We start from the raw sequence: 288358 nt of genomic DNA, 5'->3' as shown, positions 1-288358 counted from the left end.
CAGAAGGAGAAGTGGCTTAGAAGATATATGTGTGTGTGTGTGTGTGTGTTTGTATATATATATATATATATATATATATATATGCACATATATTGCTGTTGTCGGAATAAAACCTTGTATCTCCAATTTTGACCGTTTTCAATTTTTGATATATTTGAAAGTGCCTGTTGTTGTTTATACCATGTGTAAATTTCATGATGAATGGACCAAAAGAAATGGCCCAAAATGACAAAATGAAAACGTCTGCTTCCATTGACTTACATGAAAAGTAAAGTTGGTTTTCTTCTCCCATATAGCTGCTATTTTTATGACAACAGCAATGCATATATATATATATATATATATATATATATATATATATATATGTGTGTGTGTGTGTGTGTGTGTGTGTGTGTGTGTGTGTGTGTGTGTGTGTGTATGCGTGTGCATGCATGTACAGTATATCAATATATGGTTCATTATATAGCTTATTAGTGTCAAAATATATATGTGTAGCATGATGTGGCAACATTTGATTGATTTTCTGTTCTCTTGGATCCATTATGAGTGCCAAAGGAATGTTCCTTAAAGCCAAGATATTATTTGTACTATTACTATTGACAGACAATTATTATCACCTGACTGTCCAGTGGAACTGAAAGTTATGGCTGAGTGTTATTCATTATTAAATTATTTGTCCAGAGTCATTTTTAGCTGAAGTTAATATAATGGAGTGGCCCCTGTAACGAAATGCACCCACTGTTACCCAACACACCTCCCCACCCTGCTCAATTATATTTAAAGAGTTATATTCATAAGCTCCAATACTGTATTGGATATCCAGCTTTGAAATTGAATTTGAAATTGGTGAATTTATTTAAGTCACAGAAACCAGTTGTGAATGTACATTTAAAGACAAACCTGATTTCTTACTGTTGTTTCCATTAACTGTAGCTATTTATTACAACGTAGTACCTGCTAATTTATGTTTCAATAAATATGGTTAATGATGTGATCAGCAAACAGTTATTTTTTTATAAAATGCCAGAGGTGACCCTCAAATGTTTAATAGTCGTGTTTAGTAGCCTGAAATGACTGATATTTGTTTTTTATAAAGATACAATATGAAAAGTAATATATGTAAGTGAGATCATATTTGAATTTATTTCTTGGACATGTTACTAAATTGCAAAATGTGTATTTAATGTGTGTATATGTATATATATATATATATATATATATATATATATATATATATGTATACCGTATTTATAGGGGGACAATAAAAGTATAATTAAGAGTCAAGACATGATGCATGTTTGAAAAAAGTAAATGTCTTTGACACTGTTATTAAAATTAAAAAGTTGAACCTGACTCCTGGAAATTATATGGACAGTGTTTTTCCAGAATATTCTGTCTGTTTAGGTCTTTAAGCCCCTCAGTGGTGTGTTGATGATAATGTGTCAATCCACCTTAAAGGACCCTGTTTATCAGAGTGCCAGTTTGCAGGATTCCACCCAGAGCATGAGATCATGGGTATACAGCCAGACTCACTGCCCAGGGTGCAAGGAAGGTGCAAAGCGCTGCTTTCGATCAGCAACCTGTCTCCTGGCTTCTGTGACTGCCTGGTGGGAAGCACAGGCCTTCTGCCAGGCATGGAGACAATGTCACACATAGTGTTCAGCTGCAGGGACCCCAACCTCTCTCTCCTGCTTGGAGAAAGAACATGGGCAGCAGGTACCAAACTGGCAGCTAAAGGGTGACATGCCCAAGGACGAATGCCAGAGGATATTATCGGCATACTCTGCCCATGGCAACTGCTCTGCCCAGGAGGTGGGGTTCATGAACGTCAGGCAACTGGGCCAGGTCTTGGTTGACCCACTCACATTGGCAACTGGACTGTGGGTAAAAACCAGAGGACAAGAATCTGCTAGTGAAGTGGGGTCTTTGGTTGGACACCACATTGGAGGGCATCCCGTTCAGCCTGATCATGTGCTGGAGGAGGAGTTCCACTGTCTCCTTGGCAGATGAAAGTTTGGGCAAACTTGACCAGGATGACAGGATGACACTGCTGCCATTAGATGGAGGCAAGTTCCTCAGAAAGTTTAGCAAGATATATGACATATATGAGAGAAGCACCTTCGAAGGAAGTCCAGGGTCCTGGTGACACCTGGATGCCCAGAGAATGGGAAAGCAGGCCCCAATTGCATAACTTGTTGAGGGACCACCATGGGAACATATTGCCATCCAGGTGGTCTGCCCTCAGGGTCTGGCTCCTGCAGAAGTGCCCTTTCGATGGCATTTTCAGTAGCCCAATGGAGGGTAGCCAGGATCTGAGAAGGAGGGATGATGGGCTCTGTTGAAGGATCAGGGCCCAGACGTTCCCCTTGCCTGGACAGGTCATCTGGCTTGCCATATTTCAAACCAGGCCTGCAAAAGGGGTGGAGCTTCTTGTTCCTGTGCCTATGTGATCCACCTACCTCAATGACTAATGGTTCTTCATGGTCAGGTAATTAAAAAACTGGGGCTAGCTAAGTTGCCTCTTTATCTCCTCAAGGGCTCTCTGAGCGTCTGTGGTCAAGTGAAAGTGTCCTGAGGTCTTCTGGGTAAGAGAAGTGAGGGGTGCTGTCACAGAACTAAAGTTCTGTATTAACCCCAGAATACTGGACTTGCCCAAGGGAGGCAGGGTGTGGCCACTCAGGGGCTGCCTTGATTTTGATCAAAATATGTCCTGCTAGTACATTAATTACACATCTTTCTCTTTCGTATCAAAGGCAAAGTTTTACTGCCGATTACCTCAGCTCACCTCAGCTAAATTAACTCCTAGCATGCACTCATAAAAGAATATCAGCAGCAGCTTTAAGTTTAATAAAGCACTAACATGTACTTATAGTTTTGAAACATCACAGCAAAACAGACATTGTATCAGAAGACCAAACCTATTTAGCTCAGATTAGTTAACGAGTCAGCTATCTACTTCTACTACAGTGATGATGATGATGATGATGATAATAATAACAACAATAATAATAATAATACTCATCATCATCACCATTATAATCATCATGCAGAACATTTTACCTACATTTTTTCAACCATGTCTTTGTAGAGAAGACCAAATAGCACTTGGCCCACAGACAATTTGACTTTAGGACCCTGGATTTTATATTTTATTTCAAATAAAGGCTAATTAATCTTTCCATGGCGGCTTAAGTGAGCAGATCAGAGTGTTTTCATTTAATAATAAAAAAATGTGTGTATGTTGTTTGGTTTATATTTAGTTGACCTTAGGTAGTGATTCCAAATATATTTTAGAGAGGAAGGCACAGGGAATAATCTACCATCAAAGTTATAATGCAGAATTGGAGTGATATTATCATATTACAATATTTAACCATATTTTGGTCAATATATTATTCAATGTGTAGTTTTACAAAATATGTTATACATATAATATTCATCTATATATAATGTTTCATTAATTATAAGGAACCTAATAAACACTTTAGAGCTCTATTGAATTAACAGTACAGTTGCAAATGACTTTATAATATTGTTCCTGATCATCATTAACTCCTAGTTCATTAATAGTGAGTTACCACATGTTCCACTTTATAACAGTGTTCCAGATCATCATTAATTCATAACACCTTTTCAAGTATTAAATGCAGTTACTGTATATAAATAGACTCTGCTAGAATAACAATGCCAAGACCATTTGAAACTCAATCTTCAGCTGCATGTTTGTAGAAAGTAAATGTCTATGACAGGTGTTGTTAAAATTAAAGAGCCTTTATTATAACATGGCTGTGGACAAAAGACAAAGAAGAATCTCTCTGATAAAGGCTCATGCTGAAATTTGTTAAGGGATTTTTCATTGTTTGTACATTACTATTAAGTGCACTCAAGTTGAATCTCATCCCTGGTGACCATGTCAGCAGCGTTTCGCCAGGATATAATGTATTCTGTTTGGGTCTTCTAAGCTCCGTAATGGCATGTTCATGATTCTTCTGATTGTATCCATCCATCTTGTACTGGCCATCCTCTTCCTCATTTACCTTCAGCTTTTTTTGCAACATGTTGTTGGCCTGTAATTATAACATTGTATCTGCATTCAGGGCAGTTTTGAGACACTGAGTATCAAAGATTTTGCTTTCAAAAACTGGGGTCACAATGGACTGTGGCCTTAAAAAGAGGTTAGCCTGGGTTGTCCTGATGTGAGGTGGTCTTGGAAGCTGTGTATAGTTAACTAGTTAGTTAGTCAACTAATATATAATATATAACTAATATATAAGTAACTCTTTTTTTACACAAGATACCATGTTTTGCTGTCTCATTTTCTTTTGGCTCACACTTCTGAGATTTGTCAAATCATACAGCTGGATGGGCTTGGTACAAAGCAAAATTAACCACTACCAGAAGGTCATTGTTTTGATATTTCTGGATCCTTTTTTTCTAGCATGCAGACAGATTGTGTACTTTTGTGTGCATAGTCATGAGGCTGAAACGTACTGAAATACAATAATAACACATCTGAAATGCACAGTGCCAGCCCAGGCTCTATTAGCAAGTTGCTAGCAAAATATTTTTCAGACACTCAAGTTGTTTTCTTAACTAGCCGACTACCTTTTTTAATGCCTAGTGAACTATTAAAAAGTAATAAAAAAATAATAGTAAAGCACCATCTAACGCTTTGGTTTTTTGTACAATACTACATTTGTTATTTGATTCCCATTACATAATGGAACACAGACTGAGGGTACTTTATTATGTAAATGTTGACATGTCTAAATTGTTGGTTTGAATAACATTTAAATAGCAGGTGTGATTTCTTTATTTTACTGAATCACTGTCATTCTGGAGCTCCAGAGGACTTGCAGGGTCCCATGAGACGTCTACCACCAGATAAACTAATATTTTTCACAGACACTCAAGTTGTTTTCGTAACTAGCCGACTGTTTTTGGAATGACTGGTCGACTATTAAAAATGTATATGCGAGCACTGCCTAGCGCTCAAGTGTCTAGGACTATTTGTACAGTACTGTATTGGCTATTTGATTCCCATCACTTAATGGAACACAAGCTGAAGGCACTTTATTACACAAATGTCTAAGTTGCTGGTTTGAATAACATTTAAATAGCAGGTGTGATTTCATTATTTCAATGAATGATCATTCTGTAGCTCCAGACTTGCAGGATCTCAACAGGCATCTATCACAAGGTAAACTGCTAATAATAGACAATGTTCGGTTATTAAAAATGGTGAATAAATAGACAGTATAGCATTTATCGTATTTGTTATATTGTATATCAGTCCATTCATGATTAGTGGATTGCTTGCTGTTGTAGTCATCTGATTTTCTTTCCCACTTTACAGGACTACTATGGAATACCAAACATCTGTAATGGATATTAATTCCACTGTTAATTCCACTCTAAAGTTTTTAAACTGTTTTTACCAAACCCATTTCGGACTGGATGTGGCCACTGTCGTAGCAGCACTCTGTTTTTTCGTGGGAACACCAGCTCATTCTTGGCTCCTCTGGCAATTTTTCTGTGTTGGCTGGAAGATCAAGCCCACCCAAGTGTTTTTTGTGAATCATACTGTGTTGGACCTGATCTGCTGCATTCACTGTGGTTCTGAGATGTTCAATTTGCTCATTTCCAAAAATAACATTATATCGAGAAATTTGTATGTTGGTTTTGGCCTGAGCTGGGTCGGCAGGCCTCTGATGCAGACCTGCATTTGTGTTGAGCAGTACCTGGCAGTGATCCATCCAATACTATTCTTGAAATATAAAGATATACAGTACAGGATTGCATCAGCTGCAGTGGTTTGGCTGGTGGCAGTTGCATATTCTCTATATTGGATGTTTGCTGATACTTTCTTGGATCCCATTTTTGACATTGTCTTCTTCACAGCTGTTACTGTGACGTCGTTTTGCTGTGTGTCTGTGCTGCGTGCCCTGAAATGCCCAGGACCAGGAGACAGACAGGTCACAATAGAAAGAGGTAGAGATGTAGGCAACCAACAAAAGCGAAACGCCTTTAAAACAATCCTTTCAGGATTGCTCATAATCCTGTTCACCTACCTCCCAGAAGTGTCACGTATTGTATTTACTGTGACAAAAATAGATGAGGAATTGTTGCAGTGTGATATTATTCCATTCATAAACTCTATAAATGTTTTGGGTGTGATGATCACACCTTTGCTGAAAATATACAAAAATGCCTAAAGCATCCGAGGGAAATTAAAGAGCACACATGTGGTTTTCATATAGAACAGTAGAATGTGTGTCATGGACATAACTTTCAGTGTTGTACAACCAAACTTACCCAGCTTGTCTTGTTTAGCTGGGTAAATGGAATTAAAGTGAGAAGATACATCACGTCAACTGAATACATTCTCAAGATTTGAAGGTTGTTGTTCAGAGGTTTTTTTTTTGGTCAGTTAGAATTACAAAATGTTTAAATGGGACAGTCCCACATGGCATAGATTTTTATCTTCAGGAGAAGGCTACGCAGATATGTCATTATTTGACACAGAAATGCTAACAAAATGTTGATAACTTCATCATTTATTCGGTTTTGATGAACAACTAAAATTTTTTTTTTTTTTTTTTTTTTTTTTTTTTTTTTTTTTTTTTTGGGCTCAGACTTTGCTTAAACTGTTCATAGCTCAGATATGGAGTCACGGTGGCATGGTGGGTAGCCCTGTCACCTCACAGCAAGGAGGGCCTGGGTTCGATTCCCCGGCCGGGTGACCGGGGTCCTCTCTGTGTGGAGTTTGCATGTTCTCCCCGTGTCTGCGTGGGTTTCCTCTGGGTTCTCCGGTTTCCTCCCACAGTCCAAAAGACATGCAGTCAGGCCAATTGTGTAAAATGATCAAATTGTAAGTCGCTCTGGATAAGAGTGTCAGCCAAATGCCATTAATGTAAAAGATATCTTAACAAATTGTTACATTAGAGAGTCAGTAAACTGTAAAATACAACAGCTTTTATGGTGATTCATTATAAGGTTTATCACTATGTAAAAATATATGTGTATAGTATACAATGGCCAATTTTTTTCCTTCCTCTTGCTTCCATTAATGTGTAACATCACAGATTGAATAAGACACTCGCAGTAGAAATGAACAAGAAAGGCTTTACTGATGGAGACGTAATCCAAGCTCATAGGCGAAAGAGCAATGTCCAGAATACAGTCCAAAAGGTCAGAACACAGTGAGATAACCAAAGGGTTAAGCAAAAGACGTAATCGGAATAAACAGGCAAGAAGCTCACAAACAAGAAGGCAGATACACAATGAAAATGTTCAGCAGGTCGATAATGATTCAATACTTCACAACCTTACAACGCTAAAGCCCACGCTTATAAACTAAACTAAAGGAATCACATGACCTATGAAACAGGTGAACCAAATTGGTATTCAGGAGCGTGAGAGTGCTGAGTGGAGCATAAAGGCAGAGGTCACAGGTGTCAGGTGATCTCCCTGAGGATTCTGGGAGATGGAGTCCGAGCAAGAGTCAGAGCCTGAGGGATGAGTGACATAATGAGTGCTAAAAACATAACCAACAGACCAACAGCCCAGACCTTGGATTGTTTTCTTTTAACCCAAGAAAAGTATGTTGTAAATTGTTATTATTCTTATTAACACTGCCTCCTGCTACTCAACCACACAAACCACTCTTTGTGATATGGTGTTACGTGCCAGCGATGCACGTATGTTTTGTTTGTTAGATTTGTTTCTTTGGTTCATTTCTTTGGCACAGTCCATCATCCACCCTTGCGGTTGGTTGGGCTCCACTAGTTAATGTTCTTGCATATTGAACGGTTAGTCAACTCTTTCTTTGCTTATTAGCTTATTGCACCATCCCTCTGTCCATATAAATAATGTTCTTGTATCATACACTTTTGCATGTGGGAAGCAAAGTAAAAGCCTTGAATGCAAATGCCACTACTGTGTACTTGCGTCCTTCCCTTCCATCTCCCATTAAATGCTATGTTATTTCTCCTCTCCCCCTAGCTACATCAGTGAGGAACATAACCTGTGGTATAAATAGGCTTGTGAAAAGTTTGTTGCTTTGATGCTCAATTTGTTACAACTTCTCAGTCTTGGTGTGACCAACTGATTGCTCAGATACCTTGTTTGACCTTGTTCTTTGTGGGGTCTTAGACCTCTGATGCGTGTCTTTTGTTGTATTCCCTGTTTTTTTGCACCTGGTTTTCTGTTTTAGACTATGGATTTATCTACTTTTGATCTGCCTATGATTTGAGTTTTATATTGTCCCTAATAAAGCTATTCGATTGAATCTATCCTGTTTAAGCTTTTGTTACGGCCCCTGGTCACGGCCCCTCAGGATCTCTCTGCTACTCTGCAGGCGGTAGCACACACCTGTCTGTCTCCTGACTGTTTGAATGTTACTCATTATGATTACCCTCACATTAATTATTCTCTTTCTCTATCACAGGATAGAGTTCTAAAACTCACAACACTACAGATCTTGCTACATGTTTGCAGTACATTCTTAAATATGTCCTTACTAACTCCTTACTAACTCCTTATTAACTACTTACTCCTTATTTTGCCATGGCTGGCCCCATTATCTGTATGGTTTTGCTGTTGTTGTGTTTGGGTCCTTGTTTTTCCAGATGCCTCATGGAAAGCGTCTACGCGCTGGCCTCTGCGATGCGACCCCTGCGGCCCGTATACCAGCCTCTCATCTCCAGCACCAACCATATGTATGTGTGTTCTCACGCACCACTGTAACTCGCCTGTTATGCCTCACCAGTTGGTGAGGCATAAAAGAGGGGAATGAAAGGGTTAACTCTGCTCCAACTCTGCTCTAAGCAGACTTTGCAGCAAGCATAGCTACTGTCCTTGGCAGTTTTGCACAAACAACTTGCTCCTCTTATCGGGACAACATTCTGTCCAGAACCATTTGTTCTCTTTCGTAGGTAAGATTATCGTACACAGAGCAGAAGCCCCCCTCCTTTGAGCAGTTCCGGTGGTCCGTGAGTGTCAGCTTAGCATTTCATGACTGTTAGACAACTTATTTGGGTCCACCCTGTTTGCTTGTACGCAACAGGGCAGGACGTGTTTGTATAAAAGAAGGAGTGCCCTTCTTTCTTTGTGCAGAAGACTTAATAAACTCTTTGATTGATTAAGAGAGTCGTTCTGTCTTCCTGCACCGAGCGCTCCCGCTGCAACTGAGGCTTTCCACAGGACAGGTGATCCACTCTCTGGTTCCTCTTCATGAACGGACCAAAAACGGCCGGTCCTTTCAGACTGTGAGGTAAAGACCACCTGTCTCCCCCCCACATGCATCTGTACAGTAGAACTAGAATAGGGAACAGTAATGTCCAGATCATGTTTTGCCTCTTGTCTGTCATTGAATCCAAGGCCATGAAGGAGTATCAACATCTTATGAACAAATAATACGGATCATTGGTATTATATCACCTCACATGTCAAGAATGGTGGTGTGGAGGTTGTGGCATGGGCATATATGGCTGCCAGAGGAACCGTTTCCTTTGTATAATGTGACAGGCCTGTGCCACTACAGGTGGCTTGTAGTGGGTGGGGCTTAAGGCCTCGTCAGGAACATTACTTACACCTGTGTGGTGTGCTTGTGGCAGGAGCTTCTGTTTTTGTTAAAAGAACATGCCAATAGCCTTTTAACAAATCAAACTTGCTCACAAATTGGGCAGTCCCTACCTGGTCTATACAGTCCTCCACCCGTAACAAAGAAAATTAATGGGGCTTAGTCACTGCATTTACCTTCCGATAATCCATAAAAAAACCCAAAAGAACCATCAGGCTTATTTACCAAAAGAAATGGAGAGGCCCAGCTGGAAAATGCAGGCTCAGCTATTTTATTTCTAAGCATGTAATCAACTTCCTTCTCCAACTGTCTTCTCTTATTCAGAGAGACACGTTAGTACTGCTGCCGAATAGGGGTTACATCACCAACATCGATATCATGCTCAATAAGATATGTGCAAGTGGGGGTATCTGGAAACAGTGTTCCATATTCACTGATCAGTTAAATTATATCTGAACACTGTAAGGCAGGCAAATGCCCAAGCATGCTATTCAAATTATGCAATGCTTCCAAATTTTCCCAGCAAAACACAATCACCTCGGTCAAGTTCAACAAGCTCTGAAATGGGAAAAACAGAAGGATGAGATGGTTCAACAAAACTGGCACCAGCTAAAAGAACAGGTTTAACATAAATTTGTACTTTATCATTTAACACCTCTAAATTTTCTGCATGAGACTCATAATAGCCATAATAGGGCTTTAACAGGTTAACATGACAGATTCTAGTTGCCTTCCTTCTGTCTGGTGTCTCCAACAAATAATTAAGATCAGAAGTCTGCTTCGCCATGGTATAGGGACCAGCAAATTTGGCCTGAAAAGGAGAGCCAACAACAGGCAACAGAGCAAGTACTTGGCCACCCAGCTGAAACACACAAACCTCTGACCTATGGTCAGAGAGACAATTCATCTTATCCTGAGAGTGGCTTTTCTTTAACAAATTGACCAGCCTCATAGAGACGCCTTTGAAAGTCACTAACATAACCTAAATGTTTTTAGGTGGCTCTGACATTTTTAAATCTTTAGCCAGTAGTGATAATGGTTGTACATTATGCACATTATGCACATTATGCACATTATGAGAAAACAAGTTAATCAGGACTAAATCCCAAACTTTCCTGAGACACTGCTATAGCAACCATCAATAACCATGGCAACCCTGATTCCCAGTCCTCTTGCATTTGAAAACAGTAAACACATAGCAAAGACTTGAGCATCTGATGGAAAGTTTCTAAGGCTCCCTAGCTCTGGGCATGGTATGCAGTTATGTTTCACAGAAAACATGTGGCTTGACGGATCACAGTCAAAAGATAAATACTTCCTGCTATGGACTTGGGTAAAGGGCCCATACAATCCACTATCAGATGCTCAAATAGTTGGCTAATAGCAGGAGTAGGGTAAAGGGGAGAGGGTTTTGGTGTTTGATTAGGCTTACCAGTAAACTGTCATAATGTATGAAGATGCATCCTTTTTTTAAGTTTTGGCCAAAAAAATGGCTACAGGTCTTTTTAACTTCCAAATGTTCTGACACATCATGAGCGGTCTGCAAAATAAGGCTACAAAACTGTTTTGGCACTACAACTTGAAAAATGGAGTCTCCCACAAAATGAATGGCATGTGGAACCAGTTTTTTCAACAACAGGCCACCTTCCAAAAAGTAACCTGAAGGCAGATCTTTAATAACAGAGGCAGGCAGGACTTTTATAAATAATTCACCTAGAGAAGGATCAGCCCGTTGCTCTCTAACCAACACTTCAGGTGAAACAGAGAGGCATGAGGGAATTTCAAATGTTTTACCCTCTGAAATTCTAACTAGGGATGAAGGATCCTTGGGTGGAAAAATTTTACACATGGCACGCATCACAGCACATGACATAAATATCTCAGGAGAAACATTCTCCTCCAAATTACCCATTCAAGTGACCAGTATGGGAGACACAACCAAAGATGGGAGAACATCTCACCACACACATTCACCTGCAAGATTATTACCCAGGATCAGATGCACTCCTTCGACAAAAGCACCAGGATGAATTTATAATTGTATGTACTAGACTATACATATAGTATATACACTATACTAAATACTATATACACTATACTAAAAGATACAATACTAAATGCTAGTGTACCTTGGGCTCAAGGAGGACGCTGGAGGCAGGGTTCAGGGTTGCATCAGCCATTTCACTTTTATTTACACACCAAATAAACAAAACTAAAACCAAACAACCAAAGCTATGTTGGCAACTTTTCAGTGGCTTAAGCAAGAAATTTCAGTCCTTTTTTAATTTTTCATCTCTGTCCTCATTGCTGCTGCTGCTCATATATATATATATATATATATATATATATGTTCCTTCTCTGCTCTTTTTTGCACCTGAGCTGAGAGGGAATGAGAGCTTGTTGTTCTGCCTCCTCATCAAGGCCCCCATGCTACAGCTCGTTAGCCTGGATCAAACGTGAGGTGGAGTAGAGTGGCGTCTCTGCAGAACAGGGGACAGGGCTTCGTTTCCTGCTTTCAATACCTCTCCTTGCCAGTATCATTATCTTCCTCTCCCCCATCACGTCCTCCATTCACTCACACTTCTCCCCCCACTGTCGCTGCTGGGCTTCGTTCTCACTCAGAGTTAGTCTTCCTACCAGCTCCCGCAGCTGTCATCGGGGCCCGGGGGGAGCAGGTGCATGCCATTTATATTATCAGCCCAGATTTAGTCAATTATTTGAACCTCACTGGACAGTGGTCTGAAGCATACTATAAAAGCAACCCACAATGTTTTTTTTGTTTGTTTGTTTGTTTTTACAGTGCATATCAGAGACACCATCTGAGGTCAAGGTTATAGCTCAGGTTTGTGGAAAAATGGTTCAATTTTCATTAGATTTCAGCTTCCTTTATTACAAAGATTTAAAATTACATTACCCACCCAGTTGACTGAAAAGAAGTCAGTAACAACTCTCATGACACCCTCCTTTTGATTGCAGCTTATGAAATAAGAAAGTTATGAAGTAAAGAACATGATGAAGTACATTTTGGAGCCAACGATGGTCCCACAGAGTTAAAGAGGTAAAGAGATTATCATAGGGTTTTGATCACCCCCATGTTCTGTTTCTGAATATTCATTAGAATCTGGCAGCTGATAGGGGATGGAATGAACCAACTTTATGTTTCAACAGGGACCGAATCCTGCTTTGCCGTTTAATGGAGTACTGTGTTTGTACTGTGGTAGTGCTGATCATGTTCTGTGTGACTCTCTGGCTCGTCCACATAGATGTCACCAACCTCTGGAATGCATGTGCAAAGACTTAAACAACTCCTTTGTGGGAAAACTCAGAAATGGGTTGGTTTTTAAGTCTTTCCTCATGCCTCTAACAATTTACTGTCAGAATATCTCCTCTGTTTCAGCCCTGATTGACTCCACAGCAGATGGAAACTGCATTCATGCTAAACATGTGGACCAACTGCAGATCCTGGTGATGCCCTTGAAGAATCCCTTGTATGAGGTTGCAATGGATAGAGACTGTAGGAACTGGATCAATCAATAATAATCACTGAATTATATTAGATTATATGTTATGTGTGTCACTGTGCTAAAAAGTGAACAGATTCCTTTCTTAGTTACAGACTTGTCTGGATTCTCTGTTATTAGATCTTCCCTGGTTAGAACAACATAATCCCTACATTTTCTAGTCTACCTATTCACTAATTTCCTGGACAGATTGCTGTCAAAACTCTCCATTTATTTGGTCAGTTCTAACGCTATACAGAGTGTGTAAAATTCTAGCTGGATACTCTGATTTCCAAGAGGTGTTTAATAAAGGAAACACCATAAAGTTGCACGCACCCTGTGTATGACTGCACCACTGTCCTCGTTAAAAATGCTACTCTGCCCCAGTCTACAATTTACCCTTTAACTCAGGATGAGAAACGTGCTATGGATACTTATATACAAGAAGCATTGGAATGGGGCTTTATCAGATCCTCACTAGCAGCCTCATGGTTTTTATTTGTTAAAAAGAAAGATGATGGTCTTTGCCCTTGCATACATTACCAAGCCCTAAACCAAGTGACCAAGTAGTTCCCTTAACCACTCACACTCATTCTGTTAGCTTTAGAACAACTTCAAGGAGCTCAGTATTTCACCAAATTAGATTATGTAGTGCATATAATTTGATGAAAATCAGGGAGGGTGTTGAGTGGAAAATCATATTTGTCACTACTAGGGGCACTTTGATTACCTGTCAAATGCTCCTGCTGTGTTTCAAGCATTTGTTAATGATGTTTTACATGATATGAGTGGCACATTTGCTATCGACAACATCGACAATATTGTTATCTATTCCCCTGATCTAAGGACTCATGTTAAACAGGTCCATTCTGTCCTTAAAAGTCCTTCTTGATAACAACTTGTACATTAATGGAGAGAAATGTGAATTCCACCTGCAGTCTGTATCCTTCTTAGGTTATGTGATTAGCTCTAATGGTGTTGTGATGGATGACTACAAGGTTGATGGTGAATTGATGAATTGCTCTGGTTCGTTGGGGACGGGGGCTCTGGAGGCATAGTTGCTGTTTGTTTTGTTAATGTTGTTGTTCCTTGATTTGAAGGTGTTTGTATTTGTTCATTGTGTCATTTTTGTTGGGCAGTGGGGTCAGGTAGAGAGGGGTTTCATACTGTAGAGTGAAAAGCTATGGCTGGCTGCTTTGCCTGGCTTTTATTTGCCTTTTCTGCTGGTGTAAATGAAGAGCTTTTCTCATAGCGGGAATCATGCCCTCTCCTGTGTCTCTGTCTGCCTTTGAGTACATTTAGCAAAAGACAGCTAACAAAACAGCAGACTAAACATAGTAATGCAAAACTGTCAGATTCAATAAAACCAATTTCCATGGAAGACAACTACTGAATGAACAAATGCTTGATTTAGCTGCCTCAGTCATGACATAAGACTGAAACTGACAGCTTTAAATAATTTCTAACTTAACAGGATAACTAAAAGCAAAAAATCTGAGCTACTTGTTGAGGTATGAAATTTAAACACATCTAAATACTTGCATAAAGGATCATGAAATATTATAGACTGACCAATGTCCTTGAAACTGAGTATGCTTGGACTCAGTCGAGACTAGAAAATATATTTGGAGAGAGTGATGGCCAAGTCTGTGACAAGTCTGAGACATCTGGTATCCAGGCTTGAGTACTACAACTCTACTTCGGCCTACTGGAACACATGTTGAGGGCACTTTATCATGCAAATATTGATATGTAGGTGTATACCATGCAAATACTGACACATTTGGTTTGAAAAACATTTGAATAGCAGGTGTGTTTTCATCATTTCATCAATAACTTTCAGATACTCCAGAAGACTTGCAGGACCCTACCTACCACCAGGTAAAAAGCCAGTAAACGATCAATCTAAATCCTAAGAAAATGACTGTCAGATTCATGATGTGGTCTTAAACCTTTGTGCTTTTGAGTGTGCGTAGATTCTGTTATTACCTAACACATTCCAACTAATTAAACATGGGTTAATGTCAGAATCTTTGTGAAAACTGTAGAAGGGTGTTTTTAGAAGAAATTTCTTCTTAAGAAAGATTGGTGAGTGAGGCCCCATGTTCCTTTAACAAAAATGTTGAATAAGTCTAGATAAACAGTATAAACAATTTAGAACGTATGTAGTTCATTCATGATCTGTGGATTGTATGTATGCTGTTACTTAAGACTTTTATTTTACATGTCTTTCCACTGATGCTATTAAAGCCATGCATATTTTACCTTTTATTCACTTATTATGTAAGTTTATGTGACAGCATGCCTTACTTCAAGGTTCTATTTGCACAGTATCTTGACATTTCATGTTCTGACATTTCTAGGCAACACTAATTGCCTCATTTTCTTTTCCACATTACAGCTTCACTACAGAATGTTGAAAAACTGTAATGGATATTAATTCCACTGTTAATTCCACTCTAGATTTTGCTAGCTGTTTAAATCAAACCCATGTTGGAATGCTTGTGTACTATGTTATAATGCTGCTCTGCTTCTTCCTCGGAACACCATCTCATTCTTGGCTCCTCTGGCTATTTTTCCGTCATGGATGGAAGATCAAACCCACTCAGGTGTTTCTTGTGAATCGTACTGTACTGGAGCTGATCTTCTGCATTCAGTGTGCTATTGAGATGCTTGATACCCTCACTAATGAAACAAAAGAGTTATCAGGAGTGTCTTCATTTGTGTCTGGCATAAGTTGGATCGGTAGACCTCTGATGCAGACCTGCATTTGTGTTGAGCGGTATCTGGCAGTGATCCATCCAATAATATTCTTGAAATATAAAGATATCCAGTACAGGATTGCATCAGCTGCAGTAGTTTGGCTGTTGGCGGCTGCATATGGTGCATACGAAGCCATTACAAGTAAAAACTGTGAGTTTGTTTATGACATTGTCTTTGTCACAGCAGTGATTGCGATCTTGTTTTGCTGTGTGTCTGTGTTGCATGTCCTGAAACACCCAGGACCAGGAGACACACAGATTACAACACAGAGTGGTAGAGATGTAGGCAACCAACAAAAGTGGAACGCCTTTAAAACAGTCTTTTCAGGATTGCTCATAATCCTGTTCAGCTACCTCCCACAGGTGGCACTTACTTTATTTAATGTGATACAAATAGATGAGGAATTGTTGATTTGTGAAATTACTCCCATTGCAGACTGTTTCAACATTGTGAGTGTGATGATCACACCACTACAAATAAAATTTACAAGGATGATCACCTGAAATGCCTAAACAATCAAAGGGAAATTAAAGAGAACTCATAAGTGGGTCACATGGTTCTTAGAAGCTCTATATAGCACCTGTTAAGACTTTGCATGGTTCAGATCAGGCTGCTTGTAAATGAGTTTCCTTTTATTAGGTTCATTTGATTGTGTAACTATAGGTAAAGTTTGCAGATGTGCTTCAAAGAACAAGGCAGTTGACATCTCCTGTTATCATATATGCCAACGATTAGAGCTTAATTCCAAGCATATTGTACAAGCATATGTCACTGGTGTTATATGAATGTGGTCTAACACTAGTGACTGTGACACCAGTGACATTCTGGTTAAAATTGAGGATGTTGTAAATTGGCTAACTCATTAACGGTGATCATCAGGTGACCTTGTGCAGCTGTTTCAAAACAGTAATAAAAATGCTAAATGGCATTATTTTGGGGAAAAAATCAGTATCCAGCCATTAAAGCACATAACACCAGTGACACATAGAAGTTATGTGCTGCCTGATAAACAAAATTATCAAGAAATACATGAAATATGGTGTGGCCTTGACCCAAACAGCAATTTAATAGAGTTGAAAATACTATGTGAAAATGTAATTTAAGTCCTGATAACACCAGTGACCAAAATCACTGTGACAAATGAATTTTTCAAATAAAATAAATATTCTTTAAATGTAGCATGACGTTAATAATGTAAAAATAATCATGAATTGGTTTTGAACAAATTCCTAAGTTAAACCTCTTAAAAGTATTGTTTTATATTAAAAATGGTTTTCCAAATGCTGAAAATTGGTTTTGTAATGAGCTCTTTTACATATGCAGGACAACTAGGAAACAAAATTTTAAAAAAAATAATAATAAAAAAAGTCATAAAGGAAAAATATTATTTAATCTTAGGTCAACTGGGTAAATGTACATACCAACTTTTAGAGCAGTGCCTAATATTTTAAGCATCTTTTTAAGCCCTGCAACCTTTGTGAGATGGTATCCTACTGATGGGAAAGATTGAATAAAATAAAAAGTGCCCTATGGAGAGTTGCTGAAAAGGGCTCTGTAAGGAGAGAACAAGCTGGTAAGAGTCAGATCAGAGTGGGTTTTAAAAAAAAAAGACATCATACGCGTTTGGGTTTAAGGGTTATCAAAAAAGTTGTAAGGTTTGGATATGATGGGGGCAAAAATGGTACGGAATTGTTTAAATGGGGTGGGGGGGATACAAGGGGATGTTTTGAGATTTTCTTTGTATTGTGGTTGACCAGGAACCATCTTGACATTTGATGCTCAATAAAGTGAAGGTATTTCCCTTCCTTACAAAAGAACTTGGTGGCTGACATTTTTTTCTTTCCATTTTTTTTTTTAAATTCTTTTTAAGGACGTTAGATTACTGATAGTTATTAGGACAATATTATAGATAATATTAGAGTTATTCATAAATGTACAGAATTGGGCAAAAAGAGAGCTCTTGGTTGTGACACTACTCCAAATGGATAATGACTCTTTTATGTGGTTTTTAATTATATCTTGACTTAATTTAAATACAACCCCAATTGCAATGAAGTTGGGACGTTGTGTGAAACATAAATAAAAACAAAATATGATGATTTGTAAATCCTTTTCACCCTATATTCAATTGAATATACTACAAAGACAATATATTTAATGTTCAAACAGATAAACTTTATTGTTTTTAGCAAATATTCACTCATTTTGAATTTGATGCCTGCAACATGTTCCAAAGAAGTTGGGACAGGGGCATGTTTACCACTGTGTTACATCACCTTTCCTTTTAACAACACTCAGTAAGCGTTTGGGAACTGAGGACACTAATTGTTGAAGTTTTGTAGGTGGAATTCTTTCCCATTCTTGCTTGATGTACAACTTCAGTTGCTCAACAGTCCGGGGTCTCCATTGTCATATTTTGCACTTCATAATGCACCACACATTTTCAATGGGAGACAGGTCTGGACTGCAGACAGGCCAGTCTAGTACCTGCACTCTTTTACTATGAAGCCACGCTGTTGTAACACGTGCAGAATGTGGCTTGGCATTGTCTTGCTGAAATAAGCAGAGATTTCCCTGAAAAAGACGTTGCTTGGATGGCAGCATATGTTGCTCCAAAACCTGTATGTACCTTTCAGCATTAATGGTGCCTTCACAGATGAGTTACCCATGCCATGAGCACTAACACACCCTCACACCATCAGAGATGCTACCTTTTGAACTTTGCGCTGATAACAATCTGGACAGTCCTTTTCCTCTTTGGCCTGGAGGACATGATGTCCATGATTTCCAAAAATAATTTGAAATGTGGACTCGTCAGACCACAGGACACTTTTCCACTTTGCGTCAGTCCATCTCAGATGAGCTCGGGCCCAGAGAAGTCGGCGGTGTTTCTGGGTGTTGATATATGGCTTTCACTTTGCATGGCAGAGTTTTAACATGCACATGTAGGTGGAGCGACGAACTGTGTTCACTGACAATGGTTTTCTAAAGTGTTCCTGAGCCCATGTGGTAATATCCGTTACAGAATGAACAGGTGTTTTTGAGCATTCCTCAACTTTCCCAGTCTTTTGTTGCCCCTGTCCCACCTTTGTTGGAATGTGTTGTAGGCATCAAACTCCAAATGAGTGAATATTTTCAAAAAACAATAAAGTTTATCCGTTTGAACATTAAATATCTTGTCTTTGTAGTGTATTCAATTGAATATAGGTTGAAAAGGATTTGTAAATCATTTACACAACATCCCAACTTAATTGCAATTGGGGTTGCAATTGTTGCCACCACAATGGCAAATGGGATGCTGCACAACACTCAAAACACAGTACAGTGAAAGAGCAGCGATAAAGGATGCAGAGAGAGAAAGCCCCCAGTATTATCAGAAATGTAATTCAGGGCCTTTCTATGATTCCATTAGGTGCCATATTTATGACAACATTTCCCAGAATTAAGTGTCTGGTTTTTGATGCTTTTTGGTCTCAAAAAACTGTTGCTTTTTTTTCTCACTGAGAAAAGATTTGATTCTGGCACATGTTAAGATTTTTTAGATGACATCAAAATACAATTATCTTTCATGTTAAAGCCCCCAGAAGGTATTTGTATTAGAGTGCTATTACAGGGCTGTAGCTTGGAAGTTTCACCTAATTCTTTCCCTAAATGACTGAACAGATCTCTCAAATTTACATCATACATCACTACAGCTTTGTCATGACTTAAAATGTTCCAAATGAAAAATGAAGTTCATTGACCAGCAGCACCCTGAAGAATGTTTAACTGTAAGAGTGTGACCACTTGAACCAATAAAACACAAACAGCTTGAACGACTGAAACACTCTTAAACATATGCAATATTAAAATGTAGGTACTTATGCTAAAATTATCACTGGTTAAAGGATAAAAAATATTGCTCAGCTATTAGAGGAATTTGTGTTATTTTTCTGTTAGTATGCATTTTGTGGAGAACTGGCTTTATGGGCAAATTGTTATGTTTAAACTCGGTCCTGGACAGGACCGCCAGGAAATTTGAGCCGTCTTGTGAAAATATCCTTCCATAACTCATATTTATTAATAGAGCTCTACATAAAACTGTAGGTAGGATGTTTTGATCACTTAAATTACCTAATCTAAAATATTTGAGCAAAATCACAGTTTGTAAATGCTTACACATTTTTCATATAAAGGAATGTATTGATTTCCTGAACACAGAACAGCATAAAACATTTTAACACCACATTACATTTTTGAGTGCTATTGAATACCAACCAGTCAGCACCCTGTTGCAGTAATGCCAACCAGTTAGCACTAACTAGCAGTAATGCTGGCATCCTGCTACCCCAAACCTTTTTCTTTAGAAAAAAGGAAAAATACGGATGCATTTTCTTGACTTTTTACTGAAATACATCCTTCTACTTTCTAAAATCAATGTAACGTCTTTAACTTTAACTTTTCATTTTTAGCCATTCAGCTCCATTCACCCCTTTTAGGACTCGACTGCAGGAGCTTCTGGCGTTTCGCAGTCATGTTTTTTAAAATGGAACAAATGAAGTGACTCCCCATACAATCTGCACATAAGCATTCAAAATATTATTGAAGGAAACAGCCTGTGATCTGTTCTTTGTAAAGGCAACAACAAGAAATTTGTGTCCCCTTGTTTGTCACTGAGAGAGATAACCAAAATTTGCCTAAGCATAAATCTGAGGAAATATTTCAAATGATTAAACAATTCCATATTCTCCAGTAGGTAGATTTGATCAGAAATATGTTGCCCATACATTATCTACAATATATAATCTAATAGTCTAATAACTCTTTAGCAGGTAACAGGTAAACACTTCCCTCTGCTGGAGAACATTTTTGGCATCAGATCAGTTCACTACATGTACTCAGCACTCATTGCCAGATCTGTTTGGATTAGTCTGACTTATTTGGGGCTACTGGGGCTGCAATATGCAAATGATCCTACTAACCAATCACAGTGCTTTTTTTACTGTTCTGTGAGCATCTCAAACAAGGGCATATCCAGTGTTATTACTACAGTCCAATAACAGTACATTTTGGACAAAATAATGTGTGCCAATCATTAAACTTGTCATATTAAAGGTGATATCTATAAAGATGTACTTACATGAACTGAAGGTGTTTGGTGCCCATCCCGAATTATCCATCTTTTAAACACACTGGGCCATGACTGGCCCAATTCCGCAAATTGAAAGTGTTTTAATGGTCATTATTACTTTTCACTATTTATTTTATTACTACATTACAACTCATATATAATAATTACAATAATAATAATATAAATTAAGACACATTATATATAAATGTCAATTATTTTCCTTCAATTCCAATGACTTGATATGTCTAGACCTCTTTATTTATTAACCATGTAGCTCTTTTTAAAGCACAGCATTTGCTCAGATTAACGTTCACATTAGTTCAGCCACAGCATAGTAGAAAAATCCAACAACCATGCATGAAAATCAAATATTGCTTTCTCAGTACTCCACTCAGTTGTTGAAGGCAAACAGAACAGAACTCACAGCTAATTTATTTATCTGGGAAGCCAATCCTAATGTAATTAACCGCCACAGTTTTAATACATTATCATATATTAAGTCAATATGTACTGTACATTGTTCTTAAATCTTTCCTGAGTTCACCTGTATGTATGCAATCAATTTTCATCATTACACTACAAATAATAAAATTATCATTGTTATAAATAAGATATATATATGATATAATATATAAATATATAAATGTATTAATTACTTGCACACTTTCTCACTCACATACTCCATCACACACCCTCACTTACTCATACTCACGCAGTCACACAGTCACTCACGTTCATAGAAATTGTATGTTGAAGCTGTGTGTGTGTGTGTGTGTGTGTGTGTGTGTGTGTGTGTGTGTGTGTGTGTTTATATTTTGTGAGAGGCCACTTTAGAGTAAGGTACAGTATTTAAAACCTGTATTTTTAATGTCTTCTAATTAAGACAAATGTTCAGTGTAACAAGCAGAGTTATAATCCTGACTATTTTTACTTCCTCTACACTAAGAAACAGAGACCTCATAATGTAATTATTTATTTATTATGGTTGCTGGGGTTTTCCTACTGGTCTGTAGTTGCACACGAAAGAAGAGCTCTCACAGAGCTCTGCCTTGGATCTCCTGCTCTGGCACAGATGGAGTGCAGGGACGTCCTGCTCGTTTAGTGAGGGAGCAGCATCAGGTTCACGAGCACTATCGTCATCCTGAGAAGAGTCCTCGACGTGCTCATGTATCTCCTGATCTTGATCTTTGCTCTACACCTCTTTCTGTTGTCCAGTCTGAGCATATTCTTCTGCTAAGTCTTTTTTGAGCTTGGTGTTTTCATTTTGATTTTCCAGCACTACCTTCTCAAGTCCTTTCAGTACAGCTCCACATCTCCTCTGTGACGTGAGCCTCCAGCTTTTTGGGGGTTGGCTGAACATGTGGATGGTGAGCTGAGGTGTGAATCTCTCCAGTCACAGGGGTTACCAGTGGGTAGCAGAGAAATACATCAGATAAGGTCTACACAAACATCAAGAACAGTTTTAAATCTACATTATTACCACATCTGGGCCGATCAGATCACTGCTCCATATTTTTAACTCCTGCATACACCCCTCTCAAAAGAAAATCTCAACCCATTACAAAGACCATCAAGATATGGCCTGAAGGAGCTTCCTCACAGCTGCAGGACTGCCACGAAAGGACCAACTGGGAGGTCTTTGAGGATCAGAACCTGGAGAAGTACATATCAGCTGTGCTCTGCTACATCAAAAACTGCATGGACAATGTCACAGTGGACAAAAACATCAGGGTATACCCAAACCAAAAGCCCTGGATGACAAAGGAGGTCCAAATTCTCCTCAATGAGCGGAATGCCGCCTTTAGGTTTGGTAACAGAGCCCTCTACAGTGTGACTAGAACCAACCTAAAGAGGCATCAAGGAGACTAAGACCACCTACAAGAGGAATATTGAGGATCACTTCAACAACAACGACCCACAGCAGGTGTGGAAGGGCATCTACCAATCACAAGACCAGAAGCTGCACAACAGTTAAAGGTGACGCCTCACTGGCAGAGGAACTTAACTGTTTCTTTGCTCGCTATGAGACCAAAGCAGCAGAGACATGCACAAGACTTCCACCAGTCTCCCACAACCACATCCTCACTGTGCAGGAACATGAGGTGAGACGTGTGCTCAGGGCAGTGAACCCCAGAAAGCTGCTGATCCTGATGGAGTGACAGGAAAGGTGCTGAAGGTATGTGCAGACCAGCTCTCTGGGGTCTTCACAAAAATCTTCAACCTGTCCCTGTCCAAATCTATCATCCCACCTTGTCTGAAGTGTGCCACCATCATCCCACTACCAAAAAAGACTACCATCAGCGACCCTCAACGACTATCGTCCAGTCGCACTCACACCGGTCATAATGAAGTGTTTTGAGAGACTGGTTCTGCATCACATCAGAACCATCCTCCCACCCACTTTTGATCCACACCGGTTTGCCTACAAAGCAAACAGATCCACAGAAGACGCTATCACCACTGCTCTCCACACAGCGCTCACACACCTGGAGCACCAGGGGAGCTATGTGAGGATGCTCTTCGTAGACTTCAGCTCAGCTTTTAACACCGTCATCCCCCACAGACTGGTGACCAAACTCACAGACTTGGGACTTTCACAACCCACCTGCCTCTGGACCTCTGTTAGACTGGGTCTTCATCATTCCTCCACCCTCAAACTCAGCACCAGAGCACCACAGGGGTGTGTGCTTAGCCCACTTCTGTATGCTCTGTACACCTATGACTGTGTGTGCAGTGGTCAAGAAGGCGCAACAGAGGCTCTACTTCCTGAGAATTCTCAGGAAAAACAACCTTCAGGAGGAGCTGCTGGTGTCCTACTACCGCTCCACCACTGAGAGCGTGCTGACATACTGCATCTCAACGTGGTGTTCAGGCTTCTGATCAACACAGAGAGCTTGGTAAGCTGTCAGGGGTTCTAGCTTCGTCCTTTTACCTGCAGTCAGAAAGTTTTGATGGGATCTTGTAAACTTAGGCCTGGATGAAGCTATTCTTTGGGTGAAGCTCTCCCCTGCTGTACCTACGACATTCAGCAGGTGGGATTCTGCAGGGAGTTCACCGCCGATGTTGATGCTTCGGGAAGCAGATGAGTTTTCACTGACGCTCTGCACAGACAGTGGTGGAAACTTGGTGGGTGCGCTGGGCCTGGGCTTCTTCACAGTGTGGGGTTCTTTTTTCAAAATGTCTGGAAGAAAAGAACCACTGCCCTTTCTACGAAGAGTGACGACACCGGGTTCTCGTCTAACTGTAAGGGGCTGTAGAACCTGTCGTTTCTCCATTAGGGAGGTCCTTTTACTCTTCCATGCGTAGTTCTCCTCCTCCATAACTACACCTCAGTAAAGACAACAGATGGAAAGAAACTCAAAATGAGGTGTTAAAAAAAGCTGAAAGAGCTTCAGACAAACATCAAGTTCTGTTTCTGCCTTTTTTAAAGCAGAAAAACGAGTCTGTAAACAGAATGTGCACAAAAAAGTTGTGTAATGATTCATCTGATCAGGTACTTCACTGATCAGATGAAAGTCCAAAAGTGATGTGTCCCCAGTGAAGGTCATATATATACCCTCACATGCCCCATTATGACACCATCAATATGTTTTAATAATGTCACAATCGCACTGCCACCAGCATGGTCACTCAGTTCACTCAGCAGTGCTGTGACAGTTTGTAATGAGTTTGTAATTGTAATAAAGCCAAAACTGATCCAGCAAAGGCAATAATGTGTTTTTAAAAATAATTTTTAAAATCCCATATTTAGAGTGTATTAATTGATATATTTGAGTGCATTGACTTGATTTTCTTTAACTTGTTCCTGTAGCGATAACAAATGAAAGTTAAAATCTGAATGACTGAGATTTCCCACTTTCACGTCCCACACCACATACTAGCTCACTAAATGGTATGAAAAAATAGCTCAGATAGTATGAGAAGTGCACTCATTAGTGTAGTAGGTGAAGCACAGAAGTGTGTGATTTGGGACACAGCGTTACATCAGCCAGTGAGACAAGTTTATCAGCTGCTTTGCTGTGCTGCTCAGTAACAGCTCAATAAACATCCCCAAGCAAAATTCTGAGGTATTTGTTGATTAAGGATGCATTTATTGAGGTAAATTAATGCATTTATTGATGTAAACTAATGTATCTATTGAGGTAAATGAATGTATTTATTGAAGTAAACTAATGTATTTATTGAGGTAAATAAATTTATTTATTGAGGTAAATGAATGTATTTATTGAGGTAAATTAATATGTTTATTGAGGTAAACTAATGTATTTATTGAGGTAAATAAATGTATTTATTGAGGTAAATGAATGTATTTATTGAGGTAAACAAATGTATTTATTGAGGTAAATGAATGTATTTATTGAGGTAATGTATTGAGGTAAATGAATGTATTTACTGAGGTAATGTATTGAGGTAAATGAATGTATTTATTGAGGTAAACTAATGTATTTATTGAGGTAATGTATTGAGGTAAATTAATGTATTTATTGAGGTAAACTAATGTATTTATTGAGATAAATGAATGTATTTATTGAGGTAATGTATTGAGGTAAATTAATGTATTTATTGATGTAATGTATTGAGGTAAATTAATGTATTTATTGATGTAAACTAATGTATTTATTGAGGTAAATAAATGTATTTACTGAGGTAACTGAATGTATTTATTGAGGTAATGTATTGAGGTAAATGAATGTATTCATTGAGGTAAACTAATGTATTTATTGAGGTAAATAAATGTATTCATTGAGGTAATGTATTTAGGTAAATGAATGTATTTATTGATGTAAACTAATGTATTCATTGAGGTAAATAAATGTACTTATTGAGGTAATGTATTGAGGTAAATGAATGTATTTATTGAGGTAAACTAATGTATTTATTGAGGTAAATGAATGTATTTATTGGGGTAATGTATTGAGGTAAATGAATGTATTTATTGAGGTAATGTATTGAGGTAAATTAATGTATTTATTGATGTAAACTAATGTATTTATTGAGGTAAATAAATGTATTTACTGAGGTAAATGAATGTATTTATTGAGGTAATGTATTGAGGTAAATGAATGTATTCATTGAGGTAAACTAATGTATTTATTGAGGTAAATAAATGTATTTATTGAGGTAATGTATTTAGGTAAATGAATGTATTTATTGATGTAAACTAATGTATTCATTGAGGTAAATAAATGTACTTATTGAGGTAATGTATTGAGGTAAATGAATGTATTTATTGAGGTAAACTAATGTATTTATTGAGGTAAATGAATGTATTTATTGGGGTAATGTATTGAGGTAAATGAATGTATTTATTGAGGTAAACTAATGTATTTACTGAGGTAAATGAATGTATTTATTGAGGTAATTTATTGAGGTAAATGAATGTATTTATTGAGGTAAACTAATGTATTTATTGAGGTAAATGAATGTATTTATTGAGGTGAATTAATATATTTATTAACGTAAACTAATGTATTTATTGAAATAAATAAAGGTATTTATTGAGGTAAATTAATGTTTATTGAGGTAAAATAATGTATTTATTAAGGTAAACTAATGCATTGAGGTAAATGAATGTATTTATTGAGGTAAATGAATTTATTTATTGAGGTAAATGAATGTATTGATTGAGGTAAATTAATATGTTTATTAAGGAAGGCTGATGTTGGCTTTGTGTTTGCCAACTTCGGAAAATTCATTCTATGTTTAAAGGACATAAGTGTAACTGCAGCACCATTTAAAGTGGAACGGAAATTTTAAATGAGTAGCTGGCAAATACGAAGCAGACTTGAGCTTGATAGATATTTATATATACATAACATTATTGTTTTCTGATTTATATTCTTCTTCTTTTTCTTCTTCGTCTTCTGCCGGATTATTGTCTGCTAACTCATCCTACTGTTTTGAAGAGATCAACACCGTTCCAGCTCCAGCTTGTTCGCTCTGATTGGGAATGGTTTAGGAATGGTCTATTTTGCTTGTTTTTTATCTTCCTGTAGGGTTAAAGTTGCTATAACACTCATGAGACAAGCTCTATCAGAGCACAGACTTACACATATAATTATATTATAATTTTTCTCACATACTGCTTTTGTGTAATGTAAAGTATGGAAAAAGTGTTGGACACATCTTACGTTTTTTTGTCTTTGGCATGTGTAAAAACAGAAAAGAATGCCATTATATAGCTTATATATTAGATCTGAAGCCAATTTTGAAGAGTGTGACAGCAGGTCTACATCAAATTCCCAACAAAGAAAGCTTTTTGAACAGCAGCTGTAATGAACAACTAGTTAAACTAAAATAGACCATTTTCACACTTCCATAAAAATGCTCCAAGACAAATATTTCCTGGGCTGCATTTGAGATCCACACAGTGGGCTCCTACAAAGTTCAAATGTTTTTAAGTTTTGAGCGACGCATTTTGACCAAGTCAGACTAAACTTTCTGTTCATGCTGTTTCTGACCAAATTGAAGGAACTACCAGACATGCCAACACCTCTCCTATTAACCACGCTCAAGCTGAAGTTCAATAGCTCTACTGTTTACAGTTGAATGTGATGATGCAGAGACTGTGAAAATGGTCTATTAGCCAGAAATAATACAATTCAGTGATGTGAGCTGTGAAATGCTTTAATTAAATGATATTCAAATAAATGTTAATCCTGCAAGTATTGAAAAAGTGGAACTGAACCTGATATTGTGACAAAATCTAAATACCCATTTCATAGTTTCTGAAATTCAACAGCCATTTGTGCCATGCCATCTCTGTAATTCTTGGTCTTTCCCATACATATGACTGAGTAATATTTGTTTTTATGAAGATACAATATAAAAAGTAATATATGTGAGTAAGACCATGTTTGAATTTATTTCTTGGACATGTTACCAAATTGTAGAATGTGATTCATTTATCAGTGGAACATCATAATAACACACTTTACATTTTCACATCCACAGTCAGAAACACCTATTAGCCTTTCTACTTTAACCCTATTTGTATGGGCACATTACAAGTATAATTAAAAACTAAGACAGATGATCTTGTAGCTAGGTGCCATGTGCACCCTTGTCATTTTGTTTTTTTCTAAATAAATTAAGGTTCTTTATGCAGCTATCTATTTATTAATCAAAGTTCTCCATCACCAGAGAAAACATTTTTTTCTGACAAAATATCGTATTTATTATATTATGTTTTAACTGCTGTTTTCTTCATATTGAGCTGAAGTCCCACATTTTCATTCTGTTCTTTAACTTTCCTTATAAAAAACCCTTCTGTGTTTCTGACTTTTGCACTTCTGTCACGTCATTGAGAGTCATGTCATCTGTTTCTAGAAGGCTTTTTTGCACAGTACTGTAGAGAGAACACAAGCTGGGGGTACTTTATTATGCAAATAATGACATGCATAAGTTGTTGATTTGAATAACATTTAAATAGCAGGTGTGATTTCATTATTTTAGTTAATCATCATTTTGCAGCTCTGGAACACTTGTACAATACCAAGAGACGTCTACCACCAGGTAAATAGCCAATCATTTACAATGTTCTGTTACTAAATATGTTGAATAAATCTTTACAGATAGTATGTCATTTATCATATTTGTTTAATTGAATTCAGTCCATTCAAGATCAGATGACTGCATGTGGTTTTTGGGCTGATAACTGGGACCTCATGTTTCTTTCACCTCATGTTAATGTAATTCATGCGTTATTGTTTTCTGTTAGCATTCATTTCAGGGTCATTTTTCTATGTACACAGCAGCATCTTAACTTTGTCCCAATATGTTCTAAGACAAAACTAACTGTCTGATTTTCTTTTCCACATTTCAGCATCACTAAACATCGGTAAACATCTGTGATGGATACTAATTACACTACGAATTCCACTTTAGAGTTTTATGACTGTTTTGAAAAAACTCATGTTGGAATCATTGTGTACTATATTGTAACACTGCTGTGCTTCTTCTTGGGAACACCAGCTCATTCTTGGCTCCTCTGGCTCTTTGTCCGTGGTGGCTGGAAGATCAAACCTACCCAAGTGTTTCTTGTGAATCATACTGTACTAGAGCTGATCTGCTGCATTCAATATGCTTCTGAAATGCTCACTACTCTGATCTTCAAAAGAGAAACACAATTGAGAACTTTGCACATTGTTTTTGGCGTAACCTGGATCAGCAGGCCTCTGATGCAGACCTGCATTTGTGTTGAGCGGTATCTGGCAGTGATCCATCCAATAATATTCTTGAAATATAAAGATATACAGTACAGGATTGTGTCAGCTGCAGTAGTTTGGCTGGTGGGGACTGTATTTGCTCTATTTTGGGTTTTTGCATATATTTACACTGCCCCAATTGTTTTCACTGTCGTCTTCACAGATGTTGCTGTGATCTCGTTTTGCTGTGTGTCTGTGCTGCGTGCCCTGAAACACCCAGGACCAGCAAACACACATATCACAACAGAGAGAGGTAGAGATGTAGGCAACCAACAAAAGAGAAACGCCTTTAAAACAATCCTTTCAGGATTGCTCATAATCCTGATCACCTACCTCCCATGGGTGCCACTTACTGTATTTTATGTGGTAATTATAGATACGGAATTAATCATATGTGATATTATTCCATTCGTGAACTCTTCAAATATTTTGGGTGTGATGATCCCACCTTTACTGAAAATCTTCAAGAATGATAACCTGAAATGCTTAAACCGACAAAGGGGAGTTAAAGAGAACACATGAGTGGAGTGTGTGGTTTTCATATAGAACAGTAGAATGTGTTAGTCATGGACATAATTATCAAAGTTGTACAACTCAACTTACCCAGCTTGTGTTATTTAAGTTGTTAAATGGAATTAAAATGAGAAGATACATGTCAACTGAATACATCCTTAAGAATTCAAAGTTGTTGTTTAAAGTTATATTACGTTTTAGTATCATACACTCTCAAGAAAGATGGTTCTGTATAGAACCTTGAAAGGGTTCTTTGCATGGTGAAATCGTTCTTCAGATCAATGGAGAATTTGTTGTATATATCCCTATAATATCATGAAAATTATTCTATTTAACACCAATAAGTGTTCTTGGTGCTACATAGAAAACTTTTTTTTTGTATTTGTTTTGTGTTTTGGTCAATTAGAATTACAAAGTATTTATATGAGAGAGTCACATATTTCATAGGAGACCCTAGGCTACTCAGATATATCATTGACACAGAAATGCTAACAAAATGTTAGTCTCTTTATAATGTAATCAGATTTGTCAGTTTTAGTCACATATTTGCTTAAAGACACTTAAACATTTTGCTTAAATAGTCGATAGCTCAGACATCCCTTAACAAGTTGTTAGATTAGAGTGGCTGGGTTAGACTGAGTGGTAAAAAACAAGGGTATTTATTGTTCTTTATGTGACTTATTTCTGTGTAAAGATATATTTGTGTAGTACACAATATAGTAATCAGTGTAGTATATCCTTGCATCTTGCACCCATTTATGAGTGCTAAAAAAGAACTGATAGCCAGCAATGCAACACAGGAATACTTGTACTTTTTAAATTGTTTTTGTTATTCTTATTGACACATAATAACTATTATCTGTTTATATTACTGAACAATACTGCACAATGTCAATTATTATTGTTATATTTATTAATATTCATTATTACTTTATCTGTCAAATTTTACTCTGAGCTGAGGTTTTTGTAATGGAGCAGCCACCCTCAGTACTGAAATGCACCCACTGTTGCATAACACCCCTCCTGCTCTGTGGTTCTTAGACCACACTGTACAATCACATGTACAATAATCCCCAAAACTCTATAAAATGTTGCGCTTTATGATTTGTAAAACTTAATTTTTGAGTTTAGTTAATTTGCAGAAGCCATTTGCCTTGTTTTACTTGAGGGATCTGTTACTTTTAAGTAGAGATAAAATTGCAAATGTAAACTAAAAGGCAAACCCGATTGCTTGGTGTTGCTTCTATCCATTAACTGTAATTATCCATTAAAATGTAGTACCTGCTAGTTCATGTTATAAAAATATATTTAATGATATGCTCAGTAGTTTTTGTATGAAATCTCGTCTTATCAATTTTAAAAGCTATTTTATTGTTTATCTTTAGTGTCATGTCATCTATGCACTTCTTGGTCTTCTCCATACTTATGGATGACTCATGCCTGTTTTTACAAAGACACATTTTTAAAAGGAATAGATGTAAATTATATTATGTTTTAAATTATTTGTAGGAGTGCTAACAGTTGTGAAACATACATTTTTGGCTTGGACTTTATTATTTTACTACTGACTTTTATTAAACTTATTTGCATTTACATCTCAGTCATGTGTCTCAGTGTTACAGAATGCTCTACACTATGCAGCAGAGTTACCCAACCTGTATGAAGATGTATTAAAGCTTGGACAAGTTCTTCACACAACTGTTTTATCTTAGTTCAGCATTAGATGGTACTAGTATATATCAAATGACAGGTCAGTTTGATTGACAGGTCACCCCCCCACACACACACATGGGCAAGTCTTGACATGTCCTCCTTTTTGACCCCAGTGAGTGACAGATCTGTTTGATTGACAGGATACCCATAATTTTTTCTGTTTTGAAGTATAATAACTGAAAAAGGATCTCTCCATGTTTTAGGTGAAGGTGAAGATCTAAGATAATGTTCTGGAAAGTAAACAGACAGACATTCTGTTAGGAAAATAGGTGGTAAGTCATTTAAAAATGTGAACTCTGTCAGAACTTTAAAGTCTTTTCTAAAAGATACAGGTAGTCAGTTATTTCAAAATAAGAGCAGGTGGGCAGAGATCCTGATATGATCCAATAGGTGAGGGCAGAGGTCCTGAGATGATGATTTTGGCCTCAGTACTCTTTCTAACAGTATCTAGTAAGCCAAAAAGCTCCTTGAGGATTTTGCTCCGACAGGATAAGATGTTGCTCTCCCCCGCATGAACAATGTTGGAGACATCCTCTTGTTTGCTCAGAGCTATGGAAAACCACTTGGAGACACTGAGAGATAGCAGCATTACCTCTAGGGACAGGTGTCTTACAATGGAGTCTTCAATCACTAAAGCACTCAGTTGGTGGCCAAGGCACTGGTCAGGTGGAGAGCTTTGAGCTTCAAGCCAGTTACTGGAGGTGAAGTTATAAGGGTTCAGCCCGCACTGCCTGCTGCCAGCAGAGGGCATCGGCAGCAAGGCGCCCAGCCTGCACCACCTGCTGCCAGCAGAAGGCATCAGCAGTAAGGCGCCCAGCCTGCACCGCCTGCTGCCAGCAGAAGGCGTCGGCAGCAAGGCGCCATGGACTAATCAGGCTAACCTGATACACCTAGGAGCTACTGTATTTAAGGTGCCCTCAAACACTAGTGTTTGTCACACCTTTGTAGAGGGGTGACTGGTATGGTACTCAGTGAAAAGAAAAGAAAAGAAAAGAGAAGAAAAGAAAAGGAAAAAGAAAAACAAAAGAGGGAAACTGCCCCAAAACTACCAAGAGCTCAAAAGAAGGCTCTAAGCCATGCAAGTGTTTGCTCCTTGAGGAGCGCACCTGTAAAACCTAAAGAGGACCTTCCTCTCATAATTGCAGAGGAGGTGTCCTGTTCTCTGATTGTTTTTTATTCTGCCCTTTTCCGACTAAGCCTTTGTTTGAGTACGCCGGTGGTGGCATCTCCTTTGTTTGTCATTCAGTCCCACCAAATTCGGTCCTTTGCTAGGTTTCAGTTCTGCACTTGGGTCCGCCTCCTTGCTGTCTCATAACAGAAGTCCAGTGGATTCGGTGGAGGAGACCTTTTCTCTTCCTGGCCATGTTAGCATTCCCAGGCTCGATCTGGTATAGCAGTGAAGTTGGGGAATCCTGGTGTTTGCCATGGATGTAGCACTGAGTCTGGAGGTTTCAGTATTACTATGAGGCATCCTGGGTTGCCTCCAAATGCATTTTCTGCTAGTGGAGTTTGGTCCACTGCTCCAGGAGATCCCTGATCTGCTGATCCAGCTGTTGCAGTTCTCTGCTCAGCATCCAGAGCTTGTGTTCCATGGCGAGTGCCATTTTCTCAGCGTCCAGAGAGAAAAGAAAAGGGATGAATTAGAGCGGAGACTGCGAGCCAGGCCTTCTAGTCTAACATCAGTGTCTGACCTCACAAATGCGCTTCTGGAAAAATGGTCAAAAATTCCTATAAACACATTCCTTAGCCTTGTGGAAAGCCTTCCCAGAAGAGTTGAAGCTATTACAGCTGCAAAGGGTGGGCTGACATCATATTAAACCCTAAGGATTAAGAATGGGATGTCACATTTCATATGAGTGTGAAATCAGACGAGCAAATACTTTTGGCAATATAGTGTTTCAGGAAACTTTTTATAATTTCTTGCAATTTAAACCAACTTAATAAAATCAAAAAAGACATTTTAATACAACTACTGACCAAACAATGAAATAAAATAAAAAATAGATAAATCAATTTTAAAAAGAAAACAAGATACCCCTTGTGAAAAAGCCATATACTTTAGACTAATATGATATTAGTCTGCTTACACTATACACAGGATATTCCAAGTATATATTTTTTTATTTATATTTGACTTTTCAACTAATGAATATCTTTTTACCTAATGAATATCTTTTTCTTAAAAAAAATTTACTTCACTTGGGTGTGCTAATTTGGCACTGATGACTTTATTAATCTATTAATAAATAATGATCTAGCATTGCAGGTATTCAAACAATGCTGTGAAGGAGTTTCTGTTTTCTGCTCTGATATCGTTTTACAGACCACTGAAGATAAAGGACTTTAATGGTAAGCTGTCTTAAAATGAAACCTACATAATGTAACTCTGTACTGTCTATCCAGCTGTTTTTTGTGATGATAAACATGCTGTACTGCGATTCGTATCACTAGTGCTGCTTTCAAGCCTCTCAGCTCAGCTCAAAGTAAACTAAGCTTTAACCAAATATGAAGTTTAATAATATTACCATAACAATACCAGTTTGCTCATGCTAAAAAGTCTCTCTCAGAGAAACACACTTCTACCACAGTTTAAATGTATTTTTAGGGTTTACTTGAGTAGTATACCTAGTATACATAAAGCATGAGTAAAATATATGTCAAATAAACATTAGTAGTGGTTTGGTACAAATTAGTGGTTCAAAAATAGCCTAACTTCAGTATATAACTTTTTTACCACTACCTTTGCATACTGTTTTTCACAAGGGTTATAGAGGTTATAGGGGGCAGTGGGTGCATGGACAAGTGCTCACAGAAAACCCTGCATAAACAGGATTCACAGCCACATTCTCTGAGCCTGACCTCCTTAAGGACTGAGGTGTATCCTCCAGGCTAAAGAGGAGAGGGACCATCCAGCTTGTTATCAGCACACAGTTCAAAAGCCAACATCCAGGATGGTATGGGGGTGCATTTGCACACAAAGCTTAGTTGACCTGCATATTTGTGAAGGCACCATTACTGTTGAATGATGTATACACAGGTTTTGAAGCAACATATACTGAAATCCATATAATGTTTTTTTTTCAGCAAGACAATGCCAAACCACATTCTGCATATACTACTCCATAATAAAAGAATCTAAAGGTGCTAAACAGTCCAGACTGTCATCTATTGAAAACATTTGGTGTATTATGAAATGAAAAACATGACAAAGGAGACCCCAAACAAGAACAGGTAACATTTGACTTTCAAAACTTTCAAATGGTCTACATGGTTTCTCAACACCTACAGAGTGCTGTTAAAAGAAGAGGTAATGCAATGCAATGAGAAATGGGAATGTCAGGCTGCTCAGCCATTGTTGTGCTGCTCAGTCTAAACCATGTCCTGAAGTACTCTTTGTCCCTTCCTAGCCTTTATTCCAGCCATTTCATCAACCAAGCAGTGTAATGGTGAGTTTCAAAAAACATGTATGAATCTTCTAAAATAAATACCTTACATGCTCACCCACCCTGGATAAAAATACAATGATTGTAACAAAGTCCAGTGACTTGACTAATAACTGAAGGTCCCAAACATCCTTTCCATTAGCTTTTGAACAGTGTCTGGAGCATTGCAGAGGCCAAATGGAATATGATCAAATTCAAAAAAGTAATTTTATGATGCTCTGTGATAGAAAGTTGATTTAGCTACTGGCTAAATCCATGGGTGAAAACCACTGTGCCCTAGAAGGAATTCAGTGCCTATACACACATCCTTCAAAGTCTTACTGTTAACTGGTTGTAATCAATACAAATACAAAGGCCACCTCTGTCTTTACTAGAACAATGGCAAGGTATAGGGGCTACTATTCTGTCCAGTGATTTGACTATCTAGCACGTATATGTGGCCTTTACACTTGATATCTTCAGACGGTTTTTTGGGGGTGTTTAGAGCCTGGGTTTGTTTATGCTGTTAATATGGAAACACAGAAAAACCTCTCTGAGCCTTGTGGCTGGATTCCAGAGATCAGAAACAGTGGTTCTTACAGGTCCTACAGGGGTTACCTTGCAAGATACATATGAAGTAAAAGCTAATATATGTTTTATAAACTATTGTTCCTGTAACCCACAAAGTTGAGTGTAGTTCCAAGTAACTCCAAGTCTCTTGTTCAGAGGGGTAGAAAAATATAGTCGGGTTACAAGATAGAGGTAGAACTTCTCTTTTATTTCCCACTGAACGGCGATGGACAGTACAATTAGCAATAGCACTGCTAACACACCTTCTCTCTCTCTCTCTCTCTCTCTCTCTCTCTGTGCATCTCTAAGGGTGTCCCTGTGTCGGTGTGAGTGTGTGTCCCTCTTAACTGGTTGCCCCCGGTAAGTCAGTACATAGGGACTAAATATCAGAGTTGTAATATTAACTACTTAGGCATTGATTTAACAGATTCACAAGAATACGCATCATCTCACATTTTTAAACTATACATATTTTAAACTATAAATTTTAAACTATAAAATGAACAATGAATAATAAGGAATTAAATGATAAACAACTTCTTGCCCTCTTACATTACTATAAAGCATTATCCAGCTAGAAGTTCACATGGGTGGATGGCCTTTTATGCTGTGCAGTATAGATAAAATGGTTCAGAAACTCAGATACTGTGTTCTACATGTAACTCACTCTGCTCAAATTTATATTCAGTACAATTTGCTATTTGAATGCCACCATTTTCTGGCACATAGGCTGAGGGCACTTTAACATAAATATTTGACAGGCAAATATTAAAATACACTTTGCAAATACTGGAATCTATAAATTATTGATTTGAACTACATTTAAATAGCAGATGTATTTCTATCACGTCAGTGAATCACTATTGATCTGAAACTCCAGACAACTTGCAGGATACCCCAGAGGTGCCTACCACCAGGTAAAAAGACAATAATAAACAATGTTCCTTTACTAAAACTTTCAGATAATTTCAGATGGACTGTATAGACATAATTTATTGCATTTATCATGCTTGTCATATTTTATTCAACTCATCTATGATCAGTGGATTGGACTGATTTAATTTTTACATTTTTATTTATATTTATACCTTATTTTATTGGTCCTTCCACTGATACTATTAATGTCATACATAGTTTTCATTTACCTGTACTGGCCTATACTTGCACAATAGCCCCTTAACTTTGTCCTGAAATCTCATGAAATCTAAGACTTTACTAACTTTCTTTTCTTTTCCACATTATAGCATTACTCACACCTGTAATGGATGATAATTCCACTATTAATTCTACTTTTGATGTTTATAACTGTTCCAAACAAACTCATGTTAGAACGGTTGTGTCCTATGTTGTAATGTTGCTCTGTTCCTTTCTGTGAACACCAGCTCAGTCTTGGCTCCTCTGGCACTTACTCCATCATGGCTGGAAGATCAAACCCACAGAGGTGTTTCATTTGAATCATACTGTACTGGAACCGATTTACTGTATTAAATGTGTTGTTGAGATGCTCAATGTGCTGATCTTCAATTGTGACACATTATGGAAAGTGACATTTATATTTTTTGGCTTAAGCTCGATCGGAAGATCTCTAATCCAGGTCTGTGTTTGTGTTGAGCAGTACCTGGCAGTGCTTCATCCAATAATATTCCTGAAATATAAAAGGTATCCAGTACAGAATTGCACCAGCTGCAGCAGTTTGGCTGATTTTATATGAAGATTTTTCAAATAATTTCCCTGACCCTGTTTTTGACATTGTCTTCTTCACAACTATTTCTGTGATCTCATTTTGCTGTGTGTCTGTGCTACGTGCCCTAAAACACCCAGGACCAGGAGACACACAGATCTCAACACAGAGAGGTAGAGATGTAGGTAACCAACAAAAGATAAATGCCTTTAAATCAATCCTTTCAGGATTGCTCATAGTCCTGATCACCTACCTCCCAGAGGTTTCACTTACTATATTTACTGTGATAAAAATAGATATTGATTTATTAATTTGTGATATTATTCCATTCATGAGCTCATTCAACATTTTGAGTGTGATGATCACACCACTTCTGAAAACATACATCTAAAATCATTAATGGGAAATCATTAAAGGGAAACTAAATAGAAGTCAGAAGTTGCGGTTATTATCAACTCTGCACAGCACATGTCTCTACATTGTTCATATCAGACGTAAATTTGGTGCATTGAATTTTCTAAATTTTGAAAAATTATGAAACAAGGTTGATTTGGTGTACAATTGTGATGTACAGCTTCTGGTACCAATTCATTTTCATTATGATGACACAAGAGCCTTAGATAAAGGGAAATAGTGGATAGTAACTTTATGTATGAAGTCGAAACAAAGATACAAACACTGTTTAGTTTAGTCCTGAATAATGGTGCTCACAACTGGTCTAGGTTTGTAAAAGCTATAAGGTATAGATCTAGAGAGAACTCAGAGAACTTGGGCTGATGTTCTGAGCGGTTTCTGCTTTGAGCTGGAAGGCCGAACCTCCATGGTATAAAACTGTTCTGAGGTCTTCGATTGTGTTTAGACATATGTATGCTTGAAAAGACAATGATGACACATGATGACCGAGATCAAGAACCCCTTAGCTGCATAATATGCCTATTCTGATGAAATCACAAAAATCACAAAATAGCAACTGTCACAACTCAGACTCCTGTTGTCATTCCCCAGCACTCTGCTTCGTCTGCCTACTAATCACCAGTTCCACATTTCCACACACCCATTGACTGTACTTTGTAGTGGTTAATATTAAAGACATCTTGATTTATTCACCCATGTCAGATCAGTACTGCACAGGCTCCTTGATAACCAACTGTATGTCCATTTCTCCAGACTATTGTTTCATTTCTGAGCTAAGTAACAGATCTAGGAGTAGTGTACATTGAGAAGAAAGGTTCACATCTGCTCCTCTACTCAACCATGGCAGTTTGTAGTGGACATTGATGACTCTCCAGTGGGTTGTGGGCAGTGTTATCTTAAAGACAGGAAGATCCCCTGAAACTGTATCGTTGTGCTTACTCCTCAAAGAAAATCACTCCTGGAGAGAGAAATTATGATAGCAACAATCAGGAGCTGCTCACAGCAAAATTGGCCCTGGAGGAGGCTCTGGTTAGAAGGAGCCAAAGAATGATTTCCTGTTCTAACAGACCATAAAAACCTGGAGTACATCAGGGCAACAAAGACACTGAACCCAAGGCAAGCAACGTGGACACTATTCTTTACCCATTTCAGTTTTCATGGACCAGAACCTACAGAAACAGAGGCCTTATACAGGATTCATGAGGTTGACTCTGTAAATTCAGAACCTGACAGTTCTACCTGTCACTGCAGTCCCTGTGTTCTGGAAGACTGATGATGATATCCAACACACCCAAGGGAATGACCCCACTCCAGCAAATTGTCATTCCAACCACAACTATATACCTAAGCTTGTCGATTAATCCCATCTCCTAGTTTGTCTAATGCCTTTGAGGTTGCATAGACAATGTTTGAACACTCATTATATACTATATATAATATATACTACTTAAATACGTATATATCTAGACACTATGTGTCACAATCACCTCACGTCTCATATCAGGTTATTACTCTCAAGGTAATGGCCAAGGGGAGAGGAACAAACAGGAATTAGGCTGTTTCCTGCTAAGGCACTGTCATGACTGACAAGACCAATGGTTGACCTGCCTGCTTTGCCTGCTTTATGTGCCGTTTCTGCTGGTGTTAATAAAGAGCACTTCTAGCAGGAATCATGCCTACTCCTGTGTCTCCTTCTTTTCCATGACACTAGGATATTAATACCAGTAGCACTCTGGTATTAATAGTAGTTGTGGTTTCCTATCTAACATAACATGCAGGCTAAACATCATGCAAAGCTGTCAGTAAAATGCATTTACAGGGAAGAGCACTATACTGAACAAATGTTTGATTTAGCTGCCTCAGTCATGATAGCTTCATTTGGCTAAACACAAACTTGAGTAGATAGCTCTGCGACTGAATGCTTTAAATAATTTCTGATTCAATAGGATAAATAAAGGCAAATAATCTGGGCTACTTGTTGAGGCATAATGAAATTTAAACAAATCTATACACCTGCAAAAGGATCATGAAATAGCATGGATCAACCAATAATTACATGTCTATAAAACTTAGTATACTTGGACTCAGTTCAGACTACAACATATACATGGCAAGAGCGATGGCTGAGACCGAGACAAGTCAGACTATACATAATACCAAGCCCAAGATAAGTCTGAGACATCTGGAGTCCAGGCTTGAGTACTACAACTCTACTTAGGCCTACTGGAACACATGCTGATGGCACTTCATCATACAAATATTGATATGTAGGTTGTATACCATGCAAATATTGAGATTTTTGTTTGAATAGTATTTAAATAGCTGGTATGTTTTCATCCCTTCAGTAAATAATTATTGTTCAGAAACTCTAGAAGACTTGCAAGACCCCAAGGATGCCTACTGCCAGGTAAAAAGCTGATGATAAGCATTTTGATAAGCAAATTTGTTCTTGAGAAAGGTCCTAAGAAAAAGTCTATCAGATTCATGACATGTTCTTAAACCACAGAATTGTTGTGCTCTTGAATATGTGTAGATTCTCACATAAAAAACATTGGTGAATGTCAGAATCTTCGTAAAAAAATTTGTGAATTTCTTTAACAGAAATGTTGACTAGGTCTAGATAAACAGTATAGACATCTTTTATAATGTACGCAGTTCAGTCATGATCTGTGAATTTGTGTATGTTTTCACTTAAGACCAGGGTTGGTATAGCTACTGAAAAATCTGTAGGTTCCCAAAAGTTGTAGTTAGCTGCAGTTTAACTATTTTTCAAGAAGTAGTGGCTACTGTTTATCTACTTTATGAAAAGTAGTGCGCTCCTTTTTAGCTACTTTCAAAGTGCGTTTGTCAGAATGTTTGTTTGTGAAAAAAACAAACTGATAGTGTGAACAAGACACTGCATTTAATCCTGTGCCAGAAAGAAACACACAATTGGAAAGAGGCAAATATGCAAGAAGATCACCACAAAGTGTAACCAACAATCAAACTTACACAGCCAAAGGTGTGATATCCAACAAAAATTAAGGCTAAAGGCAAAGTCAATCATTCCAGGTTTTTCCGAACAAAAATAAACAAAAATAACAGAATACAAACCAGACAATTTTGTGTTGTAGTGTTGTCAACTGTTGGAATTAAACTGCTCCAATTTAAACATTTCAGCAAGATTCACTAATCAGGCAAAACATTATGACCTCCTCCTTGTTTCTACGCTCATTGTCCATTTTATCAGCTCCAATTACTATTTAGGTGCACTTTGTAGTTCTACAGTTAGTCCATCTGTTCTTCAGTGGTCAGGACCCACTTTGATCGGTGTATGTATAGACATAACATTCAGAGTCTTTATTAAACTTCAGCAACACTTCAGTCTCAAACTTTAGCCTTCTCATCAGTGACAATGCCTCTGTTTGGGGTGAGAATCGGGCCTGAATAATCTCTCCACTGTTACTGTTGCAGCTCCACAGCAGAACTAGATTTTTAGGTCAAATAACATAATCCTCTTTGCTGTAAAATCTTTCTATAACACACATTTCTAACAGTTTTCACAATAAACGGTCTTAAACGCTGGAGTTAACACATCACTGCTAATTCACCAACCTTTAATGCTGAAGACTGACGGGCAGACTGCTTGACACAGAGCAACACAGACAACAAAACAGCACAGAGTGAGATTTGAGACAAACATTGATAATTTGGAGATGAACAGACTTATTTGCAGTTATAATCCCTCAGATGGTTTCCTCATACCTTTAATCTGTAACTGCAAATTTTCCCGTTCCACCTTTAGTAGCGCAGCAGTACATTTAAGGTGAAGTGGGACCATTCGAACAAGAAGCTGGTGAATGAGAAGCGACTTCAGCTTCACAAAAAGTTGAGCGTTAAGACATTTTACAAGAAACTCATGGAAAAGTTTCCTGAGATGTGAGAAAAGCAACTATAGCTGAGCTAAAGGTTAGAGTAAAGTAAGCCTGAGCTTACTTTGTCCATTTTACTGAGGTAAAATGGACATTAAGTGTTGTGGCTCCCAAGATGGTTTGATTTTTGTTGAAAGGATAAAACGGCTCTTCTTAACATTTTGATTGCGACCCCTAAGTTAAGCCTACAAGTAAGGCATGATCAGCATATGTGGCACGCACATGTCCTTTTGCTCCAGTGGTTAGCAGCTCAGATTGCCAACAGTCCAGTGAACAACCACGGTGTATGGTTCATTTTCCTGGATTGACTGAAGCCTGTTGCGAAATTGTAGCAAAAATTTTTCACTATAGCTACACAAAAATTTGTAGCAGCCACAGCTACTAGCTACACTTAATAAACCTATAGTGGCTACAGCTATTAGCTACTAATATTTGTATCTAACTACAAAATGTAGTGCGCTACTTAGCTACTCCCCCATCCCTACTTAAGACCCTTATTTTATGTCTTTTGAATCACTTTTTATTATTTATGTTTATGTATTGATAGTTAGCACACTTTATATGAACCAGTACAAAGTTCTGTTTGCAGTGTGCTTAAATCTCACAACACTAATTGCCTCATTTTCTTTTTCACATTACAGCTTCACATCACTGAATCTGTGATGGATATTAATTCCACTATTAATTCCACTCTAGATTTTGATTGTTTAACTCAAAACCATGTTGGAATAGACGTGTCCTATGTTGTAATGCTGCTCTGCTTCTTCCTCGGAACACCAGCTCATTCTTGGATCCTCTGGCTATTTTTCCGTCATGGATGGAAGATCAAACCCACCCAGGTGTTTCTTGTGAATTGTACCGTACTGGAATTGATATTCTGTATTCATTGTGGTCTTGAGATGCTCAATCTCACCTTCAGCAGTGAAACAATAGAGATAAGGAGAGTTACATCTCTTGTTTCTGGCCTAAGCTGGGTCGGCAGACCTCTGATGCAGACCTGCATTTGTGTTGAGCGGTATCTGGCAGTGATCCATCCAATTATATTCTTGAAATATAAAGATATACAGTACAGGATTGCATCAGCTGCAGTAGTTTGGCTGGTGACAGCTACACATGCCACATATGAAGTCATTACAGATATTTACTGTAAGGTCGTTTTTGACGTAGTCTTCTTCACAGCAGTGATTGTGATCTCATTTTGCTGTGTGTCTGTGCTGCGTGCCCTGAAACACCCAGGACCAGGAGACACACATATCACAACAGAGAGAGGTAGAGATGTAGGCAACCAACAAAAGAGAAACGCCTTTAAAACAATCCTTTCAGGATTGTTCATAATCCTGTTCAGCTACCTCCCTCAGATATATATTACTTTATTTCACTGGATAAATGTAGGTGAGGAAATGTTACTTTGTAAAATTACTCCCATTGCAGACTGTTTCAACATTGTGAGTGTGATGATCACACCGCTGGAAAAAAAGTTTACAAGTAAGATCACCTGAAACGCCTAAAGCATCAAAGGGAAACTAAAGAGAACTCATGAGTGGATTACGTGGTTCTTAGAAACTCTACACAGCACCTATTATGACTCTTCATGGTTCAGATCAGGCACAGTACAATGTTTTGGTCTGAATGTAATCTTATACTGGCTATACTGAATGTTTCAGCTTGTAAATGAGAATTCTCTTTTATTAGGTTCATTTGATTGTGTAACTATAGGTAAAGTTTGCAGATGTGCTTCAAATAACAAGGCAAATGTGAACCAGGTGCTACCAAAACCTCGAGATACATGCTTACATGTTTTTTTTTTATTTCAGTGATAACAGATGCATATTGTCAGAAATGTAATTCAGGTCCCTTCTATGATTCTATTATGTGCCATATTGATGACTAAATTTCCCAGAATTAAATGTGTCTACGGTGAATCTCATATCTTTGTCTCACAAATTGAGTTTTTTCTCACTGGGAGCAAATATTAAGAGATGGAACCTCTTTAGATGACATCAAAATACAATTATTCACCAAGTCAAAGCCCTCAGATGTTATTTGTAACAGTGGTTTAGTGATATTTTAGGGATGTATTTTGTAAGTAAGAAACATGTTAAACTATTTTCTTTAATAAAATAAAGTTTTCTGACCAGCAGCAGCCCAAAGTTTAACTATGAGCACATGACTGCTCGGACCAGTTAAAACATGGACATCTTGAACCTCTGAAACACTTTGTTGTAATATTTCTTTCACTGGCCAATCAGGAGAAGCAATGAATGCAAACATGTAGTCTGTACTTAAACAGATAAAATAGTTGTTGTTTTTTTGTTTGTTTGTTTGTTGTTTTGCTTAAACATTTAAATAAGCTGTGCTTTATCAGTATGTGTCTATAACTTTCAAAGTCTATTAGCAAAAACTGATGAGGGTGCAATATTAATGTAATAGGTGTTTATGCAGCATATATGTTAAAATTATCACTGGTGAAAGGATAATGTATTATTGCTCAGCTAATAGAGGAATTTGTGTTAATTTTTTGTTAGCATGCATTTTGTGGAAAACATTTTGTGTTGTGTGCAAATTGTTATATTTAAACTCAGGCCTGGGCAGCACCACTGGGAAATTTGTGTCGCCTTGTGCAAATATCCTTCCATAACACATATTTATGGGTAGAGCTCTACAGAAAACTGCAGGTAGGATGTTTTGATAGCCTAAATCACCTTATAAGTAAATGTTACAAGCAGTAACATTGAAAGAAAATCATACAAAGAAGATGCCATATGTCAACACAATCCAGAAACTCCACCGTCTTCTCTGGGCCAAAGCTTATTTAAAATGAACTGAGGCATAATGGAAAACTGTTCTGTGGTCAGATGAATCAAATTTTTGACTTTTTTTTTTGGAAACCATGGACATTGTGTCCTGCGGATCCAAGAGGAGAGGGACCATCCACCTTGTTATCAGTGCACAATTCAAAAGCTTGCATCTTTTAGTGCCTATGGCATGGGCAGCTTGCACATTTGGAAAGGCACCATCAATGCTGAACAGTATATAGAGGTTTTAGAACAACATATGCTCCCATCCAAGACATTGTCTTTTTCAGGCAATGCCTTGCATATTTCAGCATGACAATGCTAAACCACATACTGCATCCATCACAACAGCATGGCCTCACTGAAGAAGAGTTCAGGTGCTGAACTTGCCACCTGCAGTCCAGACATTTCACCAATAGAAAACATTTGGCACATCATGAAATGAAAAATCCGGCAAAGACGCAGGACTGTTGAGCAGCTGGAATCCTACATCAGACAAGAATAGGACAACATTCCTCTCCCAAAACTCCATCAGTTGGTCTCCTCACTTCCCAGACTTTTTACAGACTGTTGTTAAAAGAAGAGAAGATGCTGCACAATGGTAGACACGGCCCTGTCCCAACTATTTTGACATGCATTGCTACCATCAAGCTCTAAATGAGGTAATGTCTTTGATGAAATGGTAAAATGTCTTACTTTTAACATCTGATAAGTGTTCTATGCTCTGTTGTGATAAAAATGTGTCTATGAGATTGGCTAATCATTGCATTCTGTTTTATTTCAATTTATTTACATTTTACACAGTGTCCCAACCTTTTGGAACTGGGGTTGTAGTAATACCAACAATCAGCACTGAGTAGCAGTAAAGCTAGCCCAAAATCTGCTTTCTGTGGAAAAAAAGGGAAATAAACAGGGACATTTTCTTTGATTTCTTGCTGAAGCCCATGCTTTTGCTTTCTAAAATTAAAGGAAACCATTTCCAGTTATGGCTCCATTATGGCACACTCTGTCATTTTGCAGTCAGTTTTTTGATAAACGGGAGAACTAGGAAGTGGCCAGACTCCTTAAACCAGCTCTGAGGAGAGATGTGCAGAAGAGAAGGGAGCCCAAAATGGATAAAGCGACACAAGGACGTCAAAGGCACTTTCCACGCATTCCATGAGCTCACTGTCTGTCACATTAGCTTTTTTAAAAGTAATGTTGTTGTTGTTTTTGTTTCTGTGAAAACAGGAGGTACCTGGACTTTAATATAAAATAAAATCATTACATTTTGTACTTTAATATGGTGATTTTGGGCCATCCCACGTCACTGACATTGACCATCTCTATGAAATATATTTATTGAATCCTTCCAGGAACAACATATTTTCGGCGCTATTTGGTTAATTTTATGTTTAAATAATTATTGTTTGCATTTATTATTATTACTAGACTAACCCGTGTCTCACATTCTATGCGCAACCCTGCTACTAAATTTTAATTTTAATTTTAAATGTTACCGTTATTTGGTAACCAACAAAGTGCACTAAATAGAAAGTAGGGAGCAAGTGGCGAGGGGGGGGGGGGGGGGGGGGGGGGCAGGTTTTAGTAACTAAAACCTGCCCCCCCCCCTCCCCACTTTCTATCTAGTGCACTTTGTTGGTTACCAAATAACGGCTTCCACACCCAAATACTGCATTATATGTCTACAAGAAAGTCATTTACTTCCACCCAATCTAACATTTAGTGCACTACTTCGGTGTAGCCTTGGTTTCCTCACCTCTGAAGTGCACTACATAGGGAGGAGGGATCCATAAATCAGAAGAACTAATGAGGCCCGCTTGGAAACGCAAGAATTACATTAAAACTGACTGCCAAGAACAAATCAGGGCCAAACTCACACAACAAGTAGCGCTTTTGATTTGTTGTGTCTTAATTTTAAAAACTCGTCTCTAGAATGCGAGTCGGTTCCCTTCGTTCAGCTGAAAGAGCGGACTCAAATAGCCGACTCACTCGCGTGCGACACATTACAAACAGGCAGTAGAGAGAAGTACCCAGGGTCCTGAGGGTCCTGAATGTGTAGGCAGTGCGGGTGTTTTTGGACTACAGGAGCCGAACCGCTGAGCGGGACGCGTTTCGGAGACCGACTGTGTTGTGAATGAGGTCTGAGGCGCTATGGCGGGAGTGATTCGGAGGCTCGATGAAACTGTGGTGAACCGTATCGCTGCTGGTGAAGTCATTCAGCGACCTGCCAATGCTATCAAAGAAATGGTAGAGAACTGGTAAGCCGGCGGCTGAAAAGCGTAGCTAGCAAGTTTGTTTTGCTCTGTCTTCCGTTATTAACCGAGAGTTCGAGTTACTTACTGGTTTACTGGGTGATTAACGACTAGTTGTTAACTGCTGCTGCGATCTGATCTACGCAAGTATTTACGGTATTCACAACTCTAGCAGCTGCTTTGGTGGTAGGACTGTACGGTGATCTCGGAGTCATATCGATATCGGCGGAGAATTGCTAAATTAGATATTTAGATATCACCGATATTTGAAAACAATGTTTGACTCCATCTTTCTGTGCACTTTGTATCTAAGCTTGGACAATAATGTAAATTTAGACGAACCATTATTAAGGGATCCTTATTAGCCCCACAGTGGGGGAATTTCACCTCCGCATTTAACCCATCCCTGCAGTGAAACACCACACACACACACACACACACACACCACACAAATTTAACCTAATATCACAGAGCTTGTGGACCTGCCCACAGACGAGTTAGACCAATCAGATCCAGGCAGACTTCTGTATGTTGTGACATCACAACCATAACATACTGGCAGTCTGGCACATTACATTCAGGGGTCAAGCGTAGAACCAGAGAAAGATGATATTCTGCTCTTCATGGCCAAATGAAACAGACCTGAACCTTAGTTTATAGTAGATCATCGCAATTTAAACCGTAGTCACAGTATTGTTCAGAAACCCTGGTAGATATTTTCCCCTTCAGGCCTAATAAAGAGTTATTATGATGAAGAATTACTGTGATAAATGATATCATGAGGATTCAAATTCGGTTAGGAGGTACCACATATGAGCATTACTAACTTGCATCCTATGACATTTTTTTTCTAAAATATGGCAATATAATTAATGTGTAATCAATAATTGGGGTAGTTTTAATAATGTCATAATTTATGATTATTTTTTATAAATTAATTTAATTAATTAATTAGCAAAGATGGAATTAACACTCTCAACATTGAGTTTTGCTTCATTTGCATATTTCTCAGAATTTTTTTTCCACACTGAAAATCAAAATTTTGTTCTAAAACTTACTTTGCATTCAAAACAGGCATGTCTGTAGTTAGTTAGTCATGATTTTCTGTTTGTGTAGCCCAATTAAGCCCAGCCTGTTCAGCTGTGTAGACTGTAGAACTAATAACTGAGTAGAATGACTGTACAAAGAGAATGTGGGTTTTTTTTTTTTGCTTTGCCATAGTACTTAAAAGAGAATGAAAATGATTGCATATTTTTGAATTTTTTGCAATATTATTATGATATTCAGTCATATAAATGATCAGCTCAAGGCTATTTGTAACACTACAGAAGTAAATGTTGCATTTCTCCTTGATTTTGGTCCAGAAAGATCAGGGGTGTCCAGTCTTATCTAAATGAAAAATATCATCTGCAGCAACCCACAGTTCCCATACTGGTGCATCTCTTTTAGTAGTTTAAGTAAACCACTGTATAATAAGTCACTACTCTGTAATACGTAAGACTGTTGTTAGGTTGAGAACCACCTATGTGTGCAGCTGTGGTATGAATGAACCATCACTTCATGAAATCATTAATGTTGCTTCTGCAGTCTGGATGCCAAGTCCACAAACATCCAGGTTACTGTTAAAGAGGGAGGATTAAAGTTGATCCAGATTCAGGACAATGGCACTGGAATTAGGGTAAGTTGCAGGAGAAGCTGTAGTCCACTGGGTCAGTGCTTCATCTTGGCAGTAAAGATAAGCTAATTAAAATGTACAGCTGATTTTTGTTGTTGAGGAGGTATGGTTACTTTATCCACCAAAGTATAGCTCATTTTTCCATGATTTTCTTTGTCAGAAAGAAGACCTTGAAATTGTTTGCGAGCGGTTCACAACAAGCAAGCTTCAGACTTTTGAGGACCTCACATCTATTTCTACATATGGTTTCAGAGGAGAGGTAAAGTTATATCTTGGGTCCCTGTTATAGTATATTTAAGAATGCATTCATACCGATTCAACAGAACGACCTGGAATTACAGAAATTCACTCGAATATGATGTTATTACCCTGTGCTATTTTTTGCCGTGTGAAGGTCAAAATGTGTGTTTCCTTAAAGCAGAAAATGTAATACATCTACAGATTAGTGCTGGTCAGTGTGCAAAGGCTGTGGTCCGTTTCTTTTTTTCTTTTTTTTTTATTGGTGATTGAATATACACATGATGCAAAGAGAATTCGATTATACAAATAAGACTTTTCTTACAGTATTCTCATTAAGTCTGCTGTTGTGTTTGTTAGGCTCTTGCCAGCGTAAGTCATGTAGCCCATGTCACGATTACCACGAAAACAGCTGACGGAAAATGTGCCTACCGGTAAGTGCACATCCTTGTGGTCCTTGTTTTCTGGCCCTTTTGTGTTGAATCTGTGAACACAAAACATAGAATAGTGCAAGCTGGTGTTTTGTCAACCCTCTTGGGGCATATCACAGTGCCAGTGCCCCAGGAGTGTTAATAGATTTATAGTCACTGTCATGTGGTCGATATATTTTTTGGCTGATAATATCAGCCAATAATGAGGTCTGAAGAATCCAAACCCTGACTTAACCAGGGGACCAGCCGTATGTCTGGAGAAGTGAAGTTTATTCGTTTGTGCGCAGGCACCAGACACCTAGCCAGCCCGTAAGACACTGGGCTGATGCAGTTTTATAGCAAGACTGATGCCAAGATTAGGCCCACCTTATACATGACAAGTGACAGGTGTGACAGACATGACCATGTAGGGATAAACAAGAATAGACAGAAGAATGTTCTAAATACAGGCACACGCACACACAATGCTGAATATAGTGCCATAGAACACAACACTAAACACATTACAGAGCAGTACATTTCTACAGGTGCTGCATATGTATCATTGACTGTAATAACCCCACAGACGAAGATGAAGCACCTTTGTGGAAAACATTTGGTTCAATGTTGTAACAAATCTCTAACTTGAGGAAAACACGTTCGATTTTGAAGAACTGTTGACAGGATAGCTCAAAAAAACTTTTCTCAAGAGAATTGATGAAAAATAAGAAATGTAAGAGCTAATTAGTGAAAACCAAAACCACAGAGAATTCTGTGAAGTGCCAGACCCCGATGCTAAAGTGCTGATATTAGTTATGATTTTGAAAGTTTCCGCTATCTGTTAGTTCAAGAAATGCAGTTAAGAACTAACAATTGTTTGGCAGCTAAAAAAAGACGATCATATCAGCAAAGCACTGTGTAAATAAATCTGTGTTTTTATTTGTGAACATATTAATCATAATTTTTAGCTTTTTAAAATCAGTATCCTATCAGTCACACAATTATCCCATCGTGTTTCATGCACCTGGCTGTTCATCATTAGCATCTCACTTTCATGTGCTCACTCATGAGGATCAATCACAGCCTGAGTATCTAAACCTCAACAGAGGAGTTAATAGAGAAAGTTGTTAAATATGTTATGAAACATGACTGTGTTTGTTAGGTTTGGTGAAGCTTAGTCAGGAACCCTGTCTAAGGGCAATGTGCTTTGTGAAATGGATCTCTTTGATTTTGAAGTCAAAACAGATTTTTCTTTACTTCAAGGACCAATAAACATGCTTTAAATAATACAGCTAGTGCTGGGGGGTATCAACATTCCAGGACCTCAGTAGTGTTAGTGATGATTATGGCCTTGCTGATATCTTGATTGGCTGTTACAGTGACAAATAGGTCCCACCTATTTGTACTGTCACAGATAAAGCTTGATATTTAACAACTTGTTTTATATTATAACAAGCCTCTGACTCTCATATAATTGCACATAAATGTAAATATACTATGCAGAAAAATAGAAATGAATCTAGATATAAGTTAAAATACAAGAGAAATAAAGTATATCTATTTACATGTTTGCATGGCATATAAGACAGATTTGTTGTAGTTACAGACAGCAGGCACTGAGTGGTACGAAGTGAACTAAAAGCACATATTATAGACATGTAAAGTGCACAGTGAGTGTCATTACAGTAATAGCTGTGATATATTGCACAGTGTGTATGCACTTTATATTCGCTTTAGAGTGTTTTATGTCTATATAGCAAAGTCTTTTCACATCTGTTGAGTCCTAATAACTACAAAATATAATGTCTTTTGAGAGTGTGAATATTTCAAAAATGGTGGAAAGATAATTCCATACATGATGTCAGTTCCTGGGCTGTATGCTAAATCTCATCTCATGTCTCCTGAGCTCATGGCTGTTTTCTTTCCTTCCACAGAGCGAGTTACTGTGATGGGAAGCTGAAAGCTCCATCAAAACCTTGTGCTGGAAACCAAGGGACACTTATCTCAGTAAATATCTGTCAAGAAATCAGAACCTCCCAATTCTCTCACCAGTGCAGCTGTGCACAACCAGCCTCATCACCTTTTCCTAATGTGATCAAATGTGATATTTGCTTAGTGTATTTGCAGATTTTGTGTTTTCACATTGGCCGTTAATCACCAGAGTTGTGTAGAAATGGGTGCAAGACTGCCATGATTGTGTGAAGGATCCTTAAGTGCTAGTCTACTTATATTCTGTACTCAAGGACTAATGAGCTGATAGAGATCCAGTTGTACAAATTCACACTCACAAATTACATATTCAAATTGAACAACTTACAATTTAAATCTAAATGTGAAATTTTTATTATTAGTTTTAGATTTTCAATTTTTGTTGTTATTACTGAAATTTTTAATGAGATTTTTATTGACAGTTTATTAAAAAATACTTTAAAAAATTGCTATTGTTAACATATGATGCTCAAATTAACACAAACTCAGACCAGATGTTAGTTTGATCATTCAGTTAGACCAAAAATGTACAAATAACAAAACGTTCACACATCCTCTATATGATCAGTTTAGACTTTATGCAGCTTTGAAGAATAAGTGCAATGCTTTTTTGTTCTATGTAATAATTGGGCTCTGTTCATAGGTTGAAGACCTTTTCTATAATGTCCCCACTCGAAGAAAAGCCCTAAAAAGCCCCAGTGAAGAATACTCCAGGATTGTGGAGGTAGTGAGTAGGTGAGTCCATTGCTTTTGTAATGTTTTCCTAGGTTGAATGAACTGTGTGTGTTAGTTTCATAATTTTGCTTTTTATTCTTTCTCAGATATGCTATTCACAACTCTGGGAAAAGCTTTACAGTAAAGAAGGTAAAATGATATTTTAATTTGCAGTTATTTATCATTGTAGAGTTTATTGTACAGTAAAAGCTGTTATCTTGTTGTTTTAGCAAGGAGAGATGGTAGCTGATGTGAAGACACTACCCAATGCCTCCGTTTTAGACAACATTCGAGTGGTATTTGGAGTGGCTGTGAGCAGGTATTATGGCACAATCACAGATCTCTACCATTAGACCTATTTTTGTCTTTTTGCTTACCTTTGCTTACTGTCAGTGACTTTGTATATCAGCTTGAGCGCTATCAGCCTCTGCAGCAAGGGCCCAAACACTGTGAAGATACCAGTGCAGATGTTTATTAACCAAAAATTCCAGTAATCAGTAATATTGGCTGATATAACTTAATATGGTCAGATAAAAAGACTAATAAGGAAGGAAAGCAATCAGATTACCCTCTGCAGTTTGCAGTTGAAATGCAGGTTAACAAACATAATGTGCCATAATGTAAGCCCCATGTTCATTTATATGCATGATGCTAGGGAAAAACATTCACAGTAAGAGGCAGAAATACAGTTTTACACGTACTTCCCTGGACATGTATATATCTGTTAATACAGATAGGTAAACTTTTATAAAATTAGAAATTTAGACTGAAGCTAAATTGGATTAGCATTACATATAGTTCTATAGCGCCTTAAAAAAACAACAAAATAAATGAAATACAAACATTTTAGTACATTAATCCAACATCACCGTAACATTCTGCTCTTCTGGAGTGCAATAAATTCCTCATTACATATATTACATACCAATATGATTCTTATGTCATTGTACGTCCCTGGCTAATATTATGCTAATTAACATGTTTGTCTTTCTCTTTCATGTGATACACAATTTTAAATATGTATTTTTAAGATTTATTGGTATTCTTACATTTTAGATATGAGTGCTATTTTGACCATCTTTGTGTATTGTTCACTTTCACCGTTTCAGCCTGTAGTGCTGTGTTACTATGGCAGATAATGACTGTCACCATGGCAGCCTCTATAAAAATTTCTATACTAGCTAGAAACCTTCAAAAGTGAATGTTTCTCAATTCGGCAGCTTGCTACAATACAAAACAAGCTGCTCAGTATCCGTGCTCTATCAGCAGGGTTGTTGCTGATTTGTGGTACAACAGTATCTGCTGGTGTTACTCAGGCCCTAGTACTCACCAGAGTATGCGAATGCCGTAGAGTGGGTGGCTCTCACATACTCTGGTGAGTGAATATGTGAGTTAGCATGATTTTGTGCAAAGTACAGAGCGGCTTTTTTCAGATAGTCAGAGAGTCTATGTACTCTCTCAGTCCAAAATTGCTCAAGTACCACTCCATCCCACAAGCCGTTTTGTCAACACTAACTACTGCGTGGTATGGAGCTGCTACAGCTCCTACATGATGGATTCCTACACAGCTTTTAAACAGTTCATCAGACCTACATACTGAAAATTCTCACCAATTGCAAAAAGTTTTACTGATATTAAGGAGATTGTGTTATAAGCACATGCATTTATTTGCCCTCAACAGTTTCCAGGTGTTTCAAGCCTGTAGCAACCAAAAAAAGCCAGTATAACACAGTGTTTAACTATTTTTTCATTTAATAGCGGCAATAAATTCTAGATAGATTCATAAAACATACTCTAGTACTCACTTCAGCCGGTTAATTTATTTGCAGGGAGTTGATTGAAGTGGAATGTGAAGATCAGAAGCTTGCCTTTAAACTGAAGGGATACATTTCCAATGCAAACTACTCAGTGAAGAAGTGTATCCTCATCCTCTTCATCAACCGTAAGGGTGTTTCCTATTTTTTTTTTTTTTAGTTTTTTTCCCTTCAGTAGTCTGTGGCATTTGTTAATGTCTTCAAGGTTTCACAGATGTATACACTAACATTTTTTGTATGAATGGTACTTGATGCTTTCCAGATCGTTTGGTGGAATCCAGCGCCCTGAAGAAAGCTATTGAGACTGTCTACACAGCATATCTTCCCAAGAACACACATCCTTTCCTTTATCTCAGGTACCTGATTTTATCTTGCTTCATCTCAGGTATCCTAGATATTACAGACACAAAAGATGTATTTGTTGCTAGTGATCATGTGGGTCATCTCTATAATTTTTGATTAATGGTGTTGTAGCATGCTTCTGGACATAAATTGGCCACTAGTACTCATAAATGCTTTGCTTTCTTTTGTCCTTTGGAAGCTTGTATCATCTTTGCCTCTAAAGGAGTATGTTCCTTTTGGTGGACTCTTATTCTGATGGTACTAGCTAGCATTAAAATCTAAAAATGCCCATAACATTTATCCGATCATGTGGACATTTCATAATCTACATGTCAGTGGAGGTGCCTGGAAGGATGTGCAAAGATTAAACATACCAGTATGCAGCAGATGTCTTCAAACCCAGGCATTGAATCCAGTTTCCAGTTATGTATTTTGTATTCGCTGATTCTGAACCAACACATTGATGTAACTGATTGATTACCTAAGCCATGTTAACACCCAATCCCAGGAAAATATTGGAAAACACTTGGAAAAACTGAAAACGCCGCTGTAAAATCCAGAAGCGGCACGTTTTGCTTCTCTGTCATCTTGTACAAAATATACTCTCGTGGCATTTTCACTCGCAGAAATAAACCTAGAAATGCAACTGTGAAATCAAATCTCAAAGAAAGGTTTCACATTCATGATTGTAAGGTAGACATCACTTATGTCCTGGTAATGATTTGTTTTGTTCAGCTTCTGCTCACACATGAGCTCTCCAGGTAATTTCACAGTAATTGTACTAGATCTTGAGTCCTTTGATCACCAAATCACCTCTATCGGGCTTTTGTCTCAGATCTTCACATTTTACTTCTTCCTGTTTATTTTCCCTATATATTGCCGGTTTAGTATGCATGCGTGTGGCTAGTGGGCTCTACCCTCTCAGAAAAAAGATATGACACGGTCACTGGGGCAGTACCCCTCTTGTCACTGTGGTGGTTCCCTCGGGGGTACATCCCAGTACCTTTAGTCAGAGAACATAACTGTACCATAATCCATTGAAATTATATTTTCTAAACTGTACTGACTCCACACATCCCTCCAGGCTTTTTATTTTATTGTTCTGATTTAAAACATTTGGTTATGAAAAGGTACAAATATCTACTTTTCCACTAGGAAAAACTCATGTAAGGTACCATTGGACCTTAAAACCACTGTTGTACCATTGAAGGTACACTTACATTGTTTGTATGAATGAATCATGTACCTGCATAGTGTGGTGTCATATCTGCCAGGTGCAAAATAAAGCACCGGAAACTGGATTCAAGATTTCTGGATTTCTAGATTTCTTTGATTATGGCCACTAACTGCTTCATCCTATCGTTCCTTTCTTGAAAGCCTGGAAATTGCTCCTCATAACATTGATGTGAATGTGCACCCCACCAAGCATGAAGTGCACTTCCTCCATGAAGACTGCATCATTGAAAGCATTCAGAAACACATTGAGAGTAAACTCCTTGGCTCCAATTCCTCTCGCACATATTTTACACAGGTATGTAATGAAATATAACATTGAATTGCCAGTTTAACAGGTACATCTACCTTGTACCAACAGCCGTTGGCCCTTTTATCAGGTGCATATAGATGCATGTTGTAGGTTTACAGTTAATACCTGTAGCCCATCAGTTACTGTACAAGTAATCAGCCATCAGTGAATAGGGACTACCATAAGACCACCACTGACCAGATACTTTTTTGTGAGCAGTCAGGTTTAGGCATGGATAATCTCTATTCGGATAAAATCCTGATACTCAAGATGCATGCAAGGACCAAGTATAAACAGGACTTATGTGTATGTTTCTGCAGTGTATGTGAGCTCCTTGTTACAGCATTACGTCTGCTTTGTCTCCCCAACAGACTTTACTTCCAGGACTATCAGCCTCTGTTAGTGATGTCAAAGCCTCAAATAGCTCATCAGCAGACACCAGTGAGCGAGTCTATGCCCATCAGATGGTGCGTACTGACAGTAAGGCCCAAAAATTGGATGCTTTTCTGCAGCCAGTGACTAAGCCTTCTTTAGTTCCCAAGACTGCCAGCCCCTCAGCTCCAGCCCAGGCTGCTGCTCATCTGGATGATGCAGAAATGCTGGATACCATAGATAGTTTGGAGCCTGGTACCTCAAAAGATGTGGAGGTTGACAGTGGACATGTCCAGTCAGAGACACCACCCAGGTGAGACATTAGGGGCTGCTGTAGTGGATACTTATTTAAAAAGCCTTTTTTTCTGTAAGTGAATGATATACTAATGTCATCATGTCTTCCTGAGTATGTTGTTAATTTTGCATTTAAGACCTAAACATTGAGCAGGGTCGTCTTTTTGAGCCTGTGTGTTTATTGTTAATACATAAATAGTTAAACATGGCTTGAAAAACTCCAACGAAACCTGACCCGACACCTCTGGCTGTAATGGTTTATCTTTGTTTGACAATATATCAGAGTGTTAACAGCTCACAGTAAAACATTGAATGATTATTTAAAGTTTGGGGGTTAGCCTGCTGCAATGTCAATATAGCCAATTCCAGTATCACAATAACAATTACCAAAATTTTGTGCAGCACAGATGCAGATGCAGCTGAATGTTGGTTGTATTTTGGAAAATTACTATACAGTCACAACTTCACAAATTAAGAACCTATAAGAACACAAGAACACAACTCTAACAACCAGATGAATTGTTAGCAGAACCTCTTGATTTGAGTCCTGGAACACTTTGGCCAGGAAGGCTAAATGATGAGCCTTCAGTTTTGACTGAGGTGTTTATACGTTTCTAGAAAACGGCCTCATGTTGAGGAGGACAGGGATGACCACGCAACAGCCTGCACACGCAGGGAGAACAGAGATGACCTCACAGCAGCCAGCACACCCAGGAGACGCATCATCAAGCTGTCCAGTGTGAAGGAGCTACGAAATGAGATCACTGAACAAACTCACAGCGGTCAGATAATGAATAGTCTTTAGTAATCATGTACAGTTATGTCATGTTCCAGTCTAGGGCCATCACTACTGAGTATATTAATAATGAAGTGATTTTGATGATTTATCAAATAGAATTTAAAGGACTTAACTGTGTTAACACATGTTATTAACACTAACCTTTAAAGCCCTAGAAATGACTAATGGTTGCCAAATTGTTGAGAAGGTATATTGTAACCACTGATGGTTTTAAATGGCGTCATGAGGTTTAATCAATCAATTGAGACATTATGACTATGACTGTATGCTTAAAATAAATTCCTCCAGACATTTGCTGGCTTTTGGTTGCTGTCGACTGAATTTCATGCCGGCTGTTTACTTGTAGCTCTAAAAGGAAATCTTTGTTGGTCTCTGATCAGGTTTGCAGGAGATGTTGCAGAATCATTCATTCGTTGGATGTGTCAATCCCCAGTGGACCCTCGTCCAACACCACACCAAGCTGTACCTACTGAACACAACTAAACTCAGGTTAGTTGGTAAAAATCTGATGTGTTGCATTTTAAGATTGTACACAGGTTTAAAAATAAGCAGTAGATTGGTCTCACACTTTGCATCACACGTTGGTGTCCTGTCGCTCTTTGTTTTTAGCACTTTTTCAATACCGCTAGTGATGAGTATCAGCTTGTACTGATATCAATCCAATATACAAAAAAAAAAAACTTACAAGCTTTAAAGCAGACTGTTTCTCTGTTGGCATCACTTAATAGTAAGTGGTAAAACGACTGCATTTCTTGGACGTTTACATATCGGTTCCTGTGAGCAGTAACTTTGAGCTGCTGATGAGGAGCTGTTCATCTGACTGTTTTCAGCGGATGGACACCTTAAAATTACTTAAAACTACCCACCACTGAAAATAACCCAACCAAATGACCCAAAAGATTCAGTCATTTGGGTCGGAAAAAATAACCCCAGATGTTTTAGAGTGCATGTATACTAATATGCCATCTCTATATTTTACTAATGCCTGTGGAAAAACCCTCAGTCAGACCAGCCCTTTAAAATAAGATTGATACCACTGACCTGAATTAATTTTATATTTCACATTATACCCAATTGTACGGTTCTTTTTTACAGCCAGGAGCTCTTTTACCAGATTTTGATATACGATTTTGGCAACTTCGGTGTCCTGCGATTGTCAGTAAGTATGCCTTGTTTTCTTGTCTTTCCCTTAGTAACTGAAAAGATTATCCAGACTATCATCATTTTTAAAGAAGTGCAAAATAAATAGTGCTGTGAAAAAGTAAACATAGAATACTGTTTTTAAAATAATCATTACAGTTATTGATGGAAAAAGTTATACAACACCAGAAAAAGTAAATGCACCTTAAGTTACTTAATCAAAAAATTAACCAAATTTTGATAATTTGGATTAATTCGTTCATTAATAACAATGATCAACAACAAACACCCAGGTTTGATTTGACTTGTTGAACCTAAATAAAACCTTTCCAGCAGTGTTAAGTAGGCTAAAGGTCTCAACAAGCAGCATACTATACCATGAACAAAAGAAATTATAGTATAATTTAGAAAGGAACTTTTCTGAAATATGTCAGTCTGGAAAGAGTTACAAAGCCATTTCTGAGGATCTGGTTCTTCAGCTAACCACAGGGAAAAGCCATTATCTCCAAAAGAAGACAACTTGCAACAGAATCTTATCAATCTTTCCAGAAGTGAAAGATCCAAGAGCACAGCCATGACTCATCCATGAAATAGAAATCTGCACTCCCATAGATCCCCTTGGACCCGCGGGACCCGCCACAGTGTCTTGCGCCATGGGTCTAATTTTCACTGTTAAGGGTGGGAAACGAGGCCACTGCAGGCAGGAGCAGGCTGAATTATACAGTTGGATTATACAACAAGACAACGATCCAGAGCACAAGACCAAGTGGCCCTGAGTGGCCCAAAAGAAAATTAAGGTTTTGGAGTGGCCTAGTCTCTTTTAAGACTAGGCCCATTGAACTGTGGCAAGATTTTAAATGGGCAGTTCATGCTCCAAAGCCCTCCAGTGTGGCTGAATTAAGTAAATTCTGCTAAAAAAGTGGCTAAAAATTCCTCCACAGTGATGAGAGAGAGCAGTTATAGTGTTTAATTGCAGTTGTTGCTACTAAGGCTTTCAGCCAGTTTTTAAGTTTAGAGGAGCAATTAATATGAGTATCTGAAATAATTTAGTGTGACAAATGTGGAAAAATAAACTGAAAATAATACAAAATACAAATACTTTTACATGGCCAACATATAAAAATATTATTTATGTTGGACAAATGTTGGAATTACTGCTGATAATTATTACAACTGATAATTTAGCTTCACTGATATGTGTAGTCTTTTTCATGATGTCTGAAAATGGCAGGTAGAACAATATTTAGTGTATGTTGTGAGTTGATGGTGCAGTGGACAGAGAATTTAGACTGATCAAATTTTAGGCTTCTTCATCACTCCTAGTTTAAAATATTTAGCTTTGGTCCCTCCCTGCCAGTCGCAGTTTTCTATTTATAATCTGTGGTTTTGCAGAGCCCAGCCCCTCTCTATGACTTGGCCATGCTGGCGCTGGACTCTGAGGAGAGCGGATGGACAGAGGAGGACGGGCCTAAGGAAGGACTTGCTCAGTACATTGTAGATTTCCTAAAGAAAAAAGCTGAAATGTTGGAGGATTATTTCTCCATGGAGATTGATGAGGTGGGTCAGTGCATTGTACTGTAATAATGAAAGTCAATACATAATAGAAAGCACTAAAACGGCTTTCCGTGTCATGACGATAAAATCTTAAGACGTCTGGGTAGAATACTGTTAATACTGAAGATGAGATTTAGATACAATCTTTCATGAGTCTCTGAAAAAATAAAAGCTGCATTGACAACATAGCAACATAATTATATGGGTTGATCTGGTGGTGCTGTAGCATGTTTTTACAGTTTACAGTCCCACATATCTTTTTTCTTCACATGTGGACATGGTTTGAGATGTTCTTCTAGATCCCTACAATGCAACAGAATATTGTGTTCCTAGAAAGCCATGTTGGGTCTTCCTTCTAACAATCACTTAGGAACAGCAAACAATTAAACCAAATAATTTGTAGACTAGAACGAGTAGTTTACCTAATCTGCAGTCCAGCTTTTACACAGTTTAGTGTTTTCCCTGCAGTAATAATCAATAACCAGTGACGAAACATCCTCAAATCCTAGAACTGGATGTGTTAGAGCTGCAGAGCATGAATTTGCAGTTCAGATGGGCCTTATTTGGCAGACTTTTGCCACTAGGTGGCACCATAACACGAGAAAAAAACTGCCTTTACCTGAAATTAAAGAAATTCACTTTTTACCTTGAGTCATGTTCCTGGTCATATTAGCAGCATTCATCATGTCACATAACTTAAAAAACCAAACCCTAACCCTATGTCCTCATTGTCCTTGAATGGAATGTAGTGACTCTTATAACCTTGAAAACATCTGACTTTTGAATACATCACTGTGCACCAGCAGGCATGAAAAAATAATATGGCTAATATAATTTCCACACCTCCTTCTTATAACCACCCCATCTATCATCGATAGAAAATGCTTAGTCAGTTCTTATAGCACATTTTGCTCAGAAATACATTGTATGGAATGTAAATGCATTATGCTTTCCTATTACCGTTTAACTCCTGAATAAATTGTTCAGTCTGGACAAAGTCTTTTTTTTTTTTTTTTTTTTTTTTTAATAAAAGATTTCTATACCTGCTATTTCAGTCATTTTACTGTATCTCTTTGCATCTCATTTGTAGGAAGGGAACCTGACTGCTCTTCCTCTTCTGCTCGACAACTACACCCCTGCCATGGAAGGACTACCACTGTTCATCCTGCGCTTAGCCACAGAGGTTTGCATCCTATTACGCTTCCTCTATAACAGAATGAACAGACTAAAAGTTTAATTTAAAATACTACTGTACTTAAAACAAGTTGAACAGGCATCATGACTTTTTCTGTGGGTAATCCAGGTGAACTGGGACGGTGAGAAGGAGTGTTTCAGGGACTTCAGTAAAGAGTGCAGCCAATTCTACTCCATAAGAAAACAATACACAATGGAGACTGAAGATAAAGACTCTCAAGTAAGCTGCACTCCTCGCTCATCATTACTCAGCAGTTCTACTGTAAAGGTGACCTCAGAAAACATCCAGCCCTTCTCAAACCTGATTCATTCGCCCAACCTCTGACTCATCATAGTCATACTGGAGAACACCTGTTTCATTTTGTCTGTTTCATGTTTTCTTTCTTTGCTTTTAAAGTGATGGTTTGGCCAAAAACACATTTACAGTTTTCTGCCAACACAAGTCTGAAGTTTGCTTCTTTAGTTTTGCGCTGTAGCTACGAGGCTAATAGCTGAGGAGGTTTATAGCCTAGTCAGCCTTTTGCGTTTGCACTCAGCACATGCCTCAAACCGTGTTGAATTGTTAAGTAATCTTAGATAGACTTGTTTATGTGGTTTCTGATACTTTGACACACTGACTATCTCTACATGTACACCAGTGGTTTGATATTAATCTGAGGCTGCTAAGCAGTGATCATGTCAACAGCGCAGTGCAACTTTGAGAAATAATAGGATATTTACATAGAAGGAGAAAAAGGAATGGAGGTATTTTTAAATGGCAGGACTCATGCATAAACGATTCTGGCAGCAGAATGTCAAAATTTTGCTGTAATATCTTAAAATAATTGCTTATTTTCTTGAAATTTTGCCAGTATCTCAAAATATTGTTACTTTCTCAAAAATTTTACATACTGTCTCAAAATAATGACTTGGTTTCTGAAAATATTGACCTTAGATAAGGACTTTTGTTGAATGAATTACTTGGTGTCTCAGAGTGATGACCTTTCTTGAAATAATTACTTATCACTGTCTTTTTTCAAAATGTAGACAGTCTCGAAATTACTATTCTCAAAATATTAACTTGATCTCGAACGTATTAAAATTTAATAACTCATTATTTTCACCTACAAACTCAATATTTTGAGAAAACAAGACATCATTTCGAGACCAAGTCAATATTTTGACATCTTGCAGCTCTGGCACTTTAGGTGGCTGTAAGCTTTTATTATTTGTCAGCTACGTGAGCCTATAGCTGCAGTGCAAATCAAATAAAGCAGTTTGAACACTTTACATGTTTTGGCTGATTGCCTACATTTGGGCATGGGGATTATGTGAATTTTATTTGTAGAAAAATTGATATAAATTTCATTAATTAGCGTGCGTGTTCTTGTAGGACGCAGAGCCGAGCTGGCAGTGGAAGGTTGAACACGTTCTCTTCAAAGCATTGCGCTCCCTCCTGAGTCCTCCAAAACACTTCAGTGAAGACGGCAGTGTCCTCCAAATCGCCAACCTGCCTGACCTCTACAAAGTGTTTGAGCGATGCTGAATCAACACTGTCACCCTGATTAGATTATTATTGTCACACTGGGTGTTTTGTGACATTGACTGTCCAGTAGTTTGTCCTCAGCCAGTGCTCTGAGATTCTTCTGGAAGTTAATATTTGTATATGGAAGTTTTCACTTTAAACATGCTTAAATCCAAATAAATATTTTTATGTCCGTTTTCACTGTTTGTCGTTTCTGCATTTGATTGACTTGAGGTCTGGATCATGCTGCCCTTTTTAACAAAAGTTTGATCCGAGACCTTATGACAGTTGACGTCCATACCCCTATAATACTACACACCATTTTAAAACCATTTCCAGTGTAAAGGCAGTCTGGAGTTTACAAAGGATTTAGTTTATTGATGGAATATTTCCAATGGCTTCCTGTGTAGGTACATTTTTACATTGTTCTAATATAGTCTGAGATGGGGTCGGACTGGAGAAGCACTATAACAAACCCTTAGACTAAACCCCTGGGTGGGGGGGTGGGGGGGGGCTGAGTACAAATCTCTTTCTTGGTCTTGGCAGCACATGAAATAGGTATTTTACATAGGCCTAACCGTCTGGAAAAAAGCAGCACACATCATGCTTAATAAATAAAGAAGTAGACTAAAGAGTGCAAAGTATGCGTAGAAACAGATGCACTACAGTCTGTAACTGAAGAAGTACAAAGTGCACCTATATAGTAAGTGGAACTGATCAAATGGACAGTTGTAGATACAAGGAGGTGGTTTTAATGAAGTGGCTGGTCAGTGTATATTTGGCCCCATAGCTGGTCTTGAACACCAGTGTGTAAACCAATACTGAATGTTAGGCTGATTTTGAGAAAAGGGTGTCCTTAGTTCAAAGACAGCTGTTTTTCATTTAATACATCCCATCAAAATCAATCAGCAGAATGAGTTACATTACAAGATCGTTTATAATACCACACAGCTTAGACAAATACTGAAAAATGCAGAACAGGGCAGAAGTCGATTTGAAGGTTTTTGAGGTTTTAACTTTTTGTTTACATAAACTGAAATTTTGCTTTGCATCCTTACATTTAAAGCAGTTGAAATATAACCAGTTGCTTGTTACCAGAGAAAATTTTACAAACTGATGAACCATTTTTAGTGTATAGGAACTCACCATGTTTCTCACAATGACGGCATTAAGTAATTTTATATCTAAATATGGATGCACATAATTATATTGTAGCCATTTTGCTGTTGGCAGCTTGTAAGAGTGGGTAACGTGAATGTTATTTTGCAAACTACATTCTGAAAACTAAACTCAAACTGCAGTATTTCTGAAACAACTAGGCCCATATCCTTGTTTTCCTCCTTGAGGTTTACTTAAGTGGACTGTGTGGTCTGTGGTTTTTTACACAATCATTTTCCAACTTCTCTTTATCCCTTAGTAATAAACAAGCTGTGCCTTTAAGGCAGATACAAGTAAAATGACCTGCATTCTGATTGGCCCTGTGTCTCATTCCAGAAGCAGACTAGGCTGAAACACCCTACAACTTAAATTTGAATAGGTGGCGCTAACCTGATACATGAACAGGTTTTTATTGTGACCTCACAAAAACAATTAATTCAAAAGTTTTTTGTAGTGTAGTTTCCATATTTGGACTGAGTGGAACATTTTAAAACCTAGCAATGTTTACATAATACATCAAACTTTTTTCCAGGATATGGGCCCTTTAATATTCGACTATTCAGGTCAGCCATTGTACAACCTGTAAATCCAAGGCAACACAATCCTAACAGAATCAAGCAATGTGGGTAAACTAATCCTCATGTAACGTATGAATGAATTCTGTATCCAGATTCTGAAAAACTGAACCCGGTGAATGCTCCAAAACACAAAATCATCCATCTCATTCACACATCACTCTAATTTACACATTTATTTTCAAGAAATATTTTAAATATTTTTGGAAAAAAAAAACAAACAAAACTCTTTGAAACCATAGCAGAAAACTGGTTTTATATTCAGATCATGACTGAAATCCCTATATTAAATATTTTTTTTCTCTTCTGTACCGATTTTTTCCTTTATAATGCAAACCCTTAGTTTCCCTGTGAACAAAAGGCACACTGCTGTGAATGTATATCAGTGTTTAAGAGCTGTGTGAAATTAGTTTAAAATACACTTTTATATTCATTCATGCAACTTATTGGGGAGGAACAAAAAGACATCAGGAGAATCAAGCACCCAAATCCAAGCAATAAAACCCAGGTGAATGACATGATATACAAAGCTTTCAAAAACACAAAATACCAGCAAAAAAGGTCCTCAAAGACTCAGAGAGGGAAAAATCATTTAGTGGCTCCCTTCCTGACACAAAATTAGGTGTGAACCAGTCTGTTGTTTTTGGTTTAAATCTTTAATGAAGAAAGGACTTCTTGTTGGTAGCAGGTGTTTTTTGGTTTCCCACACGTACAGCGTCGGGGAACAGGAGCAGCATTTGCAGTGTATGGCAGAAAAGTCTCGAGACAAGAAAGAAGTTTAAGGGCTTTTAAGATTGCGCAGTGGCCAAGGCAAAGTCTCATCACTGCTGAGAGAGGAGAGCGTTGCGATTGGCTTTCATCTTCTCCAGACGCTTCACTAGGTGGTTGTTGGTCATTTCCATCTCCTCAATCTTGTCCAGGGCTGCACGCAGCTGCAGAATGAATTGAGATACAATGAGGTTAACAATTTCTCGAAAGGTGTCCTGAAAAATTCAACTAAATTCAATCAAAAAGGCATCTTTTTTTATTTTTGAAAAACTATATATATATATGTGTGTGTGTGTGTGTGTGTGTGTATGTGTGTGTGTGTGTGTGTGTGTGTGTGTGTGTGTGTGTGTATGCATTATCGTTATTCCTAAAAAGAACGAATGTGAAAATCTATGAACATGCACATTCATATAAAAAATTTAACTGCCCCTTTGCTGCACTGTTTCTAAACCCCCACCCCATCGCTCACTACCCTACACAGTCTGTATGTTTGAACAGAAACAGAAGAGACAGCAGCAACAAAGCCCCCACTGTAACGTTAATAATGAGACCGATTCTGTCTTTCTGTCACTGCAGCACCAGTAAGTCAATTTTGCTCGCTTAGGTTAAAGTCTTTATCCTCTAAACTTGCCTCATTGGGGCATCAGGGAGCTGGAATAACTGGTGGTTTAGCCTTGCTCAGCTAACTTTAGCCTTTGGTGGTAGTAAGCTACATTAGTGCAGGCATGTACATTAGTGCAGGCAACTGCACAGTGATGCCAATGAATTAGACAATATGTCTATAGAATCGTTAAGATGCCATCAAGTGTCTAAGCCAGTAAGTCTCGAATTCAAGCATATTTTGCAATTTAGATAGTATGCTTTTAATAATCTGCCATTTTTCTGTTTACACAAACTGCCTTCTCGTGTTCTCATTACTTTTGTATTAATTTTGGTTTAGCACTGTCCAGCACCCCCCCAGACAATAAAGTTAATATTTCTGCTTTATAAAAAAAGCTTTTATGTGTAATCTTTCTTTTATTTTCTTTTTCTTCATTTCTTTTTTTTTTCCCTCAGTGTCTTCGGTGAATTACCGTGAAATAAAAGGTGAACCATAGTAAAATGTGCTTTAATGTCGGTGATTTCATTTACAGTGTTTTGATGTGTTTTTGTTTTCCTCTCTCCTCCACTATCAGACCATACTGTCAGTCATGGGAGGTCATTTCTACACACATCGTTGTCCCCCCAACACAAAATCTTTGTTGGCTGTGGCCTCATGTTCCCCAACTTAAAGCAGAAGTGCTCTGTAGCACATTAAAGCCTTCAGTGTTTGGATATTTCTGGAGGGCAGTGTATTCACACACTGAGTTTTATTAAATAAATGAATGAATGAATAGATAAAGAAATATATAAAGTAAGTGTAACTTGACAGCCAGTGCTGCTGTGAAATGTGTTTTCTGTTACGATTCCTTACCTCCCTCTGAAGTTTTCTTTTCTCAGCTTTCAGTTCATCTTCAATCTTCTCTGCGTTATCAGCTGCTGTTTTGTATCTTAACACCTGCCCTTCAAGTCTGTTGACCTGCAGACCAAAAATATATTTTTTTAATTTTCACCTCTTTACACTCACTGAGCACTTGTTTCACGGCTAAAATGCATTACTAGGAAATAAAAGCATACTGTAAAACATTTGAGCAAATTATTTAAAGAAACAACTTTAGTTTTCTGTTCTTACTGCTTTATACAGAGCACATGGCCCATATACATATATATGTATATCTATACGTATATATAAAGGTATACCTCTGCAAAACATAATGACACTGAAGTGCACATTTACTCGTTGAGGGTTTCTGATTCATAGAAAGTGGACATGTACTGAATAAGTCAGAGTATTCTTTAGCTATATTTGTATATGTATTTATTGCAGTGGCTATGGCCTTATATTAAAATATTACATTTTTCAAATTTTTTTTTTATTAAAACAAATGATAGGTATGTCATTGACGACCAGTATGACCTGTAGTGTGGACACTAGGTGCACTAGACAATACGTAATAATGAGGGCAATGGACATAAATTAGATGTATGACATTAAAATTCTCAGAAGACTGTAATTACCATAAGTATTGATGGAATGCAAAAAATATTTAATTCAATGCACAAGAAGTTTCAGAAACTTACATTTTGTTCCATTGTACCCATTTCCTGTTCTGCCTTTGACAGCTTGAATTTATATTCACTAATTTGTCTGTTGGCATCCCCTACAAAAGACAAAGAGCACATGTTAGTATTAGTGTTTCCTACGCACAGCCATAACCTGAACTTGCAAAGCTGTTTCTATTTCAGCAAAATATTTACACAGTATGTTTGAAGTTCTAAGCACATCTCAGTGCTGTAGTCGATCTCTGCAGAATGAAGACAACAACAATCCAGGCTTTGATGGACACTATGTCCCCATTTCCATATTTGAGATTCTTCATTCAGGGGAACTTTTCAAACCCCAAGAAGAATTTAAAAGAAAACACAAAATGGGTAAGGAAACTGTCACTCAAAATTAGATTTTTTTTTTTTTTGCCTTATAAATATAATTTTCTTACTTTTATGTGTTGAAATGTATGTGCAAAGTCAGAAAAAATTGCTGTTATTTTTAATAGCCAGAATTATAATTAAATGTTTATACTTAATCAACTGGGATACTTATTTTTAATGTTCATAAATATTACCCAAATCAGTTCATATTTTAAAAAATTAGTTCACACATAACCAGCATCTCTTTATTTACAGCAAACTCCAGAATTACTGGCAAAGGTGAGCAAAAAAAAAAAAAGGCAGTGATCTTCCTTTTGTTTACAGAAGACTAAGGATGTCTGGCCTTCATGCCACTTTATATCCTAGTCAAACAGGAAGCTATGGATGGCCAAGAGTTTATAAAATACTCAAGAGTACTTGACAAAGGTCAAATATGAACGTGTCAGCTGCATTTATTCAAAAACATTTCATAAGAACTGAAGGGACCCAACAGGTTTTTTTCCCCTTATATTTTCAGTGAAATACATTTTCATAGCTCCTTGTGCCCATGTTTACCAAAGGTGGGAATAATTCTGAAGATCACCGTGCCTGTGTTTTACACATTATTTTACTGCATTTATATATATTTTTTAGATTTTTCTGTAATGCAAATCTGAACAGATTTAGCCACATTTTCGATGCAAGCTGATGTTTATGGATAATATGGGATAATGACAATGGCCCAACTACTGGTGCACCACTGAAAAAGTCCCAAATGGCAGCTGCTCAACAGAGATTAACATTTAACTTAAAAGGACCAAATCACTGTTATTAAATGACAATTAAATGACACTGTTATTGAATGACTCATGTTCATGCCAAGCATCCATACCATCTCGCCTCAACACACTGCACAAACAAACCGCGCTTGTGCCTTAGAGAGAAATAACCTGTATTCAAAGTATTCAAACCTCAGTTCAAAATAGGGATGCAAATTATCGATTAATTCATTAATCATTAGTTGATTGATCTTATCGATCGACTTTCGATTAATTGATAAGCAGCGTTTTTCACCTGAATTTCAGTGTTTCAATAGGGCCTTTAAAAATATCAGCTAAATAGTTCAAATGAGTTCAAAAAGTATATATTATATTATTATGATAATTATATTGTATTATATTATATATTCCTCAAGTAATTATGTATTAAGAAAAGAAAGCAGACATGTTTTTTATGGTATAACAAAATACATTCTTTAATTTAAAAAAAGAAATAAATTAAGAACTGGCTCAGTTCTTGCATTTGAAAAAAAAAAAAAAGGATAGAAGAAATTAAATAGAGAGCCAAACAGAATATTATTGAGCCTATAGATCATGAAGAAACTGCATCTAGGCTATTAATTAGGAAATCCTCAACAATCCTCAACTGAAACATCCACAACCTTAATTTGTATAGGGTTACAGCGAAATAGACAGGTGGAAATGTTTCACCAACCTTCCCGCTGCCACTATTGCTCTGCTTACCCCAGCAGCAGCAAAGCCATCATTGACTGCGAGATTTAGCGTGTGTGCAAAACATGCAACTGATTTCCAGCTGACTCGTGTGGGGTTGTTTGCTTGGACAATGTTTCTAGCGTTGTCGCGAACACACGCTGTAACGCGACCGGAGAGTCGCCACAACATCATTGAGCTTGTCAGCTAAATTGTCAGCGGTGTGTCTTTCCGACATGTTCGTCGTAATCAGCACTGCAGATTTTAGCTGCCAGTTCTCGTCAGTGTAGTGGCACGTCACGGTAATGTAACTTTCTGTTGTTAGAGCCGCCCAACAATCTGTTGTCAGCAGTAGCAGTAGCAGTAGCTAGCTTTGTTTTTAGCTCACTCTTCTTTATTTCGTAGCGAGCTTCGAGGCGGGATGTTATTGGTGGCCTCGAAGGGATATTGTAGCCTGGCTCTAGGAACGCAATGAGATCCTGAAATCCTGCACCGTCAACTCTGTTGATTGGCATCAAATCTCTCTCGATCATGCTGCATATCCTCTCTGTAATGCCCTCCGCCCTTCTCTCATCACACGCTCGCCTTCCCAGTGTAGCTGTGGTTTTAGGTTGACCAGGTGCACTGGTGCCATGTAGGACAGCTGCATGCACGGTGTTCAAATGATAACTGAGTGAGTTAGTGGAACTGTTGGATTTCAATACCGCATTACACAGAGGACATTTGACTTCTTTGCCTAAATTAACAATGTTGAAATGGTCCCACACCGCACTTCTTTTCGCCCGCTTCATTTTGTTTTCAACCCTGGTCTCTCGCGACACGTGTTCACCTCTCATTGTTACGCTCTGTTCAAGTTACTACAGTAGCGCCCTCTAGCGATTAATCGCGATTAATACATTTTGTTCGAGCAACCTCTTGATCGACAATTAATCTAAAGTCGATTAATCATTTGCATCCCTAGTTCAAAATAAAAATTCTCTCAAATATTTACAGTGACACTTAGAGTACCACCAGTCTCTGGTGAAGGCGATGCTAAAAACAGGGCACTCAAAGCCTCAAGCTTGTCTGTTGTGGTGAGTTTTGACTGTGATGGAGTACAGCAACACTGGTGCTGCTGCTGTCATAAAATGAAGCAAAACAGCCAAATAAAATAGTTTGACAAAATAAATAAAAGCAGCTAACTAAAGGCATGATGGAAATAAATAAAAGTTTTAACATTAGTTCCAAATCATTGCACCCTTGGCCTTAAATGTGACTCACAAAAGCTATATTTGAATGATAGGCCTACAATCACGGCTTCTATAGCAACATACGAAGCAAGAGTATCTCAGCTTCAGTCTTAAAGTTAAAACACTTGGTGCTACTTTATATGCAATTTGTCATTATTTGACAATTGTGTTGCCACAATGTACAAATCAGTGTATACATATTTTTCTATATCTTGGAACCAGAAACATTTGTGAATGTTCAGTATGTATAAACTGAATGAGTCAGCTTACTCTGCATTTCGATTAAGTGCAAGTCTGTGCCATTTTCCATCCGTTCTCCGTCTGTGTAAACACTTTCCATCTTAGAATGTTTCTGCCGCTCTTCCTCCAGCTGCATTTTTAGCTTCCTGATCTGTGAGATGTCAAAAAGATGACAAGTTCAGCTGACAGCACACTTGTAGGGAAAGCTACACTAATTACATTTCTTAATACATCTGCATCTTCTTGCTAATCCAAATAGCATTTTTACTAGATTTTCGCACACCACATACATACCTGGGCTAAAAGTTCATCTTTCTCCTCAGCAAGCTTTCGTAGCCGAACATCTGTTGTATATAGGGGGGAAGGAAAGTGATTATGAACATGTTATTCTGAGGAATAAAATAACTTGTCTAAAAGTAACCAGGCACCCCTTCTAATGAGTGATTTCTGCTACTTTAAGGTGCTAAAACATGCATTTAACTGCACACACACACACACACACACACACACACACACACACAGCTTGTATAGTCTACACAGAAAAGCACTGAACTAATCATCCAATATCAGTAGCTGATGTCACTAACGCTGTGTCTGAACACAATCAAATCAACATAGCAATGTCCCAACATCTAGTGTTAAGTTTTTCTAGAAGAGAAGAGGCGGTTATTGCAGAGGGTCAAACTAGACATTAAAACTCCTGATTGCAGAAAAGAGGCAGGTGGCTGACAAAACCAGTGGATTACCTTTACCCATTACCTACCACGTAAAGGAGCTTTCTGTTCACTGTAATGAATAGACCCTTCTAATGAAAAAAAAAAATCACTAGTTTTTAAGTTTTTTTTTGTTTTGTTTTGTTTTTTAACAAATTTCTACAGAGACCCACCTACACCCCTTATTGACTGCAATGCAGGCTAAACCTGAACAAAAAAATACCATCATGGTTAAAATAAAAAGCATTAATGATGTATTCAATCCTTACCTTTAGCATAGGGATAACGTCAGCACAAACCGCACACACTAGACATTTGCCGTTACTGGTAAAAATGTTACTGGTAAAAGCTACTATGACTGGGCCTTCAGGATAAAGTTAGAACACAAAAGAACTGTACATGTCGAAAACTGATTAAGAGAAAAAGGAAAACCAAGAAATCAACAGAAACCAACAAAACGGCCAAGACTTACCCAGAGGTCCATCTCCAGCCGACTCCAGCACATGTGCAGCTTCCTGTGTGACAACAGTGATCCCTGAGGTGGGGGGCTCATGGTTGACATCACCATTGGGTGTACCCTCAGGAATGATGACCAGCCCGTGTTTCTGCAGGGAGCAGAATGATGAATACCAAACAGAATTAATAATCTCAGAAGGCAGAAAAAGCGCAAAAATTTTAAATTTCTAAACACGGTCCATTTTTTTGCTTGCTATAAACAGAATCATTACATATGTTGGCTTTAAGATTTAAAAAAGCTTCTTCACATTTAAACATCTCATTAAGAAAGTTTTATTTATAAAATGTGGTAACGGGATCAGCATTACGCAAAAATATGACATTTATTTCTTAAAAATGTATTGAACATTTCATTAGAAAACCAAAAGTGGCCATGGCTTTGCTCCAAAGAACCCTTTTTGATACCTTTATTTTTGTCTGTACAGATTGTGAGCGCGTCATGCGGCGGAAAGTTTAGAACATACAAAAACAGGTCATCCTAGGACAACAGTAGCATTTTGTCCTTTGCTGGATTTCACAGGCTGCATCACTGACCTACCTCTATTGCTTTGGATTTCCCCTTGAGGTCAGCCAGCTCATCTCTGAGCTCGTCCCTCTCATTCCTAATGCAATCAAAGTACTCTTTCTGCCTCTCTAAGGCCTGGCCACACAGCAGGGCAGGAAAAGAGAGAAGAAGCATGAGGACAAGTGGAGAAGGAAAGGCCACAAAGACGCAGGCAAGACATAATGGTCAGCATGCATAGAATGAAAGCAGGTTCATCCTCTAATACACACAAACCGTTACAAGCATAAAAAGCAAGCGAGAACGAGATGGCAATGCATGCCTATTCAGGCAATGAGAACGAGCCCTCATACTGTATCAAGACAACTAACTGGTCTAAAATGTGAAGAGGAGAGCAGAGAATGAAACAGGACAGCAACAGTAGATAAAGCACACATGCTTTGTTGATTTAGGTTAAAGGGACACTCCAGCTCAAATGAAAAATCCCATCGCTGGATCTGCTGTAAAAATGCTTCCCATCCCACAGCTGTGCTGCAGCAGTCTCTAAAGTGAGATTGTCTGGTTTAAACTTTAAATATAAAACCCCCTTTTTGACAATGCGTTTTAAGTTGGGAGGAACATCTGAAAAACTACAACTGCTTTGGAGTTTATTTATTTACTTATTTATTTTTGTTAGCTGGCAAATGCAGACGGCAGCTGATGTTAATGAAAGCCCCAAATATCAAAACTAGAAAGCCAAATATCTTATTGCAACAGTATATCTGTGGTAACTTGTCTTGAAATCATTACAAGAAGAAAGGGACAACCTAAAAGACAGAAATGGCTTCAGATGAGAAGGACTCCAAGCTAAAAGCAGAAGTTAGAAAGAGAGCTGAGAATCTAGATGTTGTCACTGTTATAAAACAATGCTTCTCCAAAAAAGTGACTTTACTGAAAGAAAAACATTAAATTTGAGTGTAAGATAACACAGCAAGATTTTATTCCAAGTAATTTTGGACCATTTATATTGGTCCATTATTAATCAGGAAATTTGGACACAGTTGAAACAGCCACTAGCATTTCTGATTTAGGTAGACTGACTGACTGACTGACTGACTGACTGACTGACTGACTGACTGACTGACTGACTGACTGACTGACTGACTGACTGACTGACTGACTGACTGACTGACTGACTGACTGACTGACTGACTGACTAACTCACTAACTCACCTCACTCACCTCACTCACCTCACTCACTCACTCACTCACTAACTCACTCACTAACTCACTCACTAACTCACTAACTAACTAACTAACTAACTAATAAATAAATAAATAAATAAATAAATAAGAAGATTTTGTTCCAAAAGCAATAATACCTTACATCAGTATGGCTTCTTTACTCGTTCTGTGTTAAATAAAAATATATAAATCACTGATTTCTTTTAATTTTGTCGACAATGAAAGTAATCAATACTGACTGGCTTGATTGTTTTGATTAGCCTATAGATTAGGCTAGGCTAGCAGTCAGGACTGGTTGACACCATGGGGATTAAACATTGGTTTTAGGCTGGAATGCCCCTTTAAATCAAGAAATAAAGCACATTACTACCAGCTCGGATGATGGTGGCAGTCTGCTAAGGGACGTCTGCCAATAATTTATCAATACACTTCTAAACTGCATAAACACAAACTAAACTTCAATACACTGCAGCAAAAATGTTCTGCATGCATGTGCTCACATTTGGTTTGAAGTGTCTGGTTACCATGTACTTTAAAATAGGATGCAGGCTACTATCCAAGGATGTATCAGACTGCAATGTACATTGTGAGAAAGTTCATGAACCCTTTGGAATTTTCTGGATTTCTGAATGACTCCTGGAATGTGATCAGACCTTCATGTAAGTCATAATACTGAATACAGCGCTCTTACTCAAACTACATACATTTTACAGAACCGGATGCACATAAACAGTTGAATCAAGCAAAATAAAAAAAAAAAAAATAATAATAATAATAATAATAATTTAGAAATTCTAGGGCATTTCTTCTGTTTGCTCTGCTGCTGATCCACCCCAGTGTTTCTAAGAAGAAGATCGAGAGTGGTGGTCTCATCTTTCCACAGGCAGAATTTTTATTTATTTACTTTTTTTTGGAGAACTTTATTTTCCATGGTAAGCTCCCAAGGGCATGGTAAGCTCTCTCTCTCGCTAAGTGTTTTCATACGGCAAGACAAGGACATAAAGTATAGCGATGCACCAATTTTTGGCCGCTACAATATTTCAGCCAAAGAAGGTCAAAAGTGCACTTTAAGCTTTCATCTGAAATAGTAAAAAGGCAGAAAACTTTGGTCTGAAAAGAGCCCAAAAGACTAAATCGGATTATAATGACATGTCAAGATCATTAACAAATCATCTGAATTGTGATGGAAATGACAAAGAGTGACTAAATCACCGTCTTCCAGGACCAACTGTTCTCTGCTGTCAAGGACACCGGATTTCGTGGTATATGCTGTAGCCTACAGACTGTAATCATTTTGGTAAGTTTATTTTATGTGAACTGCTTAAGCTTTTTAATTATTGTCAGCTCAGTTTTGTCCTATTGAAATCAGATATATCAACAGTAAAAGTGTACTTTCCTTACAAGCTTGTACTTTTATTTTTAGTATGTTCATAAAAACATTGTAATTTATTTAATAAAATCATACAAAATACTATTCCAACGTTGACTGAGAAGGAATCACAAAAAAGATATGGCAATACAAAATAATTTTGCTGTATGTATTTATGACCAGAATGAAGATCAGATCACATTTCTGAAAGTGTTCAAGTAGAAATCAAGATAACAGTTCACAAACTTTTTCAAACAGCTGTAAATACACACAAACACTGGCAACCAACTCCAATAACAGCAGATTAGAACATGCATAAGGTTCTCTCCAACTCAGGTTATGCTTCTAGGTGAAGTAGCACTATTATTTCTCATCATTTTAAACATGGCTATCCTAAAATCATACCGCAATCTTTTTGTCCTTCCAGTTAACAGTTTCCTGCAGGTCAAACACCTCTCTCGTGAAGTTATCTAACTTGAGCTTAATGTTCTGGTTCTCCTAGAATGGCATGATTTAAAACAGAAAGACATGAAGCCATGGAGTGAAAGAAAGAGGACAAAATCAAGACAGAGACAATGAAGAATCAATACATTGATGACATTAAACACAAGACGAGACATAATTGAGAGAAAGCCAACTAGAAATAATGAATGTGACAGCATGTGGGCCTGAGCTCTACCTCTTGTAATTTGGTCAAAAACTCTTGTGCAACTTTGATACCATTTGTGATCAAGCCTAAAAGGGGGATTCTGATGCTTCCAAGCATAGAAATTAAGTAGAAATCTCACCTCAATAAGTTCATCACGCTGACGGATCCCCTCTTTTAGCTCCTCTTGTTTATGCAGCAGGACAGTACAGGTGTGCTTTTGCCTCTCTAATTCCTGAAATTCAAGAAAAATTTATTTAAAGCTAAATTTTAATTCTCATTATTCTCATTATCTGATTTTTATTGTCAATTTTCTAAGAAGCACTGCATTATGTTTCAACACAAATTATTTACGAAAACCACAGGTGGGCATTCACAATGTTGTAGAAATTATCACACTGTTAACAATCAGTTCTGCTTCAATGCTGTCGCATAACGCACACAAAGTTCACAATGATGGTACACATTATTTGTGGTATACAAATGATAAAAGATTTCGGTTATCATTTGTCAAGAGTTTGTTCTTGCCCTAACTGGCTAGTTCAATGATTACTTAATTTCCTAAACCATATCACACTGTTAAGTAACCTCAAACAGACTTGCTTATGTGGTTTCTGACACTGTATGACATATAGTTATGTATAAAAATGAGAGAACGAGGGATTCCCGAGTGGTGCAACTGTCTAAGCATTGGCCCCATCATCAGGAGATCGCAAGTTCGATCCCTGGTGATGCTACAGCCTTACGTAGCCGGGAGTCCAAGAGAGCACAATTGGTCTTACTCTCTCTAGCATGACCCTCCCTTCTCCCCCATCACTCAACGCAATGCACAGGTGTCTATTAGCTGATTTAACAGATCTGACGGTTGGCGCTTTCCTCTGAGCGCGTTCAACTGTCCAATGACGTTGCGTAAGCGGCAGTTCGAAAAGAAGCGGTGGCTGGTTTCGCAGGTCTCTGAGGAAGCCTGTGCTAGCCTTCACCCTCCTAACACTGATGGCATTGTGTGATTGGGTGAGTCCTAACTAGCGGGTGAAATTGGAGTCGATTAAATTGGGGGGGGAAATTGGGTAAAAACTGGGTTTTCACATGCCAGGAGAAAACTACCTGCTCCAATACATAGTCCCAACCGTAAACTTTGGTGGAGAAGGAACAATAGTGTTTGGCAGTTTTTCATGGTTTGGGCCCCTTTGCTCCAGTGCTACAGCAAACAATGACATTCTAGATAACCGCATGCTTCCAATTTTGCAGAAATTATGCAATTCCATAATGAATAAATTTGGTATAAAAAGTTAAACAAGCACATATGAACGTCAACCATTGGTGGCTATAGCTTAACATTACTTGTTAGCCACATGAGTCTTGCGGGTCCAGCACAAAACCAAAGAAGCAAACATTGTGCACTAAACATGACTTGACTGATTGACTGCATTCGGGTAAGAGATAAATTTGTATAGATTAGACTTTTGGCCAAACCATTGTTAGTAAGGTAAACTGCTCAAAAAAATAAAGGGAACACTTAAACAATACAATATAACTCCAAGAAAATCAAACTTCTGTGAAATCAAACTGTCCACTTAGGAAGCAACACTGATTGACAATCAATTTCTCATGCTGTTGTGCAAATGGAATAGACAACAGGTGGAAATTATTGGCAATTAGCAAGACACACTCAATAAAGGAGTGGTTCTGCAGGTGGGGACCACAGACCACTTCAGTACCTTTCTGCTTTCTGGCTGATGTTTTGGTCACTTTTGAATGTTGCTGGTGCTTTCACACTTGTAGTAGTATGAGACGGACTCTACAACCCACACAAACGGCTTAGGTAGTGCAGCTCATCCAGGATGGCACATCAATGCGAGCTGTGGCAAGAAGGTTTGCTGTGTCTGTCAGTGTAGTGTCCAGAGGCTGGAGGCGCAACTAGGACACAGGTCAGTACACCAGAGGACGTGGAGGAGGCCGTAGGAGGCCAACAACCCAGCAGCAGGACCGCTACCTCCGCCTTTGTGCAAGGAGGAACAGGAGGAGCACTGCCAGAGCCCTGCAAAATGACTTCCAGCTGGCCACAAATGTGCATGTGTCTGGACAAACGGTTAGAAACCGACTTCCTGAGGATGGTATGAGGGCCCAACGTCCACAGATGGGGGTTGTGCTCACAGCCCAACACTGTGCAGGACGCTTGGCATTCACCAGAGAACACCAGGATTGGCAAATTCGCCACTGGTGCCCTGTGCTCTTCACAGATGAAAGCAGGTTCACACTGAGCACATGTGACAGGTGTGACAGAGTCTGGAGACGCCGTGGAGAGTGATCTGCTGCCTGCAACATCCTTCAGCATGACCGGTTTTGGCAATGGGTCAGTAATGGTGTGGGGTGGCTTTTCTTTGGAGGGCCGCACAGCCCTCCATGTGCTCGCCAGAGGTAGCCTGACTGCCATTAGGTACAGAGATGAGATCCTCAGACCCCTTGTGAGACCATATGCTGGTGCGGTTGGCCCTGGGTTCCTCCTAATGCAGGACAATGCTAGACCTCATGTGGCTGGAGTGTGTCAGCAGTTCCTGCAAGATGAAGGCATTGAAGCTATGGACCGACCCGCCCGTTCCCCAGACCTGAATCCGATTGAGCACATCTGGGACATCATGTCTCACTCCATCCACCAACGCCACGTTGCACCACAGACTGTCCAGGAGTTGGCGGATGCTTTAGTCCAGGTCTGGGAGGAGATCCCTCAGGAGACCATCCGCCACCTCATCAGAAGCATGCCCAGGCATTGTAGGGAGGTCATACAGGCACGTGGAGGCCACACACACAATACTGAGCCTCATTTTGACTTGTTTTAAGGACATTACATCAAAGTTGGATCAGCCTGTAGTGTGTTTTTCCACTTTAACTTTGTGTGTGACTCCAAATCCAGGCCTCCATTGGTTAATAAATTTGTTGTCAGCACATTCAACTTTGTACAGAACAAAGTATTCAATGAGAATATTTCATTCATTCAGATCTAGGATGTGTTATTTGAGTGTTCCCTTTATTTTTTTGAGCAGTGTATTATGAAGCCCAATTATGAACAAAGTAACACACAATGTTGAAAAAAAACTAACCACATGCACAATTAATGACATTCATACATCATAATGAACCTTTGCTCATATCCTTGTGTTGAAAAGCATATACGTACCTTTGACTTCTCCTCCATTTCTCTGCGTAGTTCTGACATTTGCTCCTCCATTTCCTCTATAACGTCCTTTAGTGTATCCACCTGGTAGATGAGGTTTGCCTTATCATTGTCAAGTTGTGCATTAGATACCATGGCCTTCTTATACTTCTCTTCCACTTCAGACAAGGATTCCTACAAGAAAGTACAAGAATTCCCTATTAATTAATATGGCACAACATTGTTTTCTAGGTGCTATGACTATAAAGGTTAAATAAAACAATACAACCAGTAAAAAAATACCGTTATCACTGCCCCTCAAATTGAAGGTTTGGGAAAACTGTAATTATAAAGAGCACAACTGAACAGAATCAAAAAACAGTTTAGTAGAGACAAGTATAGCGTGAAAACTAGCTAAACATGCAGGATCCTTTACGCATAGCAAACAGTTTAGATTTTAAAAAAGTATTTGAAATGGGCCAACTTAACCCTTTTCAAATACTTATACTGAAATAGTATCTACAGAAAAAAATTAAATGCCTTTTTTCAGGTTTGTTTGTCTTGTGTCTTATTAAGATTTACTAGCTGGGGTTTTATAGTCAGAATTTATTCCAGCGCTTATCATGACCAGACTGGTGCAAAAAAGAACAGTGAATGTCCAAATGAGAGTTGAATAACAAAATAGATTAAAAGTCTCCAAACTCAGAGAGGCATGCCACAACTAGGTCAAAAACCAGGTCAGAAACCAGGTCAGAAATCTCAGCCTCCTGAAAAGGAGTGTAGTATTGGATCATGTCTCTGGCAGTACACTACAACAGAACAAGCACATACATTGCATTATGGTCATTTCAGGCCTAACCAGAGTACTGATCTTGCCACCAATTAGGTTAAGAAGTTGGTTTTAAAAACCAATTCAGAATTACAGTGTCATGCAGGGGCTCATGCTTTCACACAGGAAAAGTAGGGCTGTCACTATCAAATGTGTTAGTAATTGAGAAACCTTAACCTGATTAGGTTAATAATTAGGTAATCAGAGACAAAAAAAAAAACTACAAAACAAAACAGAAATCACTGAAACATTGAGAAGGAAAAAAACTTTTTTTTTGAAGAATTGAGTTTAACTGAGCAATTGTGACAGCCCTAAAGAAGAGTGCCAAAATCAGGGGGGGTGGGGGTGAAGGCTTGGGGTGGAGGCTTTGGGTGGGGGGTTAGTGGGATCACACTCCACAGAGAAGAGGAAGAGAAGGCATGCACTGAGCTCAGGCCCCTCTACCTTCAGCTCTTTAAGCCCCTGCATGTATCGCCCCTCTACATCCTGAATCTGGTCCTTTAGATCATAGATGTCCTGTTGAGGAGATTGGAGGAGTGACTGGGGTGAATGTGAAAGGAAAGCAGGAGAATTATGGAAGAACCTAGTACACACTGTCATCTGAACCACTGCATCCAAAGACTGCAAGTCTATTCACATACAGTGGTACACACATAGTACCAGGGCTGGCACAGACTTTAGCCCTGAGCTACTGACAGCATCATAGACAATACACAGGCACTCACAGCCAGCACAAAAATGAAAAAATTAAAAGTAAATATCTATTTCCATATGTCCTCCAAACAAACCTTAAAAGGTCTCAGCTTCCCTGTAAAATTTACAATATGTCCAATAAAATTTAAATGTTAACTTAATTTAGCCATCCTGTCAGTATCACACATCATACACATTTGAGCAGTTTGCTTTCACATGATGTTTTGCGTTGAAGCAGGGAAGAACAGAGCACACTTTTTTTCTTTTTTGATAAAACACTTGAGCAAGATTATTTCTTTTTATAAACATACACTTTTGCTAAAAAACAAACTTTTTTACAAACGTAAACAATTTAGCTAAAACTTAGTGGAAATGCTAGTGGAAATGCTAGGAAATTCAGCAAAATTTAAGTTTTCTTGACTTTTTTTTGTTTATCTTGTATTTATTGTAGTTATCACTGGCGGTCCATAGTTATTAGAACTAGGCCTTCAGTTTAGGCCATAAACGTCAAAATTTGGTGAAAAAAACAACAGGGGGGGGGAGAAGAAAAAAAAACACACACACACACACACACACACACACACACACACACACACACACACACACTTCTATATCACACCATTCTATATTAAACGCGAACATATAAAGCCTTAAAAAGATATTCCATGTTTTATCTGAAGCTTGTAAAACAGACACTAGCATGTATTTGAACTTGTAGTAGTCTTACAGTGACTCCTTCGATAAAAAGCCCTGACACAGAGCTGCTGCTGCTGCTGCTGTATTATATTTATAAAAATTCAAATGCATTAAGTCAGCATACAACTCAAACTTGCACTGAGTGACACTCAGGGTTTGAATAGGGCTATTTCCACCCACAACTGTCTAAGCATTAGCCCCATCATTGGAGGAGGGTCGAATTGCAGCACCATATGAGGGCGTTTCTGTGATGCAGACACACTCCCAAGGAACGTCCCTCATTTGACGTCAGGAGCAGGTGGGCTTGGAGAAAAAGCCACAGTAACGTTGCTAAGAAAACAGAACTACAACGGCATTTTAGGGCCGCTATTAATAAAAATAAAATAGTACACTTTGAGAATAAAGTCGTAATATTTAGAGATTTAAGACATAAGATTACATGAGTAATATCACAATATTTCGAGGCTTAAGAGCCAACTGTAGGGGGGCTGCGATGGGGTCTCGATTGCTGTACTGCCGACAGTGAAGACGCAGAGCGTGCCAGATTTCCTCACACTCTTGCCTCCTTGTGGATCGATAATTCTGATTATCATTTTCACGGTCTGTGAAACTTAATGCCTTCTTTGAATGGCAGGGAGATGTAGCCCCGATAGCCGTGTAAACGTAGATCTCAGCCCTGCCTGAGATTCTCCTTCAACAACAGAGACGGTTAGTTTCATCAGATTTATTCTAAAACCCAGTTCCCAGCTCAGCCGTTTCTTATACCAACAGGCTGGTGCTGATGAGCAGGAGTTTCTATTTCTTTATGGGTGAAATCGATATGAAAGTATGAAAACTCCACCAACTCAAAGCCCCTCATTTAATATGAGGAGGTGCTGCCTTACCTTTGCAAAGCCTTGTCACAATACTGCATACCTTTTCTGGTAATATCCCACTTTAATGTAATAATTATTATAGTAATATATTATCATTGCAATATTATGTCTTTCTTCTCAAAATATTAAGATTTTATTCTAAAAATGCGACTTTTGTCTTGAAATATTATGACTTTATTCTCAATTTTTATTTTTATTAGTGGCCCTAAAACACCGTGTGAGCGCTTTCATTATAGATTATGATGTCGGTAAGTTTTACTACATTTGTTACATTAACATTTTACTACGACCTTAAAACTTGTGGAAAACAAGCACAATGTTGCTTGATAGTCAGCAATACTCAACCTTGCCAAAGTTATATTGTGCAAGCTGGCAGCACCACGGTAACCCCTGCTGAACAAAGACCATTAGGAGAAAAAAAAAAGTGTCTCTTAATGGTTACCATTAGAGACCACTAGTTTCCAAGAAGAATTAGAAATGTATCTGGAATCAGGCACTAGGTCACTTGCTAAACCATTCCTTTACATCATCAACCCATCAAGAAAAGCCAAAACGCAACACAATCCCCCAAGAACCAACAGAAACTCTTAATGGTTTCTATGTTCTCATTAGGGACATTAACCTTATAATCCATTATTACACAATAATTTAAGTAACGGCTGGTATGGAGCAGATTGCGTAGTACTGCTGAAAACACTGCTGATTGGGTATCGCAAACCTGCAGACAGAACTCTACAAATCACTACAGATGCTACAGATTTACGCGTATTTGTTTTTAAATCCCAAATGCTCATTATGTAAATATGTAGAAACAATATTAATTTAGCATTAGTAACATCTTCAGAAATATTGATGTATTTTCCCCGCTGAGTCTAATCCACCAATGAGAGAAGCCATTTTGCAGACATCGGCCAATGAATGATAAGTGGCTGTTCCTTCCTGATGTGGGCGTTCTTGTTTTATAGAAATGCCTTTTCATTGCAATTCAACTCTATTGCGTCATCGGGAGACGGACAGTTCGATCCCCATCTGTTGTGGGGAAATCAAGACAGCAAAATTGGCCTAGGTGTCTTTAGGTGGGTAGGGTGGCCCTCTCAGCCCTAATACTCAGTGCAATGCTAACCAACGTGAGCATCTCTTAGCTGACGTAACAGAACTGGCAGTCAGCATTCCTCTCCAAGCATGCTGAGCTGCCCAATGATGTTGCTTTAGCAGCACTTCAAAAAGATGCAGTGGCACTTCAAATGTCTCAGAGGAAGAATGGGCAAATCCTCTCCCCTCTCACCTCAGAAGCATAGTGTTGGCAATGATTAATTTAGAGTATATTAATAAATAAAAACAAACAAATAAATCAATAATTTTATAAAAATGAGTCCCAGTCATTGTAAACTGAAATCTTACTGGTTGCTTATTATGATGGTCGTTAATCTGACATTAGGCCTTAATTATATATTATATTGTTCTCTCAATTACATAAGTTCTAAACCAATGGAAGAGCTAGCTCGGAAGGTCTTAACCAATGGAAGAGCTAGCTCGGCTGTATATACCAAGATATTAAGGAAAAAATCCTCGTTAGATCATTTCCATTGCCAATTTTAAGAATGTCGCTTAACATTCTTAACATTCGTAACTTAACAAGAAAATACAGTATTACAATGCTAACAGGAGTTTAAGTGCAAAAAGCATGATTATTCTTTTAAATTAAATTGACCCAAGACTTGAAAACATATTTTCATTAGCCCATCTCTGAATGCTTAGAAGGCCCTGAGGTTTCCCCAGTGGTAGATATTAAGTACCAAAAGATTGTAATTTTAAGAGTAAAATAAGGTTAAGACTACAAAAGCCTAGGGTCAAGAGGGTTAAAGATTTTTTTTGTGTAAATCACACTACATAAAAAGTTAAAATATCTCACATTAAGGGAGAATGTTCACACCAATTCATATAGCCCACCTTATTTATGTGTTTGTTATGGGCATGAAATTAGTTCATGAATAGATTTTGCTAAAGTAAAATTTTTTTGTACAGTAAATATTATTGTATTTAGCCAATAAATAATAATAGCTGGAAAACACCACAAATGAGAAGCCAAATCTTACCCTCAGTTCACTGAGAGAGGCATCTGGGTCAGCGACAATACTGGACATGTCCCCACTGCCCCGTCTGGAAGAGGTGCCTCCCAGGGAGGCCAGAGATGCAGCAGAAAGGCCTGGAGTGGTACATCGAGAGGATGGCTGCAACACACAGGGTTACAGACATCAAGGCAACAGATATTTGATGTTTAAAAACATCTTGTATATGCTTCTTTCTAATGAAAACAACTTGAAGTCTAAAACTTAGCTAACTGATTATACAATAGTTTGCACTATAAAAAAAAAAGCAGATTTACCAAACTACACACAAACTAAACTCCAAAAAAAACATCATACCCAGACTCTCCATCAACACTTGATTTCTGCTTCACCACACTGAAGAAAACACTGAGGCCGAAGTGTGTGACCATAACTTTTCTTTTTTATTTACTCCTGATAAATGAGGGCTCAAGGCCCAAACTTGTGCTTTAAAGACTTTACCTCAGTCAGACAACACATACATGTGAAGATTAGGGACGATCACTTAAAAGCTCCTAAAGACTAATCACTATAAGAGTAAAATTTCCAATGAGAATAAAGTTCTAAAAATATTCATATGTATTGCTGAAGTGCCAGTAATTTTGTCAACTCAATTGATGGTTGATTTCTCATATAGCTTTTGATAAAGCTGGCAAACAATTACTATTTTTAATTCATTTTCTGATCACAGGTACTAATAATTTAACAAAGGCATCAATAATTCCAGAGACAAGCCCTAACATGACCTCGACCAAAAAGTATCACAGATTTGAACATACTCACCCGACTGAAGGAGTCCGAGTACTGCTTGTCACACTTCTCCTCCAACTACAAGAAAAGGGAGAAAATAATGATCAGCACATATTTTCAGCTTGAGAATCACAAAACTGTAGCACCTTCTACCTGTAAATGAGAAGGAAATTAAACCTGAAAGTGGAAAGGGAATCAGAATGTTTCCAGACTGCATTCATTCTTTAAATACACTGAAGGAAAAAAAAAAAAAAAAAAAAAAAAAAAAACCACAACACAACACAGCTCCTGCATTCAGCTGTTTGACATCAAGATACAAACTGTCCAAGACATGCTCAAACAGCCTGACACTGGTAAATTGGACCTACCACTGTCAAGATACCAGAATTTTAACTTCAATACAGATATCAAGTGTAGCATCACAGCAAACTCAAACCAGAACAAAACATGAACAAATTATGAACACTGGATTAAAAAAAGAGAGAGATCTGGAAACACAAAGCTTCTATGATCTAGATATGTTAATAGTGCATTTCTTGTCTTTCAGCATAAGTAATGTGATTTGCTTACAGGCAGAATACATCAATGTAAACCTTTAAAAAAATCATTCAAAAGATGTTAGAATTATTAAAACTTTTAAACCATCTAGAATATCATCATTCATGTAAGAAATTTCAGTACTACAGAGATAAAACAGGGAAAATATGCAACTCTTAATATCGCTGCTGTCAGAACAAAACCTTGTTTCTCCATTTTTGTAATTTTTCAGTTTTTGACATCATTTGAAAATGCCTGTTACCCTGTACACTGTGTATGAATTTCATGATGAATGGACCAAAACAAACAGCCCAAAATGACTTGGAAAAAATTCTGGTTTCATTGACTTACATTAAAGGTAAAGTGGGTTTTTTCCTTCTACTGTAAAGTTAGCATTATGCAGATGCAAGATTTTCTTCCGACAACAGCGATATGTTAAGATATTTACATGCAATATCAGTCTTTGTGGATTATTATAATAATTATGACCTTCAAATTTATATACCTACAAACTAACACAAACACAGGAGTATCAAAAACAAACTTACAATGTCATGTAACATCATTCAGTTATGAATACACAATTCGAATTCCCAATGACCAAACACATACACACTACTGTTCAAAAGTTTGGAAATCACTTTTCTAAAGTTCACAATTAATGTTTAACAAAATACCAATTTTATTGCAAATGCATACACAAAATGATTCTAATATGATTGTTTTATATGCTTAAAATTATTTAGATTACACTGTAAAAATGATTTTCTAATAATGTAAAGAGATACTGATAATAAATAAATGAGAATCTGTATAGCACTGAGAATCAGCTTACAGTAAAATTAAAGTTCTAAATGCCTCATATTCGAAAAGTAATGATAAATTTTGTAACTGGGACAGAAAATGACTATAAATCAATACTACAGTTTATTATTTAATAACCCAAGCTATTTTTTATCATATTAAATTCTTGCTGTTCTCAAAATACAGGGTGATTCAAAAAGATTCTTCCAATTTCAAAGTGGCATATTTTTCCAACCGTGAGGCGCCTAGGAATCAATCTCAGTGTTACTGACTATCACCAGCTCCCTTCAGTCTCCGAGGATATGACAATGCAGAAAGCATTTTGCGTTCTCCTCTTTAATAAATCCATGAATCCATCATAACTGCGCAACATGATTTTACTGCAACGTTCTGTAATGTTGTACTAGCAAAATAAATCATCAGATGAATCTTTTCAAATCACCCTGTACTTTAAATTTTGAATGAACCACACATTCACATTTTGGTGTCTCTTTATCCAAACTTTATATATATTTAAATTTAATATGTGCAAGTTATTATTGAACAATATTAATGACAAGCGATTCCAAACTTTTGCACGGTAGTGTACGGTAATGAATAGGCCACAGAAGGTATGACATTCATTCAGCCTAAAAGGCAATCACAACTTGATCATTCAGCTCATTATAAGTTAATACATAATTAATCTTTTGTTTTTTAATTTTTTTGTTTTTTTTTACTCCAAGCAACACCAGTGCTTAAATACTAAGAAGAATCTAGATATTTATCTATCTAGATAAAGCCTGTCCCTAGTTTGAAACATGTTGACACAAAACACTTCACAGAAGTGATCAAATGCCAAAGGTACCTTGATTATGGTTAAGACCTCATGCATTCAGACATTTTGAGATGCTTAACTGTTGAAGTTAACAGGTGACCACAGCAAGGCATGCAGTAACATCACTGTGCATCACTTACGCTGTCCAGGTCTGGGATGCTCAGATCATCTAAATCAGAAACAATACTGCCTCTGCGGTTCGAGCGACTGAAATAATCAGCCGCAGTTGCGCTCACATCAGAAATATCGGACGACTACAAAGCAAAGGCAAGTTAGAAGTGAGTGGGAATGAGAATCAGACATTTAGCTTGTGTATTTCAGTGGTTGGCCAAAGCAGTAAATGCAGTTACTGTGGCCCTTTTTTAATAAAACTGCATGAGGCCAAATTTGAATGTAAAATGAGAAAAAAAAAAATTACAGGCAATTCTCTTACATATCAGTTCCTGTCACTGTCAAAATCCTTAAATTATATCGTGGTAGATAAATGCACTTCAATTACAACTTGCTTTAATGTCGTATGATAGTTTTAGGAAGCAGACATTAAGTACCCAAATAAAAGCGCCATAAAAAGGTTTGAGCAACACAAGAGAAGAACCACTTTGGGCTTCTAAAAGAATCTTTGAACTGATGGTTCTTAAATGACCACTATTATAAATGAAATAGAAGAGTGCAAAGAAACTTTATTTTTTTTTCTTTTAAGTCTACATAATGTAAATGTTCTATACGAATTAAAGGTTTTTCCTAGAACCATGTGTTCTATATGGAACCATTATTTTTAAGAGTGTAGTTTGTAAGCTATTCTACACGCTCCAATCTGCAATCATTTCTTTGAGGAACAAGGGCCATTGTCCCTGCTGCCTCACCACGCTATCCCTTCTTCCACGGCCATAGTGATCCTGAGACACCGTACTGGCAGAGTCGTCATCAGAAGAGGACTGGGAGATTACAAAAATGATGATAATTAAAACACAATAACCTTCAGAGTAAGTATGTGATGGGGTAGTACAGCACAACCGCAAAACACTCGATGAAATTCAGAACAGCTCATCATAGCACATCACACAGTTAATCAAGTAAATACAAAAAACCCTCTGGATTGTCAGCTTAATTAGACTTTGAATCACAAGCATACAGTCATCACGGCTATAAAGCTTACTGCCTTATAGTAACACTACAAAAAGTGTTTAAACATAAGTGCAAAAAGTCAGATGATATGTCCACTGAGAGAACATACTCTTACAGTATGTGCTGTACCATGCAAAAGACTTTCAAGACCATCAGCAAGTTTTACATCAAGTTGAGTTCACTGCAGGCAAGCAGGAACTCCCATCCATGCACACTCACAGACAGTACAACCAAAACAGAATACCATTTAAAAAAATTGGGATGTAATGCATACAACAATGTAGATTTTAATCTAGGCTTAGGCTTAATCTAGGTAACATGATGGGCTGTCAAGGTAAGATAGATAAATCAACGGTCAACATAATTTACTACTTTTACTAGATCCTTTGAACCATAAAGAGCAGCAGGCTGAAGCGTAGTTGTTTGTGCATGGTTTAATTGCTATGACAGAATCTATTATTGTAGCCCTCTCTTTCAAATATAGCTTTTAAAAGATTTTAAAGCACTAGCGTCTGCAGACTGAGCTGGACAGTGTTCATAAGTTACCTACAGATAAATCAACAAGCAGCAGACTAAGAAAAGCAACAGCAAAATGGAAAGCTACAGTTCCATCCACTGTAATATTAATCCATAATAAATTAGAGAGGCTATATTTGTGAAGTTGGAATCTTGTATGCATGATTAATATAATGTATGTACACACTCATTGGTTGGAACATGTTGCTAGTGTTGCCCTCATTTGCTTTGATCAATGATGAAAATTCAAAGGAAATCTGAGAAATTCTGGTGATTTACATCTTAAGGTTTATATAAGACCTGTGCACATGATCGAAATAATATTTTCAAACTACTGAAAGCACTCAATACGTCAAAATGAGGCTTATTTTGTCTGCTCATTTAACAAAATGTAGTTCTTTAAAATGAAAAAAAAAATAAAAATCTTAGGGTCAAGTTTGACAAATGCAATTAATCAGAATTACGTGATCAAAAGCAAAGAATTGATTTAATTGCTTGACAGCCCTAGTAACAAGTAACTGACTTCCATCCTGCAAAGATGTTTTGTAGCTATTAGTAATCAGCGTTTTTGAAATCGCAGACATTCAAACAATCTGGCAAAGTTCCAGCTTCTAGTCTTTCCACTGTTGAGGACACAAAAGAAGCCTATTAGCCAACGGTATCCAACTCAGGATCCTGAATCCAGTGTCTCATCCTGAATTGAATACCTTTGCATTAGCCGTCAGTGCTTCATGCTAGAGATGCTCTCAATGTGTCCTCCATGCAGTGATCATGAGGAGTTGTTAGCAGAGATGTGGAGGTGGTGCACGGTGCAAAGTGCTTACCACAGGACTACTGCGGGTAGAGCTGGCACCAGAAGAGTACCAGCTGCACTCAGAGGGCTGTGGGGACAAGGATCCCATTCAGAAGGGTTCCAAACAGTGCCTTGTTTTACAGGGTTGACATCATATAAAAATATAGACAACTATTCTGGGTGCTAGTAAACACTTACAGCTCTGGAACTGTATGAGCCATAGAGGCCATCGTCACATATTGAGGCCTAAGGGCACAAAAGTGGAAGTCCACTATTATGCAATACCACGTCAACCAGTAAACTGCATGCCTTCCTTCTTTGAGGTGTTACATGCAAGGTGGAATCAGAAGCTAGTGCAATCTTGTTTTAATGGCACGCACAACCAAAATCCACAAACTACAGACAAAATACTGGCATAACTAAACATAATGTGAAGTAGTAATACAAACATTGTAGTGCCTGAGGCGGAGCTTCTCAGCATTCATAATGGTCCACTGATTTTCACATCAGCTATTATACGTTTCTGTACATTAGTTTTCTTCTCATGCTTTTCTTTTTATACCAAGTTATCCTCATGCTAAAGCATATTACATGTTTGCGCTATTTGAAACATGATCATGTGTTGTGTTCAAGTTCACTAACCCAGCCTGTATCACTCAGAAATAACTGAGTAATGTTAAAAGGTTTGTGTTTATTCTAAAAGCAGAATCTGTGGTTTTATCAGTGATTTTTGCCAATAATGATAAATTCAAGGATCCTCAATACTGGCCAACTGATGCAGTCAGAAGTACTACATCTACATTGTTTCAAGGTTAAAAGACTGTTACTGCGTAGTGGCTCTAAGCAAGACAGAGGCAGAATGGCTTACTTTGTACTGTGTACACCTACTCAATGGTCACACTACCAACCAGACATATTGGCATCTTGCATGCAAATGTACAAACTGTAAAGTAGTCTTGCCCACTTTCTGTATGCAAAGTACAAACTGACCAGGCTGTAGCTGCGCATCAGGCCTGTGGAGCCAGTGGTGGATGTGGCCTGAGAGAGGAGGTGTGGGAGGATTAATACACTGGTGATACAGCTATGAGTCTACACACATGCATCCAACATCACAGCTGCATTTTTATACAGCATCAGGACATGTGATCACACATACAGTACGGGGCAAAAGCCATTTATTTCATTACCTGTTAGCATAACCATTTGCAAATCAAACAAAGAAGATGCTGGTGTTCACAATGGACTGACCACAACTTCCAACATCATTTAATGTTTGGTATGACTTGGATAACGAAAAACAGAAAATGCCACCAAAAATTCTAAGACTGAATTTAGAGGTGTGGAAAAATATACCTGCAGATTTCTTTTAAAAAATTTTATGCATCATTGTCTATAATAATGGCATGGACACACTAAATATTTAAAAAAAAAAAAAAAAAACTGACATCATTTTTGATGTTGAGGTTTCTTTTCTGGTTTTAAAAAAAATCTTGTTTAAAAATGTACAAAAAAAAAAAAAAGCAGACAGACAGACAGACAGACAGACAGACAGACAGACAGACAGACAGACAGACAGACAGACACTCACTCATCTGTACCAATTATTTGGACAATGTAAATTCTCAACTCCTAAGTCTGCCTGATCATAGAGCTTTCCAACACATGACACAAAGTGGACAAAGACAAGTGGAAAACAGACAGCAGTAAACACAAACCCGAGGCTGATAGGTAGAGACAGTGGAGGAGGAAGTAGGAGGTGGTTTGGAGTTCTTTAGACTGCTGTAGTTCCTTTGGTCATGATACAGTCCAGTCTAAGGAAGTGACACATCATATATTTATCAACAGAGTGCAAATCAGTTCACAACATAAGACAAGATAACAGCTTGGAAAAGCCCAGAAAGCAGAACCGTGGAAGTGAAAGAAATTAGAAAAAAAAAAAGCCTAAATTCTTACTTTACACACACACACACCCCCACACACACACCCCCTCTTAACTGCTTATCCTTCTGGGTAGCCCACATTCTTAGTTTAAGCCAAAATTAGATCCAGAATATTCAACCAGAGATGATTCATTTTGTGCAAGAAGTGAATCATCCAAATAAAAATAAATTAAAAAAAAAGACAGTTACAGTCCTGCCCTTACATGGAAGTGACCAAGCCCAAAATGTAGGATAAACAATATTTAGCATGACAGTTTTTTTTATGTAAATTAGTAGGAACTACTGACACTTAACAAGAGCTCACTGCTTTTCTGTGAATATACAGCATTTCATGACGAAATACATCTTCGTATATATATAGTTTATCTACTGTATATGAAAAAATTGTGAGTACATCTCAGATTCCAACATGAATCACTGCCAGTTCACATAATAATGGCAAGGTTTTTCTAAACATGCCACTGTCGTTTTACTCTACTAGTGCTACTTTATTATTATTCTATTAGTCTATTATTACAACTACTATCATATCTATTATCCAGTGAGTTTGCATAGCTTTACAGGAATAATCAGCCACTTTTCAAACTAATTATCCATCTGCCACATTTACTTGCACATAGAGTCATTTCCCTGTACTTAGAAAAGAACAGAAAACCTGCTGACTCAAACCACAATTACAGTAACTTGCAATGTTTCAGAAGTAAAGATTTCTACTGTGAGTGCATTTTGGATCAATAAGACTTCTCCTCCTGTCTATGCCCAGGGAATTAAATTTATAGATTACAAAAACTGTGCAAAATGCATTATTCATAGTGTTGTACACAACAGGATTTATGTTTTTTTACATGAAGACATAACTGTACATCGGTTACAACACAGCAAGACAAGTAAATATTAATCATAGTGAGATGGAGCAACAATCAAGCTGTCTGTTAATGTTTGTTAAAATAAATAAATAATAAAAACAAAAATCATGTACTTCATCAAATTGTTTAGTATGCAAGCTCACCCATCCATTGCAAAACTAATTAGCAGCAGTGAAAAAAGTATATCACAGTAAAATTCAAACTTGTGAAGGTTTCATAAAACAGTGTATTTTCAAAGATGCTTACATAAACTTAATTTTGTAGATTAACAGAAGCTTTTTATTCTGGGATGTCTTCTCTTTTAATATATCTTAACAAATAAAGTAAATCTGAAAGATAAATAGATAGATAAACCTATCTGCCTGCCAACAATGCTTTCTAAAACTAGAAAAAAAATGCAAATGTTGCTTTCTGCTCCGCCTTAAATGGAGCAACAGTTACATTCTGGCACCTGTACAGGAACCGGAATATAACTGCTGCACCATTTAAGGAGGAATGGGAATTAAAAACAAGAAGACTGCTTCAGCTACGTTGAATCTCTCAAGCCATGTTCCTTTTATGTGTTATATACCTTCGTACCTGTAACCATCAGACAATTTTGAAAATTTTACAGTAAGTCATTTACGCTTTAGTACCCAATGGCTTGTTTTACAAGACTTGAATCGTCTGATGCATCTGAAAGAGTCGGGCTGCTTCTCAGGCGGTAAGAAGTGTAGTAATCTCTCTGGTGTCCATATCAGATTAAAGCCTACCCCAAAAGGTCAGCAACAATATGAGTGCCTTAATGTGAGTGTGCAGCCAAGGACGCACTGTTAAGGACACAACTAAGACAGATGTAGTACAGCTGTAACCAAACTACTCTACCAACCAACTACTCTAGCTGATGTTAGCCAGAACCAAAACCAGCAAAAATGAATTTCTGTTCCCAGTGTTAATGTTATCTCAACAAACTTTCCCATATCATCTGCTGAGTACAAACAAACAAACAAACAAAAAAACAACAAAAACATTTGTTTAGAAGTCTGTGAGTCTTCCAACATCTACTGCATCAGTGAGTTCTAGTGTTAGTTCTGCTTCATTAGCTTGCCTATATAAGCTTTATCTGACACTAAAAATCTACCAGTTTAGCCCTTAGTGACCAAAACATTTTCCTTAGCTATTTAAGAATCATAAAACTGTTTTGGGTCTGATTTTTTTAGTTTGCTAGAAACTGTGCATCAGTTTATCCTGTTTGTGTACCAGCAATAAGAACTACGAAACCCTGTTTGTTACTTCTTCCCCATTTTTAAACCAAATTTTTAACTGAACATAATCATTCTGGAAAATAAATTCATTTCAAGTTTCATTAGTTAGAACGCACCTCCTTAATGTTTATTAGTCTGTTATAATTAAAAAAAAAAAAAAAAAAAAAAAAAAACACTGACCACCAACACCACAATGGCATCATGCCGATGTTTGTCAGGCAAAAGTTATTCAATAAAGAGAAAAACTCTGAGGTCAGTAGTTTAAAATCTCAAGAGTTTGATCATTTATACTTAGGATGAGGGTCAGAAGCACTGACCAGTAGGCCTTTCCTGGAGCTATGGGAAACAGGCTTCGTGTGGAGGTCATTATACAAAGAGCTCTGGAAAAAAGAGGGCATCTGGTTAGCTCTTTCTAAGATACTTGTGCCAAAAGAGTCCACAGTATTCAGGAGAACAGTAACAGGTCATCGCTGTAGCACATTAAACAGTAAAAATGTTGGCCATCCATTTACATTTACAGCATTTGGCTGACGCTCTTATCCAGAGCAACTTACAATTTGATTATTTTTACACAGGTAGGCCAAGGCGGTGTTAGGAGTCTTGCCCAAGGACTCTTATTGGTATAGTGTAGGGTGTTTGCCAAGGTGGGGACTGAATCCCAGTCTACAGCGTAGAAGGCAGAGGTGTTACCCACTACACTACACCAACCACCATCCATCAAAATACATTTTTTTTCGTATCACAGGTGCACCTTTTATACTTGGGCTATAATCTATGACTGTCAAATGCTGTTGGAATTTAGTCAGCTTTACACGCCATTCACACTATCAGTTTAAACTGAGAAGCTGCAGAGCTTTTTGGCATGTAGGGCACAACTGCAGCAATGCTTAAAGCAGCTGGGTGAGCAGGGAGCACCACAGTCTCCATACTAGGCTAACGGCAAACTGCTAACACCAAGAGACTGGCTTTTCTGTCCACTATCTTTTCCCCATTAACTCATTATAATCTGATGTCTGCTCCTTTGACAAACTGGACTAACTTACCTCAGGCTGCAACTCACTATGTGAGAGGTGTGTGTTTTGCCATGTTTTGCACTGTTTATGCTCACATTATCTTCATTTATTTGCATGCAAGTATAAGAGTAATGTTAAAACTAATACCTTAAAAAAAATATTTAAAAAGTATAGCAGATGAACCATTATACTGCCTACTACTTGTGAATACAGTAAAATACCTTTCAAACTGTAAGTACAAGATTTTTATGGCAAATACAGAGCTAATGTTAATATTAGATAATAACTGATGATCAAATCAAAGTTGTATTTTAAACAGTGTTTTTGACTGATGTGTTTGTAAAAGTATCCAGCAACAAACAAAGAAAATGAACAGCTTAAAGGCTGGCAACTGTGAGTACTGCACAGGAATTATTTTGTTTAATCAAATTATTATAAACTGATTTACAAAACAAATGTGTCCTCTGAGAAAAAGCATTTCACAATCTGTCACAGATGAGTGAAAGAGGATTATGATTGTGACTGACAATCATAATCATTCACCATAAGGACCGTACATACAGTGGAGCGAGAGCTCTTCAAAGAGGAACTACCGTAGAGGCCATCAGACTGCAAAGAGAGCAGCATCACGTAAATTACATAATGTATTTAAAGAAATAAGTCCAACCAACATGCAGGCACAAGTAACAAACTTCTAATAAACAGTCAAACTAGACCATAACAAAGACCACTCTGTACCAAATATAAATGTTTTAGCAGCAAATTGCAAAGAGGACCCAGTTATTTATTGTGTTATATGAAATGTTAAATAATTAATGGATGTAATTAGTTAGCAAAAAACACTGCATTGGATTAAAAAAAGGGGGGTCAAGGTTTATATGAAAATGTTATGCAACGTAAAGTCTCCTTTGTCTAGATGCAACACTGCACACACTTTGCTATAAATTCCATAGCTGAAAAATGTAAAAGATATTAAAATGCCTCATCTCCAAGTTGTAAAAACTTTGCAAGCTGTTGTTACATGTCTAAACAACAATACAACAATGTATATATTCTGAGATTAATGATAGGTGCATGGATGCATTGTTCACAGGTGCTTCTGCATAAAAACAACAACACACCCAGTAATAACACAATCAATAAAGGGATGAATTTGCTTATCATTCACCAAAACTTCAGTGAGAGCTGCACGGGAATGGGCATGGCTACTGCGGTGTAATCCATGAGTATGGAGACAAAAATGTTTTTTTTTCCCTGCAATAACAACAATGGGCATAAACTTTATGCTATTCCAATGGAAACCATACAAGGTCTATTAACACCACAGGAACGGTAATAAAAGGACCAGTTTTTGTTTTCTTACAGCAGCTAAGGCCAATTAATTCCGTATGCTTAACCCACAGTTCTTTCTCTGACAGACCGATCACATTCTCATACTTTATTTTCTTAGTTCTCTGATCTCTGCTTAGAAACCATTGCTATCAATCTGCAATCCATTATTACTTTGAAGTATCATCAGCCAGTGCTTCCTGTGTGCATATACTTTGAATGTAAAGCTCCAGATGTGGTCAGACGTGTCTGAGGCACCCGATAGTGCGGGGGGCTGCTGTTTTCTTGCCATTTCAAGCAAAAAAATTGTCAGGTTTGATTTGTTTGTGCAGTTAACCTCAGCATCAGCTGAACACAGACAATGTGTTCTATTGTGTGTCTCTTGAGAATTTACTCAAAAGTGTAAAGATAAATATTTATTTCAGGTTATATATATTTTTACGCTGCTGTGCCATTTGAGTGAATACCCATCACTGCCCTCAGTGTGGGGACGGAGCATGGACAGTGTTGAAGAATGGATTAACGGGGTGGGCATGATGTTAAGAGGTGTTGAGGATTGTTGGGGTGGGGACATAATTCCATCCCCACGCAGCTCTGTACTGTGTGCACAAAGGCGGCCTATAGAACTGAAATCAATCCACAGTTGGGAAGAAATTTTCCTACATGAAAACAAACCTAAGATAATGAGTCCCTCCCCCAGATGAGCTCAGAATCCATCCCAGTAATCAGGCCAAGGGTGAAACTGCCCTAAATGTCCTTCACAGAGGGAAAGTGCTGTCCTATTACAAGAAGCAAAGATGCTCTACTTTAGCAACAGCTCTGACATTTCTAATAAGATCTAATAACATCTTATCTACTTTGTATTTTTCAGGAGTAAACCCTTTAAGGACTGATTTCACAGTGAATGACTAGCAGCAAGGAAATCGCCATGAGTGACAGTTGGATGTTAAATTGCTATTTCACTGTAACTAGCACTGCCTCGCTCGTTTTCTCACCAAAACTGAGTAACATGGACCTCCATCTGTCATTTTGGGCTGACGAGCTAGACAGAAGTACAGTCAATTACTTGTTTACAGAAAAATTATGAAATTCATATCCTCAATCCTTAGCTGGCAATTTGCTGATAATCCATCCTGTGAATTGTCTGTGACAGTAAGAAAAAGCTTTCTTGACATACTTTTACATTTTTTGCCACTGGACTTCCATATGTGTAATCTTAGTAGATGTTTTTTCATAACACAATCCTAAACCTAGTTTATCGTTATACAATCCAGGTCCTGGAGCACCTCTGCACGTATGCCCTGCACGTTTTAGTGTTTTCTCTGCTCCCAACACACTTGATACAGCTCATAATGTATATCAATAATGTATATCAATAATGAGCAAGTCCTTCCTGAAGTGGGTGCGTTTGAGACCGAGAACATGGCAACATGTAGAAAAATGGTACTTCTGAACCAGGGCAGAGAGGCAAAGTACTTTAGAACATCTGACAGACATGTCAAGTTCTGACTACTCAAATACTCATAAAAATATGTAGTGACTTATTTAATTACTCATAATCCATAGTGGCAGCCAGGGCTAGGTATCACAATTCAATACCTGGATCACACTGTCTGAACAACTTCAATACTACTCAGTACTACTGAAAAACTGTCATTCGACACCAAAGCAGCTGGACTTATAATCTATATGCCAATAAGCATGCTTGTTCTAAAAAGGTAGACTGCAGATAAGTAGTCTGATAGTCTGTAATCTGTCATGGTCAGTACATACAGCCACTTCCATTACCTCACACTTTTTTTGGTTTGTGCCACACCTACTTCCGGTTTCAAATCGGAAACCAGGAGTGGGTGTGGCATTTACCAGAAGTGTGAGGTAATGAACTTCAAATAAAACTATGGTTTAAATAAAACTATGGAATGAACAAGCACTGAAGTTAATGTACTGGTATTAATATCAATATTGAACAACTGTGAACAATACCCAGTCCTAATGACAGCCCTAATATTATTTTACTAAATACACTAAATTACAGTGCAAATTCAGCATCAATATTCTAAATCATATTGACTATTTCCTGTTTAAATAAATATTCTACATGTACGCATTTATGTTAAGGCTCATTTTAGTAAGCAGTGAAAACACTAACGATATAACCTAAGCAAACGACGATGCCCTTCATTAAAGTGATGTTCAGTCTTTGTATTTAACAATCTGTAAGGTTAGCACTTCAATGATTAACTTATACATGAAACTGTACAACATCTATAGTTTCTTGTTAGTTACCTTGTTACAAGTGTTAGCTTTTATTTGGCATGTTAGAAATGAACACAGATGCACGCACCTCACAGTCAATGACTTAAAAACAACACTCCAAGCAATAAGCACAGAAACGCACCACCAAGCCTTTTCTCCGAGATGTGCTAGACTGGCTGGAGGAATGAGTGTTGCCTAGCAGCGATGAAGATGATGACTTTAAAAGATGGAAAAACAAAATTAAAAAAATGAAGGGTTAGGTAAGCCTATATTTTTCCATTGTCATTTGCAAACAAATGACATTTAAAAAAAAAAAAAAAAAAAAAAGATAAGCCATCTACAATCATAAATCACACAAGCAGATAGTTCTCCTGAATAATAGCAAGCAGCAGCAACATTACAGAACTATTCAAATACTGGTTGTGGTCCTCATTAGACATCTGTTACTAGATTAATTTCGGGCTGGCGACTTACTTCTGTAGAACACACTTAGCACTAGAGATGTGCATGAGTAGTTGTCTGTTCCAGTACTCAATCTGAAACTAAAGTTGTATGCAAAAACTGTGCAACTGGGCAACTTGGCTACAAATTTAGTTTATCTTTGAAGTGAAAAAAAGTAAAACAACTTCTACAGCAAATTAACGTTTCTGCAAATATCACTGTATAGTTACTTTATATCTGGTGAACTTAAAAACCAGAAACATTATGAAAATTGTAATATGTAATTTGGCTAGTGGGTGCCCAAACTTCTGCCTACAACCGTATGTAGTCTACTTGTAAATCACAAGGCTGCAATGCTCAAATGTTCATAGATATGCTGCTTGACGCCCAAGACGCCGTTTTCCATGCAGTTTTGCGCAGAGGCCTCGGCCTAAAACATTTTTAAAATGATGGTGGAGAGGTGCATGTAGGGTGATGTATGTAAAACAAGATTAAAAAGGACTTTTTCAGTTTCACCACTATTCATCAACATTATATATAAACTTTAAAAGCAAATCTGGAAAGCAAACAACAGTGTGATGGACAATGATCTCTGGCTCCCATCAACACGACTGTAAAGAAATACGAGCCTGTAACTCTCTCTTGGTTTACATCTCAAATATTTACTTAGGCAGAACTTCTGAAAACCTATCCTTAACAATGTCTAATGTCAAAATTTCAGGTCAGAAATGATCATATATGCACACATTTCACAAGTGATTAACATCATGCTTTACAGAAAACAGAAGATTCACACACACTGTTCACACACCCTGTAACTTCCACTACTCCGAACCGACATAACATCATCTTCCAGGCCCTTCTGAGGAGAAACAGATGAAAGAAGAAAAACAGAAGATTGACAACAGAGAAGCAAAATAAGAGCTTTTAAAGAGACATGAGGACAGGCTGAGATACAAACCCGATGACTATGGCTTTTGGATCGATGGCTGTGCCGGGCCTTCTCTGTGTCAGCCTGAAGCAGGGAGGAGGACAGATCAAGAATAAGCAGTGAAGTGCATTTTCTTTAGATCTTGGTTAAGAGAGTAAAAGAGTGAAGAAGTTGGATTAGTGAGGAATGAAGAATTAGTGAAGGAGGAACTGCAAATTCAACACATGCTGTAACATGTCCAGCAGAATAAAACCAGCCACCCATCTACACAACTGACAAAATAACTGTCACAGCAAGTGTTTTATCCACTACCACCAAGAAAACAGCTGCCTTGTGGAACAACACACACACAATCATGTCAAGAGAAGCAAATGCACATCATCTGTCACTGTGCACTCAGATCAAGGTCAGAGAAAAGGGTCCAGAACATAAGCACAGTGCCTAAATCAGAGACCACCCTTATTTTCATTTCATTTCCAGTCAAAATAGCTATGAAGAAGTTATTCGTTTTTAATTAACAATAACAAAAAGCAGACAACAGGAGGCTCACCAACTAAACATGTTTTTTTCCCCTCAGTAATTACAATGTCCACTTCGTCTTTATTACAGTTTCCATTCTTTTCAAGAAACCTACAACCTAAAAAAAATCTACAGGTTCTACAGCTTCTCACAAAACAAGTTTACTCAAACACATCCAATTATGTTGAGACGTGGACTCTATGGTGGCCAGTCCATTGTTCTGAGAACACCAGCAGCTTCTTGTTCAATTTTTTCTTTGTCCATTTCCTTTTTTCTTCCCCTCAGTAAGGTTCTTCTTGACAGCTACACATCCTTTCAGACCCAAAGCAGAGTTGTCTACTCAGTGGAAGGATGGACAAACAAATGTTTTGAAACTCCTGTTTTGCTCAATTATTTCCTTTGATTTTCTCTTCCTTTTGCAAGTAGATTAACTTGTCTAATCTGCTGAAAAATGGAATACCTTGTACTCAATGGACATTTTGACTGGAAATAAATGATGGGTGGTGACTGACTTTTGTACAATACTGTACGTGAGTGGAGTCTGTGTTGAGCATTCGCGTAGACTAATTATTAATAGGGGTTAATCCCAAGTTATCTGATGATCATCAGACTTTATCTGTTGCTACACTTTCCAGGTTGACAGCATGTCTAGGAGGAACTGGAGGTGAAAAATTATTAGTACTGAATCAAAAAACAACTCTGAGCACTTCATATTATTTAGAAAAATAAGTAACGAAAACATTTAGTGACTAAAAAGTACATTTCCTTTCTAGAAATATGGTCTGTGCCTGTTCATGTTTACAATGCAGTATAATGTTCTATCTGGTGTTATTTTAGAAGAAGCAGAATAGAAATCAATCATTCAGAAAGCATTAGTTCATGAAGTGTATTAATGCAAACCTAATTATCATCTGATCTTGTGATATTCAGAAAATACTGTGATAGTAAAATGTTAGTACTCCAAAATATTGCCTTCCACCAAGTTAAATGCTGCAAGATAGTTTATTTTAAGCAAACTACAAGCTATGAAAAAAAGTATTGAGGAAGTGCACACACACACACACACACACACACACACACACACACACACACATACATACATACATACATACATACATATATATATATATATATACATATATATATATATATATATATATATATATATATATACACACACACACACATACATATAAATATATATATATATATATATATATATATATATATATATATATATATATATATATATATATACACACACACACACACATATATATATATATATATATATATATATATATATATATATATATATATATATATATATATACACACACACACACACACACACACACACACACACACACACATATACACATATATATATATATACACACACACACACACACACACACACACACACACACACACACACACACACATACATATATATACACATATATATATATATATATATATATATATATATATGTAAATTTAATGGATATCATTATCATCATTAATAATAATAAATAAATAAATAATAAATGATGTTAATAATAAGAACAATACATTAGGGATGTATACTGTATACTTTTTAAAACAAAATTTGTTGAACATGTGTTCATTTGGCAAAACCCAATAAAAAAAAAAAAAACAACTTCAGTTTTTATGTACAAAGTCTACAGTTTAAATGTTGGTATGTTGATCTTGTTTATAAATAAATAAAAGTTTACTCTAGAATATATTTTATTCTAGAATAGTTCGATGTTCTTTCCACCACGTTGACTATTTCGATGAAGACAATCACATACACTTCATTCGGTGAGAACTCCACATTAAAGAAACCAACATTTAAAGAAAATTTTCAACTAAGAACAAACGTCTGTGTATTTTATCCCTCATGCTATATTCAGGGATCGTGAGGAGTATTTGATATGATTACACATACCAGTGATATTTTAGGCTCATATACTAAGAAACCTAATCCTTTTGGTATCACTAGGAGAAGTAGGATAATACAGACAAAAAAAAAAAAACTGTACAGATGATAAAAAAAATTAATTAAAATATTTTATTTATTAATTCTTCTGTATTCTTATTTATTCAGTTAGATTTCATAATACGCTCATCTAAGCCTTGTCTTCTAATATTAATGATCCACTCATATAAAATAAAGTCTTTTGGTTGTTGCAATTTATCTATATTTGTTTCCCTTAGAATACTTACAGAACTACAGAATTACAATTGTTGGCAATGTAAGAAAATACTATTTGTTTTTTATAATTGAACTGTATTAATATATTATTGATATTTGTTATTCAATAAATAAATTTGCTCCTATGTTAAAATGACATTTATGGTTCAATTTATAGTAGAAGTCTAGATTACGTGAGACCGTTTTATTAGATTAATCTATAATTAAAAGCCATGCTATGTATATTTCCAGTACTAATCAATTAAAAATGAATAAATCGTTTTTTTTTGTTTTTTTTTACAAGCAATTGTCAATGAGTGACAAACGTGATGAGTGACTCATAAAATACTCTTCTGTGCTCGAGCCACACTCAACATGAAAACTGAAAGCGAAGCATTGAACTGTGCAGCATGTGCGCATGACCGCAATGGCAGTGCTGGCTGCATGCTGCCAAAAAGGCCACAAGGATAAAGCAGGAGGCAGTACACTGGCACAGAAGCAGAGTGGTTAAAATGCATTTCACTGAGCTGCATTGTGGCAAAAGAAGAAAAAGAAAAGTAAACATCACCACTGTGATGCGTCCACCACTGTTGTCGGCCCGCTGCCATCATGGTGTTGTGGTAATCGTTGTAACGCTAATCTAAGTACATGCAAACACACCCTTCTGTACAAAGGTTGAATCATGCAATAAGACACCATCAGACATAAGTGTAATTTCAGGTCAATAACAAACAGCTTTACTTTTGTTTTTATTAAATGTGAATCTAAATTAGTGATGCATTCAGCAGCAACTACCATTGCTCAAAATAATCATCCTGAGTAAACAATATCTCTCAAAAAATCAAACTGTAAATGAAACAAAATCCTATAACATGGCACCACACACTGGAACCAAAGTCAAACTCCACAGGAAACCTCTGTTAAGCAAACACGCTGACACTGCACACAAGTTATTCATACTGTTAACAGGAGTGGTTTTGCCTGCTCTTTGAAACACATGTTAGAGACTCATAATGAATCCCATCATTAGCTTGGTGGAAAAAAACCCATGCATGTTCAAACTTATCTAATTCATTTCATACCATCCACTGGTGAATTTGCCCCCACTTCCTACTAGAGGAGGTGTGGCGATAAGAGAGCTGTAAGGAAAAGGCAAGAAGAAAAATCTTTGTACATTTCCTCAGAACAATATAATAGAAAATTATGGGGTCTCAAGTGCAAAAGTGGCAAGATTTAATTAAAAAAATAAATAAAATCATCATCTGAAACCCAACTACTGTAAATCATGCAAACAGAGCATGACAACTCTTAGATCACATGTATTTTACCAAAATATTAGTTTGACCTCACTGTCAACGCTGCTTTGTTACTGCTTTTTGCACTACTGTAAAAAGAAATGTCAGTCAGATCTGTAACAATATATTTTCAGACATTATTCAGAACAGCAGAATATAAAAACCCACAAATACATCTCACCATTCCAGAAAAACAGCCACAATTTACTTCCAGCCACAGAATCACTTCTGTATTAGAAAAGCTAAACTTCAGATGCTGTCCATCCTGCCTAGAAGGTTCTGTACTAGCTACAGAGCATGAAAACGCACAGCCTGGATTACAAGACGTCAATGAAATTCCCTTTTCTTTGTATTTTTTTTTTATTTACCATCATTATAAATCACAAGATATGGTAAAAAAATATTTACAGCAACTGTGGTGGGAGAATACGTTGTGTTCATATCTTGAAAGATAAGCCTATTTTTAGGCCACAGTTAGTCAGACACACCCTCTTCTACAAAGTTCTCAACCAGAAATTCTTTGCTGTTCACCCAGCCATCTCATTGTCAAATCGTCCACATGAAAATCTGAAAGTAGGTTTATTTTGTGACAGATGATGTAATCAGAGTCCTGTGAGCAATGCTAAGACAAAACCTCAGATCATAAAACTGCTGCAACACTTAACATCAGTGACTACGATTGACCAATATTCAGTTTTCAGAATGGCTCTGTCTTACATTTTGTAGGATCATGTAATCAAACAAAATAAAAAACAGCACAACACAACTATATTTAAAACAGTTTCAACAGGTGCAAAAGACAACTACTTCAAAAACAAGCAGCTGAAGTGAAAAAAGAAAGCTGAGTATCTTAACATTAAAAAATATAAAAATGAAAGTGGCATTTCTGAACTGGATCTCATTCAGTCAAAGTCAAATGAGTCAAATGTACATCACACAAGTAAAAAATAAAATGGAAATCGGAGAGCATATCACACTTAACATCAGTCTATATTCTCTCACTCTTTTTTTTTTTTTAATTCAGGGCACATTTCACATGTTTGTGCACAAAAGCACACAAAAGCACACGCTGCAATCAAAGCTGAAACTCGGCTAGACTTGCTTGCGCTTTAAGGGAATTTCTGCTCCAAACATGATAAAGATCACTTGCTCATTCACCTGGCTACTATCTTCTCGGAGCAACTGCACTTGTGAAGCGCAAACATGTCTCTTTGCCTGATTTCACTGTGCAAGGTCTTTAATTGGTTGTTGCCTGAATCAGCTGATCAGTTACACTGCTGACTATTTCACACTACAGGCCTCCAGAGTTAACATCCAGAGTAATAATAATCAAACTTTCAAAAATAATGGAAAGCCTTCAAATCGCTCTAGAGCTCAATCGAAACACTTCCGATTTGGAAATTAACTTTCAGTTAGCCATTCTAATTTGTAGAATGGTCCTAAACCCTCTAAAACAGCAGAGATGTTTATTACCTCTTTCTGTTGCCGCTCCAGCTCTCTCATTCTGATGTCTCGTGCCTCTGCTCTGGCAGCCCGCTTTGCAGCAAGTCTGGCCTCTGCCTAGAGAACAAAAGACACAAAAACCATGTTTGTGATTTAATTTTTGATTGCACCTACACTAGAATCATAAACAGCATTTCACAATGCCGGACATCACAGTTAGCCACAGTTGGACAGCTTAAAGCAGCAGGGAACATAAATCTATGACTCTTCTAATTAGGTTAATGTTGCACTTGTGGGCTCACAATCTGCATGTATGAAGTATGCTCTGTAAATAACTGCGGAATATGTACATTTACACCAGTATTTCTAGAGGGCCATTAAGCTTTTAAAAGTCTTAAGAACATAATCATTGGTCAGTGAATTATTACAAGATCTAAACATTTAAAAAAATAAAGTAGCTTAGTATGGAAAAGCTTTTGGTTTCTTCAAACACTGAAGTCTTGTGGGTAAACTTGCCTTTTACAGAAATAAGAGTCAATATTGTTCCACTCAGCACTGTTGGCTTCAAACAGTTGAAGGACACTGTCAAGCTGGTTTGTGTTTAATGTGAGACTAGATATTCTCTACAGGGTTTAAATCTGGAGTCTGACCAGGCCAAAACCATTTTTAAAAAACACTGGTATTTTGGGCTTGGCTCAGTGTTTTGGAAAGGGAGGGTAAACCGGGTAAAGCTTTACCTTCACCAACCTCAAGCCTGAAATCACCGGACCCTCTCACAGCTTTTAAAAAGAAACTACACTTTTAATGGCAAACATATTCATATACATTGATGCATTTTGTTTAAAAAATAAATAAAATAAAATAAAATATATTATATACATATATGTTTATCAAAAATCATTCCACATTAAACGGTGCCTGTACAGGTGACAGAATCCAACTGCCATTTCTCTTAAGGTGGAGCATAAAATATATATACACACACACACACATACATACATACATACATACATACATACATACATACATACATACATACATACATACATACACGATCCCTGATATATAATCATCATAAATGTACTTCAAATATAGCCAGGGCAAACTACAAAACACTGAAAAACCACTCGAAAAAAGAAATCCAAAGCAAGCCCATCATATCGCTGCCTTCAGATCAAAACCTTGTATCTCCATTTTTGTCATTTTCCAGTTTTTGCATAATTTGAATGTATCTTTTGTCTTTTATATTTTGTCAAACTTTCATGATGAATGGACCAAAAGAAATGGCCCAAAATTGATTAGAAAGGTGTCTGGTTCCATTGCCTTACATTAAAAGTAAAGCTTTTTTTTTTTTTTTTTTTTTTTTTTTTTTTTTTTTAAACAGGAGAAGGAATTTGGACAAGGTTTTGTTCCAACAACAGCGATATATAACCTATATACAGTCAAAATGCAGTACAAGACACTTTCAGGACAAAACCTTCAATGGGAATAAATGGATCAACACAATGGTCCCAAATTAAAAATAACTTTGCTGCATCAGTTTCAATTAAAGTTTAATCAAATGATTTTTCCTTCACCTGTAAAAATATGTTTTTGGAGTTTGGAGTTTTTGTTCCAACTAAAACGATATACAGCCCATCTCATAACAGCTGAGACCCAGGATTACATATTCTATAATGTAGATTATGTGGGCCAACTAATTACATGCATTTATATTTTATTTTTACCCCTTACTATTCACATTATATAGCATCATTCATACAAAGCACCACTCCTCTACAGCAGCCCTTTCTTGCCTGTAGTCATATCCACAAGCGGACAATCATCTTCTACAAGCGAATAGAGGGCGCTCATGAGCACCACTCTGAAGACCAAACTGAGATGTGGACCACCCCACAGCCTTATGATCCTGGGCATGCGCAAAAGAGGGCCGAGTGACTGCAAGTGTGCCAGTTAGAAGAGGACTGATGTGTGTGGTGTGCTGTGATTTGTGTATGTGGTCTGCACTCTGTGATCTGCACCTGTTGGACTGTCTGACAGTATGACCTGGTCCAGTGTCCAGTCAGAGTCCAGTGTCTCTGACCTATCTATAGCCTGTGCATCTAGCCCATCTGTGCCTTCATCATGAGACTGAAACTAGAAATCTGAGCAGCTCCTGCAGCAGAAACACACACCAACAACTAGCACACGACTCCAGAAACCTGTATCAGAGTGACTGCACGCGGCAAACTTCGAACATCCTCCAACCTGAATATGCACAGTGCTCTATTTTACTTTCAGGCAGAACAGACAGATTCAAACTAGGCATGCATGGGTATGAATTTCTGTGCCAAAATAATTAAAAAAAAATAATAATAATTTAACACCTTATTGGGGTCAGTTTGCAGTTTAACCCTTTAAGGTCAACACAAAAACGTGGTTATTTCTGCAATTTATTGTACTGCTTTCGGGTAAACGTCCAATTTTTGAATGTTGTGTTAAAAAAGGAAAAAAAGCTACTGCTTTTCTAGCTACCAGTCAGTAACAGCAATCTAAATAAAAAAATAAACAAATGAAAGTTAATAGTATTAATCACATTAAGCAATAAAAAAAGAATTTTCTAAAAGATGAATACAAAAGGAGAAGTACACATTTAAAAGCTAAATTGAACTGATATTTTCACAGGTTCAGCTGTGTAATAAAATTTAAGTGTCTAATAAAAGCTGGAACTGAGTTCCCAAGTTTAGAAGCGTAATAACAGAAAGAGATTTGATCATTACATATAAGACACATTTACTTATCTGAACTGTGCTCCGAATGAGCTCACATGCTTGCTTCTTTAAAATACTTCTTAAAAAAATAAACACAGGAAACTAACAGTCTTAAATAATAAAAATATTCTAGCACTTGGGATAGTGTTACCCATAACTCCTTCTGGGTTTATTATCCCTTATTTTTCATATTGTTACATAAGTTACTTTCATAAAAAGGACATTTTTGTGCTAGGTCATTCTCATGCTAAAACTTAGACTGGGACACATTGTGGACACATGACTTTGTATCCAAATTCTATCTTCTGTGTTGCTGTCATAAATAACCGGTGGGTGGGGGGCATATCAGATTCCTTAGGGGCAAAACCAAACGTTTCAGATTGTGAAATTGAATCTTGAATACTGGCATGTCATCTGCGGTATTTTCACCATACTGATAAAACCACTACAATAGCATCTGTTATTAATCAACTAACCTATATAATCAGACAGGTCTTAATTTAATGATGGTTAAAATTAAATACATGAAAAAGGCACAAGACCTATCCTAATAGAACATTCTTTAGTATGCATTTACAATAAATATAATTCAAAATGAACAGCGTACTGTATATTTCGATATTCTGAACAAAAACTGAGAATTTGTAATTAGGCTGATTAAGATTTTTTTTGCCAGTCTTTGACAGACAAACACAGCAGTTGCTATTAAAGAACAACCAGACCAAACGGTGAATGTGAAGTTCTCTGTCCATATTCATGCTTTAACACTGGTAACATATGAATAAACCCAATACAGGTACTGCCAAATGTGAGTAATGTCTGATGTAATCTCTATCCATTTTTTTTCTTTCAGTTAAGTTAATTTTATCCAACAGTGCCACAGAGAAAGGGCACCAGCAGATACTGGTGCAGTAGATGTATATAATGCTGGCTCAGTGCTGGGGCTCTAACTGAACTTTTACAAGCCACTGCTTTTGCAAAGGGAGTCCTACTTTCTAAGGCACAATTGTAGCTCACACTGGCAGAACCTGAATATCCACATATCAGCACATCTCAGACAAACCAGAGCTGAGTGTGAACATGTTGCCTGGCGTATCCTTTATGATGACAAACCATTTTTCAGAGAACAATTCAGAGATATTTATCAGTTGTATCACAGAGTTGTTTTCATCAATTGTTTTCATCATCAGGTCTAGACACCATGTTCAATACCATTTCAATCAAAACAAAACAGTCTGCAGTCACTGGCCAGCTAACTTTAAGCTTTTTCTATCCAATTCTGGATTTTCCATGTCATGATGTTGGATTACTTTTTAACAAGGATATATAGCCACAGCAACTTATACTACACTACTAATCCTCTCCGGAACAGGTTAACACGTTCGGGGTTGCAGAACGTAAACAACTCTAAAGACCCATCAGGGCCATCAGGGTCTTGTGGAGGCAGACCGACTATTTCAGGTAACCTTTTTTTTTTTTTTTGGAAATTGCATCAACAGTCAGAAGCTGTTAATTTTTTGTAGTGCACATGCATTTAAGATTATAAGAACAATGACACAGCAAGCACTTACTTTTTCATCACAGCCAACCATATGAAAAACATTACTTTTCAGTTCAGAAACAAAGCAATGCCATGTAAATATGAAAAATACAAAGCAGGGACAGTTGCTTTCTGTCAATATAAAAGTTTTGCTTATCTGACTCAATGTGCTGTATCACACGGTCTTGGGGCCTTGTGCATGAAATACATCGTGGACCAGATGGTACTGAAGTAGAATGTCTCATGGACGAAAGCACAAGCATACAGGATGCATGTATGAAACAAATGAATTGAGAAATTTGAGCTCAAGTTGGCTTCTTACCTGAAATGCTTACATGCTGCAGCAGTTACATTCAGGCACCTGTACAGGTGCCAGAATGCAACTGATGCTTCATTTAAGGTGGAATGGAAAATTCAAAACAGAAACCTGCTAAATAAAAAGCCATGAAACAATTAAACATTTAGCACCACTTTTGCCAGGCCCACTGTGATAGTGCTAAAAAGTAATACTGACATAGATTTATCTACATATTGCTCAGTTTTGTTTTTAATATTTTACACAATAAATGTCTTTACTGCAGTCTCAATAGACAAACGCTGGCAGTAGAATGGGTTGTACTGATAAGCTTGGTGACTAAACATAGCACCATCAAGGGAAGCCACCACTGCCACAAGTCAGTATGTGAAACTTCTGTCCTTCCCTATCTGACAGTCTGATAGATAAGTCTGAGGTTGGTGAATACGAGGAAACATTACCTGCCTGACTACAGTGTGCCGTTTATAAAGTTTGGTGGAGGAGGGATAATGCTATGAGATTGTTTTTCAGGGCTTCAGCAGACCAAGACATTTTGGACAACTGTACACTTCTAACTTTGTGGTAACAGTTTGGGAAAGAACCTTTTCTGTTCCAGCATGACTGAGCCGCAGTGCACAAAGCAAGGTCCATAAAATTATGGCTGGATGAGTTTGGTGTGGAAAAACTTGACTGGCCTGCACAGAGCCCTGATCTCAAACCCATCAAACACATTTGCGATGAAGTAAAACAGAGCGAGCCAGGCCCTCTCGTCCAACATCAGTATCTGACCTCACAAATGATCTTTTGGATGAATGGGCAAAAATTCCCACAGACACACTCCAAAATCTTGTAGAAAGCTTCCCGGAAGCTGTTATAGCTGCAAAGGGGGAAGGACTCCATATTATTGCCTACTGATTTAGAATGGGATGTCGTTAAAGCTCCTGTAGGTGTAATGTGCATGAGTCCCAATACTTTTGTATATGGAAAGTTGGATAAAACTTTACCAGAACAGCTTTGGTCAGACACGATCACACACAGAATTCATGTGCACACAAAATGTCACACTGTAGCATCTCAAGAAAAAGAAGAGAGAGAAAGCACTTACCTCTCGTGCTATGCTACTTAAGGCCTCATCCTCAGCTGAAAAGCGGTCCTTGATCGGAGCACGTTTTCGTCCTGATCCTGGTGTTCCCATGTCTGTTCCTCTGTTTCTGGCTCCACAAAGACTGTTCCACAGCCAAATTGTGATCTAACTTGCTTCGTAGTGTTCTGGAAATACAAAGAAACAGAGGACAATTTAGTCCATGTCAAGAAAAAATAAATAAGTGGGTAGTTTCTGGGAGAAACAAACCACCTAATATCTGCCAAACACATCAAGCATCAAACAGCAGATGCCAAACCTATGCACTCCACAATGTTTCTGCCTCAACAACCTTGCCACAGCATTGCAGAGACAGATGCCATATATAGCAAGAATATTTTCCTCACAAAAGTATTCCACCTTTCACAGAGCAAAGAAGAAAGTGAGATGCACATGAATGTTTTACAGCCTTATGCTATTTGCTCTCAAAATGAACAGATATTTGCAATAAAAAAAACTGAATTAGCAAGTCTACCCTAACACACTTCCACATGATGAAGACTTTAAGAGATTTTAAACAATTTGAGTATTCCAGCGCTCTACATACCTAGAACTTTAAAAGAATTGCTCAAAATTCCTGCTTTATTCATTTCTGAAATTTGCTTTTCATACTGCTTTACCTAATTCTGTAGTACAGCACGCTCACAACTACAGTTTCATACAGCACACTCAATGCAACTTTTCTGTATATACAATATATATTCAAAAGTATGCCAACACCCCTTGCTTTTAGTGAATTCAGCTGCTTTCATGTGCATTCATTGCTGACAGGCATTTAGTCGCACAAACACAGCCTGTAACCTCCAAAGAAAAGCACTGCCAAAAGAATAAGATGATCTGAAACAGCTGCACATGAGCCTACAGTCATTATGCCCAGTGCCAAGTATTAGCTAGAGGAGCATAAAGTCCCACAGTACTGTACTCTGGAGCAGCAGAGCTGCACTCTCTGAAGTCATGGAGCCCCATCCAAGGCCTTTGGGATGAGCTGGAGTGACATTTGTGATCCAGAACTAAACATCCAACATCAGCTTCTGGCCTCACTCATGCTCTCGTGGCTGAGTACAATCGAATCCTAACAATAACCCTACTAATACCCCGGATTTTGGAAGAAACGCTGGATGAGCACCCGTTTACCAACTTTTGGATAAGTAGTGTATATTGAGCAACCACATCTTACTACAACACTGCGCAGGGACTTGAATGGGAAGCTCTCACTGCTTGTGCAGATACCCTGATATTGCATATTTTAAGTTCTCCCACTGCCTCTCAAAGCATGAAACAGGGCCGGATGGACACCCCTCTCACAAGCATTTTCACCACTCAATGTTTCAAACATTTTAATGTTTTTAAACTTTTTTATTGCATTTTTTAAAAGGCTTATTCGCTTTTCCATTAAGCTATTTTAAAGAGTTTGTTACTGTTAGGCCTTTAAAAAAAATCTAATTACTTGATTAATAGTGGGTGAAAATGATGGGTATATTATTTCTCTCTCTCTTTCAGCTCCCAGCAAAAACGTACCTGGTATTCAGTGTCCTTGACTGCTATGTTGGGAACTAGGACAGAGCAAAAAGTGGACCACATAGAGGACCCAGAGGACTATAACACTGTTCTGAAGCACAGAAGCACTATAGCTGCTAGGGCTATGGTTAGATGATAAATTACATTTCTCTCAATATTGCGATATGTTTCCACAATAAACACAACATTAAGGGCGTAGTGACGTAATTAGATTGGCAGGAACGTAGCTTTAGAAGCCCAACCAGTGCTTTTGAACCCTGATCTCCCACTTGTCGAAAAAGTACATTAACCATTAGGCTAAATAGCCACTTACAAAACTATGCTGTTCTGAATTACTGGCCTGTAAAAAATGCTTCTGAAGCAATGACTATTCTCACTTTCAGTGTTGTCTGTGCCTTTTACAGACTGGATGGTTAAATGTATGAAAATGTAGGTTTCTGCTTACAAAATCAACACAGTTACAAGGAAAAAAGCAAGAAAAAAATATGTACTCCACTTTACCAAACTACTACTTTACCAAACATGTACCAACACAAACACCTAGGATTCTGCAGGGCAACTGGTCAGTTCACAGAAAGAAGAGATTTAATTAAAGTTGACCACCAAGCCTAACAATTTGATTACAGTTAGGTGGTTAACAGTAGAACAGACTGTGGAGCTTATAATAATGATGTTAGGCAAATTAGAAAAGAGACAGAGATGCTACCCGTTCTTTATCCCACTGGTTTACCCAGTATGCTCTCCACAAGGCAGTTGGCAGTGCTTCACAAATAAAAGTACCTACATAATACTCTAGTGAGCAAAGGACACTGGGTACCCTCCCAAAACTGGAAAGGATGTAAAGGAAATGTTTTTCCATTTACACAACACATTCATCTGAGGATCTCATATGAGGAAAAGTAGACAACAGACAGTTTTCACTGCAATTTTGTGAACCCCATTAAACTTAATTCAAGTCAAAAACTGCAAATTTTCCATAGACAGGAGGTGAGTTTCACCATCTCAGTCAATCTTCTATACAGAATCTTTCAGTCTTTTGTTAAATGTTGCTATCAGCCATTTATTATTTATTATGATAACTAGTTTTATTTAACATGGTATTTTTGCCATCCTGAATAGACTCTGCTAAACCACTCAACTAAAACCACTGTCCGACACAACCAAGGGTGAAACATTCCCATATTTACCCCAGCTTTAATCTTCTCAAGCACTCTTGAAGCCAGTTTTGATGGAAACGGCAAACCAGATCTGCTCCCAATCGTAGAAGCAGAGAGTATTAGTCACTCTGTATTTCTTCAGCTTCACAAAACGGAAAATGTGCAAATGCCTTCGCTGACTGTCAGATCAGTATAAATACGCACTGCCAGTTGCAAATGACCTAACAAAGTCTATATAGACAACATTACAGCATAGTTATTACTATCTAAATAAGGGTCTGAGTGATCTAGATCAATGTAGTGGGGAGCGGGTGATCCCCCTGTAAATTGGCAGCAGTCCTGAGAGCAGTCAAAAAAATACAGAACTAGATCTAGGAGGGCATTTTTTACTTACAGAGCTCATTTACAGTGCATTGAATTTTATGTACAAATAAACCAATGAAAACTACACTGACCGTTTTTAATTTATAAGTAATTGCACAGCAAATCTGGATATCTGTTCAACATAACCTCACAAGCCACCCCGAATGCCTGCTGAAGCTGGGGTGGGCAGTAAAACAGTAATCATGTGGATTTTGGACAATTTCTTTATGAAGGTGTCAGATTTCTGTTTCACAAGTCTCTATTAACCGCGATCCTGACGGAGAAGCGGCTTAGAAAATGGATGGATGGATGGATGGATGGATGGATGGATGGATGGATGGATGGATGGATGGATGTCTCTATTAAACAAATAAAGAAACTAATAAATAAATTGAGTGACAATTCATATAATGAAAAAAATAAACAAGGACAATTTTTTTTTATCAACAGTATCGCTCAAACGTTAAACCATCAACTTAACAACAATTACTAGACAGTAACGAGGACAATAGAGAGGTGCTGGTTATGGTGCTTGTGCTAGCTGAGACAGCAGGCTAAGAGCTCCATACAAAAATGAACAATGGCTCATTTCATTATTTGTAGTGCCAGTACTGGAATACTGAAATCATTATTCAGGTATTCGTATAAAAGGTAAAATGTGTTTACCTATATCTGCAAGTAAGTTAGTGTATTATTACATTACCCTTTATCAACACAAATCACATGTGCTTTCACCTAAGCAGGTTGCCAAGCATATGCACCATTAAGAATGTGAGGTAGAAGGCAGATACAATGCAGTCTGGAAGTAACTTGTCCTTAGTGCTAACTAACTGATGTCAACTAGGTTCCGCGGGTCCTCATCAGCACAAACACTCAGTCACTCACCTAACATGAAACCCAAGCTAAACCGAATGCTGTCACCTAATAAGTTAAGCCTTCATTAATTTCAGCCAAATTCCTTTTTCGGGTCGGTTGTTTTTCTCCCTTCCAGGAGGTTAACCCATAAGCCGTTCATCAACCCTTTCCGATTCTCTAATTTCAAACACATTCAGAACTCACACCCCTATTCGATTCCCAAGTTAAACATTTGTACAGAATTTATAAGACAAAAAGAGGCACATATGTGTTTTCAAATAAGGTTTTCCGATTAACTAGGCAATGGTTATCATGCTCAGGCCTGCCCTAACTGGCCAACAGCGACAGCACTTCTACAGAAGCGCCTTCAACGCATATTGAACACATTCATCAATCACACATCATGAAATTAACTGAGCAAAGCATGAAGAAACAAATGACAAGGTAATAAGAGAAACATTAATGAAGATAAGCTAAAGGAAGGAATAATAAGGATTGATAATTTTGGAAGAAGCCCACCCCCCACAAACAGGGACAGGGTGGGGAAAAACATTTGCCAGGTGGTCAAAGTCATTCCTGTGTTTTTAGGAACACCAACAAAGCACGAAGGACAGAGCTCTGCTACAGACCTAACTCAGTCTAAATTATCAAAGCTGTATGGAGTGAATGAATACAGCAAAAACATCATTTTGAAGTATCAGTCAAATCTGTACATTGTTAAATACTTTTCAAGCAAACCACTGTGTGTCCATAATAAATACAAGATTTTTTTTGGGGGGGTTAAAAAAATGTTCTTGGTTACAACTTGGTAAACACCAGTTTAGGTTACTGGTTTCCAGGCTATTTCAAGTATCTGTAAATTCCATCAGCAACACATTCGATTTAAGTTAATGAAAGACTGATTAGATAAACTAGGTAGTGGATGCAAACTGTAAACAATAGACTTCCTCAAAGAGAGGGCACTCAAAAGTCATAGAATTACAATGTACTGTTTATTTTTATTTTTTTGTACTGTTAATAGTTCTTTTGTAACAAATATATCACTGTTGTCAAAACAAAACCTTGTACCTCCATTTTTGTCGATTTTCAGTTTTTGACAGTTTGAAAATGCATGTTGGCCTTTATATTGTGTGTAAATTTCATGAAGGATGGACCAAAATAAATGGCCAAAAATGACTTGGAAAGCTGGGTTTCAATGACTTACATTGAAAGTAAGTATGTTTATTAAGTATAAGTATGTTTATTCCTTTTCCCGTAAAGTTACCATTTTGGAGAAACAAGCTTTTGTTCCAACAGCAGCAAAATGCTACTACCCAGCTAACTAGCTCTATGTTCTGGATGCTTTTTCACAGTACAGCAAAACTACACTGAAATATTTCCTTTGTAAGTTAGAATTTATTCCAATGTTCTAGAAACAAACCAATAAGAAACAACTCTTTTAGCAAAATGATGTTAGTCTCTTGCCTTCAGTGCTATATATACAAACTTAAGTAGGGGAGCATGTCCCAGATTCCTGCTTTTGTGCTTTAAAACTCTCAGCTGCCACTTTGTGGTTCTACTGTTCCTCAGTGTGGCTTTAACTCACAAACAGGAAAAATAATTACTGAAACGTATTGGCATTTTCACCTGATACACTTGTACCAGCGCATGTCACTAGAGAACGATCCATCACCCAAATTATATAATATCAGTGGTGGTCCATGTCCACTGATGGATGGGGATAAATTGTGTAGCATCAATTGTGCTACAGTGAGTAACTGCACACCTACAAAGTTCACTGATATGGCAGGTGATTCCGAGTAAACGGCAAAAGTTTAATACTTGTGGATCTCTCCCCGAGCCCTGCCAAAAATACCTGGTAATGTACTACTGTGCTACTTCTGTGTGGAAAAGTAAAAGTGAATGGAAAAAGTACTCAATTAAGGACATGTTTAGTTAAATCAGGGATGAACCAATTAATCAGTAACATCAACAATAAAAAATTAAAAAGAACAAATCACCAACAAATATTTTAGTTGTCAATTTTTTCAATTTTCAAAATTACGTCCTACTTAGAGTAACCTTAAGACGGTCTCAAATCATTTAATGTCGTATCTACGTGAACAGAAAGAAAAGAAAAAACAATTGTGGCTGAAAGTTAAAACATATTAAAGACTGGGAGCATTTTTTATTAAGGACAGTCACATTAGAGCTGGGCAATATTGGGGGGGGTGGTATTATATATATATATATATATATATATATATATATATATATATATATATATATATATATATATATATATATATATATATATATATATATATATAAACAATACAATAATATGCTTTTCTGAACATATTGTGGATTTTGTTAGTGTTTATGAAAACACTGGCCAACCGCATGTTTCATTATAAAGAGAGATCATTTTGTCCACTTTAACTGTTTTTAGGGCAAAACAAAACATGAAATATTGAATAAAATTTTTTTTTAAAAATCAGTGTTTACAATCTTTTATAGTATTTTTTAATATGTAGCACTGCTGGTTATTTTGTTCTCTGCTCCAACTGATCACATGTCTGAAAAAGAACATATCATGTATTATGAAAATAAAGTATTGCGATATTTTATATAGACGCTCACGTCTAAGTCACATACAATATATTTTTTATTTATCGTTCCACAGAACCACAACGTTATCTTCGGCCCCGCGCTGGTGTAGAATCTAAAGGTGTAGCCGAATGGTCAGAAAATGGGAATTTTCCTTCCATGGTGGTATTCTGACAAAACAAACTACTTCCTGGGGACACTCAGCTCTTACTGCAAATGACCTGTCAGAATGAGCTAAAGCCAATCATTTTACATTACTAACAACATCCACTGGCCTATTCCAAGCTCCATCAGTTTCTGTTAATTAAAAGTACTTTCTAACGACTTTAAAAACCACTGAACACTCACCTGGTCACATTAGGCCAGCTGAACACATACAACTTAAAAAAAATAAAACGCTCATCCTGAAAACATGGTATTCACACGAGCTTGTCTAAGGAATTCTCACAATAAAATGTTAAACTAGTAAAATAATGCCGCAGCCAAAAGAGTAATATAGCCGACACGCCTTTTTTCTGTGGTGGTCGTTTAGTCGCCGATGAACAGGACCCCAGTTTGTCAGAACATTGTCAACCAGTTCATTGTTACAGCTCTTCGTATTTACAGACCTCATTTAAGCCGCTAACTGATTATTAGTCGATGAAATAACAAGCATCACATTCATTTTTTGCAGCACCGCTTTCAGTACCGCTGAATTCCAGCACTGCAAAGCCCTGCAGTACTCAGACACCACCCTGAGAAGGAAGGTTAGTGGTCAGAAAAGCCGGCTATGAAACAAGAGGTCCCTCACAGCTCATAATGTACTGCTGATACAACTGTGCTCTGGAAGCACTTCAGTGAATGGGGGCTGTGCTCGCAACTGGCATCTGCCTCTCTAGATGAGAGGGTCTGCTAAATGTACATGAATTAATCAACTGTGTGGCATTCGCCGGGGCCAGCCGCCAAGGCGAGCGCTATGGACAAAAAAACAAAGATGACACAGCTCTACATCTGTTTCCTTTCCCAAAACTAGCTCAACCCAATCAGCAATGCTGTCATATGGGAAACCTGCTATCGGCATTTGGACCTCTTTAATAAAAACACACTTGAAATATTATTTGAAAGAGTGATGTGCTGAAGCATCAGAGGCTGACAGTCATTTACAAAACAAACAACACTGAAAATTAAAACAGAACATCAATTTTATATTTTTTAATTTCTGCATAGTCCAGTCGCTCGGAGTGATTTAATGTGAAACTGTGAAAAGTAACAACTCAGATCACTTTACAGTGGTGTCTTTTAAGTTTTTACATGTAATGTTGATGATGAATATAATAAAATCGGTGTAAACCTGAAGAAATTAGTTTTCTTTAGGGACCATTTTGCTTTACAACACCCTGCATGAACACTTCCAGCATCAATGTAAGGCCAAAACTATCATAAAACTACGTATCGGGCATCAGACAAAACATTCACAACTATCCTACGGCACTTAAAAAAGGTGTTAGCTTTTAGAGGCACAGAACACTTCAGACGTCTGGTTCCTATCACCACCAGTGTGAACAACTGCGACTCGGTAGCTTTTTTGGTCTAAAGGAGAACATTTCACGCCAAATTATTCTGATTGAATTCACACCTTAAACCTCTAGTCAGAAACAAATTTTGAAAAACAGATGGAGCTCCCCTTTAATGCAACAACATGCCGAACATAGCCTCGTGCTATTTCGCCAAGCCATAAAATCCTTTAAATCAATCCAGCTTTCATCGCCATAAAACATCGCCACTGCTATGGATATTATGCCACATGTTACCATGGCTGAGTGAAGACACTTTCATATAAGCAGATAAACCATTAATGGGTGTATAAAATCCAGGTGGGGCTTTATCGCCTGAGGTTAAAAATCTAAGTTATAACGCTACTTTTAGGTGAAAGTCCTGAAGGATCTGCTTCACTACGCGATTCGTTTAATCGGCTGCATAATGAACGATGTGATGCCTTTTCTTCACTCAGGAGGGCCGTTCACAAAGACCGCACTTAACACTGTCATATCACACGCAAGCGGCTAACATTAGCTATGCGCGAAGGGCTGGCTAAATATAGCCCGTTAGCATTTCAGAAGCTTGACTGGGACTCGTGTGGAAAACCAATCAGCTACACTGAAACTAGGGAAGAACTTCCCCAACCAGCCGGCCCAGCGAAACCCAAACGAGCTGTCTAAATGACCCAAGTCGGGCAAAAATAACTACACGACAAACGTGGCTATTCAGCTCGTCACTCCGTGATGTTTGTAGTTAACTATTATTAGCCTCTGTGTAGTTAACCTAGCTAACCTAGCTTAGACACAGCAGCTGGAATATAAAAATAGCTAGCTGGCTAAGCTAAGGCTAAGGAAGAATATGAAGTACTAGCCAGCTTGGTTTTCCAAACAGTCCCAAATTCATTACCATCCACTTTGAACGAGGCTGAAGTCGGCTTCTTCTCGTTCGAACTCTCCAGTGCCACCTTAAATGGTGCAGCAGTTACATTCTGGCGCCTCACGCGCCCGAATGGAACTGCTGCACCATTTAAGGTGGAACGGGAAAATTCGAACAAGAAGCTGGCGAAAAAGCTCCGTCCACTTCGAGGACGTGAAGTAACTTTTGTGTTGGACAGTATCGGTTTAAAGCAGTTTTACCTCTTCTCGCACTCCCCCCTGAATCACACGGCCAGGTCCAAGGTTGTCCTGAAAAGCTGAAAAGCGCAATGTCACTTCAAATCCCACAAAAAGACCGACCGCCGCGGCCAGGACGGTTCAGGCTAGCGCTGGTTAAAACAGCTAGCGAGCTGGTTAGCTGGCGCTACTGGCCTAATCGCTCCAACGGCAGTGTGTGTGCGGTGTGTGTGTGCGGGACAGCAGAAACTGACACTGCCCGTCACGTCACACTTCCAAAAGAAACTCCTGCTTTCTCTCCGGCGCTGAAGTCCTCAGGGCGCTGAGGTCTTCTCTCTGAACTGCGCTCTTCAGAAAGACGTTTTTCACTCGGATACTTCACTGCTGAACATGTCTGTGCAGGAGAAGCTCCCTCCTTCCTTCTTCCTCGCCCTGTCTCCGCTCAGATGGCAGGGAAAGATACCCTGCCTGTCCCGGAAGTGTGTGTGTGTGTGTGTGTGTGTATAGATGGATGTGTGTGTGTGTGTGTGTGTGCGCGCGCTTGTCTTGCTGTCACTGTGAGGACCACATGTCCTCACACAGTAATAGGACGACATGACAGTTTAGCACAAGTGAGGACAGTTTGCTGGTCCTCACTCTAGCATGTGCTCGTTTCAGCATAAATTGCATTCTTTCTTTTGGAAAAACTTAAAGAGCTGAAAGATTGCCTGTTGAGTTTAGGGATAGGTTTAGGTTTAGGAGTAGTCTAACTTGAAAAAGCAATAGAAATGAATGTACGTCCTCACAAGTAATGTAAGACAAACGCGCGCGTGTGTGTGTGTGTTGGGGGGGGGGGGGGGTCTTGTTTTCAGATGGCCTCTTTGGACTGTGGAAAATGTTATGGAGTCAATTTTATGTCAAAAGTTTTAAATAATATTTAAAAAACACAAGCAAAATATTCATTATCATTTTTAAAATCCAGATAATTAAAAACCTCGGTTCCAGTAAAGCTGGGACGGTAGGTTAATAATATGGGATGGAAATGTTAATAAAAACAGGAAGCAGTGATAAGTAATTTTGTTTGACCTGTATTAAATTGAAAACAGTTACAAAACACAATATTTGATGTTTTACATTATAAAGTTTATGTAAATAAAGTTGTACACAAAAGTTTGAGCACCCCTGGGCAGTATGTCTCAAAGCAGGTTTTTTGCTTTTAACACATTTTACAAGTGGGTGTGGGGCTTAGATGAAGACGCTCACCTGAGGTGTCTATTGTTCAACTGATTTTGGAGTGACAGGTCTTCCAGCCTCAAGAGGCCAGGCTAGCCGTGTTCACTTAAAGGAGAATTCCACCAATTTTTATAATTTCCTCAATAATTCTGTCCTTGATGTGTGAACAAAGTCATTCAAAGTGGCTTGGTGTAAAGTGGTTAATTTGTAGAGAAAATTACAGACTCAGATTTCTTTACAGCAGTGGTGATAGGAACCAGGGGTCGCCACATATAACACAAATATAGCCATTTTATTTATTACCCAAAACCACCAGCGAACCTACATGTGTCTTTTGCGTGTTTATATGAAATGTTGATGATGGTAAAATAGTCAAAAATCTGAAAAAATAAGTTTTTATTGCAGACTATTTTGCCTTACAACACCTTGCATCTACCCCTCCACCATGAATAATTACAATACATCTAAGTTTTATAGAATGGATCATTTTCACAGTGGAAAAACTAATAGAGCTGAAAGAGTGCCTTTTGAGTTTAGGGCTACGTTTAGGTTTAGGGGTTTAGGTTTTCTTACCATTCGTAAGAAAATTCATCAAGTCAGAATTCTTTACAGTGGTGCTGATAGGAACCAGATGTCTGAAGAGTTTAGTGCTGTACAAGCTCCTTCACAGAAAGTTATTACAAGAAATGGTTCACTTAATCACTCAGGGCCAGTTTCCCAGACCCTGATTAACCCTAATCCTAGAATTAAAAAATCAAAGGAGATTCATCACTAGCATGGCAGTTTAGGCAGAATCCATTTCTGGGAAGCCAGCCCTTGGAGTTTGCTGCAATTGCACACAACTTTGGCAAGGAACACACATATACAGGCTCAGCAGCAGCTTCTTACCCAGTATTCCTTGAGATACAAGCAAGAACCAACCAGTGAGGAGGTTTGTTTACAGCTGTTTGACCAACATGGAGAAAAAAGCCATTCAGTCCAGATTTAAAATGCATTTGAGAATTTGTAAAAAACATGCTTTCAATACTTGTGGCCCTGAGGTCTTCCTTTAAGGAGGACCGAGGGATTAGAGCGCCTGTTGGGACAGGCCCTAAAATTTTATGTTGCTATGAAATTTGGAAAATGTAAAGTTCACACAGCTATTAGCATTAAAATCACATCACACTTTAAAAACACTCGGCCTCATTCACTAATATCTTTCTGTGTTCCTGAGAAATGTCCTGAGAAAAAGACTGCATCAGATTCATGACGTGTTCCTTAACTGCAGAATTATGCATATTCCCTAAATAAGAAAACATTGGTGAGTGTCAGAATCTTCATAAAAACTGTGTAAGTGGGGTTTAAGAATAAAATTCTTCTTAAGATCAGTTGATTAGTGGATTAGGTTTATAAACTGTGCGTTATATGTGTGACCATCACAGCTTGTAAACAAAGACATATGCTAACTAGAATATATGCTATCTAACCAAAAGTCTGACACTTGTCCTAATTAGCACTTTCACGTATTTTAGCCACACCCATTGCTAACAGATGTAGAAAATTAAACACATGGCAATCTCCATACATAGACAATAGCAGTAGAATTAGGTTCTATAGCAGTAGGTTGTATTGAAGAGCTCAGTCACTGTAAATGTGGTAGTGTCATTCATTACCACCATTGCCATGAATAAGCCCATGAAATTTCTGCCCTGCCAGATCTGCCCCAGTCAACTGTTAGTGCTACTTTGTGAAATGGAAGTGTCTGGGCAAAAACAACTAACTCACAGAGCATGGCTGCTGAGTGCTGAAACGCATATCCACTGTTGCATCACTTATACCATATTTCCAAAAGTATTTTTTTTTCACTTCCATGGCCACAGGTCTATAAAACCAAGCACCTAGGCCTGCAGACTGCTTCTACAAACATTAGTGAAAGAATCTCTCAGGAGCTCAGTGAATTCCAGCATGGTACTGTGATAGGTTGCCACCTGTGCAACAAGTCCAGTCGTGAAATATTCCACAGTCAACTCTCAGTGGTATTATAACAAAGTGAAAGTGATTGGGAACGACAGCAACTCAGCCACGAAGTAGTAGGCCACGTAAAATGGCAGAGCAGGATCAGCGGATGCTGAGGTGTATAGTGCGCAGAGGTTGGCAACTTTCTGCAAAATCAATCGCAACAGACCTCCAAACTTCATGTGGCCTTCAGATTAGCTGAAGAACAGCGTAGAAAGCTTCATGGAATGGGTTTCCATGGCCAAGCAGCTGCATCCAAGCCTTACAACACCAAACACAATGCAACGTGTCTAATGCAATGGTGTAAAGCACCGCCACTGGACTCTAGAGTGACGAATCACGCTTCTCCGTCTGGCAATCCGATGAACAACTCTGGGTTTGGCAGTTGCCAGAAGAACAGTGCTTGCTTGACTGCATTGTGCCAAGTGTAAAGTTTGGTGGAGGGGGATTACGGTGTGGGGTCGTTTTTCAGGAGTTGGACTTGGCCCCTTAATTCGAGTGAAAGGAACTCTTAATACTTTAGCAGACCAAGAGATTTTGGACAATTTCATATGCATGTTTTGTGTGGAACAGTTTGGGAACGGCCCTTTCCTGTTCCAACATGACTGCACATCAGTGATCAAAGCAAGATCCATAAAGACATGGATGAGTGAGTTTGGTGTGGAAGAACTTGACTGGCCTACTCAGAGTCCTGATCTCAACCAGGCAGAACACCTTTGGGATGATTTAGAGCGGAGACTGCAAGACAGGCCTTCTCATCCAACATCAGTGTCTAACCTCACAAATGTGCTTCTGGAAGAATGGTCATAAATTCCCAGAAACACACTCCTAAACCTTGTGGAAATCCTTCCCAGAAGAGTTGAAGCTGTTATAGCTGCAAAGGGTGGGCCGACATCATATTAAACTCTATGGATTAAGAATGGAATCTCATTCAAGTTCATGTGCCTGTCAAGGCAGATGACTGAATACTTTTGGCAATATAGTGTACTACAGGGTTCCAAACTGCAAGCAACATCAGTACAAGAGATGTGTATTAAGATCCCCGTAAAATGGGTTTCCATTGATGAGTAGCTGCACACAAGCCTCAGATCAAAATGCACAATGCGAAGTATCGGCTTGTGTGGAGTAAAGTATGCCGCCAATGGAGCAAAGGTAGGCAACCGCCTTGGACCCACAAGACCAAAGGGATCCATGATAATACAAATTAGATATACTGTTATCTCAATGTTAAATAGCCCATTATGAGAAACATTTAAATCTTTCTACCAAATTGGCTCAGTAATTTGGTTCAAACCCATTTATTTTTTTAAATAAATTATAGAACATTCCATTTAGTCAAAAACACTAGCCTGTAAAGGACTAGCAAACAAAACTTCAAACAGTTGTAGACATATAAAATCACAATATTTTTCATTAAATCACAAAAATGATTACTTACTCTAAAGTGCAAGTCAGTTAAAAGTTCAAATAAATTCAGCAGAATGATCCGTACCGGCCTACTGGCACTGGTATATATTTAAACAAACTACTTGCTTGGCATTGCGTTATTAACAGTGTAACCCAGCTAATCTTCAGACCTTTTTAAAAGACCTCTAACTCTAATGTAAAGTAAGTTTAAAACCTTTTTCTCATTCACTTTGTATATGTCTTGCACTTTGGTTTTTGACCCACATGTTAAGGAGTCACAATTTTCAGTTTTCCCTCTTACTTTCATTTTGGCCCACATAGATACTGTACAGATTTTAGACTAATGGATGTCTAATTCTACAAAATAGCCTTAAATGACAGCAATCTCAATTTTATTTTGAAAATTCATTCTTGATTTTTTAAAATTTTTATTTAAATTCCCTTTTGCCAAGGTGTAATTCATTGTTTGTAATTTTCTTTGGATGCCACGCTCAGGACAAGTTCATTAAAAAAACAGTCCAGTGGTTTTTTAATAGTAATTATTCGAATTTGTTTCATAAGTCATTCAACGTTATTGATCTTTAAATAAACAGAGTATTATTTTACATTTCTTTCCCACAAAGACTTTTATTTTGAAATACACGCCACCTGTGAGCAGAGGTCTATTTCTGAATGTGAAGAAGGATGGGGTGGAGGATTTAATGTGGTGAATTTGATGAGGTTGTAATGCTTAGGAAGTGGAAATGAACTAATTCTTAATCAAGGTATTTATTTGTATTATAAGAAAGATTATTTTGTGTTTTCAAGGTGCCCTCCGGGGCCAGCATGCCGAGTTCACCCGCCTGCTAGGTTAGCTTGTTAGCTCATTTATGTTAAATCACGCGGACGCAGTGTCGAGAATACGTGTGTTGTGTCGACCAGTTGGACTAAACGAGGCTTAATTTATCTGGAATTAACACTAAAGTAGAAGATTGGAAAAGCGAATTCGTTAAATTAGCGTTAGCTATCTTATCGGGACAAGCTAACGTTAACCTAATCTCGCTAAAGCGGGTCGTTCGTCTTCGCTTTCTGAGAAGGTAGCTTAGCTTAGCTTATCTTATCTTAGCTTAGCTCGCCATTAGCCACAGGTGTTTGTTGTCGAGTGCTGTTGAGTCAGTAAGCTGTTGTAGAGCCACTACACTGAGACATATTGTGCTTTATCTGTACTTTATAAATTAACGCTCAGGAGATTAATTCGCCATCGCGAACACCGTCTTGGTAGCTTACCTGAATAAAGAAATATATTCAAAATGAACGAACACACGAATGACCTCTGGTAGCTTGTGCAGTAACGTAGGTTAACTAGCTCGTACACTCTTAACGTTTTTAGCTATTTGAGGGTTTACTTTATTAAAGACAGTTGTTTGGTTTAGAACCAAGATTTATATTTCATTATTAAATGATTTTTTTGCATAGTGAAATAGGATTTTCACATTGATGTAAAAAGGTGTTGTACATAGTTCTATGTAGAACCTGCTTGACACTGGTTCTGTATAGCACCAAAAATGGTTCTGTTGTTACAAGCTCGACCTCATAACAGTAGAAGAACCCATTTTGGTGCTACATAGAACCATTTGAAAAAAAAGTTCTATGTAGAACCATATACAACACATTCTCCATCAATCTAAAGAACCGTTTAAGCGTGAAACGGTTCTATATAGAGCTCATAATTCTAAGTAGAACCGTTGCATTTACTAAAGAGCCCTTCAGTAATCATTTTTAAGAGTAAAGCAATGCATTTAGTGAGCTTTTTGGTGCAAATTCTTGTTCAATAACTGCTAGCTGATCATTCTGAAAGGAGGTGTCCTCAGGAGACGCTGCAGGGATATTTAAAGGGACTCTGGCTAAAATGAAAAATGAACTTGCTACCTCTGCTGTAAACATGCAGTGATGGCACAATATGTGAGAGATTCTGGTTTAAAGACTAAGAAACGCCCCCTTCAGATGATGCGCTTTGAAGGTGGAAGGACTTTTTGAAACACTACAGGTGCTCTCGGTGAATACATGACAGCAGGCTTTACAAAATGCTAGTTGGCGAATGCAGAAGTAAGACATATGGCCAACGTCACTGCTGTTAAGCAGAACATCATGTAAGCTTTGCTCATCCATGATGACTGCATTTCTTTATTGCGGTGGGGGAGATTACCAATGGTCGGATGATGTTTTGCACAATGTATGCTGGGTATTGTAGGGAGACATTGGTGGAAGGATACAAATTTTGAATTCCGTCAAACTGGTGAAGTTGAGAGACGTAATGCTGCACCACAAAGTGTTACATAACACAACAAATAACATATGTTAGTTACTGGATTACTGGATAGGACTGGATTGCCCCCTTAAATACAGAGTTCGTTGTAGGTCAGTGTTTTCTGACCTCCACTGTTCCTGGAGGCCTGCTTCACTGCATGTTTTAGTGCTTTACCTCCTCTTAACACTCTTGATTTAGGTAATTAGTTAATTAACAGATGTTCCTGGGTGGTAGTGGGGTAAGAAAAATACTAAAATGTGCAGGCCAGGGGGCCTTCAGGACCAGGGTTGGGAAACACTGGTGTAGAAGTGCCTTAATATGATCCAGACATGCTGACACTGAATGAAGAGTTGGAGCTAGATTTTAACTTGCACATGAGAAAAATGTGATATTTAATAAAGTAACCACCAGAGAAAATATTCTTCCTTAAACTTTTATTCAGTGCAGTCACATGGTTAAAATGAGTCACCGTCATGGTTAAATGAGGGCAAGGATTCTGCCTTAATTGCCATCATAATGTAAAAAACAGCAGAACGAACCAAAAACACGTCACGTTCACGTCACACATATTTATGATATGCAGTACCATAGAGATTTTCTTGCAATCCTAGTAATGCCTTTCTTTTCTTGACAGATCAGCATGGCCTTTTCACAGATGATGCTTTGTAAGGTCCCAGCAGCAGCTGCAGCAGCACACTACAGGTCTTTCAGGTAATAAGTCATTTTTATGTGGTAATGCTGAAAATCATGAGCTAGTCAAAATATAGAAATGCAACAAAATGCAAAGACATGTAAACATGGAGCGAAATATTTGCATGTTGTTGCATTTCTGATACTTGGGTTTTCATATATAGCTGTCTGTAAAGTGGACTTGAACAAGAACCTCGGGTTTCTCTTCATTCACGCACAAATCTTTCGCCTTTCACTAAAGATTTCCGTGGAGGGGAACAAATGGTAAATTCTAATTCTAACCAGCTGTTCACACTGCAACAGATTTAAAACACAGCCCTCCTCCTGTGTAATGATGAATTATGTGGTGGTGTTCATCATATACAGTTGTATGAAAACGTTTGGCCAGCCCTGGTTAAAGTTTTTTTTTTTTTCTCTCTCTAAGTGAAAACAGGGCAACACATCCTTGACAGGGAAAACACTTAAAATATGAAATTTATATGATATTTAAGTGTCTTCTTTGTAGAAGATGTTAACTTATTTTCAAACATTTGCATACGTCTAAAGCGATATGTTTCCATTTTTATAAAGGCAGTAAGACACACAAGTCCATGCATTATGGTGATCTCACCACACATAGTTGCTGGCCTCATCTTTTAATCACAGTAAAAACACTACCATATGGCCTCTCGTGACTTAGTGATGTAATATGCCACTGTGGTTGCCTGTTATTGAGACTGCCCAAACCCATGGACAGCTATTCTTTGGTGTCGTTTGTTTTTATCTGCCAAGTGCAGGAAGACTGGCTTATTGGCTGGCTTATTGACATAAAATGCAATGTTTGATAAAGCTGTCGGACATCACAGCGATGACATGAGAAGCAATTGATTATTATTAATAGCCTTATTTATTATCAGATCATTAATAAAAAGCCTCTGACTGGATATGACAAGACTTTTTGGAATATGTTAACAGAAATCTAACCTCTTCTTTAAGCAAAATTATGAAAGCATCATTTGTAACAATAAAAATACATTTTATTGTGCTGCCCTACTGTGTATTCATGGTGAGTTGTGAAGTTCTTTAACCTTCAAGCAAACCGCACTAAGTGGACTATGGCCATTTTGTTTTTTGCAGGGCCACCATTGGCTCACCAGTTCATTTTTAGGTTAAAGGGGTCCAATTTAATTTTGGCATGCTCGCATATGCACTGATAACATTTTGTCTGAAACCACATGAAATGCTGGTACGTCCAAGTGTGAACTGAAATCTGCCTAAATTTTAAGATTTCATACAACACTGTTATGGCGTTTCCTGGGGGGGCTTGTGTGTCTTTTAGCTTGTTTATGCATTTATCATAAGATGTTCTTGTTCCTTCAGTGTTTCAGCAGCTGTGGCGGCTATTCAGAAGTTGACTCGAGTAAGAGTGGTGGACAACAGCCCTCTTGGGAACACCCCCTATCACCGTCCTCCTAAAGTTATTCATGTATACACCAAGAATGGAGTGGGGAAAGTGGGCGATATGGTCTTATTGGCCATCAAAGGACAGAAAAAGAAAGCACTGATCGTGGGACACAAAATGCCTGGAGAACGGATGACGCCTCGCTTTGATTCCAACAATGTGGTTTTGATAGAGGAAAATGGGAACCCCACAGGAACACGGATTAAAGCTCCCATTCCCACACACTTACGCAGAATGGAGGGGGATTATTCAAAGTTATTAGCTATCGCACAGCGATTTGTTTAGTTTTGTGTTGTGCGTTATTATGACTGGATTATTGAGATGTTGGATTATTGTTCATAACTTCCTTATTAAAGTACCTGTTGTGGTTTTAAAAATGGCTTCTGTGGGTTTATAATGTATGTTTTTATATGACTAAAAATACTGCTTAGCAGATGAATAGCTTCACCCCTACCAAACGGAAGGAAACAGATCATGCACACTGTTTGTGTTCTGTAGATTTAGTTCTTTATTCATCCACAACTGTGAATTATTAGAGAAGTGTTTATTTATATCCAGTCTTCCAAGTATTTGACATCTAACAGGCTTTACAGTGGCAGCTCTGATAGTGTTCGCTGTATTTCAATGTGACTCACTTCTACGTAAAACATGGAAGCAGACTCTTCATAAGTCAAGTGCAAAACTAGACATTCACTACAGAAACTTAGTCCATGCCTGTTCTCTCTCAAAAATAAGACCACGGGCAAACCAGACGTCAAATATGACCTCCATTCTGTGTAGCCAGACGCTTAAATCACTTCTGAGTCATGATAAAAAAAAAAAAAAAGTTGTGGGACAGCAAGAAACAAACATGTTGTGATTACTGGTCAGTGTAGAGCAGGTGAGTGGTGCCTTGATGTCCATGTCACTGTAAAGCACACATGCAAACTAGCCTCTAATTGTTGAAAGGGGGAGTCTCAAATTTTCGACTTATTTCTGATGTGCTAGGATTTTTGTACCAGTTTCAGGCACAACTCAGACATGTTCTGCCTACAGTTATGTATTAAAACTGGTGCACATGCCTGAGCATGCAGTTTGTAGGCTGTGTGCATGGTGAAATGCACTTGAATTGCGTGATTACATATTACCCTTGATTTACTAAAGTTTCAGCAACTTGCAGTGATTAGTTTTGGGTTGATTTTCCTTCACACTTTAAAACTGGGTGCAAATTTAGGATGTGTTTTAGTGAGACTGTCTTTAACAACAGCAGTAGATGAAGCAGTTAGACATGCAAAAAGCATGTAGTAAGAGATCATTTACCATGTACAGTAGGGACCAAAGAGACCACTAGAAAAAATGCATGTAGTTTGCATTCTTCTCTAATTTTATAAATTTAAAGAACACAAATAATATACAATCTGAGTGAACAGTAGAATCTTTGAATCTTTAGCATGAATTTCAGAATTTTAGTGTTTGTCACCACTTTTACTATAATGACAGTGTGCACTCAAGCTGGCACAGACTCTGATCTCGAACAGTGACAAACATCTCTGAAGAGTAGATCAGATATGTTCAGAGCTGTCAGAACATGAACTTTAATAGAAAAAATGACTAAAATCTGACCTTTTCGTACAAAGGACTTTGTATGGTCAAGTTCACAAATTTACCAGATTTGAACAGTGATCTAAAAATAGTGCAGAAACTTTAGTATTTCTTCTTTTCATACCTTTAAGTAATTGGTTCAAAATTCAAGAATTTTCTGATTTTGGCAGGATTAAATAAAAAAAAATCCTAGATTTTCAAAGTAGTTATAGGCTTTGGGACCCCCTGTATGTGAGAAGCCACAGTGCAAAATATGCCGTGATGTGGCCACAATGTGTGTGTGCAGACTGTGTCACAAACTTAGCCAGAGTAAAATAACACTTCACTCTGTAAATTATTTTGGTGGGAAATTTTTTTTTATTTATTAATACTACCGTCTGAAAACGTTCCCCTGGATGACCAAGACTCCTGGCCCACCCACAGACAGGTTGGTTTCTAAATTTTTTTCCACTGCTCAAGGGTTTGCATGTATGACACAGTGAAGTGAACTTCAATGACTGGAACTTCCCACCTCTAACGCAAAACATGACTGGGTACCTTGTAAAGCACTGTACACTGAGTTGCCAGGTTATGTACATGTATCATTGTCCATTTTATCAGGTAAACCCATCATAGAGGAGCACTTTGTAGGTGTACAAAACTAACTATAGTCCATTTGTTGCTGCACAATTTATAGTAGTGACGCTGACATGCTAGTGGCACATTAATGTGTGTTGAGCTGGTACAGGTATTGCTGGGTTTTTTAACACTATGTCCACTTACTGGCCACTTTATTAGACACACTTGTTGGTATACCTTGGTGTTAGCAACCATAGCTGATCTTTTTCATGCACAATTTGTATTTGTCATCCTCTAGCTCTCCATAAGTGGTCACCCTCTGACCACAGGACCATGGTTAACTGGACATTTTTGATTGGTGGACCATTCTCAACCCAACAATGGCAATGATGTGTAAAAAACCCAGCTCCACATGTGAACATGCCACTACCATGTCAGTTTCACTGCTGTGCAGAGAATAGTTCACCACTCAAACAATATGTGGTGGTCATCTGTTTCCACTAAATGATGGGGTAGAGGAGGACTGACAAAACAAGTAGCAACAGAGGGAGAACTGTCAGAAACTGCATCTATAAAGCGGTAGGTGTTTATGATAAAATGGCCAATGAGCGTGGGTACTATGTAGGTGTGCCTAATAACCGGCAACTCGGTATATCTGAAAATGTCAGCAGTGTTCAGCTTTTGTATATATACGGGTTACAATGATTGTACGGTAAAAAAAAAAAACAGCACAGCTCCAAGGCTTATGGCTTCAGCAGTGAGGCACTTTTGCAGAACTCTGGCATTTTATGTTGCATTGTCTTCACTGGTGGTCCTCTTCAACCACACATGGTAATATACAACCACTAAACAGAAAAAGCCAAAGGGAGAGGTGTCAGGAGAATTAATCAGCACATAAACCGTACAGAGGACTTACAGTTGGGGAAAAAAACATGGTAAAATAGAAATTACTTCAGTTATGTTCATCTCAACGTCTCCTGTCCCTTCCTTGTCCAGCTGCTGGAACGATCCTAAAAGCAAAGGCAGACAAGTGAAATCAACACTGGACAGAAGGATCACTTAGAAAAGCAAAGATCACTGTATGTATTAGTCTCCTTTGATTTTTTTGGCAAATGACGAAAGTAAACAAATAAAATGTCAAATAAAAAAAAATCACAAAAATAAAAGTTTAGCAGACAGAGGACAATAAAAAAAGCCATCTTAAACAAATATGTCATTGTTAGATAGCCTATATATTGGTATTAAGGTAGTTACTAAATAATAAAGGGTTTGGCTAGTGCTGTCCAATTTGCTGTAGTGTTCCACAGCTTCCTTAGTTAATTATCAAACCTTTTACAAACTACAGCAGCACGACATGGATGAAATTGCACATTGGTTTTTTATTACTACATATTGGGAGACTGACCTGCACTATTTTGACCAAAAACATTTCCATTTTTAGGATTACGTAAATGTCTTGATTCATCAAAGCATCCACAGAAACATATCTAGAACACTGAGTTTAACAAAATGATTATAGCACATAATAACACTTAGTGAGGCCTATTTGCATATTGCTGCCTTTTGTGATATTGGCACGGTGTCAAAATAAGAATAAATGACAAAAATAATAAATAACAAAATAAAAATAAAACTGAGAAGTTTTGATTTTTTCAAAAATAATCACCTTTTGACTAGTTATAGCGTTGAAGTAATAAGATCCATTCACTTGTTAAAATATACATGCTGCTGTTTATGTTTACATCTACACAAACCCCTCAAGTTGTCTCCTGAATGACAATCAATCAGCAAGCACAGGTAATCCTGCACCTGTGTCTCATAGTTGGCCTTAATTGTCCTGTATTCTAGTGATCCACAGTTTTGTATAGTGTTTACTTAGAAGCAACTACCAAGTAGCTCTCCAAGTACCACTGCTAAAATAATGCCAATATTGAGAGTTGCAATGCTGTGTCAGTGATGGTGTACATTTACTTTCCCACTCTGGGTTTGAACTTTACAGTGAATCTTTTAACCTTAAAACCTAATAGGCAGATAGTCAACCCATTCCTTCATGATATCCATGAGACTTTCTACTGTGCGCAGTGAATCAACATAAGCAAATCCCACAGGGGTGCAGACATTAATTTGACACCACATATTGATGCAAAGGCCAATATCATATTAACAATTAACAACTGCTGTAGTGTGCAGAGAAAATAAAACGTTAAAATATGTGCACGTTAAAAGAGACATACTGAACATGGCCTCCAGTTTAACCAGGCAACAGATGAAGTTATCAAAATCAATGGATTCATTCTCAGCATATCTGGCAACAAGGATCTGGTTCAGTCTGTTGTTCAGCTTGAATCCTAAACAAAAAAGAAAACAGGAAGCTGCAGTAATTACAGAGGCTGAATGACTTGGGTTTGTGTATATTTATAATCCTCAGTTTGAAAAAGCTTGGGACAGTATGTGAAATGCTAAATAAAAATAAAGCAGTGATCAGTAAACTCCATTTGTGTTACATTAAATACCTGTATTAAATTGGAAATACAAAAACACAATATTTGATGTTCTATCCTATGTACTGTGGCTTGGCCAGGGGAGGGGCTGATGCACACTGACCGGGAAACCCAACAAGAGCTCAGAGACACAAACACAACACCAGCACAAGTGAACAAACCTGCTTTATTTACACATTTAAACCAAAACTTAAATCCATGATGGCTTACTTAGCATGAGTCCCTTCTCTCGCTCTCTCTGGCATCTATTTGGCCTAGAGGCCAGTGTCCTCTCTGCTACCCACCAGAGAGAGAAGGTATCTATGCTCCTCTCCTCATTAGGCACACCTGCCCTAAATCAAGGGAGGGGAGCAGCTCGCACCTGTGTGGGGAGGGGTCACAGCGGCTCCATCTCTCCACCGCCACGGTACTTTATTGCTTTGTTGTAAATATACACTTATTTCAAATTTGATGATAATGGGCCTTCATTGTCGAATGTGTACTTCATAATGCACCACACGTTTTCAGGTCTGGACTGCAGGCAAGAGAGTTTAGCACCCGTACTGTTTGAATCCACAGCCATGCTGTTGTAACACATGCAGAATGTTTCTTGACATTGTCATGTTAAAATAAGCATGGGTGCTCCTGATAAAGAAATCATCTTAAAAGCAGTATATGTTGCTCTAAAATGTGTATCGTCAGAAGAAAACCTTGTATGTCGGTTTTTGACATTTTCAAGTTTTTGACCAAATTTTGAAAATACCTGAAAATGTCTTTACATTGTGTGTAAATTTCAATTAAAAAAAAGGGGGGTGGGGTTGGGGGGTACGGCCCAAAATGACTTGGAAAAATCTCCATTGACTTACAATAAAAGTAAAGTAGGTTTTTTCCTTCTCTTGTAAAGTTATCATTTTGGAGTTAATGGTACCTTCACAAATGTGCAGATTACCCATGCTATGGGCTTTAACACACCCCCATACCATGACAGACCCTGGCCTTTGAACCTTACCGTTTACAATCTGGATGGCCCTTTTCTTCTTCGAGCCACAGAACGCAACGTCCATTATTTTCATAATCAATTTGAAAGATGGACTTGTCCGACCACAATACACGTTTTGATAGTGCATCAGATCAGTCCAGAGAGGACAGCGGTGTTTTGGATGTTGTTGCCTGGCTTCCGCTGCTATGCATTGTACAGTGTGGATGCAGCATACAAATAGCATATTTTTAATGCATTGCCATCTGAGGAACTGATGATCACAGGCATTCAGTTTTCTTGTCCTTTACACGCTGAGATTTCTCAAGATTCCCTGGGTTTTTTGATGATATTGCACAGTAGAGGGTGGAATACCTAAAATCCTTGCATCCACTCATTGAAGAACGTTTTACATTGAAGCATTTTTGTCAAACTGACAAGCCTCAGCATATCTTTGTTCATAAAAAAACAGATCTTTCCTTTCTTACACAAGCATGACTGTATTATCTATTTAAGATGTTTCACATTGTTACTAGTTTTAAATTGGCCCATTCCAACGAGCATACACTCTTAATGAGGGCCATCCTTGATGTATTTCTCAGTGAAAATAAAGGTGATTGTGTAAATCAAAGTTGAGAAAATAAAATATTTCATATCTTGCATTTCTGCTGTTTTGCTGTTTAAATTCAGGCCAAAGTGGATTTACAAATCACTGCTTTCTGTTTGTATTTGCATTTTACAACTTTTTTGGAACTGATTTTTCCATTTGAATGATGGAATGATCTGAATTAGCCTTACCTGCTGATTCAACAGCAAGACGCATCTCATAAGAGCTCATGGTCCCTGATTTATCAAGGTCAAATTGCCTGTAGATGACCTGGGTGATATGGAATTAAAGGTAAAAATTTGTGATGTACATGGTAAACATAATACCTTCTGCACTTGCATCCACAAAAAAGGGAACATAACATGCAACTGGCACGTTTCACTGTTACGAGAAAATAATTTTTTTGTAAGAAAACTATACATGGTGGTTTTTAGTTATAATGAGATAGAAGAACTACTGTTTTTTTGTGGGGGTACATTAAGGATTCTGTTTAAGTGCCACCACTGCCAACAATACTGGATGATCTCCAAAATCTCATTAAAGAGCCATGAGTTCAGTGACACCAGACACTCAATCTAGTGGGAGGAATTTGACGTTGATAGCCGTACAGCTGGTGGAGCTCATATTGAGTGCTTGTAAAATTACATAATAAACTTTATGCTCACTTAAACATTTACAATTTATTGCACTGTTCTGTAATGATTTACCAGTGAAATAAATCATTCTGAAATTAATTTTTTTGAATCACCCTGGACTATAGGAAGTATAAGAAAACAGGTCAAAATGATTGTCTGTTGTAATGGACCAAAAGAGTTTAGGCTGAGTATTCCTTTAAGCTCAATATAATAACATTGTGTTAAGGGCCAAAGGCCAATGGAAATTACAGGCTCTGACATCTTGCAGCAGGAACAAAAATGTTTTATTTACTACCTAGCCCTTGATCCTTTGGAGAACGCTATATTTAATTAGGCCAGAAGGAAATTATTCTATTATTAAATGATTAACATGATTAAAATTATGAATATCCTTCATTTAACATATGCTAATTTAATACACTTGTCTGCAAACGTTTGTACATCCCTGGTCAAATGATCTGTTTTTGGATTTTCTAAGTGAAAATAAGTTTTATATGGGGAACAAATTTAAATATTGCATTTTATGGTAATTTTACACCACAATTTGCATTTATTTGCTGAATTTAACATATTGAAATAAAAATAAAATAAAATGTAAATCCTTTTTTGCAGGGCAGATTTTATGTTTTATTTTACCCCCTAATATTTTTCAATCAGCAAATGAACATTAAACATGCATTAAAATGTGCATAATTTCACTTAGAAATGACACAAACTGTAATTTCACCAGGTGTGCCCAAATCCTTGCATACGACTGTATGTTTAAAATGGCATGTCTTTTAAGGTTAGGGTAAAATAATTGTGTTTAATCTTTCAAGGGTATTTTAAGTGCACTGAATCAACTGTTAATATCTAGTATGACTCTTTCATATACAAGCATTTGCAATAGTTTAGCTACAGCAGAGCACACAAGTTATAAAAAAGTCTGTTCCATATCCGCTGCCTCACTCAGTGGTCTCTCAGGATGTCCAATGAGGTCAGAATGTGTTTCTAAGAAATTTGTAGTAAATGTTCTAAAATAGAAAGTGCAGTTCTTTACACTCACCAGCCATTTTCTGATCTTGTTCCACAGGATCTGAAACTCCACCAAGCCCAGGTGTGCACTGCCATCTTTCTGAAGAGTGATGGAGTTACAGAAAACAACCAGACAAGAAGAACTGACAGTGGATTTTAAACTGCGCACTGACAGTGAGAAGAATTTTAATGGAAGGATACATCCATGAGGTTGACCATAGTCCTGCAAGACTCCATGCTGAAGCCATCTGTCTTCAGGTCTTTGTCTGAGTGAATGAAATACACCTTTTATTTATAATTTAATAGTGAATAACAATGGCCAACTCACACAGTCCCATACTAAAACATATATAACATTTAGCGTATACTGACGCCTCTGGGATTTCCCAAGGTTTTTCAAAATTTCTTAATGATTAAATGGCTACAAAGTCATTCAGAGTCACAGAAAGCTATTACACAAAAATTAGTTAGGAATACCATGTCTGATGTATGAGACGTTTATAATATGTTTCAGAAGTGTTTTCTCTAAATGTTTTACATTTGTAAAAAATCTATTTATTGTGGAGAAGTACACGCAGGGTGTTGGAAGTCCCCAAAGAAAATATCTTTCAGATTAACCACTATTTTAGTAATCACCAACATATAAAAACTCAGAAGACACAAGTAGGTTCTCTGGTTGTTTTTGATGGTAAATAAAATGGTTATATTCATGGTGTGAACATTGTGAATCCTGGATCATCACTAAAATTACTGAAAGAAATCTGAGTCAAATCTGAATCTCTACATTGCAGCATTTCACATGAAAGCTTTCTTAATGACTTGAAATTTTGGTGGAATTTCTCCTTTAAGAATGAAAGAAAAACAGAAGGCAAATTAAAGATCCCACCTTTGCTTTGTGGTAGTTCTGAGAATTTCTGTTGATTCTGGAGTGACACTTTTATATATTTAGTCACCCCGACACACACACACTTATAGTGAGTATAAGTACATGTAAATTGCAAATTAAACAATGATACAGTATTTGGTAGGTCAGCGTTTTATTCTTATTTCTTACTTTATTATCCAGTTATTCAGCAAAATTCTGCCTAGTTCTAGCCATTTATTTCTGAGATAGCAATTATGAAAATAAAAGTTGCGCTAAGCAGGACGCACAACAGTAGCTTAGCTGCAAGCTACAAACAGTCAGTGTATCAAGCCACAGCAGCATTGCTTGGATTTTTAAACACCTTAATGGTGCTGCTGGTTTGAGAACAACCTGCCATCAGAAAACAACCCAATCCAGTGTTCAGAAACAGATTGAAGGACAAAGATGATCTATAATCTCTTACTGTTCATTGGTGTACAAACAAGACAGGTGTGTTTAAAAAAACTTGTCACTAATTGTAGCTGTCTTTTGCATTCATTAAATTGCATTTGGAGGTTGTTGGTGATTTCAGTTTTAGCTGTTTATACAGTTTTATTTACAGTTAAGATATTTCAGATTAATTTCAAGTTCTAAATGCTTTCACACACAGTTCTCAAGTCTTCATGCTGGTTTATGCGTACTGATACTGAATACAGACAGCATAAGCAGAAACCAGGCCATGCTGGATGTAATCTTTATGTATTTATTGCCTGTGAAGGGTATTTTTATACCAGTTTTTCCATTGTTACAATGCTAATATTGTACATTAAAAATTTATTATGAAACATGCCAAATGCCAAAACAAAAAGCAATTATGCCAAGAAATACCCAGAAGTAAAAGTTAATATGTAGAAATTTCTGTTCATATTTACCTGATTATCTTTAAACTCTGAAAAAGATTTAACTTTAATAATTCTGCTAAACTCACAATGCTTTCAAAAGAATGAGCCTTACGTCTTAACACGACTCTATTCAGAATGGTCCTGAGTTCATGGACAGATATCTCCATATCCTATAAAAGAGAAATAATATATGAAGCAGAATTGTTCCACTCATTATTTTTAACAGGATCAAGTATGCGGCATCCTTCATTGATTTCATTTCCTGTCTAAATGGCCATTTTCAGTGTCCAAAAAAAACCCCAGAAATATGTTTTAACAAACAATGATAGAGAGGCCTCAAAACTACATATATGCATTTACTATAGATTTTATAGCTTCAATTCTTTTCAGGAGATTTGCTTTCAGTTTTTCAAAGAAATCTGCAGGGATATTTTCCCATCACCTGGTTTCATTTTCTGCTTCTCTAGTCCAAGTAATCCAAAATACATTCAATGTTTTTGAGGTCTGGACTTTGTTGTTCTGAGAATATAAGTAGCTTATTTGCTCGATTTGCAAATGTTCTCCTTTATCTGTTTCCTTTTCCAGTAACAGCTTCTTGACAAATACAGATCCTTTCAGACTCATAGTGCTGAGTTGTCTTCTCACAGTGGAAGAATGGACAGAAACACCTATGGATTTTTTCAGATCTGAATGAAGAGTGGAGCTTGATTTTCTCCTCTCTCTCAAAGATGAAAGCTTTATGTGCTGTTTACCTAATGGTGAGAGTTTTGGTGGTCTACACAGGTGTTAGGACTCTTTATATTCCATTTTCTTTACATTTTTTAACCATATTTTGAACTCCAGTTTTGGAAACTCCAATTTTTTTACTTACTTTCCTTTGCCTTTCACCTTCCTTATACAGATATTGCCTTAAAAATGATTTATTACCACTGTCAAAATAAAACCTCAACTCAAAAATGGTAACTTTACAGCAGAAAGTAAAACATTCTTAACTCCCTGAGATGTTAAAGGTAATAATGGTTTATTGTAATTAATTTTAAACCAGTAAAAAAAAAAACAACAACAACAACAACAAAAATAGTTATGAGGTTTTGATATGATAGCAATGATATTAAGGAAAGCAAAAGGTACTAACTTCTCCAGCGAGCTGAGCAAACATAGACTTGAAGGAGTCATCTATGTCATCTTCTGAGATTTCCTCCTAAATGACAAGAACATAAATATTATATACACATACAAGACTGGTGACTCTATGGTGTACTTCAATTTGATATGACCAACATCACACAACACCTACCTCTTCCTCCAAGTCTGCAGATATATCATCATCCAGCTCCCTGTCATAAATCATAAAAAAATCACATCAAACTCTAATTAAACAATTTTAGGTCAATATATAGGTGCACATATATAAAGCTTGTATAAATATAAATATAAAGCTTCATATTGTTTCACAGTGATGTACAGTATTCAAACATCCACTGTAGAACCAGTTGCCATGACAGATTCCCAGCTCAACATTATCACAGTACAGGGTGAGTCAAAAGTCACACAACACCGTTTTATTTTATTTTTTATGCTGTCACAAGCCTCCATGATGCGGTGCTGAAGGTGGTGTTTTTTGCAGATTTTCTCAGCACCCACAATTTGTTTGAGATGACCCCAGAGATAAAAGTCGATAATAAAATAAAAAATTAAATTAAACCTGTCCTGTGACTTTTGACTCACCCAGTAGATTACTTGACAATAAGTCCGTAACCCGCATTAAACACAAACTCACTCTGTCTCAGACTGCTTCTCAGTGAAGACCCGCAGGACGAAGTCGGCCTCCTTGCTGGGTTCGAAGGTGGAGGGGACAATGAGGTACTCGCCAGGAGGCAGGCGCAGTCGAGTACTCACCTCCCTCAGGTTGATGAAAGTTTCCGAGCGAGCGCAGGATGAGTGGGTCAGGAAGAAGTTCTTCTTCAAGTGGACGTTCTGACAACCCCTGAACTGCAGTCATACAGAACAGAACTGATAATGCTGTCCAGAACCCATTCAAGCAGGATTAAATGATAAGCAGCCAAAATTAGAAATACTGTACATATGAACGTGCATGGTGGCATCATAACAGACATTCTGTTAATAGACAAAAGAGTGGACCTATCCACGGTCATCACACAGAATCTGCCAACTAAATAGGTCTTAAACACTGTAGGTCAACCTGTTGAAGGGGCAGCATAAGTCCATACCTCATCAGGAATCTGCAAAGAGGAGAAAACAAGTGCAGTCAAGAACTCCTAAATCAACGACTAGAAGCAGAACCTCCAGCATAGACATTGTATTTGGCTCCTTACGTGGCTTCAAGGGTAAGTTTTGTCCCAAACCAGATTAGATTTATACTACTAATACTTTTCTGCACCTAAAATAAATTGTACTATTGCTGGATTACATGAATACTTTGATTCACTAAAAATAACAACACTTATCTGAAACTGTTATATCAGTGTTATATCAGTGCCAGTGTTTCCCTACCATAATATAGGCCGGGCAGCCTGTATAGACAAAACTCACACAGGATGTAACTGTCAGGCTAACATTTGCTTTGTAGTGTTTGTTTTTTATGTGTGCTGGTTTTGGCAAAGCGAAATTCTAAGCCTTTTTTAAATGTAAAGATACACTAAATTCAGATGTCAAGTCTGACGTAGATCTGATCACTGATTGGCTCTGTTCTGTTCTGTGTGGTTATTTCTTACCACCAGAGGGAGAACCTTCACGATAGATTTCTTATTCATTATGCCCACATGCCGTAGAGATCATTCATAATTGTTTAGTATACCAGGTTTCAACTGCCATGAAGAAACTTATGCTAACTACGCTTTCCTAAAAGTGTGCAATCTAAGCTGAAGCCATTGCTTTTACAGAAATAAAACAGAATAAGTTACTTATATAATACCGTCTGTACATTGTGGCTAAATTTCCAAAAGAATCTAGAATTATTTTTACAAGCACAGGTACAATGTAGCTCTCCAGCAAAAGGTACTAAAGTCTACATTTTAGGGTACAAGAACTGGAGGAACAGAACTGTCTCATGTTCTATTGCAATTTTGGTTACACTGACTCCACACACACAGTTTGGACTATTTTCCATTTTTTTAAAAGTTCTGTTATGAAAAGACACAAATATGTTCCACCAGGAAAACTGAATGCAGTATAACTTATTTAAGGTACTCAATTGAACCTTAAGGGCCATTCTTGTACCTTATACTTTAGTAGTTTCATAAGTTTACAAGCAGAGGTCTGTGATCCACGATGCTGTCTAGTCCTTACCTCATAGATGGCAAAACCAATGGTGTGCATGTCCTGTCCGTGTCGCCGATGGCGTCTTCGGTCCTTCTGCATCAGAGCCACAAGGAAACTGCAGGCAACCTCGTCATCCTCTGGATCATCATCCTCCTCCAACAGAGTGATCTTATACTGCGGGTTGATCCAGAATGTATCTGCAAAGGAAAAGAACATTCAGATGGAGTGCACAGTTGGCGACACTGCAAGCTAACTCATGTATCTGTCTCTATGCCTGACACCTGTTTCTCCATTTGTCCATTCATTCATTCAACTGACCACAGCAGCGTTCTGTGTGTGTATTCCCTGGGTGCACATCCAGCAGTAAAGTGAATAAGAACCTTACCTTCTTTAATAATTCACCACATAAAAGCTACATAATGGTTTTTAGGACACAGGAGGTTAGTGTACAACACCACCTGTAGTGCCCATTTCACTCATTTATTATCAGTTGCACTATTGAGTTTAGCTCTCATCAGCAACACAGCAGGCGGAGAATGTTGAAAAGAGTGTGCTCATTAGAATATTAGAACAAGCCCAGAAAATTATTTGATATCCATTTTTTTCTAGCATTGCTTGATGTAAATTTAACACTCAATTTTAGTATCACACAAACATTTGTAATATATCACATATTAATATTTATTATATATCTCTGTGACTAAGTAATTTCTAATAAACTTACTTATATGTTTTTTCCACTTTTGATATAGTTAAAAGTAGTAGCAACATCCATCTGGAACCATGAATTTTGGCGGTACTTTTGTCACTAAGTGTAGTGTACCACTGAATATTTATAGTACTGATAATAAGGTTAGGGTGATACACTGAGAGACATAAACATTAACGTTAAAATACATTTCAAGTTTTCAAGATTTTAAGACTGTTGATGTTATAGAGAGTGCCTGACTTGTAAATTATGATGTTCTGAAACACTGAGTGGTGACAGATCCAGCAAGTCAATAGCAGGGGGTCACAAAAGGCATGTCAATGTTTAAGCAATGTTTCCCAACTTTTTAAATCCTGGACTCTTAAGAGGAACTCTGTAAATAGTTTTGTGCTATTGCATGTCATGAGTTGGTTGTTTTTCTCACCGTTAATAAGCGCCATTGAAGGATCGAACAGTCACATCACTAGTGGATGCATTTGTAAGTGATAAACATAAAGCACCGAATTTGTCTTCCAATTCCAATCTAAGTTGCAAATTGCACACCCAAACAGTAGCAACGTCCAAACAAAAGCTAAATGTATACCAGACTCAGTGAAGTCTGCAGCATTTTGTTAAGGAAATATGGTGAATTGTTAGCAGAAAATGTTATGTTTTTTCATTAAACATAAAGATCACCCAGTTTATTTCATATGTGAATGAGATCAACCAAAAAGAAGCTGTATCTAATCTGGGTGGTTCCAACTTGTTTGAAGTGCTGGGATAACTTAAGTCCTGGTTACAGCTCTTTATAATGACAGACAACAGGTCACAATGTTCCACAGTGTGCACTCACTGGGGTGGTTCCTGCAGCCTCCAGCTGTGCTGCCCCTCCTCCATGATCCGTGGAACGCAGTGGTATTCCAGTGGCTCATCGCATCCTCGCTCAGGGCGTCTGGAGTCAAGTTACAAATCTCCAGTCTGGAGAACTGCCGCAAAAACTCACTGAAGGACATCCTACAGAGAGACAGTAATCAATAGTCCCGTTATTGATTCAAAAGACGTTTCAAAATTGCAAGCATACAGTGGGGTCCAACAGCTGAGACCACTAGTCAAAATGTGTCTATTTTGCATTCTTCTAATACAAAAAGATTTTTTTTTTATTACAAATGATATTAATAGTATGTGAGCAATAGAATCTTTTAAATTGTAACCTGAATTTCAGAATTTTTTTTATGTTTGTCCCTCTTTTGCTTTAATCATGTACTCGAGCTGTAATGGGCTCTCCAACAGAGAAGTCTACTTCTCCAACTTTGAGAAGTAGACCAAATCCACCTGACAGCTATCTGAACGCAAGCTTAAAAACAGGGAAGATTAAAACTCATAACTTAAAAAAAATCTCTGCATATATAAAACAGCAGGCTTACCAGAACTCTCCATCCTCCATCTGCAGACACATATCTTCTCGCTCTGATGGATCTATTTCATCCCATTCAGGTGAGCTAGGAAAGAATAGAGGCAGAGAGAAAAGTTGTCTTTAGTTGTTGTTACACAGTCAGTGTCTTGTGAATGAATTCTTTCAAGTCACCACATTAGGTTAAGTCTGTGGGATTTTGTACTCACTTGTCACTCCAGGCACCTGTCCATTCCACCTGACCCCAAGGATTACGTATACGAATCAGTCTCTCTGTATGACCCCTGAAATTCACCTAGCACAGACAAGAAAACAGTACTATACATTCATCAAGTAAACACACAAAGCACTCAGCTCCACTACAGAAACTAACTACACACTATATTACACTATACTAACAACACAATATAATGTATTTTACAATTTTGGAACATACTGGATTTTCAAACGGACTTAATAAAGACAAGCTCATACCTGGCTAAGGCCGGTCACTGAGTAGGCATGGCCCTTTACCAGCTTCTTAAAAGTTACAGCCTCCATATCAAATCTACTGGTGATCTGTGAATACAGTGAAGGTCCAAAGATCATAAGTAAGATTCTGTAATAAATGCAAAATTCTCCAGCAAAGCTTTGGGTTGAGAGAGCTAAATTTTCTGAGTTTTCTCAGATCCTTTACCATGTATTCCCCCTCCTTATTAAGCAAGTGTAAATTTGGCCACATCAGTTTGACCACTTTAAACAAGTACTTGCAAACTATTAACTGAAAAAGACATGATTACACTGTTTATTTTATTTAATTATTTACACATCAGTGAAAAACTATGTATTAACCATTCCAATCTTTTGGACCCGTGGTTATATTGTCACTTACATGATTTTTACAAAAAATGTCACATACTGTTTTGCATTTCAAGGGCTCTTTTAATCATGTTAATTAATATAAATCAAGTAATAGTTGTTGTCTGAAAAGGTAAAAGCCATATAATCAAGATCTTTTATTCTATTATTCTATCTATTACAGTATCAGTTATGACAGGTCTAACCTATAGAACCAACAGTATGGTACTGACTTTGTAATATATATATATATATATATATATATATATATATATGTATGTATAAAAGTGTGGATATGGGCACATCAGTTCTCACATCAATGGAGCACCCTAGCAGTGAGCCTCTCTCCAGGGCTTTAGAGATGATGCGGTAGAGATCTTTGGGAGCCTTGTTGAGCTCATACATCTCTGACACACCTCCAGTGAAATCCTCAAACCCCTCAGTGGTGGAGCCACCTGACAGAGCCTCATAGGAGCCATTCAGTCTGTAGACACAGCATGCATATACATTTTTCATCATTATCTCATTTCTGTCATGGTGCTAAAGTAGATTTTGCACCCCAGAACATATATAACAATGGCAAATATCAGCACAGTATACTGTGAGTTGTCAATCAAATTTTATCAGAAACAAGAACTTACAAATACTGACTGTATCCCCTCTACTGCTGCATTATTTATCAGCCACCCTCTAATCTGCTGATTCAAATATATATTATCTGAGTGGTGATCAATTCACTGCACTTCAGTCATTGACACTCGTGGAAAAGTGGTATTTGGTGCTCGCATGACAAATGTATCTGAAATAATGGTGACACTAGTATGGAGAGGATACAGCACAGAGTCTAAAGAATTCATTTCCTTTCAAATTGTAGATTCAACATTTTTAGCTAAAATAATGACATGTATATTTGTAAAATTATATTGTTTTTGAAGGCTATGTATGTGATGTGTAAGCAAATTGTAAAAATGTAACTTATTGACCCAAAAACCCCTGGGCCTGTACTTTAACTTATCACTGTTATAATCATGTAAAATATATATTAGCTGTATATTAGTCACCAAATAGTAGTTAAAATTAATAACCAAATAATAAGCCTTATGAATTATTATTATACCAGTCTGTAAGTAAATGTTTTAGTAAATTGTTTAGCATCTTTAGTGGGTGAGATAAAACATGATTCCCTAAAAAAAAGCGTTCAACAACATACTTGGCATAGGCCTTTTCTATCAAAGCACTCCAGAACTCGTTTCCCTCTGCGGAGTGCACAAACATTAGCTCTCCATCTTTGACTGGCAGCCGATCATCAATCACAATGTCCACCCACTCCCCGAACTGCCAGAACTAAAGCACATGCGACAAAATGTTGTTAGCACATCAGCATCTAAATCACCGGTTATGGAAAATAACCATTTGTAGCTAAATTACTTTACTGGAAAATATACTTTAAGCAAATCAGAGAAGCTATAAATATGAATCCTATGCCATTCATAAAAAGCTAAGAGAGAATTTCTTTAACCCCTTAAAATCTCAGGCTTTTTATATACTAAGCCTTATCGTCCAGTAACTGTAGGGACACAACTGCTAACTAGCTATTATTAGGTTATAGAACTGTGTAATAAAACTTGGCCATGTAAGGGGTTAAAGAACCATCCACTGAATAGTCCTTAAGGGAAGCAAAAGTGGATTTTCTATGGCATCACTCCAAAGAACCCTTTTAGCAGCATTATGTTTAAGAATACTGTTGTTACAACAGCTGTCACTTTTTTCACTAGGTTACAGTGACCTCTGCTTAGATTGAGTGACACTTAAAGAGATTCAAAAAGTAGAATATCTCCCAATACAGCCAAACACACTGCAAGGTTTAAACTAACCGTGTTAAACCTCTATTATGTTAAATCTCTATTATGTATGTACGTAATAAGGGTTTCAATGAAGAACACTATTACCTGAAAATGGAAAATCCCTGCATAGTCCTCTTGGAAGCTCTGTCCATGAGGGACAACCCTGTGTAGGATCTTTTCATTCAGAGTGAGAGAAGCAATGGCAGCCAGAAGCCAGCAATCACCTGATGAGTGTATGCGAGAAGAAAGAGAGAAGATATTATTATTACATGCTGTAATATTCTGTCACCAATATCAGTTTAAAGTTTTGTTTAGGTGAAATGCCAATAAAAACATAAAGCAGTTACTTGTGTATCCATTTTGTATTTCCGTATTTAAACAAAAACAATATAAAGACAAGATATTTCATGTTTTATCTGATCGACTTCATTATGTTTTGTAAATACAAGCTCATTCTGAAATTGATGCCTGCAACACATTCCACAAAAGTTGGGACAGGGTCATTTTAAGATTTTAGGACTAGGATTGTTGTGAAATGTTCAAAAAGCATCTTAAATATGTGATGGAATCTTACTTTTATTCTTGGGTATAAAATAGCATCCAGGAAAGGCCTAGTCCTTATGAGCAAGCAAGGGTTAAGGCTCACCATTTTGCCAAAAAATGCACCAACTAATAACCCACCTGCTACGGCTCCTCAACAAGTGTTTACAAGTACTGTAGATATTTCACCCTCTATTGTGCGTAATGTCATCAAAAGATTCAGGGATTACAGAAAAGTCTTTGTGCGTAAAGGGCAAGGCCAAAAACCACAACTGGATAGCTATGACCTTTGACCCTTCAAACAGCACTGCATTAAAAACCAGCACGCTTCTGTGATAGATATTACGACATGTGCCCAGGAATACTTTGACAAATTTCTGTCAATAAAACTGTTGCTGCATCCATACATGCAAGTAAGCACTACCATGCACAGTGGACGTCATATGTCAACAACATCACAACACCCAGAAACACCACCAACTTCTCTGGGCTCAAGCTCATCCAAAATGATGCACAGTGGAAACATGTATTGTGGTCTGACGAATCCTTTCTGATTGTTTACAGTGTGGCTGCATCACAGGAGAGTGTGGAGCTACACTGACCTGCATGCCGTCCAGACCTCACAGAAAACATGTGGCACAATCAAGGTCCTGTACAAATGCACAGCTGTGGATTTGTATCTGCATCAGCTGGTGTCTTCAGTCCCCAAATGATTATTAAGTATTGTAAAAAGGGAAGATGATGTAACACAGTGACAAACACGCTTTTTTTGCATTTTTTGGTTAGGTTTTGGTTAGGTTCCAGGCATCACATTTAGAATGACCATAACAATAATAATCTCATTCATAAAGTATAACATTAAACACTGCTTTGTCTTGTCTTCAATTTATTATAGGTCAAATGGAATTTTCTAAATACTGTTTTCTGTTTTTAACAGCATTTTACATATTGTCCCAACTTTTCTGAAGATGAGACATCTTAAAAGTGTTGAAGAGAACTCTAACTGTTAAGACATGTAAGCTTCAATATAGGGTACATGCCCAATACTATTAAAATATGTTACACAAACCTAGCAAAATACTTTGTTGCCATTTTTGCTGTAGCATCAAATGGCTGCTTTCACTCTTGTTCACTGTGCAAGCAACAGTGAGCTAAATGTATATATTTGAATTACACATTCATGTTCATTTACATATATGTAGACACCATCACAGCACGACAATGGTGACTAGCAGAAGTATGTTTTTTTTTTAATAAAATATTTCCATTTGGTTTCTACATTATATTTTCAACATGTACAATATTTTTAGTTTTAAAAAAGAGTTTCCCAGCATAATTGTTATGTCAGTCAGTCAGGCCTCATTAAAGTCATAACCTGTTGTTTTTTTTTTTTTACAGATGTAGAACAGAAATACCCATTTTATCCAGCAGAGGGGCTACATCAGGAAGGATATGGTGTTTCTTTGGTCTTCCTAAGCCAGAGTGAGGCCTCTGTGAATCACTGCAGTGAGAACCCACTGCTGTTTACCATCCCAGGCAGAACCTGGCCTTGGCACCGAAAAGAATTTTCCACACAAACAGAACTGAAAAATCGTTCATGTGCATGGCTGGTGGACTGAGTGCGCCTGAGTTATTGAGTTTTGTATTATCTGGTTGTAAATGGGCGTAGGTATGGAGTTTGTCTGTATCCATAAAAGCCCTGTCATAGGAATCTGAGAAGATAAGCTGACTCAACTCTGCACTTTGAAGACATGGACTGACTCCAGATCTGTGGGAGACAGCTGAATTATACTCAGTACAGCTCAGAACAGCTCTGAGTCAGTGCCACTCCCTCTAACTCATGTTTTAGGAATCCCTATGCTGCTTAAAGTATAGCATAGGTTACTAGGCATATCATGATAAATACACATAAACAGTCAGAGCTTCTTAAACCCTTGACTAAAGCTATTTAGTGTATTGGATACATAGAAACAATATCATCTTACCAAGAGCTCCCTGACAGATATCTGTCCTTGTAGCTCCTCCCATGATGAACTGAGGATCATCACATAGCTCCTAATGGAGAAACAAGTTCAACCCATGAAAAGCAGAACTCTAAGATTTAGCAGTATAAAATAAATAATTCCAGCTCTAAAATCTAATTGGCGGAGCCACGTTTGAAGTCACTGTAAAATACTCAATATATGACTGCACACATCAGTTGAATTGCTTATTAACGTGCATTAAAGTTATCTAAAAAGTCATTATGCTGTTCATAGAACAATTTAAGTTTCTTGGCAACCACAGTGTGTTGTTAATGAACTACACTGATTAGTGAAGAATTGTTTATTGTGTTTATTACTGACAGCAGCCTAAATGAAAGTACACATGCTCTAGATATGATTAAAAGAACCGCTTGACTGGTCAAAAATGACTTGCTTATGTTTCAAAAATGACTTCTACAGTTCCTTTGTAGTTAAAGGGGAGTTCCTCCAAATTCCAAGTTTCAAAATTTCTGTATAATTACATGGTTAAGATGTAAAAAAATGAAAAAATCTTTTAGGGGGGTTTGCTGTGAAATGCTCCATTACAAAGTCAGAACTGTTTATACTGGTGGTGATAGCAACCAGACGTCTGAAGAGTTTGAAAAAAAAGCTGCCCCGTGAAAAAGTCCCTCAACCAATGTGAGATCTAATATACTTTTATACTATACACAACTGATTACATTATTGTATTCATTTTAAATTTAGTAACAAAAAGTAGTCTAATGTAATAAACTACATTTTAAAACTCGTATGGAAACCAAGCTTCTTTATTTGTATACTGTTTTGTTTTTGGCCCTCAGCCTTCCTTAAACACTGTACTTCGGCCCCCCAAAACAAAATGCTTAGACATCCCTGCCTTAAAAGTTCCCTCAGAGACAGTTATTACGCAAAACAGTCACAAATATGCTGCCTAATACCTGTGACATTGCTTTACGAAGGTTTAAAGAAAGTTTTAACTGTATTTTTAAAGTCCATTCAAGTGTGGAGGGGTACATACAGTATATTGTAAGTCAAAATAGATCCCAAAGAAAACTTACTTCAGATTTAGCACTATTTTACCATCATCACATTACATATAAACACTCAGAAGACATGTTTAGCTTCACTGGTTGTTTTGGATAGTAAATAAAATGGCTATATTTGTGTTGTAGACATGGTTCCTAATTCCTATCGCTACCACCAAGAAATCTGAGTTGAAAAGTTTCTCTACAGTCAACCATTTTACATCAAATCACTCTGAATGACTTTGTTTAAATCTCATAGATTGAATTATGCAGAAATGTATGCAAAAAAATGTATCAATGAAATTCCCCCTTTTTTGAATTGGACTGATTGGCAGAAGAACTGGTTATTATAATGTTTATTATAAATAGCCATCTAAATCACAGTTTTGGTGCCTGTATACATGTCTAAAACACCTCTGTATTTCTTTACTCCACAGCACGCAGATTGAAATTTAAAATATTTGGACCGCACACAGTCTGTCACATGGAGACAACAGCTGCAATGTAAACAATGAGAGGAGAGGGCCTCTTAACTCAGTCCTACCCAGTGAGGCATGCTGAGCCTCCTATACTAAACTACTGCAAAGAAGGGCAGAACCAAGTGGCATGCTAGTGTGAGATACTCTACATGACTAGTATGGTGTTATAGGTCAGTACAATCCTACCAGTGATCAACACAACCTGCCCAACAGCAGGGAGTCTCACATTTCTTGCACTTGTGAATGGACTCTGGTCTGTTTACTATAAGCTCTATAGTACACTTTTCTTGTATTTTAATCAGACTAAAGACCAAAAAAAAGCCGTTCTTCAATTTTCTATGACCATTTTCCAAGATTTATCTTTTCAGCTTTTGAGTTAAACAGATGTTTTTGTTACTGATATACTGATGTAAGTAAATGGCCTCTATTCTGATTAACTTCCTTTTATTGTGCTGCAATCAAAACACAGTCTGAGCTTAATAAAAATAACCTTTCAGACATCTGGATCCTTCACCATAACTACAGCAGTATATCTGCTTCAGCCAGGAATAACGCAACATCTAATCATTTCCCCCATATCTTCTGCTACAATACCTCTGCTACAGACTGTCTGCAGTGGCAACCTTCCTTATCACTTCAACATGAGCCAAAATGGCTGTTATGATTAAAGACTGGCTCAGACATTCACTGTTTGCAATTCATGTAATTCTTCTGTTAAAATGTTTAATGAAATAAACACAAAATATCTCCTCCTGCAAAACTGCCTATAAAATGGGTAGTTATGTGATTTTCGATAATTGAACTCTAGTGCAAGATCAATACTAAGCTTATCACTCATGAACATATCCACCACTACAGACACTGTTCAGATCTACCATGCATTAAAGGAGTTATAACACTGGGATTAATGACTGGCTCATTACATTGATTTATCAGTCTAGTCTGGCTTTGGTGAACTTCAGGAATTCTGAGAGTAATAACTGTTCATTACATTGATTCATCAGTCTAGTCAGGCTTTAGTAAAGTTTAGTAACTCTGAGATAAATCAATATTATGATCGGTTATTTATCAGTTTACTCAGGGCCTAGCAGAGTCTAGTAACACTGCAATTAATAACTGAATAACTGATAAGTATTCTAAAAGTATTCTCCTGAAAATGTTTTTAAGTTAACTGTATTCTGAATATTGCCTTGGACTGAATACAGATCATTAATTTCTGTATTCTGAGTACTTATAAGGAATACTTGAATTCCTTTACATCCCAACCCTGGGTTTATATGAAATGTAGGGGGTGCTGACATCACAACCATTTTGAATTCAAAACTATAGCTTAGTATTCATACTTGGAGTGGACTGGAGAGTAAACCTGTGGTAACGATCTTTACACTGTACATCAATCACTGTATTTCAGAAAATCTAGCTTCTCCATGATGTGTGCTCTTGACCATGTGTGAAAATGGCTTTTATGATTAGTGAACAACTTTCACATTCATCAGTAGGTGATGTCCGAACTTCAGACTAGCTGTTTCATTCCTCCTCTGTCTCTTACCGTAGGTCTCATCCACTCCACTCCATGCGTTTTGGAGGAGTAGGGTCCAAGCTCCTTGAATCCCAGTGAGGGCGGCTCAGCGGGGAAGCAGGGGTCTTCAAACAGGAAGCCCCCCTCCAGACACTCCCGCTTGAGGTCCTCAAAGGCCTGGTTTTGGAAGTGGACAGCTTGCTCACAGGAACCAATTCCTTCTGCCTTTAGCCTGCTAGCACTGATATGTGCTGAGATCCCTCCGTACGAGAACATGCTAGCAAGACAAAAAAAAAAAAGACTGACAGTAAGGGGTCCAGGGGGAACAGGGGTATAAATAGCAGTGGTGCTGCTAAATTCAGCAGTGGACTTAATGAGTACTGATTCATACAGTACAAATTCAGACCAACATTCACAGTTCATTCATTAAATTAAATATACTCTGAGCTCAAAAAGCAATGCAATATTTATTTTATTTTTGTTTATTTCAGTGAACTCAGATGTCAGGGAGGCTCTTTGTGCTAGCTGAGTGTTTTCACTTGGGGTGGGGGTGGTGACAGGGAGATATTATTACAGGTGGCAATATGGCAACTTTTAAGATATTTTCCTTACGTTTGACAAGTGGTAACAGTGCAGATTTAATAAAAAATACTATAAATACACAAATACAATAATTTTTATTTTACATGCTGTGCTGCACTAAACCCAATAAAACTGGACTTTATCCACATCTGGGAAATCTGTCTGTGGCGTTCGCCTGCCCCCTGGGCTCCAATGGCAGCTGCAAGAGCCTGCCGAACATTGAGCGGCAATGAACCCCGGCGAGGAGAGAGCTACGAGCGGGTCGGGGATGGAGCGCATGCAACACTATCCTAGAAGATTTAGCAGTGGAGATTTTGGTTTGTGGATAATGGAGATGAATTTAAATGAGTTAAAACTCTCAAAATTAATTTCTTTCAATTCACTCACCTGCCTACTGCTTTTAGAACACATGTACTGAAAGCACTTTGACTAATTATTTTTACTGTACTAATTTAGCAAAGAGCAAACACTGTGTTGGACACCTGCCAGGCCCAAAGGAACGAGTGGTAGCATCTGAATGGAAACTAGACAACCATCACAATAATCACATCTCAACAAAGTGGGAGCACTGTTACTGATATTTTATAGAACACAGGGGAAGACCTTTGGTCTTTGGGGGTCATGCTCTTCTTTGAAAAAACATAAGCTTTAGTCTAAGTGCACAGGTGATAGCTAATAACACCAAAAAATCCAGTTAATTTGTTTATGTTTTTATTTTAATGTAAACATCTCCTGTTTTGGCTGACACTCTGGTATGATAGCCTATAGGTTCTTGGCTATAAGTAGTGTCTAGTAGTTCATCCTCAATCAGTACACAGATTACTATTTTGATGTTTCAGACATAATAATAAAACATAGCATCTACCATTATTCAGTCATCAAATAGAGGGTTTTTTCCAGTCATTTACCAATAACAAGCTAACAGAATTCACTGTGTCTGGAGCCTGAACTACAGATGACTGACTATTTCATGAACTGTAATGTGATCAGTCATTCTTAAACATATTTTTAAGCAGGTCAAGTCAGCTGTTCAGTCGTAAAAACAGAGGCCCTTAATTGGCTCCTTGTTCTGTAAGGAATCAAACATAGTTCTTCCATGGCATCGCCCCAACAACCTTTTAGTACTTTTAGATTTAAGAGCGCTGGAAAATACACAATACAGTGACTGAATTCTGAAACATTTATGGCACCATAAAGACATTATGCTTTTTAAAGTCAACATGAAACGGAAGTCATGACTCATTTTCCTTCTGTAGTGAAACTCTGTATCAAGGAGGCCCTCTGAGTTAGCAGCAGGCTTTTAGTTGACAATAAGGGAGATGGTGAGGGAAAAGCTGAAACATGATATTATTGGTTACTATTATTTTTCCCTGCCTGCTGGTGCACAGTAATGCAATCAAACTTCATAAGATGTTTTAGACATCAATGAAAATCATCACTATGGCTGTTCAATTCCAGAAATGTAAGTCAAATACAACTCCAATTCTAAGTGAAGAGAACTGTTGGAGCCATTTCCACACAATAATCTAAAATCCAAGACACATAGAAAGATGTGGCAAAAATAAAGAGTAAAATGTTAATTGCATGTTATCTTACAATGGAAATAATGTTAGTTAAATAACATTAACAGACTAAAGGGGGCTGGCTAAGTTGTACCTGATTCTCCACTGTCAACTACTTCAGATGAGCAGGTGTTTTAGTACTGTAATGGTTGATTGTACACCATTAGTTTATTACAAATATTACATCTTACGTAAAACACAACACCACTGGACTATCAGTGTGTGGGTTGTGGAAGGATGCATGTATTCATACAGGGTGTCCAGACAGGAACAATACAAAGCCTCTCACTCTGTATGCATAAGGGTCGATGCACACTTGACCAAAGCTTTGGAGTCAACTCTTCATTCCCACATGCCTAAAATCATGGAATCGATTTCTTTTGGGATCGACTCCCAGCCCTAGTCATAAAATGTTATGGTATGAATAACTGCGCTTAAAAACACCAAGAACATAAATGAACAAGATAAAAAAAAGGTTCAGTTTGATTTTAGGGTGACTTTAAAACAATCCTTCAACTCATGCAAAACTTGGCTGAAATCTACAAACTGGCATGATATACTGTACTAATATATTAGCAAAGTTAATACAAATGGCTGGTCCTGCACATTCATCAGGCTGGAATCCTCTTCAATGTGAGTGTGTGTGTGTGTGTGAGAGAGAGAGAGGGAGAGAGTGTGGTTCCCCCTATAAACAGCTGATTCAGGCGGCCCTTTGTAAGGCTGACAATGAAAACAGATCACTCAAGAACTGAGATCCGCTCCCCCAGGGCCCCTCGCTCGTTTCAACAAGCAACAGAAACGCCTGCTATCAGCAACAGAGGCACCAGTGTTCACTTTGGGAACCGAAGTGAGTAAGTATGCGCAGTAGAACTGATTGAGGATCATGGCTGAAACACTTAACACCTTTAAGTGCAAGGGCCTGTATGTGGGCCTCATAACCACATTACTTACATGTTAGTTTCGTTGTAGTGACTGAATAATTCATGAGTTACTGAATTACAGGCCTGAAATTCAAGTGGTTAAGCAAACTGTTCTCTGTCATTTTAATTTGAAATGTTGGAATAATTAGTCATAGTGATAGTGTGTGACTATGGAATAGGGCCTTTGTGCAGGTGTAACTGGTTACAGTTATTTAAGAATAACTTATGCAGCAGATTTATTGCTGCTGCACATATATTGTCTGTATTTATCGTGCCTGGTTAGTGTCCTGAGTCAAATATATTCTGTTGCACATGGTCATTGTTGACCACCTTTGCACTCTGAGACAAAACAAGCTTTGCATCATATACTTATATGTACAATGATATTAAAACTATTCTAACCAGCATTAGGATGTCAAAAACTTGTTCTGCAACACTTGTTCATTTCTGCAGATGCTTTCCTCCTAAACCATTTTCAGATGGATTTTCCCTTCCTTAAAATTAAGCTAACACAGCGGAGGCTACTTTAAAATCCCATTTCAGTACAGTTTTCTGAGAGATGGAGCTAGTTTGGTAACGGTAATTTGGTCAAAATGCTACTCTGATTCTGTCTGTGGCCCTGAAAACATTGATTTCTAAGCAATTTAATAAGGATCATAATAGTAACAATGAAAAGTCTTAAAATTGTAACAGCTCTAAACTCTAATATGTGCCTCACATCAAGATACAAAGAGACGAAACAGAAGACAGATAAGTACTCTGCTAGCAGACGCCGTAATTTTGAGAAAAAAATAGGCCTCAGTGTTAACAGCCGAACAGCTGACTGTTAAAGCTCGACTTTAAGGATAACTCCACTGATTCTCAAAATTTCCACGTAATTAAACTGTTACGGTGTAAACAAAGTCATTTAGAGCTGCAAAGAGAATGCAAGGTTCTAAAGAAACTGTCAGAACTGTCCACAGTGGTGGTGATAGGGACCAGGTGTCTGAAGAGTTCGTCTCAAAAAGCTCCCTCACACACACGTATATATAATTAATTATTAATTAATATTCTATAAATGTTATTTATTCGAATAACACTTCTCAGCAAATAAACACATACTACACAAATACATTTAGAAAATCACCCAGTGTCTTGGGTGCCTAAGACTTTCGCACAGTACTGATTTTATATATATATATATATATATATATATATATATATATATATATATATATACACACACATATACACACATACATATACACACACACACATATATATATATATATATACACACACACACACACACACACATATTATATATATATATATATATATAGAGAGAGAGAGAGAGAGAGAGAGAGAGAGAGAGAGTAACATAAATGTTACCCACAAGACACTGATCCTTTCACATAACAAATAAAATTGGCATTACAATGAGTTCAAAATGAATCCAAGTTTGTACATTTCTCTACAATGCACCATTTTACATCAAAAAGTCTGAAAACCGTCTTTGTTTACATCCTAACGAATGAATTAGGCCCAAATTCTGAGAACTCGGTGTAGCTCCCCTTTCAATGCACTCCACACATCAAACTCTTGTTGATTCTTTCCAATGACAGGTTAGTTCGGTTTAACTGTGGGTTAAAGTTTTGCCCAGAATAAACAGGCCTTTTATACGGTTAACAGACACACATATAACGCTGATAAAATGCTAAGCCTACAGACTTTAAAGGAATAAAACGAATTATTTCGGCGAAGCGTCCCGACAACTCAGCCACAGAGTCTGCGGAGATTACAGTCTGTCAGTGGGCGCTAGCAAGGCTGCTGTAGCCGTTAGCCACTTTAAAAGTAGCACAAATCAAACCAGCGCTCTTCGGGAAGAAACAACACACGACCAGCAGCAGCCTTACCTCTGACGGGCTGGTCAACACCCTCGGCGGACAGTGTTAGGGGTGAGGAACAAGGCTAACCGCTGTGTTCCCCTGAATGTGAGGTATTTGTTCAGTGGCGAGACGCGGACACTGTTAGCTGTCCAGTCTGAGCCACACTGCAGTGCACAGCCCAGCACAGGCAGCAGTCACTGCAGTCTGGCGACGAGCCACATAACTAGCATACTGCAAAAGCTACCGACTGAGGCTTGACTGAAAAAACCTGACACCGTTATTAAAAATGATATTTTATTCAGTGAAATAAAGAACAGAAAAAATATAACGAGATACAGATTCTGTAACCATGGTTACCTACGATATATTATAAAACGTGACCTAATGTCACTTTCATAAGGAGCCTTTGAGGTGACATGGTGGTTATTTTTAGTAAGGCACGACCACGAATTCATTTTGTGAGGCTACGAATTACTATATTGAGGCCACGAATTACGTTTCTCATAACTCATGGCCTCAGTATATAGTTTATTAGCGGCCTCAATATAGTAATATGTGGCTTTAATGTAGTAAATTGTGGCCTCAATATAGTAATTTGTGGCTACAGATTTCATTTTTTTTAATAATCACTGTGTCACCTTAGGGCCTCCGTACTTCTTGGTTAGTGTACAAGTTAATGGTCAACCAAAGGCAAAAAAAAAAAAAAAGTCTGAATTGCCTTGTGTTCCTCTAGATCATGGAGCATGACAGCCACTAAAAGAAGAAAAAGAAAGAGCACATAAATAAATACTCAAAACAAAAATAGGATAAAGGTAATAGGACGTGCATAAATTCTGAGATTACCTGAGTAAGGTCCAGCTCAATGAAGCCAGTTGAATGAGCATCAATCTTCTTGAACAGCTCTACAAGTGGGAAGGCAGTACATTAGGCCTAGTTAGTAATAGTAGGCTAGTTTAAGTTTTTGTTTTGAACAGAAATTAAGATTAAAATGTCTAGAAGTAGTCAGGTGAAGTCTTTTTGATTTTTTAATGGATTGGACATGTATTTCACACTCATATACAGAACTGAATGGCATGAGCATTAAGCCCACTTAAAAATAATTAAAACATCATCTAAACACATACAGTAGCAAACACTCTATGTCTATATTTGAAATTCTCACTAGGAGTGGAATGAGTGACTCAGTTCTCTTTTTTTGGGATCTTTAACTGGCTATTATTTCTGGATGAATGTGTGGGCAGTAGAGGGTGGTGGCCAGTCTCTTAATGATGAGTTTGAAAGGCTGAAGGCCAGAGAGGTAAAGCAGCACTGGAGGTAGGTTTCTACTAAACATCACAACTTTAGTGTTATATTTGGTTGAATTTAAGGTGAGAGCCCAACTGTCAAGGTTATCATATGAGGGGAAATCACATTGGTTCTTCTGTACACATGGATAGAGGTGGGAAGTCCTAAAACTAAAAATCCCCACCGAGATTTTATTCCAATTACCAGGTTTTTCTAGTTTGCTCGAAAACCAGCAGCTCAAGCAGTACTTTCTAGACCCAGATTACCCACCTCAGCACACGGATGAGATTTAGGTCATCCACACACTACTAGCCATTCTCAAAGTTATTATTATTACTAAGTGATCCTTATTAGTCCCACAAGGAAATTTCACCTCCGCATTTAACCCATCTATGCAGTGAAACACCACATACACACTAAGGGGGCAGTGAGCACACTTGCCTGGAACGGTGGGAAGCCCTATCCGCAGCGCCCGAGGAGCAGTTGGGGGTTAGGTGCCTTGCTCAAGGGCACCTCAGTCACGTACTGTTGGCTCAGGGGTTCGAACTAGCGACCTTCTAGTTGCAAGGCTGGTTCCCCAAACCTCTGGGCCAAAACCCCAAGTTCAAAACAAATTCTGTAGCTCAATGAGTTTGCAAGCAAAGTCTGTAGTAAGCTCCGTCCATCATCTTTTCTCTGTTATTGAGTGCGTTTACATACGTGCAATAATCTGATCATTATCAGATTTCTGCAGTTATCTGATTATTCAAAAGGCCATGTAAACAGCATACTCCGATTTCTTAGATTGGAGTAAGGTCTAGAAATCTGATTAAAAATGATTAAGAGAGCTGGATGACTGACAAATTCTGATTTTCTGCCGTTATTGGATTGGTAAACGCACTCAATGTGTCCACCTGTTTCAGATTCCAACCCCATCTAGTCTTTGTATTTATACCTGTGCTTTTCAGTTTGTGTTCTCTGTTCTCTTGTGATAAACAGTGTTTAGTTTTTCAAGGCTTGCATTATGTTTCCTCTTTTGCTTTGTTTCCACGTTTTTCCTCTGCCTGTCTCCTGCACTTGGACCGTCTAATGCCTATAAAACGAGTACATTTCATACTTTCCAACATATAAGAATGAGAAATCCTTACTGAACATCATCTCCAGTCGTGTCACACAGGCCACAAAGTTGTCAAAGTCGATGGTCATGTCTGTTTCGCCGTATCGGGCAGCCAGAAGCTGATGGATGGTGTTGTTCAGAGTGAAGCCTGTGTCAAGAAAACCCATACAGGACCGGATGCTTTGGTTAATAACTGTAAATTTCTCCCTTGTTGCTCGTAAATGTTGTTTATGAATTTAAGTTTGAGCTTCGCATTTCATTAAAAAAAACAAAAAAAAACAAACAGATCACACTAACCTGCTTCCTTCAAAGCCATGCGCATCTCTGGTGTACTCATGCAGCCAGATCCATCAGTGTCATTTTTCTTATAGATGATCTAAAGGAGAAGAGGATAAAAATACAGCGTGAAGTATTTTTTCCACTATTCAAGAACCATCATATGCATACACTCATGCATGTAACTGTTCAGCATAGCAACTCACCAAGTATTTCTGGATTTTCTTCCAAAGGGTGGCAAACTCACTGATTCCTAGCTTGCCATTACCACTGTCCTGTTTTACAGTTAAGGAATGGATTTCCAGTAAAACAAAGTAAAAATAAGCTAATAAAACTTAAGCCAAGTGCCTTTTCTGGGCACGGTTTTACGTAGCTTTATCTCGTGTTGTTGGTCCAATTTACAAAGGATACATCCATGAGGTTTAACATGACCCTACATGTGTCTAAACTGAAGCCATCCGTCTTAATATCTGTTCCTGTGCAGAAAGTCACAGTTAGGCTTGGTTAACTCTGCTTTACATACCACATTAGTCATCACTTTTCCCAAAAGGAGTAGAATCAAGACTTACTTTTGGCGACTACTTTATTGAAAATGATTCTCAGCTCACTTGCAGATATTTCCATATCCTGGTGGAAGATTGCACAGTTAGACATCTCATAGTTTATCCCATTCGTTTTCGCTCCAACACGTACTCTATGACTTTTTTGTCCTACAGCAAACAACATGCACGCAAACTCTACAGCACAGCCATACTGACACACAATCCTCTATGTCTTGTTTCATCCCTCTTTCCTCACATAGCCTCCCATTCTTATTCAACAACACTAGCTAAAACCTGACAATTCCCTACAAACAATATACACCCTATACACCATGGCAACGTTTTAGTTGTAGAAGGTTTCGTTGAGAAAATTTGTTTATTAACAAATTAGTTATTAGTTAATAAAATTCATCACTGGACTTCTGGTCTCCCTTTTGTGTCAACCTTGTTGAGAGCTCCATTACTTCACTGGATCGTTTAAACCCAGAGACTCACTAGTGAGCAGTTCGCAGGCAGATCTATGCACAGTTTGCATGATTAGATTAATAATTTCGGACACTTTCTGGACACATATTTCGGTCACATCAAGGCACATTTTATGTTGTGTGTATGTCTGGCCCTGTGTGGAGTTTGCATGTTCTACCCATGTCTGTGTGGGTTCTCTCCGGGTACTCCGGTTTCCCCCCACAGGCCAAATGGACATTGGAAATTGCCCCTAGTTGTGAGGGAATGTGTCTGTCTGTCTGCCCTGCGATGGACTGACAACCTGTCCAGGGTGTATCCTGCCTTCTGCCCGATGACCGCTGGGACAGGCTCCAGCACACAAAGTGACCCAGAAGGAGAAGGAGAAGGTGTGTGTGTGTGTGTGTGTGTATTTCAAATGCCATCATCAAATGACTAAAAAATTATTTTACTATTAATTTTAAGTATTTAATGTATCTACATTAGCTTTGTTTACAACCTGAATAGTTATAATGATCTACCTCTCCAGCCAGCTTTGTGAATAGGCCCCTAAATCCAGCGTCAACCTCGGCCTCTGACACAGTGTCCTGAGAAGACACAAAGATTTATCAGTAGCATTCAATGCATTATATAGATACAATATACAAAAATATAGATATAAGGAGAGTTTCTTACATCTTCAATGTCTGCCTGTACAGGGTCATCGCAGATTCTGAGGGGCAGAGAGCCAGAATAAATGAACCATTAAGACACTTATGAGTAAATATTAAAGGAGAACTCCACTGGTTTCGCAAAATTTTATATATGATTAAATGGTTCAGATGTAAACAGAGTCATTCAGAGTGGTTTGGTGTGAAACTTACCGAGTGAGAATTGCTCACAGTGGTGGTGATAGGAACCAGATGTCCACCTCTAAAATCTCCCTCACATAATGTTTTTACGTAAAAAAAATAAATAAATAATATATATATATATAATTTTTTTTTAAATATATATACTTGTGGTATAGATACGGACAGATACATGCTGGGCATTGTAAGGCAAACATTTTTTTTTGCCATTATACATATTACATAACTCAGATGTGTGTAGCTTCACTAGTGGTTTTAGATATATTCTATATTTGCACTTTAGACACCATGAACCCTGGTTCTGATCACTACCACTGTAAAGAAATACAACTAAGTTTATCTACAATGAACCACTTCATACCAAACTACTCTGATTGACTTTGTTTACATCTCAGCAAAGGAATCATGCTGATTAAAATGGGTGGAATTCCCCTTTAACAAATCTGTTTTGGACTTTCTTTCAAATAAATGGCCAGAGGGATCTAAATGACTAAATGATCTAAAGGAGCTGAAATATCTAAACCAACATCTCATCTAACAGTATTTAACTCTCACCAATACCCAAGTTTGAGGAACTTCATATTCACATAACCTACAATATTCATTCATTCAATATTCATAGAACCTTTCATTCATTCATTCATTCATTCATTCATTCATTCATTCATTCATTCAATATTGGCCAATCTAATTTTATATGGTCAAAAGTTAAAGTCCAACACTGTTAGTTAAGCTGCACTTTACTGGTGGGCAGATGGCAACTGTGAATTATTACTCATATTTCACATTTCTTAAAACAGAGAAAACTCCCAAAGTTGTAAATAATCGAAATATTGCAGACTGGGAGGCGGAGCTTCCCAGGATTCTTCGCAGTATTGTTGTTTTTTGTTATATAAGTTGTATTGCTACTCTTCAGTTCTATTAATAAAAGTATTTTTTATGTTATAACATGTTATCCTTGTGTTAAAGGTTAGGCCTGGGTGCATTTTACATGTTTTTTGGTATTTCAACCCTTTAATAAGCCACAGGCCAGACAGCAGGCCCGAAGTTTTATTGCACACTTCTATAACCTAAGAATAGCTCCTGTAGTTTGGTTTGAAGTCCTTGTCGTTACTGAATAATAAGCCTTTGTATGTAATAAGCCGGGGATTTTAAGGGATTAACAATGATTGTGAAAACAATTAAGTGAAGCCAAAAATGCAAAACTGCAGTTGTAACCCTTGTTATTTGATAGTATTGTTTAATGGTATTATAATGGTAACGTTATATTATACCATTATAACGGTGGAATTTCTATAACCAACAAAACACAGGGTTTCCAAATCATCGCTGTCCAAAGAAAAAAAATGCATCTCTCTAATAGTAACTTTACAGGAGAGGGCAATGGTCTTTACTTTTAATGTAAGTTAATGGAAAGAGATGTTTCCATAAAATTCATAAAAATTATTTCCTTATTCTAATGACACTGGTATAAACAGTACAGATGAACAAGGAAGACCGATTTCTATAGCTGCAACAATTGTACCACAATAAGTTCCACTCCGACACCCAGTGGCTGAAGCTGAAACTTGGAAAGAAACAGTCACAGCAACCCCACACCCTGCTGAGAACCTGGACACATGTAGGCGGTTATGACAAATGGAAAACCATAGCAGAAAGCACACATGACCAACGCAAGATTACAGGAGTTCAAGGTTCTCATTGTGTCCAGAGTGAGGATAATACCTATCCATGCTCTGCAAGGAAATGTGTTATTTTCAGCATCTGTTGCTAGGTTGGACAAGCTTTATGAACCACTGGCAAAAATTCCATGTAACCTAACATGACATTGTAGCAAACAACCCTGAATTTAGCGTATTCACTTCAAAATACCTACATTTAGAGTGTGATATTCATTTCTAATGATATTTATTTTGTGTGCATGTGTAGGTCACACTGATACTAATAGGATTTTTAATGTTCTGTAAAGCTTGTCCAACTTCACAATAGTTGCAAGAAAAAATGCATTTGTAAGTGGAGCATGGATGGGTGAACTGGGTGTCGGACAGGGTACAACTGTCACACCAAGAGAAAACGTTCTAGTAGAAATCTTATACAGGTGTAAGAATCAGTGCCAAAAACTAAATCCCCTTTCTGTTTTTTATGTATATAAATCCATAAACAAAAATCCTGCTTAACACATGAAAGTGTGACGCTTGTGTTTGATTGCTTACAGAAAATGAGCTAGAACGTCATGATTATCATTATAATATCATCTAAAAAACCAGGGGTTTGCATTTCCAGTAGTTATAGAAAGGAATTTAATAGTAAAAGCCACAGTTATTGCAGAGAATAACAACAGCGTGTTGTAATTTCATAACCATTATTAATCAGAGAATGTAAATTGTATTTAAATGTAATTCACTATATAACTAAATGTATAATTATGCAGTTATGTAATGAAATAATATAGCTAAATTAGACAGATCAATAGATAGATCGATAGGAGTTTGTGGTTCTTACTGCATTTCGGACTGTTTCTCCGAGAACACGCGCACACAGAAGTCTCCGTTCTTGTGTGGCTCAAAGGTAGAGGGAACGACGAGGTACTCGCCGGGGGGCAGCTTGAAGCGTGTGCTGACCTCGCGCAGATTGATGAAGGTCTCAGAACGAGCTTTCTGAGCATGGGCCAGGAAGAACTCTTTACTCAGATGGACCTCCTTCTGTCCATAAAACTGATGAGATGAGAATAAAGAATTAGAAACGTTGAGCCAAATCAATACACATGAAAAGAGAGCAATTGAGTTCTTCTGTTTTAAGAATGATCACTCAGTAGGTATGTGGAATCTTCTCCATGCTGACTTCCAACAAGGATGCTAACCTCTTTAGGGACCTGGAATGACATAAAATCACAGGTTTATACTGCACTGTGATATGTCATGAACCGGTACAGTTAACTGACCAAGTTGCAGTGCCCTCACCTCATAGATGGCATAGCCAATGGTGTGCATGTCCTCCCCTGATTTCCTCAGCCTGCGCCGGTTCTTCTGGATGAGGCCAATCACTATGCTACAGCCAACCTCATTATCAGCAGGATCATCATCCTCCTCCTCTAGCTTAATCTTATACTGCGGATTCATCCAGAATGTGTCTGTGGGCGAGGCGGTGTACATTCAGTACAGTCATTTTTGTCTGTTACAGCAAATTTTACAGTGTAGAATTGACTGTAGTCCTCCTAAGGGGAAGTGCTAAGTCAAGAATGGATGAAACCTGCACCACTTTTTAGTGACATGTTTATCATGGTGACAAGGAATGGCTTTATTAGACATTGTCTGGAAAAGTGTGGATGGAACTGGGTTGACCAAAGGCATTATAGGGTGTGTTTGCAGCATTGCTTGTTAACTGGGCAAGAGCTGAGTTCAGTCCTTTTTTATGAAGGGCTTGTGAATGTTGTTGAACCTCTGGTCAATAGAAGATATGAAATAACCTCTGGTTAGAGAGGAAGTGTGAGAATAAGGAAGAGATAAGGAATGTGCAGAATATGTGTTGTAGGTGAGAGATGAATGTGCTTATTTTTTAATGTTTTTAGCTGTAGTGACAGCAGAGGAGAAGGTATCAAGTAGCAATCAATATAGCCAGATATGTCAGTGAGTCGAGTTTCTACTTTTTCCTCTCAGCTCCCTGTATTATTGCTCTGTCAAACCAGAAGGGCACAGTGATTCAGGGAATTCAGAGAAAGCAGAGTTGAGGAAGTATAGCTGCATTTGTGAAGATGCATGGACTGAAGAATGTGGAGAGGTTAAACATGTATTCCTAAAGGTTGTAGTAGCTGTGGGAGGAACTACGTTAACCATGAAGGACAGACAAAGAGATAGGGATAAAGAGTTGACTTCATGAGAGCTATTTGTATCATGTCTCAATATAAAAACATACATCTTCTAGTCCTTTTTTAACTGGTAACTAAGCCGACTAAGGGGTAGTTTTCTACAGTCCACCTTGAGATCTGGCATTTCAGTGTGACAACAGACTGAATTGCCAATGCAATTTGGAAATTAGGTCCCATATTTATTATTATTATTATTAAATAAATTTGTGACATTACTGTATAAGAGTATATTTACACTCTTAGCAAAAAGAACCATATACTGCAGGTTTCCATCATGGCAATTGTACACCATATGGCCAAAAGTATGTGGATGCCTGACCAACACACCTATGTTTGTAGGTGTGATGTATAGCTTGTTTGTAGCTTGTTGGACATCCTATTTTAAAACCATGGTCAATAATATGAAGTTGCCCCCTGTTGTGGCTATAACAGTCTACACTCTTCATTAAAAGCTTTGCACATGATTCTGGAGTGTGTCTGTGGGAATTTGTGCCCATTCAGTCAAAAGAACATTTATGAGGTCAGGCACTGATGTTGGATGAGTAGTACTGGCTCACAGGATCCCCCGTCCACCAAACTTTACTGTTGGCCCTATCCCAGTAGTTCGCTTTCTCATGGCATCCGTCAAACATTGGTCCATCAGGCCAGGCCCGATAGTGAAGCCTGATTCATTACTCCAGAGAACATATTTTCGCTGCTCCAGAGACCAGTGGCAGTGTGCTTTAGACCACTCCAAGTGACACTTGGCATTGTGCGTAGCGAACTTTGGCTTGTGTGCAGCTGCTTGACCATGAACACTTATTAACAGTTATTGTGCTGTTGCTTTATTGTGCAGTTATTTTTGCTTTCAGAGGCAGTTTAGATCTCTATAATGAGTGATGCAACAGAGGAGAGGTGATTTTTATTCGCTGTGCGCCTCATCACTTGGCAGCCCTGGTCTGTGAGTTTGCATGGTCCACCGCTTCGTGGCTGAGCTGTTGTTGGTTCTAAATGCTTCCATTTCACAATATTTGCACCTACAGTTGACCAGGGTAAATCTAGCAGGGCAGATGTTTTACAGACTAACTTGTGGCAAAGGTGGCCTCCTATGACAGGGCCATGTTTAAAGTCACTGTGCTCTTCAGTGCGACCCAATCTGCTGCTGGTGTTTATGTATGGAGACTACATGGCTCTGTTAGCAATGGGTGGTGAATGGCTAAAATACCTGCATTAATAATTAGGAGGGGTATCCACATACTTTTGGTCATATAATGTATATGATATCTATGTACTGTAGGAAAAGAGTTTAACTTTGAGGATTCTTACAGGGATGGTTCCTGCAGCCACCTGCTGTGGAGCCCCTCCTCCAGCTGCCATCAAATTTACACACACTCCAGTGCTTCACTGAGTCAGAAGTAAGGGTGTCTGGGGTCAAAGTGCAAATCTCCACACGGGAATAATGCCGCAAAAAGTCTGAGAATGACATCCTGAACACATACACAATGAGTGAATACACAAATACTTCATTTTGTGCATCTATCTTGCATCTGCACTTACTGATCAGTTCATCACACCTACCTTGAAGGTGTACAGTAGCTCATCTTTTTCAATGCTCAATTTCTGTTACCCACCCTCTATTCCTTTATTAGTGGCAGAATTCTGACCACAGAGCTGCTCTTGCCTGGGTGGTTTTGGTAGGCAGACTACTCTCAACCCAGCAGGGACACTGTGGTGCCACCTTACCATGTTGGTGTGACTCCTGTGTGGAGTATGGTCCACCACCCAAATATCTGTTCAGTGGTGGTTTCCACTGATGAACAGGGTATTAAGGTGCTGACAAAGTGTGCAGCAACAGATGGTTTACAGTCACCTCTAGGTGTAGCTGATAAAACGGCCAGTGAGTGCATAAGTACAAGGTAGTTGTACTTAATAAACTAACAATGCAAAGATATCAAGATGCTCACAAAAGTCATTTACAGTAACACTGTTTGAAATAATGCACTACAGCAAAGCATGACCCAGCTGTTCTCAGTGACTGGGGAAAAAAGGAGGTTTGTCACTGTACCAGAACTCTCCATCGTCAGCTTTCACATTCTCACGCTCAGAGGCATTTACAGAGTTCCACTCAGAGGAGCTGCAAAATGGGAAGAGAGACTTCAAGGTAGGAATTCAAGTAAGCAGTATTAATAAGATACATATACAGTACTGGTCATAGATATAAGATAATCCACTTGCATAACAAAGAGAAAATGTGAAAAAAAAATAGCAGTATCTGAAACTGGAGTTCAAAAATGATTAAAAGAAAACAAGAAAAGTGGGACTCTAACTACCTTACAAGACCAAGTGGACTACAAAAACTGTCACCATCAGAAAAAAATCTGGTAGTCCAGATTGCAACATGTCTTTGGGATTTCTTGGATCGTGAGAAGCAGAAAATTTAACAAACTTCTAAGACTGAACTTTAGAGGTGTGGGAAAATGTTCCTGCAGATTTCTTTAAAAAACTGAAAGCAGGTCTCCTGAAAAAAAAAAACATGAAAGCTAAATACTAAAACTTTAACTGAGGCTTGTGAGTGTGTACTTAATGGCTCTTTTGTGTTTTAAATGAAAATAAATTGACAAAATAATAAAATAAATGATTTCCATTAATAAAAATTAAATAAATAAAGAGTGGTCTCTGACTATACTTATATATACTCAAGATGTAATAAAATACCTAAAGCATAAATAAGCAATAAATAAAATGCATAAAGCATAAAAATGTTTAGATGATCAGAAGTTCAGATCAACATGATCTTACTTGTCACTCCAGGCTCCGGTCCACTCCACCTGACCCCAAGGGTTGCGCACTCTGATAAGCTTCTCCTTTCGACTGCGGTAGTTCACCTAGCACAGGTGAAATATTATGGATGTTTCTCTCACTAAACAGCTTTGAATGCGTGCATGGAACTACTAATGCATATTTTTGCAGAGAAAGCGAGAAAAAGCTCAGTCTACTCACCTCAATGGCTCCTGTCACTGAATAGGCGTGTCCCTTCACAAGCTTCTGATAAGTGATGGCCTCGGAGTCTGCCGCACTAGTGATCTGCAGAGACACAAATGAAGTATTAAAGTAATACTTAAATCCACTCTAATTTTTCAATCTAATCTGTCTGTCATATCTGTATCATGCGGTTGATTACCACAGACACTGAGTTCCGTGTGTTTCTCTATACTTCAAAGAGTTAAAAGAACTTAAAAGAACAGAAAACCCAAATTCGACTTGAAACTCTTTTATATCATATAAGTCAGTAATATGTGAAATATGTGACTTTATAACACAAATTTAAACCTACAGTCATTGCACTCACAATAATTTTGAGGATGAAGTTGAGGACAATAAGGATGAGACAAACATGACAGTCTTATCACAGCTGGAACACTGGAATATCAGTAACAAAGCAACTCCGGTTACATTTGATTTTCCTAATGAAACCTGTGGAACTGCATACCAACTATGCTGGTAACATACTGCCACAATTCTTTTCTCTTTAAAACGACATCAACAAAATCAATCTCTGAAAGAACAAATTATACATATTTACAGCTTTATTTACAAATACCTTTGACTGAATAATTCATTCAAATGTTCTGCAAAAATCTAAAAATCTATGTTTACTGACACAATTCATCAGCTGCCCCATGGCTTCAATTATTAGTAAGTTTTGAGGGAACGAGTTTTCTGTTCTTTTCTAAGTCAAGAGAAACATATGGAAGCCTATTTCCACCAGGTAGATGAGAAACAGCTGAATGATTTCTCGTATAGCATTAGTTTAAAATTTTGACTTAATACGTCAAAAAAACAAGATTTATTTTCTTGAAATCTTGGAAACATTTCAAAATAATACTGATTTTCTCAACATTAGAACTTAGTAACTCAAAATACTGACTTATTTTTTGAGATTTTGACTCAATATCTCAAAACAATGACTCACTTTGTCAAAACTCTGACTTATCTTGAAATAAGAACTCCCAAATGAATCCGAAAGTAAGCACTCACTGTCATGAAATTTTATGTTGTTATTTTGACAGAGTAAGTCTTCATTTTGACACGCTAATCGTTATTTTGGAGTCATACTCCAAGTCAAAATTTAGCTGCCATAAACAGAAAACAGTTCTTTTTTCTCTTCTACCTGGTAGGATTGGGCTTCCATAGAAACACCTGAAAATTTCCTTTCAAATTACCTGACTGTATATCACAGTCATGGCACAGATTGAGTTCAAAACTCTGGAGCATCCCTTTAACATAAAAACAACAAGCCCACAGTTTCTTCAGTCATTAAAGCAGGAGAAATACATAATGAATAGGTTCATACGTCTATAGAGCATCCCAGCAGAGCTCCACACTCCAGAGCCTTCTTGATGATTTGGAACATATCACGTGGAGCTGATCTTAGCTCATATGTCTCCGCTATGCCTCCAGTGAAGTCCTCAAAGCCCTCCGTTGTGGAGCCCCCAGAGAGAGCCTCATAGCATCCATTCAGCCTTATAGATCCAGAGCACAGGACAAATTCAAACAGAAAAAAAATGCAGTTAATAACAGAGATGTACGCACATGGCAAATTACTAGCACACAAATAGACTCTTGCTGATGCTATTCTTGCTAATATAATCTCAGTTTTTATACAACAGTTCCAGTCACACAATCTGATTGGTTGAAAAGTGTTCTTAACTCAAGTAGTACAGCTGATAACAGCACGTTCTTTTCACCACACCTGTATCATTCCACTAACCACAGGTTGCAAACTTAAAATGATTGTAATCATAAAATGCTACCTGTAGTGGAGCCAATTTTTTAACAGAGGAAACTGATGCCTCATTCTTTCATGACAAGCTGGACATCCATAATACAACTAACGGGAAGTTGTAGTGCACTTTGATAAAATAAGAAAATATGAGGGTGGGCTGCTAATAAGTGTAGTTTTCAAAAGTGTAATGTTGCAAATTGGGTGATGCTGCTAGTTCTGATTGACCACAACACAGTCCAGCTCAGTAATGTAACATTTATACTATAAACTCAATTTTACATTGATTTTCTAAATTGCAAGTTGGATTTATTATGTTAAATGGGATCTTTGTAGGGTCTCCCAAGTGGCATATCTATTCAAGCATTGGCCCTATGGCCAGGAGATAGTAAGTTCTTACTCAGGGGTCCAAGCAGTTGGGTTTGCAACAGATAAAAGATGCCTCCAGTGAATGACATGTCAGTCTTGCACCCAACTTGATAGCCTCAAGGTGGAGACATATTTAGGATGTGGGAATTGTAAAAGTGAGTAAAGATCTTTAAGAAAAAAAAGGAGTCTGTTGTCAATATTCTAAGACTGAAACTTGTCCTACTTCAAAGCAGTTGCTATGAATCAATGCATTTGTATGTGGAGCACAGATCGACGAATTGCCCATATTAAGCACATTTTTACACACACACACACACACACACACACACACACACACACACACACACACACACACACACACACACACTTTCTAAGACGCTTCTCCCTCAGGGATGTGGGGGGGTGCTGGAGCCTATCCCAGCGGTCATTGGGTGGAAGGCAGGAAACACCCTGGACAGGCCACAATCCATCGCAGGGCAGACAAACAGACATACATAAATCACTCACACTCTAAGCATATTTTTAATTTGTTTTAATTATTTTTTACTTTGCAACATCACTCTAAATAATATACTCATTGACTTTGTGGGGAAGACAACAAAATAACTGTCCGAAATTTCTGATGCAACTAGAAGCATCAAAACAGCAAATAAGGATTGTACAGTCGAGCTCATTGGTGAGATTGAAGTGCACTCACTTAGCATAGGCTTTCTCCAGCAAGGCACTCCAGAACTCTGAGCCTGTGACTGAATGAACAAACAGCAACTCTCCATCTCTGGTTGGCAACCGGTCATCAATAACCACGTCCACCCACTCGCCAAACTGCCAGAACTGTAGAGAATGTGGAGAATGTGAAGTATACAAAATTAAAGTCAAACAAAAACAGCTCATTTCGTTCAGTCTCACCACATCCATGCCTGTCTGAACACTGCCTGCAGTGGAAGGAATGCACTGATCACCTTTTTAAATAGAACTTTTTGTCCTCTTTCACATCCTCATATTAATGCTAACAATACATCATGTTCAGTTAAAGTCACATAGACCTCTAATACGGCAGGGTGTAGAGGAACAATGAAGTCCATGTGGAAACTAAGGGACATAAAACTAAGGCACACAAACACATTGAAAACATTCTTCCTCTGGGATCTGAGGATGTTCCTCCCTTCTGACTCAGCGTGGCTTCCTATCCTAAGCAAAACTTTCCACAAGCCACACCTCAAAACCAACTATGCATGTGGGAACTCTGTCAGTGTTGGGTGTTCCTCATAGGATATATATATATATATATATATATATATATATATATATATACATACATATACACACACACACATACATACACACACACACACACACACACACACACACACACACACACACACACATATACATAGGTGGATAAATAGATAGATAGATACAACCCCACTTCCAATGAAGTTGGGACGTTGTGTAAAACATAAATAAAAACAGAATACGATGATGATTTGCAAATCCTTTTCAACCTATATTCAATAGAATACACTACAAAGACAAGATATTTAATGTTCAAACAGATAAACTTTATTGTTTTTTGCAAATATTCACTCATTTTGAATTTGATGCCTGTAACACGTTCCAAAGAAGTTGGGACAGGGGCATGTTTACCACTGTGTTACATCACCTTTCCTTTTAACAACACTCAATAAGCGTTTGGGAATTGAGGAATGGTGGAATTCTTTCCCATTCTTGCTTGATGTACAACTTCAGTTGCTCAACAGTCCAGTATCTCCGTTATTGTATTTTGCGCTTCATATTGCAGCACCCACTTTCAATGGGAGACAGGTCTGGACTGCAGGCAGGGCAGTCTAGTACCCGCACTGTTTTACTACAAAGCCACGCTGTTGTAACATGTGTAGAATGTGGCTTGGCATTGTCTTGCTGAAATAAGCAGGGACATCCCTGAAAAAGACGTTGCTTAGATGGCAGCATATGTTGCTCCAAAACCTGTATGTACCTTTCAGCATTAATGGTACCTTCACAGATGTGCAAGTTACCCATGCCATGCGCACTAACACACCTCAATACCATCAGAGATGCTGGCTTTTGAACTTTGTGCTGATAACAATCTGGACAGTCCTTTTCCTCTTTGGCCCGGAGGACACGACGTCCATGATTTCCAAAAACAGTTTGAAATGTGGACTCGTCAGACCACAGGACACTTTTCCACTTTGTGTCAGTCCATCTCAGATGTGCTCGGGCCCAGAGAATCCGGCGGCGTTTCTGGGTGGTGTTGATATATGGCTTTCACTTTGCATGACAGAGTTTTAACTTGCACTTGTAGATGGAGCGACGAACTGTGTTCACTGACAATGGTTTTCTGAAGTATTCCTGAGCCCATGTGGTAATATCCGTTACAGAATGATGTGGGTTTTTAATGCAGTGCTGCCTGAGGGATCAAAGGTCACGGGCATTCAGTGTTGGTTTTCTGCCTTGCTGCTTACTTGCAGACATTTCTCCAGATTCTCTGAATCTTTTAATGATATTATGGACTGTAGATGATGAAATCCCTAAATTCCTTGCAATTGCATGTTGAGAAACATTGTTCTTAAACTGTTGGACTATTTGCTCACGCAGTTGTTCACAAAGTGGTGAACCTCACCCCATCCTTGATTGTGAATGACTGAGTCTTTCAGGGATGCTCCCTTTATACCGAATCATGGCACTCACCATTTCCAATTAACCTGTTCATATGTGGAATGTTCCAAACAGGTGTTTTTTGAGCATTCCTCAACGTTCCCAGTCTTTTGCTGCCCCTATCCCAACTTCTTTGGAATGGGTTCCCGGCATCAAATTCAAAATGAGTGAATAATTGCAAAAAACAATAAAGTTTATCTGTTTGAACATTAAATATCTTGTATTTGTAGTGTATTCTATTGAATATAGGTTGAAAAGGATTTGCAAATCATCATATTCTGTTTTTATTTATGTTTTACACAACGTCCCAACTTCATTCGAATTGGGGTTATAGATAGGTAGACAAAAATCTGTACACATCTGCTCAATATTTCAAAAATGGGAATTGAAATTTGTCCCCTCTTTTCTTCTGCCTATGCTCTTGGGGGAAGGCTTTACACTGGAGTTTGGAACACTGCTGAGAAAATATGATTGAATTCAGCCACAAAAGGTCAGGTGCTCATGTTGGATAAATCACAAACACTCCAGCTTATCCCAAAGGTATTGGTGCTCCAATACTCCAGCCTAATGCTGGGGGCTTTATAGCCCTAGCTGATGCTTAGCATTGGGCATGGACACTCATGTACAACTGCTCCAGAACATCCCATTCTATTGCCAAAGCTTTTCTATGGCAATTACACAAGTATTGTGTCTATTGGACATGTGTGTCACATTCACGTAAAATGCATCAGTGTACCTGGAAGTGGAAAATGCCTGCATAGTTATCTCCAAAGCCCTGGTCTGTTGGAACAACCCGAGACAGCACATCTTCATTGAGTGTGAGAGAAGCGATGGCTGCCAAGAGCCAGCAGTCCCCTAAGACAGACAGACAGACAGACAGAGAATTGTGGTCATAATGCTATTAACGGCAACTAGCTAGTCTAAAAAAATGGCACTGAAACAATACATTGACTTTATCTCTTAGTAACTACAGCATTCCAGCAAATTTCTCAGTTAAAGGAAGACTCTAGGACAATATCTGAAAACCAAAACAAAGTTGTTGTTTTTTTTGTCATTTATATTGCTGGTCATAAATATAATGACTATATTAATATAAATATAATAACTAATGAGGTAACAAAGAAAGCCCACTTTTATTTTATAAATAATTATGTTTCCAATTAGGCAAAAGTGAGCTGGAAAAATGCACATAAAATAAACTTCTTAAAATGATTAAAATTTGTAGGTTAATGTGCCACAATTTCAACCTTCCTCAAGAACAGAGAACAGCTGACCATTCAAAGTAATGAGTTCCATTATTTTTTGTTATACTTTGCAGTTTTTCACTATTGTTTATGAATATTTCTTCTCATTTCTCAACTGATGTGATTGCTGTGCTCACAGTCACTTTCTCCTTCTGTTGTTTTGCTGTGTTCTGTGCACTGAGTGGGTGTATTCAGGGGTATCAAACCTGTAGCGGAGAAGTTCTTTGGTGGCGTTCCCCTCTTCATATTTGATATGAACATTGATAACAACTGATCGTCTACTATCATAGAAACTACACAACAGTTCCATTATTTCTCATTTTCATTATCATTCAAATGAGTTATGAATTTTTGGATGCTGACACTTGCTGTTGTAGTCCTTCTTAATCTTTCACAATTTTTTTGATAAAATTTTATAGCCAAAAGACAAAAGTGCAACATTTGACCATTTTTGGTTCCCTGGTTTTAATGCCTGAAATTTCCTGCATCTCTAATACAGGCTGTATATTAGTCAAAATTATTGTCTTTGCTAATAGACTGTACACTACATATCTAGCAGACAGATTTTAAATGGAAAACACTAGACTATTGCTTTAATTCAGATATGTGCCATTAAGACTACATTTCCCATAGTCCCTCAGTAAGTGCTAAAATTATTTCCAGACCTTTTGGATGTAAGAGTACCCTGCATGGTCCAGCCTCACCCAGAGGGACTCTGCTCACCACAAACGACTCAGTGTTCTCCACAGAAATATCTTTCATTTCAGAACAGATTGTCTTTGATAACATTTACGTGCATATTCGTACCACTCTAAACAAACTAGGCCAGAGATTTAGGCATTTTTCCTATTTTGAAACATGAATCTATCACTCCATGCACAGGCTAAATGCCAAGGTGAGCTCATATCTGTTCTTCATAGCGTTTGTGAAGGCAGTATGAACATGTGAACAAACATGAGGGGTGATATGGCTTCTAATGAATAGAGGCAGCTTCAATAGTTATTCAGAAAAATCATAACCCAGCTAAAGAGACTGTGGCATGTGGTTTTAATCATGCTTCTTCTAAAACACATGGAAGGGCCTGGACTGGAATTAAAAAGCATTGAAAACAATACTGCCCGAAGCTGGCTTAGCAGTGTGCTCATGTAGCCAGGAACCTTTAACATGACTCATTCAGCCAAGCACTTTTTTTTTGGGTTCAGCTCATACATTTGTCTTGTGACCTCGTACAGTTGAATCTATTGGTTACAGAGCTCTCCACAACAACAGTAACAACGACAAACTAGTAAATAAAAGCAGGCCGATGACTTATCTTTACTGATCTGACTATGGAGGGCATGCAGATATAATAGAGAAGCCACTGAGTTACTAAGCAGCTCTAAATTGTTTGTATGTATTCTTCAACACCACATACACACGACTGTTTCACTCATTTCTCCTTGCTTTGTTCACGCTATTGTGTTTAGTTCTGCTGCAGTGGAGTTGCAGGATGGGAGTGATGACTGAGGGCTGTCACTCATGCATGCCTGTCAGAATATCAGGACCACACCCTGACAGTTCTCAGATAGGCCTAATAAGTATTACTTAAGCCATGCTTTATTATCTTTCTGTCTTGTGTTTTTCCCTTCACACTTTGCTGGATGTTTAACATAACTGAATATTAATATCATACAAATATTTTAAATATTTTGCACTGTGTTCACTGGGACTTGTGGCATTCTCCACATGCTAAGGTTTTATACTAATTCAAGCCAAGAACAATACAGTAAACTTTCCTTAATTGACTAAATGATATAAATAAAATAAAATCAGTGCCTATTATTATCTCACTGTCCCTTCAGATCATGTTTAATTTATTTTGCTACTTATTTAAATTATTTAACATTTAAAGAAATTTGTATTGATAAAAGGACTGAATTCCAAAAATCAAAAATTTAATCTTTTTCTGTGTTTAGGTGAGCGTTTTGTTTTTCGCCTTAGTATCATTTGGTCATTTGTTCTGTGATACAAACAGACTGAAGGATGGTGGCTGTAATGCTAGGATAAATACATCAGGGCCTCTTTAGTTAAATCTTACAGCAGTGAAACAGCCTACTGGATATTTATTTTCTGGCTTAGACGTATCTTTGGATCGCTTCAAATTTTAAAACTACTCAAAATATAATCGATCTTCGCAAATGAATCAGTTTGGTCATAGAAAACTATAGAAAACATCAGTAACGATGTCAATAAAAATTACAGTCTATGCTGTAGACTGGGGTTCAATCCCCACCTGGGTAAACACCCTACACTATACCAATAAGAGTCCTTGGGCAAGACTCCTAACACCACTTTCGCCTACCAGTGTAAAATAATCAAACTGTAAGTAGCTCTGGATAAGAGCGTCTGCCTTAAATTTAAATGTGTGTGCTTTTATAATTTCCAATGTGACTCCTGTTTAAACCAGTATTTCCAGTGGTGGTAAAAAGTCAGTAAAATGAATGAAACTTGGAAAAAGGCCTCTAAATTCCATAATCTATAACCAAGAAGCTTTTGGGGTTAGCCAAATGCTTTACAAACCTTATTTGCTCAGTCAACACTTTCCTCAATTCAATTTAATTGTATAATGCCTTCAATGTCACACAGCTTTGCTCTGCAGAAATCAGGGCCCAGACCCCTAATGAGCAAACCAAGGTCAAGTGTGACATAGGAAAACTCCCTGTGCTGGCATGAGGAAGAGACACTGAGAGGAACCAAGACTCAAAAGAGGAACCTCTGGGTTGCACCGGATAGTGGAATCATAATCATAGATGAAGTTTTCGTAACTGGGATTATCAAAGCAGGGTACCCACACTGGTACTTTAAGCTGGTATCATAGACAAACATCTTCAGACACAACCAATTAAGCATCTGTCAAGTTACTGAAATCTTTTTTGTTTTGAAATATGATGCCTGTGTGGCACTTCAGCGCTACACAGCGCTATTACATCATAACCTCTTCAGAAACTGTGGAGGAACAGTGGAACTGTGTTAGTAACCTTAAAGTTGTGGAATTGCCCATCAGATCTACAATTTGAGGTTCAGATGTTTGGAATCTTCTAAACCCAAGGCTGATTCACATGGTGTGACCCAGTATTCATGCTGATATATACAGTGGAAAGGCAGCAAATGCCCATCTGGTTGCACCCTGCCATTATATGTGAGATGTATGTTTTGGGAAGATGCAAACTGTTCTTTATAACCTCATCAGGACTGTCTGAGTTCATGAAAATGACAGAAAATTTAAGCTTACCCAAACTTCCCTGGCAAATATCAGTTCTTGTTGCTCCTCCAACAATAAACTCTGGACTGGAAGTCACCTCCTACAGCAACAGAGCAGAATGAACAATGAGGTATGATTACAGGGCACAATCTATATTCAATGTATATGTGTGTGTACACATATACATACATATACATATACATATATACACACACACACACACACACACACACACACACATACATATATATATACATATATATGTACACACACAAATAAGTCAGCCTGCTAAAAACAAAAAATACACACCAGATATTGGAGCACAGTATTCTCAAGCATCCCCCACCCATAAGCCTCTAAACGTGCCACACCCTATACCCTAAAGTACACCATGGACTTATCAAATCTTATCAAACGTTTAAAGCTGAAAGCCTATCAAAAATATCCATGCAGTCACTAAACATTATAGGATTGGCTTTATTGACCCTGGCCATCAGCCCTCTAATAATACAACGTGTTTAAACTCTGCCAACCACATCCTTTCTAAGATGACTTCCTGGTTCAAACCATTATTAACGATGTTTTTTTGGCAGCTGTTGAAGCTGTATGTGAAACTCTCCACTGGCTTAAAGTGAGACTGAGAAGATAAGCATCATTCCACAGGTTGATTTCCAAAGGTTTTCTTACAGAAAACAGACAACACATGCACAACATAATCCCATAATAATAATCCCATGTCTGAAGCTACCATCTCTCATGCTGCGATTCTGACAGAGAGGACTAGAGAGATGCTTCACTTTGAGTAATGTATGGGGTGACATATATGCCTATGGATAACTTTATAGTAAAGTTAAGTGATGAGCTGGATTTTTACTACTGTAATCTGCTCCAAGGTTAACAGGCCACACTGAGTGTTATATTTGCCTGCATTTGCACGAGCTGCGAGTTGTAAAAGGACAGGAGCCCTCAGTCTACAAGGCTTATAAAATCACACTATTCTATAATAAGCATGACTAAGAAGCAGATCTGTCACATCTCACCAATATTCAGTTTGTTTAAAAAGTTTGTATCAATGCTGATAGCGATCCAGCATATCAGATCAGTGCATCACTGATACTATAGATAGATAGATAGACAGACAGATAGACAGATAAATAGATAGACAGACAGATAGATAGATAGATAGATAGATAGATAGATAGATAGATAGATAGACCATCCATACTTTATGCACATCCCTTTTCTATGACCTCAGGCTGACTCATCAGCTGGCAGCATGTCAGACCTGAACTCATTCTCTAAATATCAGATTTAGCAGTTCTAAAACACTGTAGCCCTATAGATCACCTCTAACACCTCACTTTGCAGCTTATAGAACCTCAGTGACTGACCAGCTGGTCAGGGCAGCAGTGACCACAGACTGCAGCAGCTTTAACATCACTTATCAAACCAGGTTCGTCTTTGCATCTTTATCATTTAAAACAAAAAAAACATAAATAATAAAGGGGGAAACTCACTCCGGGTCTTTTCCACTGCACGCCACTGGTTTTGGAGGACCGCGGGCCCAGCTCGTTAAATCCCAGACATTCAGGGCTGGCCGGAAAAGTGGGGTCGCAGAAAAGCTGCCCGCGGCTCAGACACTCGCTTCTCAGACTCTCGAAGTTCTGGTTCAGGTACTTGACCGCGTTGGCGTTGGTGCCGAAGCCCGCGGCCAGAGCCCTCTTCTTGGCCAGGGTGGACGCAACTCCGGACATCCTGCGAGTTTAAAGCTTTCTCTGAAGAGTTTTCTTCAGCAGATCGCTGGAGTTTTGAGCGAGAAAGTGCGTAATCTCTCTCTCTCTCCTTCTCTCTCTCTCTCTCTCTCTCTCTCTCTCTCTCTCTCTCTGTGGAAAATAACAGGCATTCCTCCTCACTCCTCCTCTGGTGAGTTTGACAGGCGTGGCGTCACTAAACAGCCGTTTTACTGTATTTCTGTGCCTCTGGATGGAGATGGAGCTGAAACAGGGAAGTGAAAGTGGGGAATGAACGTTTGGTAAAATGTTGCAGAGCCAACTTTTTGCCACGCTCTGCCAAACGTGCTGTTTTCCACCAGAACCCAGGACGCGCCGCCCTGCTAAAATCAGAAAGTTCACAGTTTCTGTTGGTTCCTGGTGGCGTTCAACGCCCAGTCCCATTTCTTATTGTTACCCCTACCCCTTGGTTTCGAGTGAGGCCTTGCCCCTAGGAACTTATTATGGGTAGTGGTTGAACTCTTCCCCTGTATTACGGGATCCTCAAATAAAGAAGAGCAGGACTTCATTAACAGCTGCTTGTGCTGCTCTCTAGGCCACCCTGCCAGTCTGCAGCGATAGATACGTGGGCCTTAGTTACCTTTAGGAAATCATACACCTTCAAAGAGCAGTAAGCAGTACGCTCATGTCTAAAAAAAAGTGAAAAATGTCAAAAATGGAGTTACAAGGTTTTCTGCCGACAACAGTGATATGTATGAGTTGTTACTGTCAATTTAATGAATAGTAACAGTGGTGTGGTGTGGTTAAGTACTGCTGTTATTCATCGCCCTAAGGCAATGGCTCAGACACAGACTCCTTATTATGCCCTGCCTTATTCCCACATACACTATACTGCCAAAAGTATTCGCTCATCTCCCTTCACACAGATAAGAACTTGAGTGACATCCCATTCTTAATCCATGGGGTTTAATATGATGTCGGCCCACCCTTTGCAGCTATAACAGTTTCAACACTTCTGGGAAGGCTTTCCACAAGGTTTAGGAGTGTGTATATGGGAATTTTTGACCATTATTCCAGAAGCGCATTTGTGAGGTCAGACACTGATGTTGGACACTGATGCTCACAGTCTCCGCTCTAATTCATCCCAAAGGTGTTCTATCGGGTTGAGGACAGGACTCTGTGCAGGCCAGTCAAGTTCTTCCACACCAAACTCGCTCATCCTTGTCTTTATGGGCCCTGCTTTGTGCACTGGTGTGCAGTCATGCTGGAACAGGAAGGGGTCATCCCCAAAGTTGGGAGCATGAAAATTGTCCAGAATCTGCTGGTGCTGAAGAATTAAGGGTTCCTTTCATTGGAACTAAGGGGCCGAGCCCAACTCCTGAAAAACTTGGCACAATGCAGTCAGACAAGTACCGTTCTCCTGGCAACCACCAAACCGAGACTCATCCATCAGATTGCTGGAGTTGACAGAGAAGTGACTCGTCACTCCACAGAGCACATTTCCACTGCTCTAGAATCCAGTGCTGGTGGTTTAAACTGCATTTGATGCTTTGCATTGCGCTTGGTGATGTAAGGCTTGGATGCAGCTGCTCGGCCATGGAAACCCATTCCATGAAGCTCTCTGCACACTGTTCTTGAGCTAATCTGAAGGCCACATGAAGTTTGGAGGTCTGTAGCGATTGACTTTGTGGAAAGTTGGCGACCTCTGCACACTGTGCGCTTTAGCATCTGCCGACCCCGCTCTGTCATTTTACGTAGCGAACCACGACTGGACTTGTTGCGCGGGTGGCATCCTATCACGGTACCACACTGGAATTCACTGAGATCCTGAGAGCAACCTATTCTTTTTCAAATGTTTGTAGAAGCAGTCTGCAGGCCTAGGTGCTTGGTTTTATACACCTGTGGCCATGGAAGTGATTGGAACACCTGAATTCAGTTATTTGGATGGGTGGGTGAATACTTTTGGAAATATAGTGTAGCAAGAGGATAGTGAGCTATGCCAAATCCCAATTTCTTTCTTTCATTAGTCTGTATTTACTTTACTGCTTATTTATTTATTAATTATGTAAATTCATTAGTAAATAATTTTAGAAGTGATACCATAAAATCTGTTACTATTCAGTAATGGAACCAATATAGTTATAGATAACAGGAAGAATGCTGAAATGAATGTACATGCAATAAACATTAAAATAACGGAACACAAAAACATGTACTCGTACACATGATATATTCATTTCTCCCTTTCTTTTCTCTTCCTCCCTGCAAAGCCTCTCTGCAAAGCATTCTTTACAAAATGTGTTATTGATGCAACACACCAGCTTGTAGTACCCCAAAAATCCTAGAAAGCATGTGTCCACTATGCTGAACAGACTCAGCACTTTCAGTGAACAAATAATGGTTTTCACTCCCATTAGCTCCCCCTTGTGGACAATCTTGTTAAACATGAGTGAGTGAGATAGTGAGTTACGAGGCAGGTCTATGAAGGGCTTCACATCTAAAAAACGAACTTAGTTTAATCAGGAGAATGTGAGCAGAGCATTGTGATTTTGCTCATAGCACAGATCGTCAGCATCCTCTCTCACTTCAGTATCGCTTCCTCCTGCAAGTCAGACGTACGTTTTTCCCCGCTGACTACCTCTGCATGACATGAATCATGTGGGAGTGACTCATAGATGATGGCCATTCATAGATAGATAGAACTTTATTGATCCCAAAGGGAAATTGCAGTGTTTCAGTAGCAAGACATCTAATTGCTCATAAACGTACATATACTATGCAGGAAAATAGAAATAAATCTAGACATAAGTTAAAGTACAAGAGAAATAAAGTAAAAGTATATCTATTTATATATTTACATGGCATATGAGACAGATTAGCTATGTTTACATGACAGCAGACAGTGGTATGAAGTAAACTAAAAGCACATATTATAGACATGACTAACTTGGAGTTGCATCAATATTACAGTGTAAAGTGCACAGTGAGTGTCATTACAGAAGTAGTTATGATATATTGTACAGTGTGTATTATGTGATATATTGCACAGTGAGTATTAACAGGAGAGGAGATACAGTGATGTGGTTCAGCTCAGTTCAGACAGCAGAGGATCAGTACCGTCTCTGCAGGATGGAGACTTGTTGAAGAGCCTTATAGCAGTGGGAAAGATCTCACACGGCACTCTTTTATATAACGCAGCTGTAACAGTCGGCCACTGAACATGCTTCTCTGTTTATACATAGAGCTGTTCATCAGACCTACATGGAAATTCTCACTGATTGCAGCAAAGTCCTACAGACGTTACATACACTTTTGCTGATGAATGACAAAAAAGATGGTGTTAAGAGCATGTTCATTTGTTTACCCTCAACAATTTTCCAGCTTGCGATTGGACTATCTCTTCAAACCTATAGCTTCCAAAAAAGGCTGTGTAGCACAGAATGTTTAACTTGTGTAATAACAGCCATAAATGATATAATTCATGAAATAACATGTGTAGTGTCCTGTGCATACTTTCAAGACATAAAGTAAATATGAGAATGAATCATATGGAGTGCACATGGTACAGGGTTTCTCTGGCATGTGAGCGAGGAGTGGAAATAGAAGACCCAAAGCAGAGCTGGAGTGGAGAGATTACAGAACTTTTTAAGTGGACAGCAGAAACGTCTGCCAATCCTCTCTACTCACATGCTCTAGTTTAATCTGAAGTGTTACGTTACTGTGAAAAACCAACTTTTAGTCTATTTAATCTGATATTTTAAGAGTGGTATTCTCAAATCTAAGCTCAGCGTGTGGCTTCAAATCGATATCAACAGAATACAGACCCTCTGCTGTACTTTTAAATAGATTTTAGATCACTCAACATACGGACAGAGTTGTTGGTTAAACTATAGTACTGACCTTCAAGTTTTGAGAAGGTAACTCACTAACTTAAGCTGTTAGCGTATTGCTAACGATTGTCACTTTAATTTCATGTTTTTTTCCCCACTTTGTCCAAGCGCAGCGTTAGCCTCACTGCGTCAAAGAAGTATCTGTATCTGTCCATTGAGTGTTGAATGTTTGTCTTTACCCAGAACAGCTTAACAAAATGGCTCAACAGAAAACAACAAAATCATTTATTTCAAAATCTAACTATTCAGTTCATGCTCGCAGGATGATAGTCTGGGTAGTTCAAGGCTGGACCACCAGTGGCAGTAGGGAGCCAGACTTACGGAGCCAGCAGACTGAGCTTACAGCATTTACGGCATTTGGCTGATGCTCTTATCCAGAGCGACTTACAATTTGATCTTTTTACACAAGTAGACGAAGGCAGTGTTAGGAATCTTGCTCAAGGACTCTTATTGGTATAGTGTAGGGTGCTTACCCAGGTGGGGGATTGAACCCTAGTCTACAGCGTAGAAAGCAGAAGTGTTAACCAACCACACCAGTACTGCTGTGTCTGATCCACTTGCAACCAGCGCAACACACACTAACACACGACCACGTCAGTGTCACTGAAGTGCTTAGAATGAATATACCCAATTAACACCTGCTCTGTAGTGGTCCTATGACGTAAGGGGGCAGGTTAGGGAACCAGCCTTGTGATCGGAAGGTTGCCGGTTTGATCTCCTTGGCTGACAATCCATGACTCAAGTGCCCTTGAGCAAGGCACCTAACCCCCCAATTGCTCCCTGGGTGCTATGGATAGGGCTGCCCACTGCTCTGGGCTAGTGTGCTCACTGCCCCTAGCGTGTGTGTTCACTAGTGTGAATGTATGTTGGTGTTTCACTGCATGGATGGGTTAAATGCAGAGGTCTAATTTCACAGTGTGCAAACACAGTGACAAATGGTTGTAAATTCTAATTATAAAACTACAAAGTGCACCAGTTTTCGAAACTGGAGTTATAGGATTGTTTTTTTCACTCATTTTCATTTGACTTTCTCCTTATACAAATTGATTTTATATCTAATATCCTCAGAAATATCTTCTAAAATACTGAGAAAACCTCAACGGAATAGCTGTTTTGACTAGGAATTACATAAATGAAGGGTGGTGACTTTTGCACAGTACTGTATGTTATTTAGAAATGCCTCTTCATGCCTAGACTTTCTGCCACTCCCCAGCTCTGCCTCTGATTTGGATCCCACACATTTGGTCTCAGTTGTGGGTTTAGTCTCAGTTACTGAGCCTAAACATGCTCTGTCTGCTGACCCTGCCCCTCTGATTCTTCTACAATGCTACAGTGCCTCCTGCTGTTTGACAGGGCACATTTCAGCTGCCAAGTCATTCAGAGTAATTTAATGTGAAATGGTTCATTTGTAGAGAAACTTACAGACTCAGACTATCTTTATAGTGATGGTGATAAGAACCAGGAGTCCTGATGTCACAAATATAACACAAATATAGCCATTTCATTTACTATCCAAAACCACCAGTGAACCTACACATGCCTTCTGAGTTTTTAAATGTAATGTTCATGATGGTGAAATAGTGGTGAATCTGAATAAAAGAGTTTTCTTTGGGGACTTAGAACACCCTTCATGTATCCCTCCACCATGAATAGATTAAAATAAATTGATTACACTATGTTTTAGGCTAAACCTTTATCACAACTATCATAAAACAATCTCTCAGACATCAGGTTGAGTATGAATAACCATTTTATGTAATAACTTTCCATGAGGGAGATCTTCGAGGTGGGCCTCTGGTTCCTATCACCACCATTGTGAACGTTACTAATTCTCTAAGTTTGTCTAGAACTTGTCTAGAACTTCATTTCATATCATTTCATATCAAACCACTCTGAATGACTTTGTTTACATCTTAATCAATTAATTATACAGAAATTTTTAAAAATCATTGGAGTTCCCCTTTAAGCCACAGTCGTTGGTGGTAATTCCTCAGAATTCCTTCAACACCGTTCATGCTTCATGGGCCCTGCATTAGTCATGGTTTTGTCATGTATCTTGTCTTCCTACCTGGTCTCTTTCATCTGTCTCCACCCGTGCTTTAACATACACTTTAATTAAGCCTGCTTTCAATGAGCGTGCCTGTATTTACTGACTGCAAGTACACCGACAGGCCACTACATTACATGTCCTTGTTTCTACACTCACTGTCCATTTTATCAGCTACACTTACTATACAGATGCACTTTGTAGTTTTACAATTACAGACTGTAGTCCATCTGTTTCTCTGCCTACTTTGTTAGCCCCCCATCATCCTGTTCTTCAATGGTCAGGACTCCTACAGGAGCACCACAGAGTAGGTATTATATGGGTGGTGGGTCATTCTCAGCACTGCAGTGATTAAGCACAGTTCCTCATATTAAGCAGGGTTCATAACAATTCTTGTTTTCCAGCAATATTTCACCAAAATGTAAAGACTTCTGTCTCTAAACTGTCTTCTTTTGTTGATTGCCTCATCTTGCACCAGCAGGCAGAAAAACTACATTTACATTTACGGCATTTGGCTGACGCTCTTATCCAGAGCAACTTACAATTTGATCAATTACACAGGTCGGCCAAGGTGGTGTTAGGGGTCTTGCCCAAGGACTTTTATTGGTGTAGTGTAGGGGGCTTGTACTGGTGGGGGATTGAACCCCAGTTTACAGCGTAGAAGGCAGAGGTGTTACCCACTACAGTATCCAACCACTAGTAATTAACCAATTATTAACCATTTATCCAAAGTATTAACCAATGTCATATCACCCCCTCCCACCACCATCATCTTTCAAATGAGAGGAAACACTCAACTAGAGACCTACCGTTAACTCAGAAATACATATAGCAGAAAAATAATTTAACATATATTAAATATAATGTTTTATATTAATGACCCTTATGATGATGGTGGTACTGTATTGTAGGTACACACTGTTGTCTTTTTACAAAGAAACAGATGTAAAAATAAAGGCCTCTGGCTGACCCAAGCACATTGATGTCCTCATGTGAAGCATGCTGACACTGTTGTGAGTCTGCAGGGGTGGCATTTATAGAATTTACTGCACAAACTCCAGTTGAAATAATTACTGTTTTCTTGGCAGATACATGGTGAAATCATGAGAGAACTGGGAACCCATTATTACATCTCTGACTGAAAAGACGACCTGACCACGAGTGTCGCAGCCCACGAATCTTAAAACCAGCGCTCTTATCCTTCACCATGTAAGTGATACCGCCCTCTGCTGACCACTTCCATGATCTGTCTCCAGCACAGGTTAACATCTGTTTAAGGGTCATTCCACTAGAATGGTTCAAATTGGACTTTGACATTTTCAAATTTTTTGCTTAAATGTATCATTGATATGTATACCTCACAGTCAAACATGTAACGGGGTTGAGTGTGACGGGGTTGTGATTTTTGCACAAAATGGCCGCTGCTCTACATACTGTATACCAGAGAGAGAGCACATGGCATGCATGAGATTCAGAATTAGCATATAGTTTTGAAATAAAAAAACTTTTTTTATAAGTAATAGTTTTCTATCTTTTTTTCATGTGACGGTGTTGAGTCACTGAGTTTGGCGACCACAATATCACAAGATAAATGACCAAAATGAAATAAAAGAAGGAAGCCACTTGCCTGTCTTTGCTGTCCTGTTGTCCAAAAGACTTGAGTGATGTCACTTCTTGATGTATATGGATCATATGGATCATACCATTGTTTTTGTGGGGGAGATTCATTTGTGTTACGGGGTTGAGGGGTTACTTAGGTACAGAACTAAATAATGTGATTTTAATAAATAATTATCAATTAATTTTGAAAAATAATATCACAAACAATTAAACACAGACAGTTGTTTAGGTTGACATCGAAATATATGAACTTTTTTATAGTTGTATTTGGTATATTCTAAGTATACTTTCGTTGAAGGCCATGAGGGACATGACAAAATAGGTGGTGTCAGCAAAAATAAATAAATAAACAAAGTTCTCATAAAAAGATCAAATAAAAAAAATACACTGTATTAAAGGAGATATTTCAATGTATGTGTAAAGCTGTTAAAATATAGATTTTTGTGACCCAGTAGATAAAATACACCTAAAGAGGAGATGAGGACTCAAAATGTGCCATTTCCATGGAATGACCCGTAAACAAACATGATTCTGACACAAACATATTTTAGTCATATATGAATGTCACTGCTCTTGCATGTCTTTACAGGGCATTTTAACAAAGGGCCCATTTCTGTTTAATGGTGTAGAATCATCTGTCTTTCTAACAATATTTGTTGTTTTGTATATCCAGTTTATTTATTTATTCATGCTTCCAAACTACTAACTCATTATACACAGGAATAGCATAAAGTCCTTTTATACATTCCTATCCCCGCGACCCTGACGGAGAAGCGGCTTAGAAAATGGATGGATGGATGGATGGATACATTCCTATGAAATAAACTTGGAGTTATATTTTAAAAAACAGCTTTTGAACAGTAGCACATTCAGAAGTCATTGTGCTACAGCAAAACAAGGTTGCATCAAATTGTCTGCTACTATTAAGAGCCATTTAAGTTGACTCAGGTGTGCAGTTTGCATGAGGACAACGGGTGGAGGATAAACTCCTGTGTAAATCTAACAAAGCAAACTTCAGAAATCAGTCATTGGGTTATCAGCATTTGGGTTAAGGGAAAACTGTAGGATTCTTCTGCAAGACACAAGAAACTCTCTCAGTTTTTGCAAAGAAATTGCCAATGTCAAAAGTGCGTGTAGCATCATTATTTCCAATTTGTGAGTTGAGGCGATGCCTTCAACATGGTGGTAGTATGAGGCAAGATTGATTGAGAGACGGGGAGAACTCTGAGAACTTGGGCTGGAGTTCTAGGCAGCTTCTGGCTATAGTTAGAAGGCCAGACCCCCTCATAGCTGTAGCAAGACTGGGGTAGGACTGAGGAACAAACAGAGGAGATGGGGTGGCGATGGGGATTATGGCTATCTTTTCATAGGAATGGAGGATAAGGATGTGAATTTAATGGGTGTTAGATTGGAAGAAGGATGGGTTTCAGGCAAACCCTCCCCCCCAAACTTCTCCACAAAGTTTGATGAAGATATTTTACTGATGCAAGAAGAAACTGACCAAAAAATGACCAATTATTAGCCCTCTGACTAATAGTAGTCAATAGTGTAACCTTTCTGCCTCACAACTGACATCAGCCTTTTACTGTTGTTCCTGACTAAGTTGGCACATGTGTCTTGAGGAATCTTTGCCCATTCCTCCATGACAAATTGTTCCAGCTCATCCAAATCATGTGGTTTTTGAGCATGGACCTTAACCTTGAGCTCCCGCCATAGATTCTCAATAGAATTGAGATCTGGGCTTTGAGAGAACCAATCCAGGACCTTGATTTTGGTGTCCTTCAAGACGTTTTTGAACCAACTTGGGTCATTGCTGGAGACCCACACAGCAGATTTCTTCTCATTATCCTTCAAAATCTCAACATAATCTTCTTTCTTCACATAACTGTGGAAAGTGTTTTTGGGGTTGAGGGCTTCTCCCTTCTTTCTCCAAACTAAAGCAACATCCATGTGCCTGAACAGCTCTAGTTTAGTCTCATAAGACCAGACTTCCAGAACTAATCCCCATGGCTCAAACGGTCACAAGCAAATTTCAGTCTTGCTTTGAAATCTGTGCTGCAGTGTGAGCAATGAAGTTTTCCTCGGACAATGACCTCGAAGCTCACCACGATGAAAAGCCCTCATAACAGTCTTGCTTGAAACTTCAAGTCCAGAAGAGGCCAGTTTAGCAACAGTCATCTTGGCAGAGATCCAGACATTTTTGTTGATATTCCTGATGAAAGTCGTTGACATCCTGCACTTGCTACCATGCCCAGGTTTGTTTCTAACACAGTATTATATATATAATATTATATATATATATATATATATATATATATATATATATATATATATATATATATATATATATATATATATATATATATATATATATATATGTATATATGTATATGTATGTGTGTGTGTGTTTATACAAACAACAGGCCTAAAGCGTTTCTGTAAGGGGGATGCTCCAGAATTCCCCCATATCCATGTGATCAACAGTTAGGGGAAGTGAAGTCATTGCTGCATTATTGTTCCTCAGGGAAAAGTTTCCATTCAGTACTATATTTTGCCTACTACAGTAAATGAAATCAAATGTGCTGCTGACGGACTCATTCAGCTGTTACAGTAGAAATTTTTCAAGCAAGGTATTGTTGTACTTTATCAGTGCTTGAGTGACCAGCTGCTATGGGGTTGTTTTTAAATCAAATTTGAAGGTCAAGGCCTCCGACATAAGCACATTACTGGTTACCTTACCTTTCATGTTAAGAAATGGTCTCCCTGCACAAGCTCGCATTCTTCTGGCTGAGGTATACCTGCCCCAGCATGCTCTGCTGAACATTCCTCTCTTTGACCGTGAGGATGTGTCTTATATGCATCTTAGCATAAAAAACATATTCACATTTGAGGTACATAGTGGATGAAACATCTTAGTAGCCAGTGGAAGGCTAATAAAAGAGAACGTTGGCTGCTTATTGAACTGTGATCTACAGCATGTTGTACCCAAAAACAATGGTTTTAATCAACAGCATACTAAAATGATTTAATCTGGGCCACTGAGGGTAATATAACATATCTTTGTTGTCCTTCAAGCGTTTCAGCATAAGTCATATAACTGTTGTGGACATTAACATACTTCCCTACTTGACTCCCTTAATTAAGGATGATTTTCTCTTAAAAGGATGATTTTCTCTAATAAGAGAAATAAGGATGATTTTTAAGAGAAAATCATCCTTATTACACTGGCTGTAGAACAGGTTGTGCTGAAGAGCTCAGTATCTTTAAACATGGCACTGTCATAGGATACCTCCTTTGGCACAAGTCAGTTCCAGAAATTTCTGTTCTGCTAGATCTGCCCTAGTCAACTGTAAGCTATTATTGTGAAATGGAAGCATCTAGGAGCACCAACAACAGTAGACCACGCAAGCTCACATGGCTGTGGGTGCTGAGGCGTGTAGTGACTTAAATCACCTATCTTCTGTTGCATCACTCACTATGCAGTTCCAAACTGCCCCTGGAAGCAACATAACTGCGCATCAGGAGCTTCATGAACAGGGTTTCCATGGCCTAGCAGCTGCACACAAGCCTTAGATCACTATGGATAAGGTCAAACATCCTGACTTCACAAATGCTCTTTTGGTGTAGGTGTGATGGCAGATGTCCATCTACTTATGGACTTATTCAATGTCTCTCCTGAAATCAAAGGTATCTATGAATAGTTTGTCTCAATTGCTGTCTCAATTGCTGTAGCAGCCTCTACTCTTCTGGGAAGGCTTTACACAGGATATTGGAACATTACTGTAAGGATTTGATCGCATTTAGTCACAAAACCATTAGGAAGGTCAGGCTACTCCAACTCATCCCTAAGGAAACAGATGGATAGTGTCATCACTCTAGAAAACACAGTTCCACTGTTCCACAGCCCAATGCTGGGGGGCTTTGCAAATAAAGGATGAAGAATCAGGTGTGTTTGATGAGGAAAATCAAAATTGTGCTGGACATCTATTCTAATTTTAGATAGATAAAAAAACACGATAGATAAAATCTATCAGCCTTTCCTGATACTATAGTTGGTCAGCTAAAGCCTGGCATACAGCGGTCAGGAGTACCTGGCCAAAACTGTACTTATTTTTATTTAATTACATTTTTATAAAATTAATAATTGAAATTCATTTGTTTTCCTTTATGTATGGTGTCCTTGAGAGCCTCAAAGCTGAAGTTTTGGCACAGTTGCTAAGTTAGCCTAGTCATTAGTAGTAATACAGACAATAGTTGCTAAGATTAAGTGCTAACAATGTGCAATTAGCAATGTGGGCTCACCATGCTACATTCTCAACAGTTATGTCTGTAAACAGCTGGCAAACTTCATAGCCACCACATACATTCGACAGAACAAATTATAGATATAGATTAGATACTGTAAACAGTCATAAGCTAAATTTTGGGCATCCCCTGGTCAAATTATGTTTTTTAACTGAATTTAACATTAGGGGAAATATATAGGGAACATAAAACAAAGTTATAGCAGTTTATTTTGTATATTTGTTTCTAATATCTAAACTCAGCAAAAAATATAGATTGTGTGCTCATATTGTACAGTTTGTTCCTGTCAAAGACGGTTTTTATTTTCACTTAGAAAATGAACAAAATGCAATTTGACCCCTGCATTTGCATACAACTGTATACAATATCAACTACATTGTATATAAGGTTGTACCTGTTCTAAAATATTGCACTGACCACAAAATAAACAGACTTTGATGTTTGAGGCTTTGTTTAGAATGTAGAAATAAACATATTTAGAGGGTTTAAATTTTTTTTTAATTTTTAAAAAAATGTTCACATGCCCCATTAGATTTTACTGAAACTTCATATTAAAATGACCAAATAAAGTCTCAATCAGCATTGATTCTTCATATATCTTGATCCTGGTTCTGAACCAATGAAATAAACTGTCTGAGAGTGTTCATGTCAGCCGAAGGATGGTTCCATTCGGATGAATAATATCAAACAGCTTTGTGGTATCAGTGCAACACTGCCCAGTGTTCTCATGTGAGCCTGTGGCTCCATCAGCACCCAAGGACGTCTTTGCAACCCCGATGAACAACACATGAAATTTGACCAGTGATATTCAAAGTTTCGCTTACAACCATGTATACAATATCAACTACCTTGCATTCAGGATCGTGCATGTTGTAAAATATTGTACTGGCTAAGAAACTGAGGCTTAGCATTTAGAAATTAACATATTTGGAAAGCTAAAAAATTTCACTTAAGCTCTATTAGATTTGCCTAAAAACTTCATATTAAAATGACCAAATAAGTCACAATCATCAGTGATTCTTCAAATATTTTGCACAATGGTGAAAAAGGATTCTGATCCTGAACCAATGAAGTAAACTGACTGACAGACAGTGTTCATGTCAGTGAAGTATGGTCACATTTGGACGAATAATAAAAGGCTTTGTGGTATCAGTACGCGACAGATGGTCTGTCATTGATCTGCAAAAAAGATAATATCTTACAAAAATAGTAATTTATATCTAACATCAAAATTATTGATACTGCTGTTCAGAAAGATTTGTAATATGCAGCATAGTTACTCAGCAACCGGCATAAATATTCCAAATACCAATAAGAACATGAAGCACTGAGATTCTCGAAGATATGTAAATGTTTTAACGATAAAACAAATACTTGTTCTGACAGAATTCATTCTGGTTGTACTCACTGCATCAGAGGATGTAATCAGTTGTATCTGAGCCAAGTATCCTGAAACCCTGAAAAACACTGAACTTATTGTAGTATTTTTGTGTGTCGTATAAATGCTTAATAGTTTTCAATACACCTGTTTTGGTGTAATTAAATCCACACAAAAGGTTATGAAATGTAATTAAAGTAACATAAGCCATTTTAATTTATTCATTATCAAATTTATACAATGGGGTTTGGCCAGTTACAGACAGCAGGGGGCACACCAAGTGTTCTGTCTGTACCATGAAACAAAAGTAATTGCACTAGTTGATGTACATTTAACGTACAGACAATTTCCCTTTTAACACTGAACAAGAGGGCAGAATAAGATATTAGGAAATATAAGGCAGGTAAAGGAATAGTTTCTGACATAGCCAGAAGTTTCTCATTGGAATGTTCATTTTCTGATGAGTAAAAAATGTTCCAGCATGTATCCTAAAAAAAGTTAAAGATATAAGATTTCTTAGATGGGTACAATTGTTGCAGCCTACCTACAGTACAACGAAACACTCAGGAATGCAAAATTTTGGTCATTTTAAGGCAGTTTTGGCTAAATGTAGTGTTGTCCAACTCAGACCGAAGTGCCTTCCTTCAGCTCTGTGCCTTCCTCCTAACAGCAGAACACAATCACAAAAAATGTTAAATTCAGTCGGTTAAATGAAAACTTTAACATTTCAACACCACTGAATTAGGCAAAAGACTAAATCAATCAGTGGAATTCCCTTTTAATAAAGTCATTCAGAATGGGCTGATGTGAAATGTTGCACTATGGAGAAACTTTCCAACTTGGAATCTTTTCCTTATGGTACTGCTAAGAAGAAGTCTATAAATAGAGCATTTTTTCTACACATGTCCTGAGTTTGTATATGTAATGTTGATAATGGTCAAATTAGTGATAAGACTAGAATAATACGTTTTTCTCAGGGTCTCTATTGCCTGAGAGTGCCCTGCATGTACCTCTCTGACAAGAATGAATTATAAAAAAAAACATTTTAGCCAAGAGCTTATCACAAAACTACTGTTAAACAATGTCTCAGACACTGGACAATGTATTCATAACCAATTAGTGTAATGGGTGCATGGGTCACCAATCTTTTCTGCAAACAGCTGTTGTAGTCTGAAAAAATTACTTTATTTGGGGACAGTTCTGCCTTTCAGAGTCATTTTTAGAGCTTTTAGAGGCATAAAGCTCTTCAGACATCTGGGTCCTACCACCATCACTGTGACTCGGTTTCTCTAGATTGGAGCACTTCACACCAAACCACTCTGAATGACTTTCTTTACATCTTAGCCATTCAAATTTTGCAGAAATCTAAAAACAAAGGTGGGATTCCTCCAACACTAAACATTTTCCATGCAAATACCTTTTCTTGCAGTTTCTCCTGAAGGATCCTGACAGTTTCCTTTTCTTTGGTGAGCTGGTCCTGGCTGCTCCTCAGGAGCTGCTGGAGTTTAGTGGCTGCCTGGCCCAAGTCTTTAGTCAACTTCCTTTCTTTTTCCAGACGCTCCTGTGGCAAGAGTGCAAAGAAAAATGACCAGTGTGGTATGATATCACTTTTTCTTTAACACATAACACTGACAGAACCATGCCATAAAAGGGTCATGTCATGCCTTTTTCGTAGCTACTACCCAGGAGAGACTGTGTTGCTAAGTGACCTGCAGTCTCGTTGAGAAACCCTGACTCTCTAGAATATATATATATATACTCTCTCGGTCTCTCTATCTATCTATCTATCTATCTATACATATACATATATACACACACACACACAAGTCATGTTACCATTATTGTAATTGTGAAACTCTTTGTTTTCTGTTATAACAGGTATCTACAGTACAATTCGCAACATTAGCATGTGACATAAATTGTCATGACGGGTGCCATAACTTGAACTTGAACATAATCTTATGTCATATGCAAATTTTTGCTGTATACTCTAGTTAGCCATCATAACAGTAAACAATACATAATGACAATTGCTAGTAACAGTAACATGACGTTGTTTACTGTTCTGAGCTAGCTACAACAGCTACATCAGCTAACTTTAGTTCTGACACTTTCAAAATACAAATCTTCGCCCTGGTTACAGGCCTGTGTGTACACAAAGTACCTTAAGCTCAGCCACATCTTCTGTGTCTGAGGGGTTTTCCCCAGCTGCCCTCAGCAGATCAAGCTGGATCTGAAGTTCAGCAACTGCCCTGTGAGCCTGAGTTGAAGAAAAGATGACTGGTTTGAAGAAACAGAGTAAGGCAGAAACCCTCTTATTCCTATGTGTCTGGAAGGGGAGGTGGCATATATAATACATATAAACCTGTAACAGAACATACAGTACTGCACAAACACCCATCAGAAACCACCCACCATTTATATGATTTCCAGTCAAAACAGCCATAAAGTGCAAATTGTTTCAGGGCATTTCTGAAGAGATTAAATATAAGACAACTCACTCACCCAGTGAAGAAGAAAGTGAAAATAAGTAAGTGAAAAATAGGAGTTTCAAAAACTGGAGTTAAAATAAATAATAATTAAATGCTGGTAAAAACAGGACTCCCAACAGCTGTGCAAGACCTGGTAGACCACCAAGCTATCAGCATCAGACAGATCTGAAGAATGGACTGATGAGCCTAAATTGTAACTGGGGTTACTTGCATCATGTCAAGCAGAAAATGCAACCAACTTCTAAGAATGAACTTCGGAAGTGTGAAACAATATCCCTGCAGCTTTCTTTGATAAACTGAAAATAACAAACCAGCGTCACAAAACCTGATATTATATTCAGTTGTTGAGGTGCATTTTTTACTTTTCTCCTGATGCTGAAAAAGGTCCTTCTTAATGGATGTTCTGACTGGAAATGAAATAAATGAGTGGTCTCTGATCTCTGACCACTGTACTGATAAAAATTATTTCAAGAAACAGACATTTCTCAAACCTGGACAGATTCAAAAACAAGTATTACAAAACAAAACAAAAAAATATTTTTTGTTTCTTACCCTTTGTATGATTTTGAAGATTTTTAAATAAAATCGAAATTTACACACTTACTAACAGTTCACACATTAGCATATTAACCCATTAAATGAACACGCAGTAGATAGACTACTTGGTTTCTAAATTACTTGATCTAAACTAATTACTTATAAACATCAGTGAAATAAACATTTTAAATATTTGGGAAGGAAATATATAGAATATGTACACAGGCATAATACCTGCTCTGCTTGTTCAGAAAGCTGTTGCTTTAGAGCCTGCTCTGCCTGCAGCATCTCCACAGTCTGTTCCATCTCAGCCTGAACCTGGACACATCACCATTACAGACACCACTTAAACATAGGAGTTGTGGGAAAAAATGAAGACACCCTATTAAATATTTCGTTCTTTATTAGGAAACGTCCTATCAATATTTGATAGTCTTTCAAACAATATCTAAAGGTAAATGTGATGTAATTGCACACTTTTACAAACACAATGAAAACTGGACTTTAATTTATTTAAGAAACAAAAAAAAACAAACAAAAAAACTGCCAATTCCTACTAAGGAAAAAGTTAGCACACCCTATGCCCTAAAATGCTTTCTGTAACTCTCTACCAGTCTATGAGGAGAATGGTTTTCCCTGTCATCAATGCAGAATTCTATGTGATGTTTGAGGGGTTTCTTGCATGCACAGCCTGTTTCACATCACCCAACAGCACCTCAATAGGATTAAGACCTGGGCTTTGACTTGGCCATTCCAAAACTCTGCATTTCTTGCTTTTTAAGCCATTCCTTGGTGGATTTATTGGAATGTTTTGGGTCAATGTGATGTTCTATAGCCTACTGCTGCTTCAACTGCAGTTTTTGGACAGATGGTCTCACATTTACCTCAGGCACCCTCTGAACAATAAAGAATGGAGTCCAGGCCCTGCTGCAACAAAGCAGCCCCAAACCATTTCCACCTCCAAGTGTCTAGGTGTTCTCTGGCAAACTTTATTCTTGCCCTGATCTTTTTTTTTTTTTTTTTTTTTAGACAAGGCTTTCGTGCTTGCACATCTGCAATGAAAATCAAACCTGTGCGGTATCTAATGGTAGATACATCTACTCTGACAAAAGCTACCTGCAGGTCCTGAAATTTTAGAATTGTTGAAGACTCGTTATGTATCTTGCTGTCTGCTTTTGGGCTGAACTTGCTAGGATGACCTGACCTGGAAATGTTGGCAGTTCTTCACTTGTTAATTATTTGCTGGACAGTGTAACGCTGATTTCTGATTGTTTTGAGATTTTTTAAAATCTCTTCCCAGACACATATGCATCTACAACCTTCTTTCTGAATGCCTTAGAGATCTGGATCTTGAGTGATACCATTCACTTCAACAATCAAGAGCAAACCAAACTAAATATATGAGGCTTAAAAAAGACAAGCTCCTCCAACATACTTTCTAATGATATTCTGATCACTGGCAGCTTATGTGATGTACCTGATTCAAATTTTAAACATATTTGCATAAATGTGGGGGTGTCCTAACTTTTTCCACAAAAGAAAACTGCGTTTCTATTATTTTACCAATTAATTTTCCAAAATATTTCTTCAGTTGTATTAGCTTAGTTATGTTACCTCCACTTCTCGATATTGTTAAAATGAAGACCAAATGTCTATAAGTTGAAATTAAAAGGATTTCATGGTGTATCTTAATTTTTTCACATGACCATATATAGCATAAACATCAGGTGATAGACGGAAATTTATAGACACACAAAAGATGCACAAGTAAGTGTTAAGAACAGTATACAGTATCACTGAACTTCTGTTCAGTGCTTCTCTCATCCAGCAATGCTAAGCCCTTCTGCACAAGCCAACACAAAACCCTGTTAGTGCACATTCCTTTACATTAATTGCCAGTGAAAAAAACAGCTACAGAAACAAAAGGCAAAGATTTGCAGAAGCCTTCAAAACAAAAGTCACTACAAAAGTTTCCAAGACACTTCCAAGATTATGTGCAGTTTTGTGAACTGAAAATCTTAAACTGTATATTGAAAAGGATTTTAATGTAGAAGTATCTAGGAAAGAAGCACAACATCTCAAAGTGTGAGAGAAAACACTCAGTAAGTGAAGCTGCTGACTGAAGCAGGTCATTGTATGCAGGGACCTGGTTAACAGAAGTGGTAAGGTTGGTTAAACACATGCAGAATAAGACACCTCTGCCCATGAACAGTACTGGATACGATGAAAGTGCCTCCTGTTTGTAGGGTGAAAAATAACTGGTCTAAAATCAGAGACAGGACTTGGAAATCTGGGCTTTATCACAAACGGACTGATTTTTTTTTATCACTGACTTATTATTGACTGACTGATGTCACTTTAGATCAGCAGTCAGGTGTCAAGGTGGGACCACAATGGCAAGCTGGGAAATGTGGCAATTATACACTACTGAGCCAAGGTTTTAGGCACCTAAGCATTAATTTAATACCATTTATCTGGAAAATAACTGTGTTTTGCTTGTAAAACATACAGTCGCATGCAAAAGCTGAACACCTTCAGTTAAATTACATGCTGTTGTTCTAAACAAAAAGTTTTTTGTTTCTAAACAAAAAAAAAGGACTAAAATTTTTTTTAATTATATAAAGATATATATTATAGTACTACATCCAGCAAACCAGCTCTTGTGGACTTTCTATCACTTGACAATAAAGCCTAAGAAAACTACGCCACTTGAAAGCCTCTTCTAAACCTCTTTTCAATGAAACATGCAGTTAGCAGCTGAAGTACTATAAACAACTATAATATGCCAAAAAGCTTGTGACATAATTCATCATAACAGTATATTGTCATCTCCCACCCCTGTCAGTTTTCCCTAACACAGTTGGAGTCTGTTGCTACATATTTTTAACAGCTAAATCATAGGTAACCAAGTCCAGTCATGGTGATCTACCTGGAGAGTTTAATTATAACCTTTATATAACATCTACAGTCATATTGTGCATTTAAAACAAAGCAATTTTGAGTAGATGTCCTAAAGGGTTGATATGGCACCCTGTATCCATTACTGTACAATGGGCACAACGCTCAGTATGGGGTGACCCAGTGGGATCCACACCCTAACCTGACATGCCTGTGGCTCAGACTGGCCATTCTCCACCCATTTCTCAGCGTGGTCCTTCATCTGGCTCAGCTGCTGCCTGACCTGAAATAGGAGGCTGTTACTCCATGTGGCTCCATTCTGCAGCAAACAAGCCACAATGGCTCACCTTTGAAGTAGGAATTCATGCTGCTAACATCAGCACAGAAGTGTAACAAAGACTATTAACATAGGCTAAAAAGAATGAAAGAAAAGAGAAAGAGAAGGATATGAACTACTAGTCAGCACAGCCTAGAGAATACTGTATCTTGATGGAGCAGTTCAGATAAACTGTAATGAAATGTAATTTTACATCTAATGATACACAAACACATATATACATAATTTATATATATCATATATAACATTTTACTGGTTTAGCTAAAAAATTGCAGGAATGGTAGTTATATAACACAATAACTACATTCAATATTCAGATTTCTCTGCAATTTTTAGCTAACACTTTTGTGTTTTTCTCAAACAAAGAATTCCGAACGGAGATTCTCCACTGCATAAATATTACACATTGGAAGATACCTGCACAGCTGTAAGTACAGTCCTTCCCTCATACTTTTTCACTTCTACTGGCTCGATATAACTACATCCACACTAGCTATGGTCTTCTGTGCTAGCTGTATTTATCTACTCTTAATTAAAATCTACTGGAAACTTCATTAGGTGTATTTTTTGGAGTAGACTCCTACATAAAAACATAATTAGGAAAAAGATGTCTTAGAGGTTTAAGAAAACAGAATTTGAGTGACACTAATGAAAGCAAGAACTGAAGTGGTATAGCCTGAAACTTTTATGAAAGAATTATGGCTTTAGTTTGAAAGCTGAAAGAGCTGTAAGGGTATAAAATGGATGAAAGAAAGAAGGATGCGTGAAAATTTAAATCAAATTAGGTCAGCGCAGTTATTTATCAATTCAATGTCTCTATTTTACAAGAAGTGGAAAACTGGAAGTTCTGTAGAAACCCTCACCTGTGCAAGCTCCTCTCGGTGTGAAAGTGCCTCTTTCTGGGCTGCCTGTAGTTGATGTTCAGATTCTGATAGTAGTTGCTTCAGCTGGAAAGAAGAATAAAAGTGAATTTTCAAACAAAAAAAAATAATAGATTGTTATTTCACACCCTTAAGTTTGTGGGGAATAACTATTTCAACAGAGAAATGCTAATAAGCTCACAGTAAATCACAATTAAATGTATTTAGAATTTCACATAGAAATGGTATACATTCCACTTTATAATAAGCAATTTGTCATTATGTGAGTTATTACCAGGTAAAAAAATTGCCTAGTGGTGCGAACAATAAGGGCATATACTCAAATTTGTCGTCATCTGGTGGGAAAATGACCCTTTATAGGCTATAGTGTATAGTCTATTTTTATTTATTTCTTCAGACAATCATTAAACACAGCATTTTTATAATCTCATACTGATTTAGTATATTGTTAATAATTTTATCTGAAAGGTGGCCTTAATTTAGGACTATCGATTATTGTTTAAGGCTAATATAACCATACTACTAATTAAGTTACTATATCTAGGTCAGGGGTTGTGAGCTGGCAGACCCAGCAAATTATTTCAGCAGACCGAATTAAACACTTTAAAAAAATCAGAAGCGAAGTTAATCAATATATGCAAAGAAATGATATTTTCAGTGACATGAATAAGCAGCTTCTGTAGCAGTAGTTTATCTACTCCAATGCATTTACATAAACAACTTTAGCCTAAAGCATGTTTTATTTTATTCCTTTATTTAATTAATTCATATTTCTAGTCTGAGCAGGGCACATAGCTTGATAAAAAAGAAAAGTAGGCAGAGTAAACTGAGTAGTTAAAAATGAATGTGCAGAGAACTGTACATTTTACTCTCCATTTTAAATTCAAAACCGATGTGGGTCAATAATGATTTATTTTTGCCATATGAAAAAACAGGATTATTCCTGGAATGTCTTCTGTGGACAAATATGTTTTAAACATATTTTAAAGTTTGACTTCTAGAATCTATTTATTTATTTTTACAAACAACAGGCAATGACCATACACATTTCAAAAAAACTTATTAGCTGATAAAAGTGTTCAAAATAAAGCAGTTTTTCAAAACATATTTGATGTTTCTTATTTTATTAGTTGACTGGGATCAATTACTGTTAATGTTTAAGCATTCAAATGTAACTGTTGTCAACGTCCACTTGCGGCTCCTAAATATTTCATTAATAACTGTGAAAATTCATGAAACTGTACAGAGAGCCCATATTACATAAGAAAGCCATAAGGACTATCTGACCTGTTTCATCTCCTCAGAGTGGCTCAGGTTGTTTGAGGAATCAGACTGATTCTGTTTCTCCAGCTGGTCCTCCAGAATCACTACATGTTCTTTGAGCTGCACAAAGGAGGAGAACAGCTATGAGAATTTATTACAAAGTACCCCTTCAAAAGCCTGACTCCAAATGTTGGAGTCTACAGGGTGAGCCAAAAGTCACAGGACACCGTTTTATTTTATTTTATTTTTTATGCTGTCACAAGCCTCAACGATGTGGTGCTGAAGGTGATGTTTGTTGCGGATTTTCTCAGCATACACAATTTGTTTGAGATGACCCCAGACATAAAAGTCGATAACAAAATAAAAAATAAAATAAAATGAGTCCTGTGACTTTTGACTCACCCTGTATTAGCAACATTTCCTGGTTTGGTCCGTTGGAACCTATTACATTAGCAACTTGGAGTCTATTAGCTATTATTAGTCTATTATTAACACAGTCTATTAGTAGGGCTACAATATAGGTGTAACGAGGAGCGATGAGGCGGACGCATACGCTGAGATAAGCAAGATTTATTAAGGGCAAATCCGGGTTCATAGTCGAGACAGTCCAGGTTCATATAGCCAACACAGAGAAAACAGGGTTCAGACATGACAGACCAGAATACAATCAACAACACAGAGATTCAAACAAAGCCAACAAACAGAATGATGCATCGAACAAAGACCAGCAAACACAAGAGGCAAACACAGGGCTTAAATACACAGGGATAACGAGGGTCAGGTGAAAACAATCAGGGGAGGAGTTACAAAACAAGGGGTTGGACTTGGACCAAAACAAAATGCACATGGACCGGACTGGGAGGGGCCAATCGTGACAATAGGCAAAATATCATATTGCAGTTACATTGCTACAGACTGCACTTGCAATATGTCTTACAACATATTAAACAAAATGGTAAATCTAACTCTTGATGTTTATTTTGACCAATTTAGGCTTGGTGGATCACATGAACCTCACAAGACCCATGTGAAGCCACTGTAAGAGGTATATGTGTCATATCATAAATGAAGCCATCTTCAAAAGCTTTACTTCCTTCATCGTGCTACTTCTTAGACTAGCAGCAGAAAATTTTAAACAGCTCAAAGTCCCATAAATAAATGGACCAGGAGAAAGTATATGTATATGTAAAGTATATGTATATGTAAAGTATATGTATGTATATATATCACAATAATATGGCCTTACAATGAATATGCAGAATCTTTCAAAAGGAAAAGACTATGGTAAGATCATGAAAACACAATGCAAAAACAGACAAAGTACAAGCACATACCTGCTCTGCATTCTTGTTCTCAGCTCTTAAATTCTCTGTTGCCTCCTCCAACATCTGCACCTTCTGCAATGCCTTTGGAAGAACAAATGAAAAAAGAGCTGTTAAGAACATACAGGCTAGTTGATGAGCAACTGGGAATGAATATCATAATTATATTTACAGGCTGTACAGGGCAAGAGAAGTTACTCTCTTGTATGGCAAAAATAACATCATGATACACAAAGGCATTTTCACAATGCACAACATGTATCACAATCTTCTGAGACTTTCCAAAAAAACAAAGACTGTGGTTGCAAAAAAAATCAAGCAGGAAACACGTAATAAAAATAAAGTGATAAAATAAGATTATGGTATAACAGTCATCCTGTGAGCTACCTGTTAAACTCGTACTGTACTTCAAACAAAGAAAGAACTAAACAAAATCCAACAAAGTTATACTTAACCCAAACCACTACATTATTTTGGCCAAAATATGTTGTTTTTGTTGGGAAATGCTGTTTTTGAGGTATAATGCCAGCTTTACAGCTTTGCAGTTTATTCAATTATTATATGCTTGTTATTGTTTGTTAGTTTAGTTACATTATATTTACCTCTCAATGTTATTAAAATGAAGACCAAATGTCCATATGTTGATACATATGACAAAGGATTTCATGGGGTACCCTAATTTTTTTCTAACTCTATGCAATGTTTACATACTACACAAAACCCAAGCTCACTTTTCCATGGCATGGGCACAAACAAGTATTTGCGTGTTGATGTCTGATGGTCTCACCCTCCTCAGCTGCTCCTCCAACTCTGTGACCCTCGTTCTCCACCCAGTCTCCTCCTCCTCTACACTCCTTTGAAGCGTTTTGAGCATTCCCTCCTGTAGCGGAGCAATTAAACACACCTTAAAGACAGTCCCAGCTCCAGCTAGGTAATACCAAACCAGCATGAACAGCACTGTCATCTCACCGTTTCTGCCAGTACACTCCTGTACTGTTCACAGTCTGCCTGTAGCGTGCTCTGACTCTCCCGAACCTCACTCAGTCTCCCCAGCAGCTCCTGGTGAATGAAAAGGACATATTAACACAAACAGTGCCAACAAAAGCTTCCACAGGGGGGCGTTATGGAGCTTTAACACAGAATGAGATGAACAGGAATTCGCCCTTACTGTCACTTTGCTTTGTTGTGATTCTAGGCACTGTTCTCTTGCACTGATAGTCTCCTGTGCTTTCTCTGAAAACTCTTGTAACCATTTATCCTGGAGGAGAAAGATTGGCAGCAATTTATTAAAATGAGCAAATGTGGAATAGAAGTTGAACAGAAGTTTATTAGTAGATAAAAAAACAGAACTGAGTGAGGGGAAGAAATGATATGGTATGGCTATGTTTGGGTGATATTTCTTTTTAAGAATTGCTGAACGTTATTTTATAAATATCTTGACAGATGACGTTATTAAAAAAAGACACTCGTGGAGCTCTTGAATAACTGGCCTCCCTGTCTCTGGGTGGGTGAGACGGCACTACCTCTCCCCAAATCCTTCAATGCAATACTACACAGTTTGGGTGAACATGGACCTCAACTGAATTAGTTCAAACTGTGGTCCCACAAAAAATACTTAAGTATTCAGACCTGAGATATTTACAAGAATTATGTCGCAATCCATTTAAATTTAACACACATTTATATATATATATATATATATATATATATATATATATATATATATATATATATATATACATATATATACATACATACATACATACAAAATCATCTTATATGGGGTACTTTCTACTATTAGGAGGTGGCTGTCCCAAACCCTAACCAAAAAAGCAAAAAACTTTATTGGCTTTTTTTTTTTTTTTAAATAATTAAAAAAAAAACTCCTCCCACATTTTCATTTTACTGCCCCTTTAGGAAGTGAGACTGCATGGCTGTACCTCATGACCACCTAATGAGGAGTCGGATCCCTTTTTTTTTTTTTAAAAGTAAATGTGTCCCAAAATCTGAAAATGAATGTACAACCGTAAGAACTGTCATTACCGAAGTAAACTTCTGTGTGCTTTGATGAAAATGATTATTTTATGTGTGTACAGCTGTGCAAAGCTGTGCTTGCTATTCATACACTGGCTAGTGTTCGAGTTCTGCTCAGAAGGAGCTGAACCGGTCACTAATGAAACAGTCACTATTGTAAATTTGTAAAGTTTAAGAGGTGTTATTTTTGTATTGATAGTGACAAAATAGAAAGATCAATCATTAGTTTTAATAAAATAAAGATAATTAACATATAGTTTAACACAAAGCAAAAGGATTTTAGTCTAAAGTCCAAGTCAGTTAAAAGTTTGAAATATGTTTCAAATTGTGACTTTGAATCAACTTGATAGAACAATCCCTATAAGCTGATATAACAAAACTGGCAGTTAATGTTCTTCATCCAATCATGTTGAGCTGTCCAGTGACGCTGTTTTAGTTGTAGTTTGGATATTGGCTCACTGCATGTCTCATTGGAAGTACATGCTAGCTTTCAGTCTCCCACCTTAGCAGCGTCATGTGATAAGAGAAGACCTAAATAGGATGTGGAATTGCACATGACTGAAGTCGGGGAGAAAAAATTGAGTTTAAAAAAAGCAAATATCTGTAGTTCATAGGTTTAACAATTTTAGGCTTTTATCAAATATTAAAAATACTGTAAAACATTTCCTGCAGCTCCTAATCAGTTTTCCCCACTGTAATGATAATTGACAATATTTGAGGATAACAATGTTGTACTATTACATACTAAATAAAACAACAAAATTGTTCAAAACAAATAAAATAACAGTGTTGATAAACACTCCTGACACTGTCCAATAACCCAAGCCTAGGAATTGGCCAAGTTCTCTATTACACTCCTGTCATACCCTTACTCCTGTCTTATTTAAGGTTACAGTGGTGGGAAGTACAGACAGCTAAAATTAGTAGCTGAAGTCTAAAAATGATATGAAAACTAGAAGTTGTGTTAAAGGGGAACTTAGTCACCTGTTTGGTGTTTATGTTGATGTGTGGGAAAAGTGACTGTAGTGCACTGATGGTCTCAGTCTGGAATGCCTGCAGATCCTCTGTGCTGTGCTGGAATAACAAGTATTAGCATTTATTTACACAAGATGTGATATTTAGTGTTTATACAAACTACTGCAACAACATGCAAGCAGCACAAACATTAAGGTCCATTCAAATACAAGGACAATGATTCAAATATCATTTTATCAATACAACAGTTGTTAGTGAAAATGGCTCAAAAATGGTTGTCAGTGAAAACTATCCAGGAATGCTTCTAAGCAACCAAATATGGATTTTTATTATAATGTTTTAAAATTTAACCTTACAAGTTTTAATTTAGGAAGGAAGACAACATGTGCTTCACCGACTTCAGAAAAGGCTTTGACTGTGTCGACCGAGTAAAATTATGGAATGTCCTCAGGAAAATTACTTCTTGATCAACAAGACACAGTCAGAACAGAACAAGGCTGCATCACTATATGTGTTTAACCTTTATGCTGAACACATAATAATAGAAGCAGGACTGGAGGAAGATGACTTAGGATTCAACATTGGTGGAAGAAATACCAATGACCTTAGATCAACCTGCAGGTGACACAACGCTTACAGTGAATAATCTGGAAGGCCTGAAGGCCCTTAAAAGGTAAGACTATAGAACAAAATGAGAAGATGAGACTTCAGCTCAATATAAAAAAAACAATAGTTATTACAACAGGAAAGACTGTTAACTCTATAATTGATGGTGAAGATGTAGAAGTGGTGGACAGCTTTTGCCTATTAAGATCAACTGGTAACAATTTAGGATCCAGCTGTCAAGAAGTAAAACAAAGATTGGCCCTTCTAGATGTTGGTCTTTTCTGTAGTTCTTAATGGATTTCTTTACCTTGGATGGCAAAGAAAAAAAATGGATCCTCAACCAAGTCAGGCCTCACCTTTCACTTGAAGCCCAGATAACTAAACTGAAGCTCTCTTATTTCAGATATACAGAAAAGAACCAATTAATTGGAAAGTTATGCTTGGAAGAGGAAGAAGAAAAGGATGGTCAACAATATGATGGATATATGGACATCCATCCACATATTGTGAACAAAATATTGTATGTATAATGTACAATAACATAACACACAATCTAATGTGGCAACAACAATATAATCACAGACCAATAAGCAGTATGGTAGTAAAGACTGTAAAAGTACAAAAAACACTCTAGGAATACTGTACACACAAGAAAATTGTAATAAATATGAAACAAGCTCACATCACTCTTATCCTTCGCCTGGTGTGCTTCCTCAGCTAGGCATTGCAGCTTTTCTTGTAGATCTGTTACGAGCCTTTCTTTCTCACTTAGACTGAAAGTAAAACCAGATTAAATAAACCACACGCCAAGTACTATCAAAACTTTCATACCACAATAAGAAAAATAACAAACTCAGCTCATTGTTTTGCAGTATTCATGTGTTATGGAAATCAAGTAGGTGTGCACCTGTTCTGCAGAGACTCCAGCTGTGTTGAGGTGTTAACCTGCTAAAAAAAAATTCACAGAGAAGTGTCACACATTACTTCAAGTGATCATAGTGGCTATTAACTACTTACATTTACTCAAGTGTTACTCAATATTTCTTTATGTAATGTCTTATCTTACTTAATCCAGGAGAAGTGTATTTACTGAATATCTGAATACTGGCAGATTTTCTGCATTCCACTGGTATTAGTTCCATAACTCCAGTATTGGCCAATGCCAGTAAAAAAGGCCACAGCATGTGGTTCAACCAGAATTTGGCAAGATGCTGAATGTAACTTACATTTGTGTTGTGCTCCTTATGCTGTTTTAGTTCCTCTTCAAGGGAGTACAACTGAGCTTCCCTCTCTCTCAAGCTTGAATGAATTGAAAGGCCGTTAGGATATGAATAAAGAACAGATTCTGTGTTTACCATTAGGACAGTATGGCTAAAGTAGTAATTGGAAGGGATTCGTTTTACACAGAAGAAATAAAGCAATGTACCTGTGTACTGTAAAAAAGATCAAGTAATGAGGGCAGCAAACCCTTGTTTAATAAGCACAAGATTGAAGTGTGAATTGGTATGAAAACTGAGGTAAAACACATCCATACCTTTTCTGTAAATGCTCTAACTCTGCTGCTCTGTTTTCAGCCTGGTGAGAAATATTTGGATTTTATTATAGATATATTATAGATCGCATAGAAGAATGTCCTGAATTTCAGAGACACAGCAACTACAGTAAACTTACAGTTTTAAGCCTTTCCAATTCCTCCGACAGGCTTCTGAGCTCCTCTTGTAGTGATTCAACTTGGTTCTGGTTCTCACTGTGAGTACAGAAGAAGTAACTTTCAGTTGTCATAATGTAAATTCCTGGTTTATTACGTACACCTGTCTTGTTCCTTTGCTCTTTGGTCATTTTATCACTTTGTGGGTTTACAGGTACTGATTGCAGCCCATCATATCATTGCTGTCGGAAGAAAACCTTGTATCTCCATTTTTGGCATTTTTCAGTTTTTGACATAATTTGAAAGTGTCTGTTACTCTTTACATTGTTTGTAAATTTTGTGATTAGAGACCTAAAAGAAATTACCCAAAATGACATGGCAAAAATTCTGGTTCCATTGACTTACATTGAAAGCGAAGTATGTTTTTCCTACTCCAGTAAAGTTACTATGTTGGAGATACAAGGTTTTCTTCTGACAGCAGCGATATGTTGCTACACAATTTATCACCTCCCTTCTACCCCAATTATCAATGGAAAGGGACTGTAAATGGACCACCACTAACCAGATATTGTGAGTGGTGGGCCATTTGCAATACACATTACAAATAATTTCTTGGAAAATTTTATGTTTTATGTTTACCAAAGTCATGCTACAGATGTAAATAAACTATTTCAATTTTATCATTGCTGATATTACCTCATCCACTTTGCAGTCAAAAATAAATTTGTCATGTTTGACACAGAATCTTTTCCCTTATGTTTACATGTTTTTACATATTTGAGTTGGAAAGCTTCAAAAAACACAGACGTGTATTGTATTTTAATATAACTGTACTAAACTGCTTGCATCAAATAACCAGACATCATCTTTTTTCCCCTCAACTAATGCCATTTGTTACTGTTAACCTTGTCAATGGTGTAAGTAGTAACATTTGCACTCACTCTGCTTTAAGCTAAATTGGTAATAAACAGCAGGTGCTTGAAAAAAAGTCTTTATTTTTGGTAGAGACAGTACTAAATAGTAATCTTGCTCAAATAGGGTTGTGGCCCACTACATAAATTCATCAGTATTTATGGCAATAAAACTGTAAATACATCAGTATTCACAATAATATAAGGCATACACACTTGTTTGATGGTGACTCTGTCTCTGTTGCAGCCCCTTCCTGTTGAAACATTATATTAGTTAATGAATACTGCTATACAATATAGTACTGCAGATAACAAAGCACAAGTAGAATGTCTTACCAGCCTAGAGACTGTATCTCTCAGCTGAGTCAGTTCCTCCTCAAGCAAAGACACTCTGCTCTCTTTCTGCTTCAGGCTACAGGAGGGAAAAAGAGACAGTAAGTTGGAATTTGTCAAAATGAGGATTTTAGTTTTGCAATAAATGTTTAACTCAGAATTAAGATTTGTTGCCCTGTATTAAAATCAAATTTAACCCAAAAGGTCAGACTTTTACAAAGAGGACAATAAAGCTGGCCTATGTAGGGATATGTTAAACCTCTCCTTGAGGTCTCCTGATACTGCTTATAGTTATCATCCAATACCTGGTTCAGCTAATCAATGCTTAATCAAGGTTTGTTGGTGGTGACTTGAAAACTACTTTTGTAAAAATGAGAAATTCTTGTTACTTTTATAGCATTTTTGTTTGTTTGCATTTATTCTAATGTTTTGTGGTGTTTTTACAAGCAACAACACATTAAGTGCCAAGATAAATGGTTTTGATTTATATCCTTAGGTGCCTCTGTATTGTAATACAGGTAGGCTTTAATATGAGCTACTTTTCATTGAATCACTTAAGATGAGCATTTAAAAATGTCTGTCATCATCAAACTACTCAATCACTCTACTACCCCACAGGAAAAAACAACACACAGCTAATGACATCACACAGGGTGAGTGTGTGCAAGATGGATTTGTTAAAGTGTTGGATTGGATTAATTCTTTTTCCTTCCGATATCTGATTCAGCATATTCTGCTCATAGCAGCATAATATAGTTGATGCACTATATGGCCAAAAGTTATTGATTTCAGGCGTTTCAGTCTTGCCCATTGCTAACAGGCGCATAAAACCAAGCATCTCCACTGACAAACACTGTTAGTAGAATGGGTCACTTCAAACATCGCACTGTCACAGGTCGCAACACTTGCCACAAGTCAGTTCCTAAAATGCTAGATCTGCCCCAGTTAACTGTAAGTGGTATTTCTATGAAATGGAAGTGTCTAGGATCAACAATATCCCAGTCACAAAGTGGTAGACCACGTTAACTCACAGAGTGGGGCTTATGGGCACTGCAGTATTTTCCACACAAAAAAAATCTCTCCTCTGTTACATTACGCAATACAGAGCTCCACACTGCCTATGGATGCAACATTAACAGAATAACAGTGCATTGGGAGTTTAATGGAATGGATTTTCATGGCCGAGCAGCTGCACACAAGGCTAAAACCACTATGCACAATGTCAGGTATTAGCTGAAGTGGTGTAAAACACTGTCACTGGACTCTGGAGAGGTGGAAACGTGTTCTCTGGAGTGATGACAGTAAAGTTTGGCTGAGGAGAGATAATGATCTGGGGTTGTTTTTCAGGGTCTGGGCTTGGTCCTTAAGTTCCAGTGAAAGGTAACGTTAACGCTACAGCATAAGACGATGGTTTGGACAATTACATGCTTACAATGTTGTTGCAACACTTTGGGGGTCTGGTGTCCACATACGTTTGGCCATATAGTGTACATATACACACTGATAGTGACAGGCCTACACTAGATACAACAATAATGCACTAAACTTGCATTTGTGATACACTTTTAGTTTGAAAGTAGTTTTACTTCTATGTTTGATAAATTGCAACATGTGTGACAGAACGAGACTTGAACTAGCAGCTAATCCTTCATATCCTTCAAAACTCCATACCCTTCAATGATAACTGAAGAATCTGCAACAACTTCAAAAGGAATGAAGTGTATATGAACTTATGACATCTCCAAGAAAATGATTCTATCTGACATGTTAAGGCTGCCTGGAGGATGGAGGCTATGTTTGGATAGGAGTCCACATTGCCAGATCACATTTACACATAGTTCTCTAAGAAAAAGGCAACAAAAATTACCTGATTTTTGCTTCCTCCAGCTCTGACACCAAAACCTGTTGAAAGATCCAAACTGACATTAGTAATGATGATTATGGATCAAAAAAGGAGTGTCATTAGTAGCCTTTACTGGTATCAATAAGCAATAAAACACAGTGCTTTCAAAAGCAATATATCCCATACTATCCCAAAGTACTGATGTCCACTTTTTTAACTATTGTGTCGTGTTGGTGTCTGTGGGACCCATTTTCAACGTTTACCAAAAGAAAAACTATGCGCTTTATTATTATTTCCACCTCAGCTTCCTTGGCCTTTGCTCATTTTCTGTGAAGAATATACAAAAAAACAAATGTAATATATTTTCAATTACTTCACACTGTTCACCCCTACACATTTATATTATACATGTGGTGTTGGGGTGAACCCACAGAGAATAAAAGTGTGGAGGTGCTGTCTTTCATAATTAAAACCCCAAAAAATTAACTTATGTTTCAATCCTTCATTTTTTCTCAACTAGCGACAATTCTTAATGTTCCGCACTGATTTTCAGACTTTAGGACACATATACTTCGAGATGTAGCTGCTCATCATGTGACCATGAGGGACAGGGATGCAGTCTCACTTCCTGCTCTAAAATGCAGGGGGTTGGCTAAAATAAAACAAGCTTCCGCCTACAGACTAGCTGTGTCCAAAACTGTGCCCTATTCACTATGTAGGGCACTATTTTGGGGTTCTGACAATTTGTAGAGGTACCTGAAAACATCCAGTGCACTTAAACAATCCCACAGTGCACTGCAATAAGTAGTGTGCAACCAGTGTACCCTAGGAGAGGGAGGATACCCATAAAGCACTGTGTCGTTCATGTGCAATTTCCCTGGAGATTTCTGAGCCCAGCTACAATGGCAGCATCTCCAGAGATCTCCCTTCAAACAAATGTAAGTAAACTGTCTATGTGTACAGTCAAACTCAGTGGTTATATTGGACTGGTGGCATGATGTTTAAAGTGTTTATGCAATGGAATTTGCTTTCGCACACTATTAAGCAACCCATATGGCGTAGCATCTGAAATCACTTACAACTATCAAGATTACCACTCCAACAATATCTATGTCATGAACGAGATTTTTAAATTTAGGGTATGGTGATTACAGAGCTATTTCGGACAAGGCATATGTGTTTCGATAGTAGCATGAAAACGTACAACATCAATTTGGGAAGTTCTTTTATTTGAAAATAAACTAGCGATAAATCCAAATCTTTCAAGTTCGCTTTGAAAGAAATATATTTTAAAAAGTAGGGGAGAGATTTTAGGACAGAATCTCCCAACAGAAAGTACCCTGTATATGATGTTTTTGTATATTCATAAATAGCTTATTATTATCTCAGTGAATCCCTTGGGGTTCAACACATCATAAAATAATCATTGTAAACATCTAAGATCTGAATACTTTATATATATATATATATGTTGCTGTTGTCAGAAGAAAACCGCGTATCTCCATTTTTGTTGTTTTTTTGTTTTTGACATCATTTGAAATTGCCTGTTACCCTTCACATTGTGTGTAAATGTCATGAATGGACCAAAAGAAATGGCCCAAAATGACTTGGAAGAAAGTCTGGTTCCACTGACTTACATTAAAAGTAAAGTGTGTTTTTGCCTTCTCCTGTAAAGTTACCATTTTGGAGATACAAGGTTTTCTTCAGACAACAGCAAGATATATATATAGATACACACACACACACATACTTTTTTTTTCTTCAAAAGCTGTAAGACTGTGTTTGAGCTCATTAGTTAAAGTGGTCCATAAACATGTCATGATGTCTCTTGAACACCTCCATTCAGTAAAAGTGTTACTGTAAATTTGCCAAACTATCACTGTATTTGTATGCAATGTTTGATTCAGGAGTGTTACCTCAGTGTTATGTTCCTGCTCCTTGCTCTGGCTGGCCTCCAGCAGTGTGTGGACAGAGCCCAGTTGTTCTTGCAGCTGCCTGTTCTCCAGCTCAGCCTGGCTCAACTGCGCCTGCAGGCCTTCCACTTGTCCCACCTGCTCCCTCAGCTCCGCCTCCAGGGCAGCCATGCGCCCACGCACCTCTGTCACACATAACACAGACCAACATCTATTAAACACTATGTAGTACAGACCTGGCAAAGTGGAATGCATACAAAATGCTAGGGGTGGGCAATATGGCGATATGTTGTCATTATAGTGATAATGTCTGTCACAATATGATTTTCTGGTTGTATTATGGATATCATTAGTACTTAAAGAACCAAGTTTCATTACAAAGAGAACATATTTAGCTGTATTAAACTGGATTTAGCGTCAACACAGTCTGTCAACTATTTTTAAAAATTCACTGCAGTTCAGGTTCATTATTATTGTTGTTGTTATTATTATTATTATTATTATTACTACCCTGTGTGTTGCAATCAGTCAAAATGGTGATAGTGCTCTTTAAAAATAATATCATTATCAAATTAAAGTTTATAATTTTTCATGAATATCATAATGAATAATGAAGACAAATTAATTAAAAAATATAATTTTCCATTACATTAGCATAAAAATCTAAAAGTGATTGATACATTATATGTTCAAAAGTATCCATATACTTCTAACTAGTGAATTCAGCTACTTTAAGGTGGACCAATTGCTGGCAATTACTGCACACCTTGTATAATCTCCATAGAGAAAAGCAACGCCAATTTAATGGGACGCTCTGGAGCAGAAGCCTAAGGTCACCATGCCCAATATCAAGCATCAGCTGGACACAGCCTTCCAGCACTGGGCTGTGGAGAATAAGTCCTTTACTGCTGCATTATCAAAATGCAAGTTACTATGGTTAGACATTTCATCATTTTGGAGTAACAAGACAAGTGCAGGCAGTGAAAACTAATAAATTTCAAGGATATCTTGGGGAAAAAAAGAGATAAGCAAAGGAGTCATATATGCCTCATACAGATCAAGTGTCTTTAGTGCAAGTTATATGTTTTGGTACCAAGTTTGTGTCCCTTTGTTAGCATTCCTCTTAATGACAGGTCAATGAAAGAGGCTGAGCTTCTTTCGCTGTTTAATCAGTTTCCATAACTGAAACACACCCAGACTTTCACTAGTTTACTAACTTCTGTTAACTGTCAGAGTGTCAGACTTTCAGTGTGGTCATTTTAGTTTATGCTCTTTATCCTTCAAGGTTAAAGTAGCAGTTCACAACAGCTCATTCTAAAATCGCATGAAAGGAGTCTTTTAATCTTAGGTAAATATATATATATACAGATACAGTAAATATAGTTTATACCACTTCTACTTGAGGTCTGACCATAGTCTAATGTTCTTGTGGCTGAATTCAATCAAATTCTCACAGCAATGTTTCAATATCTAGTTTAAAGCCCTCCCAGAAGAGTAGAGGCTGTTGATGCAGCAAAATAGGTACAAACTCTCTCTTAATACCATTAAGCTACAAGTCTACAAAATTTTGGACATATAGTGTTGTTTATGTTTTCACTGTAGATTTGTAGCCAGTTCATTGGACACCCTGCACACCTGAAAGGAGCAGCACACACACAGCAACAATATGATAAAATAAGAAACAGTAATTATTGTTTCAAGTGTACAATGACATGAAACATTTGTTTACATACACATACATAGTTTGATATTAATTTAATCAAGATTAACTAGATTAATTAGATCTCATCAACTCTAAAATGCAATCGATTTTCATGGTTTGACCAGGGCTTTAGGTAACATAAACTAGAGCCCAATTTAAACATGGTCCAGGGCGATTGTGCCTGTCAATAATCGGAAATAAACTCAGTTGGCCCTTGAAGGGAGAATTTTACAGCATATTTAAATGCATATAAATAAATAAGCCTTGTTTTCTAAACAGCTTGTGTAAAAGTATTTGTTCCAATTTCTTAGACTAAGAACTTAGACTGACTTTTGCATTGCTGTTAATGTAGTAACTGTGTTCTTTAATGATCCAACGACAGGACTGATTGTGGAACCAAATATTCACAATGAACAATGAATTAATGATTCAAACTTCAATGCTGGGGCATTTTTGTACCTCTATTTTTTATTTCATAGGCTGTCTTTGTCACTTCTTGGGTCATTTTTGGCATGAGCCCTGGTTAATTCTGAATGCTGCATCAATAAGTTCACCGAACACAACCCTACCTGTGAGGGCGACGCTGTCTTGCTGAGCCTGCCCCAACTGTGTCTGCAGACTGCTGTTGCTGCCCTGAGCCTTCCTCAGCTCCTCACTCACCTCCTCTAGCCTCCGCTGCAGGGCCTGCTCACTAGACACCCTGCATGTCTGAAAGATACAGCACACACACAACAACAAAATGGTATAATTAGACACGGCAAAAATTGCTTCCAAAGTGACATAAAACTCATTTTATCAGTTGGTAAAATCACATTGTACAACAAGGACATTTACCATCACTTATTTGATTTTTTTCCAGTGAAGCACTTTGAACATAATTCACTGTAATAAGGCACAAAATTTTTTACAAAGTGATAACTGATAACATGCTGAGACGCAGCCAAAATATTAGCAATAACAACCTGTGTGAAAAAACAGACCAGTAGATGACTGAATACTACTTTCATTTCTGAAGAAAAACTCTCAAACAGATCAAGAACAATCAAGAACAACAGATGTATTAAAGATTACCATTAAGAAAACACAGCAGAATGACTACTAGGATTTACTTATCGCTGGTCAGCTTCAGGAGCAGAGATGATCTCACCTGAAGCTCACTGAGCATGTATTTTACTTGCTAAAGGCTATAAAACAAGCAAAAACTTCATAATACAAGCAGGAACTGAAATGACAGAGGAAGGCTACAGACTGCATTATATATCTGGTAGAGCAACACCACCTAAGATATTGGCATCTGTAAGTCTGTAGCTGAGCTTATATGACTACATGTCTTTACGCTACAGCTTCATTAAAGGGCCCATATCATATATCATAAAAATGTTCATCACTTGTTTAAATAGTGTTTGCGGTTACGGGAAATTATATTATAGAAAGTTTTAACTTGCACTGAAATTATAAAGAGAGTTCAGCCCAGCTTTTAGAATGAGGCCCTATATAGGGCACTGAGCTCATTTACATACATCAGTCTTAAAGGCATGCTTCCAAAAAGCCTGCTTAATTCTCAGTTATTAGAATTAAAGTTATGAGAATTAAGACGGGTTGGAAAATGAGTATGTAAAAAGTAGGAAAATGGACATAAAAATAAACCTGGTACATAAATTCATAAAAGGAGCTCAGGAAAAATGACTTTACGTCTAGCATTGTTCAGACAAGCTTGCATTCCACTTTCCAACTTTCCTCCCTAATGTGTAGGGCTGCATTCTAAACCTCCACTCAGTGCAAAGCAATCAAACGCAATCAAATAATGTGCCAGCATGCAAACATGCACATCAGCAAGGCCAATCCTGCCAAGAGGCAAAGACTATGGTTAAGCTAGCAAGCCTAATCAAGCCTAATCACAGAAACATACACAGAGGAGACTCTGCAGAAACACTGCCGGGCCTCAGAATAAAGATCACAATGCAAGCCAGCAAGACATTAAAGCAAGGCCCAACCTATTTGCTGTTGAGTGCTAAGACAGCTTCTGAGCATGCTACCAGTTGCATTTATTTCCATCTAACATCTTATCTAGCTGTCTGATGGTGTAGGAAAGTTTTTCAAACTGCACCTGGTGATAAGACTGTGTTTAGCATATGGTCTAGTAGAAAGTTCTTGAACAGCGTAAAAAACATGATCACACAGAGAATGAAAATAATTTTTGGGTTATTTTGGGTTACATCAAGGTGAGCTGGTAATCATACCACACTTTCCTTTTGTACCATAACATTTATAATCCAGCAGAATAGAAATGCTAGGGAGTGTCTCAGAGCTAGATGACTGTTATTTTCAATAAAAGGTGGGGGTGGGGGGATTGGAAATTCAAACAAGACATTAGTGGTTAACATTATTTTTACCCCACCTACATAATACAAAATAGAGACATTATCAACATTTCTTATGACTTTTCAAGGCGGTAAAAAATCATTAAATTTGATAGAAATTTACAAGAAGACAAGTCATTTTGTCTTTTAATAATTATGGTATGAGGAATCAAGCTTAATATGATCAGGGACATGAACTAACAAGGTAAAAAAAAAGTCAATTCTGATTTCAGGTTGACTTTGAGTTTCACCCAGAAACACAAATAAACTGCAAAATAATCAATATAATTAAAGCAATGGCTTAAAGAATCAGATCAGCGACAATAACTCAGTTACGGTTTCTTATATGCTTCTCAATCACAGTGCTTGACAGACAATTTGTCATTGGTGGATCCAGCTGGGATGAACCAATCACAGGTCTTGTTGTGATGCTCACCTGAAGCTGACAAAGTTGTTTCTCAGCAACACTGGCCTTAGTCTCCAGACTCTTCCTGAGCTGTTCCTCTGAACGTAGAGCCTCTAACTTCTCACCCAGCTCCTTATTCAGCCTAGCGCAGTCCTGTCGCACCTTAGCCAGCTCAGCATTCTGCCTGTACATGCACAAACCAAAAGCTACGCTTACATGCAAACCTTAATGTTTAATTTGGCTTTATCAGGTCAGATCAGAGCTTTCTGCTTTGACAGTTCACATATATGTTTGTTCGAATGAATTCTAATTTTACCAGCATGAGCCTTCTCATTAGGGTCACATGGCCATATACCAAACAAGTATCAGATCTAGAATAATGTACACTACATGGCCAAACGTATATGAACAATGGACACCTAAACATCACATCTGCTTGTTAAATATCTCATTTCAAAATGATAGACATTAATATGGAGCTTCCGCTCTTCTGGGCTTTCCACAAGATGTTGGAGCATAGCTATGGGGACTCAATTCCATTCAGTCGCAAGAGCATTAGTGAGGCTGGGCACATGTAAGGCCTGGAATGCCGTGTTCCAATCCATCCCAAAGGTCTTTACTGGGTTTAAGGCCACAAAGTAGGAAGCTCACAATACATTAGAACAGCATTAATATTTCCCTTCGCCAGAACTAAAGGGCCTTGCTGAAACCACAGAAACATCCCCAGACCATTTCCCTCCTCATCCAAACTTTACCTTTAACACTGTATATTCAGACAGATAGTGCTCCCCTGCCAGGTGGCCTTAGGCTTGTGTGTAGCTGCATGGCCAAATTAACTGCTTTCTTGAAGCTCCCAACGAGCAGTCATTGTGCCAACGTTGCTTCCATGAGCAGTCTGGAACTCTGTATTGAGTGTTGCAGCTGAAGACGGACAATTTTTACTTACAACCAATTTAGCTCTGTCAGCTTGCTTGGTCAACCTCTTAATGGCTGAGATGCTGTTGCTTCTAGACATTTCTATATCACAACAGCAGCACATACAGCTGACTGGGACAGCTCTAGCAGGTAGTACATTTGAGGAATTGACCTGTTGAAAAGGTGGCATCCCACAACAGTGCTATGTTGGAAGTAACTCGGCTCCTCAGTATGACCCATTTTACTGCTACTATTGATCCATAAAAATTGCTTGCTGCTGCATGTTTGATTTAATGCAGCTGTCAGCAATGGGTGTGGATGAAATAGCAAAACCAACAAATTAGAAGAGCTGGTGTACATACTTTTAGTCAAATAGTGTATGAAATGGCTCAAATCTGAAAAGACCAGATTTTTGTGTTTATAAAGCTTTGAAAAAATCATATCTGTGTCACATTTTGGTAAAAAATTTGAATGTGTGCCACTTCAAGCCTGCTGAAGTTCTGAGACTACTGCTATTAATGCACTATTTACACAAGATCACCTGAATGCTGCTACTCACAAAGTTTTCTAATAGTCTCTCACAAATGAAAAGCCGATACTGAGCAAATTAGGCACTTTTTTGTGTTTTTTAACCTTCCCAAATCTAACGCTAACTCTAGCTAATTGTTTTTCAATTTGATTGATTGCTTGATGGATTGACTGATTTGTTGTCTTGTCTTGGTTTGTTTGGCAGTATATGTCTCAATAGCCTTAAAGGTTAAGATATAACATGACTGACAGGCAAGGAGAGAGATATACATCCTTGTCTTGACTGGGTTAAAAGGTGATGGTGCACTTCTTTTGTTTTTTTCTCCTGTATATAGAGACTAAGGCAGCTACAGAGACTGTTTTCCCCTCTAAGCATATATTTTGACAGCTGCTGCAACATAAGGAGAATTTTACCAAACATTACAGAGCGCTGACTTAAAAATCAATGACACTAACTTGAAATGTGCAACTGAGACATACTTGCTATCTGTCTGGCTGGTGGCTTTGTTGAGGGCGTCTCGGAGAATGGAATTTTCTTGCTGCAGACGGGCAAGCTGAGCATTGGGGCCTTTCTCCAGCTGCTCCTGCAGAGCTGCAACCTGAGAGAATCAGTGATGAGATGCACAATACTTTAACTGCTACTATAAGGACTCAGATAAAGTTAAATTTAATAACTTGACTACTACGCCACTGTCAGCCTTAACAGGCGGGCATTAGACTTAGGCATGAAACTGTACAGGTTGGTTCCCCACGGATTAAGACTTGGTATTCATAGCATTTTGAATGGAGAGTCTCTATTGAAAAGAACATGTAGCCCAGAACTAGGCTTAACCCCTGTCTGGATAACCAACCCTACATTTGTAAACAATCTTGGAGCTGTCATGGCATTGTTGTAGTTTTTTCTCACCACCAGTGACACAGCTTTGCTGTGCAAATTCTCAAGTTGCTAAGCTGTCAAAATGACAGCCAATGAAAGTTCACTTCACACATATAATGCACTGAAACCACTTTCACAAACGTGGCTTCAAATTTGGCAAGAAAATGTCCCGAGTCAACTGCATGGGAGCAAAATGTTTTGGAAAAAATATCTGACAATTATCAAATCTATGCCAGTGCACACTCAGGACCAGTCACAAGATTGGACACACTTGACAGAATGTATGATGCAAGCCCTAAGGCCTCTTGCGTACCATAGGCCTGAACCCCACAGGTCATGATATAGTCATGAACCCAGGACTGTGCATTGATCAGCATGCACTGACATTAGAATCTAACAATAATGTTAGACATTCTGATATAACGCCTCATGCTTAAATGCTTGTTTCAAAGATAAATATGAATGGTCAATGTGACTGCTATGTGTTTACTTCCAAAATGGAAATTCAGAAATTACATATATAAAACATGAGTTTGTAAATAAAAATGAGAAATCTAGAAAAAAGTAAAAACAAGAAAACTGTTGTAAACTGTAAAAAGTGGCAGAGGGCAGATGTTAAGCTTTTGTTCATCTAATCTTTTTTTATTTTGCTCTATATTGTTTAATTCAAAATCCTTTTTTAAGTTGAATAAAAACACATTACATTGCTTGTTACCACATGAAGTATTTTTTTTTCAGGTTGGAATGACAAACCCTTTTTTTTAGTATTAGTAGTTGTTTTTTTTTATTATAAAAGATTATGAGTAGGTGTGATAGTTCATTAAGAACTAATGATTCTACCTGCATGGAAAAAAAATATGCACCCTAACTTGAATGCAACAAGCTATCGTTTTGGTGTGATTTGGTCTGACTGTGGTTACTTTAGCATTGAGCTGCTGTGTCTCAGCAAGATGGTCCTGGTAGCTGGCTTGCATGCGGGCCTGCAGAGCAATCATCTCCTGCTCACGCTTACTCAGCTGAGAGCTCAGCCGGGTCTCCACTGAAGCCACCTTTGACTTCTCTGCAGACAGCTCCTATCAAACACACACACACACACACATACGTTCAGTACCATTATATTACTAACCAGGGCAGTATCATATTAGGGATGTGTACTTCTAAATAGATCTTTTCAAAGTTTTCCTGGTTCATCTTTTTTCAGTAAAGTATTCTGAAATCTTAGAAAGTGCACACATGAATTGTTACTGTTCACTTATGTCCATTTTTAATGTTCGTCCTTTTAAAAACTCTTATTACTTAATCAAAATAATATATTTACTCAATTATTGGTATAATTTACAGTGACAGCTCTAGTCAAAAATGCATTCCAGTATCAACTAAGCTAAAAACAAACTAAACATAATGCAGTCTTCAGCAATGTGACAGAAAACTGATTTAGTGTATGTTTTGTTTTGTGAGATCTCACTTTAGACAGCTCTCTCAGGCGGTTCTTGGCAGCAATAGAGTCTTCCTGTGCAGCAGACACCTGCCGCTCCTTCTCTTCCAGCTGTTTCTTCAACACCGTCACTGGATCACCCTTCTGAGTGGCCTGCAAACATGACATTACATCAATTACATCTAAACAGTCCAATCTCCCAGTGTCAATACCTGATGAAAAAAAACTCCCTTTTTCAGCTTCATTTATATTCAAAACCAACTTTAAACTACAGCAACTTCCATGTGTTTTGTTTACTTCCCACATTAATCACAGTAAGGTAAATTAATGACCAGGTAAAGAAGAAAACTACTGTTTCTCCAGAACATTCTGTAATTTTACATTTTTATCCACTAAAATCATCCATAAAAATCTAAATGTGCAGAATCATACATGTATGCCTACTGACATGACACGTATGTCAAGTTTACAACTGCTAAGCTTAAAGTACCATCTATCTGCTTTTAATACAGTAAGACCAGCTATACTGGTAAATCCAACACCATGATAACAAAAAAAAAACACCCACAAATGTTAAATGCATCCAGTCCTACACTTTAGCATGCAAGTAACATGCTGAAAGACAAAATAAACATTTACTATGAAGAGAACTGATGAAAAATAAGACAATAAGAGGTCATTAAGAAAAACTAAATCATCAAAGAATTCTGGGTAACCCTGTGCTAGGTGATTAACTGAAAATAAACACTAGAGGTTAAATCACCATCATTACAAATGACATAGAAGATTCATTACAATTAAATGTTTTTTTTTCCTCATTTCAGCATTTGCCTGAACACATTCTGCCCCTTTAACAGGAAATGTTCAACATTTATCAGTGAGACTAACTACACATGGTTAAAAAGTAGTTAGGTACTCTCTCTCACGACGAAGGAGCAGTTTTCTCCTCTTATCTTGTTTGACTGGTGCTGCAGCTGTATGCAGTGGAGTAACATGTAAAATACCCAGCATGCAACATATGCTTGGAATTACAAAAATTCTGTTTAAATTATAAAGATCAATAACCTGTTCAAAACAGATATTTTTACAGTGTAGTGTTTTAAGTGTAACACTTCCACCCCTCCAAAAATGCAGTTTGCAGTCTAGCGCTGTGTTTTGTACCAGATTCTGTCAAAGGTATAGTTTTTAAAACACTATACAGAACATCTCTGGCACAATACCTTTAACCAAACTCAAAGTACCACTTGAGGGTTAACAGTCTGGCAAAAAAAGTGTCATTTAAACATCTTCCCCTTAACCAAAATGCAGTTGATCAGCTTTTGATTTTTGCTCATTTGAGGCTTGTGCTTCCATTACGTCTTTCAGTTTAAAACTAAGGAAGCAACCATCTATTAGATAACTAGCTTTTTTGAAGGTACGGAGACAATTGTGTACATTTCAAATTTTTCTGTGCTGTGGTGTTGGCCATACCGTGTGCCAGGTGTCCTGAAGTCCAGTCTTTTCAGACAAGATCTCACTAAGCTGCTGGGCTTCTCCTTCACTGAACACCATGCTCTTCAGTGTGGACAGCAGGGTTTCGTAAGGCAGATGTAGAGGAGCATCTACAGCATCCACAGCTACTGCTTTAGAGAGGAGACATGCAGAAGGTTCATTGGCTTTACTTTGCTAAGTACACTAACTGCTGCAGAAAGACGTTATTGACCCATCCATACCTATAAAAAGCTAAATGTCTTAATTCAGTCCACTGTCTATTTCATCCATCCATCCATCCATCCATTTTCTAAGCCGCTTCTCCGTCAGGGTCGCGGGGCTGTCTATTTCAAATGATATTTATTTTTTATAGGTCTGAAAGGGCACACTGGGTAGTTTTTGTCATGCTGTCAAAATAATGTTGGCATTTATTTAAATGTGACACATGCCAACTCTATCAAGAACAACATAATGCAATGATCTTTAAAACATAGAACCAACAGGGTATATTGTTCTTATGCTACTTGTTAAAGTGATAACCTAACTGTAATTCTCTGTCGTCTTTGGGTAAGTGTGGGAGTTTGTTTCAAATATTTGTACTACACTTTTTCATGCACAACACCAATTCACAGTCACACTGACAGGTTCTCTGCTGCCCAACCCATATGGTTACACTGCTGCATTCATCTCATTAATATCTTTGACTGATGTTCTGATTTCATCAGTGCTGGCACCTCTAGCTGACATGGAAGATGACTGGTGGGACACCAGGCAGAGATGGCACCCCATCAGGGCCGATGATACACTCCCATTGTCTGGCCTCTGAGAGTCTTTGTGTGCACGCATAAAGGAGTAGCAAAGGCGAATGGATCGTTTGCACTGGACCCATCAGCCTCCGTCCCCATAGAAATGAGTGAAACCCCGCACACCTTTACACTCATGCCTTTCCTTGCACATTCCAGCTTCTATTAAAGGGCTTTGGGGCAAATACCACATCACAAAAAATTTAATAGGCTGCCAGTGTGTGCATGTGTGATACAGAGAGAGGGTGTGATAAACAGGAATGTGACAAAGTTGCATGTCATACATTTGAGCACTCCACTGGTTAGCCAAGTTAGCAGCTCATATCTCTGAAACGTTTTTCACAAAATTGAGATGCATGCATCTGTTGCAATGAAGTTTCAAGTCAGCCTAAAACGTTATGAATCTCCAAATAATGTAGGAGTAAGGAGTTTTTAAAAAGGTTGACAAATAGTTTTTTGCTTAGATGTATGGTTCTTGGGGTAAAAAAAACCTTTTTGATGCTGAACCTATGCATTACTACATACATACCATAAATACCTTACTTCAGGAAGAACCTTAACCTCTTAAAATCCCAGGTTTATTACATACAACCCATATTATTCAGTAACTACAGGGATTTCAGTAAAACTGTTTGAGCTATTCTTGGGTTATAGAAGTGTGTAATAAAACTTTGGGCTTGTTGTGTGTCCCTGGGGATTTAAGGGGTTAACATAGTCATTAAACACACTTGATTCAACTGAGTTAATTAGCAAAGCTGTTTCTGTTCTAAGCTCCCGCAGTGTGTTTTGTTAGCCATATTAGATTTAGCTTTAATAATACTTACTTTTAATCAAGTGTCATTGAAATTAATTTTCTACGACACTGTTGGACTGTATTGCATACAATTTGTATCCTTGTTTCCTGACAGCCAGTATAACTCAGCTTGCATTGTACTGGAAATCTACTAGAAACCTAGAAATCTACTCTAGAAAATTCACCTGAAAATTCTGAAGCTTGTGATTTCAGTGATTCAACTTGAATGTTAAATTTTCTTCTCAGCTAAGTGAAGCTAAATTAATTTTTATCCACTATATATTGGATATATGCAGATTTAAAAAAAATTCTGATTTATTTTTCAAGTATATGATGCTTTTTGAGGGTAAATGGGGTTAGTATTAATAAAATGAACCTGTTTCTGCCAGCCCCATAATGGCTACTTCACCAGAAGAATGGAAATCAACTTCCATAGTTTTGATTAATATAACAAAATGAAATAGTTTCACTATAACTCTGTTACCAGATTAACCAGGGCACTGTTGGCTCTCTGTGTATTAAGCTGCTAGTGAGCAATGAGGGGTGAAACGGGAGGGGTGAGACTCTCCTGCTTTAAAAACAATTCAAACTTCTCAATAAAGACACTCATGTCGAGATAAAAGATACAATTGCAGCTTTCTTCATAACAAAAATCAAGCACAACAGCCACAATAAAAACAACATTTACACACAATAAAGCCACTTTATATAAAATGTTAACTTTTTGTTTACCTACAAAAATCCATTTACGTTGAAATATATTCCATCACCTTCCTGAAAAACAAAATTCCCTAATGCATCAATAAGGGACCTAAAAGATTAATGAACCCAAACTTCCTGAGTGTTATTACTCTATGCTAAAATAGTTTGGCTAAAGCTGAAGCTTGGTTTCACTGGGTTGTTTTGAACAGTTCCCTTAAAATGACACCAATTACATTCAGAATGCTTCTCCTTAAAACAAACTGTAGCACTTACACAGCCTCTGCTTAGGATGTGAGGTGTCTGAACTGCTCTTTGAAGCAGTCAGAGACAGCTAACATCAGCGCATGCCAATACTACACAGTCACAGGAAAAAGAGTTTAGGGCTGTTTTCCAGAAGAAACAGTCTAGACAGGTCCCAGAAATAGACCTATGAAATCATAAATTAAGAAAAATATGTTGAACTACTCCTTTAACCATTCGTAGTAGCAGTATTCAAAACAGATGGACTAACAATTGAGCAAAATGTTGGTTTTCTGTTTTAACAGAACTGTAAAATGTGAACGTTTTGATTGTTATTTTGTGCTTTGCAACTCTGAAACGATAGTACCTTAACATGAGCTGTTAAAGACGTGACTGAATAAACCTGATGAATATTTCTCATTAAATGAAGCCACCCCTGTAGGTTATAATTATGTACACAGTCCTAGACCATCTGGCAAAGAAGGTGGTATATGTGTCATTTGTAAAAATTCATTAGACATAAATCAGAAACACAGTCTCACTTTTAATTCTTCTGAAATTGTTTTCATAAACATAACCAATCCAACCACATTTAATAGCGTACTTAACCTAATTAGTATTTATAGGCCATCAGGACCTTATTCAGAATTCTTAAAAGAATTCAGTGACTTTGTTGCAGACCTAGCAGTGAGCACCGAGAAAGTACTAATTGCAGGAGATTTTAATATTCACTTTGAGAACACAGCAGGTCCATTAAAAAAGGCATTCTCATCTATCTTAGACTCTGTAGGCCTTACTCAAAATGTAATAGGGCCTACACATTACTGTAATCACACTTTAGATTTAGTTTTGACTGTAGGTGTTGACATACATAATCTAACTGTTCAGATCATTACCTAATTTCATATGAACTAGGTCTTAGTGAAAATGTATATACATCACCCCGTTATTACATGAAGCATTTAATAATGCCAGATACAGCTCAACACTTTATTGAAATCATTCCAGACTTATCAACCGTAGCTTTTCCTTCATCAGACCCAACAGAGCTAGACAGATTAACAGACTGCCTAGAAAATATGTTCTGATCAACCTTAGATAACATTGCACCTATAAAAATTAAAATGATGCAACAGACAAAGCTCGCTCCATGGTACAACAATGAAATACGCACGTTAAGACAGACAGTATGGAAATTAGAGCGCAAATGGCAACTAACCAAGCTGGAAGTATTTCACTCTGCTTGGAGAAAGATACTTATCAAAACACACTCAGCACACCTGTCCTCACTTATCGAAATCAACAAAAACAATCCTAGAGTTTTATTTAGCGCAATCGCAAAACCTAGCAAAAACCAGGCAGGATCTGATCCTCAAATGCCCACCAACTATAACAGCAATGATTTCATGGACTTTTTCAATAACAAAATCGAGAATATTAGACAAAAAGTTCAGCCGATAACAGTAACCTACCCATCATCTGTTTGGCTGAAACAACACAAAATGTGGTTATAGAAGAGAGACTGGAAACATTTTGTCCACGTCAGCAGCCAGAACTAGAAAAAATATATCTCAAATTCTGCAACATGCACACTTGACATTATTCCAACAAACCTATTTAAACAAGTACTACCAGATATAATTAAACCCATTTTAACAATAATTAGTTCTTCTCCTAGCCTAGGTCATGTACCCAAATTATTCAAACTAGCAGTGATTAAACCTTTGATAAAGAAGCCAAATCTTGACCCCAGGGAATTGTCAAGCTACAGACCTATTTCCAACTTATCATTTATTTCTAAGATTTTAGAAAAAGCTGTAGCCCAGCAACTCTGTTCCTATCTACATAGGAACATATATGAAAATTTCCAATATGGTTTTAGGCCCCACCACAGCACAGAGACGGCTCTAGTTAAGATAACAAATGATCTTCTTCTTGCCTCTGATCAAGGCCACGTATCTCTCCTGGTACCACTCGATCTAAGCGCAGCTTTTGACACTATAGATCACTCTATTCTCTTAGACAGACTACAAAACATGGTTGGAATTAGAGGAATAGCGTTATCCTGGTTCACATCCTCCTCACTGATCGGTTTCAGTTCATACAATTAAATAATGTATCATCTAATTATATAAAAGTGAATTATGGAGTTCCACAAGGTTCTGTTTTAGGTCCTCTGTTATTCATGTTATACTTGTAACTATTAGGCTTAGTTACAAATAGACATGGAATTAGTTTCCACTGCTACGCTGATGATACATATCATATTTGTACATAACAGCCAAACCAGATGATAAATCCAGATTAAATAAAACAGAAGATTGTGTAAAAGATACAACTGGATGCTGTAGAAGTTCCTTCTTTTAAACCCAGATAAAATAGAAGTTCTCCTTCTTGGTCCAAAGGCTGCTCAGAATAAATGCTCAGATTTAATGTTAAATCCTGCTGACTTCTCTGTAATACCTGGTTCAGTAGCTAAAAATCTTGGTGTGATGATTGATTCAGATCTAACGTTTAATCAACACATAGGTAATGTTACAAGGTCAGCGTTTCTTCACCTCCAACATTTCAACGTTAAGAAATGCTTTATCCCTACATGACGCTGAAAAACTGGTACATGCCTTTATACCTTGAAGGCTAGATTACTGTAATGCATTGTTGTCAGGATGCTCCAACAGGAACGTAAATAAACTTCAATTAGTTCAGAATGCTGCAGCTAGAGTACTCACTAAAACCAGGACATTTGATCACATCAGCCCAGTTTTATCAGGATTACATTGGCTTCCTATCAAATTCCATATTGACTATAAAATTCTCTTATTGACGTATAAAGCCCTGCATGGCCTCTCACCGGAGTACCTGCAAGATCTTATTTCCCATTATGAACCGCCTTGATTACTCAGATCACAGGATGCAGGTTTTCTACTGGTTCCTAAAATTCAGAAGACTTCAATGGGGGGAAGAGCTTTTTCTTACAAAGCCCCCAAATTGTGGAATAATCTCCCAGTTAATGTTCAAGACTCTGACACAGTCTCAACCTTTATTTAAGACTAGACTGAAAACATATTTGTTTAGTTTAGCTTTTGATAATTAGCCTTCCCCTTTATATAAAGGCAGGAGATCCAGGGGTTCATGGACATATGAGGCTTATGGTAAACTGAGATGTTGGTGCTGTTGATCCACCACTTCACGCGATCACACAGGTTTGTTGATGATGGAGTGGGGGGATCCCAGTGTCTCAGGGTACTCTCATATCTATGTTACCTTCTGGTTCTCTCCTTTTAGCTTATGCTGTTATAGTTAGATCTGCCAGAGTCACCAGCCACACTCTGAGGGAAATCATATTTATTACAGTCACACTCCTGAGCAGAACTAATTTTGTCTCTTTACTCTTCCTGAGATAATGACTGCCCTCCCATCCTGCTGAACGCTGTTGGCAGACTGACCATCAGGGCCTCCTCTTCACCATCACCAACCTGCTCTTCTGTTCATTTGTGCCAACTGCAACACCCTCAATTACATCACTGTGCCATCCAGATGTACCAGCATTGAGATAGGATGGGACTGTTTCAGCTCACTCCCACTTTTCATAAAGACTCAGTGAGAGACCGCCTCTACCAGTGCAGATTCTAAAGCTTTACCATCCAGTCTTCAAACAGAAATCCTCTTAGCTTCTATTTGGTAGTTAGCTTATTAAATTGTAAATACTGTTTGACCAGAGGAGGTTGGGTCTCCCCTTGTGAGTCTTGGTTCCTCCCAAGGTTTCTTCCTCCAGACTGAGGGAGTTTTTCCTTGCCACCGTCTCCTCCGGCTTGCTCACTGGAGGATATATCTAATAACTATGTTTTCAAACTTCTGTAAAGCTGCTTTGTGACAACATTGTTGTAAAAAGTGCTAAACAATAAACTTGAATTGAACTGAAGTAGGCAAGGCTGATGTTAGGCTAAGCTGATGTGAAGTCCAGAAACCATTAAAATATACTTCTCTGACAAACTAACACGTCGGTACATAGTCCACTCAAGAGGAAAAACATCTGTAGAAGATAAGACCCCTTCAGCATCAGGTACTGCACTGGTTAGCCGAATCCCTTTTTTTGCTTTGCATGAAACAAAAAGTTAATTTCCATTTGCTATTTTGAATATTAACAAGTTCTGTATTCATCTACCTGTGCAACTCTGGTGCTGTCACCTAAAAAACTTACCTACAAAGGTAGGCTGTTGTTTTTTCCTCCTCAACAGTTAACTGGATATCCATTCAGGAACTCTTACAGATACTCAAATACCAAAGTAGTTAAAACGCACACCCCTGGTCAATAGGCTTACACAATTTGTTTTGGTTTCTCCTGCCATGTAGATGAAACCCATGTGTTACAAATCTAATTCTAATTCTAATTCCCAGAACAGCGTTCTCTATCTGCTCACACAGCTAATGCCAAACTGCTTAGGAAGCTAATTCTCAGCTACTTAACACTGGCACCTCTTATTGGCACACCTATCAATGGCTTACAATCCCTTGCTACCACAGCCCGCAACAGGTGAACAGGAAAGGCATTCAGCTTCTCCATTGTGACTAGTAAACCGAAAAGCCTCCAGCAGCCTGTCATTGACCAACAGTAAGTGCAGCCAGTCCCAGTCCTAGCTTTCCAGGGGTCATTTCAGATTCACTCACTGGTAGAAAATGAGCTAGAACAGTTCTCTTGTGAACTACAGCAGTAACAAGCGAGTGAAAGCTTTCAAACAATACTGACCAATCGCTCATACGTAATTGAGACGATAATGACTTATATGAGTAATTCAACATGCAATACAACATTCTGTTGTCTCATTTCCCTGTTGCCATTTTCCATCCCGACGGTTAACAGCGTTATGAAGCCGACATGTCAGATCTGCCAATAGTATGTCTGTAAAACTCACATATTAAATAACACTGACCCTTAACTTCAGGTAACAAACTATTTTTCACCAAACTATTCCTTCAAACCTTTATATTTTGAAATTTCTGATTGCAACCATACATGTATTCATGAGCTCCTGCCGTTATGTTTCCTCTCTCTGAGTGATGCACAAAAATGCTACTTCAGCTAAGAGTGCCAATATTGTGGTGTAGCTGAATTATCGTAAGAATGAAAAAGGAAAAGAATGATCTGTACATTTCACAAAATCAACATTAAACCCATTACACATTATTTTAATAAAACGGGTCTACTTAGTGGGACTTTTTAGAACTGATATGTTGTTTTTATATCAGTACTATAATATTACTACAACATATACAATATGTGTTACAACTACGTTTAAGGCAATTGAGAACAGTAATTGTAAATTAATTGTAAATGTAAATTGCCAACAGATTGCCAATTAAGTTGGATGATTTATGTACCAGAAAACATACTATCCATGGCTCTAAGATGCACTAATGTAATCATATTCATTTAATAATTTTCAATTTTGTTTCCATGTGTTATTTTAATGTGCAGTCCATGCCCACATCAGTCTAAGTACGTTGTCTGGCTTGAGAACACTCAAGAGAAGTTTGAGGTAGCACTTTTTTTTTCTGTGGTCAGATAATAAAAAAGACAATAATTAAAAGCTACAATAACAGAACTCCACAGGCTGACTTTACAGTAGGCTTTAACCATTATATTAGCCAGTGTTGCCTGCTCATAAAGTTTACATACAGTCCTGCTGCATTATTAGAACCTGGGGTCAACTAATATTTCAAACTGAGTACACAAAAAGTGTGCTCATACCAAATTCTGTGCTCTTCTTTGATCCTGCTTTCTTCTTGGATGGAGCTGATGCCTTAGGCTTCTCTGCTTTAGCCAGAGCCTCAACCACAGGAACACTCTTCTGGGATTCCACTGGAGGCACGGCCATCACAGAAACCTCTTTAACCACGGTTTCCAGCATGACCACGGGTGGTGCCTGGGTAGGGGCTGGCTCCACTTTGACAACTTTCTTCTCCTTTTTCTTCTTGTCTTTGGGGGAGATGGCAGATGGAACCTCTGTAGGGGCAAGACAGGTGGGGGCAGAAACTGCGGGCTGCACAGGAGTAGTAGGTGCAAGAACTGGGGCAGATTTAGCAGCAGGGGTTTGGGAGGTTTTAGAGGGAGAAGTTGAGGAAGTTTTAGCTGCAGTGGCTGAGGAGGCTTTAGAGGCAGGGGTGGGGGAGGTTTCAGAAGCAGAGCTTGGAGCGGTGTTAGATTCAGAGGGCTCCGTGGATTTTATGGAAATAGCGGGGGCAGTCTTATCAACTGGAGCCGCAGCAGATTTAGGAGCATGCACAGGCTCTGGCTTTTGGCCTTGAGACTCTAGAGAAACGTCCTGGTCTTCTATTGTTTCTTTATTGGCATCAGGAATTGTTTCAGACTCCTTGGGCTTCTCCTCCTTCTTTTTCTTCTCACGGTTCTTCTTTTCAGCTGCCTTATCCTTCTTCTTCTTCTCCGTCCGCTGCTGGGGCTGGGCCTTAGCCAACTCCTGACGCTGCTTTGCCAAGGCCTCCTCATAAGAGGTCTCCTTCATGGAGAAAGTGGAGACCAGGGCGATCCCGATTGCTGAGATCACCATAAAGCCACCAAAAACAACAATGCCAAGGGTTTGGGGGTCATAGATATCCATGATCGCAAGTGTCCTTCCTTTTCAAACCTGCAAAGACAAATAAAGGTAAATAAGGACAAATGGTACTGAAGTCAATCCTAAGTTGATCTGTCCCATGTGGTAACTTCCAATAGACAATAATGTCAATAATTCCAAATCGACACTGATGACCTATTTATTGTTCTCCAGAAGAGCAGATTGCTTATGTGATGCTGGGTTGTTGTGCTAAAATTCCTATTCATATTCATGTCGCTGTATTTGTAACCCTACAGAAACAAATATTACCTTTCTCTATAATGCTTATCCAGGTAGAGCTACTACAAAGCTCTCTAGCTTTGCTGTTCTTTAACTAAATAAAGGATAATGTGTCTAAATACATACAGATACAGCAGAAAGTAGTCAGGTTGAAAAATGCCAGACTACCCCTTTAAGTATTTTCTTTTGTTGTACCCAATCCTCTGTGACTGAATGTTTGAGCCAACTACATAATTCTTATGCAATCACTGTCACTCACTAATGGAAAAGCACAACACAAGGTCAAAACTCCAAGTTTGCCAAAGATCTGACCCTGGAAAGCAGAGAGTCCACCTAGGTTTTGCGGAATCGTCAATATAATGATGATTACCAGTGAAACTGAATTCAGAACATTCAGAACTTTCAACATAGGCTGAATCACCGAAATGTGTCGATTGGTGTAACAGTAAACAGGACAGGCCGTATATAAATTTATGCTCTGCTATTATAAGAATCTCGGTTTTCTGTTCACAGTCCAAACACACAACACTAACAGCCTTTGCCTTGTGATTTCCTTGTGTTTAATGCTTTACTTCCACTTATCCATTAAACAAAGTGTCATCAAAATAAAAACAACAGACAAAGAGCCAAACAATGCCGTCTGATTTTAAAACATGACTCAAACTAGCCAAACTTACAAACGCTGAAACTCTACGATCAGCCTGTTGTAGCTTGTAGCTTATAATTTGTTCAGATCTGATTTTATACCAAAATTTGCCTGCAGGTTATGAATCCTAACTGGAGCTTTAAATTATGACTGGGACACCCAGTGTGCTCCGAACCTGCCAAGAGTGAAAAAGAAAACACTCAGCACTTAATTGGAACATGCATAGTGCCTTTTCCAGGTTATTATTATTATGCAAAACATTATTTCTTTGGGAATAAGAGACATGCTCAGAATGTGTAGATTGCTTCAACACTTTTTCATACACAGTGAGCATTTATTAAAAAAAAAAAAAAGGAAATTAACCACATTAATGCACCTCTTAGAACATACAATGTGCTATGACAAAGACAACTCGGACCGACCCGGCTCGCTAATAAGAAACCAGCAAAAGGTCAAAACTCAAAGTTAGCCGAAGGTCTAATGCCTGGAAACACAACTAGGCTTTGCAGACTAATCAGGAGCACTGCACAATACATTGTTTGTTCACTACTATCTCAATATCGGTCTGTGAAATACTGACATCACAGAAGACTTAATGGGTGTCGTGTTCTGCAGGCGTGTTGATGAATCGAGTAGTTCATGTGAACCAACAAATGTGAACAATTTAGGCCAAAATAACGCAATGAGTCTTTCACGCAGGCCAGTCAGAAAAAGTGCACAACTGTATTTTTTAACAAATTGCAAGGCACAACACAATCACAGTATAATGACAATATGATATTTTGTCCATATTGTGCATCTCTACTACAGAGACAGCCAGACAGCAACATACATTTTGAGAAATATATCCAGTCGTCAGTGCAAACTGAGCAATTTCAGTAGAAAGAAACACACACACACACACACACACACACACACATATATATATATATATATATATATATATGTGTGTGTGTGTGTGTGTGTGTGTGTGTATGTGTGTGGATGTATTATAATATTTTATGAATATGCAAGTTTGAACATATTCGGTCAAATTACATGTGTGGTTATTGTAAGGAAGAAAATATTCTCTACAGACAATAAGCTTAAACATGGCATTCTTCTGCTAATCTCAACACAGAATTTCATAAAACATAAAATATAAAACCTTTGCACAGGCCATGTTTTGCCTTTTATTTTATTCTCAATATGCAAAGTTCAGCAAACTGTGCATTAAAATATGTGCTAATCACGCATGTACATGTGTCCAGAACGATGAACGGAGCCGTAGAAGGTAAAAAATCAACTGAAAAAGCTGTATAGCATCGAGCATCCGCCGAGTTCATTTTAAATAAAAAATAACTCTCAGAATTCATCATATTTTGAAATGAAGGTCAAATCTCAGGGCAGATAACGGGACAAAGAAATGAGCATATTTAAACAGGTAAAGTATATTATTTATCATTTTATTTCCTGTTTACGGAATTCGTGAATAAACTATCTAAAATGTCTTTCAGTAAATAGTTTGTCATTTTCAAACCCCTACACTAAAAGTTACTGTTGTATATAAAATAACTGTTAATATGGCAAGTACTTCCAAACATCCAGAGATACATATTGGGATAATGCATTAAGGATAACCTACTAGGATAACATTCTAGTGTTCATGAAATAATCTATGTTCAACATATTAGGAAAAAATCAAAATATCTGTGTGATGCCAAAATTCATGTATGCATGTGTACAGACAAACGCAAGAGGAATCTCAGCTGCTTTGCAGAAAGCACTGCGGAGCAGAGAAACACTGAAAGCCTACAGAGAGCATGAGCCATGCAGGAGGGAAGCCATGAGGAAAAAGTTTCACAGTCTGACGGCGACAGAGGGTGAGTCAGGGTTGAGTGCCGAATCCAGTGGAGTATGCTGCACAAGAGTTTTATGGCAGCGCAGTAGTAAACTAAGCCACCACAGCTTACACCTGCACTATATTTAAAGAGGAATTCCACCAATTTTTCTAAATTCCTGAATAAACCTGTCCTTGAGACGTCAGCAGATTCATTCGGAGTGGTCTGACGTGAAGCGGCGCACTGTAGAGAAACTCACAGACTTTCTTCACAGTGGTGGTGAACCAGGAGTCCTGATGTCTACAACACAAATATAGCCGTTCTTTTAACACTGAAAACCTACATGCCTTCTGAGGTTTTACATGTAATAGTGATGATGGTAAAACAGTCATAAATTCTTTGGGGACTATTTGAACTGATGCACATATCTTGATTAAAATACATTTTAAGCCAAAACATTATAACATAACTGTCAGGAAAACAACGTCTCAGAGATCAGGCAGCATATATCTAATCAATTCAAGCAATAACGTTCTGTGAGGGAGCGTATAGAGGTGGACGTCTTTGTTCCTATCACCACCACTGTGAGCAATTCTCTTATGGCAAGTTTCTCTAGAACGGAGCACTGCACATCGGTCCACTCTGAGTGACAAACACTGAATTTTACACAAATTTTGAAATATCGGTGGACTTGCCCTTTAAATACCTTCGCTACAAGAGAGGAACGTCAGTTTGATCTGAACTACAGACAGACATTAAAACAAAGTCTCACGACTTTCTCAAACGACACAATGGGAGTCTATTCACACCGAAATTCAATGTTGGGTCCTAAATAATCAAAGATATTCCTCAACAGAGGGAAGGTGTTCGCTAGCCACTCGTATGTTACAGCCTACTCGTCCAGAGCGGCTCCAGTGAAGCGGGCAGGCAGTCAGTCCACATAACTGTTCTGCTCCCCTGGTTTTCAGCATCTCCAAATCAGGAGTTTAAAAGCGCTCCGCTGCCAAACGTATCGGTTTCTCGAGCTTTACTTAAGTAGCCAACTCGGTATAAACTCTAACCTACTCACAGCAAGGAGTAAAACCACGCGAGAGGGAAAAAGAGCGAAGTTAGAGGCCGGCAGCTGCTCAGAAGCGGGTATGTATGAGAATCGTTAACGTTAGCTAGCATCACACTCAAGGCTTCGTCTTCACCTTCGCTTTCAGCAGAACAGAGTTACCAAGCAAGCTAACTCACTCACACGCTGAGTTTAAATCCAAAAATATTCGTCCAACTCGGAAGAGAAATGTACAAAAATGTATCTAAATATATGTCTTTATCCAAGGCTCCGTGTCCCAGTCTTTCAAGAAGCCGCTGTCTGTGGAGTCGTGGCACTTTCTCAGCGCTGACATTACGAAGCCACCTACGGTTCATCTAAACAAGCTCTGATTGGCTAGAAGGCAGTCAATCAAGAAATTGAGCCAATGCGATTGGCCGTCCGCTGGGCGGGCTCATCTTTGTAGTGAATATGGGAATTGTAGTTTTATATGGAATTGTTACTTTCTCGAAATGTCAGCGATTCCAAAATGTGTACAAACTGGATGGGACCAGTTAAGAGCCTTAAAAACAGTGTATATGAACTTTCAAACACATCTTTCCCTTCATTTTAATGCCACAAAATACATTACATATCTGTATAACTACACTTAGCTGGGTTTCATAAAAAATTATGGGATGTCTAGCTACATCTGCGGTTAAAGAAATTAGACTTGAACCTTCTTTTTAATTTTTCAAGTGTTAACATGAACTTTTTGACAGGTCAGAGTGGTTGGTCTCACTGCTTTTAAAAGAGGTTTATATGTAAATATCATAATGGTCAAACACCTTGGAGTAGAGCCTGAAAGACATATAGTCTCAGGTACAATTTAACTCAGCATGAGTGATGAATGAGCAGCTGTGAAGAATGAGACAAGGCAACCAGGGAACATTGTGTGTCCTTTGCTTCACAGCAGGATTTTATCTGCCTCATCAGCACTGGGGAATGCTATGGAGACCAGGATTAGGCATTAGGACAAACAGGCCTGTTGCTCAGAGGAAATCCAACTGATGGTATTAGAGTTTTGGCTGACACTGAAAGGCTGCCAAATGACCAAAAACCACTGTTAACCTTTGGTAAGCATTCTTTCGTGGTTAAGAATTTGGTATCCTTTTGGCTTACACAGTGCATAGAAGAAAGCTTCTTTCTTACATTTGGGGACCATTCTTTATTTTAACGCCAGTATCTCACCACTGTAAAGGTACAGCTCCACCAGTGTCGACAATCCTATGAAAGATTCTTTATTCATAGTATTTCATTTACCATTAAGCAGTTTTCTTTGGTGGGGTTTCATTGTGTTGGGTGTGCACATGTCACTTTCATTTGTTTGCTAGAGGTGTGGACGTGGTGTACAATATGTATTGAGATATGCCACGCTGCAAGCTTTTAGTGAAACAAAAGCTTTTCTATACTAAAATTACACTATTGCAAATATAGATCCATTACATAAAACACCCCACCGATTTTCCCATCCACCAAGACCCATTCAGGTTGTTATAAGTCCAAGAACATTTCAATGTAGTTTCAAAACTGAAATGTAATAGTTGGTTTCCAGAAGCCAATTCGGCTTTTTTAGTCTTGGGTTTAGTTGCTCAGTTCAGATCCTCAGTTCAGTATCTTTTTGCGTCAGGCCTGACACAACTCTGAGAGAAGTTAACATGCCCACCAGCAGGTCCAGGCTTCCATTCCTCACTCATATAACTTAAGAATAATTCAGCCAGCTTGCATTGATTTACAGGTAATTACTGAATAATAAGCTTAGTTAGGCCGAAGTATATCACACCCTCTATCAGCAAAAGCACCAACAGGTTCCCTGCTTAGTTGTGCTGCAGAAATATGACAGAACTTGTGTTACCAGATAATTAAGTAACCAGCATATATAATGTACAATGCACATGGTACACAAGTACTGACACACCTCTAGCACCTTTATATGTAAGAGTCTAGTGTTAAGCTAAGTGTTTCAGATTGAGAAGTTCCTTTCAAACACTAATATTCTTCTCTGTATCCTATGCTTTAAGATTTTGTTGAGTCATGTCAGCTGAGTTTTGCTTCATGAATTTCCATGTGCTGGGTTCTCTCTCTGGAAACAGAATGAACTGAATCCAACACCTAACTTAGTCCTACTTCCCATTTATCCATTTCCTCATGTGACTACAGCATGAGGGACAGATGGACTTTGCTTTTAGGTTTGTTACAGCGTGAAAAATTGCCTGGACGACCCATAACAAAGTCTGCATTCCTGGTCACCTGGTCAAATTACATGTTTTGTTGACTTTCAGCACTAACAGTTTTTTTTGTTGAAAATAATTTGGCACATCCTTTATGGAGAAAACACTTCTGCACAATTGCTTTTTATTTGCTGGACATAACATATTTAGGAAAAAATAAAACATGAAATGTGGCCTGCGCAAATATTATGGCACATATTTTGTATGTCGTCCAATATGTTAAACTCAATGTTTAAGTAGAAACTGTGCACTACAATTTTCAGAAACATGCACATATGCACAAACATGTTCGATACAGTTATATTATAAATATCAGGGATATGTTATATGTTAATTTAAATATGTACAATTGAACAACGGCTATAAACAGAACAGTGAACAGACTAAAACTTAGACAAACAATAGAACCACTGGTTTCCAGAGTATCTGAAGACAGTTCATAATGATCACAGAATCATTTATACGCTTTTTAAGCTTGTGTTTTTTCTTTGTTATTTCATAGAATCATCATGCTTTTGCAGTTCTGGAGTCAGAAACTGACTAATGATGAATGAGGGTGGTGCAGTGGTCACCAGCCTTCCATCTGGAGATCTACTTTCCTGCAGAGTCTAGTTGTAACTAACTAATTGAGAACTTCTGCAGAAGTTAATTAAAGCAGGTATTGCAGATTGTGGTTGGAACACACTACGGTAAGGTAGACCAGGGTTGCTGACCAATGTGTTATAGGGTGACTAATAAATGACAATAATAAACAGGCTATAGTCTATAGTTATAGTAGCTATATCTATAAACTGGACCTAAAAGGTATGTGGTTCTCAAAGTGGTCATTAGAAGCATATCCCAGGGGTTCCTAATGTATTTCTCTATGTCTACATTCTGCTTTACAGACAATAGTCTGTGACTCACAGTAGGTAGAGTCATTTTTTTTTCAGAATAGAGCTTATTTCATGATCTCAGTTCATTTTTACAGGGCTGTTGTGGTTAACACTTAACAGCAGTTGTGTAGAAGTGCTCTGTTTATACATTTAGAGCATTGTTCCTGTTTATTGTAGTGTAGTCTTGCTCTGATGGGCTGAATTACAGGTTGAAGAATGTGAAAATGAAAGGGTTATTTTCTCTTTTACCTTGTTTAACTTTGTGAAAATCCATTCTAAAAATTGCCAGCAACACATTCCGAAAAAGCTGGAATTGGGTAATTTAAGGCTAGGAATACTGTTGAATTTTCAGAAAACTATTTAAACCAGGTGAAGTAATCGTGTTAGTCCAACTATTTAAGAACAATATTTCTCAATAAATGAGTGCAAGGACTTTAGGAATTTCACCCTTCACGGTGCATCATATTTAAAGATGTGGGGCAGTTGTGCGCTGGAAGTAAGGGAACCAGCCTTGTGACCAGAAGGTCACCGGTTCGATCCCCTGAGCCGATAGTACATGACTGAGCAAGGCACCTAACCCCCAGCTGCTCCCTGGGCGCTACAGATAGGGCTGCCCGCCGCTCAAATGCGGGTTCTCTGGGCTCGAGCTGGATCTGAAATGGACTGATGCACAGTGGAAACATGTCAAGCTTTCAGATTGTTTATGGAAATAATGGACATTATGTTCTCCGAGCCGAAGAAGAGAATAGCCATCCAGGCTGTTACCAATGCAACGTTCCAAAACCAGGATGTGTCACAGTATGTAGTGGGTGACATGCACATCTGTGAAAACACCAATAATGCTGAAAGACAAGGGAGCACAGGGAGCACAACCTAACGCAGGGAACAATTTAGCACAGACGTTTCACATTGTTAAAAAACATCAAGCAGCAAGTGCATCTGGCCACATTACCACATTTCCTAGCCATGGCCTCCCACCAAAATTCAGAGCGATTCGTCAGTGTGTTAAAGAGTTCTGTGCTAAGGAGTGTTTTCAGGGAATGTAAGTGTGAAAATCACAACATCCAACCTTATTACTTTAATTACCATCTTGTTGCTGACATTACAGCACCATTTTGAAGTAGGTGACAAGCTCACAGTAAGGGCTAGTTTGGTTTAAGTACAGCTTCCATACTGCGGGGTTAGCTGTTGCACTGTGTTACACTCGGCCACCTTTAGTAAACAAATACAAATGAAGTAAATGTCTTTTTGTTCCACATGTTTACATAGATTTTAAAATGAAAAGAGAAAACATCTGAAAACAGGGAATTTCTTCTACTTTATTAGTATCTTTCAGATGTTAATATTTTGGTTTTACATAACTGTACTAATGAAATTAACATTAACAGTTAGTAAAGCTGTAGTTATTCAGACATAATGTTCCATATTTTACTCTTGTGTGAAGTTCGCTGTCCTTTATTGGACAGAAAAAGGGACCTTGTTTGACACACAGTCTCATGCCAGTTTTCATATATAATTTGATGTGTGTTTGTGTATCAGTTGAGCTGTGTGTCTTATAGATAGATGAAATATCATGCAATATGGTTGGAAAATATGTTTGTTTCTTACGACATAGAATTATATATATTGTTTGGATATAAATATGATTTTTACATCTTAAATATTTGCAAAGTTTTGGAGCATCCGATGCTGCTTTTTAGATGCCATTTTTTAAAGGATATACATGCTTATTTCTACAAGAAACATTCTGCACATGTTCAATAGCATGGCTGCATATTCATAGAGAGCGGGTTTTAAACTGCCCGGTCTTTGTCCTACTGAAAACGTGGTGCATTATCTGCAAAACACAACAAAGGCCTCATACGGTTGCGCAGCTGGAGATTAGTATAAATGAAGGATGGCAAAAAAAATTCCAGTTTGAAAATTGGATCAGTTGGTAACAAGTGTTGCTAAAAAGAAAATTGATCTAATATCATGGTAAACATGCTCCTGTCCTGTTTTTGGAATGTGTTGCAAAAATAAATCAATAAAAAAAAATTTCATAAGATGAAACATCAAATATTGTGTTTTTGTATTGTCTTCAATTTAATACAGGTCAAACGCTATGAACTAATCACTGTTCTCTGTTTTTATTGCCATTTTTCATACTGTCCCAACATTTCAGGAATTGGGTTTGTACATGGAATCAAGAAGGGGACAGGAAACCAGTGCAGTTAGAGATGATATTTAGAGGGGAAGTCTTTCTCAGGAAGTTATTTTGGAATTTTATGTAGGCATTGATTACTTCACTGACTGAAAAAACTGTAATAGACTATACATCTCATTATCTTGTGGATATTAATAAAACAATAAATTACACAATATAACAACAATGAGATTCCATGTTTGAACGAGCCTAAGTTCTGTTTAAAGGTTTGATAATGAAGTAGGAAGTTCTTCTTTAGAAGTTCAGGCCTCTTTTTAATCTTCTCGGTTTAACTTAATTTATATATTTTTAAAAACTGACATTATCTAAAACAACTTTATATAATGTAAAATATGACAGTCAGGTCAACTTAAAGCAGCTTTCTCCCTAAACATAGCATTATAAGCTCCTCTGTGTAAGAGTTTTTGTTGTAACTGAAAACAGTAACGTTACTGAGTCAGGAGAAAAAAAAAGGATAAAATATGGTGTCTATGTGCTGCTGCAAGTTGGCCTGTAAATCATGAAATAGCAATAAATAAGTCAGAGGCGTTGGGTCAGATTTTGTGGGAGTTTTTAGGACAACCTCATACATCCGTATGTATTTACTTCACATGCACAGGCTCAAAAAGGTCAAGCTTATTGTTTAGGTCTCAAATGCAAAATCAACATTTGACTGATGAGGATATGATAAAAATAGTAGATTGTTTACTTACATCCTCAAAAGAAACGCTCTTCACTAAGTCTAGATTGAGTTGAATACTCTTTGAATACTCTTTAAACACTCTTGCAGTCGCCACACTCAAGGAAAAGATCCGAAGCATAACATGTTTCAAAACATTTTTCTGCATGTCGCATGTAATTACGCACTTCCACCAGAGAGGTCTCTAAATCCCCGAATCTTACATAGGGCAGCCTTAGTATGTTTTTATGTTATGTAGTGTTCCGTAGTGCACATTGTATCCCTCAGACCAATAACCAGCATGCACTATACAAATACATCATGCAACTGTTGAAATAAAGAAATCCTGACCGCTAGTGCAGCTACTGATGTAGAGGTTTATAAATATAGACATGATATTATAGACATCACAGAAAATCTTGCTCAAGACACTACTGGGACATGGCAGTAGGAGGTATGGATGTTTAAAACGGTCCAGAAATTCAGACATAGTTAGTCAGAAGTTCTCCAAAGTCACATTTTTAGTATTAGTAAAAGAGACGTTTGAAGTTGGTCCCCTTGTAATTTTTTGACCTGACCTGTCAAGACACCTAATAAGCAAGTCAAATCTAGACACAAGACACAAGACAGTGTCTACTTTAGTTCTCTCAGATTTTACCACTACTTCCATTTATCCTTTGTCCACATTTTCATGCACAGAATGGAAGAATAGTGTCTGAAGTTTTGTATATATAGGATTAAGCACTATGTAAGTAATCATGCTTTTTCAATAGAGCATGGAAGTATGAAACATGGAAAATGACTGCATACATTTAAATTGTTCCATTAATATTACTCATACCTATAGCTGCTTGAAACAGTGCATGCATGCTGATGTCACTATAACGAATAATGACAACCACATTTTCCTGCTAGTGCTTAAAGGGGAATTCCACAAATTTTAAAAACTTTTTGCATAATTAAATTGTTAAGATTGAGTCAGAATTGTTCAGTGGTGGTGATAGGAACCAGATTTTGCAGGGTGTTGTAAGGCAAAATAGTATCCAAAGAAAACTTGCATTCTCCAGATTTTCTATGAGTTCACCATTAACAATATTACATATAATTATAAATATCACACAAAAGACACATATGAAGACAAAAATGGCTATATTCACAGTGAAGACATCACTACCACTGTAAAATTAATGAGCTGGTATGTCTCATTCCAATGTACCATTTACCATCAAACCACTCTGAATGACTGATTTCATCTTTTGCTTTAATTATGCAGAAATTTGACTTATCTATGAAATGTTGTGAGGCATGTCTGCTTGTAGAGTCCCGCTAAAACGGGATATAATTTTTTCCTCGGATTTATTCCTATAAAATATTTTAGGGAGCATATAAGCATTGTTAAAATTTCAGGTTCAATAATGAATGAACTGTAACTGTTTTTGATAAAACCCACACAAACATCATATGCAGCCCTCAGTAGAAATATAGGATATGGCTCCTTTATTAATATTGCAAAATTCAGCAGGCATTTAAGATCCTAATATGCACTGTAATTGAATAAACCAATGTCAGATCCTTCTCACATTCTACATAAAATGTCTTATACTTAATCTTAAAAAGCCAGTTTGACCCAGCTTTACTGAGAGTATGTGTCATCAAACCACTGTGGGAGTTCAGTGGAAAAATGATAATCATCAAAGCAAGACGTGCTAACCAAAGTTCCAATACGTTTCTCTGAAGTCAATGTGAATCAGAAATCCTAATGCTGTTTCCTTCTATGCTGTGCCATGCATCTGAGTAAAACACAAAATCAGGGAGGGTGTTTAAAATAAAGGAATTAGAATTCCAGTATAAAAGTTACCTAATACGAACCACTCGTGGGCTGGAGGTTAGGGAACCAGCTTCGTGACCGGAAGGTTGCCGGTTCGGAGCCGACAGCACATGACTGAGGTGTCCTTGGGCAAGACACCTAACCCCCAACTGCTCCCCGGGCGCTGCAGATTGGGCTGCCCACCGCTCTGGGCAAGTGTGCTCACTGTCCCCTAGTGTGTGTGTGTGTGCTCACTAGAGTGTATGTGATGCTTCACTTCACGGATGGGTTAAATGCAGAGGTGAAATTTCCCCATTGTGGGACTAATAAGGGTCACTTAAGCTGCACTATGTAAGTTTTGAGGGTGTGGAGACCTCTCTGGTGGAAATGTAGAATTGCATGCAGAAAAACATTTAGTAACATTGGTTTTGTTTTGGGCGGCACGGTGGCGTGGTGGGTAGCACTGTCACCTCACAGCAAGGAGGGCCTGGGTTCGATTCCCCGGCCGGGCGACTGGGGTCCTCTCTGTGTGGAGTTTGCATGTTCTCCCCGTGTCTGCGTGGGTTTCCTCTGGGTTCTCCGGTTTCCTCCCACAGTCCAAAGACATGCAGTCAGGCCAATTGGACATGCTACGTTGCCCCTAGGTGTGAGTGACTGTCTGTGTCTGTCTGTCTGCCCTGCGATGGACTGGTGACCTGTCCAGGATGTATCCTGCCTTTCGCCCGAAGACTGCTGGGATAGGCTCCAGTACCCCCCCGCGACCCTGACGGAGAAGCGGCTTAGAAAACGGATGGATGGATGGATGGATGGATGGATGGATGGATGGATGGATGGATGGATGGATGGTTTTGTTTTGGATTGTGAGCATGTTGAAAGAGTATTCAAAGAGAACTCAGTCAAAACTCGGTGAAAGACATGTCTTCATTACATTATGACGTGGTTCGAAAAACTGACCCAACGGCTCTGACTTTTAAAAGACTATTTCAGGCTTCACAGGGCGACTCACAACAACATATGGACATCATACTTTAGCCTGTTTCTTTTTTTTTCTTTTTGTCTCACAAAACATCTTCCATAGTGCAGTTTTAATGTCAGGCTACATGGGACCACTGTTCTTATCATGTGACCTACTCTGTGTGTTCCTATCAGTCTGATACCTATACTGGGTACTGGGTTCATCTCTGCTTCCCGTCTCTAACATGCCTGATCCAACTAATGCGCTAATTTCCTAATTAGGTCTTTTCTGAGCCAAAGTGGGTACCGCGATAACTGTGGGTTGCATGAATGGAATTTCCTCATTGTTCACATGCTAGCTGCGTGTACAAAGCTCTGCACCAGCGTAACTTGATCCTGTCACGCCCAAACACTTCAACACAAATGTAGGGCTATTTTTGCCCTCTTCTCCTCTCCTTCAGTCAGCTTCTTGAATAACCACCATTCAAATGTTGTCATGGCCACATATCAGCCCCATGAAATGACCATCGTCTAACAAGGAACAGCATTGCTAAGCACATTCTAAAACCGATTACCAGGGTTGTGGCTTTTGGGTGCAAATGGCTCAAGTCCCATTATATTTTCACACTGGAGAGCATGTACACTTTGGAAAAGCATAGGTGTAGATCTCAAGGTTGATTTACTACATCAAAAACCGCCCAAGAAATGGACATTTTCAACTTATTGCTGAAGCGGCCCCAGCTGTTGAGTTTTGTCCTGTGCAGAGGATTTCCTGTAGTCCATGGCAACCTAATCTCCTTTACCCTGTAAGGAATAAACAATGCCCAGCATGAGCATTTATGTTTTTTTTAATAAATGAATCTGGTGGTTCATTAATGGATTGAAGAAAAGTGAATAACTGGTAAGCGGTGGTCCTGTGGTGAATAGTTAAGGAGAAATTGTGAATGGTACACGTTTCAAATAAAACGGTGCACAATGCATGTAGGCATAGCTAATGGACTGGCAGTTCATTGTAAATGAAGTTATGGAAACGTATCACACTAAACACGTTTTTTTTTCTGATTGTAGTCCATCTGTTTCTCTGCATACTTTGTTAGCCCCCTTTCAACTTGTTCTTGAATGCTCAAGACCCCCCAGGACCACCACAGACAGGTACTATTTAGGTGGTGAATCATTTTCAGCATCGCAGTGATACTGACCGGTGGTGGCATGTTAATGTGTGTTGTGCTGGTGCAAGTGAAGTTTTTAAACACCCTCAGTGTCACTGCTAGACTGAGAATAGGCCACCAACCAAAAAATATCCAGCCAACAGCGTCCTGTGGGCAGCGTGCTGTGACCACTGATGAAGAACTAGACAGTGACCACAAAACTGTGCAGCAGCAGATGAGCTGTCGTTTCTGCCTTTTAAATCTACAAGATGGACTAACAAGGTAGGACTGTCTAATAGAGTGGACAGTGAAAAAACTCCAGCAGCACTGCTGTCTTATCCATTCGTACCAGAGCAACACACACTTACACCTCCATCAGTGTCACCACAGTGCTGAGAATGACCTACCACGCTAATAATACCTGCTCTGTGGTGGTCCTGACCACTGAAGAACAGGCTGAAAGGGGGCTAACAAAGTATGCAGAGAAACAGATGGACTGCAGTTTGAAACTGTAGAACTACAAAGGGGAGCTGATAAAATTGACAAAGTGCAGAAACAAAGAGGCATGTTTATGAAGTGGCCAGCTGGTGTACACACACTGATGGCCAGGCAAACACAGAAACGTCTGATTGCCATGTTTACAATAGAACTGTCATAATGCCATCACTGCTGTGTCGAGAATGGTCCACCACTCAATTAAAGTAAAATGACCAGTAAGTGATGGGCCTGTGATGAGCAATCAGTGAGAAAGTGTAGAACTACAAAGTGCTCCTATATGGAAGATATAAATGGCCAATGAATGTAGGTACAGTGTGAGTCAAGTTATGGAATTTTTTGAGCAATACTACATTAGATGCTTAGTGGAACTTTTCATGATCTTGATTATGACTGAATGAGTGGAAGCTCATCGAAGTACATCGAAGCCAAGAATCAAAAGTCGACAAGCTAAAAGGTCACAAGCTCAGGAAGCAACATCAAGTCATTGCTGATCATTTGACAGGACAGCTTTGTAAAGTTCAGCGGAGAAATCAGCATCACACATGAACACACAAAAGGGGGCCATAACCTACATTTTCATTTTCCTTGCATTTTTGTTTGCAGACAAGGACCACTTCTGACATTTGTGTAGGACTATGTACAGAAAATAATCATAACTCTTTTTTACATGATTGTTTTCCAACCTCTCTTTATGCCTTGGAATTGACCAGACTGTTTTGTTACTGTGCCTTTAAGACCAACATATTGTCTCCGTCGGAACAAAACCGTCTATTTCCAGAATAGTAATTTTATGAAAGAAGGGGAAAAAAAACACTTAACTTATTATGGAAGTTTTACTCCGTATAATTTGGAGTTTCTGTTGAAATTTGAATATGCAAAGGTTAAAGGGAGTTTTCCTACACGAAAATACAAAAATTGAGATAAAAGGTTTTTGCACTACAGTGACATGCAAATGACCCAAGTTATGATTAGTATCACTAAAATATGGGCTGTTTTTGCTGCTTAGTTTCCATATACAGTCAGAAAAAAGGTACTGCACAGCTACATTTTTCATTCCTCAAGGTACAATGTAAATGTTTACTGAAATGCACAAAAAAGCTTTTAAGATCCAATTGTGTAGCTTGCATAAATTTTCCCAGGGTAAAAATACGTTTGCACCTTTTCATAAAGTAATGTTTTAAATAGAACAGTAAAATAAAACAACTTGAGGCAACACAAAGTGTGTAGAGTCAACGTAACAATGATATGTGGCACCATCATGTTCTCTAACGAAAGGTGCTGTAGATGCACCCTTCATGGCACCAACCCCAATGACAGTTTAGCACAGTTTTTCTCAGTGTATGGACTAGGGGGGGTTGAACGGGTACGGTTTTCCATAATGTGGGTTTAACCAAACAATACTGAAAATGATACAATGAGAATGAGTTTGAAACAAGTCTTATTTAATGCAATTCTTGCATGTCTTTTTTTTTCCCCTACAAAAATGGACACTCCATAGGAAAACACAACTTGACTCCATTAGAAATACATTCAGTTATCAAAACATCCACATATTTTCAAATACCTGAACTCGAACATGATTGCATGTATCTCTTTTGAGAGTGCTTTTACAAAATCGTTTCTCAGATTGCGCAAAAAAATGTGCCATTATACAAGAATTGTTTTGGTCCACTGGTAATGTTATATGCAATGAAGCAATGTAACTAACATTAGTAACAACAAGAGAAAATGTTTAGTGTAAGGAAAAGCAAAAACCTGTTTAAATCAAACACAGCAGCAGTTAAAGCAAAGATCAGGTCTTTAGGGGGGAATGCTACATGATGGAAACATAAAATAATAAATTGCATGCTGAGTACATCAGCTAAACTCAGGCAAAGGCTGACCACTGTCCTGGCTAGTCTCCCTCATGAGTTACAGCTAATTATGTACAGAACACAGAATCAGGAGATTAATATTAACTGTACTTATAAAATAAGTAAAGAAGGTGAAGCAACTCCTCTTTTTTAAGTATCTGGAGTTCTTGCATTGTACTGCTCAAACACACTATTCAAGTGGGTCAATCAAATACTGAGTACTGCCAAAAATATATACCCACGGTTCAAGTTACAAAATTATTTGATTCAATTCTGAACCAAACATTTGTTATACACCATCAATATTTCTAGGTCGCTCGTTAAAAAGTTTTTCACATTTTCGATTTCTTCTATTGGTGAAAATTGTCAGTTTTTGCTCATGAACGTAATTACAAAATGTAAACTCATCAGCAATTGAGAATGATAATATAAGTACTGCGATAAGCAAAGGGAAGCTACAGAAAGAGGAGAAAACAAACACACAAAAACCTGCACCTTTTCACCTGTCTCAGTCTCATGGTGAGCTACTCTTATAGAAGCTCTTATAGAAACACAGAGGAAGAGAGAGTGCAACAGCTGAAGTCAGGCACTTCTGTAAACGTGGAGGAGACGTCTTGCATATGGTGCTGTCCGGTCGTAGGCCTTAGCAGTGGTTATTGATGATTAATGGAGCATAAGGAAGCTTATCCTGATTCCCTTTTAATAGGCTGGCAAACAAGATCAGGCTTGTTCAGTTGTGGGTCAATTCACCTTGAGCAGTTCAATGCAGCCCTGCAGAAGGGATATGCTGTTCTGTGAAGGGAGAGGGTGAACAAAAACTACTTTAGGGATTAACAGATTTCTAGGCCAATACAGATAACAGGCAATTAACACCTCTTTCTGGTCGATACAAAAGCCAATAACTGGCAATCTTACAATCTTTTGCTACTAGAATTAAAGTCACTGCCTGACTGACTGACTGACACTCACTGTTCCATGTATGCATAAGGTTTGCCAGGTTAGGTCAGGTAAGGTTAACAATGAATTAAATGAAGCAAAGTTGGCACTCCCTGGTGTGGAGCTGAGATATAAACAATGAAAAAAGGGGGAAAAACACATTCACTGAAATCTTAAAAAAACAACCACAGCTCTTCCTATAACAGGGATGCAGGAAGGTGTCTTAAACTGAATGTGCTGAAATGTTAAGCTGCATATATGTGCCAAAATAATGTGCATAATAGTGCCATAATGCACTAAATGTAATGAGAGATGACTACTATTATTATTATTATTATTATTGTTTATTATTTTTAGCATTTGTTTTTGGCACTTTAAATCTGAAATCCACGTCCCGCCTCCCTGTCCTATAAAAAGTGCAGTAACAGCACTGAGTACTGTGTGTTCATTTGAGCTCTGACAGTGCCTGTATTCTGTGCAATTGAGGGACTTTAAGCACTGCTCAGCGTCTGAGAACTACATCAGCTTTATTACTGTATTAAGTTTCATCCACATTCAGACCACAAAAAAACAAAAAAACAAACAAAAAAAAAAAACAACCCACAACAGTAGGTGGCCTGAAATCTACAACGTGGAAAGCAATCAATATAAAGTCTTAAAAGATACATAATTGCCTGTATAATTGTCTGTTACTCCGGCTAACATTATTAGCCTATTAACTTTTCACCTCCTACCTCTTACCTGGACAACAGCGAAAATGAATGAAGAGTCCATTAAATCTATACAAGTAGAATGTAAAATAACACATTGCTTCCTATGTGGTGCTGATATGCTGTGCACACCTACTTTAAAATGAAACATCATAAACCTGATTAATAGGAAAAGTGTGGCAATGTAATTTGTATGATTTAACTGGCTGATTAATACAGGACAAAAATCACAGTAACATCACAGCACCACAGTCAGGTCTATTAGCAAGTTTTGCTATTCTATTTGCGTGAGGTGTATTGGAAAAAGTCACGTCAGTGAGTATGTACACAAGCACACATACAAACACGCACAGGAAAACTGCACAGGAATCAACCGCTGATCTGCTTCTCACCTTGGCATGCTTTATCTCCAGCTCGGCCATCTCTATCAGGTTTTTGCGGAAAGCCACCACCCGCCTGCCCTTAAAACTGGTGAGTTCTGTGAAATCAAAATTTGATTGCTCAATCCAACAAGGACGTCATACCTGGAACACTCTGTACTTATAAAAAAATATAACAAGTGTGGCTCTTAAACACAATATGCACCTTTTTTGCCAGACTCAGAGAGTTTGTCAAACTTTAGCAGACACTGTTTTTGGTTCTCCTCGGCCTGTGCAACATCCTTGCTCTTCAGACGAGCCTTATCAAGAGCCTTGTTGGAATTCTCATAGTCAGCAAGGGCCCGGGCACGCCTGTATAAAAGGTCCTGAAGGAAAAAAAATAAAAATACTATGAATCTACCAGGCTATTTAAACACAAGCTAGTTAGATGACACAAGCACAAAACTCATAGTAATGTTGCAAAATTGTCCCAATAGGGCATAAGAAATGATTAGCATGCCAATATGTATATTTAAAAAAAAAACAACTACTGCACAAAATAATTGAGTTTAGACAAATGTAGACTTTGAAAATAGTTTTGTCCAAACTAATATCTCGTTTTAAAAAAATTCTCAATGAACAACAGTTTGTTGTTGTGTATAGAAGTCTAGCTACTACTGCCTCCCTATGTAATTAAAAGAGTACTTCTCACCTTGGCAGCTTGAATGTCCCTCATGTAATATCTCAGCAATTCTGTTAGCTTCAGCTCCTGATCCGAAGCCACTCTGCCTTCCACTTTCTGCACGCACACACACACAGACATTTAAATGGACCTACCTAGTACACAAAATAATATGTAAATCATAAGGATTTCCAGATGATCTTACCCTAAGTTTCTCCAGCAGTTCAGCAAACTTCTCCAAGTGTCTGCAAAGAGAAACATCACTTGGAATACAAACAACTAACAACTTTTTAACCTCAGTTCTCAGCCTCTGAAAACTACAGAATACAGGTGTAGCTGCATAACTTATCATAACTGCTGAGACTATAGGATTTGAGGTAACGTAATTACTTGACACCAAACCACAGAAAAACGTAGTCAAAAAGAACTGTTTGTATTGTAGCTCCCTCTACTGGTCCTACAGCAAAAGATTCAAATGAACGTTGGCAAACAAACCGTCTCACACGACCAAATATAATTGTGAATATCCAAGATGCTGAAATGTTCAAAATGTTGCAAAATTTAGGAAGGTTGATTGCACTTATTTCACAATACTGCACAAGTCTGCAAAGCCATCATGCCAGCAGTTTCACTCCAGCAAATTCAAGCCAGATTGTTCCACTGGCCTGAAACCACTGGAGTGAAACAGTGGGTGTAAACCTGTAGCTCTGAAGTCAGACCCTTCTCCTTATTCACATATCTAACCACAGACTGTGCTCATAGAGACATTCTTTTAAAGATAATCATCTTAGTCATTTTTAGGTTAATCAAGAAACCATCTGAATGTCTAATGTGTACCAAAGTGATATTCATGACTTATGTGACGATCCTTATTGCTTTTAAATCCTTACAAAATAATACTGTCCTAATTTAAGCTGGTTATTTCTAGACCTCATAGACCCACAATGTGAGACCATGAGAGTAGGCCTAATTAATTTATGGCCTCAAAAGCTTGGAATAATTAAATCAATGTCATATTGTACATCATGATTCAAATGAAACATGTGGGGACAGAGTAAAGAAATAAAAGGACACTGAAGTTCTTATTCTGCTCTTAAACAACTGTCTGACGCTAACTGTGTAGCAAGCCCAATTTACTTTAAGACAGAGCTTGCAATTTATCAATACCAATACCAATACTAAACAGCACTCACTGTTTTAGGGCTGTGTTGTCATCAGCAGCGATGCTGTTCAAAGTTGCAGAAATATGTATGTAATCATCAGCAACATCTAAGGGAAGGAAGCAAAAACAATAAGGCAATAAGCAGTGCAGTCCTTCCCTGGCAATACAAGCAGCACAAGCTGCTAAAGGCTCGTAACTTTTAGATGCACACGTAGCCATTAGTAACCTACTTTCAATTTTACTCTCACTTCACCCACTTCCTCTTTTAAAAAATGATCTGATTTGGTATGATGGTGGTGATGCTGTCTGAGGAGAATGTGTGGAATGTCAAGTTCCTCAAAGCGGCATTAGATCCAAGAAGGTAACAATAATCAGCAGTTTCTCAGATGTGGGGTAGAATGCTTGTTTCATCACAAATCCATGACTAAAATATAAATGATTCCACCAGTTAATACCAACACTTGATATATTTCAGTAAAAAGCATCTGTATTCTTTGGCGTAATAGAGCACTTCTGCAAATAGTCAGCACTCATCCATTGATGATTAGAGATGAGACACTGTCCTATTGCCTTGTTTACGGCAGCATAGTTAGAAGTGACAGTGTAAAGCACACAGTAACTGGACTCATGGAGTCTCTGTTCTCCAGAGTGATTAATCATGCTTCTACCAGCAGTCAGACAGACAAACCAGGGTTTTGTGATTAGTTAACTGTAAAGTTTGGTGGATGAAGAATACACTCACCAGCCACTTTACTAGGTATACCTTGCTAGTAACAGGTTGGACCCCCTTTTGCCTTCAGAACTGCCTTAATTCTTCATGGCATACTTTCAACCAGGTGTTCGAAACATTCCTCAGAGATTTTGGTTGAGTATTTGAGTTACTGTTGCCTTTCTATCATCTCGAACCAGTTTGCCCATTCTCCTCTGACCTCTCACATCAACAAGACATTTTCGTCCACACAACTGCCGCTCAACCTCATCAAACACCTTTTGGATGTAATGGAATGCCACCTTCAAGCCTTACTGCACAACATCAGTGCAGATCTCACTAAAACTCTTATGAAGGAAAATCAATCCCATCTTGTTGCAAAATCGTAGTAAAAAGCCTGCCAGAAGAGAGGATGTCACTAAACCAAAATTGTGGGTGGGACTAATTCCCTATTAATGTTGATGGTTATAGAATGAGACGTTCACCAAGCACTTATGGATGTGATGTCCACATACTTTTGGCCATGTAGTGTATGTTCAGAACAATTAATTGCAGTGGAACACTGTGGTGCTGCATCTTGAGAGCTTACTTTTATGAGATCGTGTCATTTTCTCAGCTTTGGCAGTCGAATCCTTGATCTTGCTGAAATAATCTAAAAGAAAAGTCTTCTCCTGCTCAAAGAACTCATCGACATCCTGTAATACAGCATTTACAAAGTAAGTTTTTATCTGTGATTAATACTAAACATTTAGATGGACAGTCTGAGTATTAGCTATGGATTTGGAACACAATAATTATGAACATCCAAAAAACTAAAACATTTTCCCTTAATTCTATGGAAACACCAACACATACCTTAATCCCTGAGATGAGCACTTCATCAGCAGACTTCACCATGTTCTTGAAGAAGCCACCAAACATCTCTTTAGCATTTTTCCTCCTTACACTGAGCTGAAAAGAGGAAAAGAGAGAAGAAATTCAGGAGACCAGAACTCGTCAGATGCAGATTTAAGAAGTGGTACAGAGTAAAACACTCAATCCTTAATAGCTTTTCCAGGGGCAGTCAAAGAAGTACTGTGCAACTGCATACAATGGGCCTCATTCACCAATATCTTCTTAAATTTGTTCTAGTTAAAGGTCCAAACAAAAAGTCTGTCAGATTCATGATGTTTTAAAACCGCAAAATTGTTCGCACTTTGAGTGTGTGTACATTCTGTTCTTATCCAAGGACAAATCTCAAATAAATCATCGGTGAATGTCAGAATCATTGTCAAAACCATGTGGGTTTTAAGAACTTTCTTCTTAAGAATGGTTGGTGAAAGAGGCCCATTGATGTTATCCAATCACGTTTAGCTACAGTTTTCATTGTGTTCGAAGGTATTAGGGCCCAACCGATATATTAGATTGGACTGCAGAATATTGGCTGATATTGAGGTCCTACAGACCTGTGAATATCAGCGATATTACGGCTGATAAGCCCTGATAACTAGCGTCTTGTCTAATGCAGTGCAGAACCTCTTATGTGAAGAAAACAGAAAAAGGGTGTTTTGTTTTTTGTTTTTTTTTTAGGTGGGAATACATAGTTTCTTGCAAACACGTCAATATAGCACATCAGTACAGTCTGAACTGGTAAACTAGAAAACAAAAAGTTAAACAAAAACTAAAAGGCATGTAACCTAACGTTTCATCTGAGTATAGCATGTCACAAAAAACATTTCTATGAAGAACTTTATTATTATATTATTTAATGCTTAATTTTCTACTTTTTATTTAAATTTGTGTGGTCATTAAGAACTGCTTGAGAACTGTCAATCATATCTGACAATTCAGTTTGCAACTGATTGTCAGTCAGTGAAGTACTGTTGAACAACTATTGAGATATAATATTAAAATCTTTAAAAAAAAAATTTAACAAAATTATAAAACTTTGACAAATATATTTTTGTAGCCCCTTAAAATGTTCATACTGATCAGGCTCCAGACTGTTCACATAAAATGAACTACTCACAAAAAAGAGACTGAAACCGCAACCTGTGTTTGACGTGTGTGGTTAGTGGCTAGTGACGTTGTCTGGATTGCACTGGAAGGATGTGGGGAGCCCAAGCGGTTTGTATTCAAATGGTAGCACATCTGATAAAACATCAACTATTGGAAGTCATCCAAGCTACTAAACAAGATGAATTAGCTGATATTCGGTTGGAATAAAATCCCACGACACCCGCCTGACTGATTCTCCATACAATGATTGCAGACATGCTCAAGTAGTGCACACTGCTCCAAAATACTGTGGGAAAGCACAGCTGCTAGGTGTTAATCAATATGCAGTCAATATGCAGTTAGTCAATATGCAGTGTCAAGATGTGAAAAATGGTTCATGATTTAGTGGTGGAGCAGAATTAGCAGAAATAGTGACCAAATGGATTCAAAACCGAGCCTATAAGAATGGAAAACAAATACAACAGTGCTGCAGTTAGAGTGAGTGGGATTCTGAAGAAACAGAGTGGATCAAGACAAAGCCTGTGGACATCAGTAAAGAACAAATGAGAAGCAACTGTTTTAGGTTATTAACAAAAAAATATATAAGAAAATGATGAAGCAGTGTTAGGTGGTCATCAAAGGTAGAGGGGCACCTACAAACATATATTGATGATATGAGGAATTTGTATGTTAAAACTAAATCTCCATAAAAATGTGGAACAGCACAGAATTCAATGACATGATCATGTTGTCCTGTTCCTCTCATTCTGGTATTTGCATTGCAGAATTATGCTTTGAACAACTGCTATGTCAGTAAATAAGATGGCATTATCTTGCCTTTTATTTGCTAAATGGGGAAGAAGTCAGCTACCCATTCACTCACAACAGTCAGGTAGGATTAAAGCACCAGAAAACACTTTCCTTCCATAACATGATGCAAAAAAGCACTGTGAAAATGCCATAAGTGATGTAAAAGCATTCAGACTGCTTTTGTGGCATGCTGTCCTGCATTATTGCAAACTGAAAAAGCAAGACGTTAAGTTCATTTACATGGTCACCAAATAAGTGAATGCAGTGCAAGATTTTCAAGGCATCATTCAGTAAATTACACTCATCTATCTAACAACTGCTAACTGTTAAACAGCTCTGTTAATCAGGACAGAGGATCCGGTTAGCATTCTCTTAGCAAGCATGATAACAGCTCTGCTCACCACAAATGTTTGCTAACTAAAGCATCAACAAAAGCTTAAGGTTGTCATCATCTAATGAAGGGTCATCTCACCTATTAGGCACATAGAATCAGTGTTGGTGGTTCATAGTGAGACAGAGTCTTTAGACTGGATGCTCTGACTACTGAATCATCTCAGTACAAAAACAAATAAAGCAAGCAAATTGAAGTGGGCACACAAAGATTTCAACATCATCTGTACAAGTACTAAGAGACACTTTAGATGATACATTTGATGTAACAGAAAGTGGAAAAAAAAAGTAAAAAAATTTGAATTAGAGGGGAAAAAGTCCCAAAACGCTTTAGAATACTTATATACAGAATTAATCAACAGTACACACCACACATTTAAGCTTAACTAAGCAGGATGTGACCCTGAGTTCACTATCTTCCTGTCTGTCCACCCCTCCTCATTCCGTGTGGTTCTATCCTGCCAACACTGCAGCTTCTCAGGAAGTGAAGCTGGTGAATGTTCTTTTTTTCTGTCTTAGAAAAAGAAAAAAAAAAGAAAGAAAGAAAGAAAAAAAAAAACTCACGTCCTGGTCGTACTCCAGGAATATCTGGAAGTTTCTGTCCTTGCTGAGATTTGGGTGGGAGGACAGACGCTGCAGGAAAATTTCATGCACCTGCACAGTCTTCTTAAAGACGGCCAGGTACTCCCTGAAGACAATACAATCCAGAGATTACAAACTGAATGAATGACACGGTTGTAAAAAGTACCTAACAGTCAGTTAAAGATAATTTAATGGAAAATGACTTAAGCAAAATTTAAATAACCCATTAGGAAAACCACTTATGTAGAGGTTTTAATGGAAACAATATCACATGTACATATAATAATTGAATTACATTATTGGAGGCAGTCGTGGGCTGGATGTTAGGGAACCAGCCTTGTGACTGTAGGGTCGCCGGTTCGATCCCCTGAGCCGACAGTATGTGACTGAAGTGTCCTTGAGCAAGGCACCTAACCTCCAACTGCTCCCTGAGAGCTGTGGATAGGGCTGCTCACCACTCCAGGTAAGTGTGCTCACTGCCCCTAGCGTGTGTTCACTAGAGTGTACGTGTACAGGTGGGTCAAAATGCGGAGGTGAAATTTTCCAATGAATGGCAAAAATAATGAAAGAAAGCAGGAACTTGTCCTTGTTTGGTAACACTGTATTTGAAGGCGACCTACATACGGTATTCATAACCAGCTTATTCCAGTAATCGCAAGATGGCATAAAATGTTAAAATGTTTAATGAAATAACTCAAACTGAACTCATATCTCACTGCTGAACCTTGTATCTCCATTTCTGTCATTTTTTGACTTAACTTGAAAATTTTCCATTTACACTGTGCAAATTTCATGAGTTATGTACCAAAAGAAATGACCCAAAATTACTTAGAAAAAAGTGTGGTTCCATTGACTTGCATTCAAAGTAATGTATGTATTTTGCTTCTGCTGTAACGTTACGATTTTGGAGATATGCCTAGATATGCCTAGATCATATGTGTACAACTTACGCCTCCAGTTCCTGTTTCATTTTAGTGTACTCTTCCTTAGTCATGGTGGCTTCGCCCTCTCCAAGCTTGTGCATTTTCTCCCTAGGGCTCTCAAAGTCAGGCTTGGGGGGAGCAGGGGGGATCTGAAGAAGAAGAAGAAGAAGAAGGAAAAAAAAGACTAGTGTGAAGAACTTAGTGTGAAGACTGGTGAGGAAGACTTATAATAATACAAATTATATACACTATACTGTCGTCTGCCTTCACACCCATATGAACTTGAGTGAAGGCTCTCCAGGTTTAGGAGTGTGTTTATGGGTTTATTCTTCCAGAAGCACATTTGAGGTCAGACACTGATGTTGGATGAGAAGGCCTGGCTCCGCTCCAATTCATCCCAAATTTGTTCTGTCAGGTTGAGGTCAGGACTCTGTGCAGGCCCGTCAAGTTCTTCCACACCAAACTCGCTCATCCACGTCTTTATGGACTTTGCTTTGTGCACTGGTGTGCAGTCATGTTGGAACAGGAAGGGGCCATCCCCAAACTTGAAATTGTATGAAATTGTCCAAAATCTCTTGGTCTGCTGAAGCATTAAAAGTTCCTTTCACTGGAACTAAGAGGCCGAGCCCAACTGCCAAACCCAGACTCGTCCATCGGATTGCCAGATGGGGAAGCATAATTCGTCACTCCAGAGAACACCACTGCTCTAGAGTCCAATGGCAGCACTTTACACCACTGCACTCGATGTTTTGCATTGTGCTTGTTGATGTGATAACAATTCTTTCACAAATCTGAATGCCTAGGTGCTTGGTTTTATACCCATTTGGCCATAGAAGTGATTGGAACACCTAAATTCAATGATTTGGATGGGTGAGTGAATACTTTGGCAATATAGTATATGACAAAGCACTGAGCACCCAGAATTATAAAAATTATATAACAAACTTAAATGCAGGTCAGTACCAATAAGATGTTCAGCTGATTTATCAGAATCATCAAAACCCATAAAGCACCTACACTGCCTTCAAGTCACTTCTGTTATATTACAGCATCTGAGTGTACACTAAAAAAATCATTAATTTGTGGTATTATGCTCTTGTTCCATTATTTACAAAACAATAACTTGGCATTCAGTAGCCATTTACCTCTTTTACAGCAGTACAGGCTGAAACAGTAAACAAAAACATGTAATCTGCATCCAAACCTAATCCAAAACCTGAGTATGCATCAGCACTAAAATTTTTGTATTATTATATCTGCTATTTGAGTTCAAGGGGGGATTCCATTTACTTTTCATTATCGCTGCACAGCTCAATCACTGACAAACAAAGTATGTAGTTAGAAACCTACTGACCTAGACTTCATTTTTTTACGGTTGTGACACCAAGTTGCAATGTCTACAATGCAAATATAGCCACTGTATTTGCTATGCAAAAGAACCAGTGAACCTACATGTGTCTGCGTGTTTATATGTAATTCTGAGAATTGTAAAATAATGCTAAATCTGGAAGAAAAAAAAAAAGAAGAAGAAGAAACATTTTTGAGGACTTTGTCTTACAAGACTTAGTATATACCTCTCTACAATTAATGTATAAATATTTAAATATGTTATTGGCCAATACTTTCTCAAACCTGTCCTAAAACATTGCCTCAGGCATCAGACAGCATAATGCTCACCATTTCATGTCATAACTTTCCGTGAGGCAGCTGTTAGAGCCATGAAACAACTTCAGACATTTGGCTCCAATCACCACCAATGTGAACAATTCTGACTCAAGGTTTCTCTAGAATGGAACACTTCACATTAAATGTCTTTACTTGCAACTCAGTTACATAATTATGAAGATATTCTGGAAAACTCTTTGAGAATTGAGAACGAGTCATACATTAGCTTTCATATACACGAACCCTCTTGTATAATCTCTTACTCCTATTTGCAACATTAATATGTAACTATCTGGTTTGCAGTCAAACTTGTGTGTGCTCAGTTGCAGAACCAAGAAACAAAGCTAAATGTTAGTCAACAATAAGCATCACAAAGAGAAGTGGTCATTCAGAGAAGAACTTCATTCCCACGGTGGATCACAGAGCCGTTTACTTTCCAAAGGCTTAGAAAACCCTGTTGGAACAGATGGAAGGACCTTTAGAGCAAAATTTGGCTGCCGTTGTCAGCTAAAACTAGGTCATCGCTGGACTTTCCAGCAGAACAGTAATCTAAAACATTCCTGCAGATCCACTAAAACAGCACACTTCCCACAGAATCTGGCTTCTGTAAAGGCTATTCCAGGATAGCCTTGACATGAAAATAACCAGAAACCTAAGGGATATGCTGGCATCCAATTCAATATCTTGAAGGGAATTTTTTTTTCTTATCCGTTTGATAAGACAAATCTGTTTGGTGTTGCTTAGTTTCAAGGAAGCTAATGTGGCTATGTTATGTTATGGAAGTCTATAGCCACCAGTTATCATTGTGCAAACTAGATAATAGTCATTATTACATAAATAACTATGTTATACACAGTCAGAAACTACAGAAGTAAGTAAATAATTTGACTACAAGTAAGTCTGATCTCTTATCAAATATTAGATCATGTAAGCGCCCCCAAGAGGGTGGGATGCAAACATTGTTAAAATAGCAAAACGTGTGTGTATGTATGTGTGTATATACATAATACTATGTACATAAAACTAATCTATGTATTTTGAAAACCAAGTTTAACGTTCTGGTGATTTCACGAAAACAAATGCATTTTCATTTTTCCACCTATTCAGTCTACAGCAGTTTAGCTCCAACCAGTCCATTCAAACTTTCACACAACTAGTTCTATGTTGTAAGTTGCTGCAACATAATTTACATGCAACTTGACAGATACACATCCATCCATCCATCCATCCATTTTCTAAGCCGCTTCTCCCTCAGGGTCGCGGGGGGGGTGCTGGAGCCTATCCCAGCAGTCATCGGGCAGAAGGCAGGATACACCCTGGACAGGTCGCCAATCCATCGCAGGGCAGACAGACAGACACAGACAGCCACTCACACCCAGGGGCAATTCAGCATGTCCAATTGGCCTGACTGCATGTCTTTGGACTGTGGGAGGAAACCGTAGAACCCGGAGGAAACCCACGCAAACACAGGGAGAACATGCACACTCCACGCAGAGGAATTCAAAAACAAGCAAACGTGTATGCAACACTGTGTTACTCTACTAGATTAAATTAGTAGCTCGTATTTTTTGAAACACCATATCGTTCTCGCTATAAAAAACTCACACACCTTGTAATTTACATATTTGCAGCATTTTTATAATCTTCGTTTGTTTTTTTTTCAGCCGTCAATGCCATTCATTTTTCCACAAATATCTATCTATATGTGTATACATGTGTTATATTTATTTATGTTGAATTATTTACTATATATTTTTATCAGCTGTTTGGAAATAGCTTTTATCATAGAAGTGCACAGCGGACCAGGTCTCAGTCTCCTCTTGACTAAAAATTTTCAGTGTCTGGATCTAAAATGTGAACAAATATCTAGCTAGACAGATCACATTAACTGCAGGCAAAAGGAGAATAAATGCTGGCACAAGCAGCTGTTTAAACAGCCATTATCAATAGCTGGCTAGGTAATGCAGCTGGTTACAGAACTGTTAGCTTTGAGAAATTCATGTTTGTTGTTATGGCTTAAAAAAAATAAAAAACTACCAACTTATTCCAACCACCCAATAATCCACTTTCTAATTTATTTTCTTGTCCACTGAGCCGGTAAAATCAATAGTTTCATTAAACTTGTTCCATGAAATTAAGACACTTGCAAGTGTTGAGTTTTACTGTGTTGCAGGGCGCTTTTCTTCCTCCTCCACTGCGTATTTTTGCTTCATGTAGGTTTCAAGCAACTAAAGTTGCATGAAGGTTTCACCATGTAAAGTCAGCCTAAAGGTTTAAACCAGTGTCAGGATCCAAGTAAAACCACATTGTGTTATTTCAACAAAAAAATAGCTTTAGTGAGCAACATAGTCTTTTTAGTCATGCCATGTTTTTGTCTTCTTTGTGCTATCAATGTAGCTCTGGTGTTGGTTTTACCACAACCAACAGGTTAACAGTTGCAAATACTACTAAACTCAGTTTAGAAACTTCCTTATGTGGTGCAACCCATTTTTGATTTGGTAATGTGTAAAACTGAACTTGGTAAACACATTAAAACCAGCCTACATTTGAACTGTTACAACTAGACTTTGGTGTCTACTGTACAAAATGACCTCATTCTGAATTTATTTATTTCAAATGTGGTTTTGCTGAACTCACAATGAGGCCAGCATATTCTTCTGTCTCCACAAGTGTATCATGTAGCCAGATGAAGTCCTCATGTTGTCGTGACACAGAGAAGTCTGGCTTCTGGAAGCTGTTTAATGTAGTCTGAAACAGAGAAAGGCACATTATTAATCAGGAAGCAGTGGGTGTAATCCACAGGCTAAATCAGTGTTATAGGGCTAAACCAAAACCTCAGCCTAAAGTGGTAAAGGTACTAAAACCCTGAATTTATACATACCTTGGTGTGGACTGTAAACTTGACTTTGTCACGTTCACAGAGGGCATCAGGAATGTCGATGAGAAGCGAGGAATCATTGTTCAGGTCCACGGACACAGAGCGCAACTGGTCAACAACAAAAAAAAGAACAAAGTTCACTTTCTTGTACAAACAAGAAAATTTAAATAGGCCGGATATGATCATTTCACACACCAGGCCAGAAAAGTAAACTGTGCAGCACTTCTTTATATTCTGTCTGCTGAGTCCCCCCAGATTCAACTAATGAAGGGCTTGATAACTGCACAATTAGCTTTATCATATGAGGAGATTTAGACTTGGATTTTATTATTTATCTGGCTTTTACATTTTACCCAGTTTACTTTTGGGGGGGGATATATCACAATTTACTTTAAAATTAGTCCATTTTCATCAACTACTACTGAAAAGCACAGTAAACGTGTAAACACACACCAAAAATCATTAAAAAAGAAGTGTAGTAAGTCTGAGAAGTGTAACAGCTGGCCAATATTGGTGTCTTATGATTTTATCATTTTCAGCAACAGCCCCACCTAAAAAGCACGTTTTATATTCTAAGGCACTTCCGATGTGAAAACAACCTTAAATTTCATGCTTAAAAATAAATAAATAAATAAATAAATAAACAAGTATTCAAAAGTAACCTTTAACATTAGGAGATAATGTTACAACAAATCTTTTTGTGGAGAAATAAAGAGCCAATCAACACAAATCAGCTAAGTTTCTCAGAATCTTTTCACTACAATATTACAGTTTAAGGTGTCTGCTGTTTAAATGTAACAAAAGTGACACTGTCAGATATATCAATCAATAAACCATTGTTTAAAACTAGTGACCATATTTTGACCATGTATTGGCCAGTGTGACCAGTTACTGTGGTCTCCGTTCATTAAAACTGGTAGTCTATCAGTCCCAAACTGTTCATGCTGATGAAGCCATAGTTCACAATCTACTCAGCCTGGACAAGAAAATTCATGATGTCAAAGACACCTTTTGGGTATTTCTTTGAGAACTTCTTTACTGAATGAATTTAAAAAAACAGCGTAACAGCCAAAGCCAGCTTTTTATGAAATCTTGTTTGTGTATATTTCACAGCATAAAGTGCCTCTGCAGCTATTATTCCAAGTCACTATTCGTTCCAAATATGAGAAACTGATATTCCTACTGTTAAAAAATCCCCATGCGAAAAGGGTTACAAAAATACAGATTAAAATAATATTTAAAAAGTGCTGAAGTTAATTTTATCCTACACATTCAAATGAATAGATGAGTAACTAAAATGAAAAACTGACTTCTATATAAAAACATTAACCAGACCTGAACAGTAACTTCTGTGCTGTTCTTCTTTTGAGAGGAAAGCAGCAGCTGTTCACTGACTTACAGCACAGATAAACATACATTTATTTATAAACCTTCATTTACTATTTATTAGTTATTTGTTACAATAATAGAAAATGATGGATTAAATAATAATTAGTTCCATGTTCTACCACTTTTGAATCTAGGATCAAAGCTTAAAAAACTGCAGTTCTCCACACAAAGAAATAAAATAAAAACTATAAAATATATATTTTTAATAAAAGAATTAAAGCATAATAATAATAATAATAACAATAACAAACTCAAACTTTATTTTAGCCATGCCCCTGCATTTCAGAGTAGGACATGACAGCATCCCTGTCCCTCATGGTCACATGATGAGCAGTTTGAACAATAAGCACCCATTGCTTCCAAGTAAATGTGTTCCAAAACAAAACAAAAACCCCACAGTTTTATTAAATCTAAATTCAACAAATAAAGCGGTAATTGTGCATTAAATTGTGCACAAGTGTGTCTAATCCTCTGTAGAGGTTTTGTTACCTTGCACCTCAACCAGCAGTGCCTCAAGTTTTCCATACAACTATTTCTTAATTAAATAAGAAAATAACTGGGCCTCTGCGTATCTTATACAATTTTACCCAAAATACTATAATGGCATTGCCTCTTTCTCTCACTCCCAAGTTTCCACTTCTAAACACAAAGGCTAAAGGCTGCCCTCAAAGTTCTCACACCCCCAGAAAGGTTCAGGTTCTCAAATCCAAAGTAAATACATCAGTATCAGCAAGGATGAAGGAACCCAGCAAGGCCTGCTAACATCTCTCTCTCAGAGACTGTGAGAGTGACTGTGCCACGTCAGCTGAAACCAGCTGAAATGAGTTGAGAAATGTCCTCCAAAAATTCCTCCAACAGGAAACAGGAAACTCTCAGATGAGCGTTCTTTCTCTCTCCCTCATAAAAGAAACAAATAACTATTTCCCCTTTTAATTTTTTTAGCAATGGCAAAGTATTTTGGTGCACTTAAAAAACACTCAACACGTTATGAACCATCACTATTCCAGCTTTGCTTCAGAGTCCTTCCCATCATAGGTTACGTGAGGTAGCACAAAGTATTAGAAAGTTAAGGTTATTCTGCACAACTACGGAGCACATTAAGGCTGCATGGCAGCATTGCAGTTAAACTGCTAAATACCACAACTGTGATATACCACCTTAAGACTGGTCTGCATGATTTTGACCAAAACAATCCACTTTTAATGGATTATATGAAAAGCCTGATTCATCAAAACACCTACTTAATTGAAATCATTTCTAAATGGCTCTACTGTATCAGTCGACCTGCAACTATCGAATATTTTCTGTTTTGAATATTCTATAAGGACGAAAAAAGCACAACATTTTATTTCAAGGTGATTTTTAATCTTGTGTTTAATTTGATTCTTGCACTATTGCAAACAGTGCTGTCGTTTAGCAGTGAGCAGCTAAGTGTCTATAATTGTATGTGATGAAGGTTTACAAGCCATTCAAACACCGATTTCTTTCACAGCACTTGCTTAACAGGCAATTAGACCTGACAATGCAGCCTGAAATTAGAGCTCTAAGCCATTAGATTACTAATATCTACAGCCAGACTATCACAGAGATTCAGGGCTTAAAATGATCAACTATAGACTGTTGTTTTTTGCATAAAAGCATCATTAAATTATCACAGCATCAAGCACTGGTTGCAGGCCTAGACATCACTACTGCAAAAGTCAATACTGCAACCAACGGTTAACAAACTATATTGTGCAGCCCTAGAGCAAGACATACTGTACACTTGTGAGAAAAGTGAGATGACACACCAACTCAGACACTCTCATGACATTTGAATCATACCTTCAGGAGAAGAGTGACCAACATTTCTTTATCCAAAGCAGCCAATTTAAATGAGGAAACTCCATGTATTAAACCTGGTACACTTACAATTAAGCGCTTTTTACATTTTTAACATTTTCTACCTGAAAACTGAACAAAACGTAACCGCATTTCTGGTTTCAGAGTAAGGACAATTCTGAACACGCTCGGTGTTCTGTTTTGTTAAATTTCTTAGTGAAAATGCATAGAACAAGTGTAAATACAGTGTTTTCTACACATTTGACTGCACAGCTTCTATTTATTTGCTGAGTTTAACATACTGGGGAAAAACATTAAATATAAAATGTGCCACAGGCCATTTTGCACAGGCCACATAAACGGTAATTTTGTATTAAAAAGTTCAGAAGTGTGTTCTCTGTTGAGGAGGTATTAACTTCTTATCACCTAGAAAATGCATTCTGATTCGGGGTGCCCAAACATTTGCATACAACTGTGTATGTGCTGGATTTACTGTGGGTGAGGGTTGACAGCTGCGATTTATATCTGTTATTTATAGGCAAATGTTTGTGCAGCAGTTAGCCAAACACTGGAGCCAACTCAGCAACGTCAGAGGTTTGAGTGAGTTAAAACAAACATTAGCACTAGCGGTCCAGCTCTTACTTCTAATCCAGAGACATCACGGTCCCTCTCTAATGAAACTGCATGAGCCACTCCTAAATGCAGCCTGTGTTGTAAAATGTTTAATCACCTTCTTCTTCTTCTTTCGGCTGCTCCCTTTAGGGGTCGCCACAGCGGATCATCTGCCTCCATCTTGCCCTATCCATTGCCTCCTCTACTTTTACACCAACCATCTCCATGTCCACCTTCACTACATCCATAAACCTTCTCTGAGGTCTACCTCTTCTCCTTCTACCTGGCAGCTCCATCTCCAACATTCTTTGACCAATATATCCACTATTCCTCCTCAACACATGTCCAAACCATCTCAACCTGGCCTCTCTGGCTTTATCTCCACTGCTCCACCTTCACTGTCCCTCTGATCTGCTCATTTCTAATCTTGTCCAGCCTTGTCACTCCCAATGAAAATCTCAGCAGAACTGTAAATAAATTACACTTTATCATCTTAAAAAATCTCTGCAAAATGAATTATAAGCAGAAAGAAAATTAGTATATATAAACAGTACTGACCGCTGCTACTTTCATGTGGCCTTCATATCACTTGTAATATAGCGCACAAACTATTTATCAGAAAATCAGACGTACATTTAAACTATTATGCTACAAATATAATTAGCTAATGTAACTAGTATAATTGCAGTACTAGCGCTATTTTAACATACACTGTATGTCTGAAAGTATGTGGACACCTGACGCTCACATCACATCTACATGAGGCTGTTGGAAGTGTCATCCCAAAATCATGGGCATTTATATGAAGTTGCCCCCATTTGCAGCTATAACACCCTCCACATTTCAGACAAGGCTTTCTGCAAGATTTTGGAGAGTGTCAGTGGGAATTTGTACCCATTCAGTCAAAAGAGTTTGTGAAGTCAGGCACTGATGTTGGAAGAAGGCGTTGCTCTCAATTAACATTTCAGTTCATTCCAAAGATGTTCAGTGGGTTCTATTCATTCCAATGTTGTTGCTTCTATTTCACAATAACAGCACTTACGGTTGACAGGGGCAGATCTAGCAGGGCACATCATTCACAAACTGACTTTTGCAAAGGTGGCAACTTATGACAGCGACACATTTAAAGTTACTGAGCTCTTTCTACTGCTAACAGTTGATAGTGACATGGCTGTGTGTTTGATTTTTTTATACACCTGTTAGCAATGGGTGTGGCTGAAGTACCTGACGCAATCAGGCAATCAGCCAGGGTTGTGCACATACTTTTGGCCATATAGTGCAGGGGTGGAACATATAAAGATTATATCGCTGTAAGTTACATCACAGTTTACCTTTCTGAGTATATGCGGTTATCTGTCGTACTAACAGAACTGTAGCTCATTTTATCTGAAAACAGATTCAGATCAATTACAGAGAGCCTATAATGAACATTAAGTGTATAGAAGCAAGTTAAACTGCAGTCAGTCCATCATGCCATTATTTTACTTATTTATACCAATTGTTAAATATTTCCTGTTCCTTTTAAAATATATCTTTTTTGCAAAAACTGGTTAAAAACCCCATAGTATTTTATAAATATGGCACTGTTGTTTTGCTGCTTCATTATGTCAGTTCAAGTTTGCTTGCAAAGTTAAAAAAAAAAGCCTGCTGTGCTATTTCCTGAACAGATTCTCAGATAAAAACAGACGTACATTTGTCAGAAGAGGGTTTCATGAACAGTAAATGTTTTTAACACTGTTCAATAATTTAATTTTGGTATTCTGACAGTTTTGCATGTTTCGCTGTGTGTTCTGTGTTGTGAAGGAACTACGACACAAACATGGAAAATCCCCCGGACTCATTAGTGGAATTTGACCAAGCAATGTTAGATTAAATGTAGTTTAATCTTAACCTTTCACAAACAATTGATGCATCTCTTTTTCATGTAATTTATTGTTTAAAGCCCCTGAAAGCTACATCACACAAAACTGACACATTGCCTTACTCCTGAGACACTGTTTACTAATAGTTTTGAGCTACGGTTTGGGTTAAAATGTATTTTTTATTAAGGTCATAGCGATGCTCCCATTGTACTGCAAAAAAAAACCATTTACCACTATTTTGGCATTACGGACATTCAATATAAAACTCCAGAAGAAAGGTGCAGGTTCACTCGTCGTTTTGTACAGTAAGTAAAAAGAATAAATTGGCTGTTTGTGTTGTGGACAATGCAACCCCTGGTTCCCATCAGCACCACTGCTGAGAAATCACAATAAACCAGTTCACACAAACCACCCTGTGAGACTTACACGTCAAGAAGTGAATTATGTAGGAAGTCAGGGAAAAAAGACTGACTTCCCCTGTCATTTCTTTGGAGCCTCTACAGTAACAAGGTGACTATTTTAAGATGTGGCCACGAATTAATATATTGAGGCCACAAATTAATATAACCTACTAACGCGACAATCTGCTATACTGCGGCCATAAATAATTATATTTAGTACACAGATCATGAGACACTTAACTAGGGCCCTCGACATGCTAATTTGTGGCCTCGATATAGCAATCTGTGGCCATGGCTTATTGAAAAATAATCACCATGCCACCTTAGAGGCTCGCGAAATTTCAGTTTACTGAACCTGTTCGTTGGAGAGATCGCTTCTGCTACACTTCACACACATCGACGAAACTTTCACTGCGAGCTGCAGATCCCAGTTCGCTGTGGCTGCCGGGCACGAACCCGAGTCAGCAGTTAAGAAAAGGGGGATTCACGACTAGACAGCTCAGCTAACGTTAGTAGAGCAAAACGGCTGATGTTAGTGTTTTAACTGATACAGTGAGGATACTGTGCGTTATGGCTGGGCTGGGCTGGGCTGGGCTGGGCTGAGCTGAGCTGAGCTGAGCTGGACTGGGCTGGGCTGAGCTGGGCTGGACTGAGCTGATGCACAGCTGCTCGTTCTTTATCGGTAACAGCCTTCAAGTTCAACAGCTCAGCGCTGAAAACCATCGAGCTTCCCCGACAGACATACAGACGGACAGACAGACAGATTCCCCCAAAACTCTAACAGGTCAGCGGGTAACTTTCCTCTAAAGACCCATTAAAGCCCGAGGCGACGCGGGGCGGCCTACCTTCTCCTTGTCGCAGTCCTGTGAGAGGGATGTCATGGCTGTATCGCTGCGTTTCGCGCCTGTTCGCAGCCGCAGCTCAGTTTTCGGACTTGTTTACGGCCACTTTGTCTTTCGATACCTCAGCAAAGGGGGCGCTTTACTTTTTCTGTTGAGTTTAGTGGAAGCAGGCGATATTAACGAGGAGGCGCATTATCGCCTCCTGCTGTATTGGAGCACATTACATCGACTAAAGGGGGGGGGGGTTATACTGAAGTTCATCTTCAAGATGTAAACAAAGAAAAATAGAAAGAAAAGAAAAATACCTTCACGGATGACGTTTGTACACACAGATCTGTAATTACATGTCTAAAACGATACATTTTGTAAATCCATTGCTATTTTAAAGCATTTCAGTTTTATATAAACCCCGGAGGGTATTCCTTTTTTTCTATTTTACTTTTATTTATTTTTTTATTTATTTCATTTTCTTCTTTTCTTCTCCATCTGTTGCAGTTTCACAAATAAATTCAGTTTGACACGTAAACGCTGAGCTTTAATGTGCCCAACTGTTATTCTGTTACTGTATAAACGGTCACTCGCGATAATGATGAAAAGATGAACGGGATCAGCCGGAACGCTTTTTAGGGCAACTTCTAGATTGAACACCGATGCGGACCAGTAAGTGGAATGGCATTATGGGAAATGAAGTTTTTACAGAGGAAGCCGCGCTTCTCTGCAGCTGTTTTCTGCAGCTCTAGTACTACACTTCCCGACTAGCTCGGTAGTGTCACATTCAAAGTGCTGTTATGGCGTGAGACGAGGAAAGTTTGCTGGATTCACGGCGTGTTTGCGAGAGTGTTTTTTATTTGAGAAGCTTTCGCCTCTGAACGGCCGTCACAATGCGAGTGTGTGCGCTGTGCTCTCTCTGTGTGAGCCGGGCGGGTCTCGGCTCTGGACTTTTCTCTCTCCGCCGCTCGTTTTCCTCGCTGCCGGCTCTGTGCGGGCGCAAGAAGAGCAGCGAGTACAGCTCCGTGGACTCGGAGCATTACTCCTCACTGGTCAGGGCCGTGGTGTCCACAAGAACCAGCTCACAGACTCCGGAGAGCATTGAAAGCGAAGACGCCCGGCTCTTCGGGGCTGTTGTGAGGTCTAAACCAAAACAGGCGCCCAAAACGCTTAAAAATCCGTCTCCACTGTTGAACGAAGCCAAGAGCAGCGTCCGGTCAGAGTACGAAGCTGAAGCGATGACCCGAATAGCGCTGCGGAGAAATCCAGACCAGCCCACGCTGCCCAGCGTGACCAAGATACTGCAGAAGACCATGTCTGCCACCCAGCTGTTCTACCTGGAGAGGTGGAAGAGAAGGAAGATTGCTGAGCTGGGAGAGGAAGGCTTCAAAGAGTACCGCCTGAGTATGAGCCACTTTACTGTATCCTTAAAGGGAAAGTCCACCGTGTTTGCAAAATTCTTGCATAATTCAGTCCTTGAAATGTAAAAGTCTGGTTTGATGCGAAATGGCTCATTGTAGAGAAATGTACCAACTCTGATTTCTTTTTAGTGATGTGTATAGGAACCAGGGGTCACGATTTCTACAACACAAATGCAGCAATTTTAGGTACTATCCAGTAAACCTACTCGTGTCTTCTGACTTTTTCTATGTAGTGTTAATGATGGTTAAATATGGTTAATGATGGTAAGTCTGGGGGGGAAAAAACACAAGTTTTCTTTGTGGGCTACTTTGCCTTCCAGTACTCCGAAGGTTTACCTCCACTATGAATGGATTTTAAAACACTTTAGGCAAAAAACAAAAAAGCTAAACGTTCATAAGAGAATGTCTCAGGAATCAGGCTGTGTATTCATAATAATCTCAAGCTTTTAAAGGCCATAAACTCTTTAGATGTCTGGTTCCTATCAATCACCACTGTGAACAGCTGAATTGGTTGAGTCATTAGTTTCTCTACAACAGGGCATTTTACATCAGACCACTCTGCATTACTTTATGCGCATCTTACCCTCTCAGTTATGCAGAAGGTTTCAAAAATCAGTGGAATTCTGCTTTACTGCCTCTGTCAGTGTAACCTCCGAATGCAGAAGTACTCTTATTTATTATGTCTAGTGTATGTTTTACTTTTTAGATCTGTTTAAACATGGTGAACTCTTCCATGCTGCTATCGAAGCTGCTTTAACTCAAGAAACCTCCCCAGAAGAAGATGTGGAGTGTCCAGAGGACGTGGCTGGGTATTTGCAAAGCATCGGTCATGTGCTGGAGGATGTCACAGGGGTCAGAGCCATTGAGAGTGTTGTGGAACATGAGTCACTGAAATACTTGGGCATTATGGATTGTGTCGCCATGTACAGGTGGGTGCTTTGTGTTGAACATTTGTTTCTGCTGTGACACATGACTCACTGTTTAGTTCTTTTGTTGTTGTTTTTTTTCTCTCCAGGGCTGTCGTGACTAATAATTCAAATGCAATTTAACAAATCGGTTCTAATGATCTTTTCTGTGAATTGGTAGAGATTAGATGCCAATTTCCATGAGCATTGTGCATACATTATAAAGGAGTGCCTTCTTTCCATTGTTCAAAATTTAGTTGTTGAGATGAAAACCATGTCATTCAGCTTGTTTTGATGTGAAAAACACCATTTTAGTGAAACATACTGTTTACAACTGGACAGTATGACAATATATATTGTCTTGGTTTGCTTCTCTGAGTATATGGTGGATCTAGTCAGTGCTTCAAAAACTTCACAACTGCATGTTTGACTGCAAAGAGAGCTTGGAGTTCCCCTGTTACATGGATTGAGTGTAGCATTACATGAAAGTGTTATACACTCACTTGCTATTGAAAGGCTGGACCCCCTTTTGCCTTCAGAACTGCCTTGATTCTTTGTGTCATACTTTCAACAAGCTGTTGGAAACATTCCTCAGAGATTTTGTTCGGTTATTTGAGTTACTGTTCCCTTTCTATCATCTGGGACCAGTCTGCCCATTCTCCTCTGACCTCTCACATCAACAAGGCATTTTCTTCCACACAACTGCCGCTCACTGGATATTTCCTCTTTTTCGGACCGTTCTCTGTAAACCCTAGAGATGGTTGTGTGTGAAAATCCCAGCAGATCAGCAGTTTCTGAAATACTCAGACCAGCCCGTCTGGCACCAACAACCACGTCCAAAGTCACTTAAATCACCTCTCATATCCATTCTGATGCTTGGTTTGCACTTCAGCAAGTTGTATCGACCACCTCTACATGCCTAAATGCATTGAGTTGTGGCCATGTGATTGGCTGACTAGCTATTTGTGTTAACAGGCAATTGAACATAATAAAATGGCTGATAAGTGTATATAAATCATTGTATTAATAGATTTTAGTACTATTTTTAAATGTGGCACTACTTTGTCTGTGCCAGCTTATCAAATCTTAGAAATATGTCATGACTAATGAGTATCATGAAAACTCACTGTGATATTAGATTTACGGCATATTTCCCACCTCTTGAATTATGGAAGCATATCGGTATCGATGTAATGTGCAAAATGGCAATGTAGTCTTAAATTTGAAGTTGAAACTTATACATGCAAAATGAGAATTCAAATTCAATAATTCCATTTGTATCTGCCATTTGGTATACTACTATTGATATTTCATTAACACAGAGATTTGGATGCTTCAGGTGTACCTTTATTTAAAAGAGTGTGTTTCCCAAACCGGATTAATTTTCTGAGAGGTTATGAAATAATTGTGTTGTGTAAGTGTTAATTAAAATGCTATTCGTCTAACATGTCTTTGTACTCCGTAACAATCTGTTTGAAACTTAATTATCAGACTCACCACCATGTTAGAAAGATGGCAAAATTCAAATGTAAAAGGGGAAACAGTGCCTCTCTGCTTTCCAATAGCATGTTCTCGCCTACTGCACTCATTCTATGGCAAAATGCCTTTGAAATTGCATTCAGCCTCTTTGCGTTTTCATTTTCACAGGCTTCCCAGCTTATCAATCATCCCATCAGGGTCCAACCACATGCTTGAAAAATACCTTAAAAAGGGTTTTTAAGTCAGATATTTTGGGACCCCAGAAAGGTCATGCATGAATGTTATTGATAAGTCCATTTTCTTGGGTTTTGATTTCTCAAAAAAAAAAGTAGATTACTGATGACCCTGAAATGTTCATATTGGTCCATAGACAGAATTGTAATGATAAGCAGCAGTTTACCTTCTGTGGTGTTGAGGTTAAAGCCATAAAAATGTTTTTTTTTTTTTTTTTTTTTTACTACACAGGGGTTCACTGTGTGTTATAGACTGGAAGACATCAGAGAAGCCTAAACCTTTCATTCATAACACGTACGACAATCCCTTGCAAGTGGCTGCCTACATAGGGGCCTTAAACAGTGACAACAACTACAACTATCAGGTACATATATTCATATCGATGCATGTGGAATTTATGGGTTAATAATGACAACAAACTAACATCTTATGTGGCTTATACTGATACTAATAACTTATGTATTTTTAAAAAACTTTGGTATGGATTATATTGTGTGCACTTTAGTCCATATACAAGATCAGTAGGTTAAATCTGATCAATGATGGATAACTGATTAACAGTTTAAAGCCCCCAGGGTTATTACATCCTATTGCTTTTTGCTCAGTAATTATATAGAAAAACGCAAACGGAATTATTCTTAAGTTAGTTTAATGACGAACGGCAGTCTGAAGGGCACAGGCAGGCATTAAAGAAGCTCAATCATGACCGTCTTCATTATTACATGATATTTGCATACTTGCAGCATGCTCATACTCAGTTTGCACTCTCCAAATCTTCCTCTGTCTGCAGGTAGAAAATGGATTGATTGTGGTTGCCTACAAAGATGGCTCCCCAGCCCATTCTCACTGTCTGAATGCAGAGCAGGTGACGCAGTACTGGGAGAAATGGCTCTTCCGACTAGAGGAGTATAAAGAGAAGGACGCCTAACCCAAATGTTGCAGACCTTTAATGTGGTACTGTAGCTTCCAGGTTCAATGGAGGTTTTAAGAGAAATTTTACATTTGTTAGGTTTAAGAAAAAAGGCGTGAGATTAGTAGTGGGCTCCATATGGGTTAAAGTTCGGTGGAGTTTGGTCTCAACGGTTACACGTGACACAAATAAGCGCAGATAATGTGGTGCACAAACAGTGCAAAACATGGTAAAGATAGCATGTTCTACCAGACAGCAGAGCAGAGATGTGTTTGTCATGAAAATACAGCACATCCTCAGTCACCTCCTGCTGTGTAGTCCTACTGTGGAGTCCACTTTTTTTCCCCGAGGCAGCGAACATAAAGAAATGTCCGGTTTTGGGGGATTATCCTTGGCCCAAGGTGGACACCTGAGCACTTCTGTTAAGTTTTGTATCGCCAAAAAGGAGCCACCTGATGCGATCAGCTGCTTCTGGCTATGTTCTTAGGGTTTGCGTGTGCAAGCCGTGGACCAGCTGTACTGATGGTGTGAATCACTGTAATGTTTTCCAAATTCCTGCAGTGTCTGATGTTTCACAGGCACGATTATAACAAGAGTAGTAAGAAATTTGATGGTGCTGAAGTTGGCTTCTTATTTGAATTTTCTATTCTGTACCATTGTCAGAATGTGCTGCTCTGTTTAAGCTGAAACGAAAATTCAAACAAAAACAAGCTGTGCAATAAGAGTCCAATTTCAGCCTTGTAGAAATGAAGATATGAAACAACATTTAGCACTGCTTTTGTCTGGCCCATTGAGTTGAATGGAAAATTGAATTGAAAAATGTATATGTTGTGATTATATACCAAAACCGAAATTCTAATTATGTGATTTTTGGGATACCACCCCTGCTACATCAGTATAAAGCAGTGTTTATATTATTCCTATTTACCTGCTTTTTTGTTGTATAAGTGAGAAATCACTACTTGACTACTTAATCCTCCATTGTACAAGTTCAGCTATTCCAGTAAGTTAACAAAGGCCACTGTATGAGGTGTTAAAGGGGAATTCCACAGATTTATCAAATTTCTGTGTAATTCATTTCTTGATGTATACAAAGTGTTTGGATGTTAATAATTAACTGTAAAGTAAGAAAAAAGATTTCTTTAGACGTGTGGTGGTAGGAACCAGGCGTTGTGATGTCTCCAACACAAATGTAGCCATTTTGACAATCAGAAGTGACCAGTGGACCTACATGTTTCTTCCAGGTTAATATATGTATTGCTAATAATGGTAAAACAGCAAATTAGAAAAATGGGGTATTATTCGTCCTTACAATGCCCTGCATATACCTCTCCGCCATGAATGGATATTGAAGGCTGCATTTAAGGACAGTCCTTTTCAAAACTATCACAAAAGTGTCTCAGGCAATATGTAGTGTTTTCATAACTATATGTTTGAAATTAAATGCTTTGGATGTCTGGTTCCTGTTATGACCACTGTGAACAGGCACATTTTCATATTGAACTGCTCTGAGTGATTTTGTAGGACCTAGATATTTTGAAGAAATCCGTGAAATTCACCTTTAACACATGATTGTTGTCCTTTCTCCAAACCCTGATATCCACATTTAAACGGACTGTACCACTGGGGTGTTTGAACTAGATTTTTTTTTACTTCTGCCTACACTGTGTGTAGTTCTGGCAGGTATGTGCTGTTTTGTTTAGATTTGTTCTAAAGAATAAAGTGCCATTGTTTTGGTGACAGTAAATGCTGAAGGTTTCTTTTTTCATGTTTGCCAGTCCTTTGTTCATCCTTCACACTAATGTTGTATTTTTCTACATCCTTGATGTCACAATCAACAAAGGTGTTATTTAAGAAGAATTTCCCCTGAAATGAACTGTCAGAAAGGAACCTTCAGACTAACTGGCTAAGCAGTTTCTGCTTATTAAGCAGTAATTCAGACATTTCCTCATGGCTTCCTGATGATCATCCTCTGTAATGCGCTCACAAAGCAAATGTTGGATAATCATCAGTGTTAAAGTGCTGGCTATGTAAGTGGTACTCAGAGAACTGTGTGGGCTTTAAGGATGATTGGGTTATTTAGCTGGCTAGCATGTCATTTTAAAGTGAGACAGTGTCCACCCTGTGCTGGAAGGTTCAGCTGTTGTTTGTTCTAATGTGACCCACAGTCACAGGTAGTCATTCACAATCTAGAGCCAAATCCAGTGAGGAAATGGAGGCTACATTAATGACCTGGAAGCAGACGTGAGCTCATGTAAATTTCACTTCACTGAAACGGTTCATTTTTAAATATACAGAAAACTTAAGTTTAATTATCACTGTTACCATACTGTTTGTATGGCCTGCAGCTTTCATCTTTTAAAAAAAAAAAGGAAAAAGAAAGAAAAAGATGGCAGTGTGCAGAGTGCAGTGAGGGACAGTACCAAAAAGAATGCAAATTTTTTGCCACTGCTTGGCAACATTTATCACAGGTCGGATCAATATTGTTATATATATTCAAGAGTTTGAGTTTAGTAAAATGGAAGCAGTGAACAATCTTACATTGAATTATCCCATCTTTAGCACATATAGAAATTTTGTACACCTTCTGCAATATGCGATCACAAAGTTCTTTTGAAACAGGTTCCTCCAGCTCTGATTCCCTGTCCATATAAATGAGATATTAGGATATGAGATATCTAAAAAAAAATGCAGGTTCGGTAAAGTGTATTTATCGACCAGTTGAAAAGAGTACCAACTCATCTGGTATCATTCAGGGTAGTGTCTATATCAGGATATTAGTATCACAGTTTGTTGGAGTAAATCATAAAGCAGCAAAACTCAGAAACCATTGGTTGATTAACTTCATCAAAGCAACATTAAACATCAAATACTGTGATGTATTTCAAAATTACTAATTTTAGTAATATCGACCATCATTAATTCAGAGTCTGCTTTTTAAGTCAACAAGAAATGGAAATCATAACATTTTCCTTCTGTATTTCCAGGTAAAACGGTATCAGGGAGGGTTTCTATTGGTGTTATTATTATTATTATTTTTCTCCACCTGCTGGTGCAGTGATGTAGCCAAACATCACAAGCAGGCAAAAGTCTACATTTCAATAGACAATTATAACCCCAATTCCAGTGAAGTTGGGATGTTGTGTAAAACAAATAAAAACAAAATATGATTTGCAAATCCTTTTCAACCTATATTCAACTGAATACACTACAAAGACAAGATATTTAATGTTCAAACAGATAAACTTTATTGTTTTTTGCAAATATTCACTCATTTTGAATTTGATGCCTGCAACACGTTCCAAAGAAGTTGGGACAGGGGCAACAAAAGACTGGGAAAGTTGAGGAATGCTCAAAAAACGCCTGTTTGGAACATTCCACAGGTGAACAGGTTAATTGGAAACAGGTGAGTGTCATGATTGGGCATAAAGGGAGCATCCCTGAAAGGCTCTGTCGTTCACAAGCAAGGACGGGGTGAGGTTCACCACTTTGTGAACAACTGCGTCAGCAACAGTTTAAGAACAATGTTTCTCAACGTGCAATTTCAAGGAATTTAGGGATTTCATCATCTACAGTCCATAATATCATCAAAAGATTCAGAGAATCTGGAGAAATCTCTGCAAGTAAGCGGCAAGGCAGAAAACCAGCATTGTATGCCTGTGACCTTTGATCCCTCAGGCGGCACTGCATTAAAAACCGACATCATTCTGTAACGGATATTACCACATGGCTCAAAAACCATTGTCAGTGAACACAGTTCGTCGCTCCATCTACAAGTGCAAGTTAAAAGTGCAAAGCGAAAGCCATACAACAACACCCAGAAACGCCGCCGGCTTCTCTGGGCCCGAGCTCATCTGAGATGGACTGACGCAAAATGGAAAAGTGTCCTGTGGTCTGACAAGTCCACATTTCAGATCTGTGAAGGCACCATTAATGCTGAAAGGTACATACAGGTTTTGGAGCAACATATGCTGCCATCCAAGCAACGTCTTTTTCAGGGGGAAGTCTCTGTTTATTTCAGTAAGACAATGCCAAACCACATTCTGCACGTGTTACAACAGCGTGGCTTCGTAGTAAAAGAGTGCGGGTACTAGACTGGCTTGCCTGCAGTCCAGACCTGTCTCCCATTGAAAATGTGTGGCGCATTATGAAGCACAAAATACGACAACGGAGACCCCGGACTGTTGAGCAACTGAAGTTGTACATCAAGCAAGAATGGGAAAGAATTCCACCTACAAAGCTTCAACAATTAGTGTCCTCAGTTCCCAAACGCTTATTGAATGCTGTCCCAACTTCTTTGGGACGTGTTGCAGGCATCAAATTCAAAATGAGTGAATATTTGCAAAAAACAATAAAGTTTATCCGTTTGAACATTAAATATCTTGTCTTTGTAGTGTATTCAATTGAATATAGGTTGAAAAGGATTTGCAAATCATCGCATTCTGTTTTTATTTATGTTTTACACAACATCCCAACTTCATTGGATTTGGGGTTGTACAAGAAAACAAAAATTGTCTTTTAAATGATTTTATAAGATTGATTGTGCTGAGTATATGACCAGCGATATGAAATAAGGTAGAAAGGGTAACTGACTAAGAGGCTAACAAATTACTGAGGATTGAGAAACATCTCATTGAAGCTGTACCAGGTAACCCTGTAAGACGGGTCCTCAGTGAAACCCAAACTTGCAAAGAGACTGTAAGACAGCCTGTTGTGTTCCTCAATGAAGCAGTACAATGGGTAGCCCTCCGAATGGAGCTTCTTTGCCATTATACTGACCAGGGCCTTGGCATAGCCTTTCTTTCTGTGCTCCGGCATTGTGTACAGTATTCCCATTGCACAGTCACAGTAGGTCAGTATCCATGCCACTGGCTGACCATCTGAGTCCAACACACAACACGAAGGAAAATTCAGGATCATGTTCCTAATCATTCGTTCACTGAATTTTCCACTTCCAAACTTCCATGTACTGTTGACCAGAGCAGTGTGAGACTCCTGGAGCGATGACACCTGTACTGATAACCTGATGGTGGTTAAGGAAAGCGAGATTAAATAGACATTAAAGGTAACAAACAAAATTCATGTACTTAAGGCACTTATATAATTTAAAATGGAAAACAAATTTCTCAAAAAATGTAAAATAAATAAATAAATAAATGTATTTAGAGGTTGATGTTTTGGTCACTTTTGAATGTTGGTGGTGCTCTAACACTCGTGGTAGCATGAGATGTACAACCCACACAAGTGGCTCAGGTAGTGCAGCTTATCCAGGATGGCACATCAATGCGAGCTGTGGCAAGAAGGTTTGCTGTGTCTGTCAGCGTAGTGTCCAGAGGCTGGAGGCGCTACCAGGAGACAGGTCAGTACACCAGGAGACGTGGAGGAGGCCGTAGGAGGGCAACAACCCTGCAAAATGACCTCCAGCAGGCCACAAATGTGCATGTGTCTGCACAAACGGTTAGAAACCAACTCCATGAGGATGGTATGAGGGCCCAACGTCCACAGATGGGAGTTGTGCTCACAGCCCAACACCGTGCAGGACGCTTGGCATTTGCCAGAGAACATCAGGATTGGCAAATTCGCCACTGGTGCCCTGTGCTCTTCACAGATGAAAGCAGGTTCACACTGAGCACATGTGACAGACGTGACAGAGTCTGGAGACGCCGTGGAGAGCGATCTGCTGCCTGCAACATCCTTCAGCATGACCGGTTTGGCAGTGGGTCGGTATTGGTGTGGGGTGGCATTTCTTTGGAGGGCCGCACAGCCCTCCATGTGCTCGCCAGAGGTAGCCTGACTGCCATTAGGTACCGAGATGAGATCCTCAGACCCCTTGTGAGACCATATGCTGGTGTGGTTGGCCCTGGGTTCCTCCTAATGCAATGCTAGACCTCATGTGGCTGGAGTGTGTCAGCAGTTCCTACAAGATGAAGGCATTGAAGCTATGGATTGGCCCACCCATTCCCCAGAACTGAATCTGATTGAGCACATCTGGGACATCATGTCTCACTCCATCCACCAACGTCACGTTGCACCACAGACTGTCCAGGAGTTGGCGGATGCTTTAGTCCAGGTCTGGGAGGAGATCCCTCAGGAGACCATCTGCCACCTCATCAGAAGCATGCCCAGGCGTTGTAGGGAGGTCATACAGGCACATGGAGGCCACACACAATACTGAGCCTAATTTTGACTTGTTTTAAGGACATTACATCAAAGTTGGATCAGCCTGTCGTGTGTTTTTCCACTTTAATTTTGTGTGTGACTCCAAATCCAGGCCTCCATTGGTTAATAAATTTGATTTCCACTGATTTTTGTGTGATTTTGTTGTCAGCACATTCAATTTTGTACAGAACAAAGTATTTAATGAGAATATTTAATTCATTCAGATCTAGGATGTGTTATTTGAGCGTTCCCTTTATTTTTTTAAACTGTGTGTATATAAATAAATATATATATAAATAACAACACTAAGCTGCAAAAAGAGCCCATTTTGTTGAATGTAAAATAAACATATCCTCTAAAGAAGACACACATTTTCTGCCAATTTTTGTGGTGCACAATTTCTGTTTACTTGCTGAGTTTAACATATTGGAATATATAAATTGTCATACCTTTTTTTTTACCCCAATATATTACATTCAGCAAAATAAGCAACAATTATGCAGAAGTGTGTTCTCTATAGAGAATGTGTTCATTTATTTTCACTTAAATTCAACAAAACATGCCCCTTTATCAGGAGCTCAAACATTTGCATACGACTGTATATCCATGCATTCAGCCTACAGACCTTAGCTCCACCTATTCATGGTGAAGTAATGAGTGTTTTAGGCCAAACTGCTTTTTGAAAAAAAGCACATGAACAAAAACAGCCTGTTTAATTCTTAGGGATGAAGAGAGGTTGGAAAATGGTCATGTAGAAACGAATTATATACTGTTGTGGGGCATAAAACAGCAAAATAAACATCACAAGTGAACCTCATGGGCAAATGGTCCCTTTAAATTCAGCTGAAGGACTTGCACATTAAAAATAATAGCACTGTTGAGACGTCAATATAGACATTACCCGTCAGTTGGAAGATCAGAGCAATCATCCAGTTTTATCATGTGGCACACAGACATTTTGGTCCCTTTCACGCCTCTGTTTGCTGCTACAGCCTTCACCGTCTCTTCATAGCACAAATCAAAACCTGAGGAAAGGACAACGTCTGAACTGTGAGGTCTGACAAAACTTACTACAGTACTGTTTTTAACCTGCCCTTGCCAATTTCACCTTATAAGTACATAGAAAGTGGTCACACAAGTGGAAACTTGTGAGATGTTGGTAAGAGGTGTGAACTTTCACTTGGCTAGCCTGTTCTCACTGAGCTAATTAGCCAGCTAAAAGCATCAGATTAAAACCCACTGTGTCTTTCCATGTTTTTGTAGGGCTGGCTCGATTAATTCAAATACTCTAGTACACTTCATTATGTTAATACGTCTCTATTTACTTATTTTTACGTTATGTTTAGGTTAATCACGATACATTTAATCAGCAAAAACCTTTAGACTGAGCAATTATTGTTATATAATTGTTAAAAATAAATCAAATATAGCTGGATTAGTTGAATGCATTTTTAAATCATGATAGACATCCATGTCACATAACCACTTTGGGCATAAAAATCAGCTCCTTTTCTAATCAAACAGTTAAGGAGTCAGAAATGAATACTCAGACAGAGGTACTGCGTCCAGTCAAGAATGTCCGTCTCAAGTAGCACGTTCTTGAGGGCAACACCGTCTTTGGCAAAAATGCAAACACCTTTATAAAGATCTGCTTCCTGCATATGAGAGTAGCAATCCAACAATAAGATCACAATTGGAGCAACATAAATAACAACTAACTACTTTTTTCTGTTTGTGGCTATTCAAGCAGAATATAAACAAGCCAAATGTAGTTCCATAATGAAATGTCATACCTCCTGTCGCATTGGCTTGACGAGGAGCACACTAAAGTCAGGCCAGTGGTCAACTAGCACATCTACAGGGTCGGCTTCCACTCGATTTATCAAAACAACAAATCCATACACCTGCAGACAAAAAAGGACAAAATCTTACCTTTGTTAAGACCTTGTTATTAAGTCTTAGCCAGTATGAACCAATAACTAGAAGTATAAATACAGTCAACTAGAGTGAATGTGCTCACCTATATATAAAATAGGCTGCAATGCAATTTCATAAGCCACTAGCTAGTTAACAACAGGCTGGAGATTGTAAACTGTAATTTTCGCTGATCTTTGCAAAATAACTGTATCTTAGTCCAAAGCTTCCAACTCTGCCTTAAAGTACCCCTGTTGTCCTGTTCTTACACACCTGATGTAGCTAGTCACGTCTAATCAGCCATAACAATAAAAAACTACCCTTGTTTCTACATTTTGAATACTGTTCATTTTATCAGACTGTAGTCCACCTGTTCCTCTGCATACTTTGTTAGCCCCCTTTCACCTTGTTCTTCAATGATCGGGACCCCCACAGGATCACCACAGAGCAGGTATTATTTGGGTACTGGATCAGTCTGAGCACTGCAGTGACATGTCAGTGTGTGTTGCGCTGGTATGAGTAAATCAGACACAGCATTGCTGGTGGAGTTTTTAAACACCTCAGTGTCACTGCTGGACTGAGAATGGTCCACCAACCAAAAAATATCCAGCCAACAGCATCCTGTGAGCAGTGTCCTGTGACCACAGACGAAGGACTAGAGCAGGGGTGTCAAACTAAACCAGTAAAAGGGCCATATGAAAAAATCGCAATAAATTTGTGGGTCAGAAAAAAAAAAGTTTTTATTTCATGTTTAATTAATGTTGTGCTATAACAGAACTGGCTGTTTATTCAAAATGTGCAAAAACTTCAACAGTAAAATATCCTTGTAGCAGACATATGAAATATTGAAATATTACATGGACACAAATATTCAACATTTAAATGCCCCCAGGTGCTCGGCCTTTTAAACCTGCCTGTTTACTTGAACTAGACACCTGGCATCCTTTCTTCGCTGCAAGTTCATTAAGACTTGGGCTCAGTTTCTGAGCAGCTGAGCTGATGAAGATAGAGGCGGCAAGGCAGTGGCGCCTAGCCACAAGGCTACGGGTCGAATCTGGATGTTTTGCTTGCCTGCTCGCTGTGAACAGGTTGTATAAGATAAACATGTAAGAGAATGGTGTACAATTGAGAATAATGCTGACTAATGCTTACTGCCATGAAAGGAACGTAAGGGCGGGGGAATGACAGAAGGGTATAAGAAGCACAACACACAGCTAGGAAATATATAGGAAAGGGAGAGAGAATCCATTTTTTGTCATGTTCGCTTTTTAATAAACCTGTTACTCACTTTGATAAAGACTCAGAGGCTCAAATTCATTTTTTGTCATGATTTCCACCACAAACGGAAGTGTAATCGCTGTCCCATAGACTGTTGTTGGGGCAGGAGAGTTGGAGCGCATGCTGGGGACTGTAGTACAGCGCATCGTGAAACAAGCTAATATTATTAGAAACTTAAAATACTTTTGCAGGTCTCTGAGAATTGTGCGGATGGGGGACTAAAGGATGACCAACACAAACTGTGCAGCAACAGATGGGCTACTTCCTCTGCATCTATATGAACTATACCTAAATGGTGCTGAAAAAATGGACATCTGTTTTGCAGTTTTATGGCATAAATAAAGTGAGCCAGATACATGCACTTGCTTTGTTTTTTGGCACTAAACACTGAGCTGGGTTTTTTTCAAGAAACAGAGTGAAGAAGTGATGGCCCAAGAAGGAAGGGTCATAGTCCACTCAATGTTAAAGTCCTATATAATTGTAAATCACCTGTTCCCTCACAGATTGACTACAGCAGATTCCCTGTGAATGATTCACAGAAGCAAATCTATTGAGTTACTGAAGTTTAAGACCGTTCTGGGGTTCAGTTATTTTCTGTTACTCTGCACAGAAGCTATTTTTACAAAAGAGGCACTAAATCATTTTCCTTATATTCATACAGTGCCTGCATTTAGCGCTGACTGACATCACAAGATTTCTTGTCAGCTCGTCATCAAAAACCTTCTTGTTCCTCTTTAACTAAAACACACATTTGGTTGGAACCAAAGAACCCTGTTTAAAATGCCAATACTGTGTAGAGCTGATACTCCTAGATGATCTGAATGGTTAACTAACTACAAGGTACAGAAACACAGAAACTGATGAAAACTGTAAGACATGAAAGACTAAGTGAAGAAGCTGATTTTTTAAGAGGGCACATTAGAGCTACAGCTGCCTCGGTGGCTTAAAAAAAAAGACATTCATCAATGATATTTCTCACTTTTCATAGCTTTCACTTTCTTCTGTCATGGTCCAGAAAAACACACAGACCAGTGTGGCCCATACAGACCTGCTGAGACTTCGGCAGGTAGTGTCTGAGGGTCTTCTCTGCCAGCTTCAGCTCCTCTTTGGTCAGCACCTTCATCGCTCTGTGTTAAAGTCTCCTGCTCGCAGGCAGCCAGAGTTCAGTCTCGGTTCCAGCCGTGAACAGAAACAAGCTTAGAAGCTCCACCAGAAAGACAGTCGGCGTCTTAGCATTTACTGATCTGCAGCTTCGAGTCAGGCTTAAAGTTAATGCTCGACGCTAAAGGTAAACCCAACTACTTATGCGGTCTAGGAAATGCTAATAACCTGGTAACTTGCTGGTGAACCTCACATTATTTTGCCGTTTAAATTTCGAGTCCGTTTGGTTCCTGAAGTCCAGCCCAGTCCTCAGGTTTAGTCCGTTTACCGGTTCTTTACATCCCCCTTTCTTTAGCTGAATGGGTCACTAACGGCTGAGGAGGTAACTTACGCTTCTATATGTTGGCTAACAGGACCTGAAACGCTACTGATTTAAAGGGGACCTCCACCCATTTTTCAAAAATTGTGCACAATTAATCTGTAAGATTTAAACAAAGCCATTCCGAGAGATTTGATGTGAGATACTCACTGATCATGAGACACGTACAGAGTAAGACTAGTAACTAGACGTCTGAAGCGTTTACTGCCTCTAAAAGCTAATTTCACCTCACAGAAAGACATTTCATTTACATTTGTTAAGGTAATCCCTCCAATCGACTTCTGGTTACATACACTATATTGCCAAAAGTATTCGCTCATCTGCCTTCACGCGTATGAAATTGAGTGACATTCTTAATCCACAGGGTTTAATATGATGTCGGACCACCCTTTGCAGCTATAACAGCTTCAATTCTTCCAGGAAGGCTTTCCACAAGGTTTAGGAGTGTGTTTATGGGAATTTTTGAACATTCTTCCAGAAGCACATTTGTGAGGTCAGACACTGACGTTGGACGAGAAGGCCTGACTCGCAGTCACTGCTCTAATTCACCCCAAAAGCTGTCTGGTTGAGGTCAGGACTGTGTGGAGGCCAGTCAAGTTCTTCCACACCAAACTGGCTCATCCTTGTCTTTATGGACCTTGCTTTGTGCACTGGTGTGCAGTCATACCACAGCTTCATCTAGTTCAGGGCTGCCCCCCTGTTTTGTCTTGGGAGGCTGAGAGCTAAAAAGACAAAACAATAAACAAAGAAAGATTTCAAATCAAATATGTAAACATATTTACCATTAGTAATGTATTTAATATTAAAGTTTAATCGGTTGCAAAACTAGGGTTTTTTTAAGCCTTGATAATCAGCCATCTCTAAAGTACCCAGCTTTGATGTTAAGTTGCTTTTTTTACGGTTAGTTCAAGATTGTTCCAGCTTGTTTACTAGCCTGTTGTCTCTGGTTACAATTCTAGATGTGAAAATAGATCAAAAAGCAGCTCTGAATTAGTCAAGCATGTTTTCCATAAATGAGCAAGGATGTGACTGACAGTGACTGACATTTTCCAGCGATGATAAATGAAAAGTCACTCTACCTTGGACTGATTGGGGAAAATGCCACAAGTTTACAGCAAGTCATTTAATTCCTGTAATAAGACAGAACCAGAAGGGCTGTGGTAATCCTGTCATAATTAGCTGTGTGTAAAAAGTTGCGTTGTAATGTTTTGTTGTATTTTGGCAGTACCACAGGAATACCACACCCAAACCACAGGACTGTTTTTTGTAAGGACACTTTGAATGACTTTTGAATGACAACTGAACATTTTGTAAAAATCTGTGTGGAATTCCCCTCTGAATGTTTTCCATCCGCTGCTCAAGTTATTCACTCACATTTTTATCCTCAGTTTTTTTCACTGCTTTATACACTGATGAGCCAAAACATTATGATCACTCAAAGAATCATGACAGCCAGAGGACTGTCAGAACATTTTAGAAACAGCAAGACTTGTGACGTGTGCCTGGTCAGCAGTGGCTAGTACCTACTGACAGTGGTTCAAGGAAGGACAAACCACGAATGGTTTTGGGTGCCCAAGACATTGATGCGCAAGAGCAACAAAGGCTATCTAAACTAACAGATGTCAGCTGAGAATGTGTCACGAGAATGTGTCACAACACAACAACACACAGGCTACCTCTGGCGAGCACATGGAGGGCTGTGCGGCCCTCCAAAGAAATGCCACCCCACACCATTACTGACCCACTGCCAAACCGGTCATGCTGAAGGATGTTGCAGGCAGCAGATCACTCTCCACAGCGTTTCCAGACTCTGTCACATATGCTCAGTGTGAACCTGCTTTCATCTGTGAAGAGCACAGGGCGCCAGTGGCCAATTTGCCAATCCTGGTGTTCTCTGGCAAATGCCAAGGGTCCTGCACGGTGTTGGGCTGTGAGCACAACCCCCATCTGTGGACATCGGGCCCTCATACCATCCTCATGGAGTCAACGGTTTCTAACCGTTTGTGCAGACACATCCACATTTGTGGCCTGCTAGAGGTCATTTTGCAGGGCTCTGGCAGTGCTCCTCCTGTTCCTCCTTGCACAAAGGCAGAGGTAGCGGTCCTGCTGCTGGGTTGTTGCCCTCCTACGGCCTCCTCCACGTCTCCTGGTGTACTGGCCTGTCTCCTGGTAGCGCCTCCAGCCTCTGGACACTACACTGACAGACACGACAAACCTTCTTGCCACAACTCGCATTGATGTGCCATCCTGGATGAGCTGCACTACCTGAGCCAATTGTATGGGTTCTAGAGTCCATCTCATACTACTACAAGTGTGAAAGCACCACAAACATTCAAAAGTGACCAAAACATCAGCCAGAAAGCAGAAAGGTACTGAGAAGTGGTCTGTGGTCCCCACCTGCAGAACCACTCCTTTATTGAGTGTGTCTTGCTAATTGCCAATAATTTCCACCTGTTGTCTATTCCATTTGCACAACAGCTGTGAAATTGATTGTCAATCATTGTTGCTTCCTAAGTGGACAGTTTGATTTCACATTTCATTTTCTTTTTTCTGAATTTATACAAACCCTTTTAAATAAAATAAAGTAAATTTGTTTTGGTTAGATTGAGTTTATGAACAGAGACCTACCGATGCAATTTGTGATCCTGAGTTTAAAGCAAATTTTTATTAAACTTGTAACTCGTAAGTTGCAAATAAATCTTAAACCGAAACTTTTTGTAAAAAAAAACTTGTTTGTAAAAGTGATTTCAGAGCCAGTTCTACCTGATGGAAATTGTTTGCCTTCTGTGTTTGTGCTTATGATGATTTTAATAGACATCAGCGTCACTAATTAATGACATTCTGTCAAAAGATTGGTTTACCAAGAGAGACACTGGAGAATTTTCACCTAAAATGAGTTCATGAAGCGAGTCTTGTAACAAAAATGATAACAGGACGTTAAAGTCATAATTAATCTTTTAGTACTTTTACTTGATACTTAAGTACATTTGAAGGCAAATACTTTTGTACATTTTTTCAAGTAGAGTACTAAAGGGAGGACTTCTACTTTTACTGGAGTAATATTTTACCTTGGGTATCTACTTTAACTCAAGTACATGATTTTTGTACTTCGTCCACCACTGTAGGTATATCTACTTAGGTATGCTGTATTTACATATGTACACCAACACACAGTGTTGGTCTGATTGGACTTAGTTTTGGTCTGATGTGTCATCGTCTGATTTCAACCCCTTGTGTTTTTCATGCTTGTTCCTTTGTCTATTTTAGGTACAAGTTTGTTTTGTCTACCTGTTTACTGTCTCAAGTGATATTTTGAATCAAGCAACAAGCTTGTGCTTCTGTATAAAATCTCTGAGTAGGAGTGAAGTAGTTGAGCACCCACTCTTGGCTCATTAAGATGGAAGGCCTGTCATTTAACACTCAGATGACCACCCTGTGAGTAACCTGTAATGTATGGAGCTGCCAGGGTTACATCCTGAAATGCACCATCTAGTTTTGTTATCTGAGGGCCTGCTACTACCAGATTTTGTAATGGTGGTATGTACCTGTAATCCCTTCTTAAGTGGAGAACTTGGCAGTGGGCTGATGTCCTTAAGGACCGAAGCATTCCTCCCGACCCCCAAGAATAGTGACTTACAAGGTTGAGCCCTTTGACTTGATTGCTAAAGATACCGATGCCCCCACAGATGCTTGAGGCAGCTCTAGTCTCCCTGCCTGCAGTCAAAAATGCCTCTCCAGTTTCTCCTGCTCCTCCTTGCACCATGCTAGTTCCATAACCTGACACCCATCACATTACTCTCCTTGTCAGTAGTCATACATATACCATTCCTTGTTCAGCTCCCAGCCCCGTAAACACCCTCAATAATTTGATTGTTAGTATGAAAAACAGTGGTTTCCCATAGCCTGACACGATTAACAGTTGTACAATGGACAGTTTAACAATGAAAATCAAACTGGGATACCGAATGCCTGTGCATTCTATGTGTGTTTTTCATTTTTAAATAACATGTTCGTGTTGTTTAAAGGGTTGCACATTGTGTTGCAGTGCATGCTGGGGATTATAGTACAGTGCATTGTGAAACAGGCTAATATTAACAGAAAATTAAAATAATTAAGTTACTTTGTCTTTAATCTGCTAATATTAACCTAAGCGAAGTTCCTTCCTTTTATCACCACTAGTCCAAAATCAACACAAGAACTCCACCAAAGGAGAGAAAAAAACTTTAAAACAAAAACAATTACAGGAATTCTCAATAAAGGTATAGTAGCAGAATCTTACTTCACTTCCAATTTACAGCTTACTTTAGTAGTTTTTAAAGTTTTAATAGATTGGCACTATGGAAATTAATGACTAGAGCAGTTCTCAAAGGGGAAAAAAACGAAACTGCATAGACTCCTTCTTAAATGCTGTTTCTTGGATCAGTGTCCATCCTACCGTATCAATTTGACTTCAAAACAGTTCTATGTTACAGAAACTCAATGAATTCACTGTCATCTCATTCCAAGGCCCAATCCCATTTTTTATTTTTACCCTACCCCTTGTTTTCGAGAGTCACCTTGCCCCTTGGAACTGAGTTACAAGGAGTAGTGTTGAAATCTTCCCCTATAAAGTAGGACAATGTACAAATAAAATAAGAGCATTACTTGGTTGGTTAGTGTAGTGGGTATCACCTCTGCCTTCTACGCTGTAGACTGGGGTTCAATCCCCTACACTACACCAATAAGAGTCCTTGGACAAGACTCCTAACACCACCTTTGCCTACCTGTGTAAAAAATTATCAAATAGTAAGTCGCTCTGGATAAGAGCGTCAGCCAAATGCCATGAATGTAATGTAAATGTAACTTCAGTAACAGGTTGCTAGCACTGCTCTGTAGGCGACCCTGACAGTGTGTAGTGATAGCAGAGGAGAGTAAAGTTTAGCAACCTCACTGCTGGGCTTTAGTTACATTTAAGGCATCATATGCTTTCAAAGAGGGGGATGTGATAATTATTTATTATTGCTCACCCCTAACTTTTCAGTAATATGAAGATTATATCAGCTATTCGTAGGCTTCTTGTTGCTGCTGGACTATTTAAGGTGGAATGGGAAAGTTAGCTAGCTAGCTATCGAGACATTAGCATACTATTAGCAATGTTTTAAGCTTCTTATGGAGAAAAGGACCATAATACACTGAAACGATATTAAGCTAAGATAATACAATGGTTATTGTAATATTTTAATGCAGAAAATACTCACATTTGTGGGTTTCTTTGGGACGCCCTACCTCTAGACATCAATGTGCA

General features: G+C 38.2%; 9 protein-coding genes and 1 non-coding gene across 33 annotated transcripts; 4 read left to right on the top strand and 6 right to left on the bottom strand.

Annotated features, from left to right (window-relative positions):
* The first annotated feature begins 46223 nt into the window (after nt 1–46223).
* Nucleotides 46224–62201, top strand: mlh1 (mutL homolog 1, colon cancer, nonpolyposis type 2 (E. coli)). Its single transcript, XM_017695399.2, has 19 exons — nt 46224–46443; nt 48025–48115; nt 48273–48371; nt 48710–48783; nt 50694–50766; nt 51392–51483; nt 51570–51612; nt 51693–51781; nt 53292–53404; nt 53539–53632; nt 54996–55149; nt 55515–55828; nt 56428–56591; nt 56989–57097; nt 57704–57767; nt 59141–59305; nt 60393–60485; nt 60606–60716; nt 61869–62201. Exons 1-19 carry the CDS (start codon nt 46337–46339, stop codon nt 62019–62021), a joined length of 2202 nt encoding a protein of 733 aa, XP_017550888.1. The 5' UTR covers nt 46224–46336; the 3' UTR covers nt 62022–62201.
* Nucleotides 62202–62732: 531 nt separating this feature from the next.
* On the bottom strand, nt 62733–119411 carry lrrfip2 (leucine rich repeat (in FLII) interacting protein 2). 15 transcript variants are annotated; one of them, XM_017695400.2, is made up of 28 exons: nt 118951–119411; nt 109779–109942; nt 104119–104205; nt 102433–102489; nt 98662–98715; nt 98512–98562; nt 97402–97476; nt 94236–94283; nt 92979–93041; nt 90327–90422; nt 89602–89649; nt 88810–88857; nt 88643–88699; nt 87041–87112; nt 86318–86431; nt 84053–84097; nt 83258–83392; nt 79342–79413; nt 78093–78263; nt 75060–75152; nt 74677–74769; nt 71715–71816; nt 71133–71265; nt 70242–70291; nt 69978–70098; nt 66662–66741; nt 65955–66059; nt 62733–64665 (listed from the first exon to the last, which is right to left on the bottom strand). In XM_017695400.2, exons 2-28 carry the CDS (start codon nt 109866–109868, stop codon nt 64555–64557), a joined length of 2271 nt encoding a protein of 756 aa, XP_017550889.1. In that variant the 5' UTR covers nt 109869–109942; nt 118951–119411; the 3' UTR covers nt 62733–64554. The 15 variants fall into 15 exon arrangements, with proteins under 15 accessions (XP_017550889.1, XP_017550890.1, XP_017550891.1 ...); XM_017695401.2 differs by having other exon boundaries at nt 98512–98559; XM_017695402.2 differs by lacking the exon at nt 89602–89649.
* Nucleotides 119412–124171: 4760 nt separating this feature from the next.
* Nucleotides 124172–128335, top strand: mrpl14 (mitochondrial ribosomal protein L14). The gene is made up of 3 exons (XM_017695414.1): nt 124172–124304; nt 126462–126538; nt 127877–128335. The coding sequence occupies exons 2-3, from the start codon at nt 126468–126470 to the stop codon at nt 128241–128243; spliced, it is 438 nt and encodes a 145-aa protein (XP_017550903.1). The 5' UTR covers nt 124172–124304; nt 126462–126467; the 3' UTR covers nt 128244–128335.
* Nucleotides 126708–126822, top strand: LOC119263539. Its single transcript, XR_005130341.1, has one exon. It is a non-coding gene; the product is annotated as a U5 spliceosomal RNA (small nuclear RNA).
* A 107-nt stretch (nt 128336–128442) lies between the features above and the next one.
* capn1a (calpain 1, (mu/I) large subunit a) lies at nt 128443–156329 on the bottom strand. The gene is made up of 22 exons (XM_017695412.2): nt 156143–156329; nt 151214–151460; nt 148143–148212; nt 145723–145841; nt 144984–145117; nt 144089–144257; nt 143411–143494; nt 143146–143231; nt 142950–143024; nt 142379–142539; nt 140865–141034; nt 139787–139798; nt 139336–139547; nt 138853–138892; nt 138691–138756; nt 137668–137725; nt 136011–136075; nt 135841–135909; nt 134352–134430; nt 132332–132445; nt 131049–131107; nt 128443–130942 (listed from the first exon to the last, which is right to left on the bottom strand). The coding sequence occupies exons 2-22, from the start codon at nt 151457–151459 to the stop codon at nt 130916–130918; spliced, it is 2115 nt and encodes a 704-aa protein (XP_017550901.1). The 5' UTR covers nt 151460; nt 156143–156329; the 3' UTR covers nt 128443–130915.
* Nucleotides 156330–156395: 66 nt separating this feature from the next.
* capn2a (calpain 2, (m/II) large subunit a) lies at nt 156396–178779 on the bottom strand. Its single transcript, XM_017695413.2, has 21 exons — nt 178298–178779; nt 176811–176880; nt 173032–173150; nt 170320–170453; nt 168825–168993; nt 167471–167554; nt 167270–167355; nt 166536–166604; nt 165797–165957; nt 163587–163756; nt 163487–163498; nt 163129–163340; nt 160451–160487; nt 160297–160362; nt 159341–159398; nt 159183–159247; nt 158978–159046; nt 158793–158871; nt 158527–158643; nt 156959–157017; nt 156396–156868 (listed from the first exon to the last, which is right to left on the bottom strand). The coding sequence occupies exons 1-21, from the start codon at nt 178532–178534 to the stop codon at nt 156845–156847; spliced, it is 2097 nt and encodes a 698-aa protein (XP_017550902.1). The 5' UTR covers nt 178535–178779; the 3' UTR covers nt 156396–156844.
* A 12116-nt stretch (nt 178780–190895) lies between these two features.
* On the bottom strand, nt 190896–234664 carry rrbp1a (ribosome binding protein 1a). 9 transcript variants are annotated; one of them, XM_037538852.1, is made up of 29 exons: nt 234485–234664; nt 229724–230618; nt 221437–221588; nt 219997–220119; nt 219452–219604; nt 218135–218253; nt 216242–216395; nt 214015–214153; nt 211747–211928; nt 209855–209889; nt 207991–208066; nt 207871–207908; nt 206767–206842; nt 206630–206670; nt 206322–206394; nt 206003–206043; nt 205778–205868; nt 204499–204588; nt 202649–202738; nt 202450–202539; nt 202268–202360; nt 201493–201564; nt 200183–200278; nt 198878–198961; nt 197880–197996; nt 195014–195097; nt 193915–194010; nt 193168–193311; nt 190896–192413 (listed from the first exon to the last, which is right to left on the bottom strand). In XM_037538852.1, the coding sequence occupies exons 2-29, from the start codon at nt 230589–230591 to the stop codon at nt 192375–192377; spliced, it is 3456 nt and encodes a 1151-aa protein (XP_037394749.1). In that variant the 5' UTR covers nt 230592–230618; nt 234485–234664; the 3' UTR covers nt 190896–192374. The 9 variants fall into 9 exon arrangements, with proteins under 9 accessions (XP_037394749.1, XP_037394750.1, XP_037394748.1 ...); XM_037538853.1 differs by having other exon boundaries at nt 234528–234664; XM_037538851.1 differs by having other exon boundaries at nt 234532–234664.
* Nucleotides 234665–246168: 11504 nt separating this feature from the next.
* snx5 (sorting nexin 5) lies at nt 246169–267456 on the bottom strand. The gene is made up of 13 exons (XM_017695423.2): nt 267310–267456; nt 260383–260487; nt 260139–260249; nt 255864–255985; nt 254896–255019; nt 252010–252105; nt 251744–251849; nt 250477–250552; nt 249489–249528; nt 249314–249400; nt 248828–248987; nt 248635–248720; nt 246169–247388 (listed from the first exon to the last, which is right to left on the bottom strand). Exons 1-13 carry the CDS (start codon nt 267343–267345, stop codon nt 247338–247340), a joined length of 1200 nt encoding a protein of 399 aa, XP_017550912.1. The 5' UTR covers nt 267346–267456; the 3' UTR covers nt 246169–247337.
* Nucleotides 267457–267889: 433 nt separating this feature from the next.
* On the top strand, nt 267890–273993 carry mgme1 (mitochondrial genome maintenance exonuclease 1). 2 transcript variants are annotated; one of them, XM_037538312.1, is made up of 4 exons: nt 267890–268698; nt 269491–269644; nt 271565–271697; nt 272124–273993. In XM_037538312.1, the coding sequence occupies exons 1-4, from the start codon at nt 268188–268190 to the stop codon at nt 272259–272261; spliced, it is 936 nt and encodes a 311-aa protein (XP_037394209.1). In that variant the 5' UTR covers nt 267890–268187; the 3' UTR covers nt 272262–273993. The 2 variants fall into 2 exon arrangements, with proteins under 2 accessions (XP_037394209.1, XP_017550913.1); XM_017695424.2 differs by having other exon boundaries at nt 267894–268698; nt 269422–269644.
* A 2743-nt stretch (nt 273994–276736) lies between these two features.
* Nucleotides 276737–283393, bottom strand: LOC108426135 (glycine N-acyltransferase-like protein 3). The gene is made up of 5 exons (XM_037538478.1): nt 282643–283393; nt 280196–280306; nt 279949–280057; nt 279304–279427; nt 276737–277266 (listed from the first exon to the last, which is right to left on the bottom strand). Exons 1-5 carry the CDS (start codon nt 282715–282717, stop codon nt 276852–276854), a joined length of 834 nt encoding a protein of 277 aa, XP_037394375.1. The 5' UTR covers nt 282718–283393; the 3' UTR covers nt 276737–276851.
* Nucleotides 283394–288358: the final 4965 nt, after the last annotated feature.

The sequence above is a fragment of the Pygocentrus nattereri genome, chromosome 5 (genome assembly GCF_015220715.1).
Source record: "Pygocentrus nattereri isolate fPygNat1 chromosome 5, fPygNat1.pri, whole genome shotgun sequence".
NCBI classification, from domain to species: domain Eukaryota; kingdom Metazoa; phylum Chordata; class Actinopteri; order Characiformes; family Serrasalmidae; genus Pygocentrus; species Pygocentrus nattereri.
This window is presented reverse-complemented; position numbering and strand designations above follow the sequence as displayed.

Coding starts and splice junctions, on each gene's coding strand:
- mlh1 (XM_017695399.2), top strand. CDS start 46,337: ATGGCGGGAGTGATTCGGAGGCTCGATGAAACTGTGGTGAACCGTATC. Junction 53,633..54,995: donor CATCCTTTCCTTTATCTCAG/GTACCTGATTTT, acceptor CTTTCTTGAAAG/CCTGGAAATTGCTCCTCATA. Junction 55,150..55,514: donor CTCGCACATATTTTACACAG/GTATGTAATGAA, acceptor TCTCCCCAACAG/ACTTTACTTCCAGGACTATC.
- lrrfip2 (XM_017695400.2), bottom strand. CDS start 109,868: ATGGGAACACCAGGATCAGGACGAAAACGTGCTCCGATCAAGGACCGC. Junction 98,716..102,432: donor GGCAAATTCACCAGTGGATG/GTATGAAATGAA, acceptor TCCCTGCTTCAG/GCTGACACAGAGAAGGCCCG. Junction 71,817..74,676: donor GGAAGGACAAAAAGATTGCG/GTATGATTTTAG, acceptor CTGTGTGGCCAG/GCCTTAGAGAGGCAGAAAGA.
- mrpl14 (XM_017695414.1), top strand. CDS start 126,468: ATGGCCTTTTCACAGATGATGCTTTGTAAGGTCCCAGCAGCAGCTGCA. Junction 126,539..127,876: donor GCACACTACAGGTCTTTCAG/GTAATAAGTCAT, acceptor TTGTTCCTTCAG/TGTTTCAGCAGCTGTGGCGG.
- capn1a (XM_017695412.2), bottom strand. CDS start 151,459: ATGTTCTCGTACGGAGGGATCTCAGCACATATCAGTGCTAGCAGGCTA. Junction 142,540..142,949: donor ATGGAGGATGGAGAGTTCTG/GTAAGCCTGCTG, acceptor GTCTCTCTGTAG/GATGTCCTTCAGTGAGTTTT. Junction 135,910..136,010: donor CTATGGTCAACCTCATGGAT/GTATCCTTCCAT, acceptor ATCACTCTTCAG/AAAGATGGCAGTGCACACCT.
- capn2a (XM_017695413.2), bottom strand. CDS start 178,534: ATGTCCGGAGTTGCGTCCACCCTGGCCAAGAAGAGGGCTCTGGCCGCG. Junction 176,881..178,297: donor TGCAGTGGAAAAGACCCGGA/GTGAGTTTCCCC, acceptor CTGTTGCTGTAG/GAGGTGACTTCCAGTCCAGA. Junction 156,869..156,958: donor TTGAGCTGGACCTTACTCAG/GTAATCTCAGAA, acceptor TTCTTCTTTTAG/TGGCTGTCATGCTCCATGAT.
- rrbp1a (XM_037538852.1), bottom strand. CDS start 230,591: ATGGATATCTATGACCCCCAAACCCTTGGCATTGTTGTTTTTGGTGGC. Junction 220,120..221,436: donor TTCAGGACACCTGGCACACG/GTATGGCCAACA, acceptor TCATGTTTGCAG/GCCACTCAGAAGGGTGATCC. Junction 206,843..207,870: donor ACAGAGTCACCATCAAACAA/GTGTGTATGCCT, acceptor CTGTACTCACAG/TGAGAACCAGAACCAAGTTG.
- snx5 (XM_017695423.2), bottom strand. CDS start 267,345: ATGACATCCCTCTCACAGGACTGCGACAAGGAGAAG. Junction 250,553..251,743: donor AATGACACGATCTCATAAAA/GTAAGCTCTCAA, acceptor TCCTTCCCTTAG/ATGTTGCTGATGATTACATA. Junction 248,988..249,313: donor GGGACATTCAAGCTGCCAAG/GTGAGAAGTACT, acceptor TTTTTCCTTCAG/GACCTTTTATACAGGCGTGC.
- mgme1 (XM_017695424.2), top strand. CDS start 268,188: ATGCGAGTGTGTGCGCTGTGCTCTCTCTGTGTGAGCCGGGCGGGTCTC. Junction 268,699..269,421: donor CTTCAAAGAGTACCGCCTGA/GTATGAGCCACT, acceptor TTTACTTTTTAG/ATCTGTTTAAACATGGTGAA. Junction 271,698..272,123: donor ACAACAACTACAACTATCAG/GTACATATATTC, acceptor CTCTGTCTGCAG/GTAGAAAATGGATTGATTGT.
- LOC108426135 (XM_037538478.1), bottom strand. CDS start 282,717: ATGAAGGTGCTGACCAAAGAGGAGCTGAAGCTGGCAGAGAAGACCCTC. Junction 280,307..282,642: donor ACCTGCCGAAGTCTCAGCAG/GTCTGTATGGGC, acceptor TTTTGTCTGCAG/GTGTATGGATTTGTTGTTTT. Junction 280,058..280,195: donor TCAAGCCAATGCGACAGGAG/GTATGACATTTC, acceptor TCTCATATGCAG/GAAGCAGATCTTTATAAAGG.